The following is a 242,020-nucleotide window of genomic DNA, read 5'->3' on the forward strand; positions in this document are numbered from 1 at the left end:
TATTTACACATGTTAAGTTTGCTGAAAATAAACATTTTCCTAATATCAAGCACATTGCTTCACTTTAAAACAAGAGTATAGCCTACCTGGCTGGCATGAAAAGGAACCATGGGAAAAGGGTCCTCCGTTCGCTATTTAAATGCATAGATGACGTGTATTGTTTTCCGCTGCCCGTTTCGAGACAGATTCATGTTAATGGTCCATTCTAAATCAAAATAGATTTCATGCATATATTATTTAGTATATGTAAAGACAAGATTAAATTAAGAATAGTTTTATTGGTGACTATATTAGCTGTGAATGATATATTATCACTTGTGAATGATGCCCAGCTTAAGGCAAACAGCACATGCTTTTTCTTGCGACTTTTTCAAATCATAGTCGCACACCTAATGTAGCCTAGCCCATAGGCCTATATGTTTTGATAAGGTTTGTATCACTACTAAAGTAACCAAATAACTTATTTAAATGAAGCACATTAATCCGCATTACAAGGAGTGTAGACCCTAACTGGCCTACATATGCAGCGCGTGAGTTTCAAGTTTGGGGAAGATAATTTTCACCATAAAAATGCACCTTTATAATAAAAGCATTACATGCATAATCGCATTTGTGGTCACTTTTGGGAATGGTGTTTTCCTGCTAATGGAACATTTGTGCTTATAGCCTACTGCCGTGTGCGCATTGCTGTGCTTATGTAAATAAATAGCCTAATAGTTTATCAACATTTTAAGCTAAATGTTCTCATATGTTGCGTCAGGCTCATTGCTTTAAACAGGTTTTTTGACGCTAGTGGTTGTATTCATTTGGGATCCATCTCATCCCACAACTGTCCCGGACTATGTTTGTAATATTTATTTCTAGCACAGAATAGAATAGGGGAACTTTTGTACTATGGGGGATAGTAGATTGACATAGGCTAGTGCTTTTGCTGTTCGTTAGGCCTACTCATCTTGTTGGCTGACAAAGTAATTGTGGACAGTTGCATCCCCGATGTGTCTGTCTTCACTTGTAGCCTGTGAGAAAGACCTGATCACATGACTGAGATGTGATCAGACAAGTCAGTGAGAGGTGCTTCGACAGCAGCCGGGAGAAGGCAGTTTTAATATTCAACCCAAGGGCACAACGGCCACTGGCTGCAAAAGGCATGGATTTTATTAAAGGGCATTACGGCCACACAAAGGGGATGCAGACGGGATTTTCGAGACATTATCAAGTGCTTGTCAAATTGTGAATGAAAGACTGATGCGCAAAAAACTAAACAGCTACCTTTCATGATATTTTTTTCAAATCATCATTAGAGTCGCATCATGCAGCCTTAGAATGTATTAAAAATCTGTAACGATATGCGCTGAGAGTCGGGAAGCAAGTTCAGGGAGTGAGTTTTTTAATAAAATAAACATAATACAAAACAAAAACACTAACAGCACACAGACATGAAACTGAAACAGAAACAATGACGCCTGGGGAGGAACCAAAGGGAGTGACATATATAGGGAAGGCAATCAGGGAAGGGATGGAGTCCAGGTGAGTCTGACGACGCGCAGGTGCGAGTAACGATGGTGACAGTTGTGCGCCATAATGAGCAGCCTGGTGACCTTGAGGCCAGAGAGGTAGCACACGTGACAAAATCAAAACATATAGCCCAAAATGTTTATCAAAACTAAAGTTACATAAATAACTCTAAATGAAGCATATAGGAGTACCTATATCTTTGTGAACCGCTCAACACAGAATAGCTGCATGTTTGCACTCCCTCAAATCGTTTGGAGAAAATATCCTCTCTATTTTATTCAGCTTTGTTCAATTGTGTTCTTCATACTATAAAATAATATAAAATAATGCCACAGGATTCTAAGCAAATCTTATCTGCTAAATGAACTAGTGTAACCCACAGCCATATGGCATAGCCAGATCATGGCCTAACATAAGGACACCTCAGAGTATGCTATTCTGTTTTTCTGAAATGGACTACATTTTCTTCCTATCATGTTTCTTTAGACCTGTCTAAAATAAATAATGGATTTAGGCTACATTACATGGATTTATTAGACTTTTTTAAAATGTAGATGTTACAGAGGTCTGCATCAGTGGCTTGTAGGCTATGAGAGGAAGCCAGGAGATGCTAAATGTGTTTGTTAATTAACAGTCAATTACCGTGAGACCCGGAAGTTATTTGCTTGACAATCACTGGCTTACAACAATTCATGACCGCCAGACCCACATATGGCTGTGCATTATATTTGATTAGCCTGAGCTGGCGACCTTGCCCGTAATCAGACTCTGATACCCTGCCAGAGGTGAAAACCCCCATAAAAGACTGCAAGAGACAACAATGATTCACACACAGAGAGAAGAGTAAATGGACATTAACAGACATAAAGACTCACAACCCAACAAAGAAAAGCCGAGACCGCTTTTAACAACCCAAAATGACCAAATTAAAAGGAGAGGCAGGATAACAAAGCATTATCTCCCTAGTGGAACCTGGAGCCATGCCAACAATCGTCCTCTTTGCTCTCTATTCGAGATAGACAACTTTCCCAGAGCTAAAGTTGCCCAAAGATAAGTTGTCCATTACAGCCTCTCTTCAGCGGTAGGCTTCGCAAATGGACAAAGAAAGCCAAGTCTACCCTTATCTGCATTTCATTCGTCTTACAGAATAGCTGCTTCTGATACTGCGATAGGACATCTGAAGCGTAATGGCACATATAAAAAAATAAATCCCACAAGGAGGAATGAATTTGACTCTGCAAGTTTCTTTGTAAAGCTCAAGTACCACATCAGCCAGTTTCTACTGTTGGGGATTGTATCAATATTCTGTGATGGAATAACCATTTGCAAATGAGCTACAGTAGGAGACTGAGACATGGAAGCGAATGCAAAAAGACCACTAACTGCAGACGAGCATTAGAAATAGCCCAAATTTCAATGCCCTTCCCTGCTTGCAAAACTGCATATAAAATCATACCTGGAGTATCAAGTACTGCTCTGGCACTTAATTCATATGATTATACAAATGGTTCAGTATTGCCTAGTTATGGGTCGACAAAATGTCCAAAGTCTTTGAGTGGATACAGAACCATCCCAGATTCAAATTAACACAAGGATGAACACCATGTGGCTTCTCCTCAATGGCCCACGGGAGCAGGTGAGCTAACATTAGCAAACTGTCATAGCAGTTTAGCGAGCTCGGAGGATACTAACCAGGCTTATTTCTGAAACAGCTCAGTGCATTAAACTCCAAATGTCACTGATAACACAGTTGTCTCGAAAAAGGCATCCCTTTGCCTTCAGAGCTATCCAAAAGCTCTCCTTCCCAAGACAGTTTGATAGGCTCTTCCTTTATCGCCTCGTCTCAGAAAACGTTTACTTTTTTTAGAGGAAATGCTTTGCCCTTGCCCATAAAGCTTGGGCAAAGCACACCCTAGGGGTTGTTGAGTGTTGCGGGTTAAATCCACGGCATATTGAACGATCCATCACATGAAGGTGAATGATCTCCTTAGAGTGTGATGTTACACTTTTGATGGGTGCCGTTATTGGTTGGAATGGCTGGTTTGTCACATTGGGTTTGATGGCCTTGTGATTTTAACATTGACAGTATAGAGATGGGACACTTTTGAAAATAGATGTATCTTAGTGTAACATTTATCTTACATTATCTTTCTGATATGGCCATGTACTCTTCTAATATCCACCCAGCACAGCCAGATGAGGACTGGCCACCACTCAGAGCCTGGTTCCTCTCTAGGTTTCTTCCTAGGTTCCTGCCTTTCTAGGGAGTTTTCCCCTAGTCACCGTGCTTCTACATCTGCATTGCTTGCTGTTTGGGGTTTTAGGCTTGGTTTCTGTATAGCACTTTGTGACATCTGCTGATGTGAAAAGGGCTTTATAAATACATTTGATTGATATGTCAAGGCATGTATTTTAACCATTGATGCATGTGTCTTGTGTCAAAAAAACATGTTTATATGACCTATCTGCTCCTTTTGGTGTCAGGAGTGAATTACAACTAGTTTAGAGCTTAAGATGTAATAATGTATACGTATTGTATTCAGAGGTGACTTTCTACACTGAACAAAAATATAAACGCAACATGCAATCATTTCAAAGATTTTACTGAGTTACAGTTCATGTAAGGAAATCTGATGCCGGATGTGGAGGTCCTGGGCTGGCGTGGTTACACGTGGTCTGTGGTTTGAGGCCGGTTGGACGTACTGCCAATTTCTCTAAAATGACGTTGGATGCGGCTTATGGTAGCGAAATGAACATTCAGTTCTCTGGCAACAGCTCTGGTGAACATTCCTGCAGTCAGCATGCCAATTGCACACTCCCTCAAAACATGGACATCTGTGGCATTGTGTTGTGTGACAAAACGGAACATTTTAGTGGCCTTTTACTGTCCCCAGCACAAGGTGCACCTGTGTAATGAGCATGCTGTTTATTCAGCTTCTTGATATGCCACGCCTATCAGGTGGATGGATTGTCTTGGCAAAGGAGAAATGCTCACTAACAGGGATGTAAACAAATTTGTGCAAAATATTTTAGAGAAATAACCTTTTTGTGCGTATGGAACATTTCTGGGATCTTTTATTTCAGCCCATGAAACATGGGACTTTACATGTTGCTTTTTATATATTTTTTCAGCTTACAGCCAAGTTGCTAGTTAGTTAGTTAGCTAGCTAGCTAATGTTAGCTAGTTTATATTAACCAGTAATCCCAAATATGCCTAAACGTTTTACAACGTTAGCTGTGATCTTGAGGCTTGATGGGGGTAGGATAGTTTGTTCTTACCCCCCTATCAAGCCTAGGTAGCCCTACTGTCTACTGGCCAAATTAGCACATTTTCTTAACAGCTTCTCACTTCTTTGTTTCTCCGTTTGTCAGTTTGTCCACACCGTTTACACACTCATTCGTGGCACCCAAATTGAAAAATAACAGTTGGAACTCCGCAGCAGAAAATACGTGATTCTTGTTGCTAGGCTACCAGTTAGGGATTTTAGCTTGCGGTTGTGCATTCCTTTATCCAGAGGTAATACACCATTTATAGTGTCTGATATAGTGATATGGATTTTATATTTGTCAAATTATTGAGCATTTTTTATTTTACAAGTTCTCATTTACAATTGCGACCTAGCCAAGATAAAGCAAAGCAGTTCGACACATACAACAACACAGAGTTACACATGGAGTAAAACAAACATACAGTCAATAATACAGTAGAAAAATAAGTCTATATACAATGTGAGCAAATGAGGTGAGATAAGGGAGGTAAAGGCAAAAAAAGGCCATGGTGGCGAAGTAAATACAATATAGCAAGTAAAAGACTGGAATGGTAGATTTGCAGTGGAAGAATGTGCAAAGTAGAGATATAAATAATGGGGTGCAGAGGAGCAAAATAAATAAATACAGTAGGGGGAGAGGTAGTTGTTTGGGCTAAATTATAGATGGGCTATGTACAGGTGCAGTAATCTGTGAGCTGCTCTGACAGCTGGTGCTTAAAGCTAGTGAGGGAGATAAGTGTTTCCTGTTTCAGAGATTTTTGTAGTTCGTTCCAGTCATTGGCAGCAGAGAACTGGAAGGAGAGGCGGCCAAAGGAAGAATTGGTTTTGGGGGTGACCAGAGAGATATACCTGCTGGAGCGCGTGGTGGGTAGTATATGGGGCTTTGGTGACGAAACGGATGGCACTGTGTTAGACTGCATCCAATTTATTGAGTAGGGTATGGAGGCTATTTTGTAAATGACATCGCCGAAGTCGAGGATCGGTAGGATGGTCAATTTTACAAGGGTACGTTTGGCAGCATGAGTGAAGGATGCTTTGTTGCGAAATAGGAAGCCAATTCTAGATTTAACTTTAGATTGGAGATGTTTGATGTGAGTCTGGAAGGAGAGTTTACAGTCTAACCAGACACCTAGGTATTTGTAGTTGTCCACATATTCTAAGTCAGAACCGTCCACTCCAGAGTAGTGATGTTGGATGGGCGGGCAGGTGCAGGCAGCGATCGGTTGAAGAGCATGCATTTAGTTTTACTTGTATTTAAGAGCAATTGGAGGCCACGGAAGGAGAGTTGTATGGCATTGAAGCTCGTCTGGAGGGTTGTTAACACAGTGTCCAAAGAAGGGCCAGAAGTATACAGAACGGTGTAGTCTGCGTAGAGGTGGATCAGAGACTCACCAGCAGCAAGAGCGACATCATTGATGTATACAGAGAAGAGAGTCTGTCCAAGAATTGAACCCTGTGGCACCCCCATAGAGACTGCCAGAGGCCCGGACAACAGGCCCTCCGATTTGACACACTGAACTCGATCAGAGAAGTAGTTGGTGAACCAGGCGAGGCAATCATTTGAGAAACCAAGGCTATCGAGTCTGCCAATGAGGATGTGGTGATTGACAGAGTCGAAAGCCTTGGCCAGGTGAATGAATACGGCTGCACAGTATTGTTTCTTATCGATGGCGGTTAAGATATCGTTTAGGACCTTGAGCCGGCTGAGGTGCACCCATGACCAGCTCTGAAACCAGATTGCATAGCGAAGAAGGTATGTTGGGATTCGAAATGGTCGGTAATCTGTTTGTTGACTTGGCTTTCGAAGACCTTAGAAAGGCAGGGTAGGATAGATATAGGTCTGTAGCAGTTTGGGTCAAGAGTGTCCCCCCCTTTGAAGAGGGGGATGACCGCAGCTGCTTTCCAATCTTTGGGAATCTCAGACGACACGAAAGAGAGGTTGAACAGGCTAGTAATAGGGGTTGCAACAATCAAACTCAAATAAATATTCAGAAATGGTCCTTATTTAGCATATCAAAATGCATATCAAAACCCGGGTATGGACCTCAGCCAAGAGCATATACAGTGGGGAGAACAAGTATTTGATACACTGCCGACTTTGCAGGTTTTCCTACTTACAAAGCATGTAGAGGTCTGTAATTATTATCATAATTTTTATCATACACTTCAACTGTGAGAGACGGAATCTAAAACAAAAATCCAGAAAATCACATTGTATGATTTTTAAGTAATTAATTTGCATTTTATTGCATGACATAAGTATTTGATACATCAGAAAAGCAGAACTTAATATTTGGTACAGAAACTTTTGTTTGCAATTACAGAGATCATACGTTTCCTGTAGTTCTTGACCAGGTTTGCACACACTGCAGCAGGGATTTTGTCCCACTTCTCCATACAGACCTTCTCCAGATCCTTCAGGTTTCGGGGCTGTCGCTGGGCAATACAGACTTTCAGCTCCCTCCAAAGATTTTCTATTGGGTTCAGGTTTGGAGACTGGCTAGGCCACTCCAGGACCTTGAGATGCTTCTTACGGAGCCACTCCTTAGTTGCCCTGGCTGTGTGTTTCGGGTCGTTGTCATGCTGGAAGACCCAGCCACGACCCATCTTCAATGCTCTTACTGAGGGAAGGAGGATGTTGGACAAGATCTCGCGATACATGGCCCCATCCAGCCTCCCCTCAATACGGTGCAGTCGTCCTGTCCCCTTTGCAGAAAAGCATCCCCAAAGAATGATGTTTCCACCTCCATGCTTCACGGTTGGGATGGTGTTCTTGGGGTTGTACTCATCCTTCTTCTTCCTCCAAACACGGCGAGTGGAGTTTAGACCAAAAAGCTATATTTTTGTCTCATCAGACCACATGACCTTCTCCCATTCCTCCTCTGGATCATCCAGATGGTCATTGGCAAACTTCAGACGGGCCTGGACATGCGCTGGCTTGAGCAGGGGGACCTTGCGTGCGTTGCAGGATTTTAATCCATGACGTTACTGTGTTACTAATGGTTTTCTTTGAGACTGTGGTCCCAGCTCTCTTCAGGTCATTGACCAGGTCCTGCTGTGTAGTTCTGGCCTGATCCCTCACCTTCCTCATGATCATTGATGCCCCACGAGGTGAGATCTTGCATGGAGCCCCAGACCGAGGGTGATTGACCGTCATCTTGAACTTCTTCCATTTTCTAATAATTGCGCCAACAGTTGTTGCCTTCTCACCAAGCTGCTTGCCTATTGTCCTGTAGCCCACCCCAGCCTTGTGCAGGTCTACAATTTTATCCCTGATGTCCTTACACAGCTCTCTGGTCTTGGCCAGTGTGGAGAGGTTGGAGTCTGTTTGATTGAGTGTGTGGACAGGTGTTCAAACAGGTGCAGTTCAAACAGGTGCAGTTAATACAGGTAATGAGTGGAGAACAGGAGGACTTCTTAAAGAAAAACTAACAGGTCTGTGAGAGCCGGAATTCTTACTGGTTGGTAGGTGATCAAATACTTATGTCATGCAATAAAATGCAAATTAATTACTTAAAAATCATACAATGTGATTTTCTGGATTTTTGTTTTAGATTCCGTCTCTCACAGTTGAAGTGTACCTATGATAAAAAATTACAGACCTCTACATGCTTTGTAAGTAGGAAAACCTGCAAAATCGGCAGTGTATCAAATACTTGTTCTCCCCACTGTACATTGTATGTGCTGTGAAAAAATACTGAACTCAGCAAAAAAAAGAAACGTTCCTTTTTCAGGACCCTGTCTTTTAAAGATAATTTAACGACTTCACAGGCAACAACGTTGCCTATGGGCACAAACCCACCGTCGCAGGACCAGACAGGACTGGCAAAAAGTGCTCTTCACTGACGAGTCGCGGTTTTGTCTCACCAGGGGTGATGGTCAGATTCACGTTTATCGTCGAAGGAATGAGCGTTACACCGAGGCCTGTACTCTGGAGCGGGATTGATTTGGAGGTGGGGGGTCTGTCATGGTATGGGGCGTTGTGTCACAGCATCATCGGACTGAGCTTGTTGTCATTGCAGGCAATCTCAACGTTGCGTGTTACAGGGAAGACATCCTCCTCCCTCATGAGGTACACTTCCTGCAGGCTCATCCTGACGACCCTCCAGCATGACAATGCCACCAGCCATACTGCTCGTTCTGTGCGTGATTTCCTGCAAGACAGTAATGTTAGTGTTCTGCCATGGCCAGCGAAGAGCCCGGATCTCAATCCCATTGAGCACGTCTGGGACCTGTTGGATCGGAGGGTGAGGGCCAGGGCCATTCCCCCCAGAAATATCCGGGAACTTGCAGCTGCCTTGGTGGAAGAGTAGGGTAACATCTCACAGTAAGAACTGTCAAATCTGGTGCAGTCCATGAGGAGGAGATGCACTGCAGTACTTAATGCAGCTGGTGGCCACACCAGATACTGACTGTTACTTCTGATTTTGACCCCCCCCCCTTTGTTCAGGGACACATTATTCCATTTCTGTTAGTCACATGTCTGTGGAACTTGTTCAGTTTATGTCTCAGTTGTTGAATCTTGTTATGTTCATACAAATATTTACACATGTTAAGTTTGGTGAAAATCAACACAGTTGACAGTGAGAGGACATTTCTTTTTTGGCTGAGTTTATGTTGGCCTACTTCCAGTATTTGTCAACATGTAGAGAAAATATGATGTCAACATGGCCTATCTAATGAGTCAATATTTGGCCATACTGTAACGGCTTTCGTCGGTGGAAGGAGAGGAGGACCAATGCGCAGCGTGGTACGTATCCATATTTATTTGAATACTTTTCAATATTGAACAAAACAATAAACAGACGAAAACCAATAAAGCTACAGTCCCAAACTAGTGAACACAGACAAAACAGGAACACACGAACAGGAACAATCACCCACAAAACACACTACAAAACAGGGTACCTAAATATGGTTCCCAATCAGAGACAACGCAAAACACCTGTCTCTGATTGAGAACCATATCAGGCCAAACACAGAAATAGACAAACCAGACATACAACATAGAATGCCCACACAGATCACACCCTGACCAACCAAAACATAAAACATACAAAGCAAACTATGGTCAGGGTGTGACACATACCATGTATGATATCCGGAGGGAATCCAAAAATGATATCTGCACGAAAGAAAAATATGGATTTCATATGTCCAATTATTGAGCATGTGCTGAAAAATCTGAAATGCATCTGAAATCGTCCTTATTTTCAGCATATCAAGAAGCATTTTAAGATCCCGATATGAACCTCAGCCAAGAGATGCATATCTGGACTCAATATAGTTTCCTATCTTGAATGTGCTGAGAAAACACAGATATGCAATGTATAGGATGTCGAATGAGTCTATTCCGGATATGGACTAATTCGATATCCTGAGATTCATGTACGTGACATTCTATACATTGCGTATGAAATGTCCATCCTCACAAATTCTGAATCCAGGTGTGTCTTTAAGACATATATAATATTGGGATTACTCCGAATATCACACATGGACAATGTAATTCAAGGGTTTTTCTTTATTTTTACTATTTTCTACATTGTAGAATAATAGTGAAGACATCAAAACTATGAAATAACACATATGGAATCATGTAGTAACCAAAAAAGTGTTAAACAAATCAAAATATGTTTTAGGTTTTAGATTCTTCAAAGTAGCCAAAGTAGCCACTTCAAAGTAGCAGCATTTATGACGGCTTTGCACACTCTTGGCCTTCTCTCAACAAGCTTCACTTGGAATGCCTTTCCAACAGTCTTGAAGTTTCACATATGCTGAGCACTTGTTGGCTGCTTTTCCTCTCTGCGGTCCAACTCATCCCAAACCATCTCAATTGGTTTGAGGAGGGCTGCTTGTGGAGTCCAGGTCTGTTGGTGTGGGCTGATTGTGGAGGCCATGTCATCTGATGAAGCATTCCATCCCTCTCCTTCTTGGTCATATAGCCCTTACACAGCCTGGAGGTGTGTTGGGTCATTTTCCTATTAATACAAATGATAGTCCCACTAAGCCCAAACCAGATGGGATGGCGTATTGTTGCAGAATGTTGTGGTAGCCATGCTAGTTAAGTATGCCTTAAATTCGAAATAAATCACAGACTGTGTCACCAGCAAAGCACCCCCACACCATCACACCACCTCCTCCATGCTTCACGGTGGGAACTACACATTCGCAAATCATTCGTTCACCTATACAGCATCTCACAAAGACACAGCGATTCAAACTAAAAAAATCTCAAATTTGGACTTCAGACCAAAGGACAGATTTCCACTGGTCTAATGTCCATTGCTCGTGTTTCTTGGCCCAAGCAAGTCTCTTCTTTTTATTGGTGTCCTTTAGTAGTGGTTTCTTTGCAGTAATTCGACCATGAAGTCCTGATTCAAGCAGTCTCCTCTGAACAGTTGATGTTGAAATGTGTCTGTTACTTGAACTCTGTGAAGCATTTATTTTGGCAAACATTTCTGAGGCTGGTAACTCTAATGAACTTATCCTCTGCAGCAGAGGTAACACTGGGTTTTCTTTTCCTGTGGCGGTCCTCATGAGAGCCAGTTTCATCATAGCGTTTGATGGTTTTTGCGACTGCACTTGAAGAAACTTTCAAAGTTCTTGACAGTTTCCGGATTGACTGACCTTCATGTCTTAAAGTAATGGTGGACTGTTATTTATCTTTGCTTATTTGAGCTGTTCTTGCGATGATATGGACTTGGTCTTTTACCAAATAGGGCTATCTTCTGTATACCACCCCTACCTTGTCACAGCCCAACTGATTGGCTCAAATGCATTAAGAAGGAAAGAAATTCCACAAATGAACTTTTAATAAGGCACACCTGTTAATTTAAATGAATTCCAGGTGACTACCTCATGAAGCTGGTTGAGAGAATGCCAAGAGTGTGCAAAGCTGTCATCAAGGCAAAGGGTGGCTACTTTGAAGAAACTCATATAAAATATATTTTGATTTTTTTAACACTTTTTAGGTTACTACATGATTCCATATGTGTTATTTCATAGTTTTGATGTCTTCACTATTATTCTATAATGTAGAAAATAGTACAAATTAAGAATACCCTTGATTAAGCAGGTGTGCCCGAACTTTTGACTGTTACTGTATATTTTTATTTCTTTTAAGGTATATTTTATGTCATTTTATCCTTTACTGGATAGAAGAGAGACGGTGGGAAATCTTTTTTTTTGCTGAAATAGCAGTGGGCCGGACTCGAACCCATGCTGCAGTGGTAGGCTATATGTGATCCAGAGTCAGTGCTTCACATATAGCGACTGTAGGCCACACGTAAAGTTTTTGAATGTTTGTATTTTTTGTAATGCATTGGAAAGTAATTTTTCTCTTTGCTTTGTTTGTAGTTCTCTTTCCTTCACTCTCTCTTTTCTCTTCACCTCTATCCTCGTCATCCTCCTCCTTCCCTTCAGTAGGCAGTGATGGTTAGTATTCCCTTGGCCTTGTTTTAAAACCTGTAGGGTCAGTCTGTGAGGTTGCAGGTGCCAAGGTCAGGGTGTTGATATTTCAGCAGCAGGCACCACCAGGTCCACAGCCCAGCAGGTTCTGGTTTCCTATCTCTGCTGAAGGTGGTTGAAACCAGGTTGTGCTTCAGACACCTCCAATGGATTCAAGGGTATTGGGAAGGAAAGTGTGTGTGTGTGTGTGTGTGTGTGTGTGTGTGTGTGTGTGTGTGTGTGTGTGTGTGTGTGTGTGTGTGTGTGTGTGTGTGTGTGTGTGTGTGTGTGTGTGTGAAATAAGGCAATGTCTGCTCACCGTTTGTTGCTGTTAGACTGACAGTAAGAGGTTCGGTATCTGGCAGAACTTAGCAAGAGACAATACAGTATTAGCCTATTTCATACAATATCATTCATCATTGCACCATGTCTCGTCACAGAATCTCAAAATTCCCGAAATTTGATGTGTTTTTTTTGTTGAGGTTATGTTCTTACATGTATTATCCTTTTTGGAATACCAGTACCATAACAGAAGCTACCTATTACATAATCTATCCTGACTGTTAACATCCCATGACGTCAGCAGGGCTTCCAAGAAGGCAGGCTCCACACTGCTCCTGTAACGATGTGAGCTATCAGCACGGTTGTCGTCATGGCAATTTCCATGAAGGCAAACATGACTGGTCTTGAGGGTGTCCTGACTGTACGTATATGGGCTTGGAATGTGATGGTCATGAATCGTATACATTATGTGTGTATTTCGAGGAACAGAAGATCCTAATTTAATGATCTATAAAAAGTTACTTGCATGTCTGGTCAAAGATGAGAGATTGCTGTTACTTCTTCCTGCACGCAAACAATATTGTGTACACTAGTTGGTATTATTATTTTGCCAGTGGTTCAGATTGGCTCAGGTTTATGTGAAGGGAACCACTGACTATCTCAGTCTGTATTGTCAGAGATAGACCAGAGAACTCAATTGTCCTCATGTCACTTGAAGCATCCCAGAAAGCAGTGCATCCACAAAAATGGCCTGTCCTTAAAATACTCCAGCAGAACTTCAGTGAATCACAACTGCAAGGGAATTTGCTGTAAACGTTTAATAGGCCCTTTATGTTTATCAGAAACACAGCTGGAATTGGAAACCAGGCGGTGGGTGAGAGGTGACCGAGCTGCACAGATTCTCAACCCAAATTCACCCTTGGAGAAAATGGTGCACTCTGAGAGGAAAAATAGAGGACACCTTCCCACTTTCTCTCTCTCCATGTATCTTTTCGGACCTCGCTGATTGAAATGCCTGCTATTGAATGCGCTTGATTAGGGCTGCACACCTTCAGGTATTGGCTGGCTCATTCGATGTGGACTCTTGAGAGGGTGAAGCAGCAGGCACATAGGAAGGGTGTTGTTTTTATTTTTCACTGAGACTTTTGCTGAGAGGTTTAAGTTGATGTTGGTGTTCTAGTCCAGATCTGGACTCCAATGTAGTTTGTTTACTTTCAGTTTTCTTGTAAAAAGAAAGACAATGAGCTGACATGGTAAGTTGACATATAGCCTTATTTCTTTCTAACACTGCATTTGGTCAGTGGTCAGTGGTGATTAAATGTTTATTAGACATGCTAGAGTTGTCCTTCATTATGACATAATGTGATATTTTCATTTTGCATTAATGTTGTTTTTACTGGGTACATTTTTTGGGAGCTTTGACCGACGGTGTGAATTTAATCCACAGCTTTAGGAATTGACAGAAAGGATGACTCTAATTTGTTCAAAAACACTTTTCTACGTGGAAACAGTCCCTGTGCTCCTCATCTCTGTCCTAAAATAATGTACTTCAGAGTCACGCGCCGGCGAGAGCAGAGAGGTCGGAATCCTCAGAGGTGACAATGGCACTTGCGGAAAAAGAGCTCTCCACTCGGAGCGACATTCCCAAAATAGGCCTTCCTGTTCTGTGTGCACGGAATGACCTGTGGAACTCTACCCTCATTTCACAGTAGATTTCAGCCACCTCATTTCATACCTGAATGCTCAAGCCTCCCCAATGTTAGTCAGGCACATAGGCCTCACAGCACCCAGACTACCCATTTGACAGCCTTGAAATAATATCACTGAAAGGGATGTTTTTTTAAATTGATAGCAGGGCATGTGAGATAATTGATTAAGGAGTTGATGGGGTTTGAGTTAATGACTGTCTCTTTTGACTGGGGAAAACATTGGCATTGATCGATGTGCGTAATTGAGGTAAAGGCTAATTAGTGGGCGACGTGATGTGCTCGTCCTGGTCAGTTGGTCGTGATGTCATCAGAACCTGAGTGCCGGCGCTATTTTGAGCGACTAAAATATGATGGGCGCAGCCCGTCAGTCATTATCAAGCCAGATGAGATAACTTTGGCTCCCTGGCTGTTATTACCTTTAAATTAGGTTCCAGCGACATGCAGGAAGCCCCTTCCCTGGCTCCCCCTGTTAACCAGCTTTTCCCAACCTCTCCTCATATCACTCTCTGATCCTCACTCAATATTCCTCCTCTCTCTTTCCGTCTCATTTTCTCACTCTCACCTTGGCTTCTGTACCTACACTACCAGTAAAAAGTTAGGATACACCTACTCATTCAAGGGTTTTTCTTTATTTTGACTATTTTCTACATTATAGAATAATAGTGAAGACATCAAAGCTAAGGAAATAACACATATGGAATCATGTAGTAACCAAAAAAGTGTTAAACAAATCAAAATATATTTTATATTGGAGATTCTTCAAAGTAGCCACCCTTTGCCTTGATGACAGCTTTGCACACTGTTGAAATTCTCTCAACCAGCTTCATGAGGTAGTCACCTGGAATGATTTCAATTAACAGGTGTGCCTTGTTAAAGTTCATTTGTGGAATTTCTTTCCTTCTTAATGCATTTGAGCCAATCAGTTGTGTTGTGATAAGGTAGGGGTGGTATACAGAAGATAGCCCTATTTGGTAAAAGACCAAGTCCATATTATGGCAACAACAGCTCAAAATAGCAAAGAGAAGTCAGTCAATCCGGAAGATTTCAAGAACTTTGAATGTTTCTTCAAGTGCAGTCGCAAAAACCATCAAGAGCAATGATGAAACTGGCTCTCATGAGGACCGCCACAGGAAAGGAAGACGCAGAGTTACCTCTGCTATAGAGGATAAGTTCATTAGAGTTACCAGCCCAAATAAATGCTTCACAGAGTTCAAGTAACAGACACATTTCAACATCAACTGTTCAGAGGAGACTGCGTGAATCAGGCCTTCATAGTCAAATTACTGCAAAGACACCACTACTAAAGGACACCAATAAGAAGAAGAGACTTGCTTGGGCCAAGACACACGAGCAATGGACATTAGACCGGTGGCAATCAGAGGTTTTTGGTTCCAACTGCCGTGTCTTTGTGAGACGCAGAGTAGGTGAACGGATGATCTCCGCATGTGTGGATCCCGCCGTGAAGCATGGAGGAGGTGGTGCGATGGTGTGGGGGTGCTTTGCTTGTGACACTGTCAGTAATTTATTTAGAATTTAAAGCATACTTAACCAGCATGGCTACCATAGCATTCTGCAACGATATGCCATCCCATCTGGTTTGCGCTTAGTGGGACTATAGTGGGACTTTTTAGTGGGACTTTCAACAGAACAATGACCCAACACACCTCCAGACTGTGTAAGGGCTATTTGACCAAGAAGGAGGGTGATGGAGTGCTGCATCAGATGACCTGGCCTCCACAATCACCTGACCTCAACCCAGTCGAGATGGTTTGGGATGAGTTGGATCGCAGAATGAAGTAAAAACAGCCAACAAGTGCTCAGCATATGTGGGAACTCCTTAAAAATTGTTGGAAAAGCATTCCAGGTGGAGCTGGTTGAGAGAATGCCAAGAGTGTGCAAAGCTGTCATCAAGGAAAAGGGTGGCTACTTTGAAGAATGTAAAATATATTTGGATTTGTTTAACACCATATGTGTTATTTTATAGTTTTGATGTCTTCACTATTATTCTACAATTTAGAAAATAGTCAACATAAAGAAAAAACATTGAATAAGTAGGTGTGCCCAAACTTTTGATTGGTACTGTATATCTTCACCCTCCCCTCCCTCTCTCGCCCTCCCTCGCACTCTCTCTCTCCCTCGCACTCTCTCTCTTCCTCGCGCTCTGTCTTTCGCTCGTGTCTCTCTCTCTGCCCTCCACCCACCCACCCATCCGGTCTCTTTCTCTCTGCCCTTAGTACCTCAATCTATCCCTACATATCCCCCCTTATCTCTCTCTCGTGATCTCTTTGTTTCTCCCCTCTCTCTGACTCTCCTGGGAAACAGATTCCATTCAATTAACACCGTCCATCTCTGGTTATAGTGCATTGCGGCGTGATATGACAGGCCCGTAATCTGCTGTTCTGTCATTGCTGATTCATTGAGGTAGACACTTTCCCACTACTACTTTCCCCACCTCCCCTTCTCTCTCCTCCTCCTCTCTCCTCCCTAGGGCCAAACAAGCCCCTCCCCCCTTGGCGGGGGCAAAACATCCACAGATGGTGCTGAGTAGAGTGATCATCCAGCGTAGTACTGGAGCAAGAGAGGCAGAGAGAGGTGGAGAGATACTACACAAACAAAGTAAGAGGTGGAGAGCTACTGTACAGACACAGCTGGAGAGAGGGGTGGAGAGAGAATATCCTCAGTTGTAAAAGAGAAGCTTCAGTGAGAAGGACAAAGAGGAAAGAGACACTGCAGAGAAAAAGAGAGAGGGCAATAAATACAGAGCAGCCCTGTGGGGACCAAGAGGTAAACTGACCCTGACAGAGCGCTCGCTGCGCTGCCAGCCCCCGGAGGCGCCAGAGAAGCCCTGAGAGATTTGTCACATTAAGAAGAGCCCCCCAGTGCTCTCCACACACACATGAGCCTACCGCGGCCGCCACTCTCTCACACACACACACACGAGGGGCAAGCCGGGGAACGTAGCCGGACAGAGGAGTGGAGTGGACTGGATGACAAGAGGAGAGGAAAGTCACTGTTTCACTCAAAAGCCTAGAGGGAGGACCAAGAGAGGACCAAGAGGATTACACGCTGAAAAGGAGTCCCCATTCCCCTCGTGCCGCTCACCCTTGACCCCTGAAGCAAACATGAGCAGCTGCAGGAAGAGGTGCAAGAGGGAAATGTTTAAATTCGCCCAGTACCTGTATAGACTCATCACGGGCACGCTCCATGCAGGTAAAGTTTCTAAGGGGCTTTGTGCCATCACTTCTCTTCTACTGTGTGTTGTGTGAACACTAACTTTCCACTGCTTTCTTAGTCCTGCTGAGGAGGGATGTAGCCGAACGGTTGTGGTAATCTTGGATGTGACGTTGGTTGCTGTATTCTTGGAAGCTGCTTCTAAATGTGCTCATTTATGGTCACTTGCTTCAAGGTGCAAAGCAGAGCCAAGCTTCCACAGACGCATAAAACTGCCACTTTCAGAGCTATCAGGCATTTTATTTCTTGCCATTCCTTGTGGTGTCTAGCTGATGTATACAAGTATGACTCTGGGTCAAGTTACAGTGAAAAATACCAGAGTTGACGTTTGCTTATTACATGTTCCAGATCATTGGGTGTTTGTGTGTATCAGAGAGAAAGAGAGCAGAAAAGAGAGCAATAGAGCTGAAGACAGAAAGAGGGCGAGGAGGAGGTTGGAAGGGACTGAAAGAGTCTTTATCTCGTCGCCTTGGACAGGTGCCTGAAAGTATGCCACTCATCGCTAGTAGTGTACAACCCTTCCAGCATGCCTGAGCTGCACCGCACAAATGGGACGTTAGTCATTGAGGACCCTTTACACAGCTTCGTCAAAGAAGCCCAATTATGTTGCATTTGATTGTTTTGTTACAGATAAATCTGTGCATCGTTACAGCTGTGACAACACAGCCTTCTGTGTTGTCACAGCTGTAACGATGCCTGGCTGTAATACCTGGCTGTAATTGATTTATTGAACACTTAGAGCGTTTGACTTTATATGCAGTAGCCTATATGTTATGCTACTTTAATGAATTTGTCATGCTGTTTGTTCCAGTGTATGAGCCACAGAGTTTGTTCATGGGTGAAGCGTATTCTTGGTCATTAAAAGTGACTGAAGTTTAATTCTCATGAATATATTAATCAAGTTGCAAAGTGACCTTGGTCAATGTGTTTGCTGGCTCCTCAGCGAACCTCGACAGGTAAATTATACAGCCATACTGCATCAGGAAAATAATTCCCAGAGTAACTTCCTTGTTCGCATGAGTTAGGTGTGATTTGTAAAACTGTGACTATATTAACAGATTGATTGTAACTTCAGTACTACCTTAACTCTCACGTCTGAGCTTTGGTGATTGGACTGATGGTGAACCAATGAGATTTAAAGAGATGACATTGGATTATATTGGATTACAGCGGATTAAGATGTGACGAGTTACATTCAGAATAAAGGTTACCGATAGTAGCATGTGGATATAACATGATCTATAGATACTGTAAGCATACAGTATTCATAGAATGTGCTTGTATACATTATTCATGAAATGGTGTGTTTGTTTATACCTCTCATTCATTCAGTTGATTTTCATGTATTATGAAGACACTGGCTTTTGTAATGACCGGAGTACATTGTCAACTCTCTATGGTCTCTCTGGGCTAGGATACATCATATCCCTGTCTTTTTAGTACATTCATTTGGCTGCCTCAGAGGTTCATTGTCTCGCCAGTCGCGACGTGTACGATAGAAGTTTGACTACAATACCAGGTTTAGTATCACGATACCGTCACGAAACTCGATTCAAAAACGATACCACAACAAAAAGAAAGGTGTATTAGCCAAAGTCACAGAATGGCACTTGATCCAGACAGATACTCAGCTACTACTCTGTTCAATTGTTGAATGAATCAATTATTCAATCATAAAATCAATTTGACAATTTGACCAATCTAACTACAAAACAACATCATGGTTATAATTTATTTGAATGGTAAATCTCTATTGATAAACTGGGTCTATTCATAATAGAGGTGCATGCATATTATTCAAGAGGAGTGTGTGCATGCATTGAGTTATTGAGCTTGTTTTACCTGATTTAATGGAGCTACTGATGTCAAACAATCCCTTCCATTTAGGACTTATTTTATTGGCAACTGCTAGTAGAACATTATTGTATTGTTCTGATCAACAGCAATTGTGTTGAAGAAGCGATCTCATATTTGATAAAAGTGTGTGCTGTATATTTAAGAAAGTAATGACATCATTAGCAAGGCTGAATGTGGCTGTGGAATCAGACTCTGTAGCTATGGAATCTAGTGGAAATCAGACGGGAAGCGAGTGAGACAAAGAAGTGAATTAGTATTTGGTGGCGAGGGAGACAAAGTGAATTAATAAAGTTTTTGATGACAAACTGCTTTGAAATCAGCATATTTTGTGTTATGGTTAGCATATTATCACAAACAAAGTACTAAGGTAGTGAATTGATGTTGCTTCATCTGTAAGATGGCAAGAAAAGTTAGCCTACTATTAAAGCTGGAAGCTACCGGTATCATCTTACATTGTAAAAGTGTGCTAGCCTGCATTGACATTGTTTTGCGAACAGTAATGAACAGTTTTAATATTTCAAGATTATTGGGAGCTAACAATGCAGCCCAGACAGCTCTAGGAAGGAATGAGTAAGTGGAGCAGGGACTCTGCTCTTCACGCTATAAAGGGGATGGTCTGATATACAGACTTGATCCTCTCAATCACGTGAGACAAAAGTACCGAACATTACAAGAAAATTTGTACCGAATCTTTTTTTTTGTATCGAGAAAGTACCGAAGTTTCGGTATACCGTGTACTACTAGTGTATGAGGACGTCCTAAGCCTTGAAGAGGTGCTAAATTAAAATGCTAATGACCTACAGAGGCAAATGTGCACCTTCTGAAGTGCTAATTAGAACTGCATGTACTTCAATGAATAGCTGCTCCATACTCATTGCAAATGCTCAGGAATATATATAACATATAATACATTAATACATGTAGAGGACATGTCAGCATTGGGGAGGTTAGCGGTTCAGTACATGACTGGATTTGGTTGGCTACAAACATCTGGTTGCGGCCATGGTCAACTTGGTCAACAACAACAAGTGCTCCGGCGCGTCCTTGCTGATCTTGGGGAGATGTAATGATAGGTGTTCTCCACCAATGGGCAGCCTCGCAGCGAGATGTCAAAAGTGTGCTCCACCGACGGGCAGGGTGTAGCATGGTATTTTCCACTCAATTACACCACTCAATGATGTGGTCAGTCACCATGGGAGGTATGAAGCGTAGAGAGAGGATCATCTCCTCTCCTCCAAGCGCATATTTGTTTCCATACCAACAGGTGATTGTGGTCAGGTTACACGTCAGCAATTGTCGTTCCCCCTTGTCTCCCCATCAGATCACGTTTCCTCCTATTCATTGAAGCATAGATGTTATTTGCTCATAGTAGCATTGTTCTGGCCTTTCATTTTACAAATTGGTGGATAATATAGGCCTAAGTTAAATACATTTTTGGCAGTCATTTGTGTTTTGAAACCTGATAAAGGTTGACTTATTTCAGGTGTGTGGATATACCAGTAAAACAGGCCTTTCTAAAAGGCAAGCTCAATCTGCTTATAGTGTAGTTAGTCTTTTCTGGCATTACTCCCTCTATTGACAGATAACGCCTAACTTATTAATTATGAATAGCTATGGATAAATCGAGCAGCTTTAATTCCCGTTGGAGGAAGCCCAATTCCTGTAAGCTCACTGACTCCAGCAAACCAAAATGTTGTTATTAACATCTTAAATCCAGTACAGATGTTTTAAGTGTGCATTGCCTCTCTCTGAACCTCCAATCCCCATTGGTTGCATTAAAAAGGGGATTCTGACACCGCAAAGTGTTCACATAATTAAATGGAGTATGTCAAGTGCCAGTATGATACGTTTGATCAATACTAGTATTGATTTGTAAGAAGCCCTATGGATTGGTATGGAGGTGTGGTGCTTTATCTACAATAATAAAATGCAAATGATGGAAAATGACTATCTGGCAGTTATTTGCACATTTGGTGTAGACAGGTTCAAAACAAATTTTATTTGTCACAGGCGCCGAATACAACAGGTGTAGACCTTACCGTGAAATGCTTACTTACAAGCCCTTAATCAACAATGCAGTTCAAGAAATAGAGTTAAGAAAATATTTACTAAATAAACCAAAGTAAAAAATGTAATAAAAAGTAACATAATAATATAACAATAAGGAGGTGATATACAGGGGGTACCGGTACCAGGTCAATGTGCGGGGGTACAGGTTAGTCGAGGTAATTTGTACATGTAGGTAGGGGTAAAGTGACTATGCATAGATAATAAACAGCGAGTAGCAGCAGTGTAAAAACAAAGGGGGTCAATGTGAATAGTCTGGGTGGCTATTCGATTAATTGTTCAGCAGTCTTATAGCTTAGGGTTAGAAACCTTTAAGGGGCCTTTTGGACCTAGACTTTACGCTCCGGTACCGCTTGCCTTGTGGTAATAGGGAGAACGGTCTATGACTGGAGTCTGACAATTTTTTGTGCCTTCCTCTGACACCGCCTAGTATATAGGTCCTGTATGGCAGGAAGCTTGGCCCCAGTGATGTACTGGGTCGTATGCACTACCCTCTATAGCGTCTTGCTGTCGGATGCCGAACAGTTGCCGTACCAGGTGGTGATACAACCGGTCAGGATGCTCTCGATGGTGCAGCTATAGAACTTTTTGAGGATCTGTGGACCCATGCCAAATATTTTCAGTCTCCTGAGGGGGAAAAGGTGTTGTGCCCTGTTTGGACCATGATAGTTTGTTGGTGATGTGGACACCAATGAGCTTGGAACTCTCGACCTGCTCCACTACTGTCCCGTCGATGTGAATGGGGGAGTGTTCAGCCCTCCTTTTCCTGTAGTCCACGATCAGCTTGTTCGTCTTGCTCATGTTGAGGAGAGGTTGTTGTCCTGGCACCACACTGCCAGGTCTCAGACCTCCTCCCTATAGGCTGTCTCATCGTTGTTGGTGATCAGGGTTACCACTGTTGTGTTGTCAGCAAACTTAATGATGGTGTTGGAGTCGTGCTTGGATGAACAGGGAGTACAGGAGGGGACTGAGCGCACACCCCTAATGGGCCCCCGTGTTGAGGATCAGCGTGGCAGATGTGTTGTTGCCTACCCTTACCACCTGGGGGCGGCCCTTCAAGAAGTCCAGGATCTAGTTGCAGAGGGATGTGTTTAGTCCCAGTGTCCTTAGCTTAGTGATGAGCTTTGTGGGCACTATGGTGTTGAACGCTGAGCTGTAGTCAATGAATAGCATTCTCACATAGGTGTTTCTTTTGTCCAGGTGGGAAAGGGCAGTGTGGAGTGGAATTGAGATTGCGTCATCTGTGGATCTGTTGGGGCGGTATGCGAATTGGAGTAGGTCTAGGGTTTCCGGGATGATGGTGTTGATGTGAGCTATGACCAGCCTTTCAAAGCACTTCATGGCTACCGACGTGAGTGCTTTGGGGCGGTAGTCATTTAGGCAGGTTACCTTTGCTTTCTTGGGTACAGGGACTATGGTGGTCTGCTTGAAACATGTAGGTATTACAGACTCGGTCAGGGAGAGGTTGAAAATGTCAGAAGACAATTGCCTGTTGGTCCGCGCATGACCTGAGTACTCATCCTGGTAATCTGTCTGGCCCCGCGGCCTTGTGAGTGTTGACCTGTTTAAACGTCTTGCTTACATCGGCTATGGATAGCGTGATTACACAGTCATCCAGAACAGCTGGTGCTCTCATATATGCTTCAGTGTTGCTTGTCTCGAAGCGATCATAAAAGGCATTTCGCTCGTCTGGTAGGCTTGCGTCACTGGGCAGCTTGCGGCTGGGTTTCCCTTTGTAGTCTGTAATAGTTTGCAAGCCCTGCCACATCCGACGAGCGTCAGAGACGGTTTAGTAGGATTCAATCTTAGTCCTGTATTTAAGCTTTGCTTGTTTGATGGTTCGTCTGAGGGCATAGAAGGATTTTTTATAAGCTTCCAGATTAGTGTCTCGCTCCTTGAAAGCGGCAGCTCTGGTCTTTAGCTCGGTGCGGATGTTGCCAGTAATCCATGTCTTCTGGTTTGGATATGTACGTACGGTCACTGTGGGGACGACGTCGTTGATGCGCTTATTGATGAAGCCGGTGACTGAGGTGGTATACTCCTCAATGCCATTGGATGAATCTCGGAACATATTCCAGTCTGTGCTAGCAAAACAGTCCTGTAGGGTAGCATCCGCGTCATCTGACCACCTCCGTATTGAGCGAGTCACTGGTACTTCCTGCTTTAGTTTTTGCTTGTAAGCAGGAATCAAGAGGATAGAATTGTGGTCAGATTTGCCAAATGGAGGGCGAGGGAAAGCTTTGTATGCGTCTCTGTGTGTGGAGTAAAGGTGTTCTAGAGTTTTTTTCCCTCTGGTTGCACATGTGACGTGCTGGTAGAAATGAGGTAAAACTGATTTAAGTTTGCCTGCATTAAAGTCTCTGGCCACTAGGAGCGCCACTTCTGGATGATCATAAGGTGCTCTACCTCAGGCGAGCAATACCTCAAGACTTCCTCAATATTAGACATTGCGCACCAGTTGTTATTGACAAATAGACACCCCTTGTTTTACCAGACGGAGCTGTTCTGTCATGCCGATGCACAGAAAACCCAGCCAACTGTATATTATCGTATCGTCGTTCAGCCACGACTCGGTGAAACATAAGATATTACAGTTGGGTTGTAACCAAACTAGGCCCACATCTTGTCCCACATCTTTAATCAGTTATTTAGCATAATCTACTCAATCTCAGGGATGTTGATATTTTATATTAGCTTTTTGGTAATGGGATAATGTTAAATGTACACTGACCCTTTTAGAAGATGCCTTTTCTTCAAGAGTGACTTACTGTATAGTATACCACCAATGCTGCTGCTGGTGGTCATTGAAAGTAAAGACATTGTATTTAGCCTGAAAACATCTGCTGAGGGATACAGCAGCCAACAGTGAATCAAGACGATGATGAGACGCAACAAGGAGTGCCATCAAACATATGAAGTAGTCCACTATCATTCAACCATTGGGGCCAGAAAAGCATTCCTACCTCAGTTAACTACGTATGAAGTAGTCCATTATTATTCAACCTTTGGAGCCAGAAAAGCATTTCTACCTCAGTCAACCCATTGCTGAATAAAAATCAGCAGCGGCAAATGATTTACGACTTGACGTGATTGACATCTATAAGTGTTTTGACCAGACCAATGACCGCATCACTGTGATGATCAGGTAGTAGAAGGATAGATTAAGCAAATTACCGCATATGATTTTAATCGAGTTAATTGTTCTAGAATAGGCTCAACGCCATTGCTTTTTTGATCACTTTACTTTCAAGGCACAGTCCATGTTACATGTTACAGTCACTGAGATGATATCTCTATACATAGGCATGCAGTGCAGTATGGCACCATACTGTATATAATGGCTTATATAAATTGGTTTATTTCACTGGCAACTAGCATATGAGTGTTGAGGTCTGGTTTATTCATGTGGATGATGAACAACGATAGATTACCATTACATGTTTCAATGTGGGCAAAACCTATCCGACCCTTAAGGTTATGGCGACTACAATAGCTACAGTAGGACTGCGGTTAAATTTATATTCATGGTACACGTTCTATGTTAACACCTTGGCAGAGCAGGGTCCTTGAATTGTTCAGCAGTGCTCAGCCTCAGAGAACAGAGGGAAAACAAATCTGAATTGTACCGGTTCTCTGGCCATAAAACGAAACTGCAACGATTTATCTGTTGTGAGCACGGAGGGAAACACTTACACATCTGCCTTCTAGAATGCATTGTTTATGATGGAGAGAGGAAGAGAAAGAGACTATTCACCAAAGTATCAATCAAGTCCATTTAGGTTCTCCAAAGCTGCACGATTTACGCGTTTACTCCTTAGCGGGCATTTCAGAGCTAATCCTTTATCTTGTCAATATCCCCCCCAGACCTTGAGGCAACACTCTCTGCACAAGTGTTCCAAGTCTCTCCTGTACATTTTGTCTTCTGTGCAGCCGATGCCCCTCCCTGCGCTACAGACAGCGTGCTGTAAATCTTCCATTTGCTCCAGATCAGAGGTAGATATTTCCTCGGTTTTTCCTCCCCCTCTCCGGTCGGATGGGCCCCCGAGCATCCGACCTGAGCATTCAGCTGTCACCTGCTGCAGCTCCTGTAATGCATCATCCATTTTCAGCCGAACAGGCTCAAATACCTGCCGCTGATTCCAGAACATTCACGCCTATTTCCCTCCTGTTTTGTTGTTTGTTATTGGATCCGTTACCTGGGGAAAGTTTCCTTAGACCGACTGTAACTTTAGTCTCTCTAAAGAGGTGTACAGGTCCCTGGATTCTGTTGAAAGAGGTTGTGATCCTTCATTGATTTCAAGTAATTTTTTTTAACCAAATCAATTTGAATTCTGTCGAGACTACCATTTCCACTCCTTACTCTTCCGTATTGTAAAGTGAGAGAAATGTTGAGACATGTTGCCTCCATGAAGACAATCAGTGATGTTCTATATGCTTTCGGAGCTAAATTCTGTCAATTCAGCATAAGACATGTTCACGAGAAGTTGCTTGTAGGGAGAGATATTTGCAAGTGTTGGATCCAGCCCAAAGCTTAGGACATTGCTGATACTGATTCTTCTGCTCATGTCTGCTACAAAGTACAGCCTGTTTGGGGGTGATTGTGTGTATCTTTGTGTTTGAGTGTGCATCAGTGTGTGTTTACATGTGAGCAAAGGTGCACCTCTGTGTGCATTCCCAGGACTGTCCATTTCCTAGTATGTATATGAATTTTTGAGTGTGTGGTGGCAGAATTTGGGGTGAGCTGTTGCCACTTCTCAAGGGATATGTTCTGTGTTGGTCTGTGATGTTATGCCTTTCATAGACTCCTGGTAAGTCTGCACCCTAACACAAGACCATTGTGTTCTGGAACTGTTGCTTGTACAGTATAAAGTAGCTGTTGTGTAACAATATGATTGTATTGTCATCTCCCACTACAGTGCATTCCCGAAAGTATTCAGACCCCTTGACTTTTTCCACATTTTGTTACATTACAACCTTATTCTAAAATGGATTACATTGTTTTCCCCCCTCATCAATCTACACACAATACCCCATAATGATAAAGCAAAAACAGGTTTAAAAAAATAAATAATAATATTACATTTACCTAAGTATTCAGACCCTTTACTCAGTGCTTTGTTGAAGCACCTTTGGCAGCGATTACAGCCTCAAGTCTTCTTGGGTAGGAGGCTATAAGCTTGGCACACCTGCATTTGGGGAGTTTCTCCCATTCTTCTCTGCAGATCATCTCAAGCTCTGTCAGGTTGGAGGTGGAGTGTCCCTGCACAGCTATTTTCAGGTCTTTCCAGAGATGTTCGATCGAGTTCTAGTCCGGGCTCTGGCTGGGCCACTCAAGGACATTCAGAGACTTGTCCCGAAGCCACTCCTCCGTTGTCTTGGCTGTGTGCTTAGGGTCATTGTCCTGTTGGAAGGTGAACCTTCGCCCCCAGTCTGAGGTCCTGAGCTCTCTAGAGCAGGTTTTCATCAAGGATCTCTCTGTACTTTGCTTCGTTCATCTTTTTCTCGATCCTGACTAGTCTCCCAGTACCTGCCGCTGAAAAACATCCCCACAGCATGATGCTGCCACAACCATGCTTCACTGTAGGGATAGTGCCAGGTTTCCTTCAGGCGTGACTCTTGGCATTCAGGAGAGTTCAATCTTGGTTTCATCAGACCATAGAATCTTGTTTCGCATGGTCGGAGAGTCCTTTAAGTGCCTTTTGTCAAACTCCAAGCGGGCTTTCATGTGCCTTTTACTGAGGATTGGCTTTCGTTTGACCACACAACCATAAAGGCCTGACTGGTGGAGTGCTGCAGAGATAGTTGTCCTTCTGGAAAATCCTCCCATCTCCACAGAGGAACGCTGGAACTCTGTCAGAGTGAACATCGGGTTGTTGGTCACCTCCCTGACCAAGGCCCTTCTCCCCCGATTGCTCAGTTTGACCGGGTGGACAGCTCCAGGAAGAGTCTTGGTGGTTCCAAACTTCTTCCATTTAAGAATGATGGAGGCCACTGTGTTCTTGGGGAGCTTCGATGCTGCCACATTGTTTTGGTACTCTTACCGAGATCTGTGCCTCGACACAATCCTGTCTCGGCGCTCTACGGACAATTCCTTCAACATCATGGCTTGGTTTTTGCTCTGACATGCACTGTCAACTGTGGGACCTTATATAGACAGGTGTGTGCCTTTCCAAATCATGTCCAATCAATTGAAATGACCACAGGTGGACTCCAATCAAGTTGTAGAAACATCTCAAGAATGATCAATGGAAACAGGATGCACCTGAGCTCAAATTTGCATCTCATAGCAAAGGGTCTGAATACTTATGTAAATAAGGTATTTCTGTTTTTTATTTTTAATACATTTGCAAAAATTTATAAAAATCTGTTTTGGCTTTGTCTTTATGGGGTATTGTGTGTAGATTGCTGAGGATTTTTGTATAATCAATTTTAAAATAAGGCTGTAACGTAACAAAATGTGGAAAAAGTCAAGGGAAATGAATACTTTCCGAAGACACTGTTCAGTGTATGAATTGTGGCTACATATTACTGTCTGTGCAGAGAATCAAGATCTATAGTAATGGTTTTCATGTGATGTGATACATATTTTATAGCAAAACATAATTTTCCCGGACTCAGATTAAGCCTATTCTTACTATTTTAGGGAAACCGGCCCATGAAGACTCAATTGGATATTTTGAAATTGCGGTCCATAGAGCCGACATGGTTCTTCAGACATTCCGAGGCAAAAATATCCCAAAGCAGCTTCACTGTCCAGGTCGCATCATAACTATATTTCATTCTGACTGAAAATGTTCAGACACCCCCTAGCTGCAGACAGTCGAGAAAGTAAAGTAGGACAATTGTATTACCACTATCAGAGGTAAGAGCTACACTATATATACAAAAGTATGTGGACACCCCTTCAAATTAGTGGATTTAGCTTTTTCAGCCACACACGTTGCTGACAGGTGTATACAATCGAGCACACAGCCATGCATTCTCTATTGACACAAATTAGCAGTAGAATGGCCTTACTAAAGAGCTCAGTGACTTTCAATGTGGCACCGTCATAAGATGCCACCTTTCCAACAATTCAGTTTGTAAAATTTCTGCCCTGCTAGAGCTGCTGCTATTGTGAAGTGGAAATGTCTAGGAGCAAAGACGTCTCAGTCGCGAAGTGGTAGGCCACACAAGCTCACAGAACGGGAGTGCTGAAGTGCGTAGCGTGTAACATAGTCTGTCTTTGGTTGAAACACTCCCTACCGAGTTCCAAACTGCCTCTGGAAGCAACGCCAGCACAAAAACTGTTTGACGGGAGCTTCATGAAATGGGTTTCCTTGGCCGAGCAGCCGCACACAAGCATAAGATCACCATGTGTTGTGTAAAGCTTGCCGCTATTGGACTCTGGAGCAGTGTGAACGTGTTCTCTGAAGTGATGAATCACCATCTGGCAGTCCGATGGACTAATCTGGGTTTGGCGGATGACCGGAGAATACTACCAACCCGAATGAATAATGCCAACTGTAAAGTTTGGTGGAGGACAAATAATGATCTGGGGCTGTTTTTCATGTTTCGAAACCACTCCACAAGTTTCTTGTTAACAAACTATAGTTTTGGCAAGTCGGTTAGGACATCTACTTTGTGCATGACACAAGTAATTTTTCCAACAGTTGTTTACGGACAGATTATTTCACTTATAATTCACTGTATCACAATTCCAGTGGGTCAGAAGTTTACATACACTAAGTTGACTGTGCCTTTAAACAGCTTGGAAAATTCCATAAAACGATGTCATGGCTTTAGAAGCTTCTGATAGGCTAATTGACATCATTTGAGTCAATTGGAGGTGTACCTATGGATGTATTTCAAGGCCTACCTTCAAACTCAGTGCCTCTTTGCTTGACATCATGGGAAAATCAAAAGAAATCAGCCAAGACCTCAGAAAAAAAATTGTAGATCTCCACAAGTCTGGTTCATCCTTGGGAGCAATTTCCAAACGCCTGAAGGTACCACGTTCAAACAATAGTACGCAAGTATAAACACCACGCAGCCGTCATACCGCTCAGGAAGGAGATGCGTTCTGTCTGCTAGAGATGAACGTACTTTGGTGCGGAAAGTGCAAATCAATCCCAGCACAACAGCAAAGGACTTTGTAAAGATGCTGGAGGCAACAGGTACAAAAGTATCTATATCCACAATAAAACGAGTCCTATATCGACATAACCTGAGAAATGCTGCTCAGGAAGGAAGAAGCCACTGCTCCAAAACCGCCATAAATAATCCAGACTACGGTTTGCAACTGCACATGGGGACAAAGATTGTACTTTTTGGAGAAATGTCCTCTGGTCTGATGAAACAAAAATATAACTGTTTGGCCATAATGACCATCGTTATGTTTGAAGGAAAAAGGGGGAGGCTTGCAAGCTGAAGAACACCATCCCAACCGTGAAGCACGGGGGTGGCAGCATCATGTTTTGGGGGTGCTTTGCTGCATTAGGAACTGGTGCACTTCACAAAATAGATGGCATCATGAGGACGGAAAATGATGCGGATATATTGACGCAACATCTCAAGACATCAGTCAGGAAGTTAAAGCTTGGTCGCAAATGGGTCTTCCAAATGGACAATGACCCCAAGCATACTTCCAAAGTTGTGGCAAAATGGCTTAAGGACAACAAAGTCAAGGTATTGGAGTGGCCATCACAAAGCCCTGACCTCAATCCCATAGAGATTTGTGGGCAGAACTGAAAAAGAATGTGCGAGCAAGGAGGCCTACAAACCTGACTCAGTTACACCAGCTCAGTCAGGAGGAATGGGACAAAATTCACCCCTTATTGTGGGAAGCTTGTGGAAGGCAACCTGAAACGTCTGACCCAAGTTAAACAATTTAAAGGCAATTCTACCAAATACTAATTGAGTGTATGTAAACTTCTGACCCACTGGGAATGTGATGAAAGAAATAAAAGCAGAAATAAATCATGCTCTCTACTATTATTTTGACATTTCACATTCTTTTTTTTTTTCAATTTAAAGTTTTATTAAGTTTTCAATCAACCAACCAAACACATTCCACATTCACAGATGTGACTTAAAAAAAAAAAATAATAATAATAATACAAAATTGTTTTATATATATATATATATATATATACATATATACATATATATATACATACATACACATACATATATACATATACACACACACACACACACACACACACACACACACAAATAATAATTATAACAAAATTTAAATTATAGAACTTGCAGCAGCACTATCAAGGTTCTTATTAGCTATTTCCAGCCTTAGCTGAGATGACGAGCCAATAATTAGTTTTTAGATTTTACAGCACCTTACACAACACGCATCTGCTCATCTCCCTGATTCCCCCATTCACTCTGTCCAATTTGAAATATAGTTGAGTAGTGGAGACCAGAGTCTATCAAACTTGGGCTGTCTCTTGTGGAGGTCATAAGTGAGCTTTTCAAGAGGGAGAAAGTCAACAATTACATTAATTCTTCCTACTAAGCTAATTGGGAGGGAGATCCAGGTTTGGAGGTTGTTCTTGATTCGATCCAGGAGTGGAAGATAATTCTCCTTGAAAAGCCTATTCAGATCTGGTGTTATGAATATCCCAAGGTATTGAAACCCCTGTGTCTTCCATTGGAATGGGCATAGTGTCTTCATAGAACTGGTGAGTGTAATATTGAGAGGGCAGACAGTGGATTTGTTAAAATTAATCTTATAACCTGAAAACGTGCCATACTGAGCAATTGTGTCTAAAATGGGAGGAAGGGATTTCTCAGGGTTGGATATGTAGAGCAAGACATCATCCGCGTAAAGCGAAATCTTGTGCTGCAGGCCGCCTGCAGGAACACCCATAATACTTGGATTGCTCCTTATCAACTCTGCCAGAGGCTCCGCCCCCAACAAGTAGAGCAGGGGGGACAGCGAGCACCCTTGTCTTGTGCCCCGTCCCAAAGGGAATCTGTCAGAGTTCAGTCCGTTAGTAGTCACCATGGCATTTGGATGAGAGTATAGTGATTTGATCCATTTAATAAAGTTTGGGCCCATGTTGAACTTTTCTAAGACTGAGAACAGAAAGCTCCATTCCATCCTGTCGAACGCCTTCTCAGCATCCAGTGAAGCCAGCAGGACAGGGGTCTTCTGTGCGTTTACTTGATCAATAATATCAAAAAGACGGCGAATGTTATCAGAAGAGTATCTGTCTCTAATAAATCCCGTTTGGTCCGCTTTTATTATTTTGGGAAGAAGAGTGTTTAGTCTTTTGGCGAGCAATTTGGTAATTATTTTGTAGTCGAAATCCAACAAGCTTATGGGCCAGAAGGAGGAGCAGGATAGGGGGTCCTTGTCTTTTTTGAGCAACACTGTAATGCGAGCTGTGTGCATTGAGTCTGGGAGAACTCCGTTTTTGCAAAAATCCTCCAGCATTGGCATGAAAATAGGGCTAAGCTGGGGCCAAAAAGCTTTGTAGAACTCTCTGGGGAATCCATCTGGGCCTGGGGACTTGTTAGGTGGCATGGAGGTAATTGCCTCCAGGATCTCCTCAGGAGTGAAGGGGGAGTTGAGATCTTCTTGGTCGGTCTCTGATAGTTTAGGTAGCGAGATTCCCTCTAGGAAGGAGTGGAGTTCTGCCTCCGTCTGTTTTCTCTCAGAGGTATATAGTTTGCAGTAAAAATCATGAAAAGTTAAATTGATCTTTTTTGGGTCATATGTGACCTCATCCTCTGCTGTTCGGATAGCCATAATTGTACGCTCTGACTGCTCTTTTTTTAATTGATAAGCAAGCAGTCTACTAGGCCTATTGCTATACTCATGGTATTTCTGTTTAGTAAAGAAAACTTTTTTTTTAATCTCCCGAGTATAGTCCAAATTCAGTTTGGCTTTGGCTGCTTTAAGTTGACTCCAGGAGGTGCTGTCTGGGGATTGTTTATGTACTTTTTCACAGCGTTCCAGCTCCCTCTCCAGATCTAGCCTGTGTGCTTCCATTGCTTTTTTCTTAGAGGAAGCATATGCAATTAGATGACCTCTTAGTGTGGCTTTAGCAGCGTCCCACATTGTGGCCGGAGAAACAGGAGAATCTTTGTTGTCTTGTGTGTAGTTGTCTATCCATGTAGTTACCAATGTATGGAATGCTTCGTTTGATAGCATGGAGGTGTTGAATTTCCAGCTCTTTGATCTCGGGATGTTTTTGCCGAGGTCAAAGCGGAGGTGGACAAAGGCGTGATCCGAAAGCGCTATGGGTCCGATTGTACACGTGGCTGAATTTATGAAACTCTTTGGGATAAAAATGTAATCTATACGGGAGTAGGTGTTATGGACATTAGAGTAGTATGTATAGTCCATAGCTGAGCTATTAGTCTCTCTCCAGATATCTATCAGTCCCATCTCTTTAGTAAGAGAGTTCAACATCTTTGCAGATCTAGGATTTGTGGTGGGGACTTGAGATGATTTGTCTAGGGTTGGGTTCAGGGTACAATTAAAATCTCCGGCCAACACTCCAAAGGAAACACAATGCTCATTGAACCGGGTTATCATTTTCGACATAAAAGCAGGAGTATCTGTGTTAGGGGCGTATATGTTTAAGATAGTAATTGGTTGCCCATACAGTGACCCAGTTATCAAAATAAATCTCCCCTCCGGATCAGATATGTTTTTGTCAATTATGAATGGAACATTCTTATGGATAAGTATTGCTGTACCTCTACTGTTGGATTTGAAAGATGAGAAATACACCTGTCCCACCCAAGCTCTGCGGAGTTTGGCATGTTCAGCATCACAGAGGTGTGTCTCTTGCAATAGCGCGATGTCTGCTTTTTCCTTTTTTAGAGCACATAGTATCTTTTTCCGTTTTATTGCATGGCCTAGACCGTGGCAGTTCCATGTCAATAGATTTAAGGTACTAGTCATCGTCATCGAACAGTAATCGAACTTTAGTGCAAGTCATCTCTGGGTAAAGGTGGATAGTAGTTACAGCTGCGTTCACATAAAAGGAAAATAAATGGTTTACATAAAATAACAATCTCTGAACACCCCAGCCGAGTTCCCAAACAACTCGACATATCCCGTTGGATCTATTACCTCCCCGCTCAGTCACAATTCTGTGTTCCAACAAAAAAAAAGACCGGGAACAGTTAGCAACGCACAACGTCTCCCCCTCCCCACCAAAGAAATGCCTCATCCTCTCCGCCCCGCATTGAGTAAATGACAACGTAGCCCCCGTCCAGACCACATTAAAAAAGGGAGAAAATAAAATCAATAGCCCAGCCTACATATAGTAGGCCTAGGTTATAATATGGGGCCTATCCCTCTCAGCTAAAGGAACATAAATATAGATTGGACGGCTATAATGACATTTAGCAGGGCGGGTGGGTCTTTGGATATCGGCTATATGTTGTCTTACCTCCTTTAGTAATAACAGTAATCGCATTTAGTCAATGGTCCATTTCTCATTGACCGGGGTTGTCTTTCAAAAAACGTTTTGCCTCTTCGGGAGTTTTGAAGTGTCGCAGGGCTCCTTGGTGAAGAATCCTGAGCTCGTTTGGGTATTTGAATCCCCTAAAGATGCCTCGGTCAATGGAGCATTTCTTCACCTCGTCAAACTCTCGGCGCTTTCGGCGTATTCCAGCTGACAGGTCCTGGAGTAAGGTGAGTTTGGCGTTTCCCACTGTAATGGTGTTGGTTTTCGCCGCCTGTAGGACTCGTTCCTTGTCGGTGAATCTCAGGAAACGTATGGTGATTGGGCGCGGTGGTTGTCTGGCTGCTGGTGGGGGCCTCAGTGCTCGGTGAGCTCTCTCGAGTTCTATGGGCCTGTCGGTGGACAGGTGGAGCCACTCGGGAAGTTTGTCTTGCAGGTAGCGGATCAGTGGCATGTTTCCCTCTTCTTTTTCGCCCAGATTTAATAGAACACAATTATTCCTTCGCCCCCTGTTTTCCAGGTTCTCTGTTTTCTCTTCCAGCTGCTCTATTTTTTTTTTAGCATATGCTATTGTTTCCATGGCGTCTGTCAATAAGTTTTCCGTGGATAGGATTTGCCCCTCTGCCTCGTCCAGGCGCCCCGCGTTTATGGTTATCTTGTTGTTTATGTCAGGCAAAGCATTTTCCAGGATTGTCACCTTGCCCCCTATCGCACTGAGCTGAGCGTTAATGGCATCTAGTTTAGTGTTGAGTTCTGTACGTTGGGATCTCAGCTCAGAAAAGATGTCTTCGACAGAGTGCGAGGTTGGCATTCGTTGGGCCTCGGGGGGGAACGGGTCCTCTTTCTCCTGGCTAATGGCGCTAGCTTTTTCTGAAGCTAGCTGCTTCTTGGAGGCTTTTTCCGTCGCTAGTACTCGAGTCCGGGTAAAAATGTCACCTGTAGTGTTGCCTTTTGAAGCCGCCATGACTTTTTGACTAAAGCTAAATGAGTTTAAACTTGAAGTGGAGGTAAGATTAGGAATTGGAAACTACTTGTGCGGAGCTCCTAGTTCATGCGGCCATCTCGTTCAGGGGTCACGTGATCCCCGACATTTTCACATTCTTAAAATAAAGTGGTGATCCTAACTGGTCTAAAACAGGGATTTTTTACTAGGATTAAATGTCAGGAATTGTGAAAAACTGAGTTTAAATGTATTTGGCTAAGGTGTATGTAAACTTCCGACTTCAACTGTATATGTATAGTGGAACAATATATATATAAAAAAAAAAAAGATTTAAGATGGTATGTCTCGGCATGGCAGCATGTAAATTAGTATTAAAATGTCGGCGGGACCTCTTTCCACAGTTCACTGCCATTGGCACAAAACAGTAGGAGGTCCGATAGTGATTTCTGGATCCATACCGGTTTTCTGGCAGGTCTGATTCAGCTCTGATTCACTGGCTCCTTGTTACCGGAGTTGTCCTAAACCCTCTAGTTACATACTCATGGTAGTCTGGCTCTGATGGGTTGTCTGCTACGGCCATGACCAGAGGGAGAGGCGAGTAAAAAATCCACCTCACTCTTATGTAAAAGAGAGGCACGCGAAATGTCACGTCTAACGTTGGACTACTCGGTTACCTTCCCCCATTTGTTTCAAACCTCAAAACTCATTACGGCTGTGAAAAACGTAATGTTTCTTGGCTTCAGCAATCCTCCTTTCCGTTATAAATCAGAAGTTAATGCAACCACCTGTTATTCGTACTTTGATTACAATCTGTTTTTGGTGTGTGGTTGTGTCCATCCACTCCAAAAGAAGTCACGTGTGCGTTGCAGTGCAAACACAAAGCTCACATACGCATGGTTCAGCATGCTAGCAGTCATCGTAGAGTGAGAGTTGGTTGAGTAGCGTGTTATTAATTAGGCGTGCAATAAGTAATTAGATAATAATGAGCTTATCATATTAATGTCACCCTCAGGGTTGGCAGAAGTGATTACAGCTCCCTGTATCCAGGGACTACAGTTATTATTGTGTGTACGCCCCCACACCCCCCGGTTACCACAGTTTATAGTAACTCCTTTGTTCATGTTTGCATATTACATTCATTGAATACGTGCACTGTATTTTTATACAAATTAGTATGGTCTGTGTTGTATGACTGCTGCATTAAGATGAGTTACAGTCATACGAAACCGGTTTGATCAAGTAAGAACTTATGAACGATAGACACCTTATGGTTGCCTATTGGTTTGTAGATTCATGAATTGATTAGAAACGGGAGAATCGATGTTTACATGTTTTCATTAAAGGCAAAGGGCAGGGTGACGTTTCCATTTGCTGAGGTTGTTTTTTGGTAGCCGTGGGGACTGCAACACAATCAGAGAGTCCACGCTGGTCCCTGTGGATACCTAGAAGTCATGTTTTTCTGCCATTTGCATTGGCCTCCGGCACCCAGTGATCCTAGCCTGCAGGCCATTCCAATCTAACCCATATAGCAAATGTACTCAGTTTTCCCATTTGCACTTAATGTTTGTAAATGAAAGTCCCTTTCATTGGAAAGAATGGCCAGAGTATTTTTAGCAGCATCGTTGGAGGGCACGGTCGAGCACAGCGCTGTGTGTATTGGATGGGGACCCACAGATCACAAGTGCCTGGTTTGCGTTGCTGCTGCAGCAGTGGAGCCAAATTGAAAACCAGCAGCTATATAGACCTGCTTCATTATTAGATAATGATGTTAAGAGGCGACAGGGTCGTCCTTAAAGGAGCAGAAGGATATCGAATAGCCAGCGAAGGCTTTGCTCTTTTACATCAACACGGTGATCTTCATTTGTTTGGTCTTGATTTGTGTTCTTTGTTCCTGGTGTTTTATCACCTCAGCGACTCGTGCCATTACCCCCACGCCTTCCCTCTTAGTGTCTTGGTGCTCCCTCAAGTCATTATTAGACATAACTTAGATTCAATTTAGATTAAAAAATGATCTTCCCACCCTCCTCCGTACCCCCTCTCAGTTGCTTACTCACTCTCTGGTTCTTTTTCTCCCCTCCAACCCTATTTCTTGCTCCCCTGTTGCTTATTCTCTCCACTTCTCTTCCCCACTTCTCAATCCTCTTTGTCTGGTCTTCTGACATCTCCTCTCAATCATGTACTTTTTTCTTCCCACTCTTTCTTGTTCTCTTACTTTCAACCTCAGTCCTTTTCTCTCTGTCGGTCTTGTCAGTGTTCAAGAAATGAACCCTCTTGCCCAGACGGCTTGTGAGAGAATGTCCTCTCCACGCATGGTTAACTCCCTATTACTAGCGCTGAAGTCTTGCCTCAGCTCTTCCTGCAACAAAGGGGAATCAATACACCCTGATGGGAGAGCGAACAGAACAGTTCCCTGGAAACTGGAAGAACTTAGTAAAACCATTAAGGGTCTGCAAGATAATGGAATGAATGAATTTTTATGAGTTGTATAGGCTGGGTTGGGTAGGAATAGGGTATCAGTACTGTGAAAGTCTAAGAAATTGCAGTGCAATGCTGGGAATGCAAAGTATCTATGAAATGAACACAACATGCTTCATTGATGCACTTGTTGTGTATAGTCCCGCAATATTTCTGTGATTTATTTTTAATGTTGCATTTGTTTGGCCTGTGCTTGAGAAATGCAAAAAGCAACATCCTTTTTCAATGATCTAATGTAGCTATTTCTTGGAAATGCTTTCAAGTCTTTTTAGATTGGCCCTAAATGGAATTCTGTAATGGAGTGAGCCTGTTCAAAAGCCATAAAATACACACCCGTTCAAAAGTTCGGGGTCACTGTAACGGCTTTCTTCCTGGGATGAAGGAGAGGACCAAAATGCAGCGCAGTTAGTGTTCAACATGTTTAATTTAACAATAAACGATGAACATTAACAACTAACAAAATAACAAACGTGAAAGCCGAGACAGTCCTATCTGGTGCAGAACACAAACACAGAGACAGGAAACAACCACCCACAATCCCCAACACAAAACAAGCCACCTATATATGATTCTCAATCAGGGACAACGATTGACAGCTGTCTCTGATTGAGAACCATATCAGGCTGAACATAGAATCAGACGAACTAGACACACAACATAGAATTCCCACCCAGCTCACGTCCTGACCAACACTAAACAAGCAAAACACATAAGAACTCTGGTCAGGACGTTACAGTACCCCCCCCCCCCCCCCCGAGGTGCGGACTCCGAACGCACCCCTAAAACTCAAGGGGAGGGTCTGGGTGGGCATCTGTCCGCGGTGGCGGCTCCGGCGGTGGACGAGGACACCACTCCACCACTGTCTTTGTCCCCCTCCTTAGCGTCCTTTGAGTGGCGACCCTCGCCCACGACCTTGGCCTAAGAATCCTCCCCAAGGCCCCCACATGATTTAGGAGGTAGCTCAGGACAGAGAGGTAGCTCAGGACAGAGAGGTAGCTCAGGACAGAGAGGTAGCTCAGGACAGAGAGGTAGCTCAGGACAGAGAGGTAGCTCAGGACAGAGGGGCAGCTCCGGACTGAGTGGCAGCTCCGGACTGAGTGGCAGCTCCGGACTGAGTGGCAGCTCCGGACTGAGTGGCAGCGCCGGACTGGGTGGCAGCGCCGGACTGGGTGGCAGCTCATGACTGGAGGGCAGCTCATGACTGGAGGGCAGCTCATGACTGGAGGGCAGCTCATGACTGGAGGGCAGCTCATGACTGGAGGGCAGCTCATGACTGGAGGGCAGCTCATGACTGGAGGGCAGCTCATGACTGGAGGGCAGCTCATGACTGGAGGGCAGCTCATGACTGGCTGGCGGCTCTGGCAGCTCCTGACTGGCTGGCGGCTCTGGCAGCTCCTGACTGGCTGGCGGCTCTGGCAGCTCCTGACTGGCTGGCGGCTCTGGCAGCTCCTGACTGGCTGGCGGCTCTGGCAGCTCCTGACTGGCTGGCGTCTCTGGCAGCTCCTGACTGGCTGGCGTCTCTGGCAGCTCCTGACTGGCTGGCGTCTCTGGCAGCTCCTGACTGGCTGGCGTGTCTGGCAGCTCCTGACTGGCTGGCGTCTCTGGCAGCTCCTGACTGACGGATGGCTCTAGCGGCTCCTGACTGACGGACGGCTCTAATGGCTCGGGACAGACGGGCGGCTCTAATGGCTCGTGGCAGACGGATGACTCAGACGGTGCTGGGCAGACAGATGGCTCAGACGGCGCTAGGCAGACGGATGGCTCAGACGGCGCTGGGCAGACGGATGGCTCAGACGGCGCTGGGCAGACGGATGGCTCAGACGGCGCTGGGCAGACGGATGGCTCAGACGGCGCTGGGCAGACGGATGGCTCAGACGGCGCTGGGCAGACGGATGGCTCAGACGGCGCTGGGCAGACGGATGGCTCAGACGGCGCTGGGCAGACGGATGGCTCAGACGGCGCTGGGCAGGCAGGCAGTGCAGGCAGCTCAGACGGCGCTGGGCAGACGAGCAGTGCAGGCGGCGTTGAGCAGACGAGCAGTGCAGGCAGTTCAGACGGCGCTGGGCAGGCAGGCAGCTCAGACGGCGCTGGACAGACGAGCAGTGCAGGCGGCGTTGAGCAGACGAGCAGTGCAGGCAGTTCAGACGGCGCTGGGCAGGCAGGCAGCTCAGACGGCGCTGGACAGACGAGCAGTGCAGGCGGCGTTGGGCAGACGGCCGACTCTGACCTGCTGAGGCGCACAGTAGGCCTGGTGCGTGGTGCCGGAACTGGTGGTACCGGGCTGAGGGCACGCACCTCAGGGCGAGTGCGGGGAGAAGGCACAGTGCGTACAGGGCTCTGGAGACGCACAGGAGGCTTGGTGCGTGGTGCCGGAACTGGAGGTACTGGGCTGGAGACACGCACCACAGGGAGAGTGCGTGGAGGAGGAACAGGGCTCTGGAGACACACTGGAAGCCTGGTGCGTGGTGTAGGCACTGGTGGTACTGGGCTGGGGCGGGAAGGTAGCGCCGGATATACCGGACCGTGCAGGCGTACTGGCTCCCTTGAGCACTGAGCCTGCCCAACCTTACCTGGTTGCATGCTCCCCGTAGCCCGTCCAGTGCGGGGAGGTGGAATAACCCGCACTGGGCTGTGTTGGCGAACCGGGGACACCATGCGTAAGGCTGGTGCCATGTACACCGGCCCGAGGAGACGTACTGGAGGCCAGATATGTAGAGCCGGCTTCATGGCACTTGGCTCAATGCTCACTCTAGCCCGCCCAGTGCTGGGAGGTGGAATAACCCGCACCGGGCTATGCACCCGTACAGGAGACACCGTGCGCTCTTCCGCATAACACGGTGTCTGCCCGTACTCCTGCTCTCCACGGTAAGCATGGGAAGTGGGCGCAGGTTTCCTACCTGCCCTCGCCACACTACCCTTTAGCCTCCCCCCCAATACATTTTTGGGTGAGCCTCTCGGGCTTCCAGCCGCTCTGCCTTGCTAGCGCCTCATAATGCCGCCTCTCCGCTTTAGATGCCTCCAGCTCCGCTTTGGGGCGGCGACACTCCTCTGGCTCTGCCCAGGGTCCTTCTCCGTCCAGAATCTCCTCCCATGTCCATTCCTCCTTGTACCACTGCTGCTGTCGTTGCTGCCCATTGCCACGCTGCTTGGTCCGGGTTAGGTGGGTGGTTCTGTAACGGCTTTCTTCCTGGGATGAAGGAGAGGACCAAAATGCAGCGCAGTTAGTGTTCAACATGTTTAATTTAACAATAAACGATGAACATTAACAACTAACAAAATAACAAACGTGAAAGCCGAGACAGTCCTATCTGGTGCAGAACACAAACACAGAGACAGGAAACAACCACCCACAATCCCCAACACAAAACAAGCCACCTATATATGATTCTCAATCAGGGACAACGATTGACAGCTGTCTCTGATTGAGAACCATATCAGGCTGAACATAGAAACAGACGAACTAGACACACAACATAGAATTCCCACCCAGCTCACGTCCTGACCAACACTAAACAAGCAAAACACATAAGAACTCTGGTCAGGACGTTACAGTCACTTAGAAATGTCCTTGTTTTTGAAAGAAAAGCACATTTCTGGTCCATTTAAAATAACATCAAATTGATCAGAAATACAGTGTTGACATTGTTAATGTTGTAAATGACTATTGTAGCTGGAAACGGCTGATTTTTAATGGAATATCTACATAGGAGTACAGAGGCCCATTATCAGCAACCATCACTCCTGTGTTTCAATGGCACGTTGTGTTAGCTATTCCAAGTTTATAATCTTAAAAGACTAATTGATCATTAGAAAACCATTTTGCAATTATGTTAGCACAGCTGAAAACTGTTGAGCTGATTAAAGAAGCAATAAAACTGCATTTGTAAAACCAGCATTTGTGGGTTCGATTACAGGCCCAAAATGGCCAGAAACAAAGAACTTTCTTCTGAAACTCTTCAGTCTATTCTTGTTCTGAGAAATGAAGGCTATTCCATGCGAGAAATTGCCAAGAAACTGAAGATCTGGTACAACGCTGTGTACTGCTCCCTTCACAGAACAGCGCAAACTGACTCTAACCAGAATAGAAAGAGGAGTGGGAGGCCCCAGTGCACAACTGAGCAAGAGGACAAGTATATTAGAGTGTCTAGTTTGAGAAACAGACGCCTCACAAGTCCTCAACTGGCAGCTTCATTAAATAGTACCTGCAAAACACCAGTCTCAACATCAACAGTGAAGAGGTGACTCCGGGATGCTGGACTTCTAGGCAGTTCCTCTGTCTAGTGTCTATGTTCTTTTGCCCATCTTAATCTTTTCTTTTTATTGGCCAGACTGAGATAATGCTTTTTCTTTGCAACTCTGCCTAGAATGCAAATAGTCTCAAGTAGGCCAGTTTTATTGCTTATTTAATCAGAACAACAGTTTTCAGCTGTGCTAACATAATGATCAATTAGCCTTTTATAATGATAAAATTGGATTAGCTAACACAACGTGCCATTGGAACACAGGAGTGATGGTTGCTGATAATGGGCCTCTGTACGCCTATGTAGATATTCCATTAAAAATCAGCCGTTTCCAGCTACAATAGTCATTTACAACATTAACAATGTCTACACTGTATTTCTGATCAATTTGATGTTATTTTAATGGACAAAAAATGTGCTTTTCTTTCAAAAACAAGGACATTTCCAAGTGACCCCAAACCTTTGAAAGGTAGTGTATGAATGACGATATCCAGGATGTTAAATGAATGAGCAATGGAGAGATGGATAGAATGAAACAGCCCTTTGAACGTATGCCCTGTGGAATGCCACGGACACTGCCATAGAGGCAGCATGTGTGTTGCATGTTGAATGACATCTGGATGTTCCTTTCTGAGGCGGAATCTTTAAAGGCTCAGTGCAGTCAAAATACATTTTTCCCTGTGTCTTTATGTCATATTATAAACTGGGTGGCTCATACCATGAATGCTGATTGGCTGACATCCGTGGTATATCAGACCGTATACCACAGGTATGACAAAACATTTATTTTTACTGCTCTAATTACGTTGGTAACCAGTTTATAATTGCAATACGGCATTTGGAAATCAGCTAATGTCCTCAAATTACTAAAGGGTGGAGATCCCTCAGATGCTAATAACTATCGTCCTATCTCTAAACTCCTTATCCTGGCCAAAGTCTATGAATCCCTAGTGAACTCACAGTTAAACATTTTAATAATAATTGAAAAAAACATACTGAGCAGGGTTCAGTCTGTATTTAGATCGGGGTACAGCACCACAACTGAGGGAAATTGGCTGTGGGAAATGACATCATAAATGCACTTGATAAAAAGCAACATTGTGCTGCTCTGTTTGTCGATTTATCAAAAGCATTTTATTCAGTTGACCATGAATTGTTGCTAGCTAGATTCAGTAACATTGGTCTCAGTGAAGGGGCAGTACATTTGTTTAGGAACTATCTTTCAGACAGAACACAATGTGAATATGCTGACAATCACAAGTCTAGCTTTTGTGAGATTAATAGAGGTGTGCTCCAGGTTTCCCTTTTAGTTCCTGTGTTGTTCTCAATTTGTATTAATGATCTGGGAAATGGGATGCAACCAGCAGAGTTGCATCTATATGCAGATGATAGTCATACTGTATATTCATGTGCTCCTTCTCTGGTTCAGGCTGTTGAAGAGCTCCAGACTACTTTTCAGTCACTGCAGGCCTCCCTTTATGGTCTCAAACTGGTCTTGAATGTAAAAAAAATACCAACATTCATGACCTTTACCAGAGCTCGCACTGGTAAAGGTTAGCATTGTCACATCTGGTGGCTTGTCCATATACCTAGGTATATGGTTGGATAACAAGTTGTCCTTTAAAGTTCATATGAATAATCTTGTGAGGAAGCTTAAATTGAAATTGGGTTTGTATTTTTGTAATAAGGCTTGCTTCCCAGTTATGGGTAGAAAGAAGCTTTTTCAGGCCACTTTTCTCTCTGTAATTGATTATGGTGACTTGTTGTATATGCATGCAGCCTCCTCTGTCTTACAGAGACTGGTCTCTGTTTATCATGCATCCTTGCGCTTTATAACAAATGCCAAGTCACTCACCTACCATTGCACCTTGTACCAAATGGTGGGTTGGACCTCACTTTATATGCACAGAAAGCTACATTTGTGTGTGATCATCTACAAAGACCTTTTGGGTAAACTCCCTCTTGACCTCTGTAATTTGGTGAACTTCACCACCAGCAGTTACCATACCCGGTCATACCCCAGGATATTTACAGTATTAGGCCAAGCCTTCTTGTCTTGTGCACCAGAGGCATTCAATAGTCTACAACCTATGCTTCATCTAGATATGTTAGTGCCTTGGCCTCCCGAGTGGCGCAGCGGTCTAAGGCGTTACTACAGACCCAGGTTCATTCCTGGGCTGTGCCACAACCGGCCGTGGACGGGAGTCCCATAGGAAGGTGCACAATTGGTCCGTCGTCCGGGTTAGGGGAGGGTTTGGCCGGTGGGGCTGTACTTGGTTCATCGCGCTCTAGCGACTCCTTGTGGAGGCCCGGGTGCTTGCGGGCTGACCCCGGTCGCCATTTGAACAGTGTTTCCTCCGACACATTGGTGCGGCTGGCTTTCGGGTTAAGCTGGCGGGTGTTAAGGTGCGCGGAGGACGCATGACTCCACCTTCGCCTCTTCTGAGCCCATTGGGGAGTTGCAGCGATGAGACAAGATCGAAAATTGGGGATAAAAAGGGGGTAAAGTACAAATGTATTTATTTTTGATATATATATATATATATATATATATATATATATATATATATATATATATATATATATTACCTGTCAAAAGTTTGGACACACCTACTCATTCAATGGTTTTTCTTAATTTTTTACTATTTTCTACATTGTAGAAGTGAAGACATAATAGTGAAGACATCAAAACTATGAAATAACACATATGGAATCATGTAGTATCCAAAAAAAAGTGTTAAACAAATCAAAATAGAATTGAGATTTGAGATTCTTCAAAGTAGCCACCCTTTGCCTTGATGACAGCTTTGCACATTCTTGGCATTCTCTCAACCAGCTTCATGAGGTAGTCACCTGGAATCCATTTCAATTAACAGGTGTGCCTTATTAAAAGTTAATTTGTGGATTTTATTTTCTTCTTAATGCGTTTGAGCCAATCAGTTGTGTTGTGACAAGGCAGGGGGGTATACAGAAGATAGCCCTATTTGGTAAAAGACCAAGTCCATATTATGGCAAGAACAGCTCAATTAAGCAAAGAGAAAAGACAGTACATCATTACTTTAAGACATGAAGCCTGGATGTGGAGGTCCTGGGCTGACATGGTTAAACGTGGGCTGCGGTTGTGAGGCCTGTTGGACGTACTACCAAATTCTCTAAAACAACGTTGGAGGCACCTTATGGTAGAACAATTTACATTAAATTCTCTGGTAACAGCTCTGGTGGACATTGCTGCAGTCAGTGTGCTAATTGCACTCTCCCTCAGAACTTAAGACATCTATGGCATTATGTTGTGTGACAAAACTGCATATTTAAAGTGGCCTTTTATTTTCCTCGGTACAAGGTGAATCTGTGTAATGCTCATGCTGTTTAGTCAGCTTCTTGAAATGCCACACCTGTCAGGTGGATGGATTATGTTGGCAAAGGAGAAATGCTCAATAACAGGGATATAAACACGTTTGTGCCCAACATTTGAGAGAAATAAGCTTTTTGTGCGTATTGATCATTTCCTGGATTTTTTTTTATTTCAGCTCATGAAACATGGGACCAACACTTTACATGTTGCGTTTATATTTTTGTTCAGTGTATATTAATATTTCCATTTCTTCCGACAGTGGAAGAACTGCTCTGGTACGCTGCATGAAAGAGCGGCAGAGGCTGCCGAACTTTCATGAAAAGTCTGAGGAGGCGCACTGCGTGGCCTCCTGAAGTGCACCCGATGGACAGCCTATAGGGAGGAGGTCAGAGTCCTGGCCATGTGGTGCCAGGATAACAACCTCTCCCTCAACGTGATCAAGACAAAGAAGTTCCTTGGTGTCAACATCACCAACAAACTATCATGGTCCAAGCACACCAAGACTGTCGTGAAGAGGGCACGACAAAACCTATTCCCCCTCAGGAGACTGAAAAGATTTGTCATGCGTCCTCAGATCCTCAAAAAGTTCTACAGCTGCACCATCGAAAGCATCCTGACTGGTTGCATCACTGCCTGGTATGGCAACTGCTCAGCCTACAGAGGGTATTGCGTACAGCCTAGTACATCACTGGGGCCAAGCTTCCTGCCATACAAGGACCTCTATACCAGGCGGTGTCAGAGGAAGGCCCTAAAAATTGTCTAAAGACTCCAGCCACCCTAGTCATAGACTGTTATCTCCTCTACCTCATGGCAAGTGGTACCGGAGCGCCAAGTCTAGGTCCAAGTGGCTTCTTAACAGCTTCTACCCCCAAGCCATAAGACTCGTGAACAGCTAATCAAATGGCTACCCAGACTATGTGCATTGCCCCCCTCTTTTATGCTGTTGCTACTCTCTAGTTATTATCTATGCATAGTCACTTTAACTCTACCTACATGTACATATTACCTCAATTACCTCGACTAACCGGTGTTGCCGCACATTGACTCTGTACCGGTACCCCTGTATATAGCCTCGCTACTTTTATTTTACTGCTGCTTTTTAATTATTTGTTACTTTTATTTTCAATTTTTTACTTAACACTTCTTCTTTTTTTAACTGCATTGTTGTTTAAGGGCGCATGTGACAAATACGATTTGATTTGGTTTCAGACGGCACTATCTCAGCTTTTCCAAAGAGAAAGTGATGTCTTTTTTAGTTTGGTGCGGCAAATAGAGCACTGTTTTAACTAGGGCTAACTTCCTCTACACTTTATTCCATTAATTTGACAGGGACAAAGCCCACCAATCAACATCTCTGTAAATTATTTACCTTGAGTTTGCCACTTTTGGGACCATTTATTTTGTTCAATTGTTATACCAGACCAACTAAATCAAGCACAGCAGCAAGTATTTGACCCAGGTCTCTTCACACTGGAACATTTCCTTGCTAGATGTCAAGTCTCTAGGAGTCAGTGTAGCTATTTTTGGCAAAACAATTTTGCATAACACTAGCACTGACTTTGCTGATAGCTACATTGAGGAAGAATGTACTTACTTTGACTGATGTGGTTGTCTCACCTAGCTATCTTAAGATGAATGTACTAACTATAAGTCGCTCTGGATAAGAGCATCTGCTAAGTTACTCAAATAAAAAAATACATCTTGGTCTAATTTGCATATGTAGGCAGGTGGTAGTCAACAGTGATGATCGCGTGTTGTTTCAAATCATGCATTGATGCTCGCTGTCGGATTTGTATGCACAACAGCCACTGTTGAGATACGACAGTTGTAGGTGTTTTGTTTCAGTGATCCTTTTAATAGGGTGCACTGTAGTAGGGGAAACATGAGTGTAAGCATAAATCAGGAGGGATTGTTTCAACACTGTTGTTTTGTAATTACACCCTCTGTTACCTTTGTAATTGCCTATCAGTCTACACACACACACACACACACACACACACACACACACACACACACACACACACACACACACACACACACACACACACACACACACACAGTCTTGTACAGCTAACATTGTGGGGATACACAATTCAGTCCCATTCAAAATCCTATTTTTCCTAACCCAAACCCTAAACCTAACCCTAACCCGTACTCCTACCCTAACCTTAACTCAAAAACCTAACCTTAATCCTTACCCTAAACCTAACCCTAGCTCCTAACCCTAACCCTAGCTCCTAACCCTTAACTTAATTCTAACCCTAACCCTAAACCCCCTAGACATAGCATTTGACCTTGTGGGGACCAACAAAATGTCCACAGTTGCAATTTTGGGGGGTGGGTTACCAGAAGTCCCCACAAGAATAGTTAAACACGTCCACACACACACACACACACACACACACACACACACACACACACAACTCACTCAACTCCTTACTCCACCGCCCTGGCCTTCCTGCTATAAATACAGCACAGAGAGCTGGCATTTAAAGAACAACACTAATATAGATTTATGAAGAGTAGAAGAAGAATTTTAGGTTTTACAGTCCTTGGCTTGGCTGAAGGCTTTTGTTGATACAGTATCTAGTTATAGGTCAGCTCGCTCTAACATCTAGCAAAATGCACACAGCCAGACCTGCTGTGCACATCTTTGTATTGCCTTCAGGTGCAGAATTCCCCCTCCAATCTTACTCGCCTCTCCCTTGAGACTTTTCAATTCAACAGGATTATCATGACAAAAACCAACAGCCTTAGCAAGTTTGACGATGAACACATTTATAGAGGAACCACCTGCGAGCTTGGCAGCGGATATTCAGTCTGCTTGTTGCGATCACCTTTTAGCCTTTTACCCTTTTCATCAGAATTTGACGAGAAATGTATATCTCAGCATTGACGTGAAAATATCTCAATCATAACGTCTGCAACATGCGGTTTTGATTATGGCCTTTAGCTAATAGATTGGGATTGTAATAGTTTGGGATTGTAATGGGTTGGGATTGTAATAGGTTGGGATTGTAATAGTTTGGGATTGTAATGGGTTGGGATTGTAATAGGTTGGGATTGTAATAGGTTGGGATTGTAATGGGTTGGGATTGTAATAGGTTGGGATTGTAATAGGTTGGGATTGTAATGGGTTGGGATTGTAATAGGTTGGGATTGTAATAGGTTGGGATTGTAATAGATTGGGATTGTAATAGATTGGGATTGTAATAGGTTGGGATTGTAATAGGTTGGGATTGTAATAGGTTGGGATTGTAATAGATTGGGATTGTAATAGGTTGGGATTGTAATAGATTGGGGTTGGGATTGTAATAGGTTGGGATTGTAATAGATTGGGATTGTAATAGATTGGGATTGTAATAGATTGGGATTGTAATAGATTGGGATTGTAATAGGTTGGGATTGTAATAGTTTGGGATTGTAATAGGTTGGGATTGTGATTAAATGTATGTTAAACATTTTATTTCATTTTTTCAATTGTGGAAGACTGGTAGGGGGGCAATATAATTAATTGGTACAGGATTAAGTCCCATTTCAAAAGGCTATAGATAAGCAAACAGGAATATTACTAATCTGATATTTTTTACTGAATGTTCTCCTTTTGTATCTGAGCAGACACATTCTGTCCAAGTGGCGCAGCTGCTTCAGAAGTCAGGCTGTTCAAATTAACCTAGTTTTAGATGTTATTTAACTCATTTGGGAGAAGAGTCTGTGTGTGATCTGCCTCCTGCTCTGTGTCGTTCTGGGGTGTGTGCTTGTGTTTTTGCATGCTATGCCTGCACTCGTAGGCTATGTGCAGGTTTGCTTGCGTGTATGTACATGCGTGCAGGGAGCAGTCGAGCCGGGACCTTGGCTTAACTTGCAGGATGCGAAGGACACCGCAACCTAAGCCTAGAGGGCTGAGTGACCGCTCTGACACGAGAATAACCCTATCCAGAAACCCTTTCTCTTACCCCTGTAAATCCAGCCAACCTTTCACTCTCCCTTGCGGATTCTGTCATGGATCGCCATACGGAAAATAGAGCACCTTCTCCATCATTTAGGAGGCAGACAGCCACCGAGGCCCTGGTCAATCGTTTACATGGTTGTGTGTCAACAAGGTAGATGCAAATAGGATCACACCCAGATCCCCTGGAGTCATGCATGAGGTGGTTACGTCAGAACATGAATTGATGAATGTGTTGTGCCATAGATTTACTTTTGCCATCATGCTCTGTGCGGTGGGTATGGACCAACCGCTGCAAATTCTAATGAAATGCAAAGCAACACAGTAAAAAAAAAAATTGGTCGGTTTAGGGTTGGTTTTGTCACCTCTGCAATCATCGAGCTTGGCCATCTGGCGTAAATTCGTTGGTATTTTACTGTTCACTGTTTACCAAGAAACCAGTTGACCATTCTTTTAGTTTCTGACTTGATAGATTAGACTTGTACGTAATAAGGATAGATCACCACCACTTCTCTTATCTACCCTGAGGTCTCGCTGTCCTGTTATTCCTCCTATCCACTCTTTTTTCACTTTAGTAATCTGTGATTAAACTATGACCTGATGAAATGCAGGGTTTTTACACCAGAGCGCAACACAGAACGCCTACTCATCTTGATAACAGCCCTACAAGTTGCGCAGTGACGTGGAACATCTAATAGTGTTCCCTGTCAACGTCCATGTTTTCTGTCCTCCATCCAGTGACCTAATGAATGAAATGTGGATAGAGGCTGTAATCCAGGATGGTGCAGTAGTGTTGACTAATGCTCAGGCTCTTAGGCACGTGACAGGAGGGTCTGTTACCTCTTGTGCTAACAATAGCCATCAAAGAGGTCCTCTCTTTTCTTATCAGTGGGACAGCACTAACCGAGGGAGCGAATAGGTTGATAGGAGACTGTGTGTGTGTGTGTGTGTGTGTGTGTGTGTGTGTGTGAGACATATTATGCTGATGCCTTTTACCCTGATCTTAGAAACACACCTTGCAACATGATAAACCATACGAAAGCGAGCCGGACCCGGTTTGAACGAGGCTCTCTGCCCTCAGACTGAATCTTACAAGTCACAAGCGAAACATTGTTATCACCCCTAGTGTTGACACACCGGAATCTATCTCCGGGGATCGGCAGGAATAAATCACTGTGGCGACCAGCGGCGTTTGGCGAAGCTGGGCGATCGGTATCTCTGCTTGACTGCTTAATAATGAGAATTCCAGCCATAGATCTCCATGACAGATGCAGCACAGGATTTAGAGCCCTCCAAATGGGATTTCATTAACTCTCCTCCCTCTCCCATCATAACTTTTGGTGTCTTTTAGCAAAAGTATCGGGGAGTCACGCCTTAAAGGGATACTTTGTGATAGCAGATAGACACAGACTTCCAGTCATTGCGCTAAAGCCAGTTAGCTCCGTTCAAATGTATTTTTAATTCCCCTTTAACACCATTGACACCAGGCAGGATGGGGCCATGGTCCCATGCTGCTTACGCCAAGTCCTTACTCTGCCATCAGCATGACGCAACAGAAACCGGAATTCGTCTGACCAGCCAATGTTTTTCCACTCCTCAATTGTCCAGTGTTGGTGATCGCGTGTCCACTGGAGCCGCTTGTTTTTGTTTTTAGCTGATAAGAGTAGAACCTGGTGTGGTCGTCTACTGAAATAGCCCATCCACGCCAAGGACCGACGAGTTGGGATTTGTGCGTTCCGAGATGCCGTTCTGCAAACCACTGTTGTACTGCACCATTTATTTACTGTTTGTGGCCCGCCTGTTAGCTTGCACAATTCCTGCCATTCTGATTCAACCTTTCTCATCAACAAGCTGTTTTCGTCCACAGGACTGCCACTGACGGGATGTTTTTTGTTTGTCGCACCATTCTCGGTAAACCCTAGACTCTGTTGTGTGTGAAATGCCCAGAAGACAGACGTTTCTGAGATACTGGAGCTGGCTCGCCTGGCACCGACGATCATACCACGCTCAGTTGCTTAGGTCAGTCGTTTTGCCTATTCTAACGTTCAATCAAACAGTAACTGAATGCCTGTCTGCCAGCTTTATATAGCAAACCACCGCCACGTGACTCACTGCCTGTAGGAGATCGTGAACAGGGTAGTGAACCTAATAAACTGGCCTCTGGGTGCATCACACATGACATGCAACCTTAAGGACTGAGAGAGCTGTATTGTTGCAATAATTAGCTTACTACAGAAGAACGCCCCATACTGTGAATGGGAGGGTAATGAGAAGTGCACCAGTGCTGATAAAAGCATTTAGCTTCTACTTAGTTTGAAGTGCCTCCACATGAGCTTTGTTCAAATGTGTTTTTAATTCCCCTTTAATGGCAGTGCGTAACGCATCGGACGCCATGCTGCTCGTTCGGAGAGTTGAAACTGCAACAATCTCTTTGTTATGTACAGTATGTACAAACGCATACAAATAGATCTGTGCACCTACAGTACAAGTGTGTGAGATGACTAGACTGCCAAGACTGCACGCAGGAAAGTAAACATGCATAATGGCCTTACACTATTTCATTGGACAAGATGGTTTCTCTGGACACAGAAGCTTTGCGTTTTGGTGGAGAAACCTGAGTGGGCGGAAATACGATGTGCCTATTCCATTAACAAATGCAATAAATCAGGATTGAACCAGGATATTACCAGTCACAGCAAAATACAAGCAGCTCCTTTCATCCCTACAGATATTACACACATGCATGTTGTCTCTTGTCAGCATGGCAATAAGTTGTTTTGTCCTTGATGTCAACGGTACAGCCTGGTGGTGTAATGGTGTTGGGAATGTTTTTCTGGCACACGTTAGGTCCCTACCAATTGAGCAACGTATCCATGTCCCGAAGAATTTGGGTTGTTCTGGAGGCAAAGGTGGGCACGACCCAGTACTAAACTCAGCAAAAACAGAAACGTCCTCTCACTGTCAACTGAGTTTATTTTCAGCAAACTTAACATGTGTAAATATTTGTATGAACGTAACAAGATTCAACAACTGAGACATAAACTGAACAAGTTCTACAGACATGTGACGAACAGAAATTGAATAATGTGTCCCTGAACAAAGGGGGGGGGGGTCAAAAGTAACAGTCAGTATCTGGTGTGGCCACTAGCTGCATTAAGTACTGCAGTGCATCTCCTCATGTACTACACCATATTTGCTAGTTCTTGCTGTGAGATGTTACCCCATTCTTCCACCAAGGCACCTGTAAGTTCCCGGACATTTCTGGGGGGAATGGCCCTAGCCCTCACCCTCCGATCCAACAGGTCCCAGACGGGCTCAATGGGATTGAGATCTGGGCTCTTCGCTGGCCATGGCAGAACACTGACATTCCTGTCTTGCAGGAAATCACGCACAGAACGAGCAGTATGGCTGGTGACATTGTCATGCTGGAGGGTCATGTCAGGATGAACCTGCAGGAAGGGTACCACATGAGGGCGGAGGATGTCTTCCCTGTAACGCACAGCGTTGAGATTGCCTGCAATGACAACAAGCTGTGTCCGATGATGCTGTGACACACCGCCCCAGACCATGATGGACCCTCCACCTCCAAATTGATCCCGTTCCAGAGTACAGGCCTCGGTGTAACGCTCATTCCTTCGACGATAAACGCGAATCCGGCCATCACCCCTGGTGAGACAAAACCGCGACTCGTCAGTGAAGAGCACTTTTTGTGGGTTTGTGCCCATAGGCGACGTTGTTGCCGGTGATGTCTGGTGAGGACCTGCCTTACAACAGGCCTACAAGCCCTCAGTCCAGCCTCTCTCAGCCTATTGTGGACAGTCTGAGCACTGATGGAGGGATTTTGCGTTCCTGGTGTAACTCGGGCAGTTGTTGTTGCCATTCTGTACCTGTCCCGCAGGTGTGATGTTCGGATGTGCCAATCCTGTTCAGGTGTTGTTACACATGGTCTGCCACTGCGAGGACGATCAGCTGTCCGTCCTGTCTCCCTGTAGCGCTGTCTTAGGCGTCTCACAGTACGGACATGGCAATTTATTGCCCTTGCCACATCTGCAGTTCTCATGCCTCCTTGCAGCATGCCTAAGGCACGTTCACGCAGATGAGCAGGGACTCTGGGCATCTTTCTTTTGGTGTTTTTCAGAGGTAGTAGAAAGGCCTCTTTAGTGTCCTAAGTTTTCATAACTTGCCTACCATCTGTAAGCTGTTAGTGTCTTAACGACCGTTCCACATTTGCATGTTCATTAATTGTTTATGGTTCAGTGAACAAGCATGGGCAACAGTGTTTAAACCCTTTACAATGAAGGTCTGTGAAGTTATTTGGATTTTTACAAATTATCTTTGAAAGACAGGGTCCTGAAAAAGGGCCATTTCTTTTTTTGCTGAGTTTAGATGGGTGTACCTAATAAACTGAGTATATGTACAATACCATATATAGACAGGAAGAACATATTACTTGTGGTTAGACATCATGACTATAGATAATGCAGCATCCATTGAGCAGGGTAGTATTTAATTGAATCATTGCCATTATCTACATGTCAGGTTTGTATGGATGAGTTTTAATGGACTAAAGGCTACGATAACTTGGTTCTAGCCATCTGACTTAATGAGGGGATGGAATGTTTATGTACAAAGCCCTTTCACCAACACGGCGGCATTGACTCTTCGCCTTTTGGTCGTCCACTTTGAATTTTTGTAGGAATATACATTTAAATCCTCCTCCAGTTTACCTGCGTCCAACTGAGCCACAGGACAATGAGTGTGTGCGTCCAAATGAGCTCTCTGACTGCAAGCAAAGCAATGTACCCCGGAATGCTCTGAAGGACAGCGCTATCAACCCCAAGGTATTTTTATGTGATGATTGTAAGGCGATAGTCAATTCCACAGGAGGAGCAGTGTGAAGTTTCAGTCTAGAGCAGTGGTCACCAACCTTTTGAGTCAATCACTTTGAGTCAAAATGAAAACAGAGATCTACCCCTCAGATATTTTTTGAAACATGAATTTAAAAAATGTAAGCCTATGCAATGTTAAACTATTGAAAACAGTTCTGTAGCAATGAGGTTTGTGCAGTAGGCTATAGGCCCAATATTTGGTAAAAGACCAAGTCCATATTATGGCAAGAACAGCTCAAATCAGCAAAGAGAAACAACGTTCCATCATTACTTTAAGACATGAAGGTCAGCCAATCTGGAAAATGTGAAGATCTTTGAAAGTTTCTTCAAGTACAGTCGCAAAACCTATCAAGCGCTATGATGAAACTGTCTCTCATGAGGACCGCCACAGGAAAGGAAGACCCAGAGTTTCCTCTGCTGCAGAGGAGAAGTTCATTAGAGTTAACTGCAACTCGGATTGCAGCCCAAATAAATGCTTCACAGAGTTCAAGTAACAGACACATCTCAACATTCACTGTTCAGAGGAGACTGCGTGAATCAGGCCTTCATGGGCGAATTGCTGCAAAGAAACCACGACTAAAGGACACCAATAAGAAGGAGAGACTTGCTTGGGCCAAGAAACATGAGCAATGGACATTAGACCAGTGGAAATCTGTCCTTTGTTCTGATTATTCCAAATTGGCGATTTTTGGTTCCAACCACTGTGTCCTTTTCAGACGCAGAGTAGGTGAATGGATGATCTCCGCATGTGTGGTTCCCACCGTGAAGCATGGAGGAGGTGTGATGGTGCTTTGCTGGTGACACTGTCTGTGATTTATTTTGAATTCAAGGCACACTTAACCAGCATGGCTACCACAGCATTCTACAGCAATACACCATCCCATCTGGTTTGCGCTTAGTGGGACTATAATTTGTTTTTCAACAAGACAATGACCCAACACACCTACAGGCTGTGTAAGGGCTATTTGACCAAGAAGGAGAGTGATGGAGTGCTGCATCAGATGACCTGGCCTCCACAATCCCCTGACCTCAACCCAATGGAGATGTTTTGGGATGAGTTGGACCGCAACGTGAAGGAAAAGCAGCCAATAGGTTCTCAGCATATGTATAAACTCCTTCAAGACTGATGGAAAAGCATTCCAGGTGAAGCTGGTTGAGAGAATGCCAAGAGTGTGCAAAGCTGTCATCAAGGCAAAGGGTGGCTGCTTTAAAAAAATATACATTTTGATTTGTTTAACACTTTTTTGGTTACTACATGATTCCATGTGTTATTTCATAGTTGTGATGTCTTCACTATTATTCTATAATGTAGAAAATAGTAAAAATAAAGAAAACCCTTCGACTTTGTGTTCCTACAATAAAAACTAAGTATAAAAAAAAGAAGAAAAAAAAAGAAGAAAACCCTTCGAATAAGTAGGTGTGTCCAAACTTTTGACTGGTAATGTACATTGAGTGTGCAAAACATTAAGGACACCTGCTGTTTCCATGTCAGGTGAATCCAGGTGAAAGCTATGATCCCTTATTGATGTCACTAGTTAAATCAACTTCAATCAGTGTAGATGAAAGGGAGGAAAGAGGATAAAGAAGGATTTTTAAGTCTGGAGACAATTGAGACATGGATTGTGTATGTGTGCGGTTTAGAGTGTGAATCGGCAAGACGAAATATTTAACTGCCTTTAAATGGTGTATGGTAGTAGGTGCCAGCCGCATTTGGTTTGAGTGTGTCAAGAACTGCAATGCTGCTGTTTTTTTTACAATCAACAGTTTCCCGTATGTATCAAGAATAATTCACCACCCAAATGACATCCAGCCAACTTGACACAACTGTGGGAAGCATTGGAGTCAACATGGGCCAGCATCCCTGTGGAACGCTTTCGACACCTTGTAGAGTCTGACGAATTGAGGCTGTTCTGAGCGCAACTCAATATTTGGAAGGTGTCAAATTTCTAAAAGCCTGTTTTCGCTTTGTCATTATGGAATATTGTGTGTAGATTGCTGAGGATATTATTTTTTAAATCCATTATAGAATAAAATGTTTGAAAAAGTCAAGGGGTCTGAATACTTCCCGAAGGCACTGTACTACATCAGAGAGCTTGTCTATCTAAACCAGGGGAAATGCAGTCATTTTATTTCAGTCGTAAAGGTGTCACCTCCTGAAGTTGGACCTGGAGCCAACGGACATATTGTGAGCTTAGAACCTTCTCTACTTTTTGATTGTATGTTTTTAGTGGACATGGCATGAAGTTAATTGGTTTGGTGACGAGGTGATCCCTTTTGTGAAGGGCCTACCTTTTGTGACTTTACTGTGTGACAAGCTGTGACACAATGGATAGTCCAAAAGGGAAGCTTTGTGAAAGTTTTGATTTAACATACCAGGATCTGTGAAATGTCAATTTTATTAATACGCTGTAGTAATGCTTGAAATTATCAAGGGTTTGTTTTTATACACAGTGTTCAAGCAGTATTTCATAATCAATGGCGTAATGTAACTAACACATTCGATAAATGCCCATCCTAATTCCTCCCAATCATCTCCAAAAGATAGGCCTAGCTGCTGGTTGCAATCGGATAGTGTGTCCTTCGAATCTGCATGAGAGCGTCTATTTATCCTATGTTTAACATTACAGGAAAAAGTCTGAATCCTTTCATCACTGAGACACAGAGCACAAAGAGCAAATATCTGGAAGCACCCGTTGTTGGTCTCGTCTTAATGACAGCAGGCTAAATTACAGTACCTCCAGGTTCCTCTTTAATAGAGGAAACCATTAGACATGAAAAATGGCGCTGGCATGATAATTGGCGGCTGAATCTAGAGCCCACAGCACCGCAATGAAAATGCCTTAAAGGGGGACAATGCCCAAATTAGAAATGATGAAGGTAATCTGACAATGCCGCATTGGATTTATCTCTTAATGTGCTCTTATGGGACGAGGATATCTTTCAGTCCGCAGGTAGCAAACAAACACCAGAGAATACATTAACAAAGTGTACATTTTGTGTGAGTGAGATGGCTATAAATATACTGAACAAAAGATCCTTGACATTTTCCATATGCACAAAAAGCTTATTTCTCTCAAATTTTATGCACAAAATTGTTTGCATCCCGGTTAGCGAGCATTTCTCCTTTGCCAAGATACGGCGCGTGGCATTGCGCTACTTACAGCTAGCAGCATTTTAGCCAAAAACTGTTATACTAGCTGTCTAAATAAATGTTCACTTCGCGTAAAACACAATTGTATAAGGAATTGGCAACTCGTTCTCATTCTGAGAAGTAAGGTAGGCCACTTGATTTCAACATCTGAACAAAGTAGACAGGCTAGCATGCTGTTCAAACAGTTGGAGACGGACAGAAGGGTGTGTTCATAACAATTAAACTGTTCTACCTTGTTAGCTAGCAAATAGATCCAAGTTGGTAAAACTTGAAATGTAAAGTTTAGATGGCTACTCACTAGCATGTGGGCTTGTGCTTTAGAGATGGTTTATTTTCTATAATGCCTGCTACAAGAAGTTAGTCATTATTAGGGAATGCATTATGCATGATACTGGTCAAATGTTTTAACAAAAGGGGCGTTTTCATTGACAGACTTGAAAGTCAGGTCAATAATTATTGCAAAAAAGCAGGTTAAACTATACTGAACAAAAAAATATATATATATTTTTACCTTTATTTAACTAGGCAAGTCAGTTAAGAACAAATTCTTATTTTCAATGACGGCCTAGGAACAGTGTTGCCTTGTTCAGGGGCAGAACGACAGATTTTTACCTTGTCAGCTCGGGGATTCGATCTTGCAACCTTTCGGTTACAAGTCTAACGCTAGGCTACCTAGTGGTTATATAAGCGCAACATGTAATGTGTTGATCCCATGTTTCATGAGCTGAAATAAAATATCCCAGAAATGTTCCAGAAGCACAAAAAGCTTATCTTCCCAACTTTTGGCACAAATTAGTTTACATCCCTGTTTGTGAGCATTTCTCCTTTGGCAAGATAATCCATCCACTTGACAGGTGTGGCATATCAAGAAGCTGATGAAACAGCATGATCAGTACACAGGTGCACCTTGTGCGGGGGACAATAAAAGGCCACTCTAATATGTTCAGTTTTGTCACACAACACAATGCCACAGTTGTGTACAACTGTACAATTGGCAAGCTGTCTGCAAGAATGTCCACCGGTGCTGTTGCCAGAGAATCAAATGTTAATTTCTCTACCAATGTCGTTTTAGAGAATTTGGCAGTACGTCCAACCGGTCTCACAACCACAGACCACGTGTAACCACGCCAGCCCAGGACCTCCACACCTGGCTTCTTCACCTACGGAATAGTCTGAGACCAGCCACCTGGACAGCTGATGAAACATTGGGTTTGCACAACCTAAGAATTTCTGCACAAACTGTCAGAAACCGTCTCAGTGAAGCTCATCTGCGTGCTTGTCATGCTCACCAGGGTCTTGATCTGACTGCAGTTCGTCATCGTAACTGACAAATGCTCACCTTTGATGGCCACTGGCACCCTGAAGAATTGTGCTCTTCACAGTTGAATCAACTGTACCGGCCAGATGGCAGACAGCATGTATGGCGTCATGTGGGTGAGCGATTTGCTGATGTTAACGTTGTGAACAGAGTGCCCCATGGTGGCAGTGGGGTTATGGTATGGGCAGGCATAAATCTATGGACAACGAACACAATTGCATGTTATCGATGGCAATTTAAATGCAAAGAGATACCGTGACGAGATCCTGAAACCCATTGTCGTGCATCCGCCACCATCAACTGATGTTTCAGCATGATGGATGCACGGCCCAATGTTGCAAGGATCTGTACACAATTCCTGGAAGCTGAAAATGTCCCAGTTCTTCGATTGCCTGCATACTTACCAGACATGTCACCAATTGAGCATGTTTGGGATGCTCTGGATCGACATGTATAACAGCCTGTTCCGGTTCCCGCCAATATTCAGCAACTTCGCACAGCCATTGAAGAGGAGTGGGGCAATATTCCACAGGCCACAAACAACAGCCTGATCAGCTCTATGTGAAAGAGATGTGTCACGCTGCATGAGGCAAATGGTGTTCACACCAGATAATTATTGATTTTCTAATCCATGGCCCTACCTTTTTGTTAAAAGGTATCTGTGACCAACAGATGCATATCTGTATTCCCAGTCATTTGAAATCCATAGATTCGGTCCTAATGAATTTATTTCAATTGTCAGATTTCCTTATATTAACTGTAACTCAGTAAAACCTTTGAAATCGTTGCATGTTGTGTTTTATATATTTGTTCAGTGTAGTATGTGACAGTTAACCAGTGCTGCTATCGGCACAGAATGCCTCGTTGTGCTGGTTTATGTAGTCTATCCATCATGCATTGTCACACACCGGAAAGGTGCAGTGAAATGTTGTTTTACAAGTTCAGCCATAGGTTGCACCAGGGGCGCTGTACTACTAAGGTTATGTAGTACAGGTGCCTTGCTCAAGGGCACATTGGCAGATTTCCCCCCTTGTCGGCTTGGGTATTCGAACTGGCCCAACGCTCTAACCGCAAGGCTACCTGCGAGAGGAGAGGAGGCTACTGGCACCTTCATTTTGATGTGATTTGGATGGCCAAGAGATTGACTGCGTCAAAGGTACTGTATATAATGACAAGATGGTCTTGTCTCCGCCCTAGCAATGGGAGTCGTTGTCCCGAAGGCAGGCAGGCAGTCTGCTTATTGGCAGAATAAGCCCATTAAGCCTATAGAAATGCATTGAATAACGCAGCATTCCCGCGTGGACAGATTTCTATGGGAGTGGACCCTCTCGCTTTGCCTCTTCATCTCTTACTGTTTGGACTGTAGTCAAGGAAAGTGCCAGCATACATGTTCATATATTATAGGGAGCTCTCCTACTTGTCGGGAAGTAGAGCATTTTAGAAGCTCCACCATTCCAATGTTGAAATTGATTGGTTCTGCACAGCTCGAGCAGTACATGTGGCTGTTGTTTGTTAGGCTGTTTGCTAGGCCAAAACATCTCATGACAGCAAATGAAATAGATACAAGCCCCTCTTGACTGTTAGCATCAGAAAAACAAGCTAAGTTCTTCCTGAGGTAAACTGGGGAGAGAAAGTGGATCTGAAATACTATGTCCCCAAGGCCTCAAGCTGCCGTTCTCACTAACCCTCGGCCAGAGCGCCAGACTCCTAATCGATCGTCAGTGTTGCGTTTTCCATTACACACAAAACAGACAGACCAGGAGGCAGACCAGGATGAAGATCTCATTCCCTACCGTCATTCCCCCTGCTCATCTCCCCTCTGTGCTGTAGCCCCCTGGGCCGAGTGACGCCTGGATGAGTTGCTCTTGAAGCAGCCCCACAATTACTTGTCCCTTAACAAAGTGATCGATCCGCTTGGCGAAGGGGGTCTGACAGTTCTCAGCGAGGAGGAGGCTGAAATAGACTCCCAGGACAGTGGAGCCAAAACAGGCCTAATGAAAAGGATCAAGATGAAGAAGGTAATGTCTGATAAAGATAATGTCACTGTCCGTATTAGGACATCATTACTCCCTTCTATGGAAAGTCATTGCTACAGTGTCCATATTAGGACAGCATTATTCCCTTTGAAGGAAAGTTACTGCTGCGGTGTCCATAGGGCAATTCCACGCCAGCGGTGGGACAAATTTTTTGGGGGTATTTTTTAAATGTAAAATGTAACCTTTGTTTATCTAGGCAAGTCAGTTGAGAACAAATTCTAATTTACAATGACGGCCTACCCCGGCCAAACCCGGACAACGCTGGGCCAATTGTGCACCGCCCTATGGGACTCCCAATCACGGCCTGGATTTGAACCAGGTACTGCAGTGATGCCTCTTGCACTGAGATTCAGTGTCTTAGACCACTGCGCAGTTTCTCAGATTGTTATGGCAATTCTCACACAGAAACTTAATTGAGGGGAATAATGTTTGGCATGCTTTTTACATTTGTATCACAATTTTTTGGGGGGAAAATCATGATGAAAGTGGCCATTTTAGGCCCTTTTTAGACCTACAGTATACATGCCTCCAGTAAGACTCTATGATCCATTAACTGTACATGATACAGACATCTTGGTTTCATTACTCTATATTCCTTAAAGTGTGCTTTAAAATATGGAGTATGTCTAGATTCTGAAATAAAATGTTTCATATTAATTTATTAAACTTAAATCTTAATATCAAAAGTTTTACATATTGTTTTAAACAATATACTATACAAGTACATCACATGTCCAGTGGGTGCTCTGGTACTTTTGAAGGTATGACACATTTCTTTGACATTATAGGTCATTAACCAATCACAGCCCCTCCTTTAGGATTGCATATTCAGCAAACCACCAGCAGAATTCCCTTTGAATCCATTTTCCCATTCACTGTGTCGACGGTACTCGTAAAATGTATAACTTAAAAAGTAACGGAGCACCCACTCTGGAAAATGTATGTACTTGTAAAAATATTTTGGGGTCACGCTGGCATGGAATCTCCCCGTATTAGGCATTATTAGTATTCTTTTGACAGAAAGTCACCCGTACGGTGTCCACATTAGGACAACATAACACTCTGGCTTTAGAATGCTTCAGACGCTTTCTTTTGTAGCTTGGTCTCTCACTAGGCAGGCACCTCACGTGTTGGCCTGTTTGATTGCCTTCCACAAGAGTTTTATGATCCCTGCATGGGCATAATAAGCAATGGTGATGCAGCAGGTCTCTGCTTTAAGAGTCTGACAACTTCATCTGCGTGACATAATAGGCAATTGAAGTGAAGGATGAGATGGGGATGGTGTGTGTCTGTTAGGACCTTCTTTAGCCATGTGTTTTGTGTCACCTTCCACAAGCATTTCGCTACGCTCACAATAACATCTGTTAACCATGTGTATGTGACCAATAAATTTGATTTGATTTGTAGCCATGTGTTTTGGTGCGTGTCTGTGTGTGTGTGTGTGTGTGTGTGAACACCTTTGTAGCTATGTGTTAGCTACAATGTGTTTTGTGCATGTCAGTTTTTTGTGAATGTATTTGTATATTAGCCCATTTTGTAGCCTGTGTGTTTGTCTGCGTGTACATCAGAGGGGGTACGCTCACCTCATACCAACATCAAGTAGAGCAGTATGAGTCTACGAAGTGGTTCCATCTCAATGTGCTGCAATACCTGTCATTGTGCTGGAAAGGCCGGTACGTGGATTTGTATCATGATGACAGGACCGCTGGTGTTTTGACAATAGTGTTGACATGTCTGTGTTTTGACAATATAGTGTTGATGGGCTTTGTGGCTGAAATGCATCATTTGAATTGCTGCCGTGAAAATAAATTGATAGAATTACTTCAGTCTGGACATTTTCTATTAGTTACTCTTGAGCTACAGCAACCAAAGCTGTGGTATTGACATTCAAGAAATAATTATTAAGTATTAGGACTGGGCGATTATATAGAACTAATTTGAGTATGCCTGTACCGCAATAACTTTTATGTCCACTTGTTCTCATGTTGTCTCCTTTGCTCCTTCTGTGCTGTGTGCACCTTCCCATTTACACCAGAGATCTGAATATATACAGTATATAATAATGGCGATGCTCGTGTTTCTGCCTTAATCAAAATAAGTCGCTGTCCGTAAGGCGGGAAGGCAGGCGACAAGCTTAGGTCCAAAATAAGCCCATAGAAACGCATTGGGCTCATTTTGGACAGATTTAGGCGAGAGTGAAACCTCTTCCTCTCTGTTTACACACACACACCAAGCCCCTCCCCCTGGCACTCACAGCAACAAAGATGAGAGATCACTTCTTCCTCTCTGTCAAGCGGTTTCAACTCTCTATTTGCATTTGCGGTTTGCATTTTGGGTCATATGGACACCGAAACACAATGAGACATTATTTTACTGTAATAGAGGAGAAGTGAAACTTTCTAACGATAACCTTTTTATGTTTCAACTCCTCAAATTGTGCACAGAGCAGACACCACTAAAACGGGAGTATCAATTGATACTGGAAAATGAATGCTCAGTTTGTGGCGCGTGGCATTGCGGTACTTACCGCTAGCAGCATTTTAGCCAAAGACAGAATGTTCAATACGCGTAAAACACAATTATATAAGGAATTGGCAACTCGTTCTCATTCTGAGAAGTAAGGTAGGCCACTTGATTTCAACATCTGAACAAAGTAGACAGGCTAGCATGCTGTTCAAACAGTTGGAGATGGACAGAAGGGTGTGTTCATAACAATTAAACTGTTCTACCTTGTTAGCTAGCAAATAGATCCAAGTTGGTAAAACTTGAAATGTAAAGTTTAGATGGCTACTCACTAGCATGTGGGCTTGTGCTTTAGAGATGGTTTATTTTCTATAATGCCTGCTACAAGAAGTTAGTCATTATTAGGGAATGCATTATGCATGATACTGGTCAAATGTTTTAACAAAAGGGGCGTTTTCATTGACAGACTTGAAAGTCAGGTCAATAATTATTGCAAAAAAGCAGGTTAAAATATACTGAACAAAACATATAAGCGCAACATGTAATGTGTTGATACCATGTTTCATGAGCTGAAATAAAATATCCCAGAAATTTTCCAGAAGCACAAAAAGCTTATCTTCCCAATTTTTGGCACAAATTTGTTTACATCCCTGTTAGTGAGCATTTCTCCTTTGGCAAGATAATCCATCCATCTGACAGGTGTGGCATATCAAGAAGCTGATTAAACAGCATGGTTATTACACAGGTGCACATTGTGCTGGGGACAATAAAAGGCCACTCTAAAATGTGCAGTTTTGTCACACAACACAATGGCACAGATGTTTCACGTTTTGAGGGAGTGTGCAATTGCTGACTGCAGGAATGTCCACCAGAGCTGTTGTCAGAGAATGTAATGTTCATTTCTCTACCATAAGCCACCTTCAATGTTGTTTTAGAGAATGTGTCAGTACGTCTAACCGGTCTCACAACTACAGCTGATTAAACTGAGGAGTATTTCTGTCTACAATAAAGCTCTTTTGTGGTGAAAACCCATTTTGATTGGCTGGGCCTGGCTTCTCAGTATGCGTATGCCCTCCCAGGCCAGGATGGCTGCGCCCCTGCCCAATCATGTGAAATCCATAGATTTACTTCAATTGAATGATTTTCTTATATGAACTGTAACACAGTAAAATCGTTGAAATTGTGCATGTTGCGTTTATATTTTTGTTCAGTATATTTTTATAAAAGAATACAATTATTAGTGGGTCTTATGGTTGTGGAAGGCTTATATTTCACAAGCCCGGAATTCATTAGATTATTGGTGACTGTTTGAAATGCTATGTGTTTTACTTTGAGTTGTACAACAAAGCTTATTTAGAGAAAAACATTTAAAAAATCAAGATATATATTGTGAATAAGTTTGAAAAAGTCAAGATATGATTTTCAGGCCATATCACCCTGTCACGTCCTGACATTAGAGATCCGTATTTATTCTCTATGTTTGGTTAGGTCAGGGTGTGACTCGGGTGGGAGAATCTATGTTTTCTATTTCTTTGTTGTTTTTGCCTAGTGTGGTTCCCAATCAGAGGCAGCTGTCTATCGTTGTCTCTGATTGGGGATCATATAATAGTTGTCATTTTCCGTTTGGGTTTTGTGGGGTGTTGTTTTCCATTTAGTATCTGTGCCTGACGGAACTGTTCGCTTTCGTTTTTGTATTTGTTATTTTTGTTTGAGTGATTCTTGACAATAAAGATCATGAACACTTTCCACGCTGAACACCCCACCAAAAAAGGACCAAGCAGCGTGACCAGGAGGCCCGGGAGAAAAGAGAGTGGAGGACATCCTGGACCTGGGAGGAGGTAATGGCAGGGGACAAGACCCTGCCCTGGAAGCAGGCGGAGGCAGCGAAAGAGGAACGGCGACGATATGAAGAGTCAAGGCAACGACGGAAGCACGAGAGGCAGCCCCCAATTTTTTGGGGGGGGTACACGGGGAGATTGGTGGAGGTAGGGTTTAGACCTGAGCCAACTCCCCGTGCTTACCGTGGGGAGCGTGTGACTGGTCAGGCACCGTGTTATGCAGTGATGATGTGTCTCCAGTATGCATTCATAGCCCGGTGCGCTCTGTTCCAGCTCCCCGCAGTTGCCGTGCTAGAGTGGGCATTCAGCCAGGACGGATTGTGCCGGCTCAGCTCTCCTGGCCTCTGGTGCGTCTCTTCGGTCCAGGATATCCTGCGCCAGCTCTACGCACGGTATCCCCAGTTCGCCAGCACAGCCCAGTGCGGCTTGTTCCAGCTCCCTGCACTTGCCGTGCTACAGGGGGGATTCAGCCAGGACGCGTTGTGCCAGCTCTGCGCTCCAGACCTCCAGTGCGCCTCCACGGCCCAGCACATCCTGCTCCGGCTCTACGCACTATGCCTCCAGTGTGCCTTCATAGCCCAGTTCGTCCTGTGCCAGCTCTCCACACTCACCGAGCTGGAGTGGGTATCCAGCCAGGACGTGTTGTGGCAGCTCCCCGCACCAGGCTTCCAGTACGTCTCCTCAGTCCGGTGAGACCTGTTCCGGCTCCACGTATGAAGCCTCTATTCGTTATTTTTGTTTGAGGGATTCTTGACAATAAAGATCATGAACACTTTCCACTCTGCGCTTTGGTCTCATTCCGACGACAGCCGTTACACACCCAGCCCTATACAGTGTACATCTATTTTTGTAGATTTCAATAAGTACACTGGAGTTTTCATTTTAATGACTCACTATTGCATCATTTTCAGCGTGCTCCTATTGGAATGGTCATTGGAAGAGCCGCTACAGTAATTGATGTCTTATTCAGATCTACAAGATAGGCTTAGGTTTTGTTGTGTACATAGGAACACCCATATCAACTTTACTGTAAACAATGCACTGTATTCACATGATTATTTCAGGCCAAGACTTCCCCGCTATGTGGCGTTTTATAAATCGTCGGCAATGTAACGTAAACATACATGAGGAGAGTTTCAATTTATGTCTGGAAGGCACACAGATTCTAGGACATCATTAATTCAGTACGGCAGGATGTGAATATTACCGTACCTTCTGTGCCCCTCTAAGGGGAGCCAAGGTTATTAACACAGTAATGTTTTGTAGGGACTGAGAGAGAAATGACTCTGAGGAGCCCAACCCATTTATATTATGGGATAGATTTCTCTCCCAATAATTGAACTTCATGTGAACTACATGTCATATTCAAAAGAAAAGTGTTTGTGTGTATTTGTGTATGTTTGTGTGCATTTGAATGCGTCTGTTTGATTTTTCTCAACCTAAGCAAGTCTTCCACTTTGGAGGTAGGTAATTTTTAGCACATATTTCCCTCATATCTGGGCCCATTTCCCATCCATTCCATTCTAATCAAATCCGAACAGTGTCTCCAATGAGCCTGGTCAATTTCAGCTCCTGAACTATGAAGCCAGGAAATGTATTCCATAGATTTCTGGTATTGACCCAGTATGAGTCTATGTATGGCCACCCATTATGATACACTCCATTGCTCCTCAGAGGAATAGACTGGATGGTGGCTCCTGGTGGCTCCAGTATTTGATCTTATACTTCACTTCCATGGTGGTAGGAGAGTGACATGATGAGTTCATAACGAAGGGCAATAAGGATATCCTTCTGGTGATTTGATTAGTCTGGGTGATGTGTATTATCACACTTCAATGATCATTTTGAACAGACTCTTTTGGAGAGTTTTTCTGCAGAAAGAATGAATAGCATTGTCTGAAATATCCCAAAACTAAGCCATCTACAATCCAAACAAATGTTAAAAATGTATAATTTCCAGGGGTTCCTAAACCCTGGTCAGCCCTCCATGGGGGTGTCTGTATTCCTGGAGAGCAGTGATGATGGCAGGGCTTTGACAGGCTGAGCGGTGATGAGCTGACCTTGCTTTCCCCTGAGATGGATGGCACTGCACAGCAGTCAGAATGCATTAAGAGTGGCCCTGGAGCACTGAGGAATCTGAACTCTGTAGCCTCCTCGGTGTGTGTGTTTAGTTGGTGATGTGGCTGTTTTGCACTGACTCGTGGTGGGCCTGTTTCTTTATAGCAGGAGCAAAACAGGCGCAACTCAAAAGAGCCCTACAGTGGAGGTGTCATAATACCCATAAAAACCTAGCAGTCAGACAGGGAAAAGGTTCCAATCGTTTTTCCACCATTCATTTTTTCCATAGGGGATTTTAGAAACACTTAAAATAAAGGCTGTGTTTCGTGTTAGCTTACAGACCCGGGTTCGATCCCGGGCTGTGTCGCAGCCGGCCGCAACCGGGAGACCCATGAGGCCGCGCACAATTGGACCAGCATCGCCTGGTTAGGTCAGGGTTTGACCGGCCGGGATGTCCTTGTCCAATCGCTTTCTAGCGACTCCTGTGGCAGGAAGGGCGCATTGCACGCTGACACGGTCGCCAGTTGTACAGTGTTTCCTCCCGACACATTGGTGAGGCTGGCTTCCGGGTTAAGTGAGCAGTGTGTCAAGAAGCAGTGCGGATTGGCAGGGTCGTGTTTCGTAGGACGCATGGCTCTCGACCTTCGCCTTACCCGAGTCCATACAGGAGTTGCAGCGATGGGACAAGACCGTAACTACCAATTGGATATCATGAAAATAGGGGAGAAAATTGTATAAAAAGTACCAAAAAATAAAATAATAATATATATTTTTTTAACATCTAAGGTGACTTTTATCAATATATTCGACTCTATTTATTCTCAGATTCGAAAATACTAATTAGCATCAAAGTAGACATCATGCAAGACTACAAATTCCTGCAAGCTCCAGCACGTCAACTCTAGCTGACACCTTTGCTAACAGGTATTGTGTCAAATTAAAACTTGCACAAGTCAGTTCACAGAATTGTCCATTTAAAAAAATGTAGCTAATTTATTCATTACTACATTGAGCTAACATTAGATAGTTAATCAAGAGATTCTTACCTTTGCCTCGATTCGGCAGTCTCGTCCAGATCATCATGGCATTTGCAGTTATTTATGATAGTCACATTAACAGCTAATTAGCATTAAAACATTTTTGGGGGGAGGTAAATAATGGCGAGTATATTGATAAAAGTCACCTTGTCCTGGAGAGATTTACACGGTTATCAAAACGTCACGCCAGGGTAAGCCTACACAAAACACAGACCTTTATTTTAAGTGTTTCTAAAAACCACTATGGGAAAAATGAATGGTGTGGAAAAACGATTGGAACTATTTCCCTGTTTGACCACTTGGTATAATGGGTATTATGACTGATACTGAGGTACATTTTGACATACCTTTTTCATTTTTTTATACCATTTTATTTGATATTTTAGCAACAAAACAAAACATGCACATACAAACGATGACGTCATACAAACATCAACTACATCACACCTGCCCGGACCCACTAGCCATCACCCCTATCTCCCACGGCCATATCATTTTCCGCCACATGGCCTCAAACTGCACAATTTTGTTTCTCTCCGTCACTCACACTTGTTTAGATGATAGTAAAGCATTTGACCTTTCCATTGCGTGAAAGATGGAGGATTGATTGATTTCCAATAGATTTTCATAGCATCCACAACATAGGAGATGAAGTTCAATACATGCTTGACCGATGTCCCCTAATCATTGACCCCTGTCCATTTTATGTCTGGCATGTAGTTTGTTACAGAAAAATCTATTAACCATGGCCATATGACATAACAACATGTAACAGGCCATTAAGACCCACAGTTAATGGCATCAATATGGATGATTTCTTTGCCCTTCAACACCCATAGACAATGCTAACTTTGCTTCCCGCGGGAGCGTTCAATTAAATTGAGAGGCATCGTTTCGACACAGTACTAAAATGAAACCAAGCTTTGGCTGAGCTCAATATTGATATGTGCAATGCAGAATTCAGGTACTGTACACTTTTCTACCTGTCAAGTTAAACTCATGCATTGTTTATGATCGTAAACACGAATACACAAACTCCTAAATGATGTGTAGTAGCCTTATACATGCCATGTTTGATCTGTTTCCCTATTCCCTATTCCCTATGGAAGATTGAGACTGATTGTTAACTAGAGCATATTACCAAAATGGCCTACACTGATAAATACGTAAGTCCCCCAAAAATGGATGTGTTAAATAGCTACCTTCATAATTACTTTAACGTGGCCTACCCATTCTATTTATAGTAGGGAGGTGCTGTATTAGTTATGCTGATGAGTAGTTTATTGTATCGGTTTGTCAGCCATTACATTACATGGCTGTCTAATAAATTGTCAGCTCATCACCTGGAGGTCCTCGACTTAGTCTTGTTGATTTGAAGGTTTTCCAACAGCATTGTGCACATATAAGGCACTAGGAGAACTGTTAGGAAATGTTTATTCAAATTGACTGTCAAATCAATACAATTTCAGCACAACGCCAGAAGATGCAGTCCAAGCCGAAGTCATCAAACCTCAAAGGTGATCTAATGTTTGATGGCTCTACGTCCCATGCCATATGTAGATCCAACTGGGAGAGATGGGCACCATCTAATTTCATAATCTCAGACGATGCCCATCTTTCTCATTCATTTGGGATTGAGGTGTATACCTAGATGTAGGTAGGCCCTACACAACAGATGGTGCGAAACATTGACTCATCTCAACATTAGACCTCTTCTGATGTCTGTAAATGTATGATAAACTTGTATGTTGGACTGAACTATCTCATTTACCATCATGAAGACCCAATCAGAGCCAACCAACTACAGTACTTGTTGACAAGGATGCACCCTGGATTACTGCCCAGTCCCACATCCTTCATTTTGTGTGACATTTACTGTATAGAAGGTTTTCACATGGGCAATCGGCTAAAACATGGCTGCTGTTTCATCGTCATAAAGCCACCAGTGTCATTAATCATCCGGTTGTCCCTGAGTGTCTACGGGAAGCGTTTGTAACTGAATTAGGCTGACGGCAGATAACAATACGGCACACAAACTGCTGACAAACCTTGGCCAAAAACACTCTGCCATTCCCTGTCACCCTCTGAATGGGCATCTTACTGAAATGAGGACAAGAAAGCCAAACATCAAAAGTAATTAGTTTTAGCCTAGCTTTTGCATCGCAATTTTCGGTAAGCGGTGGTGAAGGTGGTGTCTAATGGAAATGGTCTTGAGCCGTCGTGTATTAACCCTAATAAGAGAGGTGCATAAACCAATTATGCAATATGAGTGTGTTGCTCGCAAATGAGTCAAACTAATGGCAAGAAAGTTAGTCAGCAGTCAGTGTTAGTATTGAAGTGCCCTGTCTATCATCTATGTGTAAATCAGTACCAATCTCTATCATAGCGAACTGATACGTAAGTGACATATGTCCTTCTGTCGATCACATGGCATTCACATCATTCACTTCCGCTTTAAGCCCAGAAGGTGACTGATTGAACAATGTGACGTAATGCACACTCCACCTGCATTAGCCTTGGTATTAGTCACGATACATGTGGAAGACAGTGGGCACGGTGAGATGTTTGTGTTAGCATTGGCATTACCCGTTAGCTCTGTTACATGAGGAGATAGCATTGTTTTAGCATTAGCATTACCCGTTCGCTCTCAGTTACATGAGATTAGGGCTCTGTCGGTCATAGAATTTTGTCAGCCGGTTATTGTCATGCAAAAGCCTGCCGGTCTCACGGTAATTGACCGTTAATTAACATAAACACGTTTAGCATCTCCAGACCTCCTACGCATACAAGCCGCTGATGTGTGCCTTTGCAACATCTACATTAAAAAAAGTCTAATAAAGAAACATTGTGATATGAAGAAAATGTATTTCAGAAAAACAGAATATGTTACCTGGCTATGCGCCATGCCATAGGCTGTAAGCTTGTTCTTTTAGCAGATAAGATATACTTATAAATCTCATGCCATTATTATACAGTGCCTTCGTAAAGTATTCAGACCCATTGACTTTTTCCACATTTTGTTAGTTACAGCCTTATTCTCAATTTGATTAAATAAAAAAAATCCTCATCAATCTACACACAATACCCCATAAAGACAAAGTGAAAACATGTTTTTTAGACTCTGACCTGGAGTTCCCAGTTGTCTTGAAAGCTCCATAAATCCAGAGAATGTCAGAATTTGATGACAAAATTTGCCCACGAGGGAGCGCCTTGAGCCTTCCTGTTCACGTGAGCACAGCACAACAAGGTGATTCCAAAACTGTCTTGTTTGCTGCTGCATAAATGATGTAATATGCCAGGGAGATATGCATACTGTAGCTAAGAAGGTAATACTAAGTGTATGTTGTATAGTAAGCTGTTAGTAGCCCATGTGCCTCACCCTAATCATTTAACTTTTCCCCTCATAATTTCGCCTACTGTTCTTACTTGGTGGTGCACATGTAGCTTATAGCCTATTTTAGAGAAATGTTATTGAATATTGTAAGAGCTTCATTGTCTGCTTAAATGCACCATTTATTTATCCTACGGTTCTGACTTGGTGTACAAGATCAATACTGTAAGAATGACCCATGTTCTGAATTCTGTTGCTGTACATTTCAAAAGTGCTGAATAAGTAGTTATATTGACAATGTCCATCCTAGCTCGCTCATTAAAACTTCTTGCCACTAGGGGGGTGCCATTTCGACATAGCACAAATGCGTCTCCAAATTAAACTGCCTCGTACTCAATTCTTGCTCGTACAATATGCATATTATTATTACTATTGGATAGAAAACACTCTCTAGTTTCTAAAACCGTTTGAATTATGTCTGTGGGTGAAACAGAACTCTTTCTGCAGCGAAATCCATGACAGGAACTGCGAAGGTCTGAAAATGAGGCTCTGTTCTCAGATCAGTTTAAAGCTCTGTATGTATCCTATGGGTCGACATGAACTGCACCCGCCTTCCCCTGGATGTCAGTAACCAATGAGAAGTGGAATGGAGTTTCTACGTAGTTCTCAGAGTTTATAAAAGGCCAAGGAACGAGGGGAGCTCTCTTTTCGACGTTCGTCATTACGCAAAGCAAGACCTCAGGATGGCATTTTGAAACGCTCAGTTATCGACCTTAGATATATCCGTCTGTAATTTAATTCGATATAGGTGTTAGAAACATCATAACGAAGTTATTTTAAACCGAGTTATATCAGTTTATGCGAGTATATTGCTATTTTCGGAATTTCCTTAGTATTGTGTTTTGAGGATTTGGGCATGTTGTGGCCACATAGCTATTGTTAGCTGCTAAATCCGAAGTTGAAGACGACGTTTTACAACCAAGCAACGATTCTTTTGGACAAAGGACCACTTGGCCAAGATTCTGATGGAAGCTCGTCCAAAAGTAAGAGCTATTTATGATGTTATTCCGTATTTATGTGGAAAAATGTAAACGGATTTGTCCGCCATTATTGCGGCACTAGTCTGGCTGTAACGCACACTGTATGTCTAGTAACGTTAATTTTAAAAATCTAACTCAGCGGTTGCATTAATAACTAATGCATCTTTCATTTGATGTCCAACCTGTATTTTTTAGTCAAGTTTACGATTATTTATTGATTAGATTAGGTGCCTTTCCAAGATGGCGCCGGCCAGAATGCATGACCTGTTGCCACTGATCACATTGTATAACCACGATTTGTGCTGCTAAATATGCACATTTTCGAACAAAACCTATATGGATTGTGTAATATGATGTTACAGGACTGTCATCTGAAGAATTCTGAGAAGGTTAGTGAAAAATTAATTTATTTTGGTGGTGAATACGTTATCGCTATGTTTGGCTGGAATCAATGCTGCTGTTTGGTTTGCTACTGTGCTAAGCTAATATAACGTTATATTGTGTTTTCGCTGTAAAACACTTAGAACATCTGAAATATTGTCTGGATTCACAAGATCTGTGTCTTTCAATTGCTGTACGCTGTGTATTTTTAAGAAATGTTTTATGATGAGTAATTAGGTAATACACGTTGCTCTCTGTAGTTATTCTAGTCGATTTGTGATGGTGGCTGCAATTGTAAACTATGATTTATACCTGAAATATGCACATTTTTCTAACAAAACCTATGCTATACAATAAATATGTTATCAGACTGTCATCTGATGAGGTTGTTTCTTGGTTAGTGGCTATTTATATCTTTATTTGGTCGAATTTGTGATAGCTACTGATGCAGTAAGAAAATGGTGGAGTATGGGAGTGGTGTCTTTTGCTAACGTGGTTAGCTAATAGATTTACATATTTTGTCTTCCCTGTAAAACATTTTAAAAATCAGAAATGATGGCTTTATTCACAAGATCTGTATCTTTCATTTGGTGTCTTGGACTTGTGATTTCATGAACATTTTATTATATGATATCCCTGTGGCTTTAGGCTAGGCTAGTCAGCTTTTGTGATGGGGGGGATCCCGGATCCGGGTTTGGGAGGCGTTAGAGGTTTGTCTTAATCGAAATTACGGATTACCTCTTATCTGCGCGTCGTCCCCTTATGCCATAGTTTGTACATCTCAATTGTCAGTAGGAACCACATTTGTTTAAGCAAGTCAGCCATATCAGCTATGTTTTTTAAAGGCAGTAAATGAGGCTGAATTAACTGTTTCACTGCCAGACAAGGCTCTGCTGATAGCCATGTGTAGCGTTGGTAAGGTGTTGGGACTGCTGTTGGGACAAATTTATGTAGGCCCTAACAGTTTGTGGGCACCGTTTGTCACATTTATGGTCAAATTAATATATTGTTTAGTGTTGTGTAGTGGCTTTGCTGGTATGCATCTCATTTGTATATGTTATTTTTTTCCCCACCAAGATTTACATGCTAAAATCCCCACTGCCTATGTGCTTAAGAGGAGATTACTGTGACTCAACGGTTCCATATCATTTTTTTGCGGTCATGACTCATGACTGCCGGTGTGGCGGTAATACGGTCATTGCAACAGCACTACATGAGATAGCATTGTATTAGCGTTACACGTTAGCTCTCAGTTACATGAGGAGATAGCATTGTGTTAGCATTAGCTCTCTGTTCCAGGTCTAAGAGCTGTGTAGGAGATTGGAGGGTATGAGGAGACAGCGTTCCTGTTAGTGTTAGATTAACTGCTAGCTCTGTTACACTCCTTAGGTCAGTTTGGGGCTATCATTTTCAGCAGGTAAGCCATCTCTCAGGGAAAAGGTTTTCCTTGCACACTCAAGTAGTGGCTGACTATGAATAGGGAGGCAGGCTACACCTTGACAGGTACCATGATGTTACCGCTAACGTTCATATCGATGACACTGCTCACGGTTCACCTGTCACTGTTATTGACTGGCTTTAATCAGAGTGGTGGTAATGGCTTTGCAATGTGACTGACAGAACATGGTCTGAAGACGACTAAAAGATGACTGCCTATCCCTTTTTCATGATACTGTTTGTGTTTACATATAGTACCAGTCAAAAGTTTAGACACACCTACTCATTCAAGAGATTTTCTTTATTTTTACTATTTTATACATTGTAGAATAATTGTGAAGACATCAAAACTATGAAATAAAATGTATGGAATCATGTAGTAACCAAAAAAGTATTAAACAAATCACAATGCCAAGAGTGTGCAAAGCTGTCATGGCTACTTTGAAGAATCTCAAACATAAAATATATTTTGATTTGTTTTTGGTTACTATATGATTCCAAATGTGTTATTTCCTAATTTTGATGTCTTCACTATTATTCTACAATGTAGAAAATAGTACAAATAAAGAAAAACCCTTGAATGAGTAGGTGTGTCCAAACTTTTGACTGGTACTGTACATACAAACCTATGAAGCTTATATTCTGTCTTGCAAGTATTCTCAATATGGTTGTTTGAATGATTGTGTGAGCACTGAGCAGGTGTTGGAGAATGTATTGCTGTTTTCAGGCATTGGTTCTCCGATGGTTCCTCAGAGATAAGAATTCCTCAGAGATAAGAATTGGATAGCGCTTTTTAGGCTATAGCGTATGGCTTGTGCCACTTCATGTGTGTGTGGAGGCCGATGTGTGATCCGCACACTGCTGCGGGTGGTGCGGGTGCTGCGGGTGGGATACGGGTGGGTGGGATACGTGTTGGGTGGGATACGTGTTGGGAGTTGGATGGTACGATTCCAGCAACCAATTGGTGTCTGGGTGCATTTCTCACTTCTCTGTAAGATGATGATATGGAGGTGTTGAATCCCTCTGAAACTGGTTGTTCGCGCGTGCGCAAACAGACTACACACAGCCAGGGGCCTTTGAGGACGACCACCTAAAAAGCAAACCTGCACTCTGACCGGTTAAAAACACTGCAAGCCGCTATCAGCACCTGTATTTCAACCCAGTTCATTTAGAATATCAGATGCATATACTGTAAGGAATAATCAGCCAAGGAGTAGACTGTAAATCAGTCTGGAGTGAAACACAATCACTGCCTCATTGCCTGCGTCCGTTATGGGTCCGCGGTCAAACGGCCACCCCTTATCACTGGCAAACACTCCCTAAAACACTTCTGAGAGCAGGCCTTTCTAATCGACCTGGCCCGGGTATCCTGGAAGGATATTGACCTCATCCCGTCAGTAGAGGATGCCTGGTTGTTCTTCAAAAGTGCCTTAAATGAGCATGCCCCGTTCAAAAAATGTAGAACTAAGAACAGATATAGCCCTTGGTTCACTCCAGACTTGACTGCCCTTGACCAGCAGAAAAACATCCTGTGGCGCACTGCACTCGCTTCGAATAGTTCCCGCGATATGCAACTTTTCAGGGAAGTCAGGAACCAATATACACAGTCAGTTAGGAAAGCAAAGGCTAGCTTTTTCTAATAGAAATTTGCATCCTGCAGCGCTAACTCCAAAAAGTTCTGGGACACTGTAAAATCCATGGAGAATAAGAGCACCTCCTCTCAGCTGCCCACTGCACTGAGGCTAGGAAACACTGTCACCACCGATAAAGTCACGATAATCGAGAATTTCAATAAGCATTTCTCTACGGCTGGTCACGCTTTCCACCTTGCTACCCCAACCCCGGCCAACAGCCTTGCACCCCCCGCAGCAAATAGCCCAAGCCCCCACCCCCCCGCTTCTCCTTCACCCAAATACAGACAGCTGATTTCCTGAAAGAGCTGCAGAATCTGGATCCCTACAAATCAGCTTGGCTAGACAATCTGGACCCTCTCTTCCTAAAATTATTTGTGGCCATTGTCACAACCCATATTACTAGTCTGTTCAACCTCTCTTTCGTATCGTCTGAGATTCCTAAAGATTGGAAAGCGGCCGCAGTCATCCCCCTCTTCAAAGGGGGAGACATTCTAGACCCAAACTATTACAGACCTATATCCATCCTGCCATGCTTTTCTAAAGTCTTCGAAAGCCAAGTGAACAAACAGATCATCAACCATCTCGAATCCCACCATACCTTCTCCGCTATGCAATCTGTTTTCCGAGCTGGTCACGGGTGCACCTCAGGCACGCTCAAGGTCCTAAACGATATCATAACTATCATCGATAAAAAACAGTACTGTGCAGCCGTCTTCATCAACCTGGCCAAGGCTTTCGACTCTGTCAATCACCGTATTCTTATCGGCAGACTCAACAGCCTTGGTTTCTCTAATGACTGCCTCGCCTGGTTCACTAACTACTTCTCAGAGAGAGTTCAGTGTATCAAATCGGAGGGCCTGTTGTCCGGACCTCTGGCAGTCTCTATGGGGGTGCCACAGGGTTCAATTCTCGGGCCGACTCTTTTCTCTCTATATATATATCAATGATGTCGCTCTTGCTGCGGGTGATTCTTTGATCCACCTCTACGCAGACGACACCATTCTGTATACATCTTGCCCTTCTTTGGACACTGTGTTAACAAACCTCCAAACAAGCTTCAATGCCATACAACACTCCTTCCGTGTCCTCCAACTACTCTTAAACGCTAGTAAAACTAAATGTATGCTCTTCAACCGATACCTGCCCGCCTGCCTAGCATCACTACTCTGGACAGTTCTGACTTAGAATATGTGGACAACTATAAATACCTAGGTGTCTGGCTAGACTGTAAACTCTCCTTCCAGACTAACATTAAGCATCTCCAATCCAAAGTTAAATCTAAAATCGGCTTCCTATTTTGCAACAAAGCGTCCTTCACTCATGCTGCCAAACATACCCTTGTAAAACTGACTATCCTGCCGATCCTTGACTTCGCGATGTCATTTACTAAATAGTCTCCAACACTCTACTCAGAAAATTGGATGCAGTCTATCACAGTGCCATCCGTTTTGTCACCAAAGCTCCATATACTACCCACCATTGCGACCTGTATGCTCTCGTTGGCTGGTCCTCGCTACATATTCGTCGCCAAACCCACTGGCTCCAGGTCATCTCTAAGTCTTTGCTAGGTAAAGCTCCGCCTTATCTCAGCTCACGTGTCACCATAGCAACACCTGTAGCACGTGCTCCAGCAGGTATATTTCACTGGTCATCCCCAAAGCCATCACCACTTTTGGCCGCCTTTCCTTCCAGGTCTCTGCTGCCAATGACTGGAACAAATTGCAAAAATCACTGAAGTTGGAGACTTATATCTCCCTCACTAACTTTAATTGTAAGCTGTCAGACCAGCTTACCGATCGCTGCAGCTGTACACAGTCCATCTGTAAATAGCCCATCCAACCAACTACCTACCTCATCCCCATATTTGTTTTTGTTTTTTTCTGCTCTTTTGCACATCAGTATTTATACTTGCACATCCTCATCTGCACATCTATCACTCCAGTGTTAATTGTTAAATTGTAATTACTTCGCTACTATGGCCTATCTCCTTACTTCATTTGCACACACTGTATACAGATTTCCTATTGTATTATTGACTGTGCGTTTGTTTATCCCATGTGAAACTCTGTGTTGTCGTTTTTGTCAAACTGCTTTACTTTATCTTGGCCAGGTCGCAGTTGTAAATGAGATCTTATTCTCAACTGTCCTACCTGGTTAAATAAAGGTGACATTTAAAAAAGAAAACTGCAGAAGGACTTAAGTTAAGTAATGATGTGCTCAAAAGCGCACCAGTTAAATCATAAATGCCCATAATTCATGTAAACTCGGCTGTCGAGATTTTAATTTCTATTAGTCCTCATCCTGAAGCTCTTAATCTTATCTTCACCCTGCTTAGGTAATGGTATGCAGGAAGCACCTCAAATAAAGTGGAGATGGATCACTCTCCTGTCATCTCAACTCTCTGAACACCTTAATGCATATCTGAAACATGCGAAGATACTCTCTTGCAAATCGCCATCTCCAGAGCCAAAGAGGATATCGCATTGTGGAAATGTCAAATATAAATGACAGTCAAATATACCAGCTCAACTCTGACCTCCTCCATGAAAACCAATTGGGTTCAACATTTGTATTCGTTTAAACAAATTGGATTGTACAGTAGAGTAGAGGAGGGAGAGAGTGAAGACATATTGCCTTGGAGATTGGGACTGCTCTTTTATAGAACATGCAAATACATCATGTTTTCCCTGCTAGCATTTTGATAATTTACTTAGTTGTGTTTGTGTTCACGATCGTATAATTTGATTTACTGCTGGAGTGTTGTTACCCTCATTTTCAACGTTTACACCTCATTGTTTACACCTCATTGTTTACACCTCATTGTTTACACCTAGAGCCAGATGTCAGCAGAAATGATTCATTATACTGCACAATTATCACCTGCACATGTGTCATCAATTAGTGTTCTTGGCATGATTTGAGGTGTCAGTTTGACTACACAGTTTGAATTAATGGGCCAAGCGTACTCATTTCCTATATTATCGTAGTCTATATTGTCGTAGGAATATAAATGTTTTGGAGTTGTGCCTTTAGAGCTGGTTGTGCTGTAACATGCTGACCTGAAATGGTGGGCTCTGTGACAGTGTTTAGCAGCATGACTTGGTGTGATAATGGAAACTGACAAAGGTTATGGCTCCAGGGTCCAGGATGGCGTCAGGTGGGGTTGTGCTAATTACAGATAGACTGGAGCAGGTGCTACTAGGGTGGACGTCCAACTGGTCCTGCTGCCTTGTCTGTGTCCGCACTACCCAGTCCCACATAACCACTGGGCCATGATGGGCGAATGAGGTCTAATAAACTGCTTGAGATAGAAGTTCACTGCACATCTAGGATCAGGTTACCCTAACCCCAATCTTAACCTTGAATGTTAGTGGGGGTAAACAATATCTGACCTAGGACCAGTGATTAAGGTCAACTCCCCATAAACACAAAGTGTGCCCCGACAGATTTGTGCTAATTTCAACAGTGGGAAATGATAAAGGCTCCCATCCATATGGCTCTAACTAATCCACAGTGCCCTGAAGCTGCAGGAGGCCCCTAGGTGGATAGGTTGTAATTCATAGTCCAATGGCTCTGCACTGTACTGCCCTTTAAAGGGAAGAAAGCATTTTTTGGAGGTCATGTTTGTCAGTGATTGATGATGATGTGATGTGTCAACTATCATGGGGCAACATGCCCACTTATGTATTCAGCAAGGGTACCATCTGGCAAAGTGCCCTTTTGCCTTGTGACATCACATATTTTAGTCTTTACTAAAATATGTGAGATTGACAGGAGTACATAGCAGGATTGGCAGCCTTCACTAACATGTTACTTGTCCTTCACACACCTAAATACACTGAACAAAAATATAAATGCAACATGCAACAATTTCAAAGATTTTACTGAGTTACAGTTCATATAAGGAAATAAGTCAACTGAAATTAATTAATTAGGCCCACAAGACTGGGAATACAGATATGCATCTGTTGGTCACACATAACTTTAAAAAAAGGTTGAAGCGTGGATCAGAAAACCAGTCAGTATCTGGTGTGACCACCATTTGCCTCAAGCAGCACAACATATCTCCTTCGCATAGAGGTGATCAGGCTGTTGATTGTGTCCTTTTGGAATTTTGTTCCACTCCTCCTCAATGGCTGTGAGAAGTTGCTGAATATATTGACGGGAACTGGAACACGTTGTCGTACACGTCAATCCAGAGCATCCCAAACATGCTCAATGGGTAATATTTCTAGTGAGTATGCAGGCCATGGAAGAACTAGGACACTTTCAGCTTCCAGGAATTGTTTACAGTTCCTTGCGACATGGGGCCGTGCATTATCATGTTTAAAGATGAGGTGATTGTGGCGGATGAACGGCACAACAATGGGCTTCAGGTTTTTGTCATGGTATCTCTCTGTACATTCAAATTGCCATCAATAAAATGCAATTGTGTTCGTTGTCCATAGCTTATGCCTGCCCATACCATAACCCCGCCGCCACAATGGGGCACTGTGTTCACATCAGAAAACCGCTCGCCCACACGACGCCATACACGTGGTCTGCGGTGTGAGGCCGGTTGGACGTACTGCCAAATTCTCTAAAATTACATTGGAGGCGGCTTATGGTAGAGAAATGAACATTTAATTCTCTGGCAACAGCTCTGGTGGACATTCCTGCAGTCAGCATGGCAATGTGCTGTGTGACAAAACTGTACATTTTAGAGTGCATTTTATTGTCCCCAGCAAAAGGTGCACCTGTGTAATGATCATGCTGTTTAATCACTTTCGTGATATGCCACACCTGTCAGGTGGATGGATTATCTTGGAAAAGGAGAAATGCTCAGGGATGTAAACAAATGTGTGCACAAAATTTCAGGGAAATAAGCTTTTTGTGCGTATGGAACATTTTATTTCTTTTATTTCAGCTCATGAAACATGGGACCAACACTTAACATGGTGTGTTTATATTTTTGTTCAGTGTACATACACACAGACACTTCATACAGTAGACCTTCATTCTTTCCTTTTTTCCTCTCTCTCTCTCTCTCACTCACTCACTCACTCACTCACTCACTCACTCACGCACGCACGCACGCACGCACGCACGCACGCACGCACGCACGCACGCACGCACGCACGCACGCACGCACGCACGCACGCACGCACGCACGCACGCACGCACGCACACACACACACACACACACGCACACAGATGAGCACCCACTAATCTAAGCCGTCTGCTCTGTTCCATGACAACGCAAACAACCCTAACGCATGCCCGCACCCAGCGCCTCCCGCGTCCTCAGAAGGCCGTTGTCTTAATTGGGCTGTAATTAGAAACAGCAGGTTGCAGACCTGTTTGGAAACAGGCATCTGTGCCATGGCATATTAGGGGCCTGCGTGCTTTCACCAACTGCTGCTCAGGCAAGCACTGTAGCCTACTGGGATGCTCCTGTTTATCCTCAACTGATTCTAGATCAGTTCTCCTTACACCCGTACACCGGTCCTGATCTTCCCATGCATGGGTAAGACAGCCATGTAGTGCCTGGATCAGTTGATGCGTTGTGTTTACACACTGCTGAGTTGGGCTAGGTGGCATCATTACTTTAAGCTGGCACCTCTTATGCTTGTGGGACTCCATAGTGTGGTTTCTAATCTATATCTTTTGGCAAAGAGGAGCGAGAGGAAAACGTCTGTTCAGTCTTTTTGGATCGATCACATTTATTGGGTTGCTGCTCTCCTTTTGCTTCCCCTCTGGCTAGTTCCTGCCTTTAAAAAAATCAACAACAAAAAAAAAAACTTTTTGTGATTGCTCGATTTCACTCGCCAGTTTTGTTAAACCTTCCCATCATACTGCTGAAAAGACTAAAATAGTATTCCTGAGGCACTTCAATTTCACTTCCTCTGACAGTGGGACTGCTCTGCTTGCAGTTTGAAAAAGTAATTAAAAAGGCTACAGTGCCCTACTATCCTCTCAATCACTGATTGGCAATGCTGCCGCTGTTATCTAGAGGCCAGTAGTTCCCCCCAAGATGCAAAACCACCATTACAAATGTACAAGGATTAGTTGGCCGACCTGAATACTAAGTGTTTGGATTTGAATCTTGAGACACACTTTTAAGGTAAGAATATACAGTCAGGATTGTAGGCCTATAGTTTGTGGGGGAGACAGATCTGTTGTCCTTTTGATGGCCCTTTTACTAAGTTTGTCTGTTTTCCACTATTTATATGGTCTATATCCTTTCATGCCCTCATCTAAGTCTAGTAAAAACAAGTGAGTCAGTTGGTAAGTGTAGTAAAAGCTTTGTGGTTATTTTGGAGAATTTTATTTGAAGAACATTTCCCTCAGATTTTAGGGAGAGCAAAGCTATCTTTAATGGTGTTAAATGCTGATAATGTGTTTTGTAGATTATACGGGTACGTTTATGGACGTTTATGTTCCGGTTCTCGATCCACGACACTAAGAAGTTGTATTTCATGACTCAGATGATGAGTCAGATCTCTTGATTTAAAATGGAATGGATGAACATTCCCTAACACAGTTCTCACAGGAAGATTATCATGTGGAGTAAATATAGTGAAGGACAACGATGCATGTTCTCTCACTGTTCATCCTTGCAATCATCTGGCTGATGGAGGAAACCACAACATCTGGAAAATGTGGGATCAGATGGACACTTGACCCAGTGCTTGAAGATCTGGACTATGCAGATGACCTCCCGTCTTCTTGCAAGTCCTCATCAGGGCATGCAGGCAAAAACTCAAAAGATGGCAGACATCACACAAACGGCAGGCCAACATTCAAAAGACAAAAGCCGTGAGAATGAACACCAAAATCAACACACCAATCAACGTCAACAACACTGCCCTGGAAGAGGTGGACGAGTTCATTTTGGGAGCAAGGTGACCAAAGGTGGCGATTCCATGAGTGATGTGACCACCAGGCTCAGTAAAGGGAATCAGGCCTTTGCCATGTTAAGACCTGTATCGAGAGCCAAGAACATCAGCCTACCACTCAAAATATGCATCTTCAAAAGCAATGTCATCGGCGTTCTGCTATATGGGTCAGAATGTTGGAATATCACAGTTTTATTAACACACACTGGAAACATTTCAAAACAAAGCACTGAAGAATCCTGTGGATGTGCTGGCCAAATAATATAATGATTATGGCTGGGACATGTATAGAGATTACCACCTGATCGCACACCCTGTGATTACCCTATGCGTGACACCAGATGGGAAACGAAAGCCAGGACGCCCAAAAGAGACATGGAAAAGTACAAACGAAAGGAGATGGTGTGGCCTGATCTGCGGAACCCTCAGCAAGAAGACTTCAGACCTGAAGCAGTGGCGCTCTCTTGTGGACATTTTATGCGCCTCAAGGCATGAAGAGAATTCATTGAGTAATATAGTGGAGGTTATCTTGACTCTTGTAGAATGACATGAACAAGCTGAGAGTATACACCGTGGCTGTGACCTTAGGACCTTTTGGCCATATTGACAATATGTTATTTAGCTGAGAATCTTTCAGTATGGTCTTTCTCTTGTCCTTTGGTCTGGAGTCCAAATGTAAGATTTTTGGTTTCAACCGCTGTGTCTTTGTGAACAGATGATCCACACGTGTATTTCCTATCGTGAAGCATGGAGGAGGAGGTGTTATGATGTGGGGGTGCTTTGCTGGTGACACTGTCTGTGATTTATTTAGAATTCAAGGCACACTTAACCAGCATGGCTACCACAGCATTCTGCAGCGATACGCCATCCCATCTGGTTTGGGCTTAGTGGGACTATCATTTGTTTTTCAACAGGACAATGACCCAACACACCTCCAGGCTTTGTAAGGGCTATTTTACCAAGAAGGAGAGTGATGGAGTGCTGTATCAGATGACCTGGCCTCCATAATCCCCCGACTTCAACCAAATTGAGATGGTTTGGGATGAGTCGGACCGCAGAGTGAAGGAAAAGCAGCCAACAAGTGCTCAGCATATGTGGGAACTCCTTCAAGACTGTTGTAAAAGCATTCCAGGTGAAGCTGGTTGAGAGAATGCCAAGAGTGTGCAAAGCTGTCATCAAGGCAAAGGGTGGCTATTTGAAGAATCTCAAATATAAAATATATTTTGATTTGTTTAACACTTTTTTGGTTACTACATGATTCCGTATGTGTTATGACATAGTTTTGATGTATTCACTATTATTCTACAATTTAGGAAATAGTAAAAATAAAGAAAAACCCTTGAATGAGTAGGTGTGTCCAAACTTTTGACCGGTAGTGTAATACTCCCAGTAATTCACGTGAAAAATATTACTCATTACTGATAAGGGTTAGATGAATGAGGTTCAATTAATCAGCTTTGTTCCGTTGTGGATATGTCCCAAATGGCACCCTAATCCCTACAATGTTGCTATAGGGAATAGGGTGCCATTTGGGAGGCAACAATGTCTGACACAGTAGAATGAACAAGGTGAGATACAGAAGAGCCACACTTTGAGTCAGTCAGTTTATTGAGCATGATGAAATGAGACCGCTTTCCATTCCCTGCTTGTACATTGGAAACCGTGATAACCGCCAGAGCGGAGCTAGATTTTAATAGGTGTTTCTGAAAACGTCTCTGAAGCCTATATCTCCATCTGCTGTCCAAACATCAGCACTACACCACAGTTGCGACTGGCGCCTGTTACGCTTGTCCCCATAGCCTCTGTAGAGACCTATAAAAGTCGGAGAGGATTATATATGTAATGGCTGTGTTCCACATGAATTACTGTAGTTTACATTGGATGCAACGTTAATCCTGGTAGTTTGCTACATTATTATTATTCAGTAATATTACAGTCTGAATTTGTTTTGAGAATTGTATCTATGAACATGAGTAGAACCCTATTGTGGGTAAAGCTGAAGCACTGAAAATGTGAAACACATTCATGTCAAAATGTCATGGTCCCGGACACGACCCCATAAAAAATGACTGGGAACATAGCGTGCAAATGTTTATTACATGTCCTGAGGCATATGCTACATGTACACATGTACTGTATGCCTCAGGACATAGTCCGTTCCAAAATTATTGGCACCCTTGATAAAAATTTGCAAAAAAGACTATAAAATAAATAACACAAATACTGAGCTATATTGTATGCTAAAAACAATTGGGAAATTATAGTATTTTATACTAAAACAATTGCTCAGATGTTTTGTTTGACAAGTAACACAAATATATCTCAAAGGTCTCAAATCTAAATATTGGCAGCCCTGTTTTCAATACTCTAGCGCTATCCCTTTGCAAAGATAGTGACACTGAACCTTTGAGATTGGAGAACACGTTGTGAGGTATCTTAGACAATTCGTCCATACAAAATCTTTCCAGATCCGTGATATCCTTTGTCTGCTTTTATGGGCTGCCCTCTTCAATTCAAACCCAGGTTTTCAATGGGGTTCAAGTTTGGAGACTGAGATTTTTGTGTTCAATTAACCATTTCTTTGAGGATTTTGATTAGTGCTTGGGAATATTGTCTTGCTGGAAGATCCACTTGCGGCCAAGTGTCAGCCTCCTGGCAGAGGCAACCAGGTTGGCTAAAATGTTGTGGTTCATGAACTTCACAAGGGCCCCAGAACCAGTGGAAGCAAAATAGCTTCATAACATCGAAGATCTACCACCATATTTTTGTCATCTGACCACTTGAAAGGGAACCAGGGCTATGGTCAGATGCCATGAAAATAGTGCTCTTTGGCCTACAGAAGATGAGCGAGGACGTGACACATATGAATCAAATCCTCACTGTCAGTCCGTCCACACTCGGTGGCCAGCAGTAAATTCATCAATCGATATCAACTTGTTCTCACCCCCTGGGAACATGCTTCTACACCAGTTGTATAACTGATTGGATGTGTTAACTCCTACTTGTAGGTGTCACTCAATAGAGGCACATACAGTGCATTCGGAAAGTATTCAGACCCCTTGACCTTTTCCACATTTTGCAACGTTATAGCCTTATTAAAAAAAATAATAATAATAATTCTCATCAATCTACACACAATACCCTATAATGACAAAGCAAAAACTGAAGTATCACATTTACATAAGTATTCAGACACTTTACTCAGTACTTTGTTGAAGCACCTTTGGCAGCGATTACAGCCTCGAGTCTTCTTGGGTATGCCGCTACAAGCTTGGCACACCTGTATTTGGTGAGTATCTCCCATTCTTCTCTGCAGATCCACTCAAGCACTGTCAAGTTGGATGGGGAGCGTCGCTGCTTAGCTGTTTTCAGGTCTCCAGAAATGTTCGATTGGGTTCAAGTCCTGGTTGTCCCACTCAAGGACATTCAGAGACTTGTCCCGAAGCCACTCTTACATTGTCTTGACTGTGTGCTTAGGGTCGTTGTCCTGTTGGAAGGTGAACCTTCGCCCACAGTCTGAGGTCATGATCGCTCTAGAGCAGGCTTTCATCAATGATCTCTCTGTACTTTGCTCCATTCATCTTTCCTTCAGTCCTGACTAGTCTCCCAGTCCCTGCCGCTGAAAAACATCCCCACAGCATGATGCTGCCACCTCCATGCTTCAACGTAGAGATGGTGCCTCGTTTCCTCCAGACGTGATGCTTGACATTCAGGCCAAAGAGTTTCATCAGACCGGATAATCTTGTTTCTCATTGTCTGAGAGTCTTTTAGGTGCCTTTTGGAAAGCTCCAAGCGGGCTGTCGTGTGCCTTTCACTAAGGAGTGGCTTCCGTCTGGCCACTCTACCATAAAGGCCTGATTGGTGGAGTGCTGCTGAGATGGTTGTCCTTCAGGAAGGTTCTCCCATTTCCACAGAGGAACTCTGGAGCTGACGATTGGGTTCTTGGTCACCGCCCCGATTGCTCAGTTTGGCCAGTCGGCCAGCTCTAGGAAGAGTCTTGGTGGTTACAAACTTCTTCCATTTAAGAATGGTGGAGGCCACTGTGTTCTTGGGGACCTTCAATGCTGCAGAAATATTTTGGCACCCTTCCCCAGATCTGTGCCTCGACACAATCCTGTCTCGGAGCTCTACGGACAATTCCTTCGACCTCATGGCTTGGTTTTTGCTCTGACATGCACTGTCAACTGTGGGACACTTATATAGACAGGTGTGTGTGCCTTTCCAAATCATGTCCAATCAATTGAATTTACCACAGGTGGACTCCAATAAAGTTGTAGAAACATCTCAAGGATGATCAATGGAAACAGGATGCACCTGTGCTTCATTTCGAGACTCATAGCAAAGGGTCTGAATACTTATGTAAATAAGGTATTTTTGTTTTCTATTTTTAATAAATTTGCCAACATTTCTAAAAACCTGTTTTTGCTAAGTCGTTGTGTGGTATTGTGTGTAGATTGATGAGGAAAATGTTTTATTTTATCAATTTTAGTATAAGGCTGTAACGTTTCAAAATATGGAAAAAGTAAAGCGGTCTGAAAACTTTCCAAATGCACTGTATGTACTGAACAAAAATATAAATGCAACATACAACAATTTCAAAGATTTTACTGAGTTACCGTTCATATAAGGAAATCAGTCAATTTAAGTCAATTCATTAGGCCCTAATCTATGGATTTCAGATGGCTGGAAATACGGTTGTTTACAGATACCTTCAAAAAAATCGGCCTCACTCTGGGCCTCAGGATCTCATCATGGTATCTCTGTGCATTCGACTTGCCATCGATAAAATGCAATTGTGTTCGCTGTCCATAGCTTATGCCTGCCCATAACCCCACTAACACCATGGGGCACTCTGTTCACAACATTGACATTAGCAAACTGTTCGCCCATACACGTCGTCTGCAGTTGTGAGGCCGGTTGGATGTACTGCCAAATTCTCTGAAACTATGTTAGAGAAATTAACATTTAATTCTCTGGCAACAGCTCTGGTGGACAGTCTTGCAGTCAGCATGCTATTTGGCACCCTCCCTCAAAACTTGACAGAGTGGCCTTTTATTGTCCCCAGCACAAGGTGCACTTGTGTAATGATCATGCTGTTTAATCAGCTTGTTGATATGCCACAACTGTCAGGTGGATGGATTATCTTGTCAAAAACTGATTTGTGCACACAATTTGAGAGACATAATGTTTTTGTGCGTATGGAAAATGTCTGGGATCTTTTATTTCAGCTCATGAAACATGGGACCATGTTGCGTTTATATTTTTGTTCAGTGAACATGTTAATTGCAAGTAATTAATGCACTGTAGCAGGTTACGGCACAGAGAATAACTCTCCTAATGGCATTTTAAAACAATGCAATGGCTTGCCCTGATATAGTCCCATGAGCAACGTACCTGTATTCATTGAGCAACTGCAACAGTTTGGTTTGATTCACTGCAATGTTTTCGCTCGCGTGCTTTCACACTCACACATGAAGGCTCACTTACACATTCTTTGACTTACTCCCTTATTTTTGTCAGATTGGGGACCCTCCCCCATGCTCCTTACTTCTGTAATGTCCTCACCAACCAAACCCTCGAACAGATTTTTCACAATCCTGTGTAATAGCGATTGTAAGGACATTTGTGTTGAATATGGCAACTTTTTAGTGTAAGTTATGCCCAATAGTAGTAATTTATAGTATCCTAGCTCTTGTATGCTCTTCTGTCAACACTTGACAGTGTATATGTTCCTTACAACAAAGACTGCACTTACAATGCCGGTCAAAAGTTTTAGAACACTACTCATTCAAGGATTTTTCTTTATTTTTACTTTTTTTACATTGTTGAATTACAGTGAAGACATCAAAACTATGAAATAACACATATCGAATCATGTAGTAACCAAAAAAGTGTTAAACAAATCAAAATATATTTTATTCTTCAAATAGCCACACTTTGCCTTGATGACAGCTTTGCACACTCGTGGCATTCTCTTAACCAGCTTCATGAGGTAGTCATCTGGAATACATTTCAATTAACAGGTGTGCCTTGTTAAAAGTTTATTTGTGAAATTTCTTTCCTTCTTAATGCATTTGAGCCAATCAGTTGTGTTGTGACATGTATGGGTGGTATACAGAAGATAGACCTATTTGGCAAAAGACCAAGTCCATATTATGGCAAGAAAAGCTCCAGTAAGCAAAGAGAAACGACAGTCCATCATTACTTTAAGACATGAAGGTCAGTCAATATGGAACATTTCAAGAGCTTTTAAAGTTTCTTCAAGTGCAGTCGCAAAAACCATCAAGCGCTATGATGAAACTGGCTCTCATGAGGACCGCCACAGGAATGGAAGTTCCAGAGTTACCTCTGCTGCAGAGGATACATTCATTAGAGTTACCAGCCTCGGAAATTGCAGCCCAAATAAATGCTTCACAGAGTTCAAGTAACAAACACATCTCAACATCAACTTTTCAGAGGAGACTGTGTTAATCAGGTCTTCATGGTCAAATTGCTGCAAAGAAACCACTACTAAAGGATACCAATGAGAAGAGAAACACGAGGAATGTACATTAGGCCGTGGAAATTTGTCCTTTGGTCTGCAGTCCAAATTGGAGATTTTTGGTTTCAACCGCTGTGTCTTTGTGAACGGATGATCTCCGCATGTGTATTTCCTATTGTAAATCATGGAGGAGGAGGTGTTATGATGTGGGGGGGCTTTGCTGGTAACACAGTCTGTGATATATTTAGAATTCAAGGCACACTTAACCAGCATGGCTACCACAGCATTCTGCAGCGATACGCCATCCCATCTGGTTTGGGCTTAGTGGGACTATCATTTGTTTTTCAACAGGACAATGACCCAGCACACCTCCAGGCTGTGTAAGGGCTATTTTACCAAGAAGGAGAGTGATGGAGTGCTGCATCAGATGACCTGGCCTCCATAATCCCCCGACTTCAACCAAATTGAGATGGTTTGGGATGAGTCGGACCGCAGAGTGAAGGAAAAGCAGCCAACAAGTGCTTAGCATATGTGGGAACTCCTTCAAGACTGTTCGAAAAGCATTCCAGGTGAAGCTGGTTGAGAGAATGCCAAGAGTGTGCAAGGCTGACATCAAGGCAAAGGGTGGCTATTTGAAGAAACTCAGATATAAAATATATTTTGATTTGTTTAACACTTTTTTTGGTTACTACATGATTCCATATGTGTTATGTTATAGTTTGATGTACTCACTACTTATTCTACAATGTAGAAAATAGTAAAAATAAAGAAAAACCCTTGAATGAGTAGGTGTTCTAAAACTTTTGACCGGTGGTGTAGTACTCTCAGTAATTCACGTGAAAAATATTACTCATTACTGATAAGGGTTAGATGAATGAGGTTCAATTAATCAGCTTTGTTCCGTTGTGGGTATGTCCCAAATGGCACCCTAATCCATACAAAGTGCACTACTTTTGACCAGAGCCCTATGGGTCCTGGCCAAAAGTAGTGCACTGTATAGGGAATATGTTGCCATTTGGGGCGCAAACAATGTCTGACACAGTAGAATGAACAAGGTGAGATACAGAAGAGCCACACGTTGAGTCAGTAAGCTCATTGAGCATGATGAAATGAGACCGCTTTCCATTCCCCGCTTGTACATTGGAAACTGTGATAACCGCCAGAGCGGAGCTAGATTTTAATGGGTGTTTCTGAAAACGTCTCTGCAAATCAAATACGTGTGGCGCCCACTGACTGGGTCGTCTGTGCAATGAACTCAACTTCAACACAGCACCTTGCTTTATTCTGACATACTATTGAATCAAATCGAATCAAAACACCTCTAAGGAAAAAATCACGTTGTTTCTGTGTTCTCTTTCCTTGATATCGAAATCTGTTCGATTTAGTTTCCTCTAATAAATCATGATGAATCACACTGCAATCAAAAAATGTGTAGGAAAAAGATGCAAGGAGAGTGATTTTCCCACAATGAGTAAATTGAGTTCGAACCTGAAATGAAACACTTTGAAGTTTGTGGAAATATGAAAGGAATGTAGGAGAATATAACACAATAGATCTGGTAAAAGAAAAAAACAAGCGTTCTTTTGTATTGTTTTTGTACCATCATCTTTGAAATGCAAGAGAAAGGCCATAATGTATTATTCCAGCCCAGCTGCAATTTAAATTTTGGCCACTAGATCTTAGCAGTGTATGTGCAAATATTTTAACTGATTCAATGAACCGTTGCATTTCTGTTCAAAATTTTGTCTCAAGACTGCCCAACTTTGCCTAATTGGTTTATTAATAACGTTTCATGTTCAAAACTGTGCACTCTCATCAATAGCATGGTATTATTTCACTGTAATAGCTACTGTAAATTGGACAGTGCAGTTAGATTAAAAAGATTTTAAGCTTTCTGCCAATATCAGATATGTCTATGTCCTGGGAAATGTTCTTGTTACTTACAACCTCATGCTAATCGCATTAGCCTACGTTAGCTCAACCGTCCCATGGATGGGACACCGATCCCGAAGAAAAAAAACAACACAACAAATTCATTTGACTTATGAGCACAGTGTGATAAATAATCAAGAATCGTTATTCTCTGGCAATTTAGGTAAAGACAGCAGCTTGTGACAGCATGCCATTTTAGAGGTTTGCCAGTTAAAACAAGGGGCATGATTCTGACATGGTATATCTGCACACAGATGAAGTAAGCCTTACTGCAGATGAAATGACGATGGTTAGATTGATCTAGCGAAGCATCTAATCTTTTTTATTAATAGAAGGCATTATGGTGTCAAAATAATGACTTTGCTCTTGGAATGATCCTCGCTGGGATACTGTAGATTAAGAGCAGATGCAATGGAAATACAATTTTACATTACTAGTCAGAGGCTACAGTCATAAAGCACTCACAGCTTTTTAAGTCCACATGCTCAGTGGATAGCAGGGTGCTTGAGGTGTTGCCAGAGCTAATGCACCTAAAGAGGTAGCTGCAGACAGCAGTCAAGATAGGATGAGGTTGCCCCTAGACACACTAATCTAAGGTCAGTTTTGTTTTTACCCCCTGATGATTAGGTTAAGGATTTTGGGGAAGGTAATCTGATTCCAGATCTGTGCCAACAGGCCACGGTGACGAGCTTTGAAATGGGATGTACCATTTAAAGTCTTGTTGGCTCAATACTTCTCTGCCACTGGGATGATGGGTCGCTTCTCATCCTGCATGTATTATTCTCCATTCTCCTGCAGTTTGGGATTATAGCGCACCTAGCAGTTATTAAAAGCAATGCATTTCACTATTTAGGAACTGTCTATGGTTCCCGGGCAGTTAGGAACTGTTTATAGTCCTCAGCAGTTAAGAGCTGTCTGTGAAGCTGTTTACAATAAGTTATTAGAAGTGATTTTTCTTAGTTTCTTTTGGGCTGATATTTTGTCACTTCATTTATTGTATATTGATCAGACGTTGAACCAAGCCTAATCCATTTGCAATGCAAACATTCCAGAATTTAATTGAAGATAAACCTTTAAATCCAAGGGCTTAACGAAGATATTGTCCAGCAAATTACATTCTCTTTCCCACTGCGCCCAACGGTCTGAAAAGCACCACTGGAGGCAGAGAAAATACATTTTAAAGTGACAGCAGCCTTATGAAGTAGCCCTATTCCCTACCACAACAAAGCTATCTATTTCTTTGAGCTGGCCAGAGTGGTTCTGGCTGTAATTTAGTTTTCAAGCCCCTGTAGCTCGGACTCTGACTACTTGAGAGAAACCCAATTACAATGTAGATCCAGGGCAGCGAATGACACAAAGGACCTCTGGCCTTAAGGATGGCCACACTGCCAGGTAGATTTCTATGTTAGGCCTCTCCATCCTGCTCTAAATCCTTGCTCATGCCATGCTGGGAGTTGTTTTCATCATCCCCAGCCCCACATACTCGCTTCTACCTCAGACTCGTATCTGTCGGAGGGCCCAGAACAGTGATGTTGACACTGAAGAGGAAGGAAACTGAATAATGGAGTGGGAAAATTGGTACTTGACTGTGGGCGGTTGTGTGGTGAATTGGACCACCGCCGTTCTTTGAAAAGACTGCCACGGGTTCTGAGGGTGTGGCAGGGAGAAGTTTTTAAAATGTTGTTGTGTGAAAGAGAACAGTCGCCGAGAGTGCCAGGGATATTTTTAAGGTACGAGACCATGTCAGTCAAAAAGGGGACAGCATTCTGTCGACTTTCAGAATTGCGAGGTCCTTCGTCTTCTCTGACCATCCATAAAAGCTTTTGTGTCCACCGCAAATAGACAGGCAAAGGGTCTCCTTTAAAACTTGTAATCCCATTTCGAGGGGTTGTGTGGGTAGGTTTAGAAAAGGCTTGGGTGTGGCAGAGGGAGTCTTTGGAATTGTTTGCCTTTTTAAACACGTCTCTCTTCCTGTACAACCTGTTGATGCTAGATGTTCTATGCTCTCTGCATATCAATCATATTTCTCACCGTCTTTTGTGCGTTTTTGATTACGTGTTTCCCATTGATGTTCCCTTGTATTATGACTGTTGTGATTGCAATTACAGGACTCAACAACTGTGATTGATTAAATGAAATTCCATTTACATAATTGGGATAAAAAAACAAACTTGATTACTGTATTGAAGGTAATTCGCAGCAAGGTATGTCATTCCATTGTAATTTCCAGGATCTCATCGCATCCTTTGAAAAACATGTCTATGTTGCATAAAGAATCAGAATACACTGGCAGAATCAGAAAAATAGGTGTTACCTCACAGCATGAGGGATGTGTCTCCTCACCCATTAATCTGCTTTTTTAAATTGGTTCCCCCTTTAAGGATTGAAATGGTTCAGATGGATGTAATTCTCAAGTGATTGCCTCGCTTGTAATTGAAATATCTACAGTGGTGGCGGCTGCCTATGGGTTTTCCACTCTCTTTCACAGCATGGGGGCTATAGTTAAAGGAGACCTATTCACTAATGACAAGCGACAATATTTATGTCTGAGTTCCCTCCCTCCTATTTCTCCCTCGTTCCTTCCCTCTGTGAAAGGGTATCTGTTGAAATAGTGGCCTTAATATTCCCCACAGCGAGTGCCTGGCTCCTGCTCAGAGAGGTCAATTAATCTCGTAGGTGCTCAGATGGTACAAAGTAGCCAGGCAGCGCAGCAGCACTCTCCTCCGAAGCAACTACTTCAGAGAGAAAATGAGGAGGGGGGGGGGATTAAAAACTGAAAAAGGGAGGCACGGGCGCTCGACTCCCACTTCACACCCTTGTTGAGTGCCCAGCCCACTAAGCCTGGGTGGATAAAAGGGGAAGCAGGGACCAGAGACTGCTGTAGTTGCAGCTCATCAGCTCTACTCTGCTCAACTCACAAGCCAGCAACCTGTGATAGCTGTAGCGTCGTCAAATCTAGCAGTAGCACAGGACGTCTGGATCACTGATCAAGACGGGTACAGGGGGGGCAGCATGGGTGCTTTGATGGTCATCTTTTCGCTTCAGAAAGATCAAAGGCGCAAAAGGACAGGTAGGCCACAGTGTGTGTGTGCAGTTTGTTTGTTTCTGAGGGGAGGGGGGACACACAGGATGGTGGACTTTTCTTTAGAACACGTTTTGTTTTGTTTTATTCTTAAAGGCACAGTGTAGACAAATCTGTAATTTTCCTATGTTTTATATAACTCTCTTAGGCAATATATCACAGTTGAATGATATACTGTACAATACCTTCAGTATTCACACCACTTGACTTTTTCCAAATTTTGTTGTGTTACAGCCTGAATTCAATGGATTAAATTGAGATTTTTTTTGTCATTGGCCACACACAATAACCCGTAATGTCAAAGTAGAATTATGTTTCATTAATTAAAAATTCAAAGCTGAAATGTCTAGAGTCAGTAAGTATTCAACCCAGTTGTTATGGCAAGCCTAAATCATTTCAGGAGTAAACATTTGCTTAAGTCACATAATAAGTTGCATGGACTCACTCTTTGTGGAATAATAGTGTTTAACATGATTTTTTTATGACTACTTCATCTCTGTACCCCACACATACAATTATCTGTAAGGTCCCTTAGTCGAGCAGTGAATTTCAAACAGATTCAATCACAAAGACCAGGGAGGTTCTCCAATGCCTCGCAAAGAAGAGCACCTATTGGTAGATGGGTAAAAATAAACAGACATTGAATACCTCTTTTGATGGTGTATCAATACACCCAGTCACTACAAAGATACAGGCGTCCTTCCTAACTCAGTTGCCGGAGAGGAAGGACTTTAATAAAACAGTTAGAGTTTAATGGCTTTGATAGAAGAAAACTGAGTCTGGATCAACAACATTGTAGTTACTACGCAATACTAACATCAATGGCAGAGTGAAAAGAAGGAAGCCTGTACATAATAAAAATATTCCAAAACATTCATCCATTTTGCAATAAGGCACAAAAGTAATATGCAAAAGACGTGGCAAAGAAATTAACTTTGTCCTAAATACAAAGCTTTATGTTTAGGGTAAATCCAACACAACACATCACTGAGTACCACTCACCATATTTTCAAGCATGGTGTTTTTTGCATCGTGTTATGGCTATGCTCGTCATCAGCAAGGACTAGGGAGTTTTTGGGGGTGGATAAAAGGAAACGGAATAGAGCTAAGCACAGGCAAAATCCTAGAGGAAAACTTGGTCGTCTGCTTTCCAACAGACACTGGGAGACGTATTCACCTTTCAGTAAGACAATAACCTAAAACACAAGGGCAAATATACCAGTGAGTTGCTTACCAATATTACATTGAATGTTCCTGAGTGGCCTAGTTACAGTTTGACTTAAATCTTGAAAATATATGGCGAGACTTAAATGGCTGTCTAGCAAAGATCAACAAACAACTTGACAGAGCTTGAAAAAATAAAAAATATTGTACAAATATTGTACAATCCAGTTGTGCAAAGCTCTTAGAGACTTACTCAGAAAGACTCACAACTGTAGTCACTGCCAAAGATGATTCTAACATGTATTGGGAATACTTATAAAATTTGATTTCTGTATTTCATTTTCAATTAAACATTTCTAACAACATATTTTCACTTTGTCATTCCCATCAGAATCCAAAATATAAGATCGCTTAACTCCATTGTTTGTTAACAATGTGATCGTAAACCAACACTGTATAGCTCCAAAACAGAGTTAAAACTATACTTGTGATCTCATGGTCAATCCTTGCATCCAAAGCTCTGTCTTTTAATTTGAGAGTGGTTACATTTCTCCAGGCCCATCCCTCAGCTGTTTTTTTTATACACTGCTCAAAAAAATAAAGGGAACACTTAAACAACACAATGTAACTCCAAGTCAATCACACTTCTGTGAAATCAAACTGTCCACTTAGGAAGCAACACTGATTGACAATAAATTTCACATGCTGTTGTGCAAATGGAATAGACAAAAGGTGGAAATTATAGGCAATTAGCAAGACACCCCCAAAAAAGGAGTGATTCTGCAGGTGGTGACCACAGACCACTTCTCAGTTCCTATGCTTCCTGGCTGATGTTTTGGTCACTTTTGAATGCTGGCGGTGCTCTCACTCTAGTGGTAGCATGAGACGGAGTCTACAACCCACACAAGTGGCTCAGGTAGTGCAGTTCATCCAGGATGGCCCATCAATGCGAGCTGTGGCAAAAAGGTTTGCTGTGTCTGTCAGCGTAGTGTCCAGAGCATGGAGGCGCTACCAGGAGACAGGCCAGTACATCAGGAGACGTGGAGGAGGTCGTAGGAGGGCAACAACCCAGCAGCAGGACCGCTACCTCCGCCTTTGTGCAAGGAGGTGCACTGACAGAGCCCTGCAAAATGACCTCCAGCAGGCCACAAATGTGCATGTGTCAGCATATGGTCTCACAAGGGGTCTGAGGATCTCATCTCGGTACCTAATGGCAGTCAGGCTACCTCTGGCGAGCACATGGAGGGCTGTGCGGCCCCACAAAGAAATGCCACCCCACACCATGACTGACCCATCGCCAAACCGGTCATGCTGGAGGATGTTGCAGGCAGCAGAACGTTCTCCACGGCGTCTCCAGACTCTGTCACGTCTGTCACATGTGCTCATGTGCTCAGTGTGAACCTGCTTTCATCTGTGAAGAGCACAGGGCGCCAGTGGCGAATTTGCCAATCTTGGTGTTCTCTGGCAAATGCCAAACGTCCTGCACGGTGTTGGGCTGTAAGCACAACCCCCACCTGTGGACGTCGGGCCCTCATACCACCCTCATGGAGTCTGTTTCTGACCGTTTGAGCAGACACATACACATTTGTGGCCTGCTGGAGGTCATTTTGCAGGGCGCTGGCAGTGCACCTCCTTGCACAAAGGCGGAGGTAGCGGTCCTGCTGCTGGGTTGTTGCCCTCCTACGGCCTCCTCCACGTCTCCTGATGTACTGGCCTGTCTCCTGGTAGCGCCTCCATGCTCTGGACACTACGCTGACAGACACAGCAAACCTTTTTGCCACAGCTCGCATTGATGTGCCATCCTGGATGAACTGCACTATCTGAGCCACTTGTGTGGGTTGTAGACTCCGTCTCATGCTACCACTAGAGTGAGAGCACCGCCAGCATTCAAAAGTGACCAAAACATCAGCCAGGAAGCATAGGAACGCAGAAGTGGTCTGTGGTCACCACCTGCAGAATCACTCCTTTTTTGGGGGTGTCTTGCTAATTGCCTATAATTTCCACCTTTTGTCTATTCCATTTGCACAACAGCATGTGAAATTTATTGTCAATCAGTGTTGCTTCCTAAGTGGACACTTTGATTTCACAGAAGTGTGATTGACTTGGAGTTACATTGTGTTGTTTAAGTGTTCCCTTTATTTTTTTGAGCAGTGTATTTAGTCGTTTTGTGCTGTAAGAGAGACTGAATGGATCACTCCCATCCTAAGTCATATTTCATTGAAGTATTGTAATACAGGTTGAAGGTAAAAATTTATGGGGGTGCTGGTTAACTCTGTCAGGCAATAGATCACAGTTTGGACAGCTATATGCATGTTAAGCACTTTTCACCAGAACCAGAATGGAGCACATTGACCAGGCAGGCCCAATTCCCCTCCGGCATAACATTTTATGAAACGCCATAAAGTCTAAAGCTGAAATCAAGATATGCTAACCTCCAAAATTGGATGACTACTCACTGTGCTCAGCATTGTAATGAGCTATTTTATTATTCTAGTCTCTTATTTTGCATGTGTGTCCGTGTCTATCCATATATGAGATTTGAAGTTGAGAGTTCAAACCCAGCCTGAGCTCCAGCTCCTGGGACCATCACGGTGGATGGTTAGCGATGATGAATTGGGCCGAGTCGCTGTATGGTAAACGCACAGGGCCTGAGGCCCGCAGTGCCACTCCACTACCCCTTCTAATGCCTCACACTAATTACCATAGCTGTTCTCATCCACATGTGAAGAGAGACGCTGTTTTAGTTAGCGCCTTGCCAACCGTACACTCCAACTCCACTCTACTCCCACTCTTAGTGGGTATGAAGCTTTTCAAGTGTCTCAAGGTGAAAATATGCGACTCTGTAGGCTAGTTGTGGCGGGTCAGTATGATGGTAGGGTCCACAGAGATTCTATGAATCAGTTTTTATAGAGTTCTGTATGCAGTTCTATGGGTATGGCTAGATCTATTGAGCATTGTGTTCTAGACATCACCGGCTCTGACTGTCTTGTTCAGGGTTTGTTTGTGAGTGGGTTTTGAGCTACTGAAGTATTCCAAGGTGAAAAGATGTTGGGGTTAGTTATGGGGGTTTCATTGTGATTGTAGTTCTAGGCTAGATGTAGTGGGCTTGTTGTCGTGGACGGCATCTGCTGTGACTCCATCTTTACAGGGTTGTTTGTTAGTGGGGTTGGCGTAGGAGTGCCGTGCACTCGACGCGTTGCCTCTCAGATTGAAACTACAAAACATCAAGGGACTCAAGTCCTCAGTGGGTAAATGCATGTCTGTTTTGTACTTTTCCAATCTGCCAAAATGGAGGTGAATGGTTGTATAATTAAGCAGTGAATGCTTCCTCTGCACTGTTCATTTCGGGGTTTTTTGGGGTGCGTTTCATTTTAAAATAATGGTAAATCTCTCACAAAAAAAGCGAACTCAAAATTGACCGTGGCATAGCACGTATGAGTGATGCGTGCCCTTGCCTAATACTTGAAGCCTTGCACGAGTTCCTTGATATAATGCCTAAGCTTTTGGTCCTGAGACCTCATTGAGTGAGTTGATAAAAAAAAAACATGAACCTTTCTTGATGTACTCAGAGGACCATTGTTAGGATGCTTTAACTACTATAGAAATGGTAGAGTATCAGATACTCAACAAGAAGGTCTGACTCCACTATTACTGAAACAGGACCCAGGTGGTAAATATAAATCTCCAGTCCGTTTAAAAAATTGGAGGCCCCTCAGTGTTGTGATGCAAAGATTCTAGCAAAATGCATACCGCATAGAATTAAAAAGCTGTTGTCGAATATTATTCATCCGAATCAAACAGGTTTTTTACATGGACGATACATTGGAGATAATATACGACAAGTACTGGAAACAATAGAACACTATAAAAATCTTGGAAACCAGACGTGGTGTTCATAGCTGACTTTGAAAAGGCTTTTGATACGACTGGATATTTTTTTTAATGAGCTGAAATGAAAGATCCCAGAAATGTTCCATAAGCACAAAAAGCTTATTTCTCTCAGGTGTGGCATATCAAGAAGCTAATTAAACAGCATGATTATTACACAGGTGCAGCTTGTGCTGGAGAGAATAAAAGGCCACTCTAAAATGTGCAGTTTTGTCACACAACACAATGCCACAGATGTTTCAAGTTTTGAGGGACCATGCAATTGGTATGTAGACTTCAGGAATGTCCACCGGAGCTGTTGCCAGAGAATTGAATGTTAATTTCTCTAGAATAAGCCGCTTCCATAGTAAGGGGCAACGTCAGGAACTTGTCTATCGGCCATGCATTACAACTAGTTAAAGAAAACTATTATAAATAAAAAAGTTTGCCAGTTTAATTTATGGACCAACAAATTGACAGCTGTGCCATACAGCTTGCAAAATAGTTTGGAAGAGATTTCCGATGTACTGATTCCATATGGTTTATGAACTGATACACAAAACGATGCCTGATTCAAATTTTTCAATTTAAATGATTGAAACCAATAGAATGTAAATATATGAGGGATACAACCATGCCTTCTCTGCAGATTTTGCTGCAAAGAGACAGAATCATTAGATCACTTGTTTTGGTACTGTCCATATGTAGCTTGTTTTTGGTCAAAGGTTCAGAAATGGCTGAAGAATTGCAACATTTACCTGGAGCTAACTCTGCAAATAGCACTACTGGGTGATCTGAAAAGTCATAGTCAATCAATCAATAATATTATAATAATCTTTGTATCTTTAATTTACAATCTGTAAAAACTTTGAGAATAGAAAGGTTCAGAACTGTTTTGAAACATCACCGCACAGTTGACAAATATAAATCAAAACCCGGTGGTGTTCAGAGATAGATGGGATGGGTTGAGGGGAGCTGAAGGGTAGGACAAAGAAATATTTTTAAAAAGATAACTAATGTAAAATATACTTTGTCTGTAAAATGCATATAGTATGTATAAACTGGAAGTAGACGCCTAAGTATTGTTGTCAATTAGTTTACTCCAATTAGGTGAGGGGTGGTAGGGTTAGGGGAAAATAATAAAAGAAGGGAAATACAAAGAAAAATATATTTACCCAAAAATATTTAGAAATGTAGGGGGATTAGAAATGATACAGATAATTACATTGATAGAAGCCACAATATATCTGCAGTATTAAAGCTGATATACCTCCTGAAAGAAAAAGAAAAAAGCATATCATGCTAATATTGCTGCAGTATTCATAGCCATACTCCTGTATATTTTAATAATTACGCTACACACTCATACTGCATAATGGAGTTATCAGTATGCATACATTGCAATGCTTCTCTTAAAGGCCATTTGTCACAAGTCAACATCGAGAGGTCAAGCCAACATCGATCCACATAGAGCTTGTCAGGTTCCTTGTCCCTCAAGAGATTTAGTTTAGTTTATTAGGATCCCCATAAGAGAATGGCCCAAGAGATGTTGGTTGATTCCTAAAACTCACCAATCTCATTCTTTAGTGCAACGTTAACTCTTTGAAGGAATATGCTTTGAATATAGGTACTGTATCAACAAATTGTGTTCACATCAGACCTCAACATTGAGACATTGGCAAAATCAGACGCGTAGGATTGCAGACAGACGATTGATCCATTGATATTTCAAAGCCATGGTGTCTATTAATACGAGATGATGAAAGAGATTTTCAAAGTCTCTCAAATATCCATACTTGTTAAATATAAGTACTAACAGTATAAGCTATCCAAACACCTATCATATAACCCCTCATAGTTCGTCCCTAAGAGCCGTCACTTTTGAAACGTGTGGACACTGCTAAATTAGCATTTAAATTGAAACGGCAGGGTCACAGAGGTTGACTTGTTGCTACAAGCTTGTTTTCATTCTTAACGTTGAGTGGCCCTCGACAGGATAGCTTACTTCCTGGAATTAATCACTTGCCTCCTTGGGGTACACGGGCCAATATTATGGAGTCTTCCTAAGACTGGGATTAATGGCTAGCATCCCTCTTAGGGGGCTCAGCAGGTGCAGTAGGAAGTAGGCTTAGCCATGCACAGACAGGCCTAATCCCCACTGAACGGGCCAAGACACATCATGGGGCGCACTCTGACAACCTTGGGGCAACAGTTGTTTATACTGATCCCAATGTACAGTACAGACCTGGTTCCCTTCCTGTTTTCCAACAATAACTTTTGCTTCCTTGGAAACCTTTAAACCTGTGAGACCCAGTGTTGCAAAGTGCAACAGCCTTCCATTTAATCTGTTTAATGATTATGTTGATGCACTTAAACATGCTGAGAATTCAATATCACATTACCTTTTTGGTCCAAATCTGGTTACCCTTTCTTAGGGGCACTCTGACTGTTGCTTCACCAACATCGAATAAGATCGAATCATACTACACCGGCTCCGACTCGTGTCGGATGTGGCAGGGCTTGCAAACTATTACAGATTACGAAGGGATGCACAGCCGAGAGCTGTCCAGTGACACGAGCCTACAAGATGAGCTAAATTACTTCTACTGTATGCTCACTTCGAGGCAAGTAACACTGAAACATGCATGAGCGCATCAGCTGTTCCGGACGACTGTGTGATCATGCTCTCATGCTCAGCCAATGTGAGTAAGACATTTAAACAGGTCAACATTCACAATGCCTCAGGGCCAGACGGATTACCAGGACGTGTACAGTCGTGGACAAAAGTTTTGAGAATGACACAAATATTAATTTAAACAAAGTTTGCTGCTTCAGTGTCTTTAGATATTTTTGTCAGATGCTACTATGGAATAGTGAAGTATAATTCCAAGCATTTCATAAGTGTTAAAGGATTTTTTTAACAATTACATGAAGTTGATGCAAAGACTCAATATTTGCAGTGTTGACCCTTCTTTTTCAAGACCTCTGCAATCCGCACTGGCATGCTGTCAATTAACTTCTGGGCCACATCCTGACTGATGGCAGCCCATTCTTGCATAATCAATGCTTGGAGTTTGTCAGAATTTGTGGGTTTTTGTTTGTCCACCCACCTCTTGAGGATTGACCACAAATTCTCAATGGGATTAAGGTCTGGGGAGTTTCCTGGCCATGGACCCAAAATATCGATGTTTTGTTCCCCAAGCCACTTAGTTATCACTTTTGCCTTATATAGCAAGGTGCTCCATCATGCTGGAAAAGGCATTGTTTGCCACCAAACTGTTCCTGGATGGTTGGGAGAAGTTGCTCTCGGAGGATGTGTTGGTACCATTCTTTATTCATGGCTGTGTTCTTAGGCAAAATTGTGAGTGAGCCCACTGCCTTGGCTGAGAAGCAAACCCTCACATGAATGGTCTCAGGATGCTTTACTGTTGGCATGACACAGGACTGATGGTAGCGCTCACCTTGTCTTCTCCGGACAAGCATTTTTCTGGATGCCCCAAACAATCGGAAAGGGGATTCATCAGAGAACATGCCTTTACCCCAGTCCTCAGCAGTCCAAACCCTGTACCTTTTGCAGAATTTTTCCTGGAGAGAAGTGGCTTCTTTGCTGCCCTTCATGACACCAGGCCATCCTCCAAAAGTCTTCACCTCACTGTGCGTGCAGAAGGGCTCACACCTGCCTGCTGCCATTCCTGAGCAAGCTCTGTACTGGTGGTGCCCCGATCCCGCAGCTGAATCAACTTTAGGAGACGGTCCTGGCGCTTGCTGGACTTTCTTGGGCACCCTGAAGCCTTCTTCACAACAATTGAACCGCTCTCCTTGAAGTTCTTGATGATCCGATAAATGGTTGATTTAGGTACAATCTTACTGGCAGCAATATCCTTGCCTGTGAAGCCCTTTTTGTGCAAAGCAATGATGACGGCACATGTTTCCTTGCAGGTAACCATGGCTGACAAAGGAGGAACAATGATTCCAAGCACCACCCTCATTTTGAAGCTTCCAGTCTGTTATTCGAACTCAATCAGCATGACAGAGTGATCTCCAGCATTGTCCTTGTCAACCCTCACACCTGTGTTAACGAAAGAATCAATGACATGATGTCAGCTGGTCCTTTTGTGGCAGGGCTGAAATGCAGTGAAAATGTTTTTGGGGGATTCAGTTCATTTGCGTGGCAAAGAGGGACTTTGCAATTAATTGCAATCATACAAACTTAGGCAGCAGACTTTGTGAAAATTAATTTTTGTGTCATTCTCAAAACTTTTGGCCACGACTGTACTCCGAACATGCCCAGACCAACTGGCAAGTGTCTTCACTGACATTTCCAACCTATCCCTGTCTGAGTCTGAAATACCAACATGTTTCAAGCAGAACACCATAGTCCCTGTGCCCAAGAACACTAAGGTAACCTGCCTAAATGACTACTGACCTGTAGCACTCACGTCTGTAGCCATGAAGTGCTTTGAAAGGCTGGTCATGGCTCACATCTACACTATTATCCCAGAAACCCTAGACCCACTCCAATTTGCATACCGCCCCAACAGATCCACAGATGATTCAATCTCTATTATACTCCACACTGCCCTTTCCCACCTGGACAAAAGGAACACCTATGTGAGAATGCTATTCATTGACTACAGCTCAGCGTTCAACACCATAGCTTATCACTAAGCTAAGGACCCTGGGACGAAACACCTCCCTCTGCAACTAGATCCTAGACTTCCTGACAGCCCACCCCCAGGTGGTAAGGGTAGGTATCAACACATCTGCCACGCTGATCCTCAACACGGGGCCCCTCAGGTACTCCCTGTTCACTCATGACTGCACGGCCAGGCACTACTCCAACACCATCATAAAATTTGCCGATGACACAACAGTGGTAGGCCTGATCCCCGACAACGATGAGACCGCCTATAGGGAGGAGGTCAGAGACCTGACCGTGTGGTGCAAGGACAACAACCTCTCCCTCAAAGTGATCAAGACAAAGGAGAAGATTGTGGACTACAGGAAAAGGAGGACCGAGCACGCTCCCATTGTCATTGACGGGGCTGTAGTGGAGCAGGTTGAGAGCTTCAAGTTCCTTAGCGTCCACATCACTAACAAACTAACATGGTCCAAGCATACCAAGACAGTCGTGAAGAGGGCACGACAAAGCCTATTCCTCCTCAGGAGACTGAAAAGATTTGGCATGGGCCCCCAGATCCTCAAAAGGTTCTACAGCTGCACCATCGATAACATCCTGACGGGTTGCATCACCGCCTGGTATGACAACTGCTCGGCCTCCGACCACAAGGCACTACAGAGGGTAGTGCGTACAGCCCAGTACATCACTGGGGCCAAGCTCCCTGCCATCCAGGACCTCTATACCAGGTAGTGTCAGAGGAAGGCTCTAAAAATTGTCAAAGACTCCAGCCACCCTAGTCATAGACTGTTCTCTCTGCTACCGAGACTATTTGCACCCCCCCCCCCCTCTTTTTTGCTGCATAGTCACTTTAATAACTCTACCTACATGTACATATCACCTCAATTAACTCGACTAACCTGTGCCCCCACACATTGACTCTGTACCGTTACCCCCTGTATATAGCCTCACTATTGTTATTTTACTGCTGCTCTTTAATTATTTGTTATTTTTATATATTGTTTTTTTTAGGTGTTTTTCTTAACTGCATTATTGGTTAAGGGCTTGTAAGTAAGCATTTCATTGTAAGGTCTACACTTGTTGTATTTGGCGCATGTGACGAATACAATTTCATTTAATTTGAAATATGCATTTGAATAAATAGCGTACAGTGAAATTTGAGGAGCATAGTTGAGTACTCTGTCTAGCCCTGCCGTTTCTCTCAGTGTCCATTTGATGGCAGCAAAATCTCCCATACACAGTACTGTATATTCATTGCTGTCAGAAACCAAAACAGTACAACAACCTGTAGAGACGGAAAGAAATGGGCCATCGTTTTAGATATGCACACTGTGTTTCACACTGCTAAAACGCAATCAATTATGATGCTATTCGCACTCCATTACGAGGTCATATTCTTATAGCCTTGTAAGCTGTCTGTATGTGTGCATGATGGGTAGGTATGTACAGTATTGTGTATGGTTAGATGTATTAAATAAAGTCATGCAGTGCAACCGTGTACTGTAAGTCATTCAGTGATGGCCTTTTTTGCTCTGCCAGTACTACTGTAATTGCACAAGGTAAGGTAGGATTACTATGCATGATTAGAATAAAATCCCTCCTCATCATGGTAGTGTCCACGTTAATGTGGAAGTTTTTGTTCAGAAACATATTCTATTATTACCATTAATTTCTGTCGGGCACAAAATAATCTGAAATGCAACCAAAACAAAAACAGGAAATGCATACAAGTTTGTGGAGTCATAAGCTTGATGTAGTCATTGTTTGCTAGTATTATGGGACCAAATACTAAACCACTGTAATACACATAAGTTAATTTGTCCAAATACTATAGTTCCCTGAAATGGCTGGACTATGTACAAAAAGGGCTGTAATTTCTAAACGTTTCACCTGATATGGATAACCTCATAGTCATTGTATCATTTCAGCCCAATTTTTTTTTTAAACGTGTCACTGTCCAAATACTTTTGGACCTCACTGTATATGCTAACGAAGCCTACCAGACAAAATAGTGCATGCTTTAAGAGCGATTGAATTCATATTTTTAAATTCATAACAGGAAACGCCAGTACAAAAATAACTGAGCTTACAATGAAACTCTTCCATGAGAACCACCCATGTATATTTATCTACCTATTCAGACCCCTCTTTATGGAAGTGGATTCGTAAATCACGTTGAGCTAACGCATTGACCTTGCTAATGTTGAAGGTGAAGGGGAGAGTAGGCACATGTTCATTTAATCAGCTTTAAACACTCTAATCAAAGGACAACCTGAGAGGAATAAGCATTCCAATCAAGCCTAATGCCATTATTGCGACAGAGGAAAGAGACCCATTTAAGTATCCATGTAACACACAATATCAGGAAGGACCCACAGTTTCTTCAAATTCTTTTGAGCCCTTTAAAAACGTAGTGAATTCTGTGTAGTAATCGCAGAATATATTTCGAGAAAATGATTGACGGTCTATAACCGTCATTGTGTCTTTATTGATTTGCTTCTCATGTAGCCTACCATGCTAGGATGTTTTCAATGTAAGACTGTTACGTTGTTATGCATTTTGGAAGAAAATGCCCTTTAATAAAAAAATGTTTTATCTTGGGATGAATTTTAAAGTAGATTAGTACAGAAAAGGCTCAGGTGGACAGTGGTTCACCTCAGAACACTTTTTTTTTTAACCTATTAATATACCATATGCTTTGGTAACCGTACACAGCTGCACAAATATCTCTTGATCCATTCATGTTTACTGTCACCATAGCAACATGTTATTCAGAACGCTTCCTTCTGTTCTTACCGGGACAATATGGAATGTATTGTATTGGGACGTAAAGTACTTCCAGAGAGCAGCCTTGGGACTTTCCCTGATCCATGGGCTCATGGGATACCCTGGGGATCATCGAGAAGGGAACATGGGGTTTGGGGGGGTCGGGAGGGTGATCTTATGTGACCCTTCTATGCTGGGATGTGATTGGTTGTCCTTTCTGCAGCGTTTGGTGTGTCCCACTGTGGGGGGAAGATAACAATGGACTTGGTAATCTCCACAGCACCTGGCAACACTGGTGGCTGTCTCTCTCCCTCTGTCTTTGTGCCTCTCCATTTCCTCTTTTCTCTCTGTCAACCCGGCCCCTTTTCTTCCTCTTACTGTCTTCTCCCTCTTTACTTTACCTTTGTATTTTTATTGGTTGATTGTGTTCCTCCCATTACTCTTTCTCCTTACTCCCCTCTCTCTTCACGCCCCCTCTCTCTCAGATCCTCTCCCTCCCCTTTCTTTCTCTCTTCTCTTTTTCGCCTGTGTCTCGTCAAGCCTGAGATGCTGGCTCTCTAAGTGAAGTTAAATGTCCTGTAAACGGGCAGTGAGCTCTGTGATTGTGACAGTGGTCATGGGCAGCCCATGACCCGACTGATTCGATCACCATGAACCTTGAGGGGCTGGAGATGATTGCCGTTCTGGTGGTGGTGATTCTCTTTGTCAAGGTTATGGAGCAGTTTGGACTTTTAGAGACGGGTTACGACGGTAAGATATAAGCTAGGCTGTCTTTGAGTTTCGTCAGAGCATATGAAGAAGTTTAGAGGACTTTTCTGAACGACAAGTTGTCAGTTCCTCCGAGCTTGAATCTAACTTCAAATGCAGTGTATTCCATATTACACAGTTTACTCAATTGTTGGTTTGTGGCTCTTTATGGATGTCTTGGTTGAAGTTGAATGTAGACTATAATTGTGTACATGTACTTTCATTAGGGCTGGGAATTGCCAGGGACCTCACAATATGATATCATTACCATACTTCGGTGCCAATATGATTTTTTCCCCCATTCAATATGTATTGCGATTCTATAATGTTAACCAAGTTTTTTTTACCGATACTCAGTCATAGAATCAATAGAATATTGTACAAAATAATATTGCAATACTCTATCAATTCCCCCCCATTCCTAACTTTCATGCATCTTCAGAAACAATCAACAGGTTATACATTCGTCCTCTGTTGCAAATGCCTTTGGTCTTGACTGTGCTGTCTTATCTCTTGCATTCTGTACTTCAACAATTGGTTCAACATTTATAAGTCATGTATCATTCAGGGGTAGAAATATGGTTATTTGTCTTAAATTGCTTTTGTTTCAGACATGAACATGTTGTCATTGAGCGCCCTCATTTAAGGTGCATGTCAGTGATGCTGTCTTGAGGAAAAGCTTGATTGCGATTTAAATTATTATTTATTATTCTTTTATTTTTTTAGGGGATGGATCAGCTTTAATATTGCAAATAGATTGTGGCTTCTGTCAATGTAATTGTCTGCATCATTTCCATATCCACTCAAGGACATATATATATCCACTCAAGGACATTCAGAGACTTGTTCCGAAGCCACTTCTGCGTTGTCTTGGCTGAGTGCTTAGGGTCGTTGTACTATTGGAAGGTGAACCTTCGCCCCAGTCTGAGGTCCTGAGCGCTCTGGAGCAGGTTTTCATCAAGGATCTCTCTGTACTTTCTTCCGTTCATCTTTCCCTTGATCCTGACTAGTCTCCCAGTCCCTGCTGCTGAAAAACTTCCCCACAGCATGATGCTGCCACCACCATCCTTCACCGTAGGGATGGTGCTAGGTTTCCACTAAACGTGACGCTTGGCACTCAGGTCAAAGGGTTCAGTCTTGGTTTCATCAGACCAGAGAATCTTGTTTCTCATGGTCAGAGTCCTTTAGGTGCCTTTTAGAAAACTCCAAGCGGGCTGTCACGTGCCTTTTACTGAGGAGTGGCTTCCGTCTGGCCACTCTACCATAAAGGCCTGATTGGTGGAGTGCTGCAGAAATGGTTGTCCTTCTGGAAGGTTCTCCCATCTCCACAGAGGATCTCTAGAGCTCTGCGAGACCATTGGGTTCTTGGTCACCTCCCTGCTCAGTTTGGTCGGGCGGCCAGCTCTAAGAAGAGTCTTGGTGGTTCCAAACTTCGTCCATTTAAGAAGGATGGAGGAAACTGTGTTCTTGGGAACCTTCAATGCTGCAGAAACATTTTGGTACCCTTCTCCAGATCTGTGCTGCGACACAATCCAGTGTCGTGTCTCTGACTGATTCAATTATTATGACATGATATTTTATCAACTCGATTACCTAACGTTTGATTGATTACGTGATTGAATTAAACCATCCAACAATTAACTCGTTAATAACCTGTGGCACCATGGAAGAGTGTTTATAGAGCTGCTGTCTTCCGAATAAAATCTATATCAATAGCAGTCAATTATTAATTGTCACCTTATTCAGTCTCATCTGAAAGTCGTAGAATTATTGGTTATCTTCACGAACCCTGTCTAACAAGTTTGAATCAGCAATACAAAAATTGGCTTAATTATTTATTTACTAAATACCTAAATAATCACACAGAATTACATATACACAGGATGGATCATACATCGATTACTATTCATGTCATAAAAGAAAAAGTCCCTAGCGTACGAAACCGATATGACGGTTGGTTACACAAAGAAAGGGGGTTGGGTTTGAATCAAAGAGCAGGAAGACTGAGGGGCAAAGGGGATTGGATCTCTATCGGACCTTGAGAAGCTATGGTACCGTAAATATAGAATTTTATGCATTCTACTAACCCCCCATTCAGAAAAGGAAAATGCAAGATATACACTGCTCAAAAAAATAAAGGGAACACTTAAACAACACAATGTAACTCCAAGTCAATCACACTGCTGTGAAATCAAACTGTCCACTTAGGAAGCAACACTGATTGACAATAAATTTCACATGCTGTTGTGCAAATGGAATAGACAACAGGTGGAAATTATAGGCAATTAGCAAGACACCCCCAATAATGGAGTGGTTCTGCAGGTGGTGACCACAGACCACTTCTCAGTTCCTATGCTTGCTGGCTGATGTTTTGGTCACTTTTGAATGCTTTCACTCTGGTGCTTTCACTCTAGTGGTAGCATGAGACGGAGTCTACAACCCACACAAGTGGCTCAGGTAGTGCAGCTCATCCAGGATGGCACATCAATACGAGCTGTGGCAAGAAGGTTTGCTGTGTCTGTCAGCGTAGTGTCCAGAGCATGGAGGCATTACCAGGAGACAGGCCAGTACATCAGGAGACGTGGAGGAGGCCGTAGGAGGGCAACAACCCAGCAGCAGGACCGCTACCTCCGCCTTTGTGCAAGGAGGAGCACTGCCAGAGCCCTGCAAAATGACCTCCAGCAGGCCACAAATGTGCATGTGTCTGCTCAAACGGTCAGAAACAGACTCCATGAGGGTGGTATGAGGGCCCGACGTCCACAGGTGGGGGTTGTGCTTACAGCCCAACACCGTGCAGGACGTTTGGCATTTGCCAGAGAACACCAAGATTGGCAAATTCGCCACTGGCGCCCTGTGCTCTTCACAGATGAAAGCAGGTTCACACTGAGCACATGAGCACATGTGACAGACGTGACAGAGTCTGGAGACGCCGTGGAGAACGTTCTGCTGCCTGCAACATCCTCCAGCATGACCGGTTTGGCGGTGGGTCAGTCATGGTGTGGGGTGGCATTTCTTTGGGGGGCCGCACAGCCCTCCATGTGCTCGCCAGAGGTAGCCTGACTGCCATTAGGTACCGAGATGAGATCCTCAGACCCCTTGTGAGACCATATGCTGGTGCGGTTGGCCCTGGGTTCCTCCTAATGCAAGACAATGCTAGACCTCATGTGGCTGGAGTGTGTCAGCAGTTCCTGCAAGAGGAAGGCATTGATGCTATGGACTGGCCCGCCCGTTCCCCAGACCTGAATCCAATTGAGCACATCTGGGACATCATGTCTCGCTCCAAATCAAATCAAATCAAATTTTATTTGTCACATACACATGGTTAGCAGATGTTAATGCGAGTGTAGCGAAATGCTTGTGCTTCTAGTTCCGACAATGCAGTAATAACCAACAAGTAATCTAACCTAACAATTCCACAACTACTACCTTATACACACAAGTGTAAAGGGATAAAGAATATGTACATAAAGATATATGAATGAGTGATGGTACAGAACGGCATAGGCAAGATGCAGTAGATGGTATAGTGTACAGTCTATACATATGAGATGAGTAATTTAGGGTATGTAAACATAAAGTGGCATAGTTTAAAGTGGCTAGTGATACATGTATTACATAAAGATGGCAAGATGCAGTAGATGATATAGAGTACAGTATATACATATACATATGAGATGAGTAATGTAGGGTATGTAAACATTATATTAAGTGGCATTGTTTAAAGTGGCTAGTGATACATTCACCAACGCCACGTTGCACCACAGACTGTCCAGGAGTTGGCGGATGCTTTAGTCCAGGTCTGGGAGGAGATCCCTCAGGAGACCATCCGCCACCTCATCAGGAGCATGCCCAGGCGTTGTAGGGAGGTCATACAGGCACGTGGAGGCCACACACTACTGAGCCTCATTTTGACTTGTTTTAAGGACATTACATCAAAGTTGGATCAGCCTGTAGTGTGGTTTTCCACTTTAATTTTGAGTGTGACTCCAAATCCAGACCTCCATGGGTTGATAAATTTGATTTCCATTGATAATTTTTGTGTGATTTTGTTGTCAGCACATTCAACTATGTAAAGAAAAAAGTATTTAATAAGAATATTTCATTCATTCAGATCTAAGATGTGTTATTTTAGTGTTCCCTTTATTTTTTTGAGCAGTGTATATTTACACTGAGCTGCGCTTCGATAGATGAGTCAAAGATGGAAGACTGGTTTGCCCAGCAGAGATCACCATTGTCCTTTGAAGAATATTTCTGGTCATAGTGTTGTAGGGTGGATACGTTGTACCCTGTCATTCTCATTAGGAGATTATCTGTTCTTTCCTAGGCCACGTACGTTTACAGCTGCAGCTGATAACTCGACTTCTAGGATGTATCACTTTTTCTTTAGTGAATAAGAGTTCAATGTTCATACCATTTTGCCATAATCAGCTTGCGTTGAATTCTGGCTGGTCTAGTAGAAATTCATCCTTCCAGTGTGGTGATCGTCACCTCCACGTTGAAATTAGCCCTTTTAGAGTGCATTAGAGGGATCACGTGACCCCTGAACGAGATGGCTGCATGAACTAAGAGCTCCGCACAAGTAGTTTCCAATTCCTAATCTTACCTCCACTTCAAGTTTAAACTCCTTTAGCTTTAGTCGAAAAGTCATGGCGGCTACAAAATGCGACATTACTGGTGACATTTTTACCCAGACTCGAGCATTAGCGACGGATAAAGCCTCCAAGAAGCAGCTAGCTTCAGAAAAAGCTTGCGCCATTAGCCAGGAGCACTCGCACTCTGTCGAAGACATCCTTTCTGAGTTGAGATCCCAACGTACAGAACTCAACATTAAATTAGATGCCATTAACTCTCAGCTCATTGCGATAGGGGGCAAGGTGACAATCCTGGAAAATGCTTTGCCTGACATCAACAACAAGATAACCATAAACGCGGGGCGCCTGGACGAGGTAGAGGGGCGAATCCTATCCATGGAAAACTTATTGACAGACGCTATGGAAACAATAGCATATGCTAAAAAGAAAATACAGCATCTGGAAGAGAAAACAGAGAACCTGGAAAACAGGGGGCGAAGGAATAATTGTGTTCTATTAAATCTGGGCGAAAAAGAAGAGGGAAACATGCCACTGATCCGCTACCTGCAAGACAAACTTCCCGAGTGGCTCCACCTGTCCACCGACAGGCCCATAGAACTCGAGAGAGCTCACCGAGCACTGAGGCCCCCACCAGCAGCCAGACAACCACCGCGCCCAATCACCAGACGTTTCTTGAGATTCACCGACAAGGAATGAGTCCTACAGGTGGCGAAAACCAACACCATTACAGTGGGAAACGCCAAACTCACTTTACACCATGACCTGTCAGCTGGAATACGCCGAAAGCGCCGAGAGTTTGACGAGGTGAAGAAATACTCCATTGACCGAGGCATCTTTAGGGGATTCAAATACCCAAACGAGCTCAGGATTCTTCACCAAGGAGCCCTGCGACACTTCAAAACTCCCGAAGAGGCAAAACGTTTTTTGAAAGACAATCCTGGTCAATGAGAAATGGACCAATGACTTAATGCGATTACTGTTATTACTGAAGGAGGTAAGACAACATATAGCCGATATCCAAAGACCCACCCGCCCCGCTAAATGTCATTATAGCCGAATAATCTATATTTATGTTCCTTTAGCTGAGAGGGATAGGCTCTATAGCCTAACCTAGACCTACTAACGTTTCAGCCTACTTTTATTTCTCTTTTTTTTGTTGCTATTATTACTTGTGGTTCCCTATGTCCCTTGGGGGAGGTATATGTAGGCTGGGCTATTGATTTTATTTTCTCCCTCTTTTAATGTGGTCTGGACGGGGGCTACGTTGTCATTTACTCAATGCGGGGCGGAGGGGAGAGGATGAGGCATTTCTTTGGTGGGGAGGGGGAGACGTTGTGCGTTGCTAACTGTTCCCGGTTTTTTTTGGAACACAGAATTGTGACTGAGTGGGGGGGTAATAGATCCAAAGGGATATGTCGAGTTGTTTGGGAACTCGGCTGGGGTGTTCAGAGATTGTTATTTTATGTACACCATTTATTTTCCTTTTATGTGAACGCAGCTGTAACTACTATCCACCTTTACCCAGAGATGACTTGCACTAAAGTTCGATTACTGTTCGATGACGATGACTAGTACCTTAAATCTATTGACATGGAACTGCCATGGTCTAGGTCATGCAATAAAACGGAAAAAGATACTACGTGTTCTAAAAAAGGAAAAAGCAGACATCGCGCTATTGCAAGAGACACACCTCTGTGATGCTGAACATGCCAAACTCCGCAGAGGTTGGGTGGGACAGGTGTATTTCTCATCTTTCAAATCAAACAGTAGAGGTACAGCCATACTTATCCATAAGAATGTTCCATTCATAATTGACAAAAACATATCTGATCAGGAGGGGAGATTTATTTTGATAACTGGGTCACTGTATGGGCAACCAATTACTATTTTAAACATATACGCCCCTAACACAGATACTCCTGCTTTCATGTCAAAAATGATAACCCTGTTCAATGAGCATTGTGTTTCCTTTGGCGTGGTGGCCGGAGATTTTAATTATACCCTTAACCCAACCCTAGACAAATCATCTCAAGTCCCCACCACAAATCCCAGATCTGCAAAGATGTTGAACTCTCTTACTAAAGAGATGGGACTGATAGATATCTGGAGAGAGACTAATAGCTCATCTATGGACTATACATACTACTCTAATGTCCATAACACCTACTCCCGTATAGATTACATTTTTATCCCAAAGAGTTTCATAAATTCAGCCACGTGTACAATCGGACCCATAGCGCTTTCAGATCACGCCTTTGTCCATCTCCGCTTTGACCTCTGCAAAAACATCCCGAGGTCAAAGAGCTGGAAATTCAACACCTCCATGCTATCAAACGAAGCGTTCCATACATTGGTAACTACATGGATAGACAACTACACACAAGACAACAAAGATTCTCCTGTTTCTCCAGCCACAATGTGGGACGCTGCTAAAGCCACACTAAGAGGTCATCTAATTGCATATGCTTCCTCTAAGAAAAAAGCAATGGAAGCACACAGGCTAGATCTCGAGAGGGAGCTGGAATGCTGTGAAAAAGTACATAAACAATCCCAGACAGCACCTCCTGGAGTCAACTTAAAGCAGCCAAAGCACAACTGAATTTGGACTATACTCGGGAGATTAAAAAAAAGTTTTCTTTACTAAACAGAAATACCATGAGTATAGCAATAGGTCGAGTAGATTGCTTGCTTACCAATTAAAAAAAGAGCAGTCAGAGCGTAAAATCATGGCTATCCGAACAGCAGAGGACGAGGTCACATATGACCCCAAAAATATCAATTTAACTTTTCATGATTTTTACTGCAAACTATATACCTCTGAGAAAAAACACACGGAGGCAGAACTCCACTCCTTCCTAGAGGGAATCTCGCTACCTAAACTATCAGAGACCGACCAAGAAGATCTCAACTCCCCCTTCACTCCTGAGGAGATCCTGGAGGCAGTTACCTCCATGCCACCTAATAAGTCCCCAGGCCCAGATGGATTCCCCAGAGAGTTCTACAAAACTTTTTGGCCCCAGCTTATCCCTATTTTCATGCCAGTGCTGGAGGATTTTTGCAAAAACTGAGTTCTCCCAGACTCAATGCACACAGCTCGCATTACAGTGTTGCTCAAAAAAGACAAGGACCCTCTATCCTGCTCGTCCTTCCGGCCCATAAGCATGTTGGATTTCGACTACAAAATAATTGCTCGCCAAAAGACTAAACACTCTTCTTCACAAAATAATAAAAGCGGACCAAACTGGATTTATTAGAGACAGATACTCTTCTGATAACATTCGCCGTCTTTTTGATATTATTGATCAAGTAAACGCACAGAAGACCCCTGTCCTGCTGGCTTCACTGGATGCTGAGAAGGCGTTCGACAGGATGGAGTGGAGCTTTCTGTTCTCAGTCTTAGAAAAGTTCAAAATGGGCCCAAACTTTATTAAATGGATCAAATCACTATACTCTCATCCAAATGTCATGGTGACTACTAACGGACTGAACTCTGACAGATTCCCCTTTGGGACGGGGCACAAGACAAGGGTGCTCGCTGTCCCCCCTGCTCTACTTGTTGGGGGCGGAGCCTCTGGCAGAGTTGATGAGGAGCAATCCAAGTATTATGGGTTATGCAGGCGGCCTGCAGCACAAGATTTCGCTTTACGCGGATGATGTCTTGCTCTACACATCCAACCCTGAGAAATCCCTCCAATTTTAGACACAATTGCCCAGTATGTCAAGTTTTCAGGTTATAAGATCAATTTTAACAAATCCACTGTCTGAACTCTCAATATTACACTCACCAGCTCTATGAAGACACTATGGCCATTCCAATGGAAGACACAGGGGTTTCAATACCTTGGGATCTTCATAACACCAGATCTGAATAGCCTTTTCAAGGAAAATTATCTTCCACTCCTGGATCAAATCAAGAACAATCTCCAAACCTGGACCAATTAGCTTAGTAGGAAGAATTAATGTCATCCGTATGAACATCCTCCCTAGACTGAACTATTTATTTCAGATGCTCCCATGCTATCTCCCAGTTTCCATTTTCAAAACAACTAACCAAAGCATCACATCAATTTATATGGGGCAATAAAAAACCTAGGATCAAGTTCTCCACTCTATCGAAACCTGAATCTAAGGGTGGTCTTGCCCTTCCCTCCCTTCAATTGTACTACTGGTCTGCCCAAATCCGCAACATGCTAACATGGATCACAAACAGACAGATTCAGATTCAGATAGAAGCCCAATCCTGTGGTTCATTACCACTAAGCTCAATTATATTCATTAATAACTTTAGTGAAGTGGGCAACATAGCCAAAACCTTTGTGATTTACAGCACCCTACTAGCGTGGAGGGACTGTAAGAAATACCTGGGCATTTCCTCCCAAATATGTTCTCACTCGCCTATAGTAGGCAACCCAGACTTGCCAAAAGCCCTGAGGGATGCCAACTTTAATCTTTGGCATACTCTAGGAATCAGGACCTTTTCAGACCTATTTCATCAGAAAACCACTACACTGAAATCCTTTCAAGAGCTCTGCAGTGAATTCAATGTGCCAAGATCCCCTTTTTTTAAATATCTTCAAATTAGACATGTCATTTCCTCATTTACTTCCAAGAGGAGGTTTAGAACTCAGTTGAATGAAGTTGAAACCCTTCTTGTCACAGGACAATCCATTAAAGGCAAAATATCTTATATCTATAGACTCCTTTCTGAGAAAGGAGGCTCCTCCTTTATTCTTTTGAAAATAATCTGGAAAATGGACCTTGGTCTGACTATCAGTGATGAGTTATGGGCGGAGGTTTGCGACAGGGTATACTGCTCCTCTACTAATGAAAAAATGAAAGAATCTAATTACAAATTACACATTTTATTACACTCCCTTGAGACTCCATAGAATGAAAACAGACATTTCTCCTAACTGTAAAAGATGTACCTCTGAAAGTGGAACCTATATGCATGTATTTTGGAGCTGTAGAGAGATTGAACGATTTTGGCAATCTATACATACTGCTGCACAGAAAATACTAGATGTACAGTTTGATATGACCCCGTATATCTATCTTCTTAATGCCCAGCGGGACTTTGTTCTTAATCCTGACAGAGAAAATTTGCTTATGACTATTACATACTTTGCTAAGAAATGTATTCATCTATTGTGGGCCTCTAAAACCTCTCCTGCATTTAAAATGTGGATTGACCAGATTGTTGACTTTCTCCCTCTTGAAAAGCTCACTTATGACCTCCACAAGAGACAGCCCAAGTTTGATAGACTCTGGTCTCCACTACTCAACTATATTTCAAATTGGACAGAGTGAATGGGGTGATTAGGGAAATGAGCAGATACATGTTGTGTAAGGTGCTGTAAAATCTCAAAACGAATTATTTGCTCGTCGTCTCAGCTAAGGCTGGAAATAGCTAATAAGAACCTTGATAGTGCTGCTGCAAGTTTTATATATATTTATTTTGTATTTTTTAATAATTATTCTTTGTGTGTATGTATATACTGTATATATATATATACATATATTATTATATATATTTTTTAATTATATATTTTTTTTGATATATATATATATATTTTTTTTTTTACATTTTAAAGTCTGTCACATCTGTGAATGTGGAATGTGTTTTGTTGGTTGATTGAAAAACAAGAAAACGTAATAAAACTTTAAATTATTAAATGCCCTTTTAAACGTATGGACACCAGTCCTCAAGTCGTCGGGAACTCAAGTTTAACTTCCATCAACGGGCTTTTGTATTGGGGGAGAGAAGGGCGTGTTTCATAGTTCTCAATCAATATCTTGGCGTGGCCACTGAGTGAGCATAGTTTACTTATAGAAATAATTCTCTCATTTAGAGGCTAAAATTACATTTAATCTTTTCGCAAATTGTTTCATATTTAAACATTTAAATTGCACAACAATTCCAGGTGAATCTGATAACTAGAATGTGTAGACTTTCCAAGATACAATTTATGTCGTCCTACCATCAGATATAATGTCCCAGACACCAACTGATCTGACATCATATTCTTTAAGTACCAACGGACACTTTCAACTGGTTGGATTACAGAAATATTGTACCTTTTCCCAACCTTTTGATGTTACCATACTCTCTCTATGTTAACAAAGGGCTTTCCAAAACTTCATTCTGTAGATTGGAGAGAAAAGGGGGAAAGGTATTTATGGGGGTTATAAACCTCACCCAACAGGGCAACGTCATGACACCTGTCTCAGAGCTCTACGGACAATTCCTACGACCTCATGGCTTGGTTTTTGCTCTGACATGAACTGTCAACTGTGGGACCTTATATAGACAGGTGTGTGGCTTTCCAAAATAATGTCCAAATAATTGAACTTACGACAGGTGGATTCCAATCAAGTTGTAGAAACATCTCAAGGATGATCAATAGAAACAGGATGCACCTGAGCGTTATTTTGAGTCTCATAGCAAAGGGTCTGAATACTTATGTAAATAAGGTATTTCTTTTTTTTTTTCGCTTTGTCATTATGGAGTATTGTGTGTAGATTGATGAGGGGAAAAAGTATTTAATACATTTTAGAATAAGGCTGTAACGTAACAAAATGTGGAGAAAGCCAAGGGGTCTGAATACTTTCCTGAATGCACTGTTTATTGTTGTGGAAATTCTAACCAGAAGAAGAGAGACTGTAGATTCTTCAAACAACAACTTTATTATAAGATTTGCAAAGATGGAGCAGTCAACAATCACTCAATAGTGCAGAGTTAAAAGCCCAACAAACAGAGTTGGCTCTCAGCTTTTATAGAAAGTACAACCTTTTCGTTTACGTGGCAGTTAGCAGATGTGTGGAAACAGGGGCAGAACATAGTGCAAAAAGGTGATGAGCTTGTCTGTGCAGATTTAGATAGCTGACCTTGCCACTATTCTTCATTCCTTCTTGCAAGTTTCCACACAGCATAGTCCCTTCAGATTGTCTTTCAAATCCTTCAAATTAGTGGATTTGGCTATTTCAGCCATTGCTGACAGATGTATAAAATCGAGCACACAGCCAAGCAATCTTCATAGAAAAACATTGGCATTAGAATGGCCTTACTGAAGAGTTTAGTCACTTTCAACGTGACACCGTCATAGGATGTCACCTTTCCAACAAGTCAGTTCACCACATTTCTGCCCTGCTAGAGCTACCCCGGTTAACTGTAAGTGCTGTCATTGTGAAGTGGAAACTACTAGGAGCAACAACGGCTCAGCCGTGTCGTGATTGGCCACACAAGCTCAAGAACGGAACTGCCGAGTGCTGAAGCACGCAGAGCATAAAAATTGTCAGTCATCGGTTGCAACACTCACTACCGTGTTCCAAACCGCCTCTGGAAGCTACTTCATCACAATAGCTGTTTGTCGGGGGCTTCACGAAATGGGTTTCAATGGCCGAGCAGATGACACAAGCCTAAGATCACCATGCGCAATGCCAAGCATCGGCTGGAGTGGTGTAAAGCTCACCGCCATTGGACTATGGAGCAGTGGAAACAAGTTCTCTGGAATGATGAATCACGCTACCTGCCCAAATGCATATTGCCAACTGTAAAGTTTGGTGGAGGAGGAATAATGATCTGGGGCTGTTTTTCATGGTTCTGGCTAGGCCCCTTAGTTCCAGTGAAGGGAAATATTAATGCTACAGCATACAATGACATTCCAGACGATTCTGTGGGGAAGGCCCTTTCCTGTTTCAGCATGACAATGCCCCCGTGCACAAAGCGAGGTCCATACAGAAAGTGTTTGTTGAGATCGGTGTGGAAGAACTTGACTGGCCTGCACAGAGTTCTGACATCAACACCATCGAACACCTTTGGGATGAATTGGAACGCCGATTGCGAGCCAGGCCTAATCGCCCAACCTCACAAATGCTCTTCTGGTTGAATGGGAGCAAATCCCCACAGAAATGTTCCAACATCTAGTAGAAAGCCTTCCCAGGAGAGTGGAGGCTTTTATAGCAGCAAATGGGGGACCAACTACATATTAATGCCCATGATTTTGGAATAAGATGTTCGACAGGCAGGTGTCCACTTACTTTAGTTAATGTAGTGTACTTTGCTTTCTCTTTTGAAAATATAATTTGGTGAATCATCTGTGACTCCGTCACTTGTAAGTTTCAGTGAATTATTTTTGGTAGCATTTCTATGTTGAAGATTAAAAATATAATATGATGCATTTTTCCTCATATTCCATCCAGTTTGCTTTATTTTTATAATATATTACACTTGATCTTTCTTGAATAAATCCCTCCAGTTCTTTTAGTCTTTCCTCTAACTTATTCTGTGCCTCTATGGTACAGTTTTTATTGCTATCTATCTGTATTGTTAGTCCCTCTATTTTCTTTGTTAATATGAAGTCTTGAACTAAATTGCTTTTGATTTAAAGAGGTGTATTGAATTGCATGACCTCTAAAGGCACATTTAAAAGTGTCCCATACAATATGGGGATCTTCTGTACCTATGTTGTATAGGAAAAAGTCAGTTACAAATGATTCTGTCCTGGTTAAAAACAAGTTGTCATCCAATAGGCTTTGATAAAATGTCCAATATCCTCACTCGGGTGGAAATTCTGTAAGAGTAATGTATATGCCAATTATTTGGTCCGACCACATTCTGTCCCCTATCAACACTTTTTAAACTTTTGGTGCCAGTGAGAATGACATACGAAAGTAGTCAAGACGACTAGCTTGTCAGGATATTTAAGCCTCCATATATCCACTATTTCCAATATATTCATGATGTCCTTAAGTGCATGAGGGTGATAGTTTGTAATGTGATTTCCTTTACAAGCCATTGAGGTATTTAAAACCATATTATAATCTCCCACCATAATAATAGAATCTTGTATTGCTTGTAGGCATGATAAATTATTATATACATTTCCAAAGAAGCATGGATCATCATTATTTGGACCCTATAGATCAGTGGTTCCCAACCTTTTTTGGTTACTGTACCACCAAGTATATTTTGCTCTGCCTGGAGTATCCCTGAAGTACACCTTAATGTACATTTTACCAGTAAGCCTATTGTCCCATGAGTCTTCTCAAGTACCCCCTGTGTATAGACCAAGTACCCCCAGGGGTCCTAGTAGCCCTGGTTGGGAAACACTGGTCTAGATTAATGAGACAAATCTGTTTATGGTCCAATAACATATTTAAAAGAATCCATCTACCTTGCAGATCTGTTTGGACAATTTGTACATTCGTATAAAAATGATTGTTAATTAATATCAATGCCTCTGAGTTTCTTTGCCCATGGGAGAAGTATATTTTGCCCCCCCCCCCCCCAGTCATTTTTCCACACAACTTAATCTAAAATTGTTGAATGAGTTTCCTGTAAACAATATATATTATAGTCTTTCTCTTTTAGCCAGGTAAATACTGATTGTTTTTTCTTAGTATCTGCTAAGCCGTTACAATTATAACTGGCTATACTTATTTCACAATTTTTACAATAATCAGATACAAATTTCAATTCTATTTATCCGAATATATGTTTATAATCTTAACATTAAAAAGTACCATAATGATTGCGTGTTGTTATAGCTGTACCATGATATTTTTTACTGCTACTGAGTAAACCTCCAATTGTTCTCCACTATTCCACCCGCTAAAACTGCCCCCCACCCCAAGTTTGTTTGTCGTCCTAGTGACTGGCAGACCACCCCGTCCACCTGGATCCTAGGGCCTTTGAGAGTTTGGGACCCATCCTTTTAAAAAGAGCACACAGTACCACAGTGCCAGTACCCCCTGCATATAGCCTCGCTACTGTTGTTTTATTGTTGCTCCTTCATTTTTTATTTTTTTTAACTTCTGTTTATTTTTGTCAATACTTGAAGACTTTTTTTTTCTTAACTGCATTGTTGGTTAAGGGTTTGTTAGTAAGTTTTGTAAGTTTGTAAGTACGGTCTATACCTTTTGTTTTCAGCGAATGTGCCAAATACGATTTGATTTGATCTACAGAACAGAAGCAGATTAACAGCCAAAAGCATTTCCAACGCCCTCACTTTGATTGTATTGTATAATGTTATTTAATATATATTATCACATTTTGCATATCTTAATTTATTTCCACAATTTACAAATAATATGCGTAATAATGTCGGCACTTCATACAAAGGATTGTTACCTATAAATAGGACTGTCATTACAATTCTTTGGGGCGGGGGGCAAGCAATTATTATTTTGGGAAACAATTTTTGTGATTCATCCTATACTGTCCCTAACTTCATTACCCCTTAGCAACAGATGTGGGATACATACACACACTCTCCCTACCCTTCCCCCACAAACAACCTCAAGCTCAGGTATTCAACAGTTGTTCCATCCCCGAGCCCAACTCAAGAGTAGACTTGATGTGCGAATGCATATACAGTTGTATCTGTTTAAGAAGGCATGCAAAATGGAGCTTAATAATCAATGTCCTAGCTGATGGAGCTCAGATACACCCCTTTCCCCTGAAACACACACACACTGGTCCCCCGTTGTGACCATTTTCCCAAGCATCTCTGAGCAGTCAGACTTTTCGATTATTTTGTGCCGCCAGGGCCACAATAATTTGCCCCCTCTCTGATTGTTTGAGTGTGACCCCTTCCCCATGGGTTAGCACTGCCACTACCTGCGTGGGGGTCCACCGGAATTCCCAGCATCTAGGTACAAGGTCGTCAATTTTCTCATTAGTAGCTTTGAGAAATTCCTTGTATATTATGCTCACCCATCCGGGGGCTTTGGTTTTGTTGGACCAACCCTGCCAGGCTCTTGAGGGGGCAGTGCTACTTAGCTTTCTGTCTTGGCTGCGTATAGGCTGCTTGCAGTAGGCCTATAAAACAGATATGGATTTCTCCTTACTGTGTGGGTCGCTCAGGTGGGTGTCTAGGGTAAAGGGTTTGGGACCATTCCATCAGGATTGGACAATAAATAACTAGACAATTTATATATATTTTTTATGTATATCCCATATCTGCACAAAATTGAAAACACTGTCACAACTCCTGCTTGCAGACACATGGGCTCTGGCATTTGCCAGATTACTCAAATGGGAGGCAGACGGCTCCAGACCAAACATAATATAATTGTGCTTGGAAATCTACTTTCCTCAAGAATATGGGATTTTCACAAAATCGCAAATATCATGCCATTGATATGCTGTTATAACATTTGCTTGTCTCTAGTCACGTTGAAATGAATACTAAAAAGGTGAAAACATAGTTAAGGTTTTCGGAATTGTGTTTACCATGTCGTGTTTAAGCACAGATTCTATGCTGCCTCGTGGAGAACAATGCTTGAACCTGGGCCCATTGCAGATTTAAACAGGCGGCCATGTTTGTTTTGTTTTTGTGTGTGAATCTAGTATTCAGGATCTGGGGCCTGCTGGCATCACCCCCATCTGTTTATTTGCATGCTCTAACAATCTGTCCAGACTGCAAAGCTGTTCACCGTACAGCACAGAGCATCATTATTGAATAGCGAGGAAAATACTTAGGGCAAGGCAAAAAGGCTATTGATTGTATAAAAAACGAGCAGCAAGCTATATAGACCCAAAATAAATGTTGGTTCAAAAACAAATGCCAGTTTCTTTTGGTTCTAAAAAAAACACAATCTATATTTTCGGTTGAAATGTCTGTGACGTGTTGCCTCCTTGTGTTACCTGAACAGGCGCCCGTCTCCAAACAACCATTCCAATGTGTCGACTACCACAGCCCTCCTTACATATGGGACGGGAAAGTCTTGCTGAAGCCACTTTCTCCTCCTCTGAAGGAAAGCTGTGATTCACTTTTAGATTGACGAATTTGGTCAAGCAGCAGACAACAGCACTATTGCTCAAGTGGGCAGAGCACTAGCAAATTGTGCAAGGCCATTCCTGTTTCTTTAAAACTGAAGGGTATAAGTACTCCCCAATAAACTGAATCCATGCTAGCGGTAAGTCTCCTCCTGGAGAAGTGTTTTTAGCCAAAAGTTACTGATGCGCTATGAGCTTCTAAATAACATTGCTGAAGTTAAGGTCATGTTGACATGACATCTACATTTGAAGAGCAGTATAGCACATTTGAGATATGAGTAAAGAGACTGACAAAATGCCTGAGCTAGGATATAGCCTTTTGTTCACCCTTCCTGATTGTAATTATGGAATACATAATGCTCTCTTTTGGGAATTTGTCTCAGATGGCAATGACTTAACATCAAATTCCCAACTCTACTTTACTGATTTACAATACATTGAAAACATGGATGGATGGGGTGTTCTTTTACAAGCAAAAAGGCACAATTAAAATGCTTTTAAAGAATGAGCATGGCTTAAACATTGTAATGAATTCAAATTTGTATATAAATGTAGCTAATTGCAATATTCTATCTATAAATGTAGCTAGTAGTCCAGGGCATTGCTCAACTAGAAGCCTGGTTGGCAGCATTCCAACTAAGGATGGATATATATTTCTCGATAATGGCTTAAAAGCATATTAGTGTTAGGAAAACCTTTAGGTCGACTCAAGCAATTTTGACCTTGCACATGTGCACTGATGACTTTGTGGAGATTGCTTCCTTAAGTTGCAAGGATCTAGCTACAGTGCCTTGCAAAAGTATTCATCCCCCTTGGCATTTTTACTATTTTGTTGCATTACAACCTGTAATTTCAAATGGATTTTTATGTGGATTTCATGCAATGGACATACACAAAATAGTCCAAATTGGTGAAGTGAAATGAAAAAAATAACTTGTTAAAAAAATAAATAAAAAAACAGAAAAGTGGTGCGTGCATATGTATTCACCCCCTTTGCTTTGAAACCCCTAAATAAGATCTGGTGCAACCAATTGCCTTCAGAAGTCACATAATTAGTTAAATAAAGTCCACCTGTGTGCAATCTAAGTGTCACATGATCTCAGTATATATATATACCTGTTCTGAAAAGCCCCAGAGTCTGCAACACCATTAAGCAAGGGGTAGCACCAAGCAAGCGGCACCATGAAGACCAAGGAGCTCTCCAAACAGGTCAGGGACAAAGTTGAAGGAGGAGAAGTACAGATCAGGTTTGGGTTATAAAAACATATCAGAAACTTTGAACATCCCACAGAGCACCATTAAATCCATTATAAAAATTGGAAAGAATATGGCACTACAACAAACCTGCCAAGAGAGGGCCACCCTCCAAAACTCACAGACTAGGCAAGGAGGGCTTTAATCAGAGAGCCACCAGAGACCAAAGATAACCCTGAAGGAGCTGCAAAGCTCCACAGCAGAGATTGGAGTATCTGTCCATAGGACCACTTTAAGCCGTACACTCCACAGAGCTGGGCTTTACAGAAGAGTGGCCAAAAGCCATTGCTTAAAGAAATATATAAGAAAACACGTTTGGTTTTTGCCAAAATGCATGTGGGAGACTCCCCAAACATATGGAAGAAGGTACTTTGGTCATATTAGACTAAAATCGAGCTTTTTGGCCATCAAGGAAAATGCCATGTCTGGTGCAAACCCAACACCTCTCATCACCCCGAGAACACCATCCGCACAGTGAAGCATGGGGGTGGCAGCATCATGCTGTGGGGATGTTTGCCATCGGCAGGGACTGGGAAACTGGTCAGAATTGAAGAAGTGATGGATGGCGCTAAATACAGGGAAATCCTTGAGGGAAACCTGTTTCAGTCTTCCAGAGATTTGAGTCTGGGATGGAGGTTCACCTTCCAGCAGGACAATGACCCTAAGCATACTGCTAAAGCAACACTCGAGTGGTTTAAGGGGAAACGTTTAAATGTCTTGGAATGGCCTAGTCAAAGCCCAGACCTCAATCCAATTGAGAATCTGTGGTATGACTTAAAGATTGCTGTACACCAGCGGAACCCATCCAACTTGAAGGAGCTGGAGCAGTTTTGCCTTAAAGAATGGGCAAAAATCCAAATGGCTAGATGTGCCAAGCTTATGGAGACATACCCCAAGAGACTTGCAGCTATAATTGCTGCAAAAGGTGGCCCTACAAAGTATTGACTTTGGAGGGGTTAAAAGTTATGCACGCTTAAGTTCAGTTTTTTGTCTTATTTCTTGTTTGTTTCACAAGAAAAAATATTTAGCATCTTCAAAGTGGTAGGCATGTTGTGTAAATCAAATGATACAAACCACCCAAAAATAAATTTTAATTCACTGGTTGTAAGGCAACAAAATAGGAAAAATGCCAAGGGGGGTGAATACTTTCGCAAGCCACTGTAGGTGGATTTGATTGATGTGTCTTTCAATTGCACATACTGAGGCCTTAACGGATATACACGCATGACTGTAAATTGCTTTTGATAAAAGCGTTTGCTAAATGGCATATATAAGGATCTGAGTGTGAGACACTTTATCTATTATCGTTCCATTTTACTATGTAGTCTTAATTTATGCACTTCAGCAGTCAAGACATGCAAGCTCAGATAGTCTGGGATGTGATGTAGTCCATATAAATGTCCCTCAGCATGTAGGCTATTGTTTCTCCTTAGCTCTGTGATATTGGAGCTGACACCCAACAGCAAGGCCTTTGCACGAGCTTCAACTAGAGGTTTTCACGGGTCCTGGTGGACCAGATATACCTGAGACCCGACCTGTTAGGGTACGGGTCGGGTCTACGTAGAGTTGTCCTCGCGTCCTTTCGTGTTTCGGGTCTGATTATCCTCTGGTCTGTTCGGGTTGGGGTCTAACTTTTTGGACCCATGAAAACCTCTAGCTTCAGCCCAGTGGTCCACAAGCAGCATGGGAAAGGCAGTAGAGATGAAAGATCGACCTTGACGAAGGGGTTTCATTCACTGACTAATCAATGGAGAGATGATCAAGGAAACGCACTGTAGATGCAATTGTATTGTTACACAGCTCAGTTTAAAAATGGGAGGACGAGACATTGATCCCAACAGTCCGTTTGGTCAAACGGTGTGAAACCAGGCAAGTGTAACAATCGCCCATTGGATTTTTGTTCGTCCAGTGAGCTTTCAAGGACGTGTAAACAAAACACCTGGGACAGGATATCGAGTTTGACACATTTACTATTTACATTATGCCTCAGTGAAGCTTTAGATGCTTGATTTGTAGTCAATGTTGTCAGCCTCTGTCTTTCGAGCCTCGGGCAGCGCTCCTACTCATTTCTGAATACAGACCTGCACCAAAACAATTGTGTCTTATCATCTGCATACAAATGTAAACAGTGCTTTAGTAACTTACATTATATTCAGTCAGAGGCTTAAAAATAGGACATACAGTACAATTACGATTATAATATTTCGACTTTTCCAGAAGGATTTCTGATAGTCCCTAACCTTTGTAACCAAATTATGAATATGTCTGTTTAATAAAACAAGCCCAACGGTGTGGTTCCTCCGACTGTGCTACTGTCCCACTGCCTCACTGGGTTTAAAAATAGACGCCCGACACAGCCAGACGCAAACGGCTCATAAGAGTTTACCCGCCTCCCCTTCAGAAGGGGAGACAGTGACTGACAGCAGCGTGCCACCAGAGCCTGGCGATGTGACAGCTGATGAGACAAGCCCCCTGATATGGTAATCCAGAGATCACACACCCCCCCCCCCCCCGTAGAAGGTTTGGCTTCCATCAGCCGGGAAGTTTAATGACGCCTGATCATATCCAGGGGTTACAAATGGTCAAAACATCTCAGTGGCACAGCTGTGGAAACATGTGGGTTATCTCGGTTTTGATCCAGATTTATTTGAATGGTTCACTACATGACAAAGTATGTGGACACCTGCTCGTCTAGCTGCTATAATGTCCTCCCCTCCTCTGGGAAGGCTTTCCACTAAATGTTGGAACATTGCTGCAGGGACTTGCTTCCATTCAGCCACGAGCATTAGTGAGGTCGGGCACTGATGTTGGGCGATTAGGCCTGGCTCGCAGTCAGCGTTCCAATTCATGCCAAAGGTTTTTGATGGGATTTAGGTCAGGACTCTGTGCAGGCCAGTCAAGTTCTTCCACACCGATCTCAACAAACCATTTCTGTATGGACCTCCCTTTGTGCACTGGGGCGTTGTCATGCTTAATCAAGAAAGGCCCTTCCCCAAACTGTTACCACAAAGTTAGAAGCACAGAATCATATAGAATGTTATTGTATGCTGTAGCGTTAAGATTTCCATAGTTCCATGGAACTAACGGGCCTAGCCTGAACCATGAAAAACAATCCCCAGACCATTATTCCTCCACCACCGAGCTTTACAGTTGGAACTATGCATTTGGGCAGGTAGCGTTCTCCTGGCATCCGCCAAACCCAGATTCGTCCGTCAGACTGCCAGATGGTGAAGCGTGATTCATCATTCCAAAGAACGCCTTTCCACTGCTCTAGAGTCCAATGGCGGCTAGCTTCACACCACTCCAGCCAACGCCTGGCATTGCGCATGGTGATCTTAGGCTGCTCGGCCGTAGAAACCCATTTCATGACGCTCCCGACGAACAGTTATCGTGCTAACGTTGCTACCAGAGGTAGTTTGGACCTCGGTAGTGAGTGTTGCAACCGAGGACAGACGATTTTTACACGCTATGCGCTTCAGCACTCAGCGGTCCCTTTCTGTGATCTTGTGTGGCCTATCACTTTGCTGTTGAGCCATTGTTGCTCCTAGACGTTTCCACTTCACAATAACAGCACTTACAGTTGACCGGGGTAGCTCTAGGACATACATTTGACGAACTGACTTGTTGGAAAGGTGGCATCCTATGACGTTGCCACATTGAAAGTCACTGAGCTCTTCAGTAAGGCTGTAACGGTTGTTCTCCTCCTCTTCAACCGAAAAGGAGGAGTAGTGATGGAACCAAGGCGCAGCGGGTTGTGAACACATAATTTATTTAAAGACAAGACGAAAAAACACGAACTTCACTATAACTAACAAAACAACAAACGGAGTAGACAGACCTGGACGACGAACTTACATTAAACACGAAGAACGCACGAACAGGGAAAAATAGACTACACAAAATGACGATGTACAAAACAAACCGAACAGTCCCGTATGGTGCGACAAACACTGACACAGGAGACAACCACCCACAACGAACACTGTGAAACAACCTACCTAAATATGACTCTCAATTAGAGGAAAACGCCAAACACCTGCCTCTAATTAAGAGCCATACCAGGCAACCCTTAAACCAACATAGAAACAGAAAACATAGAATGCCCACCCAAACTCACGTCCTGACCAACTAACACATACAACAAACTAACAGAAATAGGTCAGGAACGTGACATAACCCCCCCCTTAAGGTGCGAACTCCGGGCGCACCAGCACAAAGTCTAGGGGAGGGTCTGGGTGGGCATCTGACCACGGTGGTGGCTCAGGCTCAGGGCGAGGTCCCCACCCCACCATAGTCAATCCCAGCTTACATCTCCCCCTACAAATGACCACCCTCATATTACACCCACTTAATCTTTTGGGTAACATCGAGACAAGGGGCAGCACCGGGATAGAGGGATAGCTCAGGACAGAGGGATAGCTCAGGACAGAGGGATAGCTCAGGATAGAGAGGTAGCTCAGGATAGAGGGGCAACTCCGGACTGAAAGGCAGCTCCGGACAGAGAGACAGCTCTGGACTGAGGGGCAGTTCTGGACAAATAGCCGCTCTGGGCTGAGGGACAGCTCATGACTGGCTGACGGCTCTGGACGCTCATGGCTGGCTGACGGCTCTGGACGCTCATGGCTGGCTGACGGCTCTGGACGCTCATGGCTGGCTGACGGCTCTGGACGCTCATGGCTCACTGACGGCTCTGGACGCTCATGGCTGGCTGACGGCTCTGGACGCTCATGGCTCGCTGGCGGCTCTGGCAGATCCTGTCTGGTTGGCGGCTCTGGCAGATCCTGTCTGGTTGGCGGCTCTGGCAGATCCTGTCTGGTTGGCGGCCCTGGCAGATCCTGTCTGGTTGGCGGCTCTGGCAGATCCTGTCTGGTTGGCGGCTCTGGCAGATCCTGACTGACGAATGGCTCTAGCGGCTCCTGACTGACTAACGGCTCTGACGGCTCGGGACAGACGGGCGGCTCTAATGGCTCGGGACAGACGGATGGCTCAGACGGCGCTGGGGAGACGGATGGCTCAGATGGCGCTGGGGAGACGGATGGCTCAGATGGCGCTGGGGAGACGGATGGCTCAGATGGCGCTGAGGAGACGGATGGCTCAGATGGCGCTGCGGAGACGGATGGCTCAGACTGATCCTGTCTGGCGGAAGGCTTTGGCTGCTCCTGTCTGGCGGAAGGCTCTGTAGGCTCATGGCAGACGGGCAGTTCATGCGGCGCTTGGCAGACGGACAGTTCAGGCGCCGTTGGGCAGACGGCAGACTCTGGCCGGCTGAGACGCACTGTAGGCCTGGTGCGTGGTGCCGGAACTGGAGGCACCGGACTGGAGACACGCACTTCAAGCCTAGTGCGGGAAGCAGGGACAGGGCACACTGGACTCTCAAAACGTACTATTTGTCTGGTGCGTGGTACCGGCACTGGTGGCACCGGGCTGAGTGCACGCACATCAGGACGAGTACGGGGAGAAGGAACAGTGTGTACAGGGCTCTGGAGACGCACAGGTGGCTTAGTGCCGGAACTGGAGGCACCGGACTGGAGGCACGCACCATAGAGAGAGTGCGTGGAGGAGGAACAGGGCTCTGGAAACGCACTGGAAGCCTGGTGCGTGGTGTAGGCACTGGTGGTACTGGGCTGGGGCGGGGAGGTAGCGCCGGAAATACCGGACCGTGCAGGCGTATTGGCTCCCTTGAGCACTGAGCCTGCCCAACCTTACCTGGCTGAATGCTCCCCGTCGCCCGACCAGTGCGGGGAGGTGGAATAACCCGCACCGGGCTATGTAGGCGAACCGGGGACACCATGCGTAAGGCTGGTGCCATGTAAGCCGGCCCAAGGAGACGTACTGGTGGCCAGATATGTAGAGCCGGCTTCATGGCACTTGGCTCAATGCTCCATCTAGCCCTACCAGTGCGGGGAGGTGGAATAACCCGCACTGGGCTATGCACACGTACAGGAGACACCGTGCGCTCTACTGCGTAACACGGTGTCTGCCCGTACTCCCGCTCTCCACGGTTAGCCTGGTAAGTGGGCGCAGGTCTCCTACCTGCCCTTGGCCCACTACCTCTTAGCCCCCCCCCAAGAAATTTTTGGGTAGTACTCACGGGCTTTTCGGGCTTCCGTGCAAGACGCGTCCCCTCATAACGCCGGTTCCCTTCTCCGATTGCCTCTGCTCTCCTCAGTGCCTCCAGCTGTTCCCATGGGAGGCGATCCCTTCCAGCCAGGATCTCCTCCCATGTGTAGCAACCTTTACCGTCCAAAACATCGTCCCAAGTCCATTCCTCCTTCTTGCGCTGTCCCTTCCTCTGATTACACCGCTGCTTGATTCTGGATTGGTGGGTGGTTCTGTAACGGTTGTTCTCCTCCTCTTCAACCGAAAAGGAGGAGTAGTGATGGAACCAAGGCGCAGCGGGTTGTGAACACATAATTTATTTAAAGACAAGACGAAAAAACACGAACTTCACTATAACTAACAAAACAACAAACGGAGTAGACAGACCTGGACGACGAACTTACATTAAACACGAAGAACGCACGAACAGGGAAAAATAGACTACACAAAATGACGATGTACAAAACAAACCGAACAGTCCCGTATGGTGCGACAAACACTGACACAGGAGACAACCACCCACAACGAACACTGTGAAACAACCTACCTAAATATGACTCTCAATTAGAGGAAAACGCCAAACACCTGCCTCTAATTAAGAGCCATACCAGGCAACCCTTAAACCAACATAGAAACAGAAAACATAGAATGCCCACCCAAACTCACGTCCTGACCAACTAACACATACAACAAACTAACAGAAATAGGTCAGGAACGTGACAAAGGCCATTCTACTGCCAGTGTTTGTCTATGGCGATTGCATGGCTGTGTGCTCGATTTTATACACCTGTCAGCAGCAGATGTGGCTGAAATAGGCTGAAATGTCCACATACTTTTATATAGTGTGATATAGTAGGGACAGAGGATATTATTGAGACTGTGTCTTGCATCAAAATAACATTACTAGTGCAAATGTTACAGCTCACTATTAGTTTGTGGAACTAACCATCTATCCTGAGCTCAACCAACTTGATTGTTACATTTATACTAATAATACATATAAAGAAACAATGTCACTTAATCAATTAGGCTAAAACCTATAATTGCATTCCAATTACAGACCACTTGCTTCGTCATAGCAACAAGTGACATTGTGTGCTGTACTGATTTTGTGACTGTGATGATTGAAAGAGTTTTCACTTAGTTTTCACTCGGCAGTGATTTACTAATCACCATGGCAGCACCACTCACCGCCCTTTACTATCCTTTTACGATATTGTCATCATGGTAGCATGATGGCAAGCTAGTGTCATCATTTGAAGACATCGGTATAGTATTTGTTTTCTATCAAATACTTAAACCGTAAGATTTAGCTTGCCTGGACTGCCAGATTCCATTGCTTGTGTGTGTATCGTATTGTTTCTTAAGGGAAAACCCATGTGTATATAAAGACCAACCTCATCGACACTGCCGGGCCCAGTCTAACGTTATAACCTGGAGTGTTTTTACTAGGAAGCAAACTGAACGAAACTTTTATCCAACAGTAACTCGTTTCCGTTGCAAAAATATTTTAGTTGGAATAGATTTTGCTACGGTTTGCACCATTGAATACACCTCCATGAAAAGCGAAAACATTATTGTTGTGCAGAAAGGTGGGTTGATGCACAAAACTGGATGCAAACCACAACTGCACATGGGCATAGGTAGTTATAAGATCTGCCTCAGGAGGGAGACATTTTCACCTTGTATGTGTGTTTCAATGTACCATTCGATAGAATATTTTCAAGCTTTTGAATCAGCTTTAAAACAAATTACCGCGCTTTAATGAGTATTCAACTCATGGAACAGTTGTTTTTCAAAACTGACATTGGTTACCGAAAATGAAATAGATATAAGCATTACATTTTGCTTATGATTTAGCCTAGTTTCAGCGTATTTGTCCGTTTTATTCATATTAAAGTTCTCCCCTTCACCGGTTTGAAATGCTGAATGATTTAACTGGGTATAGCTGAATAGAGACCAAAGACGGATGTTATACAAACTCTACAATTTATTATAATTTTTGTAATGTCTTGGAATATCAGACGTGGAGTGGCAGGCGTATTGCCACTAAAGGGAGCGCTACATTGAATTATGCCTGACTAGGCAGTCTTTCCACAGACATGTAGTTATACAGGATCATTCATCACGGTGCAAGTGGGAGCCACATTAAGTTAATGGGATGTTCTACTTTCGTATGCACTCGTGTAATTTGTTTAATGTTGTTTACATACACCTTTTTATAATAGAGATGGGAGTCTCTGTTAGTGAAAAAAAAAATGTAACAAAATAATATCAAAGTCCCGCCACAAGGAAAACCATTCTGTATCAGAGAAGTTAGAGCAGAGACTATTTGATAGACAACATACTCACCTGGTGTGTGTGTGCACAGTTAGGCTATGGGCCAGACTACGCAATTTGATTGCCCCTCGGCTGATAATAAAGATAATTGCCTCTATCCCAAATTGGACCAAGTTAAAAAAAGGACAATGTAAAAGAACCGATCTAAACTTTCACTTTGAGCTCCTGCATTTCAAACCGTACATAGAGCTTTTGAATTTCTCCTTGAGATATTTTCCAGAAGTAGTAAGTCTCTGCAAAGTCATCCCTTTACAACAAGTCAAACTGGCTTTTGAAGCTGACTTTTAATGGCTTTGTTTAATGGAGTCGGCTCCACATTTTAAAATAACCCTTTTAGAACAGGTCATGGGCCATACCAGACTTTGAAAGATATATATTGCCTCCTACTCTATCTCACATCTTTAAAATCATTAATCCTGTCTTCTTCACATTCCTGCAAACTAGGGGTTGTTTAAATATTTAATTTTCCGTCTTGCTTGTGCTCATAATTTTGCCATCACCACTTAAAAAGCTATTCATAAATGTCAGAGATAGTACTAACAAACCATGTCCGTGTATCTTGTCATAAGCAATAACAACATACAGTAATTTACGGATCTGTTGTTTACATGATGATTAATGATCAGGAGGGGGTAATTCATTGACTTAGTAACCATTGGCTCTCCCAATGTTGGCAATGTGTGGTGTATGCTGGTATGTAGCAGATGACATGCACAGCATGTTGTATTCAGCTAAGTGCTTCACCTCTGGCTGTTGTAATTAGTTTAAAGTTTTCAACCCCCTTTCCCCCCAAAATGTGCGTTGAATGTGTAATTTCAACACTTTTACCATCACAAGAACTATCTGCAAAATGTCCATCCTCTTCAGCGGTGAACCCTAGCTTTAGCACAATGTTTATTGATGAATGTGCTTTAAAATGACTTTTGAGTTTGAGTGTTTTTTACATTTATTTCCCTGCGCACCAGTCGGAAATCAGTCATCTAACTTCTAACTTCTATAGTAGCTATCGCCTTAGTTTTTTATTATCTACAGACAGTCATTGTGTAGTCACTGTGTATTTCTCTTGGACGCTCAACGAGATATTATCTACAGACAGTCATTGTGTAGTCACTGTGTATTTCTCTTGGACGCTCAACGAGATATTATCTACAGACAGTCATTGTGTAGTCACTGTGTATTTCTCTTGGACGCTCAACAAGATACTCAATGTGATCTGTTTTTCCCCGCTTGTCTGCTGCCGAAGATATCTGATCCATTTTGCAAATCGGCACAGATGGCCCCTGATAACACTCTGCCGGCATCAACCGCTTTACGACAAGGGATTTCTCCACACAATTAACTGAATTATACGAGGAGGAAATATATAGTGGTAGAACATTATTAAAACCTAACAGATAAGGGCCTCCCAAGGACTACAAGCGGTCTAAGGCATCGCAGTGCTTGAGGCGTCGCTACAGTCCCAGGCTGTGTCACAGCCGGCCGTGACCGGGAGCCCAATGAGGTGGTGCACAATTGGCTCATCGTCGTCCGGGTCAGGGGAGGGTTTGGCCGGCCGGGATTTCCTTGTCCCATTGCGCTCTAGCGAGTTCTTGTGGTAGGCCGGGTGACTTTGGTCGCCAATTGGACGGTGTTTCCTCTGGCTTCCGTGTTAAGATGCTTGTTTCGGAGGATGCATGGCTCTCGACTTTCGCCTCTCCCAAGTCCGTAGGGGAGTTGCAGCGATGGGACAAGACTGTAACTACCAATTGTATATTACGAAATTGGGGAGAAAATGGGTAAAAAAAAAGTGTATATATATATATACTGTATATATAGATATAGATATATTCCCTTTGGGGATTGCTGCATCCATTGGGATATGAAATGATACAAGAATGAAGGTTCATGTTTACTTCTGATATTAATTCTCGATTCAACCCATTTAGATACAATAATCTGATAGGATTGATTACAATATGGCCGGTAATTAAAGTACGGATACTTTATATTGGCCCTACCGTAGGCCTAAATGTTTTTGGAAATGATGAAATCAATGATCTGCCCATCCCTGGGCTGGACGTAATACCCACCGTTTGTAGACACTTCTTGGCGTGTGCATCATATCCATGTTAGACATCTGCACAGCATTACCCAGCCATTCGCACCCGACCGTTATGCATGCCTTCTTGAAAGCAGCTAGCCATTTAGATCTTAACCACAAAAACCCCTGGAGACTCTGAAGAGTTTTACAGTGATCAACATCATCAACACAACCAGTGGATATTTTCTTCCTCGACATTCTCAGCAAACAGATCCATAATACAATACTATTAGTGATGGGGAGAGATCGATAGTTACATATCAGGGTATTTTGATAATATCACAATATTATTTTTGCGCTAGTTAGCTGTACCAGCACCAAAATTCCAGTAATTTTCCTTCATAGCTTGTTCTCCATCTTCTTTTTAAATTGGGAGCCAGTTTGTTTTCAGCACTTTTATTTCTATGACTGATCAAAACTGGTTTTCTCATGGCTCTCTATTGTCCCTCTGCAGCAGACATATGGTGAGGAATATGTTTGGAACATCGAATCGCAATGCATATAGAATTGTGAGAATCGCAATACATATTGTAGCGGCACCTAAGTATTGTGATAATATCGTCTTGTGAGATCCCTGGCAATTCCCAGCTATAATGAAATTATACAAAAAAGAAAAGGGGAAAATCCCACTTCCCTATTTTTAAAAATCTTGAATCATTCAGCTTCCATTTTAATAGATCTGTGTCTTAGCACCCCAATAATGCAATCAGAGACTTTTAGAAAGCACCTGAAGCTACGGTCAGAACCATGCTGCCTGCTTTTGACTGAGAAGGATGGTGGGATAACGGGTCAGAGTGCATGCCGCCATTGACCTGTTTCGTTTGAGTTGTACTGTGTTGAGTCAGTCATCAAACAGTGTTACTCGCCCGTTGTGATTGGAGGAAAAGCTTTGGAAACCGTACATAATTGTCTAAAATGTTTGTGGCGCTTGAACTGATCAGTTTGACTTTTGTGGCGCTCTCCTCCATCACTGTACGTCGTCTTTTTCTAAAGGCTCTTGGTAGGCTATTTGCTTGTCATCAGCAGAAAATAGACGCTTTGACCTTTTTAGAGACCAGACCTCTAAATTGACAGTTGGTCAATAGGACAAACCATGAGCATTGACAACCTTTCCTTGCTTCTGACTCTACCCCTGACTTGAACCAAGGACACTTAGATTGAACACAGATGACACACATTTTACCTTTCCTATTTCTTCGCCATGTTCATGATCCCTTCAAGCGATAATTGCCTGAAGGGATTTCAGGATTTGCCCACCAAAATCCCGTGTTTGGACAGACGGTAGCGGGCGCTCACTCGCTATGTCCACTTTCCGCGCTGTTTTTCAGCAACCTCATATTCTTCAGCAACCTTTTTTGTGGTACCTTGCCATTGAAGGACGGTAGCCTAGCCTATACTGTAAATCAGAAGGACAAAGCTAGTCCTTCATGTGAAGAGCTTGCCCACTGTCTTCCATGCAGGATGTCCACAGTAAGGCTTTTGGAACATGTTAACACCCAGGCTAAGACGGATGGCACAGTGGTCAACGTTATCTGCAGCAGCATGCTGTCCTGACTTCAAACCCCTGGCTTTTGTGTGACTGTCCACCTGCAGACAATGCCATTGACTGGCCATTCACTGCCTGTCCAGCCGGCAGCAATTGAGTGTACAACTGATTGGACCCATTGTCCACCCGTATCTGTCAATAGAGCCATGAGGGTTAACAGCCAATAGCAACTCACTGTGTAAATGGTCCAATTAATATCATACCAGTATGTGATGCATGCTATCATTTTAGCTATAGCAGGCTATGTGTTCATTTTGTATTGATACACATATATCAAATATGGCTAAGATGGCATGAAGGGAGTTGAGCACTAACGTGTGATGGCATGCAGCAAGCCCAGGGCACCCTGGCAACTTGGGTGTTGTGAAAATAAATCACTGTCACTCGTTTGAGATGAACAATTCTCACAAAAAGCCCTGGGGCTTGATGGCAATAAAAATTAAGGAGGCATATGTAGCCCATTAGAGTGAGCGATAAGCCTATTGTCAAACCTAAGGGGTCTCGTGTCCTTTTGATGTAGGCATGCGGCATCTGTAGATGTTTACTTGTGTGTATGTGACATTCTCCTTTGTGTGTCTGCGCGTGTGTCTGCAAGATCCAAAGAGGCCACTAAGAAATGTCTCTGCATCGTAAGAGTCCCTCCACCATTCATTGTGAATGCAGCTCCACTACGGGTTGCCTCATAGCTTCTAATTGCCATCCCCTTCACAGGCGATGCCTCTGTAAATATGATGGGCTCATTTGCTCCCAAAAAACAACCTAAACACCAGAGCCGTATTGCATGCCTGAGCAGACCGCTTCAGGTTTTCGCTAATCTGAGAACACGCAGATGGACTAGTTTTTGCCTGTCCGCCGATCGTCATCGTTTTGATTGAGGATGGCTCCTGTCTCCTCTTGGTCTTGTAGATTCACGGCAGCTCAATGTCTACTCTGGGCTACCTGGCTAGTAGCTAGGCATGCATGGTGGGAAACTAATAAACAAGGATTGGGGTTACAACAGCAGTGTTCAACAACAGAAAATGTAATTAATTTCTCCCCAGTGGTGTTCATGTGTGTGATTTATCATTCTGGAATCATCTTTGTCTTGAGTTTTGGCATTAAAACCTCAGTTACTCTAAACGTTAAAGTTCTACTGCAAAGACATTTGCCCATTGACAAAGACAATCCCACTGGGGTATGGTGCTTATTCATCGATTGCTGGCTTTCCATGATGCTACTTAATGATTTAATTCTGTCGTTGCTATTGCCTGTGCAAAAGGAGCTCCAGCTTCCAGACAGACACACACTGTTGATGTAGTGGACTTTGACTTCTTCCTCTTCCTCCTTGGCCTGGCCTCCAGACTCCTGGTGATAACATCCCCCCCAGCGAATATGGCAGGCTGGAGGGCAGCGAGACAAAGCCATGAGAGAGAAAATATGTAATCTGTTCCAAAAATCTTTCTCTCAGCCTGCCTGGCCTGCTATGTAAGACAGAGAAACAAAAGCTTTGGGTTTGTCAGTGGCACATCGTGCTCCATGATAAGGAATCAGTCTCGAAATGGGGACTGATTCCTCGATGCGAGGAGACTGATTCCTCGATGCGGCCGAATGACATTTTCTGACACTGGCACCTCTGGACACGTTGGCAGACAGATGTTGTCGGAAAATGGGAACTATATGGGGACTTTCACTGTTTGATTCTATTCCCACAAAAAAAGGTTTGACCAGATTCACACAAATTGCCTGTTCTGTCAGTTGATCATGCCTTCCTTTGGAAAAACAATCAATCAAACATACAGTATCTATTTTATGTTCATCTGTAACTATGATGTATGGAGAACACTTTCTCTCTCTCTCTTCCCATTGGTGTCTGTCTGCCCTCATGTCTTCAATTATTAATCGCTACGGTTACAGCATCCATATGCACTGGAGAGGTTGATTGGTCCATTGGCCCCATGTTTTATTCACCATCCATCTATCTCCATTCTGGGGCTGTAACCTCCACTGAGAAGATATTGAAGAAATCTGTCTCTCCCCAGCGTTTCAGTGAATTGACACCATGGGCGACTAGAGATGTGTGCTGGTGACTGAATGACTCACTCCTCTATTGTACTGTGAGATTATATGATTATACCTTTACTGATGTGCTGCCAGACTTCATGTGCTGACATCAGAGGTGTGAGTTTGGTGATGTTGGTGTAGGCTATATCAGTCTATCGCGGGTGTGCGATTATATGCGTAGGTCTACATACACCAAAATTTTTAGGTAATTGCAGATGGCTATGCACATGCAGCTTATGTTGCAGACTCGTAATACACACATTATCTCATCTGGTGACTTTATCCTGGTTGTCTTCTCCTTCAGCTTTGGTGGAGCCCTCTAGTGGTCGGAGGTTAAGACGTTGGATGTTACGCTACTACAAAAACAATCATTGTTTTGGTGGTTGTTTGAAAAACTAAAATGTTGGTCTTACCCTATCAAATTATTTGAAAGGAGGACGTGCATCATTCTGTAGGCTTGTAATCTACTATTCAATTTGCAGTGCAATATTGCTTTGATTTTGTTCTTGTAGATGTTAGCTTGAAATTTTGCCGTCAATAAAAAAACACAACATTCCCATCTCCAGTGAGAACCCAGCTATGTTGAACTTTGATAGCGAGCTACATACTGCATTTTACACCTGAAACACAGATTACCCTTCATATGCCCTTAGTATCTCTCCTGTAATAACACACATCTGATCTTTGAGATCCTTTACTCCCAGGGGCCTTTTAGAGTGATATTTAGTGACATAGCACTGTGAATGAGACACTTACCAATAAACTATCACAAGACCAGAGGCCATTTTCATTAAATACAGTATGTTGGTGAATTTGTATTTTTTGCACTATGCTAAATTATTCATGCGAGGAGAAGATGAAAATATTGTTTTCATTTGTCCTTGAATTTACATTCTGTGTAAGAGCTGTGTAAACTTGAGCAAAATGTAAATTAAAATGGGTATCGATGTTTCTTTATGGGGGACTTACAGTACTAGATATAACAAAGGTGTTATCAGTCAAGCTGTTATCCACTTATTTTTTTGCCTTCGTGTGACTGAACTGTTCATTGAAAGGATGGTTCAGTGGGTGGATGGAGAACAGCTCAGAAGAATTCATAAACCAGTCGGTGGTATTATGAACAGTTCTTTAGCAGCCCAGTAGGTGGTGGTATGATCACTGGCTTTTAGCTTCCCGAGTTAATGCACACCCCTTCCCTCAGTCCCATTTAATATGATAGGGTAATCAATTAGCTTTTTATGCTTTTGGCACAGGTTTCAGATTCAAATGAAGTCTCCTTCCAAGCTACAGTTCAGTTAGACAGGGGCTTAAACCATTAAAGCTGGAGTCCTTAATTCAAAATCAAATGTTATTTGTCACATGCGCTGAATACAACAGACCTTACAGTGAAATGTTAACTTACACGGCCTTAACAAACAATGCCGTTTTAAGAAAAATAAGTGTTGAGTAAAAAATAGATAATAAAAAATGTAAATAATTAAAGAGCAGCAGTAAAAATAACAGTAGCGAGTCTATATACAGAGGGTACCGGGTACATAGTCAATGTGCGGGGGCATCGGTTAGTCGAGGTAATTGAGGTAATATGTACGTGTAGGTATAGTTAAAGTGACTATGCATAGATAATAAACAGAGTAGCAGCAGCGTAAAAGAGGGGAGGGGACAATGCAAAGAGTCTGGGTAGCTATTTGATTAGCTGTTCAGGAGTCTTATGGCTTAGGGGGTAGAAGCTGGAAGCCTTTTGGACCTAGACTTAGCTCTACGGTACCGCTTGCCGTGCGGTAACAAAGTGATACCCCGTCTCTGTTTTGGTAAAAAAGCTGTGGGATGGGCCTGGAGAAATGTAACCAATCTCAAATTCATAGACAAAGCTATGGATGCAAGAACTGACCATCCAGGAGATCAGCATTAGAGTTTAAACCATGTGTTGATGCTATACAGTGTTAGTTAACGTTTACATTGTTTATAAACATTGGCGTTGAACAAGTTTATATTGTGTGTTCTGATGGGTACGACAGTTGAACTAAGCTCACGAGGCATTTATAAGTTATGTCATTCCTTTATAAGTCCCAAAATGTATGTCGCAACTAAGGATTCTAGCTTTATGTTACAATTAGGCACCGAAATGGAAGCTGCTATTAGTATATAGATTGAAGTTTCCACTTCCCTAATTGACTATGTTAATCTGTGGTGTTGTTGTCCCTGTAGCTTTCCATCGCACTTTCAGATGGACTGTTTCTCATTATTACCATGTGATGTGATCAATTCGTGCTCCCATGGGAAACAGTGTATTTATTAGTCCCGGGACAATAACGGCATCGACAATATTTTTTCATGGCAAAAATGTAAACACAAAGTGTTTGTGTGCTATAGCTTGGAAAATAAATACATGTGACTCTGGATGACAACATAATGATGTTTGTTTCCAACATTAGGGCTGTTTTCCTAAAGAAGTTAAATCCACTTTGTGTTTTGGTTCCTTGTCACGATACTGACGAGTATCGCAGTACTGATTTCGTCCCGGCCCTAGTATTTATGTAAATATACAACTGTCCCAGTAGCCAATAGTTGTGCTCTAACCCAATTTAAACCACTACTCCCAGAATGTTGCCTACTTTTCTTCATGCAATAATGCCAGCAAACTGTACTATGTGTTCATATGACTCACTAGCCTAGTGTCCATTGCAGATTGACCTAGTTTGTTGATTGTCCCTTTTGGGGTAATTTAATATTTACACTCAGTGTAGAAAGCATTAGGAACACCTCCCTAATATTGAGATGCAATCCACTTTGCCCTCAGAGCAGCCTCATTTCGTCAGGGCATGGACTCTACAAGTTGTCAAGCATTCCACAGGGATGCTGGCCCATGTTGACTCTAATGATTCCCACAGTTGTGTCAAGTTGGCTGGATGTCCTTTGGGTGATGGACCATTCTTCATACACACAGGGAACTGTTAAGCGTGAAAAACCCAGCAGCGTTGCAGTTCTTGACACACTTAAACCAGTGTGCCTGGCACCTACTACCATACCCCGTTCAAAGACACTTACATATTTTGTCTTGCCCATTCACCTTCTGAAAGGCACACATACACAATCCATATCTCAAGTCTTAAAAATCCTTCTTTAAATCGGTCTCCTCCCCTTCATTTACACTGATTGAAATGGATTTAATAAGTGCCATCAATAAGGGATCATAGCTTTCACCTGGTCAGTCTATGTCATGGAAAGAGCAGGTGTTCCTAATGTTTTGTACACTCAGTGTACGTACGCAGTGTGTGACGTGTGAGACTGTATCCTTTAGTACCACTGAAAAATAAGGGTAGGGTGGTAGAGAATCAAATGACCATAAATGTAATAAGAAACCTTAGCTGCTGGCTTAAGACCCGTAGCAACTACTACAGAATGTACGGTTACAACAAGGATGAGGCGGATGTCCAGGTTAAGGGGAGTTTAATTGAAGAATATGTCCACATTCACACACACATCTGACCACTCATGGTTCAGATAACTGAGAATCATGTCCAGTGAGAACTGACATAAACTATGTGGTTGTTTAGATGCACGCACAATTAAACATCAGACATACATGTACAGGGATTCAGTCCACAGGAGGAAAAGTACAGCAGGAGGGCAAACTGTGGAAGTGCTCATCAGGATGGGGAAAGCACGTTTCTGACCACACAGCGTGCTAGGGTCATAGACTAACTGAAACTGAAGTCCTGGGAATCAAGGCAACTGATGTGGTTGAAGGAGATGTGGTTATAAGTATTTGGCGTGACCTTGACCAATAAGACACTAACAAAAGTGGGGGACCTCTGAATAGGAGGCTAAGCTGCCCGACTAGAACTAACCATAAAGGATGGCTAGAATCAGCTGACTGAAGCTGGCCGTTTGGACTGAAGCTGGCCATTTTAACAACCACAGCTCCTCTCTCTACCTCCCTCCCTCTCGCTCTTTTATTCCCTCCTCTGCCTCTTTCCCGTCTCAGAGAGCGCTACTGTCAGAGGGAACATAGTTAATTCTCTCCTCATCCGTAGCGCTCACATACACACACACTCTCCCTTGACAGAGAGAGATACATAGATAAAGAGTGAAAGAGAAAAAGGCACACTTTAAACACTTCAGGAGCCACGTTATGTTTTTGGCACCCTTACACTATTCTCTTACTTCTTAGCAACTCTGTGGGACATTTCCTGTATGCCTCTAGCAGACTTTCTGGGACTCTAAGGTAGACGTCTTCTCCTCATCCACCGTTCAGCTTCCATCCCATTTGGGGAGTGAGCAGGCGTGTGGGTAGGCGCGACGGAGGTGGGGTGGGAGCGCGCGACGGAGGTGGAGAGGGCGCGGGGGAACTGGAGCAAAGGGGGCGCAGATCCCGAGCGTGAGGAGGCTGGGTCGGGGGCCGGAGCTGGGGCTGCTTGGTCTGGGCATGGTGGAGGCATGCTGAACGTGTTGTGGGAGACTGAGGGGCTGCAGGCGGTGGGAATCGTGGTGCTGGTGTGTGCCTCGCTCAAGCTGCTGCATCTGCTGGGACTCATCAACTTCTCAGAGGGTAAGAGACAGTGATGAACAGAAACAGAGATAGAAAGGAGAGCGAGACTGAGAGATGGAGAGCGAAGAGAGAGCGAGGGGCTGGGAATAGTTTGGGTGAGTTTGAATTGTAGTATATGCAAGAGTGATCTGTCCATTGGTGGTTCTCCTAACTTGATTATACTCTCTTGTAATTTGCTTGGATAAGTTCCTATATGTAACATGTTTTGTACTGTATTTGTAGTATATTGCTTTGGAAACATTGTCACTCCTTTCTTGCAAATAAGGCTTGAATTTGGAGTTGTGTCTTAGAGAGCAGTTTGTGAAACTGAGACTGGTGTTGCCAGCCAATATAAGAACAGGAATGGCAATACAGCACAGAGAGAGAGAGACGGGGTCAACTACTGTGTTAATTGAGGAGTTTCGGGAAGTGACTGAGGGATCGAGAACTCAGAAAGATGAGCTAGGAGGCGTACATGAAGGGAGCGTTAAGCGACACTGCATCAAAGGTAGCTGGGGAAGATATGGGTGCTGGAGGCTTAGGCAACTGAGAGACATTAAATAATCACCAATTGTGCTTTATATTGGCCTACAGGCCAAGTTAGATTTGTGCCACTTTAATTTAAGTCGTTCAGCATTTTAGGTTTCTTAAACCAGTGTTTCTCATCTCTAGTCCTAGAGTAGGGGGGAGTGGGGTAAGTTGAGCCAAAGGGTTAGTTGAGCCACCCCTTGTTTCTAAGAAACCATACACAAAATGTATAATTTAACCAAATATTTAGGAAGAGGTCATCCTTTCATGGAGTCTGTGAAGGAAGAAACCAAATGAATGTATTGTGTTAGAGGTTTTATGATGCTTGTATCTAAACCAAAGTAGATACTTTTAAGATGGTTTTATATATCAGTTGTGGTCTCTATACACCTCAATATGAGGTCCTAAACCTAGCATGAATGTGCATCCTTGTAGCTGTGTGGGCTAATATAGTCTAAATGTTTGCCTTTGGGTAAATTGAGCCAATGGTTATGGGGTAAGTTTAGCCAAAGGCAAGTTGAGTGTAATTGAAGGCATTATTGCTGGGATATGAGGTAACAACAGGGCCTGGCCTATGTTAAAAGTGTTTTTAAAAAGTGCAAGGGGTCTGTTAGGCGTAAAGCCTGTGTTAAAATATGCTTAGAGTGATTTAAAAAGGCAAAAAAGTGATTTGTGATTGTGTTGAATTTTGTTTGGGAAATAAAGATAGTTAGTGGTAATATTTCATTCAGTACAGAAATGTGTAGGCCCCTCAACAGACCTTGCCGCTATGCACAACTTACCCCATACACTGTGTAAGTTGTGCCAAGAGACCACTTTATTTGGACAAGTTATGTAATGTTTACATGAATTCTGATTGTTTCCAGGGATACACAACATCCTGAAATATATTTACCAAAAGTAATCACACCCCTTGACTTTTTTCCACATTTTGTTGTGTTATAAAGTGTGATTTAAAATGGATTTAATTGTCATTTTTTTGTCACTGATCTACAAAACACTAATATAGAGTACCAGTTAAAAGTTTGGACACTCCTACTCATTCAAGAGTTTTTCTTTATTTTTTACTATTTTCTACATTATAGAATAATAGTAAAAACATAAAAACTACGAAATAACACATATGGAATCATGTAGTAACCAAAAAAGTGTTTAGTTGGCTAAACTGTGTTGTCTTAAAGGATGAGACACAGCTTAAGGAACTTCGGCACAGTAGATCACCTGCTAGGTGTCGATGAACATCGGCAATCATCGGAAAGGAGCAGAAATTAAAGCCGATGTTTTGTGGTCAGAGGCAATAGGGCTGCCAGATGCTGCGGTTAAAGGTCCAATGCAGCTGTTTTTATCTCAATATCAAACAATTTCTGGGTAACAGTGAAGTACCGTCCTGTGATTGTTTTCAATTAAATGGTCAAAACTAAACAAAAATAGCTTCTTAGAAATGAGCAATTTCTCAAGCAACAATTTAGCTAGGACTGTCTGGGGTGGTTGAGTGGAGACGGGAAACCTGAAAATTAGTTGTTATTGGCAGAGAGGTTTGGAACGCTCCAATTTACCGCCTGGAGATGTCACCAGTCAGGCCAAAACTCCATCCATCCCACCAAAACAGGCTGAAATTTCAGCCAGCCTTTTCAAATAGCTCCTACACCAAAAGGGCATTATCATTTTCACAATTTCGTAGGATTATTCCAACCTCATAGTTCGGAAAATCACGTTTTTGACTGCACTGGGCTTTTAACAGTTTGTCTGCACTGTCTGAGACTGACTTTAAGACCCACTACACCCTTGTATTTGTATTTATTATGGATCCCCATTAGCTGCAGCCAAGGTAGCAGCTACTCTTTCTGTGGTCTAGCTAAATTAACGCAGTTATACCATTTTTTAAACATTACAAAGCATTCACAACAGATTTCACAACACATTAAGTGTGTGATCTCAGGCCCCTACTCTACTACCACATATCTACAGCACAAAATCCATGTGTGTACGTGTGTTTATAGTGCGTATCTTATCGTGTGTTTGTATGCAGGTGTCTGTGCCTATGTTTGTGTTGCTTCACAGTCCCCGCTGTTCCATAAGGTGTACTTTTTCTTCTTCTTGTGTGGATAGGATAGCTAATTGAAAGCCTGAGCTGTAATCAGTCAGTGAGAGCCCCTCTACCTACTATCTGACTGATTGGCTGCTGACACTTAACCCCTATCCTCCTGCTGGTTCTCCAGGACATCTGAGAATCAGACTGCTGTGGTCATGATGACCCAGACCTGTACACACACACACACACACACACACACACACACACACACACACACACACACACACACACTCCAACCCATTAGTGCATAGTGCTGATCAAGGCCTCCCAGGTACAGACAGTACCAGTATGTCAGGGGAAGATAAATATTTCTCGGCCCTGGTGACACAGACCTTTGTTAGTTTTTTTTACATGAGAGCAGAACACCGTCAATTTAAAACCCTGTGTCAGCAATTAGGGTAGAGAACATGGAGTGTTTTAGCAGATAACCATCTCACATGGCCTTTCTCTTGTCTCTCATTTGGCTGACAGAGTGACTTCTAATAGTGTTCTTGAAGGTGTTTCTCATACAAAGTTGCAACTCTGTTGTCATTTGCTTTGCCTCAAGGACAATAGATTTACAGGCAATCTATCTCAGCGACACAGTAACACATGCAAATTGGTTTTCAATTAACCTAGTACCAGGATAAATGAGGATTCATAAAAATAAATAAATAATAATATAGGTGATCAAATACTTATGTCATGCAATAAAATGCAAATGAATTACTTAAAAATCATACAATGTGATTTTCTGGATTTTTGATATGATACAAATTACAGACCTCTACATGCTTTGTAAGTAGGAAAACCTGCAAAATCGTCAGTGTATCAAATACTTGTTCTCCCCACTGTATATACACACACACACACACACATGTTAGACCATCTGTTTCTGGTTGGGTAGAATTTCCCAACATCCAATGTCTACAATGTCTGAAGAGTGGATAAACCTAATTTAGCTAGGATTCACATTTATGGCTTTTTTTACACTCTGCCAGTAGTAGTTTGACAGTGTATCTGGAGCCAACATCTAATCCCATCAATCACAAGGACCTTTAGTCTGCAGACTGAATGACAGTCTTACTCATATCATTGTCATTCAGCGTTCTGAGGGTCACGACAGAAAAAAATAAACATGGCTTCTTGACATTTGTATTTATTTGCTAGCCTTTCGTTTCTTACGTAAAACTGTGCATGTTCTCTCTGCAGTTGGTTTTGGAGGCTGGGTTCTGAAAGAGGTCTGTGGCAGAGATGCTGCCTGGCCTTGGGCTTTCAGCAGAGTTCACTAGTTGGTTTGCTTGCCCTTTGTTTTCAATTTAACAGTTTTAGACTTGCAGTTAGAGCTACTTGTACTCCCTGTTTTTGACAGTTTGATGTTGTGGTGTGTATGACAGTAGCCCGCCACTGAGAATACATTTATTAAGGGTAATTCTGAAACTACAGTTGAAGTCGGAAGTTTACATACACTTAGTTTGGAGTCATTAAAACTAGTTTTTCAACCATTCCACAAATTTCTTGTTAACAAACTAAAGTTTTGGCAAGTCGGTTAGGACATCTACTTTGTGCATGAGACAAGTCATTTTTCCAACAATTGTTTACAGACAGATTATTTCACTTATAATTCACAGTATCATAATTCCAGTGGGTCAGAAGTTTACATACACTAAGTTGACTGTGCCTTTAAACAGCTTGAAAAATTCTAGAAAATGATGTCATGGCTTTAGAAGCTTCTGATAGGCTAATTGACATCATTTGAGTCAATTGGATGTGTACCTGTGGATGTATTTCAAGGCCTCCCTTCAAACTCAGTGCCTCTTTGCTTGACAACATGGGAAAATCTAAATAAATCAGCCAAGACCTCAGATTCTTTTTTTTAGACCTCCACAAGTCTGGTTCATCCTTCGGAGCAATTTCCAAACGCCTGAAGGTACCATGTTCATCTGTACAAACAATAGTACGCAACTATAAACACCATGGGACCACACAGCCGTCATACCGCTCAGGAAGGAGACACATTCTGTCTCCTAGAGATGAACGTACTTTGGTGCGAAAAGTGCAAATCAATCCCAGAACAACAGCAAAGGACCTTGTGAAGATGCTGGAGGAAACAGGTACAAAAATATCTATATCCACAGTAAAACAAGTCCTAAATCGACATAACCTGAAAGGCCGCTCAGCAAGGAAGAAGCCACTGCTCCAAAACCTCCATAAAAAAGCCAGACTATGGTTTGCAACTGCACATGGGGACAAAGATCGTACTTTTTGGAGAAATGTCCTCTGGTCTGATGAAACAAAAATATAACTGTTAGGCCAAAATGACCATTGTTATGTTTGGAGGAAAAAGGGGGAGGCTTGCAGGCCGAAGAACACCATCCCAACCGTGAAGTACGGGGGTGGCAGCATCATGTTATGGGGGTGCTTTGCTGCAGGAGGGACTAGTGCACTTCACAAAATAGATGACATCATGAGGAAAGAAAATGATGTGAATATATTGAAGCAACATCTCAAGACATCAGTCATGAAGTTAAAGCTTGGTCACAAATGGGTCATCCAAATGGACAATGACCCCAAGCATACTTCCAAAGTCGTGGCAAAATGGCTTAAGGACAACAAAGTCAAGGTATTGGAGTGGCCATCACAAAGCCCTGACCTCAAACCTATAGAAAATGTGTGGGCAGAACTGAAAAAGCGTGTGCGAGCAAGGAGGCCTACAAACCTGACTCAGTTACACCAGCTATGTCAGGAGGAATGGGCCAAAATTCACCCAACAAATTGTGGGAAGCTTGTGGAAGGCAACCCGAAACGTTTGACCCAAGTTAAACAATATAAAGACCCAAGTTAAACAATATAAAGGCAATGCTACCAAATACTAATTGAGTGTATGTAAACTTCTGACCCACTGTGAATGTGATGAAAGAAATAAAAGCTGAAATAAATCATTCTCTCTACTATTATTCTGACATTTCACATTCTTAAAATAAAGTGGTGATCCTAACTGACTTAAGACAGGGAATTTTACTCGGATTAAATGTCAGGAATTGTGAAAAACTGAGTTTAGATGTATTTGGCTAAGGTGTATGTAAACTTCCGACTTCAACTGTATATGAGAATTCACAGGGTATTCTTGGTTGAATGTAGTACAATGTGTACTGTGTAGTCTGTAAGGATAGGTATGTGGGTGTAACTCACATATGTGGCATGCGGTTTTGTGTTGTTTTGACAAATTTATCAAAGGGAAGTGGCCATGTCAGCTAAGTATCATTTTACTGCCTTAATAAACAAATTAGGCACATTTGGGCAGTCTTGATACAACATTTTGAAAAGAAATGCAATGGTTCATTGGATCAGTCTGAAACTTTGCACATACACTGATGCCATCTAGTGGTGAAAATCTAAATTGCACATGGGCTGGAATAATACATTATGGCCTTTCTCTTGCATTTCAAAGATGATGGTACAAAAAAATACAAAATAACCATTGGTTTTTTCTTTGTATTATATTTTACCAGATCTATTGTGTTATATTCTACTACATTCCTTCCACAATTCCATAAACTTCAAAGTGTTTCCTTTCAAATGGTACCAATAATATGCATATCCTTGCTTCAGGGCCTGAACTACAGGCAGTTAGATTTGGGTATGTCATTTTAGGCGAAAATTGGAAAAAAATGAGCTAATCTTGAAGAGGTTTTAAGCATTGTTGTGGTACTCGAGTCCAGAAGTCAGACTTGAGTCCGTATCAAGTCCCGATTTTGATTACTTTTAACTCAACTTTGACCTGACCATTGGTGACTCGACCTGTTGGTGACTCGACCTGTTGGTGACTCGGACCATTGGTGACATATATTTGCACTTGGACTGGATAGGCTACTATGATAAGAAGAATATTAGCAGCACTGGTTGCGCAGAGCAGCGAGGGTTTTGTTCTCTAGCAGTGGGAAGGACGTGCCACACCCGGCACACAGCCTACATCCGCTAGTGAGCTGCGGCGTTCCCCGTAACCACCAGTCACCACTCTAATATTTAGCTTTGCCTGGTTAAGAAACACAAATGGCTTTACGAAAGTTTTGAGTTGAATAGTAAAACATCAGTCTACAGTTCCTTGCAAAAGTATTCATCCCCCTTGGCGTTTTTCCTATTTGCATTACAACCTGTCATTTAAATGGATTTTGATTTCATGTAATGGACATAGACAAAATTGTCCAAATTGGTGAAGTGAAATGAAAAAAAATGTAAAACGAAAAGGTGGTGCGTGCATACGAAGCCCCTAAATAAGATCTGGTGCAACCAATTGCCCTCAGAAGTAACAGAAGTAACATAATTAGTTAGATTGCACACAGGTGGACTTTATTTAAGTGTCTAATGAGTTGTCACATGATCTCAGTGTATATATACACCTGTTTTTAAAGGCCCCGGAGTCTACAACACCAATAAGCAAGTGGCACCACCAAGCAAGTGGTACCATGAAGACCAAGGAGCCCTCCTAACAGGTCAGGGACAAAGTTGGGGAGAAGTACAGATCAGGGTTGAGTTATAAAAAATATCAGAAACTTTGAACATCCCACGGAGCACCATTAAATCCATTATAAAAAATATAATATGGCACCACAACAAACCTGCCAAGAGAGGGCCACCCAACAAAGCTCACGGACCAGTCAAGGAGGGCATTAATCAGATAGGCAACAAAGAGACCAAAGATAACCCTGAAGGAGCTGCAAAGCTCCACAGCAGAGATTGGAGTAGCTTTCCATAGGACCACTTTAAGCCGTACACTCCACAGAGCTGGGCTTTACGGAACAGTGGCCAGAAAATAGCCATTGCTTAAAGAAAATATCAATCAATCAATCAATTTTATTTTATATAGCCCTTCGTACATCAGCTAATATCTCGAAGTGCTGTACAGAAACCCAGCCTAAAACCCCAAACAGCTAGTAATGCAGGTGTAGAAGCACGGTGGCTAGGAAAAACTCCCTAGAAAGGCCAAAACCTAGGAAGAAACCTAGAGAGGAACCAGGCTATGAGGGGTGGCCAGTCCTCTTCTGGCTGTGCCGGGTGGAGATTATAACAGAACTATGCCAAGATGTTCAAAAATGTTCATAAGTGACAAGCATGGTCAAATAATAATCATGAATAATTTTCAGTTGGCTTTTCATAGCTGATCATTAAGAGTTGAAAAACAACAGGTCTGGGACAGGTGGCGGTTCCATAACCGCAGGCAGAACAGCTGAAACTGGAATAGCAGCAAGGCCAGGCGGACTGGGGACAGCAAGGAGTCACCATGGGCGGCAGTCCCGACGCATGGTCCTAGGGCCCAGGTCCTCCGAGAGAAAGAAAGAGAGAAGGAGAAAATTAGAGAGAGCCAAGATTTTCAAAATGTTCATAAATGACAAGCATGGTCAAATAATAATCAGGAATAAATCTGTTGGCTTTTCATAGCCGATCATTAAGAGTTGAAAACAGCAGGTCTGGGACAGGTAGGGGTTTCGTAACCGCAGGCAGAACAGTTGAAACTGGAATAGCAGCAAGGCCAGGCGGACTGGGGACAGCAAGGTGTCAGCATGCCCGGTAGTCCTGACGTATGGTCCTAGGGCTCAGGTTCTCAGAGAGAAAGAGAGAACGAGAGAATTAGAGAGAGCATACTTAAATTCACACAGGACACTGGATAAGACAGGAGAAGTACTCCAGGTATAACCAACTGACCCTAGCCCCCCGACACATAAACTACTGCAGCATAAATACTGGCGGCTGAGACAGGAGAAAATAATAAGCAAACACGTTTGGTGTTTGCCAAAATGCATGTGGGAGACTCCCCAAACATATGGAAGAAGGTACTCTGGTCAGATGAGACTAAAATTGAGCTTTTTGACCATCAAGGAAAACGCTATGTCTCGCGCAAACCCAACACCTCTCATCACCCCGAGAACACCACATCCCCACAGTGAAGCATGGTGGTGGCAGCATCATGCTGTGGGAATGTTTTTCATCAGCAGGGACTGGGAAACTGGTCAGAATTGAAGGAATGATGGATCGTGCTAAATACAGGGAAATTCTTGAGGGAAACCTGTTTGTCTTCCAGAGATTTAAGCTGGGACGGAGGTTCACCTTCCAGCAGGACAATGATCCTAAGCATACTGCTAAAGCAACACTCGAGTGGTTTAAGGGGAAACATTTAAATGTCTTGGCATGGCCTCAATCCAATTGGTATGACTTAAAGATTGCTGTACCTCAGCAGAACCCATCCAACTTGAAGGAGCTGGAGCAGTTTTGCCTTGAAGAATTAGCAAAAGTCCCAGTGGCTATATGTGCCAAGCTTATAGAGACATACTCCAAGAGACTTGCAGCTGTAATTGCTGCATATGTGGCTCTACAGAGTATTGACTTTGTGGGGGGGTGAATAGCTATGCATCTTCAAAGTGGTAGGCATGTTGTGTAAATCAAGGGATACAAACCCCCCAAAAAATCTATTTTAATTCCAGGTTGTAAGCCAACAAAATTGGGAAAATGCTTTCATAAGCCACTGTAGCTATTTGTCTCTCTCTCCCCTTGAGTATAGAAAAGTAGGCTGTCTTTGCATTTGTCTTTTCGCTTTACCCTCCGAATTTCCGCCCTGTATCCAATAACCAGGTTCTGACAAGTCTCCCTTTACTTTTCACTTTGAAATAAAAAACCTACACAAATATCAGTGGGTGAGTACCAACCAAAATAAAGTAGCTGAAAGACTGTTACAATTTATTTAATAGCCAATTCCGTCTAGAGACCATTCATCCCCTTCAACATCATTACTGATTTGACATTTGACAACTATTGAACATTATATTAAAATTAAATGTGTGAGCCTGTGTGTATTACTTATTTGTTTCATAGGCTATTGCATTTTACACGCAATTATGACCATTGTGCAATGAGGAAAATCTTTGCGCAACTTCAATGCTCACACGAAAATCTTACCGCCAGCCAGCCACTAGTTGTTGCTGGGCAGATTTCTTTGACCAAATCCGAGCCAAATCAATAGAGGTGTGAATTTAGCAACAGCCAAGCATCGAGCCGTCAAGCCGGCAATACGAGCGAGCAACAAAACACCATTAACCAAAATACCAAATATGTCTAAAGAACCCCGGATCATTTGTTTTGCTCTTCAAAGGTTTTCAGCAGATGGTGCAGTGTGGCACAATCTCAAATATGGAACAGAAAGAAAATAAGAAAAGCCTGGAACCACGTTCAACTTAAAACCTCAGACCCAGTCACGGTGACTCAGACTTGAGCACTTGGACCTGAGGGGTATACTACGAAACAAGCTAGACCTACTCAGGATTTTAGCTTCCCACTCCAACCCAGGCTTCATCCATACTATGTCGGTGTATATCGCATAGCCAAAGGGACTTGTGACCAACTCGGACTCGAGCACAGGGGACTTGGGATTCGACTCGGATATGGTTTAGTGACTCGACTACAACACTGGCCATAAGTAGTACTGTCACGTTCCTGACCTGTTTTCTGTTAATTTTGTATGTGTTTAGTTGGTCAGGGCGTGAGTTGGGGTGGGCATTCTATGTTTTGTGTTTCTATGTTTAGGTTAGTGGTAATTAGCCTTATATGGTTCTCAATCAGGGACAGGTGTTTGACGTTTCCTCTGATTGAGAACCATATAAAGGTAGGCTGTTCACACTGTTTGTTTGTGGGTGATTGTCTTCCGTGTCTGTGTATGTTGCACCATACGGGACTGTTTCGGTTTGTTCGTTCGTTTGTTGTAGTCTGTACCTGTTCGTGCGTTCTTCGTGTTATATGTAAGTTCTCATGTTTTAGGTCAGTCTACGTTCGTTTGTTATTTTGTAGTTTGTTGAAGTGTTTTCGGGTTTCGTCTTTTCTTTAATAAACTTCATTATGTCAAATTATCACGCTGCGCTTTGGTCCAATCCCTACTCCTCCTCTTCTTCCGCAAAATTGGTTGTGTCTTGACACTTTCTTTAATGCTGTCATTCTCATTTAAAGCAAGTCTAAAAAGCTGTAGATCTGTTCTATGTGAGCTATTTCTATGCTTCCCATTCTTAAGATTCGGTTTTGAACACCAGCTTCAAACAGCTGAAAATGCATTACTTTTGGTTATGGAAAATATATTTCTCTGCGGTTTATTTGGTACAATGATTCTCTACACAATGACTGTTTGTTTTATCACATAAACAGAAATTACACAACCAATTATACTTTTTTTATCAGAAAATGGTGCCTCAATTTCTGCATATTTCACGTTAAATAAAGGAGAAATGTTGTTTTTTACTACCACCATAAAGTCCCTACTTTTCTGTAAGAGGAAACACTCATGACATCTGTTACGTGCAAGGTAATACTTTAACGGAGTAAAGAGAAGGATATTGCTTTTTTTCAAAACAAAAACAGGTCAAAGACTCTCCCTCTTTATAACAAGATCCTTATTCAATATCGTGAACAGGATGAAAATCGACTGCAACAATTACCCTATTTTAACCCACTATTTTAGAAATGCCTGTAAACATTGCTAGAGTGATTGACACAACCTTTCCTGGGGCGATCTGACCAATGGTCCCCTCAAGTGTCTTTAGCCCTCATCACTGAGAAGGGCGTGGGATGGAAACTTACCGAAACGGTCAGCAACCCTGATGATCAGTACTGATAAACGTTTCCCAGATAATCAATTCTGACAGGGGGAGAGTGACGAACAGTGATGAGATGAAGGCAGATTTTCAAGTCGTAGGATGTTAAATGATCTTTGTTTCAGAGCAGTAGGAGAAAACAGGAATATATCTCTATAATGCCAAGGAATTCAGGCTGACCATGTATGTCACACAGTGGTTGAGGTGTTGGAGTGTGCTTCTTAGAGTTACCATGACATTATTGAATTAAAAACCTCTGTGGAAATAAAAAAGCTTTTGTGGCCCATGTCACAGACTGCAAAATACTTATGACATGAAAATGTTCGTCTTGAAGAAATGTATTAAACAGTATATTGTTTTCCTCTTGAACCTATTCCATCATTGTTTGAGGAGCTTTGAAGCCGATTGCCTGAGGTGTGAAGTAACCCATCCGTTATTTATTATTCAATCAAGACGATACAGGGAATATGCTCAATCAGCACTTTCATGAGTTTAATTAGCTCGCTAAATGAAAAAGAATATCCCCCTAAAAAAGTGTTTTCCATAATTTTTCTGAGAGCGTAGGTGCTGTGATATATTTTGGGCTCCCGAGTGGCGCAGCGGTCTAAAGCACTGCATCTCAGTGCAAGAGATTACACTACAGTCCCTGGTTTGAATCCAGGCTGAATCACATCCGGCCGTGATTGGGAGTCTCATAGGGTGGTTCACAATTGTCCCGGTTTGGCTGGTGGGGTAGGCCTTCATTGTAAATAAGAATTTGTTCTTAACTGACTTGCTGAGTTAAAAAATGTTAAATAAATAAAAATTATGTAAAAGTTAATCACAGATAGTCTACATGATCAAAGGTATGTGGACACCTGCTCGTCAAACATGTCATTTCAAAATCATGGGCATTAATATGGAGTTGGTCCCCCCTTTGCTGTTATAACAGCCTCCACTCTTCTGGGAAGGCTTTCCACTAGATGTTGGAACACAGCCATGAGCATTAGTGAGGTCGGGCGCTGGTGTTGATCGATTAGGCCTGGCTCACAGTTGGCGTTCCAATTCATCTCAATGGGGTTGAGGTCAGGGCTCTGTGCAGGCCAGTCAAGTTCTTCCACACCGATCTAGACAAACTATTGTATGGACCTCGCTTTGTGCACATTGTCATACTGAAACAGGAAGGGCCTTCCCCAAACTGTTGCTACAAAGTTAGAAGCACAGAATCGTCTGGAATGTCATTGTATTCTGTAACGTTAACATTTCCCTTCACTGGAACTAAGGGGCCTAGCCCGAACCATGAAAAACAGCCCCAGACCATTATTCCTCCTCCACCAAACTTTGCAGTTGGCACTATCGGGCAGGTACAGTAGCGTTCTCCTGGCATCCGCCAAACCTAAATTCGTCCGTTGGACTGCCAGATGGTGAAGCATGATTCATCACTTCAGAGAACGCGTTTCCACTGCTCTCGAGCTTTACACCACTCGAACCGACACTTGGCATTGCGCATGGTGTACTTAGGATTGTGTGCTGCTGCTCGGCCATGGAAAACCCATTTCTTGGATCTCCTGACAACCATCAGCCACACAAAGACAGGTTTATAATTTGCCTTAAGCCTGATACAATAGCCCAACCGTAACAAAGGAATTTGCAGTTTTATTGGATTGGATAAATTACAAAGTGGCTTGCGTCATCTGGAGATAGGCGACGCTGAGGTACAACAATACCATGGAGCTTTGTTTCACAGTATCAAAAAATGGGAATGCTCACAACTAGATTGCTATCAGAGAAATCTCTTTACCCTTTTTCATGGAATTCTGCAGTGGCTTAGAAGTTTGCATCCCGGAATCGCCTCTTCACTGTTGATATTGCAACTGCACATGGGGACAAAGATCGTACTTTTAGGAGAAATGTCCTCTGGTCTGATGAAACAAAAATAGAACTGTTTGGCCATAATGACCATCGTCATGTTTGGAGGAAAAAGGGGGAGGCTTGCAAGCCGAAGAACACGATCCAAACTGTGAAGCACGGGGGTGGCAGCACCATGTTGTGGCGGTGCTTTGCTGCGGGAGGGACTAGTGCACTTCACAAAATAGATGGCATCATGAGGAAAGAAAATTATGTGGATATATTGAAGCAACATCTCAAGACATCAGTCAGGAAGTTAAAGCTTGGTCGCAAATGGGTCTTCCAAATGGACAATGACCCCAAGCATACTTCCAAAGTTGTGGCAAAATGGCTTAAGGACAACAAAGTCAAGGTATTGGAGTGGCCATCACAAAGCCCTGACCTCAATCCCATAGAACATTTGTGGGCAGAACTGAAAAAGCATGTACGAGCAAGGAGGCCTACAAACCTTACTCAGTTACACCAGCTCTGTCGGGAGGAATGGGACAAAATTAACCCAACTTATTGTGGGAAGCTTGTGGAAGGCAACCCGAAACGTTTGACCCAAGTTAAACAATATAAAGGCAATGCTACCAAATACTAATTGAGTGTATGTAAACTTCTGACCCACTGAGAATGTGATGAAAGAAATAAAAGCTGAAATAAATCATTCTCTCTACTATTATTCTGACATTTCACATTCTTAAAATGAAGTGGTGATCCTAACTGACCTAAAACAGGGAATTTTTACTAGGATTAAATGTCAGGAATAGTGAAAAACTGAGTTTAAATGTATTTGGCTAAGGTGTATGTAAACTTCCGACTTCAACTGTATTTATACATGTGTTTGTCTCAGAATTGATCCCTTGTGGAACAGTTACAGGGAAAATTGTGTTTTTATTCAATGTCTGATGGAAACACTTCCTGCTGACAGACTACTGCAAATAACACTCTAGATTACTGCACATTTCTAAAAAAACGCCTCAACCCTCTGATGGTCTGTCATTACCCCAAATGCCCCATCCTAAAACCTCGCTCCGAAGTGCAGTCAGTCACTGGCTATAATAGCAAAGGACAGCAATTTATGTGATGTCTATCTCAGTTTAAGAAGGGAGAAAAAAACAGCTCTGGAACGACTTGAGTATTTCAAGTGTTCTAAGATAAGAACACAGTTTCGTCTGGTGCAGCCTCTAAACAACGGTCTGTATCTTGTCTGGAAAAGTTGTATATTGGAGAGCTTCAATGCACAAACAAAACATTGCTTACAGTTCATGAACTAAGCCAAATTTGTTAAGCAAATATCCTGTTATGTCTAAGATCTTGGTGATCACAGCATTTTGTTGACCAGTTATGTCTTTTCGTATGTAATGGTCCCCTATTTCACGTCAGTGAACGCTAATGATAAAGCCCAGTTTTGCTCTGATTCACCATCTGTGCTTCATTAGTGACTAACACTGTTTTGGGACATCTTCCCAGGCAACATGGGAAATAGTTGAAACACAGTTTGACTGTTAGCCTAACGCCCACTGGTCTCTATCTCTGCCACCACAGTTTAGGCTACTTCAGCTGGAATGGGCCTCGTGCTGACCTCTAAAGCAATGAATTTAAACTGTGGCAAAGATGTGCATTTCCGGGGACCTCAGTCATGCCATGAACTTTCTCAAGCCGTCGATCTAATTAATGATGTTGTTTTTAAATTGCTTCGTTTTTGTTGTGCTTGACAGCGCTTTCAGATTTCTTCATGTAATCAATAGCGCTATAAAAGTTGAATAAATGATTTATAGACCAAAAGGACTGATAGTTCTGACATTCAGGAAATGTCATAAGTTGTCAGAATCCTGTACATTGCTTTAATAACCAAGGCAATTGCATGGACAGTTGGGCCCAGTGGTAGAGAAAATGAGTTGCCAATGTGGCCGGGGTTAACGGAAATATATTTAACTAAAATATAAACGCAACCTGTAAAGTGTTGGTCCCGTGTTTCATGAGCTGAAATAAAAGATCTCAGAAATGTTTCATATTGTATGTAACATTTTTATTTCTCAAATTTTTGGTACAAATTTGTTTGCATCCCTGTTAGTGAGCATTTGTCCTTTGCCAAGATAATCCATCAACCTGACAGGTGTGGAATATCAAGAAGCTGATTAAACAGCATGATCATTACACAGATGCAACTTGTGCTGAGGACAATTAAAGGCCACTCTAAAATGGGCAGTTTTGTCACACAACAGACAACAGATGTTTTGAAGGAGCATGCAATTGGCATTCTGACTGCAGTAATGTCCACCAGAGCTGTTGCCAGAGAATTGAATGTTAATTTCTCTACCATAAGCTGCCTCCGATGTAGCTTTAGAGAATTTAGAAGTATGTCCAACCGGCTTCACAACCACAAACGATGTGTAACCATGCCAGCCCAGGACCTCCACACCCGGTTTCTTCACCTGTGCACCAGCCACCCAGACAGCTGATGAAACTGCACAACCAAAGAATTTCTGCACAAGCTGTCAGAAACCGTCTCAGGTAAGCTCATCTGCATGCTCGTCGTCCTCACCAGGGTCTTTGACCTGACTGCAGTTTGGCGTCGTAACCGACTTCAGTGGGCAAATGCTCACCTTCGATGGCCACTGGTACGCTCTGCACGAATGAAACCCGGTTTCAACTGTACTGGCCAGATGGCAGACATCATGTATGGCATCGTGTGGGCGAGCGGTTTGCTAATGTCAACATTGCTGGTGGTGAGGTTATGGTATGGGAAGGCATAAGCTACGGACAATGAACGCAATTGCATTTTATCAATGTGAATTTGAATGCAAAGCTACCGTGACGAGATCCTGAGGCCCATTGTTGTGCCATTCATCCGCCGCCATCACCTCATGTTTCAGCATGATGGCACGGAGACATGTCGCAAGGATTGGTACACAATTCCTGGAAGCTGACATGTTCTTCCATGACCTGCAGACATGTCACCCATTGAGCATGTTTGGCAGCGTGTTCCAGTTCCTGCCAATATCCAGCAACGTCTCACAGCCATTGAAGAGGAGTGGGACAACATTCCACAGGCCACAATCAACAGCATGATCAACTCTATGCAAAGGAGATTTGTCGTGCTGCATCAGGCAAGTGGTGGTCACACCAGATACTGACTGGTTTTGTGATCCCCTACTTTTTTTTAAGGTGTCTGTGACCAAAAGATGCATATCTGTATTCCCAGTCATGTGAAATCCATAGATTAGAGCCTAATTTATTTATTTCAATTGACTGTAAAATCTTAAAATTGTTGCATGTTGTGTTTATATTTTTGTTCAGTGTATATTCAATGACCTGCCTTCCTATCCAAAGCCATTCCACTGCCATCCTCACAGCCAGCAACATCGAACTAGAGGCTGCTGTTTTATTAAATAACAGCAATGACATCATTCTCTCTCAGACTCCAATCTTAAAGCCTATTTATGTTTGAGACCGCAAATAGGAACGAATGGCTGCTTTTATTTGTTTCTATGGCCATTTTCCATGGCGTATGTGTGAGATAAAATGAGCCTTTCCCATTAGGTGGTCAAGAGTGTGGTTGAAATACCCATCTTCTATCGACTTTGTACATCGGACACAACACAAATGAAGAAAAGTCATTTGAGAGACGCATTGTTTGGCAGGGGTTGTATTGTATTCTACTGTCCTGCTACCATTTGTGTTGGATCATTTGCAAATATTTGTATCTGTGAGAGGTCCAAGGGGAATGTATTACTCCTCAGGAAACGTAAACTGTGTCTGGGTTTCAGAATATGTCCCAAGGGCACGTCAGTTTACTCCTTTTGAAAATCTCCCTTCCTTCAGGCTAGACCTGGGATGCCAACACACACACAGAAGATCCAGTGGTTGTCAGTGGAGGTGGTATTTTTCTGGCACTGAGCATTTGCATGCCATCTCCAAAAAACGAGACTTAAAAAGGTTAATATTCAGATTGACAGTGGAGACGATGCCAAATAGATTCCCTCCTTTCCTCATGTTGTAAAGGCAAATGCCTCCTTTTGAGTTGTAAGTTTGCCATGCCTCAACTAAGCTGTATGTGGCCTCATGTACTTCTTCACCATTCTATAAGGAAAGTGGCCTCATTGTATGCGTGTGATCTTTTACTGTCTGCTACCCGGCAGAGAGACTCTTGCCTCATCAGATAAATCAGCTTGGCATTCTGAAGGTATGCTGTCCGTGTTTATGCTGTTCACTCACCTGCTTCGCTGAGCAGTGACAGCAGCGCTCTGATGTTCCCTGATAACAATAATGGCACATGTGTGTGTGTTTGGGGGGGGCTGATTTATAGTCTTGCCTCTAAAATGTTCTAGGGCCAGGCTCAGTGTAAGTGTGTCCACTGTTGCGCCCAGAATTGTTTGGCAGGTGGAGATGACAGGAAGTGGTATTCTGGACTAGTACCACATGATTGTCTCCAATTGAAAACACAAAACCCCACCAGTTGTCTGCCTGTGAGAGACATCTCCATCCCGTTGGGACTCACCAGCAGCATTTCTCCATCTGACTGAGAGGCAGGCATTTGCAATATTAATGGATGCAACAGTTGAACATTACTTCACGGCTTGCCTCGGTGCCTATGTGGGTTGAAATTATTTCAAGCCTCCACCAGATTTGGCTTCGCTCCCAATCACCATCATTTTGATGTCATTAAGCCTTACCTGACATGTTTTTGTCTCTTCTGAGTCTGAAAAAAGTGATATGGAAAGTTAGCGAGGCTCATCCCCAAACATGAGCAGATGTGCTTCTGAGTGGCTCATTACGAAGCCGCCGTAACAGCTGTCTATCGGCGGGCGATCAGATCCGGCTCTCCAAAATCTCAGGCATGTTCTGGGAGAAGAAAGTGCGCCTGTGATGTCGGTGCCACGGCAAGAGAGCAGGTCAAACTGATCTCACGCCGGCCTCCTCCACGTGATTGTTGCAACACCTATCAAATCCACCACTGGCCAGTCTGCAGGACTCTCTCGTTTGAATTCAACTCCCTCTCTCGCTGTGTAAATTCACTTCAATACCTTCTGCCAAGGGATAGTCGGTAGTTCATCCTCATTTCAACTCGGAATAAACATGGGGATTGTTGTTTAAAGCACATGACGACTGACTGCCTCTCGGAAAGTATTATAGTAAACAAATGCTCCCACCACCATGACACAGCAAATAATGGAACTTGGATTGCAAATTGAAATGCATAGTAGTTCCTGATATTGTGTTAGATTGCTCTCCCTGTCAGACACACATACTGTATATATTATTTATTTATTTTATTAATCTCCCATGACAATTAATATGAACATGCCACATATCTACAGTTGAAGTCGGAAGTTTACATACACCTTAGCCAAATACATTTAAACTCAGTTTTTCACAATTCCTGTGTAATCCGAGTAAAATCCGAGTAAAATTCCCTGTCTTAAGTCAGTTAGGATCACCACTTTATTTTAAGAATGTGAAACGTCAGAATAATAGTAGAGAATGATTTATTTCAGCTTTTATTTCTTTCATCACATTCTCAGTGGGTCAGAAGTTTGCATACACTCAATTAGTATTTGGTAGCATTGCCTTTAAATGGTTTAACTTGGGTCAGATGTTTCGGGTAGCGTTCCACAAGCTTCCCACAATTTGTTGGGTGAATTTTGGCCCATTCCTCCTGACATAGCTGGTGTAACTGAGTCAGGTTTGTAGGCCTCCTTGCTCGCACACGCTTTTTCAGTTCTGCCCACACATTTTCTATAGGTTTGAGGTCAGGGCTTTGTGATGGCCACTCCAATACCTTGACTTTGTTGTCCTTAAGCCATTTTGCCACAACTTTGGAAGTATGCTTGGGGTCCTTGTCCATTTGGATGACCCATTTGTTATCAAGCTTTAACTTCCTGACTGATGTCTTGAGATGTTGCTTCAATATATTCACATCATTTTCTTTCCTCATGATGCCATCTATTTTGTGAAGTGCACTAGTCCCTCCTGCAGCAAAGCACCCCCATAACATGATGCTGCCACCCCCGTACTTCACGGTTGAGATGGTGTTCTTCGGCCTGCAAGCCTCCCCCTTTTTCCTCCACACATAACAATGGTCATTTTGGCCAAACAGTTATATTTCATCAGACCAGAGGACATTTCTCCAAAAAGTACGATATTTGTCCCATTGTGCAGTTGCAAACCATAGTCTGGCTTTTTTATGGCGGTTTTGGAGCAGTGGCTTCTTCCTTGCTGAGCGGCCTTTCAGGTTATGTCGATATTGGACTCGTTTTACTGTGGCTATAGATACTTTTGTACCTGTTTCCTCCAACATCTTCACAGGGTCCTTTGCTGTTGTGCTGGGATTGATTTGCACTTTTCGCACCAAAGTACATTCATCTCTAGGTGACAGAACACATCTCTTTCCTGAGCGGTGTGACGGCTGCGTGGTCCCATGGTGTTTATACTTGCGTACTGTTGTTTGTACAGATGAACATGGTACCTTCAGGCGTTTGGAAATTGTTCCCAAGTATGAACCAGACTTGTGGAGGTCTACAATTTTTATTCTGCGGTCTTGGCTGATTTATTTAGATTTTCCCATGATGTCAAGCAAAGAGGCACTGAGTTTGAAGGTAGGCCTTGAAATACATCCACAGGTACACCTCCAATTGACTCAAATTATGTCAATTATCCTTTCAGAAGCTTCTAAAGCCATGACATCATTTTCTGGAATTTTCAAGCTGTTTAAAGGCACAGTCAACTTAGTGTATGTAAACTTCTGACTCACTGGAATTGCGACACAGTAAACTATAAGTGAAATAATCTGTCTGTAAACAATTGTTGGAAAAATTACTTGTGTCATGCACAAAGGAGATGTCCTAACCGACTTGCCAAAACTATAGTTTGTTAACAAGAAATGTGTGGAATGATTGAATAACGAGTTTTAATGACTCCAACCTAAGTGTATATAAACTTCTGACTTCAACTGTATCTACAGACAGGAATCAATGCAGTGACTTTTCGTAACGAGTTGACCTTCAGTCAGTCACTGGGTGTTGACATGTCAATCGAAGAAGTAGCCTCGATCATCAGTTTACACTGGAATCACGTGTCACGTCTTGAGAGATGAATACAACAAGTTTGTAGGGTCACAAACTTAATATAATCATTGTGTGCTAGGAATATGGTACCAAATACACTTTTGACAAAATGTAATGCACTATGAAGTGAATTTGTCCAAATACTTTTGACACCTTCAAATGGGGGGACTAGATGCATGAAGTGCTTTACTTTCTAAACGGTAAAACAGATGTGTATGAATATACTCTCAGATAAAATGTGACATTCTGTACTGTCGTCTCATATTGAACATTTGATGTCAAATCCAAAGTTCTGGAATATAGAGCAAAATTAAATGTTTTAGCTTCACTGTCCAAATAAATACGGAGAGTCCTTTATATATACTGTCCTCTATGATAATTTTCCAGTTCACTGATCATTGATTATATCAGCTTCAGAGGAATTAAAGGGCAAATGTAAAATGCACTATCAGAGTAAAATCAGCAATCTATTAGTCAGATTTCCTCTGGGAGTCCACAGCAGTCTGGCAGTTGAGAAAATATGTAAGGTATCACTCAAGTCAAAGTAATACCTCCATCAAGGGGACTGTTAGGGGCAGCCAATGACATCCGACTCCAGTGTGTGGGGACTTTTATGGGCTTTTGCCGATACCTTCATCTGGACTTTTATCCAGTGCTGACGGTAGTGAGCGGAGACATACATCAACACCTTGCGACAGCCCGGTCCAATAACGCTCTCTGGCAATATCGTTGTCCCGGACGCTGTGGTGACGTTTACCATCCTAAAATGTTCAACAACCGCAGAACACTTTCACGCTCATTGTCATTTGTCACATATTGCGCCACTGTCTTCCGAAGTGTGTCATGGCGTATGATCTCAAACGTGACAGGTGGAGTGACTATTCTTCTATTTACACTTTTTTTCCTTACACCGTACCCAAACCGGCCATCATGCGCAAATTGATTTTGTCCCCCCACATCAAACGCGGTCATGACACGCAGGTTAAAATATCAAAACAAACTCTGAACCAATTATATTAATTCGGGGGCAGGTCGAAAAGCATTACATATTTTATGGCAATTTAGCTAGCTAGCTTGCAGTTGCTAGCTAATTTGTCCTATTTAACTAACTTGCTGTTGCTAGCTAATTTGTCCTGGGATATAAACGTTGAGTTGTTATTTTACCTGAAATGTACAAGGTCCTCTACTCCGACAATCCACACATAAAACGGTCAACCGAATCGTTTCTAGTCATCTCTCCTCCTTCCAGGCTTTTTCTTCTTTGGACTTTATATGGCAATTGGCATCTAACTTTCATAGTTACCACGACGAACGACTAAACTCCGTTCATCTTTCAATCACCCACGTGGGAAAAGCCAATGAGAAGATGGCACGCGGGTATCTGCTTCTATAAACCAATGAGGAGATGGGAGTGGCTGGACCTGCACCACGTTCAGCGTCACAAATAGAACTGACTTCTATTTTAGCGCCTGGCAACGCAGACGCTCGTTGGCGCGCACGAGCAGTGTGGGTGCAATAATTGAATAACATGTATGTTTAAATTTATTTTTCAACGCACGCTACGTGAGCGGTGTGGTCAGCATGTTAGAAGTGAACAATGGCAGAGTGTGTTTCTTTACCGGCCGTTTACATGAGACTCTTGCTTCGGTCCTATGTTGTCTTGCCAGGCCCCAATGACTATATAAGGAAACGGTTCAGGTGGAGATAAGATCAGTGTATAGTTTGGCTCAGGGTCCAGGGTGTCAACTGGAGTGGGCTGTGGTGTGTCGTAAGTAGAGGACACGTCACATAGTTTGTGCTGACCAGACTTTAGTTTCACTCTTACTGCACAAGCAACCATGAAGAACTGACCTGCCATTGTAATCGTGTTAGGATCTTAATTTGATCAACCTGTTGCAGGAGAACTTCACACTTGTTGTGTATTTGAGGTTTAAAAAGGCTTCTGAAGTTTGTAATTTCCACTTTCAAATTCCTGTTGCTGCAGGATTATTTTCCTGCTGGAGCAAAGTGCCTCAGATTAAGACTGTTCATCTGTATGTCCATTTCTGTTCTCCTCATGTACACTGCTGTATATTTACAGAAGTATGTGGACACCCCTTCAAATTAGTGAATTTGGCTTTTTCAGTCACACCCGTTGCTGACAGGTGTATAAAATCGAGCACACAGCCATGCAATCTCCATAGAAAAACATTGGCAGGAGAATGTCCTTACTGAAGAGCTCAGTGACTTTCAACGTGACAACGTCATAGGATGCCACTGTTCCAACAAGTCAGTTTGTCAAATGTATGCCCTGCTAGACCTGCCCCGGTCAACTGTAAGTGCTGTTATTGTGAAGTGGAAGCATCTAGGAGCAACTGCTCAGCCGTGAAGTGGTAGGCCACACAAACTCACAGAACGGGACTGCCGAGTGCTGTCCTCGGTTGCAACACTCACTACCGAGTTCCAAAAGATTCCCAGAAGAGTGGAGGCTGTTAGAACAGTAAAGGGGGGACCAACTCCATATTCGAGATATTCGATGAGCAGGTGTCCACATACTTTTGGTCATGTAGTGTACGTGTCTATACCAGAAGGCGAGTTGGTCTATCTCACAAAAGATATGTTGGATCCTAATGAGATTTTACATGATGTGGAAATTCTTACACAGGGACACTCGAAGTCAATCTCAATATGAATCTTTGTTTATTGTCAGCGTGCTTCAGAGCTTCCAACCAAATCAATGCACCATAGTACACATGTCAATCAGGAGCTCTGCTTGGGCAGTCCCAGCAGTTGTCTTATATATGGCTATACACAGACAAGTTATATTTGCATGATTTAGCATAATGAATTAATCATTACCGTTTTGTTTAATACGTGTGACCGACGGATACTGGAGCATAACATGTGACAGACCAATACCTCACGAGGCTTCTTCTCTCAAAGCTGAGATCTTGAAACTGAGATATCTTTCATTCTCAAAACAAGGTTCTGGGCGTACTGCCAAATTGCAGCTATTGATAGTGAGGATTCGTTCAGTCAGCCACTTGCAGGAACACAGAAATTGGTTTATAGAACAGTACATAAATAGAACACAGACATTCGTTATAAGAAAAGCACAGACATAAAAATTCCCATTACAGATACATTCATAAATGCAATAATATTTGACATTTTAGAATGTGGCTTATGGCATTGGAGTGAACAGCACAGTATAGTATGGTCACCTGCTAATGACTCCTCTATTATTCAACTGGGTTTCTCGACACCCGAGAGAGGGGGTTTCCTTTCCTCTGGTTAACGACCAGACAGCATTATCACCAGACCAGGCTTGGATATCCTCAGGTCAACATGGGTTATGTTAATTACGGTGAAACCACAGTCCATGCACGGTTATAGCTCCACACACCTCCGACAAGGCTCTTATGTGACACTGGAGTGTGATTGTCTGTAACACTTGCAGGTGTGTTGCCGGATGATGAATTGTAGGTCCTCTGAGTGCTGGCCTGTTTTTCTCATCCCGGCTCCCTGATGCAACAGAGTGAACCTAACATTTGGGATCTGATGCTAACTCATCTCAGAGTAAGACCTCGACATGCATGAGAAAAGCTTTCTGAACAGAGCACTGTTTAGCTCCATTACAGACCATGCTCCAGTAATATTGTAATAATGGGGGATATTTGAACAAGGGATATGGTAAGTGGAGGGAAACCTAACCTAGGAGGTTTGATGGAAGTCATGAGAAGGTCAAAGCTTTACATAGGGGATGTTTAGATTGAAGAGGCTGGAACGAAAATCGGTTTCCTCTTCATGATATATTGTAATTTCTGAGAATAGAACAATCACCCAGAATACTCTTCGTCGTGGAAAGGTTCAGTACGGTTCCCTGATCTGTACTTTGTCATTTTGTTAAACTTTACCTCATTTTGGAAGTACTCATCTGAAGGAAAAGACATGGGCTGTGTCCGAATACCCATACTTGCTTTCTAAATAGTAGGCTTTTTGTATGTTTTATAGTATGTGAAATTTAGAAAATGTGTGCTAGAAATGCCAGGATGTCCTACTCATTTCGTTTTTTGAACTAGTAGAATTCGCCACATGCTATTGAGGAAGAAAATGGTCTTCTCACAGCCACATGTGTTTGACAACAGCTGATAATCAGAACAAAAATGCACGAATTGCACGGAACAAGTGAAATTGCGCATTAGATGAGCCCCTTCTCAGTTTGGATAAGTAGTATGTTGATATTTGTTGCTTACTGCATACTTTTTTACTAAACAGTACATTCTAAATATACTGAACAAAAATATAAATGCAACAATTTCAACGATTTTACTGAGTTACAGTTCATATAAGGAAATCAGTCAATTGAAATAAATAAATAATCTATGGATTTCACATGACTGGGAATACAGATATGCATCTGTTGGTCAAAAATACATTTAAAAAAAAGTAAGGGTGTAGATCAGAAATCCAGTCAGTATCTGGTGTGACCACCATTTGCCTCATACAGCGCAACACATCTCTTTCGCATAGAGTTGATTGTGGCCTGTGGAATGTTGTCCCACTCCTCTTCAATGGCTGTGCGAAGTTGCTGGATATCGGCGTGAACTGGAACACACTGTCGTACACGGCGATCCAGAGCATCCCAAACATGCTCATTGTGTTTGTTGTCCGTAGCTAATGCATCATACCATAACCCCACCACCATGGGGCACTGTTCATATTGCTGACATCAGCTAACTGCTCACCCACATGACTCCATATACGTGGTCTGAGGTTGTGAGGCTCTATAACGGCGTTGAAGGTGGCTTATGGTAGAGGAATTAACATTAAATTCTCTGGCGACACCTCAAGTTGACATTCCTGCCTATGGCATGCTCCCTAAAACTTGAGACATCTGTGGCATTGTGTTGTGTGACAAAATTACACATTTTAGATTGTCCTTTTATTGTCCCCAGCACAACCTTTGTAATGATCATGCTGTTTAATCAGCTTCTTGATATGCCACACTTGTCAGTTGGATGGATTATGTAAAGGAGAAATGCTCACTAACAAGGATGTAAACAAATTTGTGCCAAACATTTTAGAGAAATTATATTTTTGTGCATATTGAAAAATGCTGGGATCTTTTATTTCAGCCCATGAAACATGGGACCAACACTTTACATGTTGCATTTATACTTTTGTTCAGTGTAGTATGACTAGTACACAGTAAGTCGTTTTTGTAATTATTAGTAGGCAAGACAGATTTCGAACGCGGCCAACGTCTGCTTACCATGTAAGAAATGAGCTGCAGGAATAAACTGCTGCTACTTTACAAGATAAGCTAGATGAGGGACCTTTTTGTCAGCAAAATAATGTACTATGTGTACTGAAAAAAGTCAGCAACACGTGGTCCCTTAGGAATAGGGCAACCATTTTGAGAACTAGCTGTGCCACAGTTGTGTTCCCTTCTTTGCAGAAGGCAAAAGTATGACATGACAGCAGTGTGCATGTTGTGATTTTATGCTGTGTTGTGATTTCAAAAATGGTGGGTCCCCAGTTTGTCCGTAGTCCCACAAAGCGTTGGTCAGGACAACAACATTGGACCTTTGCTTATGATTAATATGTCGCACGACAAACTTGGCACGACAATTCACTGGAGCAGGAGCTGTGGTAAGGAAGCAGTCACTGTGACGCCTGCTAGCTCAGTCGAAGCTGTCTCCTACATTATGACATATCACATCCATTTAGTCCATTATGAAACAAAGGGCAAGTATTCATCCAGAAACACTGGCTGCATTAAGGGCCGTGTCACTCAGGGCCTACATTAATTCCACTTAGAATAACAGTGCTTGCTGTCTGCCATTTCTCAAGCCGGGCCCTAAGCAGCGTACCGCGCAGCTCCAGAAAATAACGAAACATGCAAGTATGGATTTGTATAAGTTGGGCATTCACTTCAGACAAATATTGTCTTTGACTTTCAATACTGGCCAGAGTTGTCACATGAATTACTTGACATGGGCTATTCCCTTCAGCTCTTAGTGGAGCTACTAAAGGCTAGTGTCACTGCACTACCTTAATGATTCCACATAAATGTCTGCTCTCCAAAGCTTTTTGTATCTTTGCCGAGGACACATACCGATTTCCTTGCCACTCAGCAGCAGGGTGTATCAGTGTGGCAACAAGAATGGATGACAACATCTGACCTGATGGTCCAGAAGATTGTCCTGACATCATGCTAGAGGAGGAGGATATTGTGTCTCACACATTGGTTATTGGCCTGGATGGATATTGTCTCGAAGAAGAAACTAGATTCATGTCATTTGTCAGAGAATCTATATGTATATTTTCTACATTGTATATCATCATGTTGGCTTCCATCGCATATACCGCTGTGTTAGACCGTAGTCAGCTCTACGTAGACATATGACATCTGCTAAATGTAGCCAGCCACTGAACAAGTCCCAAGTAAAGTGAAGCCTCTTTCTCCACTTTATAGAGTTCCCATCTAGTGGCTGTCAGTGTGTCTGGACTCCTCACTGTGCCTTCCTCACAAACACACAGCGTATTCTGTCACTGCCTTTATTCTTTATACCAGACATCAAAGCCGTCTTGTAATTACGAGTGAGTGATGAACGACACCGCATTCGTGAGCTTTTTTTACGCCCACGCTAGCCTTAAAGGCCTGCAGAATTAATTTTTTCACTTTGGCAAGAAGGTAGAAACAACTTTAGCGCTTGTTGGAGATGTCCCCTAAAATGTGTTATTTAAATATAATTTTTTTCTACAAAATGTATTACACGCTATAGCGATCATAAAGGTTGAGCATTTTATCCTCTTGAGATGGATATTGTGTTGACACACAATGCTGTTGCAGTCATGTATAATATTGCTCACAGTGGCAGGCACAACATGGACCCCTGGGAGTTTGTAAAGCAATACGCTTGACTGTGTGTGAAATGAGTTTGATAGATGATGAGGTATTGGATTGCTGTCTGACCTAAGGTCACATGCTCCAGATAATATTAAAAGCCCCTCTTATGGTGATGACCCAGTGCCACGATATTACAGTATATTAATAAGTCATGTAACATAATGACTGGGTTCATGGAGCAGGCCTTACACTAGCAGGCCAAGATTACTGCTGAGAGTTGCATCTCGGTTGTAGGTACTGAATGTATCAGCATTGGCTGCCATACTGAAGTGAATCGTTTTTGCATTTTAATGTCTTTTACATTTGAAAGCCAATTTCAAACAACAATATTTTACCGAATTAATGGTGAGACCAAGCTGCCTAGGCTTGGTCATAATGGCTGACATGAGATGCGTCCACTTTGATGATATTTTTTGCTCAGATCTGAGATTTAATTTCCCTTTAATAATACATGAGTGATGAATCTAAATGTTTTCACATTGCAGGTAAATGCACTCCAGTGTTGTTGTCCTGAGAATTCTTTGTGACAGTAACTGATCTCCACTGCTTGCACTCATCTCCCTTCCCCATTCACTTTGTCTCCCAGCATGCATTGCAGCCACCAGTTGCCCTGGTAACTGTGACACTCACCATGCTGTATCTCCTAGGTTACGTCTGCCCCCAGAACGACCACAGGCGCGGCGTCAGAGCTCGGCTCATGAAGCTCTTTCATTGCTCCTCTGCCAAAAAGTCATCTACCAGTAGCCAAAGCAAGTCTTTCACACTCTCTTTATCTCTCTTTCCCCCTAACTGTTATCCTTCCTCCCTTCTCTCTGGGGTCAATTCAGTCTATTCAGGGTGTAAACTGAAATTTCAATTCAATAGTTGAAAAAAAGGTGTATACTTTCAATACATTCTCAATAAACTGTAAAGTACAAGTTATTTATTTCAAAATGTTTTATTATTTTAAATGTTTAAATTCAAATCACTTCCTGAATTGACTGCCTTCATTTCGAATTGACCCCAACCCTGTACTGTAGTACAGTCAGTGTGGTTTTTGACAGAAACCGCAGGCCAGTCACTGCTTCTCTGTCTGCTCGCTGATGCCCTCGTCTTCTGTGGCTGGCCACTGGCACCAATTGCAAGGAAACATTTTTGAAGAGACATAATACCTACTTTACCTTCTACAAAAATGTGGGACCTAAAATCAAAGTCTAATCCCTCCCATTTCAAATAATATTCAAACTTCAAAGAGTGAAGAGAAGGTGCATGACAAAAGACATGCAAATGTCAATATGGAAGATGTCAATGCACTGGGTTAGGTCTGATGCTACAACCCACCTGTTTGCAATATATCTGGGGGGGGGGGACTTTATTGTCCATTGGATAAACAGTAATTGAAACGCTGACTATGATGATGTCATAACTATGAGTCAGTAGAAACTGGTGAATCATTCATCTGGGTTGTCTGGTTGATGTGACTGTCCCTGTGTGTGTAAAAAAGTACAAGTTTGAGGAACAAAACAAAAATGAATAAATATAAGCCATTGCAAATAGTGCCTTTGGATAGAACTTTCTTTAATAATTTAACCAGCGACATGCAGAGGCCGACTCCATTGCACTCTTTTGATGAATCACCTCTCACGCAGTGTCTTACCTCACTTTGTGGAGCACCAACACACTCAGTGGACAGGACATTGACTTGACAGTGTGAGTGACGGCAGTAATTGATTCAGCATCACGAGAAGGGTAAGCATGTTTACGTTAGCTTTATGAATAGGACCACTAGATATTGTATTATTTTGGAGAGTGAGCATAGGATTTTCACCAGCATCGTAGGGAAACTCAGACTCCGAAACAAATGGTGTGTCTTCACTTACCCATCCCATGCTTGTAGATACACACCCACCCTTTTGGGGCCCAGCTCCATTTTGGCAGGTTAATCAAGGACTGAGAGGAGACGTGGTCTTTTAGGCTAATGAGGGTTGGCGAGATGCTGTCATATCTCAGGTGTGTGTGTGTGTGTGTGTGTGTGTGTGTGTGTGTGTGTGTGTGTGTGTGTGTGTGTGTGTGTGTGTGTGTGTGTGTGTGTGGGTGTGACGAGTCAAGCGCTTAGCTCCGAGGACAACCGCTAGCGGTGACAGGGCCGAGACGGCGGGTGTCATCATTACAGGCCCATTAAAGTGTTTCTCAGGGTTCAGCAGCCTCATCTTGAGGAGGCTCTTTGCCAGAGGGGCTGTGTTCTTAGGTCTCTAACACTAATTACCTCGCTGCCGTGATATTTCATAGGAGAGATCGGGACACCGGCAACCGTTTTGCCATGTAAGGTTTTCTAATGAAGGGACAAGGGGAGGATGTGAAAAGAAAAGAGGTTCCTTGATTGGTTGGCTTTGAAGTGTGCTTGAAGCTGACCCTTAAGCCTAATGTCAAATAATGTCAAATTGTAATGATCATCAAGTGAATATGGCTAAACTGACAATGACGGCACGCTACTAGCCTATATTCTTACTCTCCTGAGACTGATACTGTGGGGCTGAAATTCAATTATTTGTAGGCCTTTAAACCATTTGTGTCCTTTGCGTGAATGGCATATTCATTGGATTTCATTAGCAACAGGGGTGATACAAATGTGTGTATTTGCTCCTGTGCTGTAATTGTACAACATTTAATTTTGGCTAAAGTCTCCTTTGGCTGACTATGGTGGATAGTTGGTTCAGAACAGTCATATTAAAGCCACTGCATTTAAGTGGGGACTACATGGTATGCTTTCCCCACAGAAACGGACTACTGCATTTGGGGCCTCGGGCACCGACCTCCTTTATGAAAACAGATTTTGTTTTAGGTAAATGGCAAACTTCCTGCAATTGTGTTGAAAACATTTCTATTCTATACGTTTTGTCATGAGGCTATGAGAATATTTTGCAGATTTAAAGCACATTTCCTGTTATTCTACACATTTTGCCACGAGGCTGAGTGAGAATCTTACAGTTTTACAGCACATTTCCTGCAATTATAAATATTTTTGCTATCATATGCTATCTGGGGGGCCCACAACCCCTCAAAATAAAAATCATATAATATGGTTGGAGGCCCCCTGGAGTTCGGGGGCTGCTGGACACGTGCCCTGCGTAACTGTGGCTGGATAATAACCGCAGCACTTAAGGATCCAGAGTTACCATGTTTAGAAGAACTGTTTGACATTTAAATCGTAGTCCCATTAACCCTGCTGCTGCTATAAAAAGCGATGGTTTAATAGATAGAGAACTAGTGTTTCTTCTCAATTATTTGATTAACATGGGTAGTATAAACTACACACTTCTAATCTCTGTGCTTAGAGGGTGATTCAGGGTTGTGTGATCTTTGTGGCACAACTGACTGAAATAAACTCAACAACTGAGACATAAACTGAACAAGTTCCACAGACATGTGACTAACAGAAATGGAATAATGTGACCCTGAACAAAGGGGGTTCAAAATCAAAAGTAACAGTCAGTATCTGGTGGCCACCAGCTGTATTAAGTACTGCAGTGCATCTCCTCCTCATGGACTGCACCAGATTTGTCAGTTCTTGCTGTGAGATGTTACCCCACTCTTCCACCAAGGGACTTGCAAGTTCCCGGAAATTTCTGGGGGGAATGGCCCTAGCCCTCACCCTCTGATCCAACAGGTCCCAGACGTGCTCAATGGGATTGAGATCCGGGCTCTTCACTGGCCATGGCAGAACACTGACATTCCTGTCTTGCAGGAAATCATGCACAGAACGAGCAGTATGGATGGTGGCATTGTCATGCTGGAGGGTCATGTCAGGATGAGCCTGCAGGAAGGGTACCACATGAGGGAAGAGGATGTCTTCCCTGTAACACACAGCGTTGAGATTGCCTGCAATGACAACAAGCTTAGTCCGATGATGCTGTGACACACCGCCCCAGACCATGACGGACCCTCCACCTCCAAATCGATCCCGCTCCAGAGTACAGGCCTCGTGTGTAACACTCATTCCTTCGACGATAAATGTGAATCCGACCATCACCCCTGGTGAGACAAAACCGGGACTCGTCAGTAAAGAGCACTTTTTGCCAGTCCTGTCTGGTCCAGCGATGGTGGGTTTGTGCCCATAGTCGACGTTGTTGCATCTGATGTCTGGTGAGGACCTGCCTTACAACAGGCCTACAAGCCCCCAGTCCAGCCTCTCTCAGCCTATTGCGGACAGTCTGAGCACTGATGGAGAGATTGTGCGTTCCTGGTGTAACTCGGGCAGTTGTTGTTGCCATCCTGTACCTGTCCCGCAGTTGTGATGTTTGGATGTACTGATCCTGTGCAGGTGTTGTTACACGTGGTCTGCCACTGCGAGGACTCTCAACTGACCGTCCTGTAGCACTGTCTTAGGCGTCTCACAGTACGGGCATTGCAATTTATTGTCCTGGCCACATCTACATTCCTCATGCCTCATGGCAGCATGCCTAAGGCACGTTCACACAGATGAGCAGGGACCCTGGGCATCTTTTTTGTTTTGTTTTTCAGAGTCAGTAGAAAGGCCTCTTTAGTGTCCTACGTTTTCATAACTGTGACCTTAATTGCCTACAGTCTGTAAGCTGTTAGTGTCTTAACGACCGTTCCACAGGTGCATGTTCATTAATTGTTTATGGTTCATTGAACATGCATGGGAAACAGTGTTTAAACCCTTTACAATGAAGATCTGTAAAGTTGTTTGGATTTTTACGAATTATCTTTGAAGGACAGGGTCCTGAAAAAGGGACGTTAATTTTTTTGCTGAGTTTATAAGGACAGCACAGACTCCTTTCTCTTATGGGTGAAATGTAGCCAGTTGTCTTCAGCTTCTGAATGTCTCACTCCTTCTTCCTCCTCTCCAGACAGCGTGGAGGATGAGTTGGAGCTTTCAGCCGTCCGCCATCGCCCCGAGGGCCTGGAGCAACTTGAGGCCCTGACTCGCTTCAACCGCAAGGAGCTGCAGATCCTCTACCGAGGCTTCAAGAACGTAAGTGGGCCAGTTGAACCACGCATCCAAAATGCCATTAAGAGAACATGCATTGTCTCTTTTCTGTCTCTCCGTAAATGTCCTCCTCCAAATATACATGTAGTCAGACTCGTGTTTCCATTCTTAGACCGTTCTTACCATTGAGGACCACTTTGGAAACAAGTGTTTTAATTAATAATTTTAAGTGCTTTCCTCTGGGTCCACATTGTACATACAGTTGAAGTCGGGAAGTTTACATACACTTAGGTTGGAGTCTTTAAAACTCGTTTTTCAACCACTCCACAAATTTCTTGTTAACAAACTATAGTTTTGGCAACAGACAGATTATTTCACAAATAATTCACTGTATCACAATTCCAGTGGGTCAGAAGTTTACATACTAAGTTGACTGTGCCATTAAACAGCTTGGAAAATTCCAGAACATGAGGTCATGGCTTTAGAAGCTTCTGATAGGCTAATTGACATCATTTGAGTTAATTGGAGGTGTACCTGTGGATGTATTTCAAGGCCTACCTTCAAACTCAGTGCCTCTTTGCTTGACATCAAGGGAAAATCAAAATAAATCAGCCAAGAATACACAAGTCTGGTTCATACTTGGGAGCAATTTCCAAACGCCTGAAGGTACCACGTTCATCTGTACAAACAATAGTACGCAAGTATAAACACCATGGGACCACGCAGCCGTCATACCGCTCAGGAAGGAGACGTGTCTCCTAGAGATGAACGTAATTTGGTGCGAAAAGTGCTAATAAATCCCAGAACAACAGCAAAGGACCTTGTGAAGATGCTGGAGGAAACGGCTACATATGTATCTATATCCACAGTAAAACGAGTCCTATATCGACATAACCTGAAAGGCCGCTCAGCAAGGAAGAAGCCACTCTTCCAAAACCGCCATAAAAAAGCCAGACTACGGTTTGCAACTGCGCATTGGAACAAAGATCATACTTTTTGGAGAAATGTCCTCTGGTCTGATTTAACAAAAATGGAACTGTTTGGCCATAATTATCGTTATGTTTGGAGGAAAAAGGGGGAGGCTTGCAAGCCGAAGAATACCATCCCAAACGTGAAGCACGGGGGTTTCAGCATCATGTTGTGGGGGTGCTTTTCTGCAGGAGGGACTGGTGCACTTCACAAAATAGATGGCACCATGAAGAAAGAAAATAATGTGGATATATTGAATCAACATCTCAAGACATCAGTTAGGAAGTTAAAGCTTGGTCGCAAATGCGTTTCCTTATGGACAATGATGCCAAGCATACTTCCAAAGTTGTGGCAAAATGGCTTAAGGACAACAAAGTCAAGGTATTGGAGTGGCCATCACAAAGCCCTAACCTCAATCCTATCGAAATGTGTGGGCAGAACTGAAAAAGCGTGTGCGAGCAAGGAGGCCTTCAAACCTGACTCAGTTACACCTGCTCTGTCAGCAGGAATGGACCAAAATTCACCCAACTTATTGTGGGAAGCTTGTGGAAGGCTACCCAAAACGTTTGACCCAAGTTAAACCATTTAAAGACAATGCTACCAAATACTAATTGAGTGTATGTAAATTTCTGACCCACTGGGAATGTGATGAAAGAAATAAAAGCTGAAATAAATCATTCTCTCTACTATTATTCTGACGTTTCACATTCTTAAAATAAAGTGGTGATCCTAACTGACCTAAGACAGGGAATTTTTACTAGGATTAAATGTCAGGAATTGTGAAAAGGTGAGTTTAAGTGTATTTGGCTAAGGTGTATGTAAACTTCCGACTTCAACTGTATGTGACCGACCGGGCTCGAATCCGTCTTATGTTGCAAATTTAGATTTTGTATTTTTTTTGACAGTTTATTAAAGTAGAGACTTGGTATATGGTATATCATACACTATATTTGAGGAACAATGGGAAAGTAATTATGCTTTGAAAGTTGATAAACTTGTAACCTCATTTTTGAGACATGGCCCTTGGAATGTTTTGGTACACCTACTGGAGAGCTCTTCTTTGTCTACACCCATTCAGCATCGTTCACACCCTCTTAAGCTTTAGCCCCACCCATCTCTTTAAGGATTCACATGTGAGGCCATGTATTAAACAACCAAAGATTTCAAGACTAAAGGCTGGTTTATACTATGGGTGTGTTCATAAATGTCATCTGGAGTGCCAGTGTGCTCTGGGTGTTCGTAAACTCAGAACGTTGTCAGATTGTCCGTTCGTAAATTCGGAGCGTTTTGCTCTCGGAGCGTTCATAGAGCACACTGGACGCTCTGGCCGAGGAGTAGGGTTGATCCGAGCATGCTGACCTAACATCAGCAGTCAAGCACACAAGCTAACACAAATGAGAGAACCGTTCACTCTGACCATTTTACTCGCCCTAGCAGAACTGTTTTTATGTTATCCAGAGCGTTGGCTCGCCACCATTGGACACTGGAGCAGTGGAAACGCGTTCTCTGGAGTGATGAATCACGCTTCACCATCTAGCAGTCTGACAGACAAAACTGGGTTTGGCGGTTGCCAGGAGAACGCAACCTGCCCTAATGCATAGTGCCAACTGTAAAGTTTGGTGGAGGAGGAATAATTTTCTGGGGCTGTTTTTCCTGGTTCTGGCTAGGACCCTTAGTTCCAGTGATGGAAAATCTTAACGCTACAGCTACAATGACATTCTAGTTTGGGGATGGACGTTTCCTGTTTCAGCATGACAATTCCCCCTTGCACAAAGCAAGGTCCATCCAGAAATGGTTTGCTGAGATTGGTGTGGAAGAATTTGACTGGCCTGCACTGAGCCCTGACCTCGATCCCATCAAACACCTTTGGGATGAATTGGTAGTCCAATTGCGAGCCAGGCCTAATCGCCCAACATCAGTGCCCGACCTCACTAATGCTTTTGTGGCTAAATGGAAGCAAGTCCCCGCAGCAACGTTCCAACATCTAGTGGAAAGCCTTCCCAGAAGAGTGGACGCTGTTATAGCACCAAAGGGGTGACCAATTCCATATTAATGCCCATGATTTTGGAATGAGAGGTTCGATGAGTACGTGTCCACATACTTTAGGCCATGTAGTGTACCTCACTCGAGAATACTCAAGGATGAGTACTCAAGGAACAATTAGGTCACACCTCAAATGCATTCTATATACTATCTAATGACTAACGAACAATCAGGTCACACAAAGTTCTTTAGAGCGGCAAGTGTACAATAAAAAGGTCTTTGTCACCTCTGTTAAGAACTGTAATGAGATGACCCAGAATTAACTTGACCCAAATTGTCTGGTGACAAATGGGTAGGCCCACGGCCTATGACACCCGCATCCCGAGTGGCCCTGGTCCCGGTGGACACTACCCAGAGACCCTGTGATGCGCATAGGGGAAGTCTACCCATTAGCCCTTCACCACAGGAGACTGGAAATAAGGGCTGATAAGTTCTCTAATGCCTGAGGCGGCTCTTAATTGTCACCATGTAGTCCCCTGACACCTTGTCCCTATGGAATCTCCCATCAAAACATTTTTAAGACCCCTTCCCCTACCTCTAGAGCTTTTTGTTTTCTCTCCTCTTTCGCTAAGACTGTTTTAAGGTGACATTTGGTCTTGCATGTTCAATGATATTGGCTCGGCTTTATGGTCAGACGCGGTATGAAGGTTGTTTCTCGCATTGCCGACATCATCCCAGACTCCTGACAACAGCAACCCAATCTCCTCACGTCTGACCAATTCTTCCACACTGCTCAGGATTTCAGAGCCAGGGCATCGGCATGGGGCATCAGATTGCCACCTCAGATTATGACACTTTAAAATACATCAGTGGAGATGCCGCTGTTAAAACTTCTCAGTCAGTAGCTTGATTTTCCACATACACTTCCTTCCCCGACCTTGACGAGATGAGTCATAAGGAATTTCACGTGCGGCTGGGTTTTGCATTCCACAAATTAGTTATGATTTTCTTCTCATGGATGAGTTCATTTCACAAGTTTATCAAATGAATACAGATACATTGAGTCATCTCAGACCCATTCAAACCCATATGTAGAGAAGTGCACTGTCATAGAGTAACAATTTTGTGAGATTTTACTCTATTTTGATATTGATTGACAGACCAATCATATCAGCACACCAACATGCTGACAACATTCACTGGACATTTTTCTATTGGCTTTAGAGGTTTCCATTCTCCCCAAAATTGAGATGAGCTCTCTGGTCTCAGTGAGATTTATGTCACCATGATCGAGATGAACTTGACCTCACCTCACGGAATGTAAGTGGCCGTTTTTGCGGGTTCTCTAGCCCCTGCGTTTTGATGGAATCAATACAGAAAACATTTTAGCTGTCTCTTTCAGCAGGCTTGACCACTTTACCTGTCTTCGCTGGCCTTGATCAAACCCTCTCCTCTAAATCGAGCTCTTAACAACTTTAGGTGCAGTGTGAAATCTATGTTCTCAGTGAAAAGAAAAACATGTAGCAATCTGTTGCGTGTTGTGTGATCTGAAGTGAAGATGTTATTGTTTGGGTGGTGGCTTACATTTTAGTCAATTGGCTTGATTCCAAACGGAAAACTTCCCACATTCTCCCTGCCCTTGTCGACTTGCCTTCATCACTCTGGAGGGACTGGATAAATTAAAGCAATATTAGTGAATCTCTATACACATTTCTTTCATCTGGCCTCCTCAAATGTGCTAGAGCGACTCACTGCACTGTATAAAGGGCAGCGGTAGGACGTTTCTTTGTTTGGGACCCAGCCATTCTTCATTACTTTGCCAATTAGTGTTGACATCTGTAACCTCGCAACAGTCTCTGGGGTTTCAAGGATAGTGTGAACACACTGCATTTCCACTCTGCGCGACTCACAACCATATTTTGATTGGCAGACAATAGGGCTGAAATAAGGGAAGCAGTTTAATGTCGCAACGTACTGTAACCATTCTGAGCGTAATTACTGTACTCTATATGGCCTCATGCAGCGTGAACAAGCAGTGTGGAGGGGATGGGAGGGTTGACAAGAACACAAAACACTGTTTTAATTAGCACTAGCTTTGCGAAACAACAAAGGCTCCAAATAAATATTGTCTACGTCGAACTTTGTGTCTGTACAACAGACACCTTGATTGGTTTAGTGATTAGGTTTGAAGTTGATTCAACACGGAGTATGCATGCCATGGAAGAACTGGGACATTTTCAGCTTCCAGGAATTATGTACAGATCCTTGCGCCATGGGGCAGTGCATTCTCATGCTAAAACATGAGGTGATGGCGGCGGATGAATAGCACCACAATGAGCCTCAGGATCTTGTCACGGTATCTCTGTGCATTCAAATTGTCATCGCTAAATGCAATTGTGTACGTTGTCCGTAGCTTATACCTGCCCATTCCATAACCCCACCGCCACCATGGGGCACTCTGTTCACAACGTTGACATCAGCAAACCGTTCACCCACACAACGCCATACACGTAGTTGTGAGGCCGGTTGGACATAATGCCAAATTCTCTTAACTCTTAAGCGATGTTGGAGGTGGCTTATGGTAGAGGAATTAATATTAAATTATCTGGCAACAGCTCTGGTGGGCATTCCTGCAGTCAGCATGCCAATTGCACGCTCCCTCAAAACTTGAGACATCTGTGGCATTGTGTTGTGTGAAAAAAAATCACATTTTAGAGTGGCCTTTATTGTCCCCAGCACAAGATGCATCTGTGTAATGATAGTGCTGTTTAATCAGCTTCTTGATATCTTGGCAAAGGATATCTTGCTGTTTAACCAATTTGTGCACACAATTTTAGAGAAATAAGCTTTTTTGTGTGTATGGAAATTCAGGGATTTTCAGCTCATGAAACATGGGACCAACACTTTACATGTTGCGTTTATATATTTGTTTAGTGTAATAGCTTATATGGAGATTGTCTGACAAACAAATATCTGAGGTATAGTATATTAGAATTACTGCAATATCCATGATTATGCATTTGTAAAATACAGTGCCTTCAGAAAGTATTCACACTTTTTCCATATTTGGTTGTTACAGCCTGAAATTAAATGGATTAAATGTTGTGTCACTGGCCTACACACAATTCCCCATAATGTCAAAGTGGAATTATGTTTCTAGAAATGTTTACAAATTCTTTAAAAAGAAAAAGCTGAAATGTCTTGAGTGGCAAGCCTAAATAAGTTAAGGAGATAAAAATGTGCTTAAAGTCACATAATAAGTTGGACTCACTCTGTGTGCAAGAATAGTGTTTAACATGATTTCTGAATAACTACCTCATCTATGTACCCCACACATACAATTATCTGTAAAGTCCCTCAGACGAGCAGTGAATTTCAAACACATATTCAACCACAAAGACCATGGAGGTTTTCCAATATTATTATGATAATTTTTATTTATTTCACCTTTATTTAACCAGGTAAGCCAGTTGAGAACAAGTTCTCATTAACAACTGCGACCTAGCGAAGATGAAGCAAAGCAGTGCGACACAAACAACAACACAGAGTTACACATGGAATAAACAAACGTAGAGTCAATAACACAATAGAAAAAGTCTATATACAGTGTGTGCAAATGGAGTGAAAAGGTAAGGCCATAAATAGGCCATAGAGACGAAGTAATTACAATTTAGCAAATTAACACTGGAGTGATAGATGTGCAGATGATGATGTGCAAGTAGAAATACTGGTGTGCAAAAAAGTAAATAAAAACAATATGGGGATGAGGTAGGTAGATTGGATGGGCTGTGTACAGCTGCAGCGATCGGTAAGCTGCTCAGATAGCTGATGCTTAAAGTTAGTGAGGGAAGAAGTCTCCAACTTCAGCGATTTTTGCAATTCGTTCCAGTCATTGGCAGCAGAGAACTGGAAGGAAAGGCGGCCAAAGGAGGTGTTGGCTTTGGGGATGACCAGTGAGATATACCTGCTGGAGCGCGTGCTACGCAAAGAAGGGCAGCTATTGGTAGATGGGTAAAAAAAGCTGACATTGAATATCCCTTTGAGCATGGTGAAGTTATTAATTACACTTTTGATGGTGTATCAATACACCCAGTCACTACAAGATAAAGACATCTTTCCTAACTCAGTTGCTGGAGAGGAAGGAAACCGCTCAGGGATTTCACCATGAAGCCAATGGTGACTAAAAACAGTTACAGAGTGTAATGGCTGTGATAGGAGGAAACTGAGGATGGATCAACAACATTGTAGTTACTCCACAATACTAACCTAAAGAACAGAGTGAACGAAGGAAGCCTAAGTGTGAAAGAAGGAAGGCTGTGCAATTTTTTTCCCATTAAGGCACTGAAGTAAAACTGCAAAAAATGTGGCAAAGAAATACATTTTATGTCCTGAATATGAAGTGTTATGTTTGGGCAAATCCAACACAAGACATCACTATGTACCACTCTTCATATTTTCAAGCATGGTGGTGGCTGCATCATGTTATGGGTATGCTTGTCATCGACAGGGACTAGGGAGTATTTTAGGATAAAAAGAGAAGGAGTAGAGCTAACCACAGGCAAAATCCTAGAGGAAAACCTGGTTCAGTCTGCTTTCCAACAGACACTGGGAGACACATTTTCCTTTCAGCAGGACAATAACCTAAAGCACAAGGCCAAATATACACTGGAGTTGCTTACCAAGAAGACAGTGAATGCTCCCGAGTGGCGTAGTTACAGTTTAAACTTAAATCGGCTTTAATCTATGGCAAGACTTGAAAATGGCTGTGTGGCAATAATCATCTACCAACTTGACACAGCTTGAAGAATTTTTAAAAGAATAATGTGGAAATATTGTTCAATCCAGGTGTGCAAAGGCTCTTAGAGACTTACCCAGAAAGACTCACAGCTGTAATCGCTGTCAAAGGTGATTCTAAAATGTATTGACTCAGGGGTGTGAATACTTATGTAAATTCGATATTTCTGTATTTCATTTTCATTAAATTAGCAAAAAAAAATCTTAAAACATGTTTTTACTTCGTCATTATGGGGTATTGTGTGGCGATGGGTGAGAAAAATATACTATTTAATCAATTTTGAATTCAGGCTGTAACACAATAAAATGTGTAATAAGTCAAGGGGTATGAATACTTTCTGAAGGCACTGTATATGTGATAATTATTACTTTGACACCCTCATTGTGTAACCTACAATTCCCAACACATCACTTTTAAAGCCAGGACTAGATCAAGCTTATACAGACAGAATAAGCGGTGGACTGTATACCCAGTATATCCTAGTAAGACAATCCTCAGAGGGGTAAGATGTTAACACCACAACACCCTTCATAGCTCCCTTACACTTAACTTGTGACAGAATCAGGTCACAAAACAGCCAAAGGAAAAACTGGACACAAACTTAATTCAAACTTTGTGTTCTCGCCTGCTTTCCGGGTAAATCGAGGGTCTTCTTGACCTAAGCTAATCACAGGATATTAAAAGGGGTTTATGAAACAACAAAGATCTAGCTTTTCCCCTCGTTCCCCCAAAACCATGAGCCATCTGGGGACCCAAACACGTGGGTCCCGGGGTACTTACTACCCTACCCACCCAGGGTAAACTGTTCCTCCATCTCTCTTCTGCAGACTCGGTCATATCAGAGACCATCTGAGACAATTGAGTAGACACTGAGGTGTAAAGTTACAGTATGCCTGGAGCGCACTCACTGGTAACTTTGGTGCAAACTTTTACAACTCAAACCTCTCTTGATCTTGCGCCTGTTGTGCAAGGTTCTGAGGAGTTTTAGATGTTATTTGAGGAAAATTATTGCCTGAAACTTGAATACTCGTGGTAGGCTTTAGCTCAGTGGGGAAACACATTGACACTCATACACACAAACGTGTGTGCTGATCAAAAGTCTGCTGGTGTTAATGTGATTTTCTACTTGACAAGGCATGCAGCCCTGCTCTTAAAGTCTAAGGGTGCCACCTACCAGCTGTGTTTATGTAGTTGGTCCTCACCCACAAATATCGAAACAACAGCTGTGGCCCACACAATTATCACCCTTCACTCTCTCCCTTGGAGTTGTATACAGTTTTGCATGCATGTACAAGTTCTACAAATGTTGTAAATATTTGTGTCGACTATCATTAAGTGACCTTTTGTGGCCAATTAGCATTTTGTTTGTGCTAAGTTAATTGTGTTTGTGTCAAGTTCATTCAGTTTGCAACACGATCATTTAAGTAAATTTTGTTTCTATCAAATTTTTTCATTGTTGTTTTGGGCTATTGCGCCTCAGTGCCACCATAGCAATGAAAGGTGTTGCCTCAGTAAATGAATACTCATTCATAACCATAAGAGACCAACCTGGAAAGCTACTACAACCACTACTTTATGTAGTCTTTACACCGTTCAACTTGATGGATTATTTCAACATTGCTCAGTCCCATGTTTCATTTATTTAGTGGCCTTCCCTTTTTTGCCCATCATTATTTCACAATGGTCATCCGTTTCCAAACAGTGGGAGATGTATGGTATTATATACAGTAGACAGTTTGGGGTTGCATGAGTTGTGAGGTGGTGGTTTGTTACTACGCCGATAAAAGACAATATTCACCCGGTACTTTGCTAACTAGGAAATTTGTGTGACTGGACTTTCTCAAATAGTACTTTAGTAACCCTGCTAGAGGCTATATAAGGAACCATCCCCACATGCCTGCCGTTCATCTTGCACCTTTTACGGAGACAAAGGTTTGTTACATTGTGAGCTGTGAATGTTTTCGAAGCACATAGCTTAAGTGTTATCATTGTTATCAGCAGCCCAACAGGGGGTTGGTGAGACCTTAATGAGCGGCAGGTAGCCTAGTGGTTAAGAGCGTTGGGCCAGTAACAGAAAGGTTGCTGGTTTGAATCCCCAAGCCAACTAAGGGAAAAATCTGCCAATGTGCCCTTGAGCAAGACACGTAACCCTAATTTCTCCTGTAAGTTGCTGTGGTCTAAGAGCGTCTGCTAAATGACTACAATGTAAATATGGTGTCTTGAGCTGGGAATCCATTCATGTCCTTCTGATTACAAAATCAGACACAAGTAATGATATTGTATGTATGTGCATGCATTGCAAGATGTATATTCTAGTTCTGTCTTGTACAGAGGCAAGATAAAAATGGAAGTGTACGCTACTGTTCATTGTTTAACAACAAATTATTCATGTCAATGATTGATCTTTTTAGACGGTGTCCTTGGTGGATTTCTAAACCAAAATGGATTTTTTTTTCTCAGTATTCTACTCTGTATGAAAAGTTAGCTCTATTACCTAAAGGCTAGCTCCAGAAGCCTACATGATAGGCTAATACAATTCTTAAGGGCTTCAATGTCAAACATTATAGATTTCTATTTAGCAGACAAGGGCAGGATACTGTATAGCTCTTTGACTTGAGGAAGGAGCCAAGCCTCATTTTTCTCTCAAAGGACACCATTTTAAAAGCCCTCTGTATTTTCCTGTTTCCCTTTTGGGTATAATGGTCGATACACTTTTCCCCACGCTCACTCAAGGGCGTGGGCAGCAGGTAGCCTAGTGGTTAAGAGTGTTGGGCCAGTAATCGAAAGGTTGCTGGTTTGAATCCCCGAGCCGACTAGGTGTAAAATGTGTTGATGTGCCCTTGAGCAAGTCACTTAAACCCTAGTTCCTCCTGTACATTGCTCTGGATAAGAGCAACTACTAAAAATGAAAGGTTGATAATGGCCAGCCAAATGCATCTGATATGCAAGCCATACTGTAGTTCTTTGCAATTATGTGAAAAACACTTCCCACAGATTGCCAGTGTATTTGCAGGAAACATGTTTCATAAACTCTTATTGTTTTTTGGTTTCATTTGACTTTTGGCCCTCTTTCAGTACTGTATGCGAGGGCTATGAAAGTGTATGTTTTATCTGGTTGAAGCTTTTCATAGTTTCATATAGGGAAGGTTTAGAAAACACAACCCAATAAGGCATAGTAACAGCATAATGTTCTTACCTTCACATAGCTTATGTATATATTTTCTTTTTCACTTTCAAGCGTTTGCCCCCCCCCACCTACAGTATCCTGGCATCCCGGGTCCCATTTACTGTAAATCAAGAAAACCACTGTCCAAATGCATGAATTGTGTAAAAAGAGAATGTCAACCAATGTTTTTATGTATCACCTCACCTTGATATAGTCTCTCTTATGAATTCCTGCAACCCCATATTGCCTTGTCTAAGGGTCGATTCTTGTATTGAAAATGTGGGTAGTCTATTCCCTCATACCTTTGGGTTGAGAGATTGTCAGCACGGGTGAAATATTTTCCCCTGTGGTGAAAAACGCACTCCCAAAATTGAATAGCCGGGCCGTGTGAATGCTGGCTGGTAATAAGTCGATAATGAAAACAAGGCTTCCCCGCCTCCAACACATCTCAATGCTGAGGTTATGCGCTAACAACACTCTTCTCTGGATGTTTCTTTTTCTGAAAAGACTGGCTTTTGAAAAGTTGCATAAGAGTACTCATATAAGTGTCTCTTAGGTTTATGAATGGGGCCAGACGTCTACAGCTTGGTAGCTTTAAAAAGGCCTTGGATGAGAAATTGGTCGGAGCTTGGCTTGCATTTTCCTTTATTCTTGGATTTGGACAACATTGAATGGGCCATTTACTTTTTACTCCAAAGCACTGAATGAAATCAGAGCCTTTTATGTATAGTTTCTCCTCATATACAGTGGAAAGCTGAATCAACTGTATCGTGCCAATGAAAGGCTACGGCGGTCCTTTTCACATCAGTAGAAAGGATTGCTTTTTATCACGTCTTGCAGCATAGGAGGTTGTCAGAGGTTTTCTAGAGGCAAACTGGGAATACCTTGTTGGCCTGAAGAAAAGACCCTCTGTTCAAATCAACTAGCCTTTTGAAAACATGTTTTAATTGAGAAACCTTTAAAGCTACAGTCCTTAGTTGCTACATCCATTTTTGGACATATAAATGAATGATAGATACCCATTGATTCTTGAAGAATATAACTTAGAAAAGCCTCATGAGCCCAAAATATAAGCTTGTTTTAGTCCAGTGTTTGTAAACAATGTAAATGTAAACACACTGTATACCCTCAAAACATTAAGATTTCTAATGAATTATGGAATGATATTTCCTTTTTCCTTTGCAGGAGTGCCCTAGTGGCGTGGTCAATGAGGACACCTTCAAAGTCATCTACTCCCAGTTCTTCCCACAGGGAGGTATGTTGACACATCTGGTGAGAATTGTTCTGCTTGACAAATGGCTCCCACCATCCATACTGCTTTAGGGCTGAAATATTTAACCCTGGGTTGTGTTCAATATGCACAAAATGGGAGAAAAAGGCTTTGAAACAGAGAATGTACTACTTAAACTTCTCCAAAAAGTTTGGTTGTTTTCCGTTTCAAAACACTTTCTGTTTCTTACCTATTGAACACGACCCTGGTTGGGGAAGCTTCTAGATCAGCTGGAGGTTCTTGTTTCTTTTCAACTCTTTTACTGCATTCTGTAATCAACTTGATTAATTATCTCGAGCAATGTCTCCATTTTAGGCATAGGAGGCAGACAAAAAAGGTTAGAAAAGGTAATGAGAAGGAATAGAAGAATATCGCATTACAAAATGGAAATCAAATCAAATCTAATTTTATTTGTCACTAAGTGTAGAACTTAATGAAATGCTTACTTTACAAGCCAACAATGCAGTTAAGAAAAATAAATGGTGAGTAAAAAATAGATAAATAACAAATAATTAAATAGCAGCAGTAAAATAACAGTAGCAAGGCTACATACAGGGGGTACCGGTACAAAGTCAATGAGCGGGGGCATTGGTTAGTCAAGGTAATTGAGGTAATATGTATATGTAGGTAGAGTAAAAGTGACTATGCAAAGATAATAAACAGAGAGTAGCAGCAGCGTAAAAGAGAGGTGGGGGGGACAATGCAAATTAGTCTGGGTAGCCATTTGATTAGCTATTCAGGAGTCTTATGTCTTGGGGGGGTAGAAGCTGGAACCCTTTTGGACCTAGACTTGGCGCTCCGGTACCGCTTGCTATGCGGTAGCAGAGAGAACAGTCTATGACTAGGGTGACTGGAGTCTTTGACAATTTTTAGGGCCTTCCTCTGACACGGGAAGCTTGGCCCCAGTGATGTACTAGGCCGTATGCACTACCCTCAGTAGTGGCTTGCGGTCAGAGGCCGAGCAGTTGCCATACCAGGCAGTGATGCAACCAGTCAGGATGCTCTTGGTGGTGAAGCTGTAGAACTTTTTGAGGATCTGAGGACCCATGCCAAATCTTTTCAGTCTCCTGAGGGGGAATAGGCTTTGTCGTGCCCTCTTCACGACTGTCTTGGTGTGTTTGAACCATTATATTTTGTTGGTGATGTGGACACCAAGGAACTTGAAGCTCTCAATCTGCTCCACTACAGCCCCGTCGATGAGAATGGGGATGTGCTCGGTCCTCCTTTTCCTGTAGTCCACAATCATCTCTTTTGTCTTGATCACGTTGAAGGAGAGGTTGTTATCCTGGCACCACACGGCCAGGTCTCTGACCTCGTCCCTATAGGCTGTCTCATCGTTGTTGCCGATCAGCCCTACCACTGTTGTGTCGTCGGCAAACTTAATGATGGTGTGCAGTCATGAGTGAACAGGGAGTACAGGAGGGGACTGAGCACGCACCCCTGGGGGGCCCCCGTGTTGAGGATCAGCGTGGCAGATATGTTGTTATCTACCCTTACCACCTGGGGGCGGCATGTCAGGAAGTCCAGGATCCAGTTGCAGAGGGATGTGTTTAGTCCCAGGGTCCTTACCTTAGTGATGAGCTTTGAGGGCACTATGGTGTTGAACGCTGAGCTGTAGTCAATGAATAGCATCCTCACATAGGTGATCCTTTTGTCCAGGTGGGAAAGGGAAGTGTGGAGTGCAATAGAGATTGCATCATCTGTGGATCTGTTGGGGCGGTATGCAAATTGGAGTGGGTCTAGGGTTTCTGGGATAATGGTGTTGATGTGAGCCATGACCAGCTTTTCAAAGCACTTCATTGCTACAGACGTGAGTGCTATGGGTCGGTAGTCATTTAGGCAGGTTACCTTAGTGTTATTGTGCACAGGGACTATGATTGTCTGCTTGAAACATGTTGGTATTACAGACTCAGTCAGGGACAGGTTGAAAATACACTTGCCAATTGGTCAGCGCATGCTCGGAGTACACGTCCTGGTAATCCGTCTGGCCCTGCGGCCTTGTGAATGTTGACCTGTATAAAGGTCTTACTCACATCGGCTACGGAGAGCGTGATCACACAGTTGTCCGGAACAAGTGATGCTCTCATGTCTGCTTCAGTGTTGTTTGCCTCGAAGCGAGCATAGAAATAATTTAGCTTGTCTGGTAGGCTGGTGTCACTGGGCAGCTCACGGCTGTGCTTCCCTTTGTAATCTGTAATAGTTTGCAGGCCCTGCAACATCCGACGAGCGTCGGAGCCGGTGTAATACTATTCAATCTTAGTCCTGTATTGACGCTTTGCCTGTTTGATGGTTGGTCGGAGGGCATAGCGGGATTTCTTATAAGCATCTGGGTTAGAGTCTCGGTCCTTGAAAGCGGCAGCTCTACCCTTTAGCTCAGTGCGGATGTTGCCTGTAATCCATGGCTTCTGGTTGGGGTATGTACGTACAGTCACGTACAGGAATCAGGAGGATATATGGTCAGATTTGCCAAATGGACGGCGAGGGAGAGCTTTGTACGCGTCTCTGTGTTTGGAGTAAAGGTGGTCTTTTTTTCCTCTGGTTGCACATTAACATGCTGGTAGTAATTCGTTTAAACAGATTTAAGTTTCCCTGCATTAAAGTCCCCTGCCACTAGGAGCGCTGCCTCTGGATTGGCGTTTTCCTGTTTGCTTATGGCCTTATACAGCTCATTGAGTTCGGACTTAGTGCCAGCTTCGGTTTGTGGTGGTAAATAGACAGCTATGAAAAATATAGATGAAAACTCTCTTGGTAATAGTGTTGTCAACAGCTTATCATGAGATACTCTACCTCAGGCCAGAAACACCTCAGGACTTCCTTACTATTAGATTTCATGCAACAGCTGTTGTTTACAAATATACACAGACCGCCACCCCTTGTCTTACCGGAGGCGGCTGTTCTACCTTGCCGATGCAGGGTAAACCCCGCCAGCTGTACGTTATTCATGTTGTCGTTCAGCCACGACTCGGTGAAACTTAAGATATTACAGTTCTTAATGTCCCGTTGGTAGGATATTCGTGATCGTAGCTCATCTATTTTGTTAACCAATGATTGTATGTTGGCTAATAGGACTGATGGTAGAGGCAGATTACCCACTCGCCGTCGGATCCTTACAAGGCACCCCAACCTACGTCCCCGATATCTCAGTCTCTTTCTCATGCAAATCACAGGGAATTGGGCCTTGTCGGGTGTCTGAAGTAGATCCTTCACGTCCGATTCGTTAAAGAAAACATCTTTGTCCAGTGAGTAATCGCTGTCCTGATATCTAGAAGCTCTTTTCGGTCATAAGAGACGGTGGCAGAAACATTATGTACAAAATAAGTTGCAAATAACGCAAAAAAAACCACACAATCGCACAATTGGTTAGGAGACCGTAAAATGGCAGCCATCTCCTCCGGCGCCATTATATCTGAAGACTGTTTCATGTTTTTCTTTCGTTTTTGCTGTTTTATCCGGGTCGTTCTTAAATTACGGTGGCGTTTGGGCAAGACATTGTGGAAAATTCACTTCATTTTTCATTTTTTTATTTAAAATGTATTTGGGTACTTCTTCCCATTCTAAATCAACTAATATGGTAGCTTAATGACTTTAAATTATGTTTATCATTATGATAACATTGTGCCACCAGTAGGAGTAGTAACACCAATGATGGTAACACCAATGAGACATTTTTGGTAAACGAGGAATTTCTGAAATGGAGGCCACAAATTCTCAAATCTAAGGTCATCAAACCTTTAAACATAATTTACTAAAGAGATATGATTAATCATTTTTCTCACAATGTTATTTCCCTTGATTTAAATTGAGTAACACCAAGTGACACTGGATTTAGACACCAAATTATCAAAGAAATCCTAAAATGTATGACATACTAAAAGGGTGTTATTAGCTAATAATTGTCTTTAATATAGACCCCTCCCACAATAACAGTTTTCCACTGGAGGGAGTGCTCAAGCTAGGTCCTTGTATATCTTTGTAATGAGAGTTTTATATCATTGGTGTTAACACCTTGAAAATCTGAGGGACAGACATTATACTATTAATAAAAAAAGCTATTTTAATACTCATTGTAACGGCTGTCATCCTCTTCTTCCTCTGAAGAGGTGTAGCAAGGATCGGACCAATACGCAGCGTGGTAGGTGTCCATGTTTTAATAGGGAAAACTGAACATGAACACAAATACAAAAACAATAAACGTGAACAAACCGAAACAGTCCCGTGTGGCACAAACACTGACACAGGAACAATCACCCACAAAATACCCAAAGAACATGGCTGCCTAAATATGGTTCCCAATCAGAGACAACGATAAACACCTGCCTCTAATTGAGAACCAATCTAGGCAACCATAGACTTACATAACCACCTATAATGAACCCAACCCCATAAATCTACAACAAACCCCTAGACAGTACAAACACCCTAGACGAGACAAAAAAACATACAAACCACCCTCGTCACACCCTGACCTAACCAAAATAATAAAGAGAACAAAGATAACTAAGGCCAGGGCGTGACACTCATTGATTTTATTGATGTATAAAATATGAAATAATTTTGTTCACTATATAGCATTCAAAATAATAGATATCTCTTAATCCACAAAACACGTCACCAGTGGGACAAGCCAATTTGCTAGCCCCCAGTAGTTTCTACAATGCATACAAATAGATATTTTGCAGTATAAAGGACTTACATATGTTTTCTTATTAAATAACAGTTAAATAAATGACAAAATACATTTTCCATTTTAAGTGTTTTTTCATTGTCTCAAAGTCAAGGGACAGCATTTACCAATACAATTCAAGAATGACCCATCCCTTACTGACTAGGAATAGGGGGTGAAAAATGCTTAGCCCATTTTATAATGAGGTTTTCCTTTGCCCGGACCAAATGTGCTTTTGCTTTTGATTATCCAGTGGAATTGGGTCATTGGAATTGGTCTACCTGGAAAAAGAGGGGTTTGGGTTCTTGGAAATAAGCGCCTGGACTTTCTATGGCATATCGATATTCAGTTCATTTAGAGTTCACACTGCCCAGAGGTAATATTTTTCTACTCTGAAGTTCTCCCCAGGTTCTAATTCACACATGATGTTTTTAAAAAGCCCCCTATAAGACACTGTATCAAATAAGACAAATGACGAACAACACTGGTGAATGTGTCCCCCAATTCACTTTTATATGATGTCTCCATAACCATATAAATATATGGCTTTGGTTGTTCTTCATTACAGAAAGAGAGACCAAACTCTGTGTGAACTCTGAGGATATGGGTAGACACTAGCTGACACTAGCTGGAGCCCTTTCTGATAGTGTCCCTGGGTACCTTGTGTTTGGTGGACTAACATCTGTATTATACAGCTCAACAAAAGAAACTCAAGACTGACACTTCCATCTTTACCGCAAACACACACACACACACACACACACACACGCACACACGCACACACACGCACGCACGCGCGCTTCTGTTTATGCTGCCTGAAGATATTTGAGGTTTACCTCCGTTCCAACCACAACATGTGTGAAGATGCAGCTTTGTTATTCTTGCAGTGAGAATGAAAGGGAGCGATAACACATCTCACTTAAAGGCCTGCAACTGTGAAAACAAGAAAGAAAAATGAATCCAAACTCTTTCATACTCTGTTTTCTGTGTACTTAGGATGGATTTTTATGTTGAACAAAGGAGCAAAAACATTTGAAAATGTCTAGTTGGAACCACCGTATCTTCGGTCTAAATTGAGGCTGTGACTGGTCATTACTATGTTTGACCGAGGCTGTGTGTCTCTCATTTCAGACGCGTCGATGTATGCACATTTTCTGTTCAACGCGTTTGACACGGATAAAGATGGATCTGTGAGTTTTGAGGTAAGCTTGTGTATCCTTCTTCAGATCCTATTCCTTTGACTGACATCCAGTGACGGACTGGGAATTAAATTAGGCTCATTTCAGCCATGCTGGCTGCACCACAGCAGCCCCAGCATCACCTCCACCCCCACCCCCCAGTTTTTAACTCACAAAATATATATTTTTCATTACATAAACAAGACAATTGGATGTTCTGAGTCCATGTTAATGCAAAAATCACATCAAAAACAATATTTTAGGGTGATTCTTGAGTGTAATTTTAATTGTGCACCTAGCGAGAGAGGACTGTGTTTGTCTAGCGATGTTTCTGGTCGTCACTATCTGGGCAAGTGGCAAAGTTATAAACCCTGCCTATTTCTACAATGTATCTTCTTAAAATCAGATTTTAAACCTAACCACACTGCTAACCTTATGCTTAATCCTAACCTGAAATTAAAACCAAAAAGAAAATGTGTGTTTTCATTATTTTGGACAACATAGCCAATTTTGACTTTGCCGCTTACCCATCTACTGGGAACCAATGTCGTTGTAGGCTACTACGATGGCAGAGTTTGCCAACCAAATCCTCACCCGATTCATACAAATAATAATCATGATATCATTCTGCCAGGTAGGCATACTTAGTAGTTAACGTTTAATTCAAAATGTTTTTGGGAAAGCCTTTCAATCTACTCATAAGACAGTTGCAGTATCATAAGTAGGTCTAGCCGATTGCTAACTGACTACACCATAGATAAACCTGCATGCATGCACACACATACACACACAAAGACTGATGTTGCAATATTTTTATGGCATATGAGAAACTTGTGCAAATGAATGAATTGTAATGCGTTCAATAGGCTTACAGTAGCTAATTATTTTCTAGCCTAACTAGGCCGCATACTAGCCTACATATGCAAATGCCTGTCTGATATATGCCCCCCTACCCTAAGGATTCATTAGGCCTATAATTATTAGGCAACACATGCAGCCAAAACATCAAGGAAGTCAGTATACATCTATCAGTGTGTGTGTGTCTCTGTTTTCTACCTCCGACTGCATTGTCCTACGTTCCTTTGGCGCAGTTGAACTGTCTGTGCGCCTTGAGTCATGTTATTTATTCTCATCATCCATATTTACTCTGCTCATGTAACGGCCTCGCCCTCGCAATCCTTCCTCTCTTTTGCTTCTTTAGTTCAGCTATTTTACAAAACATGGGCCTTATCTGTCAATTTGGTAGCCCAGATTTTGCTGCATCGGACTCAAAAGCTTTTTTTTGTTTTTTGTTTTCCGCACAACCTTTTCATTTTTTACTGGTCATTTTTTTTACCATTCGGTAGGAACGGGCTGGCAAACTGATGGCATGTTTGACTTTGAACTTAACCAGACCGGCCCATCTTGGTAGGGGGGCCATTTCTCACTGCATCTGCCCAATAGAGAAAGCTGATAGATTATGTCAACAGAGAAAAAAGAAAAGGCTACTACAAAAATATATTAACAGGCTCATCAGCCGCTGGCTGTGCCGCTCTCTTTTCACTCCAAAAAAATGGTTCAGCCCATCTGGCATCTGCCAGATTTGCCAGACGACCAATCCGCCCCTGATGACATCCCTGACATCACTCTCTGAAGTATAATGACCTAGATACATTTCCCATTAGAGGTTTGGTTCTATAGTGTCACAGTTACTCTTTTGGTAGAACACAGTCTTGACCAGTGTCGGTCAATCATGGTACTGGAGACCCACAGGGTGTGCAGGCTTTTATTTCAATCTAGTCTTGACACCCATTTAATAACTTAAAGGCTTTGTTGATGACTTGAGTAGGGTGGGCTAATGCTGAGCAACAATAGCCTGCACACCCTGCTGGTCTTCAGGACCAGAATTTACAGGATACAAGATATACAGTGCCTTCAGAAAGTATTCACAACCCTTGACTTTTTCCACATTTTGTGTTGCAAAGTGGTATTCAAATTGATTTAATTGTATTTTTTTTGTCCACAATGTACACAAAATACTAATGTCAAAGTTGAAGAAGAATTTTAACATTTGTAAAAAAAAATAAAAAAAATATGAAAAATAAAACAGTAGCTAATAAGTATTCAACCCCCTGAGTTAATACATGTTACAATCACCTTTGGCAGCGATTACATCTGTGAGTCTTTCTGGGTAAGCCATTTAAGAGCTTTCCACACCTGGATTGTGCATCATTTGCCCATTATTCTTTTCAAAATTCTTCAAGCTCTGTCAATTTGTTTGTTGATCATTGCCAGACAACCATTTTCAGGTCTTGCCATAGATTTTCAAGCAGATTTAAGTCAAAACTGTAACTCTGCCAATCAGGAACATTCACTGTCTTCTTGGTAAACAACTCCAGTGTAGATTTGGCCTTGATTTTTAGGTTATTGTCAAAAAGTGAATTGCTATGCCACATTTTTTGCAGTATTACTTTAGTGCCTTGTTGCAAACAGGATGCATGTTTTGGAATATTTGTCTTCTGTATTCTTTTCACTTTGTCGTTTAGGTTAGTATTGTGAAGTAACTACAATGTTATTGATCCATCCTCAGTTTTCTCCTATCACAGCCATTACACTTTGTAACTGTTTTAAAGTCACCATTGGCCTCATGGTGAAATCCCTGAGCGGTTTCCTTCCTCTCCGACAACTGAGTTAGGAGGAATGCCTTTATCTTTGTAGTGACTGGGTGTATTGATACACCATCCAAAGTGTAATTAATAACTTCACCATGCACAAAGGGATATTCAATGTCTGCTTTTTTTACCCATCTACCAGTAGCTGCCCTTCTTTTTTGAATTTAACTAGGCAAGTCAGTTAATAAAAAAAATCTTATTTACAATGACGGCCTACCCCGGGCCAATTGTGCGCCGCCCTATGGGACTCCCAATCCCAGCCAGATGTGATGTAGCCTGGATTCGAACCTAGGTACTGCAGTGACGCCCCTTTACTGAGATGCAGTGTCTTAGACCACTGCACCACTCGGGAGCCTTCTTTGCAAGGCATTGGAAAACCTCCCTGATCTTTGTGGTTGAAACTGTTTGAAGTGCACCGCTCGACTGAGGGACCTTACAGATAATTGTGTGTGTGGGGTATAGAGATTAGAGGTCAACCGATTAATCGGAATGGCCGATTAATTAGGGCCGATTTCAGGTTTTCATAACAATCGGTAATCGGCATTTTTGGACACCGATCATGGCCGATTACATTGCACTCCACGAGGAGACTGCGTGGCAGGCTGACTACCTGTTATGCGAGTGCAGCAAGGAGCCATGGTAAGGTGCTAACTAGCATTAAACATATCTTATAAAAAAACAATCAATCTTAACATAATCACTAGTTAACTACACATGGTTGATGATATTACTAGTTTATCTAGCTTGTCCTGCTTTGCATATAATTGATGCGGTGCCTGTTAATTTATCAATGAATAATAGCCTACTTCGCCAAACGGGTGATTTAACAAGCGCATTCACGAAAAAAGCAAACATTTCTGTGTGTTATTATGTTATAATTAAGTCTATGATTTGATATTTGATAGAGCAGTCTGACTGAGCGGTGGTAGGCAGCAGCAGGCTCGTAAGCGTTCATTCAAACAGCACTTTCGTGCGTTTGCCAGCAGCTCTTCGCTGTGTTTCAAGCATTGCGCTGTTTAAGACTTCAAGCCTATCAACTCCCGAGATTAGGCTGGTGTAACCGATGTGAAATGGCTAGCTAGTTAGCGGGGTGCACGCTAATAGCGTTTCAAACGCCACTCGCTCTGAGACTTGGAGTAGTTGTTCCCCTTGCTCGGGAAGGGCCGCGGCTTTTGTGGAGGGATGCGTAACGATGCTTCGAGGGTGGCTGTTGTCGATGTGTTCCTGGTTCGAGCCCAGGTAGGGGCGAGGAGAGGGACGGAAGCTATACTGTTACACTGGCAATACTAAAGTGCCTATAAGAACATCCAATAGTCAAAGTTATATGAAATACAAATTGTATAGAGAGAAATAGTCCTATAATTCCTACAATAACCTCAACCTAAAACTTCTTACCTGGGAATATTGAAGACTCATGTTAAAAGGAACCACCCACTTTCATATGTTCTCATGTTCTGAGCAAGGAACTTAAACGTTAGCTTTTTTACATGGCACATATTGCACTTTTACTTTCTTCTCCAACACTTTGTTTTGTGCATTATTTAAACCAAATGGAACATGTTTCATTATTTATTTGAGGCTAAATTGATTTGATTGATGTATTATATTAAGTTAAAATAAAAGTGTTCATTCAGTATTGTTGTAATTGTCATTATTACAAATAAATAAATAAATAAACAAATTGGCCAATTAATCGGTATCTGCTTTTTTTTTTGTCCTCTTTTTGGTCCTCAAATAATCGGTATCGGTATCGGCGTTGAAAAATCATAATCGGTCGACCTCTAATAGAGATGAGGTAGTCATTAAAAAATCATGTTTGCAACTTATGTGACTTAAAAATATATATATACTCCTGAACTTATTTAGGCTTGCCATAACAAAAGGGTTGAATACTTACTGACTCAAGACATTTCAGCTCTTTAAATGTTTTATTAATTTATAAAAACAAACAAAAAAACATTGTGGGGTATTGTGTAGCCAGGCCAGTAACAAAAAATCTAAATGTAATTCATCTTCAATTCAGGCTGTAACACAACAACATTTGGAGAAAGTAAAGGGGTGTAAATACTTTCTGAAGGCACTGTCTAAATATATTTATTTATTATCTTTATATACTGTATCTCAATGGGACTTTCCAGGTTAAATAATCTATTTTACAATACATATTTTAATATAGAATGTACAATTGTGGAGATTTCTTACATCAGTCTGAGAGTATGTGTGTCATCTCAATCCTCTCCTAGTTACCTACCCCGTTGCCCTAGGAGCATTTGACAGAAGTTGATACAAAAAAGTGAGCATTCCAAGGTTGTTAGAAGCTTCATACCCACAAGACACATGCTAAACTGTGAAACTTCACTTAATTTGAATTGAGTCCAAATGGAATCCCCCCAGCATACATATAATTAACATTAATGAAGTGAATAATCTTGCTTATTAGGATAGAAAAGTTGTCTTTGCTCTTCACCCGAGTTATCTGGTGTTACAAAAACACGGTGCGTTCTTCTGTACAAGAGTACTGTATCACTCTCAAGCTTATTTTGTAGGGATCCAAAAGCATCTCTACAAATCAAATAATGTTCATTATTTATTATCTATGTTTCTGCACCCCAAGGATATAATGTGTGTTCATTTGTTGTTTTTTGGGGAAGAATATTGTTGTAAAGAATCATACTGATGAATGCGTTATGGGCGGCAGTAGCCTATCAGTTAAGAGCATTGGGCCAGTATCCGAAAGGTTGCTGGTTCAAATCCCAACGGAGTACGTGCCCTTGAGCAAGGCACTTGACACCAATTGCTCCTCTGGATAAGAGTGTCTGCTAAAGGACTTACATGTTATATATTTTAGACTAGATACTTCGATCACTTAGATATGATAACCAAACTAAGTTCAATTCAATTTCCATATCACTTAGATATGGTCACCAAAAAGAGTTCAGTTCAAGTTCATTCTTTGTACACGAGTAGAAATGTCTGTTACCAGTATCATATCAATCCATTAAGGCTTCATAGATATTTCTGATATGTTTTTGGTACAATTTCCAATAGTTTGTGTTTCTACTGCAGGACTTTGTCATGGGCCTCTCTATCCTCCTCCGAGGCTCAGTCCAGGAGAAGCTCAACTGGGCGTTCAATCTGTATGATATTAATAAGGACGGATATATTACTAAAGAGGTACGTACAATCAATGTCGCAACTCGCTGTCTATATGCCGTTAATTGAGTAACTTATTGATTTCTATAAATAAGAATAAAATACTGACCTAGTAATTGGTTGAACGAGTGGTACTTTACTTTATGTAGATGTAAAGCATGACATGTCTTTACATTTTGGTCAACCAGTCTAATGATATTTAAAAAGGATCCTCTACTTTTCTTCACCTTGTCTATTATACAGTGTACTTGTCAACATTATCTTTACTCTCTGTTTTAAAGGAAATGCTTGACATCATGAAGGCCATCTATGACATGATGGGGAAATGCACATATCCCCTACTCAAAGACGATACCCCTCGACAACACGTGGAGATATTTTTTCAGGTGTGTGTTTTTTTTAAAGTGCCATACATTGTTGCCAAAATGTGCATATTACATTCACCATCATCATCAGCATTTATTGTATGGACCAATAGTCCAATGCTTGTCGTATTTAAATACAAGTTACCCTAAAGTACAGTGACAGTTGTTATGTGGAATGAAATGAACTATTTTCCATCTTTGCAATTAGTTCATCCATGTGTACTGTTACAATATACATCTTTTGCATTGCCTTCCCAACCTCTCTGACGAACCTCTCTGATGTTCCTGACCAACAGAAGATGGATAAAAATAAGGATGGTGTTGTAACCATAGATGAGTTTATTGACTGCTGCCAAAATGTGAGTTATTTCCACCGCCTTCTCTGCAATTGCATCACATGTTTTGCATAATACAGTATTTAGTACCTCTGGTATACATTTTCAGTGAAGTATGGACATCTCTAAAGTTCCTCTCTTTGTCCACCAGGATGAGAACATCATGAGGTCGATGCAGCTCTTTGAAAATGTAATTTAACTCTTGGCTGACCTGGAGAGCTCTGGACTCGACTATCAACAGACACCAACCAACACCAACCAACAACCGGCATACAGTGGACCACACAAATCATGTAATGTAATGTAATGGTACCATGTAATGGTATGAAACATTCTGGAATAACTGTAAAAAAGAATTGATCTTTACAATCTTTCCTTTTCAATTTGAGTTTTGTGGTTTGATTAAGTAGATTGAACTCTTCAAATCTCCTGTGTACAAAAGACACATATCTTAACAACTGTGCTGCAGTCACCATTTACAGTATCTGCAGTACAGGAATCCAGCAAACTGGGTCATCACTATTTAACACAGACACAAAATCATGAACCCCGCCTATTTCTAAGATGTATCTTCTTAAAATTGTATTCCAAACCTTAACCCTGATTTTAAACCAAACCTTAAATTAAAACCAAAAAGCACATTTTTTTTTTTGTTCTCATGAATTTTTGCCAATTTTTGCATTTGTGCCTGTGTTATCTAGTGGAAACCAGCAAAATGTGTTATCTTATGCCACTGCCTTTGAACAGATGGACAACAATGAGTCTGAAAGGTGAAAGTTTGTATGATGAATAGTGACATAACTGTGTGCCGAAATCAGGCTCAGAATTCCAGAATGTTCCTAACCACTGAGGTTTTTCAGCCACCACGGTCCATCCTTTGCTCTCCCAGCACCCAAGTAAAATAGACCATTGTACCATTTTTAAAAAAGTGTATATACTCTAAGAATCTATCTGGATCTTTCAACTTTGTTCATGCTTACTTGCCAACTAAAATGAGACGATGCACTCCACGTTGAATTCGATGACGAGTCTGGACAGTGAAAAGTATCATTAGAAGCACACAGGTAGCTGTTACTTACATTGAGTATGTGATTAGGAGAAACAATTATCTTGCCACAGGATTATGCTGTATTTTATTTGACTGTACATGTCTGTATTGCCCTATGTGTCCTGTTGATATGTTTTCATTCATGTTTCAAATAACAATTTTGCAGGTTACACTGGTTTGTTGGATTTTAATTATATAGATATGATATATGGTAGATATGCTAGTCAATGTACAAAGGGATAGTCAGGTGGACAGTATTAAGCAGAAGCTCACTCTTGGGGGGAATTTATGGTCTTTTTGAATATGCATGTTTATCACTGTCCTTTGCAGAGGGTCACTGGGGTGAAGCTATACAAGCAAATTTGAATCTGTCATCCTTTGGTTTTGAGAGGTAGATCTGTTGAAACAACCCCTATCCCCAACTGTCTAGACAATAAAAAATTATTTCACTAGGCAAGTCAGTTAAGATGATGGCCTAGGAACAGTGGGTTAACTGCCTTGTACAGGGGCAGAATGACAGATATGTACCTTGGGGATTTGATCTTGCAACCTTTCGGTTACTAGTCCAACGCTAGGGTACGCTGCCGCCTCATTTGCACATACTGTATATAGACTTTTTCTATTGTATTGTTGACTGTATGTTTGTTTATTCCATGTGTAACTCTGTGTTGTTGTTTGTGTCGCACTGCTTTGCTTTATCTTGGCCAGGTCGCAGTTGTAAATGAGAACTTGTTCTCAACCAGTCTACCTGGTTAAATAAAGGTAAAATAAAAAATAAAAAATGAGGTAGGATAAGGGAGGTAAGGCAATAAATAGGCCATAGCGGCAACATAATTACAATATAGCAATTAAACACTGGAGTGATAGTGGAGGATTGGACAGGTGGAAACAATATGGTGATAATTCTACCCAGCCTATCAGAGGGGAAGGTGGAGCTATGACCATATTGCTTAAATATACCCAGTCCTCTCAGATCTCTAAGTTTATAAGGGGTAGGGGTTGTTTCTGGACAGGGCCTGTGTTTTCTTTCATCTTATTTGTGACGTGTCCAGTTTCCCTGCATATGAGGACTGATTGGCCCCTGCTGTCTCTGATTAGAGTCCTGATTGGCTCCAATCATGCGCAGGGACAGAGCATGCTGGGTAGCAGATGGGAGGTATCTGCAGTATTTTGCATATTCTGTTTCCTTAATTGGCAATAACTTATTTATCCATGTAAATGTACCCCTGGGAATGTGTTCTGGAGTTCATAAGAAGAAGCATAGTCTAGGGAAATAACTTGTTTGTGTACCTAGCTTGATCTTATTTGACCAAGGATTTTGTTCAGTGGGCTAATTATCTCCTAAAAACATGGGTCGATTTAAGTAAGGCACAGCTAAACAAGTTCTTTTTGGACAAGTCCAGGTTGTACCTAACGATTTCACCATCTTAAAACGTGTTCTCCCTATTGAACATGTCTCTGGCAAACAAAGTGACATCTGTCAATCTGTTATTCAACCTTACATCCGAATGTATTTAAATCAATCATAATAGCATGAGGTGCATGAGGGTAGTAATTGGGTGCTCTGATTTCAGATTTTATTGCACTCAATCTGATCTTGGAAAATGAATTGATCGAACAAAGCCTGTTAAAACCTTCACAGATATATGCACAGGACTTAAATTGTATTTATTTTCTTACACAATGTACCAATGTTAATAACTTATTTGAGTAGCCTCTGTGTGCTGTGTTTGTGGCTTGGATCCATTACAAAATGTTACAATAATGCCACCTTGTGGTACTCTGAGCCTACCACTTGGTTCAAAGAAATAATGTACTTTGAAATATTGGCAATTCAGGGATGCAGACGCTGCCAAGATAAAAATCCCACACCCATTCAAATAACTTGCAATGGAGTCACGTTGTTACTCCAATCTTGAAAAAAACTAGTTGGGTTGAGAAGCATTAAACACATTAGGTAAAACATTGATGACTTGAATGCTATTTTGAAATACAAGTGCTGTATATTTTCCTCGAAGGACCTCTATAAAATGTTAAGGAACTATGTTCCTCTTTCACTCAATAGAATATGCCATTTAGCAGGCGCTTTTATCCAAAGCGACTTAGTCATGCACTTTTACGTTTGGGTGGTCCCGGGAATCAAACCCACTACCCTGGCATTACAAGCGCCATGCTTTGAGCTACAAAGGACCACTCTAAAAATGTAGGAAGGAAAGACTAATCTTTCTGCCATTAGCTAAATCTAGGAAACTGCTATCCAAGTTAGTGTAGGTTTAATATGTGCGGACCCATATAGGATTAGAAGGGTGATATAAAGGACCTTAAGAGTCACTGGACATTTAAGATGTACAGTTGTCTTTGTAATTAGGTGAGTGCATTTTATAAGAGAGATTCAATAAACTGGTTTGAATGTTCACGTCCCCTGTGTTCAGATATGTCATGTGGGTGTGTCACTGTGGTGTGTCGTTATGTTCAATGTTCCCTCCAAAAAATTGTCACAGAGAAAGTTTCAGATCTGCTGAGCTCAAACTTGAACTTTGAAAATTCTTCTGCCACGCGTTCAACTTCTGCCACGCGTTTACTGTGAACAATAAGGCCGTACCCGCTTTAAGTCCGTTTGAACCGTTTCCAAGTAGGCTACTGTGGCTATTTGATCATAATGTAGGCCTACCAGAGTGGCCTTGTATCAAAAACAATGGAAAAAAAACACATCCCATAACATTTTACCATGGAAATAGCTGTTCTATCATTCCGCCTACAATAGCAGCCAATGTGTGGTGTTCAATGCAGGCCTACATTCCATGAGACCTTTGGGGAAAAAAACATGAAGGGCTTCACATTAACCAGTATATCCACTTGTCCTTCAGACAAGGAGGTGACTGAAAATGTGTTTGACGCAACAACAAAAAACACTTAAAATACAATTCATTATTATTATAACAGAATCAGAGAAATTATGCAACGCTCAGCATATTGGCTACGTCTCAAAATACAACACTGCCCCTTTAAGACTTTTTACCTGACTTGCTTTTCAAAGATGGCTAAGATCTAGGTGTGACTGCATTGCTGAAGGGTTTGCGAACCTTTTTCGAAGAACACTTTCAATGATGCCTTTAAGTTTAGTTCTTACTTCGACGGGAGTAGAACAGAGTTGGAACGGGAAGGGGGAAATGGAGTCCCTAGAGAAAGCAAGTACAAGATGGGTGTCAGGGATGGAGCGGCAGTATTATCATAAGGAGACATGTACTTGGAAAACGGAGAAGGAATGGAGGGAAAAAGAGAGGGAGAAGAGAGTAAGGGAAGGGGGGTGAGCTTGAGTCGGATAAAAATGGTGGGAAAAAGGGAGATGGTGTGTCAAAGAAGAATGGTAGAAAGTGTAAGCAGAGGGAGCCGAAGACAGGAGGAGAAATAGAAGTGAATGAGGGTAAAGTATCGGTGGTGGTAGGTGCGGTAAAGTTATCGGAGACCGAGGTTCAGGATGAAGAAGCGTCTGTGACAGTAGGAGTGAAGCTTATGGAAAAAGTGAACTCTTGCCTTTTGGCTGATTCATTTGTGCTTTCACGGTGGGTGAAAAAAAGGTGGGTCATGTGGAATCGGTGAGGGTAACTAGAAGTGGTCTAGTGATAATTGTTTTTGTTGGGCAGAGGAAGAATGCGCTCGAAGTAAAAACGAATGGGGGCAAGAAACGTGAGTTGTTTCGTTCTCAAGAAAAGGGCACCAATGAAAGGAGTGATAACTGGGGTAGCAGTAGATATTAACGTTGACCAGGAGAGGGCAAAGATTCCCGGTGTATGTGATGCTCGTCGTTTGATGTGACGCAGACAGGATGGCGAGAGTGGGGAAACAGAAGTCATTGTCTGTTCTTTTGAGTTTTGAAGTTGTCTTTGCCTGACAAAGTGAAGTTAGGATATATAAGTTATCCTGTATGAGCCGAATACATTAAGATGTTACATGTGTCAAGCTTATTGGCATGTGGCAGGAGGGTCCAAGTTCTGAGAAATGTGCAGAAGGGCATGAGACAAAGGAATGTGTAGTATTGGGGTAAGTAGTGGAATGTGTTCATTGTAGGGGTGCCCATGGAGCTGGGGATCAGACATGTTCTGTGCGGGAGAGGCAGGTTGAGGTTTCCAGGGTTAGAGTAGTGCAGAAGTTGTCATATGCTGAGTCAGTGAAGAAAGTAGAGGAAGATGGGTTAAGGGGGAGGCGTGGTGAGAGTAGTAGAGATATACCAGTACAGAGGGATAGGCCAAAAAGTGAAATACGTTTCAGTAAGATTGGATTTTTAGCATTGATAGCAATGGTTATTAATGGTACTGCAGGGATGGATCGGAAGTCTCCGAAAATTGAGGTTGTGGTGGCAGCTGCAGAGGTATTTGGGTGTGCGAGACTTGACAGAAGAGTTACAGGATGTGTTAAGTGGTGATGTCCCATAATTTCAGGGTGATGGCATGAGTTAGGAATAAATACATTTAATTGGTGGAGTAGGGGGGTGTTAATTTTATTTTGTAATTAGTAAGTATAGTGTTAGATGGTAGGGTATTTATTTAGTACATTTTTATTTTTCAAGTAAAGTATAAGGGCGTTGTACTCCAGTCTAGTAGGTGGCGGTAATGCAACAAATTGGATGCCAACTGCCGTTAAACATCAAGAAGAAGAAAGATGGCTAGAACTGCAAACATTTTGTGCTCCTGTTGGAAGCAACCACTTCCCCATTGTTGACTAGAAATGAGCTTTAACTGGGCTAATAACTCAGACTAGCAAAGAATGTGAACAAATGTGGCTGCGTGCAGCACTCACGTTGATCTAAAAACAAATGCAACTACTCAGTCTGCACTGATTGGTTATGGCGCACCGGTCTGTGTAGAGCCCTCAAACTCAACTCAGTACCTCGATGCCAGTTCCGCTGCATTGTTCCCCACTAATCAGGGACTGGGACACATAATTCATTATTAGGTACAAGAGAAAAGCAGCAGGCTCCGGACCTTGTAGGGTAAGAGTTGAGTACCCCTAGTGTAGCGTATGAGCAGGAGTCGTGCCTGTCAATGCGATAGAATCCTACTCCAATGTGCTCTGCCTACAAGAAAATCTCTTGCAGTTTTGTTTCGGTATATTACATTGAAAGTGGCTAATATTGCGTTGATTCGATCACAATTCTCACAGTAGAAGGAAACGTTGATAGTGTTAATTAACGTTTTAACTGCAGACAGTTGAGTGAAGTTCAGTCTCGTTCTCTGCACAGGCTCATATTTCTTCTACTTGGCAGTCGGAGGGGAGGTGCGCGTTTAGAGGGAACATTGGTTATGTTGTGTAGAAATGTACACCAAGGATATTGGTGAGTTGCACTTCCACTCGGTGTATGAACCCACTTTTTATTTATTTATACTGAACAAAAATAAACACAATTAATGATTTTACTGAGTTACTGTTCATAAGGAAATCAGTCAATTTAAATAAATTAGGCCCTAATCTATAGATTTCATATGACTGGGCAGGGGCCCACCCACTAGGGAGCAAGGCCCAGACAATCAGAATGAGTTCTCATCAGAAACTGTTTCATCAGCTGTCTAGTTGACAATCCCGCAGGTGAAGAAGCAGGATGTGGAGGTCCTGGGCTGGCTTGCTTGGACGTACTGCCAAATTCTCTAAAACAATGGAGGCAGTTTATGGTAGAGAAATTAACATTAAATTCTCTGGCGGATATTCCTGCAGTCAGCATGCCAATTGCATGCTCCCTCAACTTGAGACATCTGTGGCAGAACTGCACATTTGAGTGGCCTTTTGTCCACAGCACAATGATCATGTAGTTCAATCAGCTTCTTGATAAGCCACACCTGTCAGGTGGATGGCAAAGGGGAAATGCTCACTAACAAATAAGCTTTTTGTACGTATGGAACATTTCACCACAACCAATCATGGGACCAACACTTTACATGTTGCGTTTCTTTGTTCAGTATATTTGAGGCAGTCAAATGAAACTATTCTATACCACTTAATGTATTTTACATCTTAGTCTGGTGTAGAAGTAAAAAATACTTTTTTTTGGGGGGGGGGGTCTGTACTTTACTATTTATATTGACTTTTACTTCACTAAATTCCTAAAGAAAATGATATACTTTTTACTCCATACATTTTCCGACACCCAAAAGTACTTAGTTTTGAATGCTTTGCAGGACAGGAAAATGGTCTAATTCACATCTAAAAAGAGAACATCCCTACTGCCTCTGATCTGGTGGAAATTGTGTCAGTGTGCTCCTGGCTATCCGTAAATAAAATAGTTCTGTCTGGTAGGCTTAATATAAGGAATTTGATATGATTCATACTTTCACTTTTGATCAAGTATATTTAAAATCAAATACTTTTAGACTTACTCAGATTTTACTGGGTGACTTTTCCCTTTTACTTGATTCTTTATTGAGGTATCTTTACTTCAAGTATGACAATTTGGTACTTTTTCCAACACTGCTCAACAAGATTGTTAGTGAGAATCTCAATGGAAATAAGACAAGCACAACTTCTCAAAAGCTTGATGTAGTCAGGAATTTAATCAAAAACAATACTTTTATATAGATATATATAGGCTTTAGGCTCAGAATCTACTCCAAGGCCCCTTCACTCAAATACATCCATTCAAGTTACGCCACTGTTTTCCCATCTCTGCACCACAATTGCTAGGTATGACCTGAGATATGTTTGCATACAAACCTTACAGATTGAAATCTGTATCTCACTGGAATAGACTAATGGCCTATATTTACAAACAAAAAAAATTAATGCAGACTGAACTGGCACAGGAACTGCATTTCCCCCAAAACCTCCATCTCGCATACAAACAACCAATAATTGACTTTATATATTAAAGTAATGATAATGCAAGTAAATGAGACATAAGCAGTAACTTGATGAGAAAAAACAAGGTATACAATTGTAATTAAGAGTGTGGAATGTTTAATCTCATCTTTACAGAAGAATTATGTGGATTATTTGGGTTATTTTTCCCATGTTTTGTCAGTGAGTTGTCACTGGATTTGGCCTTGTATCAATAATCTAGCTAGGAAATTCTCTCCATACCTGAGGGGAATGGAAAAACAATGGAATCCAATCACTAATGGTGGAGTGAGCCATTAATTTAATAGCCACGGCACCAATTTTAAGTCATGGCAACCAGATGTTTATTCCAACCCATGTGGCTAAATTACCATTTGATGCTGTGAAATTCTGTCAACTCTTCCCTAATGAGAAATTGTGACAAGGAATGTATGTGCATAAAAACAGACATTGGCAATAAAAAATAAAAAAGCTAAATATACACTAATAAAAATTGGGTTTACTCAATAGTGAAACCAACTGTCTAATGATGCAAATGTGGTCCGGAGGGCCTAATGTGTCCTGAACCCCAGCAATTCCTTTTACAACCATTGGCCAATTTACATAGAAATCAGTTCATTGTTAATGTACATCAATTCTGCGGACTTAAAAGTCAGACTGACTCATATGTAGACAAATGTACAATGCAGACTGGAGCACAGATCCTGATACTGACAGATGAGAGAGAGAGAACGGTAGTCCTGTAGGTTTGTGTGGAATAAGGGGTTAAAGGGTTGTTGGAAAGGCAGCTATGGAGTCTGTAAGAGGTGCTATCCAGTGGGGGGTGTTAAGTGAGGACTTGTCTGATCTCGGTGTGGACGTAGCACAGGAAGTCCATGTAGGAGGCTCCACCGTGGAGCCCCTTGTCCTCCACCAGGTGCTGGCGGAACAGCATCTCAGACCGGTCTTTCTGCTTCACGATCAGAAGCTATACACAGGAACATTTGTTTGTTTTTGTTTCTCCCTGGCACTTAATTGCTAAATGATGTAAATAGTGAGAAGACACTCCTGGTTTTCATTCTAGCTGATGAGCATCTTGGTAGGTGTTCATCAGCTAGAATGGAAGCAGCAGACCTGGTAGTCCTCGAGGACCTGGGGTGCGCACTGCTGCACAAACTGCTTTCAGGTTTTTTAAAAGCTTGCTCAAACTCACCCAGTCTACTATTAATATTATTCTATATCAACAGCAACATATTTCACTACTCCTTTCATTTTTTGGCAGTTGCTTTCAAGCAAAACAGTGTAAGCTTGGGCAGCCTGTTGAATATGTGATTTTATTGTTCCCAGTGCTTAAAAAGTAAGATTTATGACCATGTGATAAATGGCTACGTTTGTTTGCCAATTCAACAAACAGATACCGTTCTTTAATTATATTTAAGTAGTTTAGACATCCAGTGGAAAGTATGCATAGTAACAGTAACCAATACATCGAATACTGTACCTTCATGGCGCTGGGCCTCTGGTCAAGCAATGAGTCAATGATGGAACGCAGCTTCTTAGACTGTGGGTTATCCAGAACTGGCAGGGAGCTCTGGAAAACACATGAATATTGGTGATATGTTCTTTCTATGCAGTCTTGAATGAACTTTTCAAATATCTGAACTAATGGTATCCAACTAAGGTGTTTCAAACACCCCATCCTCTGTAGAGCTGGGGGGTAAGGGAGTTCTGGTTCTCACCAGGTCAGCGGGCACGTGGGCGAAGGAGGGCACATTGAAGACTCTCTGGACCAACTCTGGGGGGCAGGCCTGGCCCAGCCACAGGAAGAGGGAGCGCCCATTCTCCAGCAGGAACATGCCAGCATCTGTCAGGCGCTCCTCAGAACAGCGCACTGGAGCTGGCACCAGATCACTGGCAACATCCATATTGTGCTGGAGGAATCAATTAGTGAATATAACTTCATCAAAGATATGGAGGGGGCTGCACATGACTGTCATGTTAGACCACAATCTGTAACAAGAACCATTGTATAAGCTGGACCCCAACAATAGAGTATTGACATGTACCCCATTATGACAGTATTGAGATGGACCCCAATGAAAGCATTTTGAGATGAGTCCTAAACAAATTATTGAGCTGTACACCGTTTCAATGAGACTGCTACTATTTTTTGCCATATCAAGGTAGGTTGACAAGTTAAATTCATCTTGCACTTTCATTCTGGTGCGCAGTGCTCCAGAGTTTGCAGCATATTATGAGGAACATTCCAACCCTAATTATGCACATATTAAAGTACTTCTTTAAAACAATTGCTGTGACCCACAAATGAATTTAATTTTGTTTTACATTTAAGTCATTTAGCAGACGCTCTGGATAAGAGCGTCTGCTAAATGACTTAAATGTAAATGTAAAACAAAATTAAATCACAAGTGTCTGGCACTTTCCCAGCAAACATGGCAATTGATGTGAAGGAGAACAAATAACTGCCATTGTATGAGCCATTTTGTCACAATTATGAAGCATGTAATTATTCTACCGAGGGCAACTATTTACCCTCATACTCTTCTCTGAAGTCTCATGCACACACACTATTCAGTCAGCGTCTCTTATGAGCCACCTCAAAATGGCAGGTTTTGCTGGGTAATTGTTAGTGTGCTGGCATGCAATATACAACCTCATACAAATGCCATCATTTTTGTGGAATGAGTTGCCGTATCAAATAAGAGGATGTCACACCTTACGGATGCCAATACCAAAGAACTAGTAAATGTGTCAACTCCGTTGTAGGGAGATGCAGCGAAATGCTGCCCTCTGCTGTTCATCAGGAACAGGGGTCATCTTTACCTTAAAATAATTCTTTGATTAGTCTGGGATCCACACTTGAATATCTTTCAGTTTCTTTATTGTATCCCTTGACCAGAGTGATATTCAGTATATATCCCAGAGTATATTTTGACATCAATTAAGTGAAAACCATGTAGCCAGAACTCTGCACTAACAATATGATGACATGACAGGAAGTGGGATAGTGATAGAACACTAAAGATTGGAGGTCTATTTACCTAAATGAGGAAGGAAACAGGTATCATGATCATAAAAAAATGTAATTGCAGTTGGTAAAAAGGACCTCAGAGAGGGAGTGAGATTGATGGGAGATGGGTAGAGCCAGAGGTGTGTGTGTGCGGTTTCTTCAGTGGGATAAGGCAGGAGAACGTTGTCTCACCAGTGGGACAAGGCGTGGGTAGAGCAGCAGCTGGGTATCCTCCACCCCCATGGCCGTGGTGATGAGTCTCTGGTGAGCCCTGTCGTCTGTAGAGAGCTCAGCGCTGCCCACCAATGGACCAGTCTTCATCAGGCTGTTTAAGTAGACTGGGAACACCTTCATGGCATCAGGCAGAATCAGCTACACACAGATACACAAGGGGAGAGAGGAGCAAGTGAGAACCCCTAATACACGACTCCCTGACACTACAGTAACAATGTTTGCGATACTTGAAATGACAAAAGCAAACCTAAAACTGCAGTACGATTCAAATGTGCAGGAATCCATCGGTCTTTCATCAGTTTACATTTGTACCCTGCACCTGTAAGTTATTGGATGTTTGTACACTTCTTTGAAACTAGATACTTGAAATGTCACCAGCCTAGGAGTTAAATCACACCACTGCATTTGTAAAAAGCGACCATAACACAGACAAGTAAAAATTTAAAAAAGGAAAGCTGTCCACAGGAAAGCTGTCCACAGTGTTCTGTGCCACGGACCTGGCTGGCAGCGGAGGGACTGGCACAGTTTTTCCTGTAGCAGGCTAGCATGTGGGCCGTCTGGTTGACCAGAATCTCCCTCACCGTCTTCAGGGGCTGGTTCAGCATGGCACGGTATGCTGGGAGAGAGGGATGAAGGGAGAGGTAGAGGGCATTTGTAGGTCAGTAACTGTGTTCCCACACTAAAGCTGTCTAAAGTGCTCTCATGTCATACAACAAGTTTGCTTGTCACTAATACTTTATGGGAGGCATATGGTTCTGGTTTTAAAAGACTCACTTCACCTCTTAGTTATCTTATAAGGTGATTTAGATATACTGGGGATCAGGAAGCTAAAGTGATGCATGAGGTGTATTTAACTAAAGTAGAATCATGACACCATCGACCAGCAATGTTGAAGCCACAAGTCACGAGTCGACTTAAGCAGATTTCCCAGATAAAGGTCTACATATTGGGTATCATTATGCTGAATAATGCATAATAAAACACACCAGCCAAGTATGTTACATCCAATGATCAGACTACTTAAAGAGATTCTCCAGTACTTTTGTATACTTTTTAGCCAGTAGATCTGAAAGTAGCGCTCACGAGCCAAGTGGTCCCTGAAAATTGTGTACTACGTCATTGCTCTCTCTCTCTCCTGCTCTGCTGTGTGCATCGTGTGCCTCTTGCTAGCTGTCACTCAAATGGCAAGGGGCTGAAGCTCATTGGTAGAACTGAAAATGCTAGGGGGCTGGCCCATGTGGGGGAAAATGTAGGGAAAATGGCACAGCTTCCAGAAAAACAGTCGCTTTCAAACACATTTCGTCACTAATTGAGGTAAGAGTAATTCTTCTCATAGATTCCACATGTATGAACTACAGACACATCCAGCCCAAAGGTTTATAAAAATACTTAGTCGCCAAAGTTCCAGAGCATGTCTAACTCTTTATTTGAACTGATATATTATTTATTATTACCTTACTGAACACAAGCCTAAATACAGTAATACTCTGCTGTGTGTAGTCACCTGACTTGGCGAAGAAGTTGATGAGGGCGTCCGTCTCACAGCTCTTGTATAGCTCAGACAGCTGGGCGCTGCAGTTCAGACTGAGGTTGTGGATCCGCAGACGACGCTGGCCGCTGACGGTCGTGTACAGCAAGGCACACTGGGAAGCGGAACACACACAGAAGCCGTTAGAGGGTCAAAAGCCTGTCATGATTTCAATCTTACATGTCAGAGTAGGATGTTTAAGGCTTTGTGGAACCTTTGGCTGAAAATACACATTGTGAATGGAATTGGTTATTAAATATGATGCATATTTGTATTTGTTGCAGTCAAATATCCACTTTGCAGTGAGCTTAAATATCTGATTAGTGGTAACCATTCAAAACAGCAGCTTGAGATGACTTCAGCAAAACAATATAGCGTTAGTTTTTTTGAGTCGTGTATGTGTGAGAGACACCTGCATGAGTGCGCCCGTCTCCTCGCTAAGTTTGTCATCGTGTTTGAACTCCACAGTCACAGCCTTGTCACAGTCCACGGCAGCCATCTCTACGTCTGTGGTGTTGTTCATGTGGATAGCACCGAAGAAGTTTGTAGCCCTGAAGCCTGGCAGGAGAGACAAGGGAAAACTATGGGTTAGTGTCTTGAAGTGCAATACAGTCTAGCAGTATTAAAACCAATTTTACCTAAATACCTTTCAATCAATGCAGAATTTAAGCATTGGAATTATGTGGCGATGTAAAACTGTTGGAAACATATGCAATTTAAAATGTTCTTAAATTCTACAATCTAAACTGTACCTCTTTTTAAGTACATACAAGTGCAATACACTAAAAACAGTTGACTGAATTACCTGTGCTGGTACGGACTCTCATGATGGCGTCAAACCCGATGGCCTTCTCCACATCCTTCCTCAGGTCACTCAAGAAATGCTCTCCATCCATCTCCACCTGAAATACACAGGTAGTGACAACCACAAGGTAACAGAGTTTCCCCCAATTATACTCCATGGAATATTGGTCCAGTGCCAAGATCTGAATGAGATATGGGCTCTAATGCATTTCATGTAATTTCATGTGTTCAATAAGATAAGGATTCATGGACTCAAAATGGCAGTTTGGACAAAATAAGATGTTCTGTGTCATAAAAGGAGCGCTCTGGGAAACTAGACGGCAGGTAGCTTAGCGGTTAGAGTGTTGGGCCAATAACAGATAGGCGGCTGGTTCGAAACCCTGAGCTGAATAGGTGAAAAATCTGTTTATGTGCTCTTGGACAAGGCACTTAAACCTAAATTGCACCTGTAAGTCATGCTGGTTAAGAGTGTCTGCTAAATGACTCAAATGTAAAAACAAACTGTATTGTGCAGTTGTTTGCATTACTGTTTGTGTATACCTGGAAGTTGCTGTACTTGAAAATGGAGCCTCCTGTGTGTGTGGGGACGTCTCCCATGGTGGCGAGGTCCACATACTGGCTGGGGAAGAGGAAGAGATCCACGCTGCAACCCTGAGACACACAGTCCTTGGAGAGCTGCTCGTACACACCCTTCTGGGGCTGGAACAGAGTCTAGGACACCGCAGGGGAACCAAACAACACACACACTTTAGAAAGGAAGCTATTCACACACTCAAAACATTTTAATAGCCAATGATAATATGGTCCACTTTGTTTTAAATGTAAAAGACTGGCTATTTTTCTTCACCTTCTCTTTCTCTGTGTTGATCAGCTTCTTGTCGTCCCTGTTCTTTAGTTTCCCAGGGGCCTCGGCGGTGGGGATGGATGAGTGGAAGATGAACAGCTTGCCACTGCATTCTGCTGTCTGGAGAAAACAAAAATAAATATCACATTACAGAGAGGTAACAGGAGAGAGTGAATACAGGAAAAAGGTGTACATGCAAGTATTTCCTTGTGTGACCGTTTCAATGAAGGGAACAACATTGATTTGACCTAGACGGGTCTCATTATGTTCACGTTCAGTGAGGGGATTCTAGGGTTTAAGTTTAGGTCAACAGATTGCTAAAGCAACAGAGTCAATGGTCTTCGTGACCCAAATTAGTTGCGACTCACCATCATACCCACATTTTCCCACCTGGACAAAAGGAACACCTGTGAGAATGCTGTTCATTGACTACAGATCAGCACCACAGTGTCCACAAAGCTCATCACTAACCTAAGGACCCTGGGACTAAACACCTCCCTCTGCAACTGGATCCTTGACTTCCTGACGGGCCGCCCCCAGGTAGTAAGGGGAGGCAACAACATCTGCCACACTGATCCTCAATACGGGGGCCCATCAGGGGTACGTGCTTATTCCCTTCCTGTACTCCCTGTTCACCCACAACTGCGTGGCCAAGCACGACTCCAACACCATCATTAAGGCCTGATCCCCGACAACGATGAGACAGCCTATAGGGAGGAGGTCAGAGACCTGGCAGTCTGGTGCCAGGACAACAACCTCTCCCTCAATGTGAGTAAGGCCAAGGAGCTGATTGTGGACTACAGGAAAAGGAGGGCTGAACACACACTCATTCACATTGACAGTGCTGTAGTGGAGCGGGTCGAGAGTTTCAAGTTCCTTGATGTGCACATCACCAACAAACTATCATGGTCCAAACACACCAAGACAGTTCACGACAACACTCTTTCCCCCTCGGGAGACTGAAAAGATTTGGCATGGGTGCCCAGATCCTCAAAACGTTATACAGCTGCACCATCGAGAACATCCTGACCGGTTGCATCACCGCCTGGTATTGGCCAAGGTTCCTGCCACCCAGGACCTATATACTAGGTGATGTCAGAGGAAGGCCCAAATTTTTTTTTGTCAAAGACTCCAGTCACCCAAGTCATAAATTGTTCTCTCTGCTACCGCACGGCAAGCAGTTCCGGAGCACCAAGTCTAGTTCCAAATGGCTCCTTAACAGCTTCTACCCCCAAGCCATAATACTGCAGAACTATTAATCAAATGGCCACCCAGACTATTTACATTGACACCCCCCCTTTGTTTTTACACTGGTGCTACTCGCTGTTAATTCTACCTTTATTTAACTAGGCAAGAACAAATTATTTTTTACAATTGGCCAACGCTGGGCCAATTGTGCGCCGACCTATGGGACTCCCAATCACAGCCGGTTGTGATACAGCCTGGAATCGAACCAGGGTCTGTAGTGACGCCTCTAGCACAGAGATGCAGTGCCTTAGACTTTACCCCTACCTACATGTACAAATTACCTCGACTAACCTTGTAATTGTATTACTTTTTTTAAATTTAGTTTATTTAGTAAATATTTTAACTCTTTCTTGAAATGCATTGTTGGTTAAGGGCCAAATCAAATTAGATTTTCTGCAAGGCTGTCTGTTCGCATCTGAAATTATTTGACCTCTACCACACATTAATTCAAACTGAAGGCAAGCCGTTGGGAAAATTCAGTTGGAGCCGATTAAATAAACAGTTCTATTAGGAAGCAAAACGGAAAGTTGCCGAGTCATTAGGTTGATGGAGAAACTGTTTAATGCACAATGCCAACTGAGAACGCACGGTATAACGGACTATGTTGACAACAAAAAAATCTATTTTGGGGGGGGGGGGGGGGGGTTGGCGGTAAAGGGGCTGTGACTGCAAAAAGTTTAGATGGCCTCTATAGCTGACAGACTTATTTGTTTGGATTACTCTAATTCCTCTAGCTTTGAGTTTAAGATAAGCATCAAATATATGATGTCACAATGTACTTTATCAACTTATTATGTGGGTATGTTGTCTTTTAATCTGTCGTCTTTTCATTTCAATGTGCCAGTGTTTTTCCATCTGTCCCTATGTAAATAAACAATTGTAATGAATTCAGAGAGGTTATTGGGTACTTGAGTCCATCACCGCCTGGACAAAGTAACAGCTGCCCTGCTATCCAGCTCCCATTCCCTCGTGTGTGACAGAGTTGACATCTAGCCTCTCACCTTGAGTGCCTCTACCCCAGCCTGGATGACGGGGGCAAAGACCGTCTCGCTCTCGTTGGTGTCTGCAAACATATCAGGGATCTGGTCCAGGAGACTGGAGGAGTGAGAGAGAGGAACAGTGTCACAATCATTCACCTCTGGTACATTGTGTTCAAAACTTGGTAGATACACAATTTGCTTTGTGTTACAATAGCTTTGCTTCATTGCCTCCTATCCTTTATGACTGCTAATCTGAAAGGAGGTGATGGGTGTAAGTACTACGGTCAGTGTCCATCCAGTTATTTTAACTGTCTGTGGCTTATCAAGGAAGAGGGATGAGGAAACAAAGTTATTTTAGATTACTGCGACAGCCAGTGGCTACATCCAACGGTATTGTCCTTACAATTCCACAGATCATTGGAAGAGTATCATGCACATAGACAGATTAGAAGAGTGAATTTCTCAGCTCATACAGTAGACACAACCCCTTTGGAAGAATTGTGTTGATACTACAAAGTCATATTTGGATCTAAACCAAGGACTCAACTCACATTTGTTTAATTATATTGTACAAGTTGAGAAAAATGAGTCAGTTCTTCAGAAAAACAAACTGGTTGATCTGGGAGTAAGAGATTTATCCAAAAGTCATAGACATACCAAAATATCAAGTTGTTATTAATCATTTTGATGCTGTGTCATACAACTGCATAGATAAGACCATTTTCCATATAAATCCACATGGGTCTTTTTAATATAAAATACTTCCAGGGACCACCTCTCTAGAAGCAACTGTTTTTCAACGTTATCTTGACATTTGTGATGAAAACCACTGAAACTATGGATAAAAATGAGGCCTTGGACACCTGATGGGCAAGATAATCAAATGCTGTCATTCAACAATTGTTTTTACCACATGAAAAATGTTGCTCAGAATTGAGCTTTGACAGAAATAGATGCACATCAACGGGCTTTGAGAAGGAGCTGGAGATAAAGAAAATGTATACGTTTATCAAAAAGAAAGAGACCACTACAAACCCACAAAGTAAGATTGCTTCAGACAGAATGTTTATCCTTTGGTCTGCATCAGATTGCACACTGTAATCTATACCCCAAAGTGTGACAGAGTTCATCCTGCCCCCCCCACCCCCTAATTGGGCTATATAAGCAAAATATTGTCAATGCCTCCTTCAAAAAGGTTCAGATTCCTAACATTACCAATGACCTGCCTATTGCTATTCATAAACAATAATTAACATATCTAAATATTTGAAAATATGCAATCAAGCAACACTACTCAAATCAATTCTCATGTCAGAGGTGTGTCCCTTACTTGTTGATGACGGCGCGAGACTCCTGGAAGTTGACGAGGAAGCCGTCGAGCAGTGGGACAAACATCTCGGCCGTGTCGGACACCACCATCATCTGAGGCTGGGCCAGGGCACTCTTCACGTTGTAGAAGTGTAGGATCTTGTTGTAAGTGACGAAGCCCACCTTCACCGCCGAGCTCTCGGCACCATCCTCTCTGTGCGGGAGGAAGAGGGGGCAAAGTTGGGGATGAGCGTTAGTGTTATTGGATGGATGGAGAAACAGAGAGAGACAGAGAGAGACAGAGAGAGACAGAGAGAGACAGAGAGAGACAGAGAGAGCGAGAGCGAAGCAGTAGCCTGGCATGAGTCATTAATGATAGTCATGTCATTGATAATATTTGCCTAAAACATATACAAATTTGGGACCAGGCTAGATGAAGAGAAAACCTTTCAGAATAGTTTTTTTATTTGAACTAAACATGCTTGTCATTAGAGGGAACTATGTTACAGCATAGATTAAGTAATCACTAAATTGTTCTAGTCGCTTATGCACTCTGACATAAAATGGCCAATAAGCGGCAGATCAGTCCCCTATTCTGAAGTTTTATTCTAAACATGATATGACAAGATCAGATAACAAATCAATGTGGATACACACACTGTTTGCAAGCAGTGTTAGCTAACGGACCTGGTAATAGAAACAATACAATATTCCCAAAAGTATAAACTCTGCCCATCTGGCACTCCAGGGAGGCTCAAGCAAATGCTCAACGAATTTGAAAGACTTCAAATAGTATTTTAACGCAGTCATGTTAGCTTCAGCCAAATATGCATACAGTACTACAGGATATGGGACAGCCAGATCAAAAGTTGACCTATGTAATTGCTCCTTTCATTATGATCCATGTTTTGGTTATTGATGCTTGTTAAATTATAATGTATTATAATGTTAAATTATAAACTAGGTGGTTCGAGCCCTGAATGCTGATTGGCTGACAGTATACCACAGGTATGACAAAACATTTATTTTTACAGCTCTAATTACATTGGTAACCAGTTTATAATAGCAATAAGGCACCTCGGGGGTTTGTGGTATATGGCCAATATACCACGGCTAAGGGCTGTGTCCAGGCACTCACGTTGCGTCGTGAATAAGAATAGTCCTTGGTATATCCTTGGTATATAGAATAGCCGTGGTATATTGGCCATATACCACACCCCCCCGGGCCTTATTGCTTAATTAGAGCGCTAATGGTTTTCCTTCAACCTCTCCGATATCACTAAGTCAAAAGGCACAATCTCATGCCCTGTTTTTCAGACCTTTGTATATTTATTTGCTCTAGCAAAACAACTTCGTGACATATTTTTTATTTAATTTAACTAGGAGTGTTTTAGAGAGAAGTTTTAGAGTTAGCAACTGAAGCGCTAAAAACATTCCTGGGTGCAGAAACACATTTTTAAGGCAAAGAAAAAACACATTGGAGGAGTGGGTCTCATTCCAGGGATGGGCACCTCTTCCAGCATCCACCACTCAGCCAATAAAACAAAAAAAAAGGGCCATCACCCAGTCATGCCTGACGAACTTACACAAACATCCACAGAAAGAGGGTTAGGATTGTTTTTCTTCAGGGCAAAGTGCTGATAGGTGAAGGAAAAAAGGGTCCTCATATGCTTTCAATTAAGATGACTGCCATCTCTGATGTCATGTGATTTAATGTCCACACACAATTTCTCTCTCTTACAAACAACCCTCTCCAACTCGTGCCTCAACAGAAGTTCAATAACATGAATAAGAAACTGTCAGTGAAATATTACTTTGTTTTCCGCCCTTTACAGATCTCGCTTTCGTTTTCATGGACTGGGGAGAATTCCACCCAGTTGAGATACATTCTATTTTATATACACCTCTGTGTTGATGTAGCTGCAGTAGCACAAAGAGAACCTGAGCGACAAATTAGAGCTCTTGGAATTTGCCTGTTGGACTAGTAAGTCTGTTGAACTGGGGCCTGTATCTAAAACCCTTATCATCAAAACAAGATGGACTATCCAAATAAAGTGTGACCAAACAGTGTGTAAAAGCATTCCCCATCTGACAAGGGGAAACTGGGGTTTGTCTCCCTTTCTTTCTGAACACAGCAGTATAGAACTTTAACCCAGTATAAATGAGGTGCTCGTTCTAACTAAATCTGCCATACGTAAATGATGAGACCCATAGAACAGACTTATGTCAACATCATTCACAAGAACTGACATGAGAAGCAGTCAGGCAATGCAGCTTTTTATTGCTTGTTTTCATACTGAGTAACAGTGATGAAATATTAAATGAAGGAGAAAATACCACAGGATTTAGTCTACACCTGCGTGTGCTTTCTTGGAGCCCCTTTTCCACCGTAGCAAGCTAGAAGCAAAAATGTGGCTATTTCGGCAGCGTTGCAGATCCTTATAAAAGTGTTCTGTTTCCAACATGTTTTCCATTAGTTTCAATACAGGAGAGAGCAAAGTCTCACAATGCACAACAGGGAAGAAAAGTAATTTAAAAACAGGGGGCTTATTTGGAGAGCACTACCTAACCGTTTCGGGGGTGACGTAAGGGTTTCGGACAAATATCTCCATAAGTCTGCAGGCTAGGAGCGAGAGCCAGTTTCCAAATAAGTTATTTTAGGAAAGTCAAGGTGAAGTATGTCATCCGTTTCTCGATGGTAAATCAAAACCTTGTGTCTTGCTGGCGACCCACATAAAACAGCCAAAATCAGACCCATCTGTGCCGCGGACTTCTTGTGTCTTGGACATGATTCAGGGTTAGAGTCTGCACTGCGCCATAACATTTTCTCCCCTCCCCCTCATTCTTTCCCTTCCCATCAACCCACCCCCACAACCTTTAGGAAATCATTTTCAACTGATGAGATACTTGAATACTTGGCTTAATGCTTTTTTCTTTGCCTTGTAGATGTGGGACAACCATATTTGGCAAGGTATCGCGGATTTCCAGTAGTATTCTGTTTCACCCTGAGGCGATGGAAGCATAATGAAGCTCAGGCGAACATATGGCCCCCCCTGAAGAGGTGTTGACAGAAAAGTGGGAGGTAGTGTAGGCTATAATGTATCTGGAGGTCTGCAACCCACCCCAAATATCAAACCACCAAGCTACACATTATGGGTGATGGGGGTGTCGAAAACCAACACTTCTATAAATCTAATGTGGTTTCTCTCTGACGTGAGACTTCAGTTATCCTATGCTTATCCCTTGGAGAGCAGAACATTGTAAAAAGGATTCTGACATTGGACACGGCTTACGTCATTTCACAGTAACCTCCAAGGCTATGTAGTGGGTCTCACTCCAAGTTGGCAGATCCCATATAAAAAGATCTTGGAGATAGGCTGTAGGCTGAGTGATATTGGGCCAGTTTCCAGAGTGCTCAAATGCAGGCGATTCAAGGCTCCATTCCTTGATTACGAGGTCAGTGTTTGATAGCGTGTGTGTGTATTGTGTGTGTGTACCTGGGCAGGTTGTCTAGCAGGGTCTTCAGCTCCTCACATACCAGTCTGACCAGTCCGCTCTTGATGTTGGCATAGGACACGTCGATCATGAAGATGTACGCCGGAGGACTAGCTGGCTTGTTGTTCTGAAAGAGAGAAAGAGGACATTTTGAATTACAACTTCAATTCAACTACTGTTACTTCACCTTATTTCCTTAATTTGCAGTTTAAAATGTCTTTGTCTAAAACAACCCTGAAAACAAACTATTGTTCACTTATGAAATCAACAATTGACCCTGCCTCCAAGGTCAAACACATAATAACGTGAACACACCAGAGACGTCAAATCTGTACCCCAACTTTAGGTGAAACGTGTAGGCTACTATTGGATCCCAATTTTCTCTCTTCCTCACATGTTCTGCCCTGTGTATCCCTCCACCACACCCATTACTTTCTCTGCGTTTTAAGCTTACAGCTTGCTTGGATCTTGGAGCCGTTAAGACTATTTGTGACATCCGACTGCCCTCCATTTGTTAGGAATGTGGATGAAGGACACAGCACGGGCCGTTGTTTTGTTTCCGCGGTAACAGTCTGACTCGGCTCACCTCGGATGCTTGCGCTGAAAGCTGGCCGGGACTACATTTCCAAACATTAATAAACAGACTGAAGTAACAAGATGGCTTCAGTAGGAAAACGTGGCGTTGCTAGCCGCCACTTACCTCTACCCAGAATGTACAAGAAAAGACCACCCCACAGAGCGTAACAAAATGGAGACCTTTTGGCTTTAATGAGGTGGTGTTGATAGAACAGAACATGCTTTTGCCTGTACTCTGTGCTCCTAATCACTTTCACTTCATACAAGTCTTTAAGAGATAGACTCTTGCCAAGCATTAGTTTGGCCAGTTTTATCCGTTCTGTTCCATGGGCCATCACAGCTTTCCTCTATGTCAATTCAAATTGTAGGCTATTGAACTGCTAGGAATATTGATTGAAACACATTTTACTTTTCATCCATACAAAAGTAATTCAAAGTAGTTATTTTACCAACTGCCAATTTCTCTCTATTTGTATAAAATGAAACAATATCATATATAAGGTTCACTATGAAGGTTCATTTATGAAGATAAACCACAATGGCAGAGCATTGCTTACCTTGCAGTAATCCAGGGTGGCTTCGAACTCATAGGACCCCAGCGACAGCTCTGGCCTCTCATATAAATCCACCCTTCTGCCCATGTGGTCCAGGTGTTGGAAAAAAAAGGCTGGCACTATGAGAGAACAAAATAACGTGTTTTACCAGTGGTGACAAAAACATACCCCAAACATAATATTGCCTCTGCTTAGCAACTATGCCTTAAATGGCTTTCTCAGGCATAGTGTCCCCTACCCGAGTGCATTAGTTTCTATGTAAGAGGGTTCAAAACTACCCTAAAGCCCTGGTCGGACCTAAAGTCAGAAATATGAAGAATAACCCCAACTACTATCATTTAAATCTTGGATAATGTAAGTTACTCAAATTAAAAGACAACTTTTTTTTAGCTTTGAGCTCCAAAAGATTAGTCAGATCCATAGCTGATCTTTAGCCACGGGGCATTATGACCCAATAAGGTCTCCCATCCTCTCGTTATGGGTGGACCTACCTTCGTTGACGCAGTTGCAGAAGCCGCACTGGTAGCGGCGGCCGCCATCGATGAACTGCATGTAGGGACACATGTAGGCTTTGCAGCGGTTACAGCGGATCGGGCCAGTCTCACCATGGTTCACGACGTAGAGAGGAGTCTGGGCCACACATTAGAACAGATGAGATAGTCACATAAGACAGCAGTCACACGTTTTTTTTTTAGAGTCAACTGTTGCCCATAGTCAACAGTCCGTGCTATCCAGGATCCTTGGGACGTCCCTACCCCATTGAAGTTAAAATGTAAAATGGTTACGGTAAGGGTTAAGGTTCGGAAAGGGTTATGGTTAAGGTAAGGGTAGGGACGTCCCAAGGATTCGGATAGCACTGACCCATAGTCAACTGTACATAGACGATGCTTTATTTAGTAGTTTGGGTGAAATTGACAGGCTTCAGGTTAATGATGATGATTACCATGTATTATCCTAACCAGTTTATAAACTCAGCAAAAAAAGAAACGTCCTCTCACTGTCAACTGCATTTATTTTCAGCAAACTTAACATGTGTAAAAATTTGTACGAACATAACAAGATTCAACAATTGAGACATAAACTGAACAAGTTACACAGACATGTGACTAACAGAAATGGAATAATGTGTCCCTGAACAATGGGGGGGGGGGGGGCAAAATCAGAAGTAACAGTCAGTATCTGGTGTGGCCACCAGCTGCATTAAGTACTGCAGTGCATCTCCTCATGGACTGCAACAGATTTGCCAGTTCTTGCTGTGAGATGTTACCCCACTCTTCCACCAAGGCACCTGCAAGTTCCCGGGTATTTCTGGGGGGAATGGCCCTAGCCCTCACCCTCTGATCCAACAGGTCCCAGATGTGCTCAATGGGATTGAGATCCGGGCTCTTCGCTGGCCATGGCAGAACACTGACATTCCTGTCTTGCAAGAAATCACACACAGAACGAGCAGTATGGCTGGTGGCATTGTCATGCTGGAGGGTCATGTAAGGATGAACCTGCAGGAAGGAGGATTTCTTCCCTGTAACGCATAGCATTGAGATTGCCTGCAATGACAAAAAGCTCAGACCGATGATGCTGTGACACACCGCCCCAGACCATAACGGACCTTTCACCTCCAAATCGATCCCGCTCCAGAGTGCAGGCCTCGGTGTAATGCTCATTCCTTCGACGATAAACGCGAATCCGACCATCACCCCTGGTGAGACAAAACTGCGACTCGTCAGTGAAGAGCACTTTTTTCCAGTCCTGTCTGGTCCAGCGACGGTGGGTTTGTGCCCATAGGTGACGTTGTTGCCGGTGATGTCTGGTGAGGACCTGCCTTACAACAGGCCTACAAGCCCTCAGTCCAGCCTCTCTCAGCCTATTGTGGACAGTCTGAGCACTGATGGAGGGATTGTGCGTTCCTGGTGTAACTCGGCAGTTGTTGTTACCATCCTGTACCTGTCCCGCAGGTGTGATGTTCGGATGTACCGATCCTGTGAAGGTGTTGTTACACGTGGTCTGCCACTGCGAGGACAATTAGCTGTCCGTCCTGTCTCCCTGTAGCGCTGTCTTAGGTGTCTCACAGTACAGACATTGCAATTTATTGCCCTGGCCACATCTGCAGTCCTCATGCCTCCTTGCAGCATGCCTAAGGCACGTTCACGCAGATGAGCAGGGACCCTGGGCATCTTTCTTGTGGTGTTTTTCAGAGGTAGTAGAAAGGCCTCTTTAGTGTCCTAAGTTTTCATAACTTGCCTACCGTCTGTAAGCTGTTCGTGTCTTAATGACCGTTCCACGGGTGCATGTTCATTAATTGTTTATGGTTCATTGAACAAGCATGGGAAACAGTGTTTAAACCCTTTACAATGGAGATCTGTGAAGTTATTTGGATTTTTACGAATTATCTTTGAAAGATAGGGTCCTGAAAAAGGGATTTTTCTTTTTTTGCTGAGTTTATTACAAGGCAGCACCAACTATACACTAACAGAAGCATAGTTGTTGCAGTCATTGACTGGATAATATATCAGTAAATACAACCAGGATGCAAGGCTGCAATAAAAACATTTACTTGGATCAAATCCTTAACCTAACCTTAGAGTGATTTAAAACACGGTGCCCATGTGCTCTCTGTCAGTGTGTCACAACTGAGGCTGATTAGACGAAAGGCTACACGTGCACCCGATACAATTGCAATCAGTCGATATAAAATCGACAACTATCATCAGAAATCAAGCGACATGAATCAGACAGTGGGGCGCCGCCTGATACACTAGTGGGTCAGAAGGTTCAAATCAACGTTTCATATCGTGGTGTAGATGTACTGTAGATCAACCTTTTCTCAAGAGACGTTCTTCCCTACTATGGGTCATATTAGCGGGCTATCCCGGGGTAAAAACACTTAAATTCATTACGTACCTTTGATGAAGGGAAAGGACATCAGAAGATCTTCTAGTTTCAGTTACAACACAATAAAAATTATCATTACCGCCTACTCGGAAATTATGATATGAAACGTTGATTTGAACCTTCTGACCAACTAGTGGGTCAGGCGGCGCCCATCTGTCTGATTCATATCGTGTGATTTCTGATGATCGTTCTCGATTATATCGACCGATTGGTTCTGTTTGGGGCAGCAGGTAGCCTACTGGTTAGAGCGTTGGACTAGTAACCGAAAGGTTGCAAGATCGAATCCCCGAGCTGACAAGGTAAAAATCTGTCGTTCTGCCCCTGAACAAGGCAGTTAACCCACTGTTCCTAGGCAGTCATTGAAAATAAGAATTTGTTCTTAACTGACTTGCCTAGTTAAATACAGGTTAAAAAACTAAATGTGTGCCAGTCCTCCTGGGTAGTTGGGCTGTAGTGGCTCCCTTGGCCAAAGGTGGAGTCATTTCCCAGGCTTCAGTTTATGCCTCACCAATTGGTTCTGCCACACTATCTATATACAATCATCCTAACATCCTACTTTAAATTCAAATATTGCCTTTAAAACTGAGCTATTGTGGAATTTAAAAACAAGTCCTAACACAGTGCAACAGTCTAGAAGAGTGAAGTTGTTGCCGTTTGACACAAGTGTGAGTTCTATCAAGATCTTTGCCCTTGTAGACCCACACTCCGCCATAAAGCATTTAGTCTAAACATTGTGGGTGATTTCATCTATACCTTCAAAACAGTTATTATCGTGCAACTCAACACGTGCCGTCACGATACACAAAGCAGATTCTCTCCCCAGAAACTGATCAATCTCATGCCCCATGTATGTAAATAGCTGCATTACATTTACATTACATTTGTCTATAGCGGAACGCATTTCCTAAGCCTATAGCTTATCTGGCCCACACTCAAACAAACCCATGGAAACATATGGCATAAATTACATGCACAAAGTCCGTACACTCACAAACATTCATTAGTGAAAACAAACTGTGCGCACATGCTATATTCACATGTGCATGGCCAAATAGCCAAATCTCGTTCAACTGCTTCAAACTATTTACATTAAGCATCACTGAAATGATCTACTATCCAAAATATTGTAGCCTAACAAACAAAACAGTGTCTCAGGGATATAAATCTAACCTAAAAACACATTGAATTGTCCCAATAAGACCCCCTTGATTTCTGCTCTTTCTTGAAGGGAGGCTTTTACTCTAGTACTTGTTTATATACTAGTGTGTGTATGTTTTCATATGGCCTCCAAGACCATTAAACTCCACATGCAGACAGACGTGAATGCAGCCAAGTAGTTCATCCAAAGGGAACGTGAAGCTGAATTATAAAAATGTTTAGAAAAAGTCCTAGTGCGATACAAGGGTTTAAAGTTAAGACTCACTGCTTGTGCAGTGAGGTCATTCATTGCAAACAAAACAATAATGCTAACATGGTGATAATGTGTTAGCTTTTGTTTGATATGGAATCTATGCAGGGCGTAAGCTTCCTACTATGGGAATCATGCCAGTGCTGTCTGGACATTGAGCGCTAACCGGAGAAGGCAATGCACTTGACTGCTTTGCTGAACCCCTTCCATATTCTGGGGTCCACGCAGATCTTGACATTAGCTAATTAGCTCTTTCTATGAGACAGAGCGAAAGCTACAGTAGCATTGCCTAAAAAGGCCCTTTGGCACCGAAGACAAAGTGAGGGGAAGAATATCTAAGGCAGGATTCCTGAGACCACACAAGATACACATGAAGGTTGTCCACGGGACACTTTTAAAAGTTTACAGCACTTGGACGTACAGTATATTTTTAAGGAAATAATACATCTACGTGTCATTGAGGAAAACTAAAAGTGCTAGTGTCTCCCTTCCCTAATAGGATGTCTACAGTATGTACCTGTGGTTTTGATAGTATCTGGGTTTAAACATCTTGGTTTCAGAATTCACAAGTGGTTTAGTGGTCTGACTTTATATAACAATGTGGATAATCTCTGCAAACATACACAGGATAAGGCCTACCTCATTCTTTGGCACCGTGGCGAAAGGTTTGATGATGGCACCCAAAGGAACTTGGCACTGCTTGGCCAGGTCAGCCGTGCAGGGGAAAGAGTAGGTGGTGCAACGCATGAACCTTGGACTGGCATTTCCTAAAGAGGATTAAGAAACAGAAACAAAGTTGAATTAAATAATAATAAATAAATACAAATGTAAATGGTTCAATTAAGTTGTACTCATTGGTTTGATTCAAGAAAATATACAGTTTAAACATGTTAGCATTTTGTGTTTACGCATAAAGCCTTCCACTTGTCCTAATATCGTTCAGTTCTTCCCTTTAAAGATTCATCAGGCTGTAAATAACTTACACTTTCATTTTCTACAAAGAAATGCAATATTCAGTGTTCTTATTCATACATTTAAGTACAATATCAAACGTTAACACTTAATTCATAACAATCAGTATTTCCCTTGCCATTTTCAGGTAACGTTGCACTCAAAGAGAACCTTAACATTAATATATTTTAATTTTTTCCAGTGTGGTTAAACAATTTTTCTGAGACGGAAATGTTTAAGTTTGACAAATCTGAAGTGGTGCAACTTAAAATGAGATCAAAGGGTAAAGTAAATACAAAGTAAAAAAAAAAAATGGAATCTCATCTAAAGGTTTATGTTATATTCCTGGCTTCTGGAGGTATTCGTTTGAGTTAGACCAGGGGTCTACTCAATAGGAACCAAATAGAAACAAAGAGGCCGAAACGGGGAGGGACTTACCTAAGAAACTCTAGTTTTCATTGCAAAACTTTTCCCTTGAGAAAACATTTTGCTACGGTGTGCACTAATGAAAAGACCCCAATCATGTTACTTATGTTGCCATTAGAATATCTTTCAGAAGTGTATGTTTGATCTAAGGCTATTATCGGATTTGTTCAAAGCCATCCGTGTGAAGTTCTACTAATCCATTCCTTGAGGAACCCCACAACTGCACATTTTTGTTCCATCCCAACACAAACAAACCTGAGTCAACTAGTCAAGTAATCACAAAGCCCTTGATTAGTTGAGTCAGGTGTTCTAGTGATGGACAAAAAGCTATGTTAAGTATGTTGGAAGTAAGGTTAGTTCTGTTCAATGACACATATAAGTTTGTGTTTACAGTACAGTGGTATTCCTGTGCCTTACCTTGGTCCTGTACAGTAAAGTCAGTAGTGACCAGCGGGGGAACCTGACCCCTGAGGTTTGTGGTGTACACCTGTCCCCCTCGTTTGGCTTGGTCGTCCTCAGTGACTTGTGTCTAAACCAGAGAGGTGCATTATCAGTGAAAGAGTGTATACTGTGCGGAGCCATTTCCTTAAACAGTCAGGCTGTGGGTGAAAGCTTTCAATCAGTTCCACTCGGTCAGTTTTTGCTAGATGTGTGTGGTAAAGGAGACGTATTGGTACCGTACAAATTCACATTCTGCTGTTGCTTTGTCGTTTGCCTGAGAACATTCCAACCACAATCAGTCAAGCATTTTGTGGTTTTAACTACGAGACACAGGGTTGACTTCATCATTTGTCGGCCATACATTTCATCCAAATAAGACACATACAATAGGTCATTTGGGGAGGTGGGAGTAACAAAAACGGGATGCTCACATGTGTATCCTGGGCCCATACTGGGTGTGCAGCAGCCAAATCTTCTAAAGAGATGTCTTTATAGGTAATACTGGCTTGGAGGTAGCTGGGAAACATGCAAAATGGCATGCAAAGACATGAAGTCACACGAGGATTAAATATGTACTCACTGTACTAGGGATGGAGTCAGGGTCCAGCTTTTTCTGAGGTGGCCCGGACATATGGGCTGCCCCACCTTGGAAGGGTTCCGCCATCCCGGGTCCTGCCATCTGCCCCCCAAACTGACCTGACATACAGACCATGCCACAGTGTAAGGCTCTGGTGACCTACACCTGGTGCAATCCTAGTGACAAGCACACACTAAGTGGTACAGTACTCCAAAAGCAATTTGTACACACTACTCACCACCTTCAATAAGATAAGTTTGACTACCACAGTGAGTTACCATATCATAGGACACAGATTATTCTTGAAAACCATGTTTTATTCCAGGAATAGGCTTCATCTGGCTCCAGGAAACTGGCCATACAAATCCATAAAGCTTTGCAGTGATCATCACTGAGCCACAGGTAACTGCGCTTTCTGTACCTTGTGGTTGCTGAGGGTATCCTGGTTGTCCGGCTGCTCCAGGTCCAGGCTGCTGGAAGCCTCCAGTGCCTGGAGGGGGTGGGCCTGGGAAGGGCCTACCCATGCCTCCCATGGGTGGGTGCCCTCCCACAGATGGGTGCCCTCCCATAGATGGGTGCCCTCCCATAGATGGGTGCCCTCCCATAGATGGGCCAGCTAGGGGCGACTGTGGGGGAGCCATCTGGGGTGAATGGGGGCCCAGGGTTGATTGTCCCATGGTTGGGGGAGGGGCGGTCTGGAATGGCTGCTGGGCTGGGGGAGAGGTGGGGGGTGCCTGAGGGCTCTGCATGGGCCCTGGACCTGCAGGATAGGCAGGGTGAACAACTTTCAACACACTACATGAACGAAGCCTAACAATAACCTTTTTATTATTTCACCTTTATTTAACCAGGTAAGCCAGTTGAGAACAGGTTCTCATTAACTGCGAACTGGCTAAGATAAAGCAAAGTAGTGTGACAAAAACAGTTACAAACAAACCTACAGTCAATAACACAATAGAACAAAATATATGTACAGTGTGTGCAAATGTAGAAGAGTAGGGAGGTAAGGCAGTAAATAAATAGGCCATAGAGACGAAACAATTACAATTTAGCATTAACACTGGAGTGATAGATGTGCAGATGATGTGCAAGTAGAGATACTGGGGTGCAAAAGAGCAAGAAGAAAATAATAATATGGGGATGAGGTAGTTGGGTGTGCTATTTACAGTTTGGCTGTGTACAGGTACAGTGATCGGTAAGCTGCTCTGACAGTTGATGCTTAAAGTTATTGAGGGAGATATAAGTCTACAGCTTCAGTGATTTTTGCAAGTCGTTCCAGTCATTGTCAGCAGAAAACTGGAAGGAAAGGCGGCCAAAGCAAGTGTTGGCTTTGGGGATGACCAGTAAAATATACCTGCTGGAGCGGGTGCTACGGGTGGGTGTTGCTATGGTGACCAGAGAGCTGAGATAAGGCGGGGCTTTACCTAGCAAAGACTTAGAGGACCTGGAGCCAGTGGGTTTGGCGACTAATATGTAACGAGGGCCAGCCAACGAGAGCATACAGGTAGCAGTGGTGGGTAGTATATGGGGTTTGGTGACAAAACAGATGGCACTGTGATAGACTGCATCCAGTTTGCTGCGTAGAGTGTTGGAGGCTATTTTGTAAATGACATCGCCAAAGTCAAGGATCGGTAGGATAGTCAGTTTTACGAGGGTATGTTAGGCAGCATGAGCGAAAGAGGCTTTGTTGCGAAATAGGAAGCCGATTCTTGATTTAATTTTGGATTGGAGATGCTTAATGTGAGTCTGCAAGGAGAGTTTACAGTCTAACCAGACACCTAGGTATCTGTAGTTGTCCACATATTCTAAGTCAGAACCTTCCAGAGTAGTGATGCTAGTCGGACGGGCGGGTGCGGGCAGCAATCAGTTGAAGAGCATGCATTTAGTTTTACTAGCATTTAAAAGCAGTTGGAGGCCACGGAAGGAGTGTTGTTTGGCATTGAAGCTCGTTTGGAAGTTTGTTAACACAGTGTCCAAAGAAGGGCCAGAAGTATACAGAATGGTGTGGTCTGCGTAGAGGTGGATCAGAGAATCACCAGCAGCAAGAGCGACAGAGAAAAGAGTCGGCCCGAGAATTGAATTCTGTGGCACCCCCATAGAGACTGCCAGAAGTCCGGACAACAGGCCCTCCGATTTGACACACTGAACTCTATCTGAGAAGTAGTTGATGAACCAGGCTACTCAGTCATTTGAGAAACCAAGGCTATTGAGTCTGCCAATATAAAAAGTGGTGATTGACAAAGTTGAAGGCCTTGGCCAGGTCGATGAAGACGGCTGCACAGTACTGATGGCGGTTATGATATCGTTTAGAACCTTGAGCGTGGCTGAGATGCATCCATGACCAGCTTGGAAACCAGATTGCATAGTGGAGAAGGTACGGTGGGATTCGAAATGGTCAGTGATCTGTTTGTTAACTTGGCTTTCGAAGACTTTAGAATGATAGATGATAGATAGATATAGATCTGTAGCAGTTTGGGTCTAGAGTGTCTCCCCCTTTGAAGAGGGGGATGATCGCGGCAGCTTTCCAATCTTTAGGAATCTCAGACGATACGAAAGAGAGGTTGAACAAGCTAGTAATAGGGGTTGCAACAATTTCAGCTGATAATTTTAGAAAGAGAGGGTCCAGATTGTCTAGCCCAGCTGATTTGTAGCGATCCAGATTTTGCAGCTCTTTCAGAACATCAGCTGTCTGGGCTTGGGCAAGTTGCTAACATAGCTGCATGCTAGTTTACCGAAGTTGACAAAGCCATAAATATATAGACTACCACTAGTAAGAAAAGCTTCTGTTCTACTGTTTGGACAACACAGCTGTTTGCTTTTTTAACTTGTTTGTGAGTTGCGTTGCATCTTGTTTACTTTCTAAAGTGGATGCCACCCCCCTAACCATTCCCAATACAACAATCTTGAGTTCTACAAACAGTGACGAATTACCATATCCAAGGTTCATGGAACCCATCTGATTGGTGAGCTGCTGTGCTGGGGCCTGGGGGGCCATGCTGTGGTAGGGGGAATTAGGGGGTTGTCCATACGGAGAGGCGGCAGCAGCAGCAGGGTACCTGGAGGACAGTAAACAAAGAGCTAAATATTGTCTGTTCCAACAGACAAAAAACAACTATTCAGTCCATTTACCTATTAGTGGACTTGAAGAAAATGGAAGAAGAAAATGGAAGAAGGAATGCACTAAGAGTATTGGGATGAAGCCATGGTTGCCTTTCAATTCTTGACCCTTTTACCCAGTGTGCACTTGCTCCCTCCCATTCATTGGTTGAAAGCAATGACATGGTGTTAACATGGGCTAGAGGGTGTTTCTATCACAGGTATTACACCAGTCCATTCCATTTACATTTAATACAATTCCATTAGGTGGATAGATCAAGTGCATACTTCAGGAAGAAGGGTAGAATTTGACCATTAGAACGTTATTGTGGTAAATGGACTCTGCTCGGTGGAGTAAGCTCTGTTACCTTTGAGGGTAAGCGCCATTCTGCTGACCGTTTGAGCCATACTGGCTGGAGACCTCTGGTGGAGGCATGCAGGAGGGGGATGACACAGGCTTCATCAAACCTGGAAGGTAAAGAATCCTCTTATGGTCACACAATATATACACAAAGTATAACAAAGTATGCACCTGAGAAAAATGTCTCATCTAAATGCTGTGCCAATAGCATTGCTGTCCACAAAGCATCCTCTTGCAGTCACACATTACATACACAGTACAGTATACACGGGCAAACCTTCTAAATGATGAGGCGATAGCATGGCCGTGCACAGAAATACATATCCCTAGGCTTAAATGTTGTCATCTCAATTGGAAGCTGCATTGCTTGAATCATGAACAAACAATTGCTCCTGGACTAATAAAGAATTGCACACATCCCAAATGACAAGATCAGACCGGTTGGATGAAAAGCTAAACAGAAGATTTTACAGGAGGAATGAGAGACCAAAGGAACGTGGCTTTACCTGTTGGTGGGGCTGGGAATGACTGAGGTTGTCCCCCATAGTGTCCATAGAGGGGCTGGGCAGGCGAACTCCCAAACCCAGCTGGGTAGCCCCCCATCCCAGGCTGGGCCTGGGAGTATGGAGGCGTGGCAACATAACCCTGCTGACTCATCCTAAATGCTGTTAAGGTCTTCTCATTCCAAAATAGCAGAGATCCAAGAACCTGCAGAGATGGAAGCAAGGAATTTTGTTTTCTGAGGAGGCAGTTCATTTAAGGCAATCTAGACTTGAAGGGCCAAGAAAATATTGCTTGAATTTAATAGTGAGATTTCAAAAGCTCTAATTCACAGAATTTCACCAACCACAGCATTTAGAGACAACTGACACTGCACATGGGAACATTTTCCTAGACCGCACACTTGACAGGTTCGTGGTCTTCAGTACTTTTTCCCCCACACCTAACATCAGTATTTTCCTCCAGTACAAAGTAAATATGTGGTATTCTCCACTAGGCAACACCAACAAGCAATATTTGACCTCAAGACGAGAAGACCCAAGCGCATTGGACCGTTGGAGATAAGGTCCCATCGTCATTGTCTAATCTACGAGTGACTATACTTATGTCAGTTTCCTGCAACAATGCTCCTAAAATAACATGTCTTGTTTTCTCAAGATGAATATATGTGATAACTTCTGACAATGGTTGGTTCATGATGACATATTGGAGCAGAAATTGTAGGCTATAGATATCTTTAGCTGTTCAAATTATTCACGTGCAGTGTTGGTGAAATCATTCTTGAGCAATAGGCCTTTCAATAAGGCCAACGGTTATAAATAAATACATAGACCTAAATAAATTTGTCACCTTCTGCAAAATAGTATGCTATATGGCAAAGACAAATTATTGTTCTCCCTTGTAAGTTATTCTTTATCCTTTAATCTCACGGTAAAGTTGACATTTTCTCCATTTTAGAACCAACTAAGCTTGACTTGATGAACTTCCACACTATAGCCTACACAGTTGTCAAATCTTGCTCAATTAAGGCCACATAAACAGGTGTCTCGCATTGACAACTCCGTTCTCGACTCTTAGGCTATCAAATGCAAAAGTGATTAAAATAAAAAATGTAAAAAGTCCATAAATTAAGACAGAAATATCAAGAGACAGTCATAGCAACAAAAAAAATGTAAGACGAGTCCTTCAGCCACTACCCAGAATTGCCACGTCAAAGACCGTTATTTTCGACACAAATCTTAGCATCGCCAACCTAGGAAACGTTAGTCTACCATTTAGTTACAACCAGACTGCCGCCGATATTTATCAACTGCAAGAAAATATATCTGTTGTTTGCAGGATCCGAATCAATATCAATCTATCCAGCGCCCAACATGCGTTTCGGATAGGCGCAGTGTACGTTATTTACAAATAGATACATTGTTGTTCATACACGGAAATGTCTACATGTGAAACTAAGTTTGCGTCACGGAGAAAGCATTCGGGTATAAACATGCATTTCAATAGACCAATATATGATAAAATACCCTCTTACAAAACCCATTAGGCTTTTCTGTACAATTATTTACCTGTATTCTGGGGAGTATCTGCCGAGTCTTCTACTCTGAATTCCTGATAGTGAAAACGGAATGCCACGTCAAACTCCAACACAGCACCGGTCCCTATGCCATGTTTTCACTAGTTACCCCAGCCACAAAGTCAAAATCGCCGATATCGTAAAAATCCATGAAAGCAAATATCTGCTTTTTGGTATTAATTTAAGGTTAGAGTTCGGCATAAGACTAGCAGTGTGGTTAAGGTTAGGGTTAGGTTAATAATCACATTTTAAGAAAATACATTTTAGAAATAGGCGGGGTTTATGACTTTGTGGCTGTGTTAACTAGTGACGACCCCCATGTATCGCGCTGTAGTTCTCAGTGGTACGTGCGCATGCGCCAATTTGTGGGAAACCCAACAGGTCAGCATAGACCAATTGCGCCGATTGCGTAGCATTAAACTCTTCAAGGCCCAGTAAATTGTGCAGTTCTGATTTGACAGTTAGGCCTATAGCTATGGCATAAGGTAGGCTAAATGTAAACCAGTAAACTATGAAGGAAGATGGGTAGGCCCATTGCTTTCATTTTCCATTCACTATGCAGTAGTAGGTAGATATCCACTGTCAGATGATCTTAAAAGGTGTATGTAATTGAGACCAGACAAGATCGTACATAGATATTAATTAGTCTCAGCAGGCTAGATCTACAAAAGTCCAGATTTTGTGCGGATTATTTATAATGTGAAACCATCGTTACCACAGTCAATCAGCAATTGATTTCAATTGTTTAATCTCTGCATAATTGTTGGCTACATGCGACTGTAGTGTGTTCATTCACTTTCTAGTGTTCGTTTAGGCCTGTGTATGCTCAAGACAAATTCCCTATCAGTGAATGAAGTTTATATTCTATTATGTATCGCCAAGGGTTAGTCCATTCTGTTAAATTCTATAGGTGTGGCCAAACAGAAAAGAGTACACTCAATATCCTTGGCACCTCACATGCCCATACTCGACAAAATTGACCGCGGGCCACTTACTGAGAACGTCATCAGATAGGCTATTCAAATGTGCAATGCAATTAATCAATAAATGTATAGGGATAAACAATAACAATTAAATAACTTTCAACCAATATGCTAATTAGGCCAACAAACCCATTTGACCAGAAAACCAGACAGCATAATCGATACATTGCTACATTGAGATATCAGAGCTCATTATTATTGTAACTACACTGTATGAAAAGTTCAACCCCGACTCAGTTGTGGCCCCATACAAATACTGCTACAAGACATTCCCAAGAGCGCACCACTTGATTCGCGCGCGGGCGGGTCCATATTCAATGACGTTTCAGAGCGGGCTGGACTCTGCATAACTTGCAGATGATGGGAATTATACTGCACTGTGCTCCTCTTGGTTTCATAGAGCCCTGTTGGTCCAACTCCGGACAACTTGATGATAGCGGTTTTGGTGGGAGCCTGTTGCGTGTGGCATGGGCACTGGGGATTATATCTGTGTTACGGTGCACGGAGGCGCGCCCTGGGGCTTCAGTCTCCGCGAGGGAGAGGGGGATGCCTACCGACGTTTGCAGGTTTATCAGGTAGAAACATCATTCGTTTGAAGTATGTTGTTTGTTAATTGTTTATGCTTTTGGAGTTGCAGAGTTTTAACAGACTAACGGAGCCTTTATCAGCGTTATGCTGTGTCGTATTGCGGGTTTGTTTAGTCTCGCTTTTATTTGTGAGATTGTTGTATTGAATCATGAAAAAAAGTTAATTTACATGTCATTTACAGTGTGGCTTTAGGAACGTGGTTATGTCAAACATGGTTTGAAACTCAATTTTCAAAAGAGGACGTCATCTATTTTACAGTACCATTCTGATTTGGCTGGTATGCTAGTGCATCCAGACGAACAGTAGTTTATAATGTTAGTAATTGTTACCAGCTGGAATAATGGTGCCTTTCACAATGGCATAACAGTCTTGGTGAGAATCTGTGGCCAACTAGTTATATTCTCCTCATGTTTAGAGGAACAGTGGCGATTTGGAAATTAATTCACTAGCTGCGCTGGAAATGTAGCCTATTTGATGGGAAGATGATGAGACAGGTATATGAATGATTTTGCTCTTTAGGGTTAATGTTCTATATATTCTATGGTTAATTGTTTTGAAAACCCTTTATTTGGGAAAATGCTGTCAGCTCGTTTGTTTGGAACAGGCAGAATTCCCCATTTTCTGGTGTGTCGGAGATGTTTGTGCGTAGGATTCTTGGAGACCCTTATATGGTCAGGGCTCGAGGGCTGCAGCGATCCATTATCACTAGTGAAGATTTCAGCAAGAATCTAAACACGCGCTCGAGCTGTGGAAAGGAGAGAGACCGTTGCTAGGCGCCGCGAGCGTACCTTCAGAGGTCACGGAGTGGTACCAATTTAAACAACAACAAGAGAACGGAGGAAAGCTGTTGAACGGCACATTGTATTTAGTTAATAAATTTAAATACATCGATTCAGATTTATCTTGTTTAATTGAAGATGATAATTTAAGCCCAATAGTCCTAATTGCGCAGCCAACCACTTGTTGATTCATTTAGTATTGTAGGCCTAATTTGTATTACTGGCAACACAATACTATGCATTACTGGCTACACATTACTGCTTTTAAACAATTGCCTTCCCTTGCACTAAAAGTTCACTTTGGTGGAAGTGATATATAGGCATCCCAATAAAAAATCCTGAGCCAATAAATATTTTAATACTTCATGAAATACTCAATCCTTGGGGTTCCTAAACTTTGTGAAGTACTTCCACCTAAGTGAAATTTTAAGTGGGCCCACAACACTGACCCAAACCTCACTTGTAGCCATTTGCTGTTTTAGGACGATTTTAGTCATTACAGTGCCTTCAGAATGTATTCACACCACTTGACTTTTTTCACATTTTCTTGTGTTACAAATTGGGATTAAAATTTGTTGAATTGTTTTTTCCCAACGATCTATACAACAAATACTCAAATGTCAAAGTGGAAGTTACATTTTTTTTAAAAAGATGAATGAAAAAAATATTATCTTCATTAGATAAGTATTCAACCTCTTGATTCAATACATGTTAGTCACCTTTGGCAGCGATTACACCTGTGAGACTTTTTGGGTAAGTCTCTAAGAGCTTTGCACACCTGGATTGTACAATATTTGCAGATTTTTTTTTTTAACCTCTCAAGCTTTGTCAGGTTGGTTGTTGATCATTGGTAGCCATTTTCAAGGCTTGCCATAGATTTAAGTCGATTTAAGTAAAAATTGTAACTAGGCCACTCAGGAACATTCAATGTCATCTTGGTAAGCAACTCCAGTGTATATTTGGCCTTTTGTTTTAGGTTATTATCCTGCTGAAAGGAAAAATTGTCTCCCAGTGTCTGTTGGAAAGCAGACTGAACCAGGTTTTCCTCTAGGATTTTGCCAGTGCTTAGCTCTACTCCTTTTCTTTTTATCCTAAAAAACTCCCATAACATGATGCAGCCACCTCCATGCTTGAAAATATGAAGAATGGTACTCAGTGATGTGTTGGATTTGCCTCAAACATAACGCTTTGTATTCAGGGAAAAATATTTCTTAGCCACATTTTTTGCAGTATTACTTTAGTGCCTTATTACAAACAGGATGCATGTTTTGGAATATTTTTTATTCTGTACAGACTTCCTTCTATTCACTCTGTCATTTAGGTTAGTATTGTGGAGTGTTGTTGAGCTATTCTGTTTTCTCCTATCACAGCCATTCAACTCTGTGACTGGAACTCCAGGAAACGATGGACCAAATATTGATTTTTTTTTGACAGACTTTGAAACTCAGTGCTTTGTAACTTTTTGACATCAATCCTAAATGGTGGTTTCCCAGTCACAGATTAAGCCTAGTCCTGGTCTAAAAATTATGTTTAAATGGAGAATCTTTGTTGAAAGTTGAAAAAAGTTGAAAAAAAAAGTTGAAAGTTGAAAGTGCTTTTTAGTCCAGGACTAGGCCTAATCTGTGTCTGGGAAACCAGCCCTGAGGCTGTTAGCAAAGTTAGGCAAAGTTATTCATCAGGAGAGCATGGTAAATTACTCATCATGAGAGCATAGTTTACTGAAGCACCACCACTCTTATCTACAGCATAGTGTAGACTACACAGCATTTCATAGATGGTATAATTCATTTTCACTGCAGTGGGATAAATCAGGGTCACAGTGTTTCTTGGTAGTCTTAAACAAATCTACTTTGAAACAAAAGTACACTCCTCACACACATGGTTATGGACTTAAAAAAAGACACCTGTATCATGTCAGATATAGAGTTGAAATGTATTCAATTTTGAGTTTGCATCCCAATATTACACTTTTTATACATTACAGAAGACTTAAATATAACAAAAACGTTTGACATAGAAACACCAGATTTTTGGCAGGTTTTTAAAATAATGTCTGTTAATTATGAAATGATGGAAATATAAATAATATATTTAAATAATATAGAATATTATTTATATTTCCATCATTTCATAATTAACAGACATTATTTTAAAAACCTGCCAAAAATCTGGTGTTTCTATGTCAAACGTTTTTGTTATATTTAAGTCTTCTGTAATGTATAAAAAGTGTGGTCACTTGACTGCAGGAAAGGTCTACATAGAATGTCATAATTACATTTTAAAAGAGCTGTCCACTGCCTAGATTAATAATGCTCCCTTTGAGCACCAATATGATCTCTTCCACCTCTACTACATTTTTTTTGCTTTACCAAGACTTTTTAATTCACATGATACCATGTGAAAAGCATAACCTCAAGCCTGACTGAAATAGCCAAAACTGCTCCACTAGAATGGTGACCCTTGAACGGCTGGACCTACCTATTGGGGCATGCTCTCTCTGCTCTCTCCTGTAGTCCACGATCAGCTCGTTTTGTAGACGTTGAGAGAGAGAGGTTATTTTCCTGGCACCACTCCGCCAAGGCACTCACCTCCTCCTGTTGGCTGTCTTTTCGTTGTTGGTAATCAGGGGTATGTATCACTGTTGTGTCATCAGCCAACTTGATGATTGTCTAAACAGCATTAAACAGTATTGCAGTGTTTACAGTGTTGGGGAGTAGTGAACTGCATGTACAGTAGTTCAACTAGTAATATAACTATATTTTTTTGGTGGCTTGGTGGTAGATAAACCAAATTCCAGTCTTGGTAGTGTTTTCAGTAGTTAATTACGTTTTTGCCATGTAGCGGTTTGCTAACTATTGAACTGCACACCATTTGTTTTTGCAAAAATAAGTAGACAAGAATTTCCTTTCTTTTCCAGCATCAGACCTGCCTAATTCTCACTTGAAACTTAGGTTTTTGTGTTTATTAAATTACGCATTCTGTTAACATCTGACTCCATAGTGATCTGTTCTTGCAGTCATGTTTCTTAACTTAGCACTTTGTTTTTGTAAGATTGTACCATCTATAACCTAAAAGGGTCCTTCGGCTGTCCCCATAGGGCAACTCTTTGAAGAACCGTTTTGGGTCCAGGTAGAACTCTTTTGTGTTCCATGTAGAACCCTTTTTTCTAAGAGTGTAGTCTGACATTTTAGATATGATAATTGTCCACTAATTAGTTTGAATGTAGTGAACTACCTTCAGAGTAATTTTTGCAAAGTAAACTATATTTTTCTGAAGGATAGCTTTAATTTGTGTGAAGTAATTGGTAGCTTGGTAAACTGCACTGAACAAAAATATAAATGCAACAATTTCAAAGATTGAAAAAAAATGTTACCCCCTTTTTCGTGGTATCCAATTGTTAGTAGTTACTGTCTTGTCTCATCGCTACAACTCCCGTACGGACTCGGGAGAGACGAAGTTCGAGGGCCATGCGTCCTCCGAAACACAACCCAACCTAGCCGCACTGCTTCTTAACACAGCGCGCATCCAACCCGGAAGCCAGCCGCACCAATGTGTCGGAGGAAACACCGTACACCTAGTGACCTGGTCAGCGTGCACTGCGCCCGGCCCGCCACAGGAGTCGCTAGTGCGCGATGAGAAAAGGATATCCCTACCGGCCCTACCGGCCCTCCCTAACCCATACGACGCTAGGCCAATTGTGCGTCGCCCCATGGACCTCCCGGTCGCGGCCGGCTGCGACAGAGCCTGGGCTCGAACCCAGTGTCTCTGGTGGCACAGCTAGCACTGCGATGCAGTGCCTTAGACCACTACGCCACCCGCCAGTATCTGGTGTGACTATGATTTGCCTCATGCAGCGCAATACATCTCCTTCGCATAGAGTTGATTAGGCCATTGATTGTGGCCTGTGGAATGTTGTTCCACTCCTCTTCAATGGCTGTGTGAAGTTGCTGGATATTGGCGTGAGCTGGAACATGCTGTCATACACGTCGATTCAGAGTATACCAAACATGCTCAATCGGTGACATGTTTGTTGAGTATGCAGGCCATGGCAGAACTGGGACATTTTCAGCCTCCAGGAATTGTGTACAGATCCTTGCGACATGGGGCCGTGCATTATCATGCTGAAACATGAGGTGATGATGGCAGATGAATGGTATGACAATGGGCCTCAGGATCTTGTGACAGTATCTCTGTGCATTCAAATTGCCATTGATAAAATCAAATTGTGTTCGTTGTCCGTAGCTTATGCCTGCCCGTAGCATAACCCCACCGCCACCATGGGGCACTCTGTTCACAACTGCAGTCAGGTCAAGACCCTGGTGAAGACGACGAGCACACAGGTGAGCTTCCCTGAGACGGTTTCTGACAGTTTGTGCAAAACATTATTCGGTTGTACAAACCACAGTTTCATCAGCTGTCCGGGTGGCTAGTCTCAGATGATCCTGCAGGTGAAGAAGCCGGATGTGGAGGTCCTGGGCTGGCGTGGTTACATGTGGTCTGCAGTTGTGAGGCCGGTTGGACGTACTGCCAAATTCTCTAAAATGACGTTGCAGGCGGCTTATGGTAGAAGAATGTACATTAAATTCTCTGGCAACAGCTGTAGTGGACATTCTTGCAGTCAGCATGCCAATTGCACACTCCCTCAAAACTTGAGACATCTGTGGCATTGTGTTGTGGGACAAAAGTACACATTTTAGAGTGGCCTTTTATTGTCCCCAGCACAAACTGCACCTGTGTAATGATCATGCTGTTTAATCAGCTTCTTGATATGTCACACCAGTCAGCTGACTGGATTATCTTGGCAAAGGAGAAATGCTCACTAACAGGGATGTAAACAAATTTGTGCACAACATTTGAGAGAAATAAGCTTTTGTGTGCATGGAACATTTCTGCGATATTTTATTTCAGCTCATGAAACCAACACTTTACATGTTGCGTTTATATTTTTGTTCAGTGTATATTTTCAGAGTAGCTTGCCTGACAGGATGCTCTCAATTGTGCATCTGTAAAAATATGTGAGGGATTTAGGTGCCAAGACGCATATATTTGGCTATTTTGAAAATGTTAGCTTTGTGTCATACAATTTCAACTGAAGTCATCTTTCATTCTATTACTTTATGTTGACATTCAATTGATTTAGTTAATTTATTTGGGACATTGACAAACAAGTAACAACTTTGACATATAAAAAATGACACTGATGCTGTATTATATCATCCACGAGAAGCATCACTCATCCACAGCCACTCCAGTAAGGTAATCTATAAATAAGTCA

The 242,020-nt window shown here is 42.5% G+C and overlaps 2 protein-coding genes across 4 annotated transcripts; one reads left to right on the top strand and one right to left on the bottom strand.

The window, feature by feature from the left end:
- The first annotated feature begins 17,346 nt into the window (after positions 1–17,346).
- LOC120049234 (Kv channel-interacting protein 4-like) lies at positions 17,347–199,914 on the top strand. Of its 3 annotated transcripts, none has more exons than XM_038995471.1 (8): positions 17,347–17,434; positions 175,108–175,232; positions 187,286–187,355; positions 193,165–193,235; positions 198,929–199,036; positions 199,297–199,401; positions 199,677–199,739; positions 199,867–199,914. In XM_038995471.1, exons 1-8 carry the CDS (start codon positions 17,347–17,349, stop codon positions 199,912–199,914), a joined length of 678 nt encoding a protein of 225 aa, XP_038851399.1. The 3 variants fall into 3 exon arrangements, with proteins under 3 accessions (XP_038851399.1, XP_038851398.1, XP_038851397.1); XM_038995470.1 differs by lacking the exon at positions 17,347–17,434 and adding an exon at positions 106,837–106,936; XM_038995469.1 differs by lacking the exon at positions 17,347–17,434 and adding an exon at positions 143,104–143,215.
- A 7,367-nt stretch (positions 199,915–207,281) lies between these two features.
- Positions 207,282–234,591, bottom strand: LOC120049657 (protein transport protein Sec24D-like). The gene is made up of 23 exons (XM_038995993.1): positions 234,388–234,591; positions 232,825–233,026; positions 232,326–232,425; positions 231,793–231,917; positions 229,283–229,621; positions 228,865–228,980; positions 228,261–228,372; positions 227,106–227,233; positions 222,661–222,799; positions 222,173–222,288; positions 221,042–221,166; positions 217,567–217,758; positions 216,258–216,351; positions 214,012–214,128; positions 213,705–213,875; positions 213,166–213,262; positions 212,773–212,918; positions 212,337–212,475; positions 211,330–211,448; positions 210,791–210,970; positions 209,307–209,498; positions 209,069–209,158; positions 207,282–208,555 (listed from the first exon to the last, which is right to left on the bottom strand). The coding sequence occupies exons 2-23, from the start codon at positions 232,973–232,975 to the stop codon at positions 208,415–208,417; spliced, it is 3,129 nt and encodes a 1,042-aa protein (XP_038851921.1). The 5' UTR covers positions 232,976–233,026; positions 234,388–234,591; the 3' UTR covers positions 207,282–208,414.
- Between the last annotated feature and the right edge of the window lie 7,429 nt (positions 234,592–242,020).

Source organism: Salvelinus namaycush, chromosome 6 (genome assembly GCF_016432855.1).
Source record: "Salvelinus namaycush isolate Seneca chromosome 6, SaNama_1.0, whole genome shotgun sequence".
NCBI lineage: Eukaryota > Metazoa > Chordata > Actinopteri > Salmoniformes > Salmonidae > Salvelinus > Salvelinus namaycush.

What these genes read in the sequence shown, in the direction of transcription:
- LOC120049657 (XM_038995993.1), bottom strand. Translation starts at nt 232,975, where the DNA reads ATGAGTCAGCAGGGTTATGTTGCCACGCCTCCATACTCCCAGGCCCAG. An exon ending in AGACGGGCGCACTCATGCAG is followed by an intron (nt 212,476 to 212,772) that starts GTGTCTCTCACA and finishes TCCGCTTCCCAG; the next exon opens with TGTGCCTTGCTGTACACGAC. An exon ending in ACCCACGCCTTGTCCCACTG is followed by an intron (nt 209,499 to 210,790) that starts GTGAGACAACGT and finishes TGATTCCTCCAG; the next exon opens with CACAATATGGATGTTGCCAG.
- LOC120049234 (XM_038995469.1), top strand. Translation starts at nt 143,104, where the DNA reads ATGCTGAACGTGTTGTGGGAGACTGAGGGGCTGCAGGCGGTGGGAATC. An exon ending in CCAGTTCTTCCCACAGGGAG is followed by an intron (nt 187,356 to 193,164) that starts GTATGTTGACAC and finishes CTCTCATTTCAG; the next exon opens with ACGCGTCGATGTATGCACAT. An exon ending in ATGGATCTGTGAGTTTTGAG is followed by an intron (nt 193,236 to 198,928) that starts GTAAGCTTGTGT and finishes TTTCTACTGCAG; the next exon opens with GACTTTGTCATGGGCCTCTC.